This window comes from Apis mellifera, linkage group LG1, assembly GCF_003254395.2.
Source record: "Apis mellifera strain DH4 linkage group LG1, Amel_HAv3.1, whole genome shotgun sequence".
Classification (NCBI taxonomy): Eukaryota; Metazoa; Arthropoda; class Insecta; order Hymenoptera; family Apidae; genus Apis; species Apis mellifera.
In genome coordinates this window covers 4,789,098-5,069,775 of record NC_037638.1, presented here as the reverse complement: position 1 = coordinate 5,069,775, position 280,678 = coordinate 4,789,098, and the positions used below count along the sequence as shown (strand labels likewise).

The following is a 280,678-nucleotide window of genomic DNA, read 5'->3' as shown; positions in this document are numbered from 1 at the left end:
TATAGACGAGTATGTAGATGTTATAGATATGTACATGCATAATAATATTCCTAACCTAAAATCGAAATGACAAGTCAATCATGAAGGGTAAATTAATGAATTTCTCGAACGTTTTAGTCATTTAACTGCCGATAACATGTCCATTGACGTAAGTGACGAACCCCATGCATTTTAACCCATCAATATAAGCACATTTAAAACGATATCGAACCATTTAATGTCAAATCTTGCATTGAAAAGTATTTCTTCATTTTTTTAAATTAAAAAACATTCTCATATATGCATTTTTTTGTTAATTTTTAAAAATACAATTGGAAATTGATTTATGCAATTTTTTTAAATTAAAAACTTTTTCAAATTTAATAAATAAAAAATAATAAAGATCCAATTTATTTATTATTCAATGACATAAATAATAGGTGGTAAGTTTGTCAAATGAGAAAAATTAAACGGATGAATAGCTAGATATGAGATAAGAAGGCGAATCTGATAATCGGATAATACTTTCTTTATTTTCTTTATCTCTTTAGAGAAAGATAATCTGTTTCTTATACTTTTTTTTATTATAATTTTAATATTTTCTGAATTGGGTTTCATTGATAAAAACAAATGGAATAAATAAATTATTAAATAATTTATTAATTAATTTAATTTATATAGGATTTAAGAGGATTTATAAATTATCGTTTAACTAAAAAACATAAAAATATAAAAAAAATATATTAATATATTTTATTAGCCAACTGGAAAATTATTGTCTCAATTTCTATGTATATATTCTACTTATCTATTTTATATACACATTAATATCATCATCAAATGTTAAAAAAATAAATTTTAAATTTAAATTAAGAATTTATTTTTAAAAGTTTTAAAAAATTGATTAATAATAAGATTAGCGATTAACTAAACTAACTAAATCTACATCCAAATCAATTTATTCCTAGATTTTATACGAAAGCATAAACGCGATTGTGGCTCACTCGGTAACCATAACGCAACGATTTCCGAGAGAACAAAGTGTCCCTTGCGCGAGAACATGATTCAATAAAGAGAGTAATTTTCGTCGGTGGACGGAAACACGGTAGCAATTTGATTTCAGAAATTGAGTTGGAAGTATGCAAAGCGAGACAATTACTAATGGACGTTTATATACGACCGTAATGAATGCCAAGGGTCTTTTGATCTCTCAAGCTTTCGGATGTCGTTTCATTTCGTGTTTTAGTCTTTCCATTGACGCGATACTCTTTCAATAAAAACGTTGCTTTATGTTGATTTCTATATCAGCAATGACGATATACATCTTGACAGATTTTTCATTAATATTTTTTCGAAACTTTTTTCAAAATAGATATTATTTTAAAAATATTATTTTATTTGATATTTAAATCATAAGTAAGTATTATGTATTATATATTTATTATTTAAAATCGAATTCGATGTAAATAAAAATATTTGTTTTTTCTTTAATCGAAATAAAATGATTATATTCTAATTTTCATTTTTTATTTCTTAAATATTGAAATGAAATTAAATTTTTTATATATTATATTTTATATGATTTCGGTATATTTCAATTTCAATATATGATAATTTTAAAGTTGAGCGAATTTAATGTATTATTTTCTTAATAACATCAAAAAAAACATTACGCATTTCATATTTAAAAAATCTTCCAAAAAAATATGATTCGAAAATATAAGAATATTTCCATATATATTTATTTTAAAAATCTTTTTCTCCCAATTCTGCCAGATACTCATCCTTTAATCGCAAAAATGACGTCACGAGGTTCAGTCGTGGGCCGACCTTTGCTCGTAACTCGGTTTTACGAATGTGGGTTGTAATAGAGGATTGTAGGCGGTATGGTGGCCGAATGTGAAAATGGAAGGGAGAAAAGCAGCGCGGAAAATACGGATCAATATTTCATGCGAGCACAGCGCCACTTCTGTTGGAAGAAAACCCAACCCATACACTTCACCATTCGCGAAACTCGAGGATCGCTTCATCAGTATATTATTGCGATTATTGCACGATTTTTGGTAAGTTCCATTTGATCGCTTTATTTTAGTTTATATATATTGGTTTTTTTCATTTTTTTATATTTTTACATATTCCAAGATTTTTCGAAATAATTCGAGTGTAAATCCGATTTGAAAATTGTAATAAAAAAATTACGTGAATAGTTATTGGCCTCAAATAAGGGTCGATAATCTAACAATATTTACATTGTTGTTTTTGATTGTATATATTTTTATATATTAATATATAAATTTTTCAGTGAGAGTTTTTTTTAAAATAGAATTAACTTTTATGAACAAAATATTTAAAAAATTATTTTGTTATGAAATAATGATTTTCTTTCTTTTGTAAATTGTTGCTATTTAATGCATGTAATAAATGAAAAAAAAGAATTTATTTAAAATTAATCTAATTGATTTAATTAATCGCGATGTATGTTTTTATCATATGAGTAATTCAAAATAAAATGCAAATTTTTTTTTATTCTATTTACTTTAGAAACGATTGAATAATAAGAATGAAAGATGAAATATGAAACATGAAATAGTACTTATAATATATATTTTATTTATTTTCCATGAATAACAGTCTCTTTTATATTTAAAAATTTTTCCTCGTTACCTCAACAAAAAGATATTTTTATTTCTGTCATAAATAAATAAATTAATTAATAATTAATTATTTTAAGTTGATTTAAACAATTAATTATAATAAAAATATAATATTGATTATAAATCATTAATTTAATTATTTTAGATTACTCAAAACCATGTATTGGATTTTGTTTTTCTCTGTGGCTGTTGCTGTTCAAGCATCAGTGTATTTGCCTCCACCTCTTAAGGTAACATATTATTTTTAATTCTATTTAGTTTCAATATTATATTTTACATATTAAAATCTTTTCAATTTACAATTTTAATGAAAATTTTCATATATAATTGTTAACAGTATTATATATATTCAACAATATTTTTATAGTGAATTTTTATTTATTTTATTTATTTATAGTGAATTTTTATAGTGAATTTTAAAGAAAATTAATTCACTAATTTATATAATTTTAATTTCAGGAAGAACAACTATTGACCGACACTCTTCTCCGAGAATTAATCAATCAAATGGGAAATGAACTTATCGATACAGCAGATTCCTATCTGGAATATCAAGACAAACCGAAAGAAATTCCTCTCGAACTACCTACCGATTATGATAGTATGGACACTTTGAATCCTAATCCCAGTATTCGCGATCAAGAATATTTACAACATAGCTCATTGTGGAGTCATCAACATATTACTAATAACGACAAAGTGAATGATAGACAAAGAATTAAACCTGGAAGCGTGAAAAATATCAAGAATGAAAAAGAGAATGCTTTACCTGCATATTGTACACCACCGAATCCTTGTCCAGTTGGATATACCAGTAAGTGATTTAATATGTTTTAAAATTATGATTGATATTTATTCTACATATATGTATTTCCTTTTATAATTTTCTAAATCTTTTTTACTATAAAATACTTATTAATAAAAATTTTTAATCTCTATGCAACGATTAATATAATTTTACTTTTATGTTTTAATAAACAAAATTTAATAAACTATCCATATTAATTTTTGAGAAACCAACTCTCATTATTAAAAAGTAATTTTTTTAAATCTATTTTTTTTTTAATATTCTATTTTAATAAAACTTTTTTTTTAATAATAAATCGTTAAATCAGTGACGAAATTTAATTATATTATAATTATTGTATAGGTAAAAACAATTGTATCGTAAACTTCGAAAATACAGCAGCATTCAGTCGAGATTACCAAAGTGCACAAGATTGTATGTGCGATACGGAACATATGCTGGATTGTTCAGTTGATTCTACAAACAGCAACAATCTTCCAAATATGCATATTTCAAACTCCAATTTCAACCAAATCGTGGATCAATTTCAAGTTGTAATATATTCATATTTTTTTTAGAATTGAATTATCAATCAAAAAGTTATTAAATCGTTATTATCCTATTCTATATAATTTTTATTCTCTTTAATCTAATACCTCCGTTATCGATATTTTGAATACACTAAATAAGAAATTTTTATTATTTTTTTTTATTATTCTTAAACATTAAGAATTTAATTTAAAGATTTGAGGTATAATTTATAATATACTATAATAAAAGTAATATGAAAATAATATATTTTTAACTTTTTAAAATTGAAACTTAAAATCCTTTATTTGAATTTCTTAATTTGTAATATATAATTTTTTGTTTAAAATTTTTAAACAAATTATACATCAATATAAGTAATAAATTTTCATTATATTATTTCAGGAAGAAAATCCATTTTTCCGAGGTGAAAAATTGCCGATTGCGGCGAAGAAAGGTTTAAATGTCTATTAAATTGACATTAACAAAATTAAATATCTGACATATCTTATGAAAAGATGTTAAGATAACAAGGATTGCAAAACATTTAAAAATATATCTAAAAACATCTACAATCCAATATAATTCCAGTAATACAATAAAAGAACAAGAAAAAAATATAAAAAATAGATAAATTTGTTAAAAAAGATTTTTCATAATCTGAAATCCTGGTGCTAAATAAGGATACAAATATTTTAATATCTTAATGCTACTTTTAATGCAAAACAGTAATTTAAAATCAATGTATGTTATTAAATAAAATATATATAAATGTTCTAAATGTATTGTTTTTAACAATTATGTATGTATATATATACATATTATATATATATATATTCTGTTATTAAAAATTAATTATTGAACTTATATGAAATTCAATTCTACAAGAATTACCATTGTTTCATAAAAACATAAATAATTTAATTAAATATAAATAAAATTAAATATAATTAAATAAATGTATTTCAAATATTTTTTATAAAAACACATCTTTGAAACACATTATATTTAATGAGATAAGTATTTTATAAAAATTTATTTATCAGTTATATTTATCAATTTTATTTTCATGATGATATAATATTGATTAATATTTTTATATCTATAATGTTCAGAAATATATGATGCAAATTTATTTCTATAAAAGATATATATTTGTAAGTTATATAAGAAGCTTAACATATTATATATATATATATATATGCTATTATATTTGTATAATTTTTATATAAATTATATAATTTAATTTATTAAAGAAAATCTAATTTGTAATTTGTGCAAATATTGTTATAATATTATATACAATTATATACTACTAATTTTTACTGATAAAAAATTGTTACTTTCCTAATAAATTATGTCAATTATATGAACTTAAATTATATTATATTTGATAACATGATCAATTTTAGTTCCTTTTATATAAATTATTTATCTTACAAAAACTTAAAATATGAAAAAATTTATTATTGCTTTCTGAAACTTTTCAATATTGGATATATATTATTAAGTGCATCTTGCAATTCAGTTCTATTTTTTGCTCCTAAAAAATTATTATATATAGATATACAGATAAATAGATATTTATAAAAGTTAGAAATCTTCTTCTTTTAATTTATTCTTACCTGTTAATACAACTTTTCCATTTACAAATATAAGCAATACTACTCTTGGTGATACCATTCTATATATAAGACCTGGATAAAGTTCAGGTTCATAACTAGAAAATTGTCCATGTATATGATTTAAATTTTCTAATTTAATTGGAAATTTTAGATCACATGTAGCAACTATATTTTGTATTTTAAAATTATAAAATTTAGCCTGTAATAATAGACACGCAAAATGAAATATAAGATTATTATTTCTCTATTTATTTAAATATAATATATAATACTTCTTACTGCAAAACCTAACTTCTGAATTATTCTTGCAAACTTTCTTGTTGCTAAATAGGAGTCTTCTTCACTTCTTGCACCAGTACATACTATTTTTCCAGAATGAAAAATTAATGCAGTAGCTCTAGGATTTCTAATCCTCATAATCAGACCCATAAATCTTGCTGGATTATATTCAGAATTTCTTGTTCTTGTATTAATATACATTAATGGTAACTCTATGCCTAAGTTAACTGTAGAAACTACATTTCTAAAAAAAAAAAAAGAATATAGTTCAACTATATATTCTCTATTTATTTGTAAACTTGTAGTATTCACTTTCATTTGAAATACATATAATAAATTTAATTATTTCTCGTAAAATTTATTTAGATAATTTGTATAAAAATGAAAAAAAGATTTATAATTGAAGTACATGTATCACTTACTGTAAACAAGGTTCTATCACTTCTTTTGTACTATTAGCTGGAGTCATCGGACTTATCAATGATTGTGGATTAACATTTTGCGATGTGCTTGGTCGTGGAACATTAGTCTAAGATAAAAATTAACAAATAAATCGAAAAGTTTATGAACAAGTGCATACTCTATAAACATATTTATTAATTTACCGATTGCGGCGGACCCATCAAACCATCCTCCCCAGCATTTTTTACAGGGTTACCAAGTAACTTTTTTAATTCATTATCTTCTTGTACAATTGCAGTCATCTTGTTTGTATCAATTCTTGAATAATTATAAAATCATTCTAATCACATGGATCACCAACCATTTTGAACAATACTCACAACTAGTGCGTCATTTAAAACGCCATCTGTATATGATCAGCTGATTGTTTTTATTCATTTCAATACATTCTCATAAAATAATACAACAGATAAAATACAAGAGAATAAACTTAATATTCAATGCATTTTTTTATTAATATTATTTAATTTTCTTGCTTTTTTAAATTTCATTATTGTTACAGAATGTTTTGCATTAAAACACTCATATCATATTTTAGCCGTCTTATATATACTTTGTAAAAAATATTATGTTAACATTTTATTAAAAATCAGATTAATTTTAATTTTAAAAGAAAAATGATATAAGCATTGACAATTGACATCTCATACTTATGTGTCTATAATCTATAGTTATGTGATAGAGAATACATATAGATAAGAAAAGCAAATTATACTAAAAATTATAGAATCAACGCCATCTCTTGAGTACTTTATTTTATCTTTCCTTTGGAGAGATGTTTTTGATTAAAAAATGGCATTGATAGTCAATTCTTATTTTATCTCTATTTTTCTTCGTCTATTTAGTAATACATCATATAATAAATTTTTACATCCCTGATTTCTTATTTTTACACGGCAATTATAATTTTGATATGATTATAGTTGCCAATGACAACGATGAATTATAGTTAAGTATACGTGTCAGAATACAACTTAATTAGTATACATAATAAAAAAATAGAATTAAGTTGTCAAAAATTATTTTAAGATTTATTTAACATAATAAAGTGACAATCACTATGAGCTCAATCTTTGGCGGCAGTGACAGTAACAATAATTTAAACGTCATTATTTTTGACGCGTCAAAAAACGAGAGAAAATTGAATGAGGAATTTAAAATATTACAAAGAAAGTTAAAATCAAAATGGAAATTCATCGAGTAATGTTATATTACTTATATTTTAATTATATATTTTCATTGAATTCGAAATATATTTTTTTATATCTTTTATCATATTTTAGAAACAACGATGTTTTAACGGAAGAATTATTATCGACAGGCAAAATATTAGTATTGCCTGGTCCACGAAATAAATTTACAGAATTAGAAATGAATTCAATTAGAGCATTTTTAAATTCTGGCGGACATATTTTAGTTATGCTTGGTGAAGGTGGTGAAAAAAAATCAAATACTAATGTAAATTTTTTATTAGAAGAATTTGGCATAATGGTGAACAATGGTATTTCATTATAAAAATTTTTAATGAAAATATAATTAAAAAAGCCTTGTTTCATTTTATGTATTTATTATGAAATTTTTAGATAGTGTTATACGTATGAGTTATAGTCAGACAATGCATCCAAAAGAATGTTTAATTTCTCAAGGAATGTCAAACAAATCTATATTTTCAAGAAATCATGATGAGTATATGTAAATTATTCAAATACAATTATTAATTGTCATATTATATAAAAATATTTTATTTTTAATATATCATGTTACAGAAACATGAACTTTTTATATCCTTATGGAGCAACTTTAAATGTAGCACAATCATCTAGAGTTGCATTATCAAGTGGATCAATAGCAATTCCAACAAATAGACCTATTTGTGCTTATCATTATAATGAAACAAATGGTGGAAAATTACTTGTTTTAGGTTCTTCAAGAATGTTGACTGATACATATATTGAAAAAGAAAAAAATGATTCATTAAGACAAATGATTTTTGATTTTTTTGAATCTACAGATATTGTAATTAAAGAATCTCAAATGGATGATGTAGATGTAAGTTTCTATATTTTAATAATTGATTATATCAACAATTATTTACTATTATTAATGATAACAATATTTATCTAGTTCTGGGAATATAATTTTATCCCAGATATTACACAACAAGCTGATAATCCAAAAGTATGTACTCAGGATATGGATATTATGGATAATCCTTATGATTATACCAAATTGTTTAAACATCATCTTTATTCGGTAAACTTAGATATGGTACCCTCTTGTATAAAAGCTTATGAAGTTCTTGGTGTAAAACATGAACCACTTACTCTTATTTCACCACATTTTGAGACTCCATTACCACCTATGCAAGCTTCAGTAAAGATTCTTATTATTGCATTATAAATATATATTTTAAATTAGATATATGGCAAAACAAATTTTTTTTTGTAGGTATTTCCACCGAGTTTTCAAGAATTACCACCACCAGCTTTAGAATTATTTGATTTAGATGAAGCTTTTAGTTCTGATTTATTGAAATTGTTACAATTAACAAATAAATATATGGCAACAAAAGATTTATCAAAAGATATGGAATTAGATCATTACATTAGAGAATTTGGAAGTATTATTAGAATAAGTAACTCGGAAACTCATTCAGCCAAAGAAGTATTAAATATAGTTTTTCAAAGTATCTGTAGTTATAAAGCTATGCATGAATGAAAAAAAATTGTACATATTAAAATTATATATATTGTTTTAATATTTTACTTGTACCACATTTATACCATAAATGTACACAATGTAAAAGATATGTATATAATTAAAAGGTTATAATATTGTATATTTTTTATTGATTAAAATTATTTTCAATTATCTTTTATTGTGAAATTTTATTTTATGGAATATCATTTCAGAAGTTTTAGAAGAATATCAAAAAAAAATTATGAAATTAGAATAAACTTCATATTTTATATAAATTTACACACTTCCATAAACACTATTTTAGATAAATACATTAAATATTACGTTTATGTTGTGCCTTATCCATGATTATATGTAACATAAAATGAACGTTACTGCCATCTACTGTGAATACTCTGAAATTTGAAGTAAAATAAAATTGATTATCATGGCAGTATAGTCATTAATACACAATAATTTATTTGTCAATAGTCAACTAAAGTATTTGCAATTTACTTTAGGTTTATTTTAAATAGTAAAATGATTTTCATAATTTAGAATATTCTTTCTTATGTCGTTTCAACAGTGTTTATAAAAAATGTCGGTATTCTTCGTGAATGCGTGAGTAAAATTATTTGTTTCTATATTATTAGGTTATATGTATATTTTTCTTACATATTTATTTCAAAATTTTTTAAAAAAATGTAATATTATTTTACAAAAATATGATAGATATTGAATAAATAAATACATTATAATGTAAATAAATATATTAACTTGTTATTATTATTCTGTTTAGTAATCAAGATAGTGAAGTTGAAGGTGATTCAAATGGAGACTTACAAATTGCATCTCCTGGCAGTTCTGAAGCTCAACAAACTTTGGCACAATTTTGGCCAAAAGTTACAGAAGAAATTAAAAAAATTACTACTGTAAATAATAATTTAAATATTATATGTTTTATAACATATTATTTAATTATTTTATTGTTACTTAATAATAATTTAATTTTATTTATTATTGGATTTATAGATGGACTTAAAAACACAATCATTGCCATTAGCAAGGATAAAAAAAATTATGAAACTTGATGATGATGTTAAAATGATAAGTGCAGAAGCTCCAATGTTATTCTCTAAAGCAGCAGAAATTTTTATACATGAATTAACATTAAGAGCATGGGTTCATACAGAAGATAATAAAAGACGTACTCTTCAAAGAAATGATATAGCAATGGCAATAACTAAGTATGATCAATTTGATTTTCTAATTGATATAGTCCCTAGAGATGAATTGAAACAGAGTAAAGCACAGACTGAAAGCACTGTACGTACTTCTATGAATTCAGATCAGGTACATTACTACTTTCAATTAGCACAACAACAAGCTTCTGCCAATCAAAATGTCCAAAGTGGTAATGCTACTACACAACCTATACAAATAGTACAACCGTCAACTGGACAAATACAAACAATTAATATTGGTAGTCCTGTAGAACAGGTATATATTTTGTCCTTATAAAATATTTTATTTCTTTTATAAATTGAAATATTTATTAGATAATTTAATATAGGAAAGCACTACTCCAAATACAGCACAGACTGTAACAGTACAAAGTCCACAACAATCATCAGGCCAACAAATTATACAATTACAACAGGCTCAACAAACACCTACAACACAAACTGGAGGAATACAAATTGTACAACAAATTGTAACACCTAGTGGAGAAATTCAACAAATACCAGTATGTATATTATTTTAAAATCTAATATGAATTTATTTTTTATTTATATGTTTATTTATTTAACTTGTATATAATTTTAGATACAATTAACGCCTCAACAACTTCAAATGATTCGTATGCAAGTACAAGGTGGAAGTAATCAACCAATTATAATTCAAACTGCTCCTATACAAGCTCAACCCCAATTGATACAGGTTGCGCAAGGTGCTCAAGCACCGGTGTTTCTACAAACTAGCGGAACAGACAATGAGTAAATATTAATTAATTTTAAGAAATATTTAATGTTTAGTACAACAAACAAAAAACCGGATAAAACAGTAAACATAAACTTGTATGGTAAGGAATAAAATTTTTTGTAAATTATTCCTAAAACAAAAGCGTTTTATAACTTTTATCCTTATTACAATACGAAATCGCGAAAATAATTTCTGCTTGATGTGACTATAAAATTATACGATTATACCATGAATAGATGGTTTGACTTCGGCAATTAAAGTTAAAATTTTTAATGAAAGTAAAATTTCGTGATCATTTAAATACTTTAAAAGCTGTTTTCAAGGACAATGTATATCGTAGAGCGGTTATAAGATGCCGATCGAAGGGTTGTCACTGAAGCGAAATGAAGTGAATTGAAGCGAGGTAAAGTGAAGAATAAAGATAAGCAGCCAACGCAAGATGTAATCTGATTCGTACGTCGCGTTCCTTAGCCGCTGGCTGCTTCGCATGGCTGAGCTTAGGACTGGCTGGTGCAACTTGTATTATGTTTCACGTTGCTGCGGTTCTTGTCTGGCAAGTCTTGAGCTCGAAGCCTTCAACAGTTTCGAAACGTCACGTAATAATAAATATATTAAAATTTATCCACTTATAAATTATACTGAACCATTTTTGATTGCTCAATCAACTAATGCGATAATCTAAGAAAATATTTCATAAATGTAATATAATTTATAAATGGTAAATAATAGCAATAATGGCAAAAGATTTGAAATTATTTTATGTAATTCAAGATTTATGATATAAATATAATTATGTTAACATTATATTGTAAAAATATTAATTATTATTTATGTATTTATCATAGAATTTTTAATTAAAAATTTATAAATCAAAAAATAGAAAAAACAAAATACATTAGAAAAATAATAATATGTAAATTTATTATACATTTGCAAAATCTTGAAAAATCGTTAAATAAAACAAAAATATCGAACTATTATTATCAAATGATTGTAGCTCCACGAATATTTTCATCGCAACGAAGAGTAACGGAAGGATGAGTGCCCTAAGCAGGAAGACTAAGAGATGAGGAAGAGGGTAAAGAAGATGGTGGCACGTCTTGAAGTCCTTTTATTAGCACGGAACAAAGATGTGCTCCATTTAGTGACGTTGCCACCATGGTTCTGGTTGCCAAGGAAACCTTGTGCGCCCAACGTTGCAGTCTCAAACATACTCTCTGGAGATTTTAATTCTTCCTTCAAGAACGCTTCGATGGGTCCTTCCACCTCGCGATCTACGCCACTGCTTGAATACTCGGATTTCACGACATGTTTACAAAGATCCTAGAGATAAGTTGAGAATGGCCGCCGCAGCCCATGCCTCCTCCATGGGTGTAAGGTGACAGCTGCCTGCGCCTGCGTTACATGCACACAGGGTGTCCGAAAATTAGCTTGCCATCTCATTTGTGATTTATATACTGATTAATTAAGAACAACATTCACAACATATTTTAACTTCATTTCTTGTATCTTAATCCTCGATACTAGAAATTAAAGTTATTAATATTATAAGATGTTGATTAAAAGTTGTACCTATTAAATATTACATAATAAAATTTATCAATTAAATTTTTATTAAAAATTAAATAAGATAAATAAATTATTTCTGTTTGAAACAATATTTTGTATTTGGCAAAATTTCCCAATCATTCTATTATTTTAAATGATTTTATCATAAATACCATTTCCGGGATTTCTAAGTTGTATATTTATAAAACTTTTGCCTTTCTAATTGTTCATTCTTCAAACATTAAATTATACTAATATAAGTTGACATTTTCGAATTGTACACCCCATATAACCTAAGATACGTTTATACATACTACTTAAACAAATCCTTTGGTATGTGTGCGCGAGATCCCCACCCTTACATACACATATATAAGAAAGAGAAGGAAATATCTCGCTTACTTAGCTGGGGCTGAACCCACCCGCAGGATTTCTACACGTGTGTGCACTTATTTTAGCAGGATCTTATCGTGAAGATGTGTCGTTCGAGAAACAAAAGACTATATTTTTTAATGAAAAAAAATTCCAATTTTTCTCTTGAAACTATTTAGATTGAAAATAATAATTCATATCTAATATTTTATTTAAAATAGTTTATAATTTCAATTATATAGATATCATTTTACATCATAATTTTTTTATTTTATAAACTATAATAAATAGTTTTGATGTTGCATCAAATTTTTTTAACGATTACACAAAGTTTCGATTTATAATTATTATATTAATTACAATTATAATTTCTAAAAGAGATGAAAATAGATATCTAAATATATCGATAAAATTTACGAATGAATATTTTTTTAAAAATGTTTACCATTAATTTTTTCGTTGTCTGTCGAAATGACCGGTGGAATTCACTCAAGCAAAAATTAGTTTGTTTCGGTATTAAAAGACATATGTACATACCTGAACCTCTACAAAATAAATATTCTGGTCCGTACTCATACACTTTTTTTCTAAAATGCTCGTGTAGGTATGTGCACCCTTGGGTGGTCGACGCGCACATCGAAGCACACCATTTGTACGTTAGAGATAGACCACAAGCGTCCCGCATAGTTCAAGACTAGTTTTGCACTTACTTGCACGTTGTCTTATTTATCTGTACACAAGGGTTCTTCGCAACTGTATATAGCACTACGATGTCATTATATTATAAAGGTATCAACCCTTATATCGCCTTCTTTTTCTGAGCGGGACAACGATTGGATTCGACCAACAACAGGATGTCGACGCCATGTCTCTTTCATATGCCTTTCTTTATTACCTTCGATCTCCGTCGAACGACTCTTGGGAAACTTGACAACATCCATTTCGCGTACGCTTCACGGGCTATATCGTATTTGTATTCGTGCGCCGTACGTACATCGTAGGTTAAGTAGTATATAAATCTATATATCTTTTTTTTCCTTCTTTTTTTTTTTTTTTTAATCTTTTTAAGAAATATTATAAACTTTTAAAAAAAGAACATACGTCTAATTTGTCTAAAAGATAAAAATTTCTCCTTTTCACTGTATTGTGAAATTATGATCGGATTAAGGTAAATACTTATTCTGCTCTGTTGCACTTATTCGGAATAACCTAAAGATACTAATCTTCTTTGTGTATTTTTCGAAGAATTTTTCCGATCGAAATCGCTTTTGCTTTCGATTGTTCTTTTGTTTATTATTTTCAAGTAACTACTTACTTGATATATGTAAGTTCGAAAAGCGCAATCGACATTGTGGCGTGAATAAATAACACGAGGAAATGAATCACTTAATCATATTCGCCATCGTATGCACTTTGATGCGAGAAATATTACGTATCAGGGATGAGAGCGAGATAATAAAGCAACCGTTGCACATTCTCCTCTATCCCGCATTCGAGCACATTCTTTTTTATTTTTTATATTTTATTTTATTTTTTGTCGAAATTGATTTCCATATATTTTTAAACATTATAAAAAAAGATTAACAATATTTAAATATTATTTGTTTAGCAAATAATTAACATTCTCAGAAGTATTTTTATACTAATATTTATTAAATTATGTTCAGAGATGTCCATTAAACGTGTAAAAAAATTATAAATTTAATGCTGCATTCATGTGGGAAATTTAAAGAAAATAGCTTTTTATTTTATAAATTGAAATATCACGTAAGAAGCAATTTTTGAAAAATTTCACGGTAACATTATCTAAACTTTCAAGGAAATTTGAGAATCCATCTAGTTCGTATAAAACGCGCATTGGATGTAAGAGCAGGTGGTGGGAAATTAGGTTGCTACCCTTGTCTCGCATCGTCCTGATTATCATAGTCAAAAATATAATCTTCGTCTCGTGCGCGACATTTTCATTAGGTGCAATCCTATACCGCAAAAATATTCATGAATCATTATTATAATTAAAAAAAAGTCCGAATTTCTTTCAATTTGTGCAATGAATAACATTTTGTATCAACAAAATAATATTAAAAATGTATATAACAAAATTTGGATTATTAATTATTCCAAATTAACAAATAATAAACAAGATAAGTTAATTTATCTAGTATTCAGAAATAATTTTTATTTTAACATGCAATGACAGGTAGCAAGGACAAATATCTTGGACCGCTTTTATCACACCATCATAATCGATAAAAAGACAAAAAAAAAAGAAGAAGAAAGAACATTCTCCTTCCAAGAAGGCAGCAAGTATGACGTAGGGCTGCTGGACCTCCCGTCAAGAATTCTCTATCTCCGATTATAAAACAAAGAAGGAAAAAAAAAAAAACGCACGCGTACCATGCTGTGGATGCGATGCAAAAGAACAACGTGAACATTCGTTGTCGCATCACATTTCCCGGCACGTAGATTCAAAAACCTGTCTCATCCGAAAAAAAGACGTTAAATCGAAAATAATCGTATATACGTCAAACGCTGTCGAACAACTGTAACCGAATATAATCTCTACAGAGGTCACCACTAATTTGCCAGCGCTATGGCAACGATCTTTGGCACGTGGAGACCTCTTCACGGATTAAAATCTTTCACCATGCATTAGAAACGAACCACTTTGGACCGCGCGTATTCCACCATTAATTCGTTAACCCCGTGCTGTGCATTCCTTCGCTGTTATCAAGATCGTGAACATAGACTACCTTAATAATTATTCTACGATGGACTTCTTCTTCTTCTTCCTCTTGTACTGGCTGTAAACGAAAAAAAGCTGTGTGGGTCTGTCAGTCGAGAGCGATTCGTAAAAACGAACGGTGACAGGAGGTGACAATTATTCGAATAAGGGGGTAACCTGATTGTGTCTTTCTTCGTCTATCTATCTAGATCCGTTCTTTGTTGTTTCTTTTCTTTGTCTGACAATCGAGTGGCCAAGCGAGTTGCTATTAGCCCCTCTCATTCTAATTAACGAGCGACCTGTACGCGTCCGACCAACGAAACGAGACGACGAATAGAGCTGCCAACGGTGGGATGAAGATGGAGGATAAAACTGAGAGAGGAGATGAACAGGGAAGAAGGATGCCAAACGAGCCGGCCAACCACGTGACTATCGGGCGGGGGTGGCAGGCGACATTTCGCATGCTCAGAACTCCACAGGCTGCAGCATATCGCACACCGAGCCGATACGCTTCGCAGGGAAACAATAGTGTTAATTGCGTTTGTGATATAAAAAATTCATCAAAAGAGCCTAAAAAAACGCGTATCGAGTGGATGTAACCTCGAAAGAAGATCGACTACTGCTTTTCGTTTCGACTTGTTGTCTCGAAACGTACATAGTATTCATAGGATTCCATGGTTTCACCCTTCGCGCGGTACACGGATAAAACTGTTTGGGAGATGTTTTCTCGCGAGATCAAAGACCAAACTCTTTTAATTACATCACGCTTGTAGTTTCGGTCGTGGAGTGAATTTTTGGATGGATTTTTGTCGATCAAAAAATTATTTCGCGTATCGTTGGAAATAGTCAATTGATAGTGCAATCCGTCGGTTGTCATGATGTTCTCGTGGTCGTGGAAAGTGCGAGAAAAGTGAGAGGTTGTGTGCTTAAACCCCAAGTGCATCACGTATACGCGTACATACAATATAAGCAAAAGGATGACGATGCTACTATTAGGAGAGAATCGAATACAGCTTCCTTGATCTACGAATAATTCGCGGCGAAGCACCCTCGTTCTTGGTCCAGCTTTAACACCGGATACAAGGTTTGAATTAATATACGTTTGTTGCATAATTTATTATTAATTTCTTTTACCGACGATGTCATTTTCACGTTTAAAATAAAAATTAATTAGTAATTTTGTAAATTGCACAATTATATTTATATTTATACAAAATAATTATATTTATATTATTGTGCAACAAACAATAAGTCTTTATAACTTCAAATGCAAATAAAAAAGTTTTTGTAAAACATAATATGCATAAGTTAAAAATTACATAAAATGAAAATTAATTAAAATTATTTTAAATTAAGGTAGAAAGATTTACATGAGAACCTTTTTTCTCAAAGTATTAGAAATAGTGAATAAAATAAACGGAAAAAATGATCGAACGAATTTGTTGATCGAATGCCACGTGGGAAGCGCAATTCTCTTTGCTTTATATTTATACATTCCCTAACTTATTAGTTGTGCGGGAGTCACACGCGTTACGTGGATATACTTTTGCACATACACGTATATACAGAAACGCATCCACAATCACACTCACATGTGTAAATGTCATTATCAATTGAGCATGCGTGACTTATGCATCTCATTCGGCTCGTTACCAGTAATGTATTTTAATTGGTCAACCGCTGCATAGTGCCAAAGTACTTAATCCGTAGTACTGAAAAGCCGAGTGAAATTTTTATTCTATGAAAATGTTCTCAGTAAAGTAAAAAAATAACAAAGAGATATTAATTTCGAGAATAAATTTATCGATGGAAATGAATAAAATATTTCGAGACGAATATGCGATTTCTACTGGTCTGTTTCACGAGAGGTTATAAAGAGAAAGAAATGACGAAGGAAAGCCAGGGAATTCTGGGACGAAGGAGGAGAAGCTTTTGTCTTGGCCTCGTAGTGTAACCATCCCTTCCTTATTTTTCTTCTTTTCTCCTTTCAAATGTAAGCTGACCGCGGCCTGTTGTGGACACGAGTGTCGTGCACGAGAAACTTCTGGCCGCACATTCCTCTTTTTCTATCCTACTTTCGTTTCGTTGCGTTTCTTTGACGGCTGACGGACAGCGGCAAGGCAAACAACTCAACTGCGATAAACATTTCGGTGCACGTTTTATTTAGATAAACCCGAACGTTTTTCCAAGGACTTTCGTGCCTTTTCAAGAAAATAAACAATAACGTAATTTCGAATAACACGTTGACGATACAATAAACAGGATATTTAGGATATCATTGTGTATGTGTATATATACATATATGTGTTTATAGATAAAAATGGACTTTATAAATAAAACGAAGTACATTTCATTTTATTCACAAATAGAAGAAAATGTTATATAAAAGATTTTATTTTTGATTATATTGCTAATTTTATGAAATATTTAAATAAGATTTAGGATTAAATAAATTATTTATATAAAATTTTTCTAATAAAAGCTTATCTTTATAATACATACGAGACAAATGAAATTTATTTTTCGATTATTACTATAAAATATAAATTTATAATAAGCTAAAATTCTTATAAATATTATATATTATACTTTGTCATTGATTAAATTCCATACATTATTTGTTTTATTAAAATCAATCCATACAATTTCCATCGAAATCCAATTTTTCATATTTCCATATGAGATAAAAATCAAGTTTTTGATTTGAGAAATGAATTGGTTACAATTATATTCGCTGTTAGTTAAAAGCAACAGTTTTTCATCGATCAATCATGGGTACAATGTTCAACGGGGGAGAATTCGGACGCGTGTTAACGCGTGTTTTTCTCTTTCGCGTTTTTCCGGTATCATTCGATACAAAAGAAAAAAAACGACGCGACGAAATACAGTGATCGTTTAATATCGCGCACGCACTGTCCATTGTTTCGAACGATTAAATCGGCTATTTTTTTTTTCGACTTTCAACGTTGTTCGAGAACGCGTATATGTATTACGTTTCCGAGAAGAAAAATCGAGCGAGTCCTCTGCCTGTTGTTCAAACACATGGCTGCACGCTAATTGATTCATCGTCGTGTTCCAGTGAGCGACGTAACTTCCAACCGACGTGATGCATGCATCACGAGGAAACAATTGCTTTCATACTCTTACAAACGTGTGTATATATATATATATATATAATATATATTTTATATATATATATATTATACATATATAGAGGATCATGTATCCTTGATGTGCGATTGTTCGTACTTTTCTCGAAACGATCGTTCCATTGACAATGATTTATTCAATTACAAACACCCGAGAGAAAATATTTGTTCGTGCTCGTGGAGAACACTACTGCCCTCCCATTGGAGAACGAGTAATTAATCATATACTCTACTTAGAATCGATTTGTTTGCAGAATCATAATTTAATATGATCTTTTTTTTTCTCTTTGTTATCTATCAATTTAATTAAAGATTTCTGACTTTCTTATGTCATCGATATAAAAAATTTCATAACAATATCAATCACGTGTTACGATCGATACAATAATATTTACAATTATATATTTAGATAAACTATATTTATAAGTTTCGATTTTTATAGGAGAAGGATTTAATATCGTATATTTTTATCGTGTTTAAATATAAAAAAAGATTTTTAAAAAATTTTTTTAATCAAATATTGCATATTTATTTATTTATTTTTATTATTTTTGGAATATTTTTTATTATTAAGAATTATTTTTCTCCGATTATTTTTAGAGTTAATAATTTATTGAATAATTATGAAAAATTTCTTTTTAATTTTAATTAAATCAAAATTTATAAAAAACTATATATTATTTTATTATTATTTTATTATATTATAATTAAAAAAAGTTGATTTTTTTTTTTTAATTTCTTTTTCTATATAATATACTTTTTTATATAATTACAACCCTTTTTGCTGTAAGTAATCTAAGGAACTGCAAGGCACTGTTAGTTTGTTGAACTTTATCAATGGTAAACAGTTTTGAAATCCTGTTCCGCTTGGTGAATGACAATTTATAAATCACAAGTTCAGTGCCCTTTTATATATGTATCATTAAAAAATCGATATCGAAAACTTATTTTAGTCGAATCAAATATTTTTTATTTAAATTAAAATTAAAATTCAATATTGAAGTTATATAGATTATGTCATTAATAATATCTGGAAAACGCTAAATTTTAATAAAATAAAAAAGATACGATTAGATAAGAAAAACTAATTAAAATATAAATTTTCTCATTTAGATTTTTAATTTGAAAAAACTAATATATAATTATCAAAAATTCAATATTATTCGATTTTCAGAAACATAACCTCTATCTTATGCAAAAAAGTCTTACAAACTATTTAAAAATAAAACAAATGAAAAACTAATGAAAAAAATATCGGTTTTCTATCTATGCCCAAGAATAAAAAACATTTTAGAATAAACTAACTTAAAAGCAAAAAGTTTTTGAAATTTTTTTTTCTAAGAAAATTGAAACGAATTTTTTCATAATAGATTCCGTGATAAAGAAAGGGATAAAGAAGTAGAGACAAAAAGGAAGAGAAAGAGAAAGGGATATCTATCCATAAATAAATCGGAATTTAATCTCGCGGATGCGGTGTATCATTACGATATCGTCGTCGGTGTGAAAGCGCCCTTATGCAAGAGAGTCTCTTTTTCGCGATATATATAGTGCATTACGAAGTATATAAACGCGAATAAGGGCGGAGCACAGACAGATATAGCGACTTGGCAACATAAAGAATACATAATGTAAAACATCGTGAAAGGAGGTTTCATTGGCTGCTCTCTAAGGTTCTTGGTGTACGCCTACCCATCTAGTCACTCCACCTCTTCGACACGCAATTGGCAGACAATAACGAAACTGCCCGTTTCGTATACATTAACTCTTTTCCTGTCAACTGGAACGATGGAACCGAAGAACCACGTGATTGCTTATCGATATCGATTTTAACGAATCTTTTTTCAAACGAACATGATTTTTTTGGGAACAAATTTATTCGAAATAAAAAAATTGATAATTTTTTCGTGAGAAAGATATATACATATCATATACACGTATTTTCATTCCTTAGTATTATAAGATATTTTAAAAGTTTGCATTCTTTAAAATAAAAAGATTAAAGAATTTTATAACTTAAATATATTTTTTATCTTCGTATATTGACTTATTATAAAGTTCTTTAATTTATAATATTATTTAAGATTATCAAAATGTTTATCCGCACTGAAAATTTTGAAAATAGTAGACTATTTTAAAAGATTTGACAAACATTGTAAGAATTATCATTTTGCACGTGTAAAACAAACGAATGTGATGTTATGTCAAAATTCCACTAGGAAAGTTCTAGGAAAGTTCTAGGAAAGTATGATCTATTCATTAATATGCAAATAAAAGACACGTTATCAGGAATCTCTATCACTCATGACACTATGTCTCAATATCTGAGAGACAAAAACTATTATTAATTACAGTTATAAAATAATATGAATACAGAGAAATCTCTATATTTTAAAAATTAAAACATCTTTATTTCTTAAATGAAGAGAAATATGTACAAAAATTTAAGATTCAGAAATTGAATTATACATACATCCTTTTTTTAATTAAACTATTTTATCAACAAATTTCATGATTAATTGATCATTTATTGGATGCATCAAGAAATTCAATATTTTGAAATCTTAAAACTTAAAATCTAAAAATAATAATATAATGATCAATTGTAGAATCTTGAGACGGGTCAACTTTCTTCATATTTCATTAGAATTGATCAATTCAAACTAAAAAATAAATCAATAATGAGTTTTAAGAAACTTTTACTTGTTCCCAATATCAAAAAATTTTCCTAAATTAACAATATTCCTAAAACAGAAATAAGATAAATTATTATAAATAATTCACTATTTTAAATAAAACGTGCTTAAATCCGATTCTCAATTATCATACTAAAACGCAACTTTATTCTCTTTTCTCTCAGGCAGAGTGATATGTTAACCGAAGACAATGATCCAACGAAACCAGCAGGCGTTTTAGATAATGCTGGCAACGTGTCATCGTCGACAGAGGCCTCGGTACAGCATCCTCGAGCCACAAACAATGGTAAATAAAGCTCCTCCATTCTGGGTCCATTTAAAAGGCTACCCTTTTAAAGGTCCGTTTACAAATCATCCCTATCTCTCTTTCTATTCTTTTTGTTCATTAATCATCAATTTATTCATTTATTTATTTATTTTCACACATGTATAAAATTTTTATCGATCAATTCATTTATTTATATATTTTTTTTCACAGATACATGTATAAAATTTTTATCAATTCATTTATTTTTTCGTATTTTTTATATATACACACATACAAAATTACAACCATGAAAAAAAATCTTTCGTGAAAAGAATTGCAAAATTTGTGTTTGTAAGGTAGCAGCGTGATAAACGAAACCTCCAATAAAACGGTTTAAATTCAACGTTTCGAAAAGGCTTCCGTCTGTATTTCCCGCTTCCCTTTTGAACGTGTATATCGCCAGTCGATTGAATTAAAACGAGATACCTGCTCGTTCATGGTATGCCGCACTGTTCTTCACTTTTATAAAACTTCGATATAGAACGGTTTTTGTAATTGACCGTCCGTGTTTTTATAACACCGCTAATTGTTCGTGTAATTAATTGCAGTTCGAATTGAAACGAAATATTCTCGATGATAATGGCCATTGCTGACTTTTTTATAGTATAAAGAGTTTTGATTATGTTAATCCTTTCGAAACAGATTTTTCTTTTAGTGATATTATAATTATAGTAATGGTAGTAGTATTATAATGTATAAATATATTATAGTATATAGTATAATATATAAAAAAATAAACTTTTAAAATTATATATATAATCATAAATATTTGCAAGTAAAATGCCTCAAATTTATTATATTATATTATATATAAATCTATAAATAATATTATTATTATATTATATATAAATCTATAAATAATATTATTATTATATTATATATAAATCTCACAATGAGAATGTTAATATTTACTTAAAAAATTTATTGTTACATTAAATATCTTTTTCTATATTTCTTCATATTTACTTTTCTATTTTATTTTATTTATTATTGATAAAAGAAAAGATTGTTTGCTGTTTGTTTTAAGCAATAAATGCTTCTATTTTAAACAATATCAATAGAGAATAGAGAAATAAGAAACATAGATCAAATATTTCTTATAGACATACAATCTGGAAATCAAAACAGAATCCATTCTGTGTGTGTGTATATAAAATATTTTAATAAAGTTCAACAAATTAGAAAATGAAAGGATGATTGAATAATGCAATTTAATTTTTTATTAAAAAGAAAGAGTTTTTGAGATTTTGAATTTTTGATTAAACAATAGTAAAAATTGATAATTGATTATAGATTGAATTATTTCATAAATTTTAAATGAATTTTATTATTCATTTCATTCATTTTACAATTTTTATTTGTTTCTTTAAAAGAACTTGTATATTTACTTTTTGTTATATTTTAAATATTTTTAATTAGATATTGTTTTTTATTTTTAATTTTTTTATATGGTTTTATTATGTTTCAAAAAAATAGTGTTTGATAGATACATTAAATTATCAATATTTCAGTAATACTACAACAAATTATTAATTTATAAGAACAATATCATTACCAATTTGACTTTTCAAAATTATAGAATCAATTCAAATAGAAAAAACTAAAATTTCTTATTTTTGAAAAAAAACTGAACGAATTTAGTCGTGATAGAATGTCCAGAAATATTTTTCTATGTTTCTTAACATCGTAATAGTACAATAATAGAATATATTTTAATTAAAAACACGTGAACGTGAATCGTTTTTGCTCATACTGGCAGAGACAGAAGTCAAAAACGAGGTGCAAGATTGTCCCGAAACCGACAGCGTGCCCAGCGGAGAATTGTATATCGATGAGAATGCAGAGGAAAAGGAGCAAGAATATCCGGATTCTATGGAAAAGGCAGATTACAGTTCGTTGTACGGAGCCAATCAATATTATAACAGGCACGTATTTCTCATGAACTATAAATATTCTTTTTCTAGAAATTATTCTGATTTTTAATGACAAAAAAAGTCATATTACATTGCAATATTATAAATAGAAAGAAACTGATGATCAATTTATTTCTTTCTTCTTATAATTTGTTTATAATTTTGATTATAAAATATATAGATATACTTTTAAGTTCTATAAATATTTTATGTTATCAGATTGAAATAATTTGTTATTTGAATAATTGTTGATAGAATCACATATAATATTGCAATGTATTATAAATAGAAAGAAACTGATGATCAATTTATTTCTTTGAATAATTTGTTTATAACTTTGATTATAAAATATATAGATATACTTAAGTTCTATAAATATTTTATATTATCAGATTGAAATAATTTGTTATTTGAATAATTGTTGATAGAAATTAATAATATTTATCAGAAACATTTTTTTTGTTAAAGATTATCCTTTCATAAAATAATAATTCAGAACCTATTTTTGCTTTGAAAGATCTATTCTCTTTTTCTTACATGATTCATATAGAATTTATTTCTTGCTAAATACACACTTTTCTATCTATTTTCTTAATTCTCATGAAACTCAAGTTTCAGTAGCTTTGCTTTAAAAAATATTCCACGTTAAAAATTTAATATATGTCAACAAAAATTTATCTTAAAAAGAAAGAAAGAAAAAAAAGAAATTCCAAAGTTTTTTATAATATTTTTTATCCACTATATCATGTTACGTATATTCCATATATGTTTATAATTTTATAATTATAATATTATAATTTGTTCATTTTTAAAATATTTTTTCAACATTTCATTATTTTACATCTTTATGTTCCCCTAACCTTAAAACTACGTATCTCACTGAATTATTAATGTGTATCTTCTTTAGCTACCAAACATTAATAAATATACGTTTAACATAGAAACTTTATGCCGTTAGTTTATACAACTCGCCACCCTATGGGTCAACCACAGCTGGGAAAAACACCTCAAGCTTGCAAAGTTCTTACCTGACCTCGTACACAACGCCAAGCTCCATGACTCAATACTCGTCTTACGCCACGTACAATAGCGGCACCACAAATTTTCCTAATGTGGCTCAAAATATATCACCATCTTCACAGGTATTAAAAAACTCTGAAATTCTTTATCTTATTTATTATTTTCCATCGTCGTTATCATTTGTTTTTATGATTTTTCAGAAGTTAGATTACAGCGCTTATAGTAGCAGTTTATACGGAAATGACAGGGTACCATTACAGTATTCCGGATATTATCCTATGCACGGTTACCATGCAACACCCACCTCGTTTAACATTGGAAACTTAAATTTTGCTGGTAACGTTCCTTCGGTTTTTTTTTTGTTTTTTTAAATTTTTGATTTTTAGTTATATTCTTGTAGAAATATATAACTAATGTTAATATAATAAATTCCGAAGATGAAAATTTCATTCACTTCAATTCAAAGGTGGAATTAATTCCAATTATTATTGCATGAGAATTATTGTTGAATTTCCGCTTTGTGTTACATCATACAAAGTGATTCATTAGAAATAGAATTGTTTTCTGATCGTATTACTTGCTGAAAAGGCAAATGAATATTAATTATAATATTAAATATTGTAATATTGTATAAATACAATATTAGAAAAGTAATTATAAATCTTATTATTTTTTTAAATTATTAATTGTAAATCTTGTTGCTTTTATATTGTTATTTATAAATTATAAATGTATTAATAAGAAGAAAAAGTACAAATTTCATAGAAAGAATTATTTATGTGTATAAAAATTTTTCAAGGATTAAATTCCGATTTCATTAAATCCTTTTAATTGAAATTTTTCTCGTTAAACAATTTGATGTTAGTAAATATTGTTTTTTGACTTACAAATAATTTTTATTTTTTTAACTTTATTTAAAAAAATAATTCATAATTTATACGTTTACTTCATATTTCAGAAATATTAAGAATTTTTTTATTTCCATTTATATGTAAAAAAATATTTTGTTATATTTTACAGTTACGATTTATTTCCAATTTGTAGTAACGATTTCCTTCTTTGTAAAAAGATTCGACAAAATCTGCACTTACGTTGGACGCAACAACTCACGATGCCAGCGATCTTACCGCACGAGAAACCGCAAACATCGAAGGTAACACGATTCGTACGTGTGATTTTATATCTCTATTTTTTGCGTCGTTATCTTCTCCTTGAATGTGTTGCAACTTTTAAAGAATAACTAATAAAATAAATAAATTATAAAAAGAAAAATTTAGAATGATATTTCAGAAATTATATCTTGGAATAAAAGAGACTTTAAAATTATAATATTTAAATAATAACAATATATAACAAATACATAAATATTCAAAGAAATAATTTTTGCGATCATAGATTTCTTAAATTTATTTTCTTATGTTAAATTTCTTAATAATAATTTAAAAATAATTTTTTTTTTATTTTATGAACAATATAAATATTTATACTTATTCTTTTTTTAAAATGAAAAATATAAAAATATATTATACTTATTAAAAATATGTGACTTATTCTGTGAATATATTTCAGGAACGACAGCGAAACCTTGCAGACGCGGAAGACGCCAAAGCGGAAGTGGAAATAGTATAGGCTCTGCGGATACGACAGAAGCCGGTCCTGACCGGGTATTCATTTGGGATCTGGACGAAACCATAGTTGTATTTCATTCTCTACTTACTGGACAATTTGCAACGAAGCACCGTAAGGATCCGGCTCTTCTGGCCCAAGTAGCATATAGAATGGAGGAGATGATATTTAATTTGGCCGATACTCATTTTTTTTTCAATGACGTCGAGGTATTCCTTTGAACATATACATTTTCATTATTTCATGGAGAATTAAAATGCTTTAAATTAAAAAAAAAAATGATAAATTTTTTTTTATTAATTATTATTTATTTATTAAATTGCATTATTTTTGTGTAATTCTTTGATAATAACCTCTTTGGTTTAACTTTTAGGACTGTGATCAAGTGCACATCGATGATGTATCATCAGATGATAACGGACAAGATTTGTCTTCTTATAATTTTGCCAATGATGGTTTCCAATGTGCGTCTACAAACAATGGTATTTGCTTGGCTTCTGGTGTAAGAGGTGGTGTTGATTGGATGCGAAAACTAGCCTTTCGTTATCGAAAAATTAAAGAGATCTATAATAATTATCGAAATAATGTTGGCGGTTTGTTGGGTGCTGCGAAACAAGAACAATGGTTGCAACTTCGTTCAGAGATCGAAGTATTAACCGACAATTGGTTAACGTCCGCTGTAAAATGTCTGAGTCTTATAAATAAAAGAAGTGACTGCATTAACATTCTAGTCACTACCACACAATTAGTACCAGCTTTATCGAAAGTATTACTTTTTGGAATTGGCGGAATATTTCCAATTGAGAATATTTATTCTGCTTCAAAAATTGGTAAGTTCTGTAAAAATATTTGAGTATTTAGCTTAAAATACTAATATATGATGTATATTTATGATGTAAGTTGATATATAATTAATTACGTTATTAATTACATTATTTATGTAATAAAAGTTTTATAAGTAACATGTATTTTAGGAAAAGAAAGTTGCTTTGGAAGAGTAGTCGCGCGATTTGGTCGAAGATGTACGTATGTTGTAATAGGCGATGATACTGATGAAGAAACGGCAGCACGTGCCCACAATTTTCCATTTTGGAGAATAAGTAGTCATTCGGACACACAGTCATTGTATAACGCCTTAGAAATGGGATTTCTGTAAACAGAATACATTTATAGAAAAATAAGGTTAAGAATGGAAAGTTTCAAAATATGTCTAAAATGAGAAATATCTTAGTTCGTTAAATGGGAACTTATATAAAATATTTCTATATTCTCTACTATCAATAATGAAAGTAAAAAAAAAAAAACAAAAAAAACAAAAAAAAAAAACAAAAAAAAGTAAAAAGAAAAGTTTTTATCAAGTGAACATTTTAAACATTCCTACTATATCGATCGTAAATTGAGGATCGACTGTTTCTCAAGATCGCCATATATCGATTATCGATCATAGTTATTTATCGATCGTCAAATGCGACCGATCGGAGCAGGGTCCACAAGTGATATACAATGAAAGTAAAAGAAAAAGACAAAAGTGAAAATTAGAGAGTTATATATAATATTAATATTTCTAATTAATTCCTGCACGTTTTCGACCGTGAAAATTAATTTGTTGAAAACTGTATTATCGTGTACTTAAACATATTGTTCTACAAATGTACGTATAAAAATTAAAGTGGTCGAAAAAAAATTAAATCTATAAGCAGGATAGTTACACGTAATATTCATTAGTTATGTAATATTTTGATCGCTGTATATTTCGAAATCTTATGGAAATTTTATATGAATATTGTGATACAGTTTAATCCAATTATTTAATTATAGTATGATCCCAGTAAATGTAATAATATTGATACTTTTTGACATAGTAATTCGTGAAAAGTATAGTCATTGTTTTATTAGTTTCATTATATAAGAATATTTGACTGAAATATTGTGCATCTTTAACATTTATTTCTTCACATATATTACATATAATAAGAGTACTTGTTTCAATCTATTTCGAATTATCTTTAATCAGAAATAGCATATATACATCGCGTGTAAAATTTTACTATCATTAAAGTTTTTAATTTTATGATAATATTAAAGATAGTTAAGTAATATTTTTAAAGTATATAAAATTATATTGTATACTTGCAATCTTGATTCATAAAAAGGAGAGATATGATTTGAACCAAAGTTAATGCCATTAAATAATTATAAAATTTATTTTTCTCTCCTTTTTTTTTTTTTTTATATATATATATATATATCTTATATATTAATTAAGAACACATTTGTGAAAGAAAAGAAAAAACACAAAAATATTTTGCATATATGAGTTTAAAAAATTTTTTTTTGTGTATTAATTTATGATACAATATTGTGTCAACTATTTTTTTTTTTATCAAATATATAATAATAGTGCCGTTATATGAAGATTATCTATCGCTTCATAATATAATAATTGAAAATTTCCTCTTAAAAATTATAATATCGTGTAAAATATGATTTAATCGACCGAATAGCACAAAATTGCACAAGTTATAAAGAATTAAAAACATAACGAAAACTTTTTAATTTGTAATATGCAATATAAATTTTTGATTGAAAATGATGTATTAGATTTAAAACACAAGAAGATGAAGATTATATTAAATAATGGAATTCATTAAAAATTAACTTTTTTAAAAATATATTTTGATCACAAATGTTTCATCTTTTAAATGTATTATTTATGTTTTGAAAAATTAATTTTCTTAAGTAAATGTATTGTTATGTTAAATCGATAATGTATTACACTGATCAATTATGATAAATCTAAATGAAATCTAAATAGATTGATAAAAGAAAAGATATAATATTATCATGTAAAAGTTTTCATATGATCGAAAAATTAATTAAATTATATTTTTATTTTTTAAACATTTTCAATTTGATTTATGTAATAATTCTTTCAATTGTATCTTAAAAAATATTCAATTCTATATTATATTGAACGCACAGTAATGTAATTCTTTTAATATATATCTATATAATTTTATAACAATTTAAAAAATTGTATTATGCAAACTGTGCCTATTGAAATTACATATATTTTTGTAAGTAATTGTTATTATAATTCCGGCATCAGGCTTTCCAACACATAAGCAATAGTTTAATTGACATCATAGAATTATCTGTGTTATAATTTTATCTACTTTTTGTAGTATTTTTCAAATGAGAACATGACATTGTTTAATTATGTAGCTCTTTATGTTCTTTTATGCTTTTTATAACAAGTAAATAACATTACTTTGCGAATTAACAAATTGCAATTGTACGCAATTTATATTTATATTGTATAGAATTCTAATCCAAAATTTATGGTATTTTTACATCATTTATTATTGAACCATTTTAGTAATAGAAACAAAGAAAATAAAAATTATAAAACCGCTTTTAAATACTAAAAATTTTCAATAAAAATCATTTTGTTTATGTTTAAATAATATTAATTTACATACATATAAACTTTTTAAAATTTCATATTATTCAAATAACATATAGTTTGAACAATTTATTTTTTTACATTTATAGCATACATTTATATTTCTAAATAATTATAAAATATCAATTTTTCATACTTAAAAAAAAAAAAATATATAAACCTGTGATTTTAAGAAATTTTTTTTTTCATATACTTTTATATTAAAAACATAAAAATAATATTGCTTATTTTTTTTACATGGTAACATATGTTGGAGTTGTTAATACACCACAATTATTTTTTTCTTGAGACATAAGAATATATCCGTCGTTACCCCAGTAATTTGACCATGAATTTTTGATCAACCAATAATCTTTTCCATTTATTTTACCATAGCCGACAGCTAAAACTGCATGATCTAGCGATTCTTCTGTATTACCTATAAGCAAGATATTTTTTTATATTTTATTATTTTTGATAAAGTATCTATTTAGAAAATGTTATATTTACTTACCACAAGTTGGTTCATAATATATACCATGAGAATAAAATGAAAATGTTTTATGGGATGCATCGATTGCAACTGAAATTGGACCATGTTTTGCAATAGCAATTTTTAAAGCATTTGCATCGCCTGATGTTACATTTACATAACCAGTAATTTTTGCTATCGTTGAAATATTATTTACGTGACAATAACCATCCTAAACAGATAAATAATCAAAAATAATTTTTAAAATTTTTTAATTAAGATAATTTATTAATTAAGATAAATTATTAAATTTTTAATTAAGATTTTATTAAAATAGATAAGAAATATAGATCATCGTTATAGATAAGAAATATATCGTTAAGATAATGAAAAATTTATTTCTCTTTAATTATATATGTTTATGTCGATGTTATCTGTAAAATGGTTGTATCTAAAATTTATTTACTTGTCCAAGATAGCCACCATATTCGTCTTCTGTAGGCAAACCTCCATGCTTCATAATCCATTGATATGATCTGAAATCTTCACCACCATCACAGCCATTGTTTCCAAAACCCCATGAACAATCAATAAGTGCCTTTAATCATGGAATATTATAATAAAATATTTTTTTATTTATAATATTTATATTTAATTATATTTTAACTTTTTTTACCTGTTGAGACAAACGCACTAATTTACCGTACTTCATGAAATACGCGCCTTCAACTGCACCAGTTGTGCCAAAACTCCAACAAGATCCACAAACAGATTGATCTATTTAATTGAAAAAATTTTTATTGGTTTGAAACATTGAATAATTTTTTTAATTAAAATATCTTATATAATTTTTTTTAAAAAAACAAAATACAAACCTTTAACAGGAGTAACAGCACCATAGAGCCTCCAATCTAAGTTATCTGGGATACTTGCTATTTCTTGTTCAACATTATAAGGAAAAAGTTGTCCTCCATTGTAACCTTTACTATATTGTTTGCCACGTAAAGCTTTTAATTCTAACTCAGTATGATCTACCAAATGATTAACATTTAATTGATAGCCTTTATTAGCTCGATTAATTGAATGTATAAATCTACAAATATTTTAAATTAGTTACATAATTTATGTAATGACATATATATATATATATATATATATATATATATATATATATATATATATATATAAACAAACACAATATTTACCTTAAATTTTGTCTAAATATTTCTTTACGCATCAATTGATCTGTATGATTATTATATTTTTTGTTATGAGTTTTTTTAAAATCTTCAAATGCCTCATTTACATGTGTATCATAATTATGAACAAATTCACGCATAGGATTAAATGTATATATATGTTTGTCTCCAGGTCCAGGAAAACCAATACATGTCATATCTATAGTATATATTATAGTATATTATAGTATATATTTCATAATTAAAATATATTTAAATGAAATTTATAGTAACAAATGAAAAGAATTTTAGTTACTTGTTATAATTTCAAATACTTCTGAGTTAGGTACATCAGATGAGTACCAATCATAATCTAAGTAGTAATGATCATAATGAGAACCCAAAAGACTATTAAATCCTCTCATTTCATATCTCACAGGAATTGGTTCTTTAAAATTAGGTAAATGTGGAGATTTCTGTAATTAATTTTAAAATTAGATATTCAATTAATAAAAATAAATGATAAAAATATATAAAGATAAAAAGATATAATTACTTTACCTTATATCTTATCCAAAGAGTATACTTATTTATTTTTTCATCAATCTGTTGTTCTAATCTCCATTTTTCACATAATAATCCATTAACTATTTCTGTTCCAATACACTAAATAAAATTCAATTTTATAGTACTAATTAAATTTAAATATATATTAAATATAAATATATAAAAAATTAAATATATATAAGAGAAAATGAAAAATATTTTACCTGCATATTAGTTGTATCTGGTATAATAACTTGAGGTTGTATTTTTATTTCTTTAGTTCCATTTACTTCAAGACATGTTTCTTCATTGGTAACAGATTCTGTGGTAATTGGAGCAATTTTTACACTTTTCCCATATTCTCCTTTATGAGATAATTGAAAAGTCTTCACCATTCCTAATTGAACCATATTTAATCAACTTTATTACTTAAAAAAATATCTATTCATATTAATATATATTTAAATTACCTCCGTAATAATCAATTCTACTAGATCCACGTGCGCCATCATACCATGCATAAAATGGTTCACGGATTTCTGCATATGGAATATATAAAGTTCCTTTTACTGTATAAGTGTTGCTAAATGTTGGGGATTCTATAGCCACAATATAAGACACTCCTGATAAAAATAATGATTATTTATATTTTCTAATATAATTTTATAATAGAAATTAAACAAAAAAATTTTAAATCATTATCTTACCTAGCAATAATAATATAAAAGTATTTGTAAAAATATACATTTTTATTTTCTGTAAAAAAATAAAAATATTATTAATTAGATATTTGATATTTTGCAATTTTACTAACATTATGATTTATATTAGATACTATTGATTAAATTACTATTAATAATAAAACAATTTAATTTAGTTAGGAACTATTATGAAAAAAAATTTATCAAATGATCACTTCTTATGTTAAAATAATTTTTACAAATTTTATAAAATATTTTATAAAATATTTTTTAATATTATTAATTATAATTTTTAAAAATATTTAAAAAATATTTAAAAATAACTTGAATAATTGAAACATATAATTTAAAAAATAAATATATAAAATTTCTAATTATAGAATTAAAAACAATCGTTTTATAAATTCTGAAAAATATTTTATATTTTTATAAATATTTAAAATGTTTCTTTAATAAAATAAAAAAAATCCATTTTTATAAATTCAAGAGTTTTAATTAAATTAATTACAGATTAAATTAATTATAGTTATATTAAATTAACTATTAGATTTAATTAAATAAGAAAATAAATATCTTAAAAAAAAGAAACCAATTAGAAAATGTATAGATCAATTCTACTTACAGTAGTGATTTTCACAATAAATTCTCTAAATATATTAACTCAATTAAAATATTGAATGGTTTTGAAGAAATTTGTTTAACGGTTAAAAAACTTTTAAGTATAATTTTTCCAAAATATTATGATCATCTCAGAGTGTCGAATTTAAACACACACACACTTTAATGAAATCTCAGTGACTCAGTTCTCTTCACTGTCGAACTTTATATACGTTCGTAAACTGATAAGAATATTGCCATTAAATGAGATGTAGTTTGTTTTCTGATTTTTAAATATATTTTCTACAGTAAGTAGTACTTATTACTCGCTCAATATGTATATATATATATATATATGATGTATATATATATATATATATATATATATATATATATATAATAACTCTTCATTTAAATTATTTAATTATTTAAAATTAAATATTGATTATTATTTTGTAATAATCTTCATACATATATTTCATAAAAAATTTTGTAATTAAATTGTTTGTAATTAATAATTTATTTCATTTTGAATATATCATTGGATTTTATTATAAAATCTCTTACTTTGAATTTCCATTTGGTTATAAACAATAAGTGATTTAACTTGAGAAAATTATTTTTCATATAAATTTTGAAGTATATTTTGTAATAAAAACTAATAAAATATAAAACTATATTTATAGATGTAATTAAAATTTATCACATATACATAAATGATATTTTATTTTTTTTTTTTAAATAAAAAAAAAATATAAAATGTTTTAGAAATATTAAGAAAATTTAAAAAATAGTTGTGAATATAAAATTGACATTTACACTTATTATTATCTTTAAATTACCTTTAGAATGAGTTAGTTTATATTATTTGAAATTAAAAATATGAATAATTAATTTTATGACATGAAATGTATCTCAGTTAAAAAAAATTATTTTTTAATAAGTTTATAAAAAAATAAATTTTGAATTTGTGATTATAATTATATAATACTACGACTGCGCAATACATCGCGGCAACATATAATTTTTCTAAGTTTGTTAAATCTTTTAATTAATAACGATTTTCTTGTTAGTTTTGTTTTCTTATATAAGCCAAAGTTTATTTTGTTAACGTATAACTATACACATAAAGCATTGATTAAAGAGAGAGAATATATTTTTTAGATAAGTAAAGTTATATATATGTATATCTGCATGTGTAACAACAATATTATTTTTAGTAAAAAAATTTGTGGTTTATGTTAATATTATAATATCTATATATAAAATATTAATATTATGTACATATATGTTACTATAATAACTACATAAAACAATTGATTGATTGATAAAATATTTAAATATAATTGTATTCGATGTCTCAACGTACAAAAGTCATCAACTTATACAAGACGGTATAAAATATGTATTTCAATTTGATTTTTATTATTAAAAAATGAAATATATTCTTTTAAAACAAAATAATAATCATAAATATATAATAAATAACAAAAAGTATAATATTTAGATATATCTTTTATTATTATATACATAATAATATTTATATCAATGATTATTTTAGCTTTTGTATATGGGTCGAGATTATCCAAGAGGTTATGAATTTTTCAGAAAAAATGTAAGAAAAGTTTTTGAAAAAAATAAAGAAGAACGTGATCCTGAAAAAATTGATAAAATGTTGGCACATGGTGATTTTGTTATTAAAGAACTAGAAGCTTTATATATGTTACGCAAGTATAGGACATTAAAGAAAAGATATTATGAAAAACCCTAATATATTATATTTATACTATTATATTTGAGCATAAAATAAAAATAAAAAATTTATTCAAAACTTTATTTTTCAATTAATTTCATTGTTTTTATTTTAGAAAATTAAATAGAAATTTTTATTTTATCTAAAAATATAAAATCTCTTAATGATTTTATTAAGATCATGTAATATTTCATAGTATATTGTATAATTAATAATTTCATTAATAAATATATATTTTTATAATTAAATCTTAGTATTATTATTGTTAGATATGACACTATAACCTATATGTTATGAAGTTTAAACATTATTTATGTGTAAAATAATTCTCAAATATTGCAGTTTTTAATTTGTGTATTAAACATTTTTACATTTTGTTACGGATAATAATGTTTTAAGTTTATAAGACTTATAAATATGGCAGTTTGTGTAGCTGTAATTGGAAAAGATGTAATTATATAGTTTTTCACCTTTTGAGGTTATAGTGAACGAAAAGCTAAATAATAATAATTAATAAATGATATAATTAATAATACATATATTGTAATGTAAAATATATTTCAAACTTATTTACAGAATTCTCCTAAATATATTAGATGTATAGATGAATCATCAGCATTGCAATTTCATTGCAAAGTTCATACATCAATTGATATTATAGAGGAAAAATTAAACGTAGGAAATAAAACTACTATTGATATACGAGATCTATATTTAGGCTTATTATATGCTACAGAAGAATATAAAATGTACATATAATATATTGTAATTTAAAAATGAATTATATTTTATGCAAAATATTTCACTTTTCAATTGCAGATATGGTTATGTTACAAATACAAAAATCAAATTTATTATTGTATTACATTCATCAAATATATCTCTGAGAGATAATGATGTAAAAGTGGTAAGTTTTTTTTCAATTATTTAATATTAAATTTATGATAATGATTTATATTTTATTTATAAAAATTTATATTTTACAGATTTTTAAGAAATTACATGCAGCTTATTCTAATGCTGTATGTAATCCATTTTACATTCCAGGTGATCAACTTAATTCCAAGTAAGTTTATGCAACTTGCTATTGTTTTGACATATTTTGATAATAGTAAAATGATAATAAAAATATATTAAAATTTTTTCAGATCTTTTGATCTAGCAGTAATGGAGATAATGGGTATTATATCACCTTTTTAATTAATTATATTTAAATTTAATATATTGTGTATATATTACAAATAGATATAATTAAATTACATAAAAATTATAACAAAACTATATTTATTTTATTTTTTTTTAAATATATTATAATTTAAAAAAAAAATTAAGAAAATATATTTAAATGACATCTTGTATTTTACGATTACATATCAAAAATAAATATATATAAATATATAAATAATGAGAAAAAAACAGAGATAGGGAATCAATGCAATTTTTAGAGTGCCATAAAAAATAAGAAAGAACAACAAATCCAGAATAGAAGAATAGAAATAACAAGAATTAGCTGTCAACATCAACTCTTGAATATTGTATCTTCAGAAAAATATTTTTGAAATATTTATTCAAAAGATGGCGTTAATAATCAATTCTATCTCTATCCTTTTTTTATTATTTGTTTTCTTTGTGTTTTCCTTTCTTTCCTCTATCTTTGTGTTTCATTTTGGTTCTAGAGATAGCACTGATTTCCGAATTTTTATTCTCTCATAATTTTTTCTAAATTTTTTTTTTCTAAGATTTTATCAATTTACCGCTAGATGGCACAGTGTTCCATTTAATTTGCAGATTCAATATAACCTATAATGTTGAAAAATCTTTAAAACACGTGTATGTTTTTTAGATAATATTTATAAAATATAAAACAAAATGCAACACGACGATGTGAGTATATTATTTATATTTATATTAAATATTGGTATTTTATGTAATAACTTGTTTTAGGTTGTATGGAGTGTTATTAATAAGTCTTTTTGTTCTTTCAAAGTAAAGTACGTATAAATTGGAAAATACAAAAATAATTTTTCATAATTTAAAGTTATATTTCATTTTTGTAGTACTAAAACACAGAAGTTTTGTCGCAACGAATATAATCTTACGGGATTATGCAGTAGAGCATCATGTCCTCTTGCAAATAGTCAATATGCAACAATTAGGGAAGAAAATGGTATAATTTATTTATATATGAGAACAGCAGAAAGGTAAGAAGTTATTATCTAATATAAGAAATTAAATTTTCTAAAAATTATGTAATAAACTATAACATATACATTTTTTTCAGAGTACATTTTCCAAAAAATGCTTGGGAGAAGGTAAAGCTATCTAGGAATTTTGAAAAAGCAATACATCAAATTAATGAAAACTTGCTCTATTGGCCTGGTTTTATAAAAGCAAAATGTAAACAAAGATTTGTGAAAATTACACAATATCTCATACGTATGAGAAAAATAAGATTAAGAAGGCAAAAACAAATTATACCAATTCAAAGGAAAATTGAAAGAAGAGAAAGACGTAGGGAAGAAAAAGCTCTTATAGCTGCAAGATTAGAAAAATCAATAGAAAAACAATTAATGGAGAGATTAAAACAAGGCATGGTAAATATTTTTTTTTATTATAATTATTTATATAAGTATTTTTCAAGTGAATTTAAGAAATTTATATAATTTTTTTTTTCAGTATAATGATATTTACAATTTTCCACAAAAAGTATTTGATAAAGCTGTAGAAGCTGTAGAAGTTGAAGGTGAAAGTGAAGCTGAAAATGAAGAAGAAGAAGAAGAAGAAGAAAAAGAACTACAAATTGAGAGAGAGGTAGAATTACAATTGGAAGCAGATGAAAGAGAAAGAGAAAGAGAAACAAATGAACCTCATTTTGTAGAAGCAGAAACTGATGAAGAAGATGATGACAATGATTTTAACATTGAAGAAGTATCTATGGTGATTTATGTTTTTCATATATATTTTCTTAAATATAAATTATAATTTTTTGTATTCTATTAATGCATATATATGTATATTAATTGATTTATTAACAGGATGAGGATAGTGATTCAGGACATAAAGAAGAAATCGAATTGTCTGACAATTTTATATCTGACACAAGCGATATTGAAGTAATTAATATATAATTTATATTTATTCTTATTTATAATTTCAATTCTTTCTAAAATTATTGTTTTATTACAGGATACAGTATCTATATTAGATAAAAAAGCAAAGAAATCAATTATCAAGAAAGCAAAATTACAAAAGAAAACCCGTCCAAAAGTCGAAATTGAATATGAAATGGAGGAAGAGCCGCGTGAAAGAATTCGAATATAATAGACCTTTAATTAGGATAATTGTAATTATATTTTTAATAAAATTACAAATTATTTTACAATTTTTAAGTTCTTCCCTTTTTTAATTTTTTCTTTAATTTTTATTATAATTTATTTATTATTTTTTTAATTTTTAGTGTAATAATTTTTAGATATTTGATTCGTTCAATTTTTTTAAAAATGGAAAAAAAGTTCAATTTTTTTAAAAACGAAAAAATTTGAAGTTGGCGCTAATATGAAATACATCCATTAGAAACATTTATACAGACCATAGATGGCATTTCTTTGAACAGAAATTCACAAACTAGCAGACGATACGTTTATATACAAGGAATAAGGTAAATTCTCTCGATTTTCTGCATGAAGATCATAAATGAATATGAATGAACAAATCGCTGTTAACAGAATATTTATTTGAATAAATTGTTATTCATTCGAAATTGTGACATGCTATTAAATTTCTTTCTTTTTTATGTATACACTATTGAAAAGTTATTTAATTATTCGTATATATTATACATTCTGTTTATCTTTTATATACTGATTCGAATTTCGAAACGTTTCTATTATTTTAAACAAAAAATAAAATTTTAATTATTTGTTAATTAATTAACAACCTAACTGTTAAATCTAATGCTATTACATAGATATAACCATTTTAGTAAAGTAACTTCTTATATAAAAAAAAGAAGATAAAAAAAAAATATTTATTGGCGAGTTTTTAACTAATTAAAGTTTAATAATAATTTATAACATAAATAAAATTCAATCATAGTTATAAATTCTGTGCAAAAGTATTAAATGTGATAATAAATCAGGCAAATGTCACGAACATCGCGTTACCCGTGACAGTGCCTTTGTTTGCTATAAATAGAAAAAGTAGGTTATCCACAAAATCAATTCTGAAAATAGAATAATTAACTTAAATATGTTTGTTATTTTGTGTATGAAACTTATAAACAAAGATCTAATATATTGCAGTTTTGATTGCTTTTGGAAAAATATTTTTATTTTATTTCATAAATGTGTTTTAATATAACATATTTGTTTCAATTATTTAATAAAAAACGAAATAAATACATAATAAATAACATGTTTATTATAAACAAAACTCATTTTGATGAATATGTAATTGTACTTAATGTACTAATATTGATCATAGTTGTTTAATATTCCAATAAATATTATAGTGTGAATTTTATATAGTAATGATATATATATTATAAAATAATATATGGAAATAAAATAAAATATAGATTATGTTTTAATACATTTTTATAATGTTTTTTCATTTTACTAATATAAAATTTTTTTGTTACAGGCATATTATGAAATTTTTAAAAAAACTTTTTAACATTTTTAATAAAAATTGAAAGGCGAAAATGATCCTGATGTAGACTGATTTAGATCTTATATCTTTAAATCTTTTTATTTTGTGCTTAAATGCCAAATTTTATTACATAATTTCACAATGGAATTAAACAATGTGGGAAACAATAAAAGTTCCATACATGTGGCAATATCATTCAAAAAATTATGTATAGCAACAGTATCTTTACCTCTTGTTACACTTTTAGTGTGTTTTATTACTGCATATATTTTCCAACAAGATGATATTCATGAAACACACTGTAGAGTATGTAAAATATATATATTTATTATTTTTTAAATTAGTTAAATTATTTTAAATATATTTAATTTATTATTTTTTTAAATATTTTTATTTTTAGGTTTATAATGTACTTCCATCAATCTCAGCTATTACTGGTATATCTCCTCAAAGATATTTATGGCGCATAAGTATAGCATTACATATAGGTCCTCGTCTAATTATTGCTAGTGTATATCATTCATATTACTATAAAATACTCAAGACAATTGAAGATGTACCATCTAAAATCATGGGATGTAGACTTTTAAATTTATGTTATTGGTTAAGTATTGCAGAAGTGGCAGCTTTATGTGGTGTTACATATATTTCTAACAGAGAAAATTATTGTAAGTATTAATATAATATATATTACTTAAAACTATAGTATTATTTTAATAACATAATTACTTCTATAATTCATAATTATAGAAATTGATAAATATTATTTATTTTTTAGCTGTGCATGAAAAAATTTTCATTGCCTTTATGATTAGTTCTTTAACATATATGTTAACAGCAGTGAGATTAGGTCGTCTTATAACACCAAATGCACAAAGCCTTCAGTACAAACAGGCACTTTTTATAACTAGTCTTGTTAGTACTGTTGGACTTATTATTTTCTTCCTAAAACACAGGTTATTGTGTCATGATTTAGGTAAGAAAAATTACATTTTTTAATTAAATTAAATTTAATTGTAATGATATGTATAAAATATATATAAAATTTATTATAATCTTTTTTTTAATAGCATTTAGCTGGTTTTCTTTATGTGAATATGTGATTGCTTCTGCAAATATGGGTTTTCACGTGACCGTAATTCTAGATTTTCCCAAGGAGCAATTGATTGTTGGAAATGGTTTACCTGCCTTAAAGGTGGATTAACTTGTAATATTTTGTACTCATTATTATCTTTTTATTGTCATCAAAGTGCCTACTGCCACTGTCTGGAAGTGCTATTGCCAAAAATGATAAAGAAAATAATATTACATATTATATATAACTGAGTATCCACTGATTGGTAAATATTTATTAATATTATTTGTAAATATTTATATATTATGAATGAAATCAAAAATTTAATAAAATCAAATATTAAAAAAATTTTCTTATTAAAAAAAAAAGAATTGCAAATATAAAATTCATATTGTCATAATTTTTTTTAATTCAAGCTGAATAATTCTATATCTATCAAATCTCAATTTATATTCAAAAGTATTTTTAAAAATGTTTATTTGACACATATTTATTTGATTAAATATATTATTAGATATTAATAGATTCTCTTTATTATATTTATAAAAAATATTTTATATATTTGGTGGATACACAGTTTAAAGCACAATATTTTTTTTATTAAGGATTATTATTAAGGATTTTGATGTAATAATACTCATTTTATTCAATGTATACTTTGCATAATGCAAAAATTTAAGATATTTTTATAGTATTTCTTAGTCATTAATGATTTATTTATTACATTTATTATAAGTGTCATCTTTCAATAGTTATACAAGAAAGCACAATTAAAGATAAAAAATAAAAAGAAAAAATTTTAAAAAATCTAGCGCTTCCAAAGTATGGCACTGGTATCTTCCCAGGCAATGAGAAAAAAAATCTTTAATGGCCTTTTAGGTAGTGGAAACTTGTAGTGATACAAGACAAATATGTATCCTACATACAAACAATATTCAATATAAAAACTTAGAGTAATCGAATTTCATATTTAATTTCTATGTCTCAATTTAAATAAGGAAGGAATTAGTATTAGCATAAAGTAAAGAATTGTGACATGTTAGCTATAAATTAAGAATGACTAATTTATCTATAAATTATAAATTGCTTTTTTGAAAGTTCTTTACAAAGTGAGAAATCTAGTCGGTAATTATTTCTAGTCGTTTTATAAATCTCTTTTTTTTTTATCTGTTTTAAAATATCATCATTGTTACGTCGGACTATTTGACGCATTGTTAGCATGTAGGATGCATTTACATTAACGTGTCTTTCGTCTTTAATGAGGATACGTTCATGGAATAAATGTACGTAATAATTTAAGATAGAATAGAAATATTATTCATTATTGTACAGTTGTAATAATCAATATATTTTGTGTTTGGATAATACATGGAATCGCATATTATATAAAAATGAAGAAAAGAAATTTTATGCACCAAAAAAAAAAAAAAAAAAAAAAAGAAATAAATTATTTGATAGTTACATAATACATGGATTATAGCAATATTATGTTATGAATATGATTATTGTTTATGTTTATATATGTAGCATACAAGTTTTTAAGTGCAATACGATTGGCATTTCGATTGGCATTTCGATAATTACAATGAAAATAGACGAGGATATTCAAACAGAAATCTATAATTATCTTATGACATACATATATTCTCGACCAAAGCATGAATGTGTTACGTCCAAAAATCACGGAGCAAATTGACGAAGATAATTCAAATAACTATTTATATTACATTTTATAATCGAATTCATGTTCTCTTTAAAGATATTCGCATTAATATTTCTCACAAAACATTAAGTAAGAGGAAAAAAAAATATTTGTGATAAAGCACACTGCTATAGTTACTGGAATTAGTTTTATAAATCCTTGACATTATATATAACGCTAAAAGAACAGCAGGTGAACAAAATCATCACTATGTTCTTTAAAAAAAATGTATTTACATGGCATGTATTTTCATATAAGAAATTTTTATTCATTTACATTGTTTTTAATATTTTTTTAATAACATGCAATCATCTATGTTTCTCTGTATACATTTATAATAAACTATTAAGCAAAATTCCTTTGTTGGAATACATAAAATGATCATTAAATTCAGTTTTCAAGTGTTCAGAAGCATATAAAAAACATAAATCGCGTACAATCAAACATATCTTGATGATTCCATTGTAATACAAAATCAAGCGTTTATACTCATTATATAGATATAATTGCGAATTATTATGAATTAATTGATCGACATCAAACATTAAAATCCGTGCCAAGTGATGTATTAAAGATACTATGATGTATCCGTCATTGGCATCATCTCATCCATGATGATCCATAGATTTAAATCTAATAGATTATCTTTAATGAATCACTTATTTCTGATATTCTTATCGTATCAACTATTTTTATGATGATATTCGTTTATAATTTTATTTAATCAGAATATATTTCAAAATTAAATGAGTTTCTATATCTATAACTATCTGCTATTCGATGCACATAGATAAAATATACACTGCTATATATGTATTATTATATTAGTACATTGTCTTAAAAGACAATCGCAAAAATAGTTCATTTTATCATAATGTACAAGAGATTTCAAAAAAGATGTGATAATTATTTGATTTTTTGTTTGGAAATTTAAATAATATAATAATTTTGCATAAAAGAATTCTATTTTTAATATTTATGTTTAGGTTAGGAAAATTTAATTATTTATAAAAATCGTAATAAATTCGTTATGTATTTAATAAAAATAATATCAGTAACGAAGTATTTCTTTAATTTATATATATTTATCAAATTGCTTGCATAATTTAAATTGAAAGATCTATTTATTGATCTGAATATTATTGTAATAATTTGAGACCATTACGATTATGATAAATAGATAATTTTACTATACATTTTAGGTTCTACGTTTAATCATAGAAATATAATCAATATAAATAAATCTTAATTTTTGTAATATTTTATTATATTATTGTATTATATCCTATTATAAATTTTCATATTGACATTAATAGATTAATTTTATATTTTCATTAGTATTAAATTACACACGAAATAATTGCATAACTATATTAAAGTTATATTATTATTCGAACAATTATTTAAAATTTTATAGCGATAATTATAAATAGAACGTGTATTATAAATGTAATGTACATTTATATAATATTATCTGTTCAAAATATTTTCCAAACAATTAATCAAAATTTTCATCTCGAAATATCTTGTATATTCACAAATATATACAAAAGATTAATACATACATTTAAATAATAATAAATTGTATCCACTTGTTGTTCACCTCGGTAAATAATTTTATAGAAAGCTTGTACATAACTTATTATTATTATAACTTATTATATAAAATCGCGTTCGATTTCCAACGAACGATTAGTTCGTGGCTGATCTAGAACGGTTTATGTAAAGTAGTGTGTAGTTTGTAGTTCGATGTCAGAGCATGATGCGCTGATGAGATGCAATATTGAGTCAACCTTGACATGTGTCAGAATCTTTATTTAATTGATGTCGGCCATTTGGCACGATATCACTGTCATGAATTAGGCTGTACGTCACCTTGCGCCGTTCGAACAACAGATTTATTATGTAAAGTAGTTCAAATTAGGTTCTGGAGCAGAGTGATACCATATACATATATATATGTATATGGTATGATAATAATGATTATATATACATATATTAAAAAACATTATTATACTTTGCTCCTTGTGTACATAAAGCAAATGCTATATATATATACAATTCAAAATACCGAAAAGACAGTGAAAAAATCTTTTTATTGCAAATAATAATAAAATTAACGAAAGTTAACAATCGATGATAGGGAATATTCTAACCTAGAAGATTAAAAATTTTAGTTTTAAATATTATATTTTTAAAATATTTGCACAACATATTATGATATATTTTATATGTACGTGAATTTACGATGAATTAGACTTGAATAAAGAGAATGAACAGAAATTTTGCTCAAAATGGCATTTTTCAAATTGGCAATATAATGTTCTCGATACTTTTCAAATATGCGTTTTTAATACACATATATAAAGATCTTGTTATTTTTTGAATTAAAATTGAATTATTGGCAATATAAAAACATATTATGTTAACAACATTATTTTGTGTTATTTAATCTAATTTGAAAGATATCCGAATTTCTTTATAATAAGAAAAAAATAAATATTTTATTTTTTACGTCACAAGATATTCATGTTGTTTATGCAAATATAGCATCTTTTATATGGACGATAATAAATTTAAAAAAATTCAAACTTAAAGAAAATATTTAAAAAAAATATCAATATAATAATTGTTAATGCATATTTTTTTTTTCACGTGCCAAAAATATACCAAAAAATGGTCATCTAGATTAGAATATTCCTTTAATATTTGTATTTAAAGCTTAAGAGAGAGGATACGAAAAATGTCTTCTCTCTCCGAGATTTTAGACGTATATACATATATATATATTATTCATTTAATTTCTCTAATGCATGCACGCACATTATAGTAATTTCGAAATGAGCTTTTAACTACTCGACCACACAATTTATAGCGGGTATTAAGGATCTCGTATTTAAAAAGGTTGAATTTGTCGTAATAACGATAAAGGAAGTTAGGAAACTTTTATCATGATAAAACGTTAACATTTTCAGAATGACTCAAAAAGAGTAACTAGAGAGAAACTACAAATTAAATTAAAAACTAAAATATTTTCTCTATACTTTATTTTTAGAATTGTATTCGAGCTATATATATTTTTAAGAATAACAAAAATTTATTTGTGAATCCGTATTTTACTTGTACAGTTATTTACAAATAAGATGCGTGTATATTTTTTTCTCGCTGAATTTTATGAAAAATGATTTGAGAAATTTGTAGATTCGATTCGAAGATTTGGATTAAGCAATAAGCGTCGAAGTTATCGAACAGTATATCGATTCTACGGAATTCTCGAAACTTCGATCTAACCTAAGAATCGATGAAATTATTCTTGTAATTCGCGGCATATTGAAATGTGTGTTTCACCAATTTTCTCTTTCCCGATGTATGAATCATTTAAACGATTGACAATTCTGTGATAATCGGCACAAATTGTATGATAACGCTTTTGTGTTTGTATAGTACATTTTTCTCAAAGTATACGTATATGTCTTTTATAGTATCTAGTTATATAAAAGTATTTAAAAAATTAGCAATAATTTATTTATATTTTTTTCTCCGAGATTTCTCACGGATTATTTTTCCATGATATTTTCCATAATATTTTGGACTGTAAGTATGTAACATTACAGAATTCGGAATTCTTGTCCTTGTGGATCTTGATCTTGTAAAGTCGCCATCTTGGAAAATTTTATAACTATTTATTACAACAAAAAAATTAAACTTCTTTTTTTAAATTTCTCGATAATAATTTCTCCATTTTGATAATAGAATTATTTAAAAAAAATATATATTTTTTAAATATAATCTAATTTACATTCGATTTATATATTCACGATTGAATTGTGTAAGATAAGATTGGCTCATACTCGAAAATATCAATAGAATTGGGTCGTATAGAATCCTTTCGTATTTTGTCATTCGTTATTATATGTTTTTTTTCATTTATAAATACATTATCGTCCAAAATTAATAACATTGCAAAAAAAAAAAAGAAAGAAAGAAAGAAAAAAAATAACAAAAACACTACTTTCGCGCAAACAATAAGTTAACCTATAATATTTTCAATTAAATATGTTTCATATATATATAAAACTATATATAATATAATCAGTTTTCAAAAAGTAAATAAAAATATAATTCTCAAAAAAAAATCTTCGAGCATTTATGAACGATAATGTACATGCATCCCGTATACGAATGAATTAATATATAAATCGAACGACAATACGAAGCGAAAAGATTCGTTGTGAAGCAAGGTGTGCTCTCATGTGACGCTTCACGTTGTGTTACGCTCGATCTTCACTGTATGTATACGCACGATCAATTAGAGCGAAAGTGATCGAGCATAGGCTAAAACTTCGGCATGGCTGCCGAAGGTAATTGAACTCGGTTGACCTTAATATAGAGAAGTGAGAAAAGCGAACGATACGTGTGACGATGACAGATACGATACATCTACGATAAATGAGGCAAAAGTAGAGAGGGGTTGAATGAACGAGGCGATGAAACCACGTCTTTTTATTTCAGTTATTAAGTTCACTTTCGAAAGGCTCGTCGGTATGGTTTATAATGTAACAACAGCACCATCTGTAATCGGCTTAAATAAGATACCGCTACCCTGTGATTGAAGTGTTTGTAGAGTGAAGTTATGTAGTGTGTAACCGCGTGGATTTGTTTGAAAGAAATAGACGTATTTGGAGATGGGTTTTCCATTGTACATGTATATGTAATTAAATAATAAAACGTAATGTGCATGTACCTACTATTAGGCGTGTTGAATTATTGCTTCTTTTTAATTTAAACAAGTTTTTTTTTTTTGAGAGATATAAGATTAGTATTAGAAATGACGCGTAGATAAAATTTCATCAAGTGTATTTTTACATAGTTAATTTAAAATTATAAAATTATAATTTTTGATCAACCAGAAAAGTTTCTCGGATGAATTGAATTAATTTTTGTATTTATTATATATGTATATATATATATATATATATATATATATATATAAATTTAAATGCTTGGTATTATCAATACATAGTAAATAATATTTATTTTATAATAGGACGTGTGACTGAAAGTTTCGAACCGATTCGTTTTCTCAATTGACTCGACGATGATGTCCTCGTCTTGTGATTCGAATGAAAACTACTTTTTGCAATTATAGCATTTTCACCAATATTTCTTTGCAAAATATCTAAATTTACAAATGGTCTCTGTTATATTCGAAAATTAAAAGTAAAGAAAATTATACGAATCAAAAGTTTGAAATCATAATTTCTAAAAATTTAAAAAATTTAAAAAAAAAATCGAAATAATTCTTCGAATCATTAACGAATAGAAGATGTAAAATAAAATAAAATCTATCGAAAATAAAATCAGCAACAAACGAGATACTTAATTACAATTGAAAATGTGATTTCAAGCTTTTGATTGGTGATGCAAATGCGTAACGATGATTTACCAGACGAAGTTTGATCAACGATTCCAGTTTCATTCTTCATATTTCCGTTCAATTTCACCAACTTGTTCATCTTTGTGCAAGTTTCTTTGGGTTTTCCCTCGTCACTGGCCAGACGAGACCTTTTCACTTTTTTTTCATCGAAGGCGATGACAGAGTTTACGGAGGAGGTGTCCATGCATTTTCTACACCTCCACACGATTCTTGGATCGTAGACGTCGATATCGACGACAGGGGGTTGATGGCACAGAGGATGATAGACTTCTTGACATTCTTGACACTCCAACAATATCAATGGTCCTAGCTTTGCCCCGTTACAGATCTTTCGTTACAAGCAAAAAAAATCAAATTAGACATATTAAATCTTGTAAAATAAAATATGAGATTAAAAATAAATTTAGAAATTGGAAAAGAGATATTTTTAAAGAAAGGTTATACAAAATTGGAATAAAATAAATAGGAATATTAGTAAAAAAAAATTAGTAAAAAACTAAAGAAGTTAGAATATTTTTATTGTATAACAATATTGAATATTGTAGACTTTATTTATTTAGAGTAGATTTTAGAAAGTATATAGATTTTTAATCCAAGATCATCTGAAATATAAATAACAATTATAAAATAAATTTTTTTTTAATTATGAATATACAATATTATAATAAAATTATAATAACATGGAATATATAGTAAATAAGAGAAAATATAAACTGAACTTAGTTTCTTCAAAATAATCTTGATTAGATATATTAAATCTTGTAAAATAAAATATGAGATTAAAAATAAATTTAGAAATTGGAAAAGAGATATTTTTAAAGAAAGATTATAAATTGGAAGAAGTAATAGGAATATTAGTAAAAAGAAATTAGTAAAAAACTAAAGAAGTTAGAATATTTCTATTGTATAACAATATTGAATATTGTAGATTTTATTTATTTAGAGTAGATTTTAAAAAGATTATAAGATTATATAGATTTTTAGTCCAAGATCATCTGAAATATAAATAACAATTATAAGATGAGTTTTTTTTTTAATTATGAATACACAATATTATAATGACATGAAATATATAGTAAATAAGAGAAAATATAAACTGAACTTAGTTTTTTTAAAATAATAATCTTGATTAGATATATTAAATCTTGTAAAATAAAATATGAGATTAAAAATAAATTTAGAAATTGAAAAAGAGATATTTTTAAAGAAAGGTTATACAAAATTGGAAGAAGTAAAAGGAATATTAGTAAAAAGAAATTAGTAAAACACTAAAGAAGTTAGAATATTTTTATTGTACAACATTGAATATTGTAGACTTTATTTATTTAGAGTAGATTTTAGTAGATATAGATTTTTAGTCCAGATCATCTGAAATATAAATAATAATTATAAGATGAGTTTTTTTTTAATTTTAATTATAAATACACAATATTATAATAACATGGAATATATAGTAAATAAAAGAAAATATAAACTTGAACTTAGTTTTTTCAAAATAATAATCTTGATTAGATATATTAAATCTTATAAAATAAAATATGAGATTAAAAATAAATTTAGAAATTGGAAAAGAGATATTTTTAAAGAAAGGTTATACAAAATTGGAACAAGTAATAGGAATATTAGTAAAAGACTAAAGAAGTTAGAATATTTCTATTGTATAACAATATTGAATATTGTAGACTTTATTTATTTAGTAGATTTTAGAAAGTATATAGATTTTTAATCCAAGATCATCTGAAATATAAATAACAATTATAAGATGAATTTTTTTTTAATTATAAATACACAATATTATAATAACATGGAATATATAGTAAATAAGAGAAAATATAAACTGAACTTAGTTTTTTCAAAATAATCTTGATTTCGACACAGATTCATTTTTTTACTCAAATTTTTAACATCCTAATATACATACTTATCTTTCTTTCTTGCACCTTCTCTCAAGCTAACTTTTGTTCAAGAAGAAAATGTTTATTATATATAATTAATCAAAGAAGAGAAAAATAATGAATGCCATTAAATTTGTATAATATCATAATTTATAATTTACTTTACTAAAATATCACCAAAACCTTGCACAATAATCCATCTCCAGATCCTTCATCGGGAATGGATATCCTCGGGATGTCTCCCTTCTCGCTGCAATCCTCAACGTCCGCCGTATCAATTATTTTCATCGGTTTCCAATTATTCTCTGCCATCGCGTTATCGTTACCCCCGAAAATCAGCTGACTTCCGGTTTTCTTCGAGGCGGTGTTCCTTTTCCGCGTGGACGTTTCCGATCTTTCGTTCGATTTCCCATAGATTTTCGTGTTTTGCAAAAATCTCTTCGGCATCCTCGCCATCAATGTTTTGTCAAATCCATACCTTCTTTCGATGAACGTGTCGAGCATTTTACGAAGTTTTTCCGTGCTGTCGTCTTCCGTCGAGTGTAGAAGCGATAACGCGTTGAAAAAATCTTCGTCTATGTCGGATGCATCTTCCGTATCCTCGTACATTGTGAGCTATTTTTATTTTTCGAATTTTTATTTCTTTTTTTTAAAATTTACATGCCGGATAAAATTCTTCTCTCGGGCAAATTACGAAATATCGTCGAACGAAATGTGAAAGAACGAATGAATGAAAGAAGCGAGATTGATTCAATTCTTGATTATAATATTAAATCATTCAATCCTGTTCAATCATTTTTATATACTATGATCAATAATTTAAAAAAAAAATAATATTGTTCGATAAAATGAATAAATAACCTTATCCTGATAAATTAACCAAAAAAAAAAAAGATTATAACTTAACAGAGCTGTAAAGAAAAAATTCGAGATATTTCCGCTCCTTACCGTCTCTAATAATTCACAAATTTCAAATTTTCAAGGAAAAATTCAATTATCTTTATGATTTGGAAAATGGTGTTAAAAAAATTAACACCGAAGGTGAGCGCGTTCGATTACACGAATAGTAACAATACTAATACAAACTTGAGATGGACGTGCATTGTGAAATATGCCGAAGGAAAGTAGTTGATATTTATCAACTTGAGTATCGACTTGCCTGCCGATTGTAACATCGATAAAATTGCATCGATGCGCTATTGTTTTCCAAGAGAACTGACAAGCTGCCAATCGGTTTACTGCAGTTATACAGGGTGTTAAGAAACGTGTGATATATATTTTTCGAAGAATTGATTCTATCTCTTTGCTATCCTAGTCTCATACCATTTCATTCGATTCTCTCCTATTAATGTAATGCGTATAAAATATAGGATGCTTCGGTTATAAAAGTTTTTGTACAAATATATTAAATTTTTTATTGTTTGGAAAAAATAATCCAATCAACCAAATGTATCATTCTTATGCCGACTAATAATTTTTAAGATTCCACGTAAAAAATATTAATTCAATAATTGTTTATTCATGCACGCACAACTTTCAAATCTCCTCTTTTAATTTCACGAAACTCTCAAACACTCACTCTCTCTCCATTTTAGAAATTAAGAAAGAACAAATAATCGATCATCGTAATAATCGAAATTACAATCGAAAATAAAGCGAAAGAACGAATCCTCTTAAAATCTCGATATCCACAAAACTCTCGAAACTCCCACCCTCGAAAATAGTCGAGACACCGCGAGACGCCGATCTCGCATCCGATCTCGTTCGAACAGAACTGTGAGTGGGAGGAAGGGTGGAGGGGGAGGGGGATGACTCGGGCAAACTCGACGAAGAAGACGTAGGAAGCGTAAACGTCTGAGGAAAGGAGGCAAGAGGAGACGGGGAGAAACGCGTAGCTCACCTGGCATACCAGCAGAGTATCGCGACACATTTTGATCGAATTCTTCTCGAGGTCGAGGAATGCCGGTATCTCCGGTAGATATTATTACATATTTAGGTGGAACGGTGCGCTCTCCCGGAGGTAATACACTTAGACGTATTCTCTCTCGGTTTGCGCCTCGATGTCGATGTGTTGGTGACGTAGCGTGGTACATGGGTATTGGTGGGCGAAAGTGGGGGATCGTGAGTGGTGGGGATAGTGGAACCGGAGGATATGTATCTAGCTTTACTCTCGCGCACACCGGCTCTCTCTATAACCGTGCCTCTGCCCCGACCTCGAAGGATCGCAGTTCTGCGCGATATCCTGCATATCTCGGCATACCGTCCTCGTCGTTTCCGACATTGTTCCCCGGCCCCGGCCCCGACCCCGGTGTCCTGGCTCCAGCTCCCGATCCAACGGCGAATAATCCTACTCGTTCGACGTCTACCGGGCCCGGCTTCTCAGCTGGATTCCACTCGATTCTGGTACCGTGCTTGCAGCACTCAGGAACCATTCCCACTGTCTATAATTGAATAATAATTGAATGGTTTTTCGGTACGAACGAACTTGTCTGGGAAGCTTTTAGTTAAAATTGATATTCAGTTATGAACAAGATATTAGAAGATGCATTTTAATCCGTTAAGAGGTTATGTGTCATACGCATGTGAATGTATGCATAGTCGATCAAAATTATTAATCGGAAAGGAAAGAGGATATTTTTTTTATTATATAAATCATTATATATTATTTATATATTATTATTATATATTATTTTGTATTATATGTTATTATTTCGTATTAACTATATTATATCAATCTTGTTTTCAATCTTTTTAGGTTAACAACATGTTTTAGATATAGTAATAATATATGAGAAAAATTTCATATTATCGTGAAATGTATTTTCAATGATGAAAGATTAAAGCAAAAGTCGTAATGCGTTATTTCATCGTTTTCTTCGTTGAATTTGTTTGTTTGTTTGCATGAAGAAGTTAATGTTGAAAAGAGATAAGAGAGAAAACTTCCGGTATTTTATTAAAAATTTATCTATATATAGAAAAGAAAATATTGCATTTTCTTACACTTGATATGTCAAAGTTATTGCAAGATCTATGTAAATATATGTAAGTATATTTAAAATATATACATAATAAATTTAAATTATTAATAGAACGATGATATGAACCTTTGATTTTCTCGTCTATATAATATTGGCAGAAAATTATAGAGATATCATAGGAGTACATGTACGTCGAATTAATGCTTTATTTGATATATTGGTTGAAATCAATAAATGTAATTAATAACAACGGTTTCACGGTTCAGATACTTGTAATTAAAGTGAAATGAGAATTTATACGTTCATCTCATAAAATTCAATAAAGTAGTCAAAATAATGTGTAAATTAATATGTAAATAAATTTTAGTTAAAATTAACATATCGAAAATTATGTAATAAATAGATCGTTTTAAATCATTCGTTAGCATAAACAATATTATCGAAAAATACGAGATTATTCGTGGTAGTAATTTTTTTGTTGCATTATCTCGACGATAATATTTTCATATTTGATTATTTTTTTATTGCAAGTTTTACGACGCTTTCCTCGCTTTTTCTCGACGATTTTGTTATTTAAAAAGAAAGAGCTATTTTCGATCCATTCCAACGACGAACGTTCGCATCACCTCATAAAGTTCGAAAACATTTCTTATAAACGGGAGATGTTTCGCGGGGGTGAGATTCCTAACGGAGCTTATCACAGGGAAGATTTACTTGCACGAACGACAAGCTACAAAAGTATTAAAATATCGCGTGAACGGTGCATTCAAGGAATTCTCGTATCGTGTCCGTGGAACAGGGATGCTTTTATAAAACGTTACTTTTTCCTTAAGTCTTTTAAGATTTATTTATACGAAATAAATTTCTAACATTATAAGTATTTTTTTATAATCTATTTTAATTCTCTTTTTATTATTTATATACACTTAAAAATTTCTTTATTATTTTTAATGAAAATATTTTTTTTACAGCGAGATTTTAATTGAATTGAGAAGAAAATATAAAATAGAAATATGAATACATGGTAATATTGTCCATGATTATTTAAATTGTGTCAAATACTAAATTTATTATATATATATATTATGTTATACATTGTGTGTTAACATAGATTTCAAAATTATTTTTTGTTTGTTGCAGAATATTGTTTGTATAAATTACATTCATAATTTCACAAATATCACAACATTGCTAATTTTTTTCAAAATTAATTAATATTAAAATAAATATAAATCATTGTAAGTAATTTTTAAATAATTATATTGCATCATTTGATGAAACAAATCTTACAATGTAACTGATACTAAAATATAATTTTATAATTTCTATTATTGATTGAAAGATCGAAGGTCCTTGAATTGTAACAATTTCGATAATAATTGTTCCCCAGACGCGATATCCACGATATAATCTGGCCATTGTCGCGACGTAGCAAATCCAAGCAGAAACTGGAATTGGCCAGCTTCTGTGTCCTGCGGTGCAGTTTCAAACAATGCAGGAACAATAGATGCAACTTTCGTGAAATGATAATTTCAAGTTTGCTCTAGTTTCGACTTAATAAGTTTATATAACAAGTATCGCACCGTTACGTTCAACTTCCAAATTTGCGTGCGAGAAGAGATTTATTATGATATAATGCATCGTGATAAGAATAAATTAAAATAGGCTCGTTAATTTACTTACCAAATGAAATACGTGAAATATTATATAACGTGAAACTTAAGAAATTTAGAATTTAAAAAAGAGATAATAATGTTTGTGCAGGATGTTCAAGTTTAATCTATAAATTATTTATAAATTACTATATATATTTATATTATACTATTATATATATATTTACTATATTTATAAATTATAAATTATTATTAGATTTTCAGAGAGATATTTGGTATAATGATTTTTTTTTTTAGATGAAAAGAGAATAAACATTTTATAAAGATAATATATTTATTATATTATATCTTTTTTTAAATAGATTATGTATAATGTTATATTAAGCTTTGTTATTGATAAATCTATAAAAATTTATCTTTAATAATAATATTTATATAGACATTAATTATTATCACTCTGTAAAAATGACTTATTTATTTATTTGGATGTCTATTATGATTGTACAAGATTATAATGATAATTCACTGTGTAATAAGAACTTCACAATGGTTAATTTACAACGTTGCAAATTTTTTTGCAACCGTCAAATGTAGTCAACAATGTCAATGAACTTTTATGGAAATATTGGTTTGAAATTATTATAATTATGTGTATGATATTCCATTTAATTTATATATAAAATCGAAGATAAATAATAAATAAGACTTAATTTTTATTTTATAAAATATAAAATATGTAATAAGTACATGCAAATATTTTTCATGATTTATTATTTTATCACATCTTAAGTAAAAATATAATTTTAAATTAATTTTATGAAATTAATTAAAATAATTATTAATTGATAAAACATGAAAAATTTATTTTTCAAATATTATTGCAATTAATTTACTACAGCTATTGCATTATAATAATAGAAATAATAATTTCTTTTATGATCATTGCCACTGTTTCGCTAGCTTAAAATTAGGGCTTTAGATTTGATAGCACAAATGAATATTGTCGAAAGTTTTACGACTTTAAGACTATTGACATTAAGGACGGTTCACAACATACCAATCGTGCCGCATATGCTTCCATTGAAATAGCTCAAATAAATAGAGATCACGAGAAGAAAGATAATTATCAATTTGATCGTTATAAAAAAATTCATAGCAAATAACAAAATATTTTAATATATTTTAATAATTTATAAAAAAAAAAAGAAAATAATATCACAAATTTAAATTATAAAAACACAAATTGAAATTAAATATAATTGAAAAAATTAAATTTAACTTGGAAAATAATTTTGAAAAAATTAAAAAAGTATATTTTTCAATGTTTAATTTACAAATAATTTGTTTTTATAATTATAATTATATATTTATAATATTTTTAATTTTGTAATTATATATTCTTAATAATAATAATAAAAAATATTTAATTACATATTTTTATGTTTGCAATATTCATATATAACTATAAAAGAATAATTAAAAAAAAATAGTTTATATAGTTAAAAATTTTATTCAACATTTCCTTCGAATTCACGCTATTTATAAATCGTGACATCTTGTATATATTTTAATACGAAGTATATTCAGAAACAACGCACAATATGTACATTGGATTAGAAAATTTGAATTTCATTTTAAGCGTAAAGTTTCAAACACGAAACAAATTTACGAATGCGTAGTATCATATATGGTCATACTTTAATCGAGGGTAAAGAGAACTGCGCACAAAATTGCCGTAGAACTAACGGAATCGTTTAGTCCACTCGTCGACATGTCACGAAAATCGAGCGTTAACGTAATTAAGTAATTAAACCTCGCGGGTGAAATCGGACCGTACCTTTCCCATTCAATGTGTCGCGTTCGCTGAAAACCCGCACGAAAACTGCGCGCGTTTCAGCCCCGCGGCGTGGCAGCCTCTGTCACTGTGCACGCTCCGCTACTCTGTGGTCGTTCGTAAACATTTGTCGGGTACAATGTGTCCAACTGACAAAAGGAGCTTGTGCAGTACAGCGCGCGCGTTTAAAAGCATTAATTACGACCGCTTTTGTCTCTCTGCAAAAGGCACGCTTTGAACGTCATTTTGATACGTGACATTTGATTTCACGAACGTTTTGTCATGTTTAAAATCGGCCCGATAAACGCTCACGCGTGTGCACACGCGTCGAACAACACAGACAACTTTCAACCTATCAACGGTTCAGAAAACATAATATTCTTTATTTTCTTTTTCACGCGACTTTGTACATTGTTTTTAATGCTTATACCATATAACGTTCCGCGTGTGAAAAATGTATAAGTAAACGTAAATATTGTATAATAATTCTCTTATATCGTTTATTCTTTTTATATAATTGTAATTATCGTTCGATATTAGTGAAAAAAGTGAAACGAATTAACGGGATATAAATATGGGATGTAAATATGTTCATTGCTCATATTAAATTTAGTTATTTTTTTATGTTTTTTTACTTTATTGATTTAACGATTTAAATTTATTAGTTTAATTTTTCTAGATAAGCAAAACAAATTTTTAGTACATATTTTACGAAGGTTAGAAATATATTCAATTAAACAAATGAAATTATTTTGCTTAATAATTTTAATTATGAGTTTAACTGAATTTATATTTACTTAAATTTATATTTATTAAGCATTTCACATTTAGCAAATATCATTTTAATTTTTATTCTTCAAAATACGATTTTACAAAATGGTTGTTTAAATACATTATCATATGCTTTTTATATGCATAAATTAATTGAAATAATAATTAATAATTCAAATAATTCTTATTTAATCTCATTAATTAAATTCTCATTAAATATTTATTTATTTTCATAGATTAATGACTTAATAATAATATATTTTTTATGAGCAAAAAATTACACAAAAATATATTGAAAAAAATTATTGTTTTTTCCCGATAAGATTGTGTAACGATTGACTTCTGTAGATAAAGTAGAAAGTCGATTATCCGAGCAAGTAGTGAATTGGTTTGATAAATTTGCAACAATATATTTAATTTTTTTTAATAAAAATATTAATTATTAAAATACATAAATGCAAAAAATTTAAATTTAAAAATCTATAAGATTAAATATTAAATAATCAAAAAATATTATAAATTAGACTATAGAATTATAAATATTAATTTGTTATTTTAATATATAATTTTTTCATTTTTAATGCAATCAATTTTTAATGCAGTGAAATTCTTCTCATGATTAATATATATATGATATAAAATTATATGTATTTATAATTTTTACAACAATCTTTTAAAAATTAGAATTTCAAGTACAATATTGATGTATTGAATTGAACGAAATCAATTGTATTAGTAAATATTATTCAAAACCCTGACTATTATATTTTACAAATTATCTATTGAAAATTTCATACAAGAAAATCTTGAAATCAGAACAAAAGTCACAAGGAAAGCGTGAATTTAATGAATAGATTCTAAACTAACTTACTATTATACAAATATAAAAGAAAAAAATAGTGCTAAGAATGGAGGATGAAAAGTCATTTTTCATGAAATGGAGCTCGTCACTTGACAATCTTAAGGCAATGATGCATTTGTTTGGGTCAGTTGTCTCGCATTCAGCTACCATCGGTTAATCCCTAGGATCTGTTAAGTACACAAATGGCCCCAGACAGTCTGCTACCGAAAATGTAAACCATTCACTTTTGTAAGCGAACTAATTTATGTAAACAAACATTAAAATTTACACGATCGTCATTATCGCATCGTAAAATAACAGAAACGTAATTGAAACTATTGTAAATATTTAAATAGATAAGGTACTATTACTAAAAGTGAAGTGAATTTTTATTATGAAATATTTTTTACGTACTTGAATCTATTGTAAATATTTAAATAGATAAGCTACTATTACTAAAATGAAGTGAATTTTTATTACGAAATATTTTTTACATTGAAAAGCATCTATACTATAAAAATAAAAAAATTCGTTAAAAGAATAAAAAAAAAGCGTTTTATATACAATACATATGCAATTTTGTTTGATATATGTTTAGATTGATATATACGTGTCAGATTGTATGGAAAAAAAAAATGTATACAAAAAAGAAAAGTGATCATTTTGTGGTCTGTTAGTTCATGCGTTGCCATTTATCAAAAGATTCATTCGAAAAAGCTAAAACGTAACCTCTGAAATTCAACAAGTGCCCCTCAAACTTGAGCGAGAGAGAATAAACGAGTAAGCGAGTAACAACATCCAACCTCTATTACGTGCGTGACGCGACTGATCTCCCGTGCGGGGAGTGGGGAGATGACGGTCTTGTATGATGCAGTGGGGGTAGATGATCGGTCGAATTCGGTGCAATTCGTACGTCGTCGGTTGCGCTCGGCTTCTGGTTTCTCCCGCGGCCGCATAAGCGGTGTCAGCGTGTGCGCAGACCGGCTGCGCAGCAGGCGTGTGCGTTGTCCAGATTCTTTGTGCCATTCCTGGCATACCAAAAACAAGAGTGGTGACTGCGCTCGTATTTACCGGGGTGCAGCCTTGCGCGCTAATATTACTGTGCGAATTTTACCCGTGGTGTAAAGGCCCCGCGCGCGCGCGACGCCACGTCAGCTCGCCCAGTGGTAAGTACATTAAAGAAAATAGTGTCGAAACATCCTCGAAAGAGCGCGTCTATTCGTCCACGCCCGTGTGTCCCAGCGGCGTCGTCTCACACAGGGGCCGCGCACGGAACGGATTCGACAGCAGCGACGACGGCGATATACACACCGTCAGACACGGACAGACGGACAGACAGACGAAAGGGAGTGAGAGACAGAGGGAGCAATAGACGCTTGTGTGAAAGAAAGAGACGAACAGACAAACTGACCGTGCGATAAAGACAAATATTACGGGAGGAAAAAGGAACATAGACGCGACATAGTGCGTGAACGTGTATATACGTGTCCGGTTGATTGTGTTCTGTATCGGTCAAAAATATTACCGATCTCTCGCATATTCCTCGTGTGTCGTGATTGTCAGGTTCGTATTTCCGGTGACCGTGATGTTCGTATTGCTGGCTCCGTGTTGCTGCTAATGATACTCTGTTCCTACTATTGCTATTGAGAGTAAGAAGGAAAGAGCGAGTAAATGTGTATGTGAGAGCGAGTAAGAGTATGAGAGAAAGGATAGAAGGAAAAGAGAGGGAGAGAGAAGGAGAGAGAGAGAATGACAGAGAGTGTGATGAAACGATAGTCGGATCAGTTTGATAAACGAAGAGCTCGAGTTGTGCCGGTCTATCGCATCTATCCGTGCGGTCTGGTGGTGCATTGGTGCATCCGTCTTTGTTCGATTGTCGCGTGTTTACGAGCGTTGTGTCAGCTGTGTGTCAAGCGAACGGTTCAGTGTATGTGTGTTACCGAAGCGTGTGCAGTCTCTCTGGCAACGTGTACGGACTCGCTCGCACGGAGACTCGTCGAGGAGGTTAGGACGAAGCGCGATCGGTCGGCGGTGTGCCGGTGGTGGTGGGCTGCGTGCGTTTCCCCGAGGAGAGCGCGCCACGACAGAAACGTGTGCCTCTGCCTAGTGCCTGCGTGCCAGCCCGCTCGCTCACCCGCTTCTGGTGAATTCGTATGGTGAATTATTGATCCGCGGCGGCGTGTGCGTGCGGAAAAACCGCGCGAGTAAAAGAGAGCGATTCACGGTGGATAGGAAAACCGAACGGATAAACGGAGAAAACATTGAAAGAAGACAGTAACTGCAAACCGGCTCCCGTTTATACCGGTGTCTTTTGTTTTGAAAACTGTGCGCGCGCGAACACGCACTTCGCATTATACATATATTACAGCTTTTAACAAGCTCTGGAGGTGGAACAGTGGTGGCAGCGACGGATTTTCTTTCCCCTAGGCGGGACCAAGCGAGAAGTGTTCGCACATATTCCATTACTTTCAACGTAACACGCGTCTACGTGTCTCTCCTTTTCTGTCATTCTCTCTCATTCTTCTCCTTTCTCCCTCTTTCCTCTTTCTTTCTCTTTCTATCTATTTCCCCGCTCTTTCTTCACCGCTCTCGCGTGTTATATGTGTGTGCGTTTCTCTCCGTCTCGCTCTGTCTGCGTTACCTTCGCCGCGTGTGCGTCAACGAAACTAAACGCGGGAAAAGCTCGGCGCGAAATATATTCGAGGGGAATGTACACGGTGCTTATCGTGAAACGCGGTGCGTTTTCGTTGCTCAACCAGTGAGTGCCTCAGTGTAGAGATACGAGAATACGGGATATTTAGACGGGAAGCCCGTACAAAAGCATGTTGTCGTCGTCGTAAGACGACGACGACGACGACGGTCGCGACAACGACGACAACCATCACGACGATAAACGTTCGAGGAACTTAAACGCGACGCTGTACGCTTTGTCGCGCTCTTTCGAGTCTTGATAATCCAGGACAAGCAAACCCTACCTCCACCACCGCGACTTGGATGGATACTGTGCATTATTTCTGGAGTGAGTTTCTCTTTTAATCATGCGCTTGTGTATGTACGGATAATACACTTGCATGGAACTGCGTTTACCGTGTGTTCTGTGTGTATGTATGTGTATATATGTGCGTATATGACACGTGCATATGTGTATATGCACATGTGTGGATGTGATGACGAGTGTCTTGTAATGTGCGGTACCGCGTTGCTGGACTTTTTCTCGTTTCTCGCGGCTCAACATTGTCGCCGTCGGGACACGCGTTCGTGTAGACAATTTACGATTATTACGATTATCATTTTATTTTTTCGATTTTTTCCTTTTCACTGCGTAATATTATTCACAAACATAATGCCACAATTTTTCTTTTAACTTTTAATATTACGAATAGTAAATATAAAAAAAAGTTCAACTGGACTTCGTTTATATCTATAGTAGGTAAGGTTAATTTTTTTGAAAAAGTCGTTACATGCAATTATGATTTGTTTGAAATACTCATTTCGCATTTGTACTTGTATAATAAGAAAAATATCATCGAAGTGACAGTGATTCTAATACTATAACGTTATCACAGTAGGTTATCAAAGTAATTCCACGGTAACATGGTAACACGCCATTACATAAATTTAATCGGATACTTGTTATCGTGGCGGCTAACCGGGTACGACCAGGTACGCTGTTTGGTAAAGATTGTTGCCGTCGATCGCGCATTTCGAGTCAGTTTGTTAACGTTGACTTTTTTTCTGTCATTGACTTGTTCGTATTTCAATTAGAAACTAGTTAGCTGGAACGTTCGAACGGTAGTTTTCCGCTTTATTGTGATTATAAAGTGAGCGTATATATCGGTTTCATACTTCGCTATTATAAACTCCGTTGCGTATATAACCTTTATGATGCGCAATGAGATTGGATAACCAAATTGTTGAGAAATTAAGTACATATCATTAGAAAAATTACGTGAAAATTGTTCGATATGTGTTAATCACGTTTTTTATATTTTCGATTTATTTTTATCGACTTCCATTTAAGATTCGAAAAGGAATATCGGCTATTATTTTTGCCGCTCACGTTTCACAAAATGATAGCACGTGTATGTGTCGCATGCACGTGTATGTGTCGCGTGCACGTGTACGTCTTTATAAGTTTATTGTGTAGCGTGAATGGCAATTCAATATTGTTAGAAAATTAATTTCATTTTAAATTGTTGATTTTAATGATGTCATGATAACAGTTGACGTATGGTCAAAGTTGTAAATTTTTGTTAACACTGGTGCATTATTTTTATCCATATCTTATCTGTTCGTTTCTATCCAATTTAATTGAAGAAATACCTCAAATTGAAAGTGCAATTTAAATGCGAGATTATAGATTATAAATAGACGTGATGAAAATTGTATATTCAACAGTTGCATTATTATTTGAAAAATTCATGTTGAAGAAAATATATTTTGTTTTTATATTTCGTTTCGTAATAAGAATTAAATTTATGAGATTTTTACATTTTAAAAAAATAATTAATTAATTTATTTTGAGTATTAAGAATATTTACAGCCTTATTTATCTCGACCTTTTTTCTCACAAATTGTAGAATTATATGAATATATTATATTGATGAAACATATTTTTAGTTTATAAAAATTATTTAAATTATTGGCCAAATATTAAAAAATTAATATAAAATAATAAAATAATTTTTATACAAATCAAAGTAAAAATTATTACGTTATTAGATTTTTTAAAAGCTCTCTTCTAACTATTTTAATTATTTATATTTATATTTTCATTTTTTTTATACATGATTTTCACTTTAACTTTCTTTTAATTTTTTATCTCTTCAAAAAGATTCTTGCATTTCTAAGGAAAAATATTTCACCGAAATCGCCTCTCTTTTGAATCTTTTTAAACTACTCTTATACCCTATACTGAAACAGCATCATATTCGAAAAGTTTTCACAAATTTCTAGTCTTCATTCGCATTGCTAGCTTTCTACAACTCGTAAAAACTGCAATAATTCAAATGCACCTTTGCTATTAAATTTTCGCCTGTGTGCGATGTTTCTGCCATTGTAATAAACTGTAATGTACTGATAATAAAAACGAAAGTCTATCTCCATTAGTAGTTTGCTTAAAGATAAAATTATTAAACTAAGATTTACTAATCTTAAATTGGATTCTAGATAAAACTTACATAAAATTTTACCGGTAAATTTTTACCAGAAAAACTAGTTGAGAAGATCGTGTTTCGAATAAAATCGATTATGATTCCAATTATTTATTTCCTCTTATTATAGCGATATGATTAATATAATTTTTAAATCTAATAAAATTTTTTTAACAAACATATCAAGCGCGTATTAATTATAAAATGTAATAAAAATTTCATATATTTTATGATAGAAAAATTGCGTATTATCAATCGAATCTATATCGTTTAGGTTATGTAGATTGGCCTAAATTGATGATGCAAAGCTATTTAATTATCCGTTAAATTCTATAAGCATCCAATGGTACAATTATCACAAAAGTGTTAATTCACTTCGCCAATGTTTGCCGAAAATCTAAACGAACCGATTAAAAATCTTTGAATACGTTGAATAAGCATGACCAATGCGCATCGAAGTTTTTAAGCAAGAGACGGATAAAAATCTGTGGCTCTGTGTATATATATTGGGGAAGGGATAAGTTGGGTACAGCAACGCTGCGGCCAAGCAGCGGCGGCAGGTGCAACCTGTGTTTCTTCGAGCTTGTTCCGCCCTCCTCATTCCCGCTGGCTGAACAGCTCGTTTTTCTTCTCGAAGAGCAGAGAGCGCGGTGCACGCACGCGAACCGCGGAACCGGTAGCGCGGTAATCGGTAATCGATGAATTCGATATTCATATCACCTTCGCTAAACTCATACACACTTTCTACGCTTGATACCGGGGGCTTTTTATCTGTTCGCCTTATCGGCATGTTAAATATTGGAGCTTCGATAACGTGTTTTTTTGTTTTCTTTTTCTTTTTTTATAATCAGGTAAATCGCCTTTATTTCACGAAAACGATTGCTTATTTATATTCTTCTTCTTCTAATTTTAAAGCTCGAATTTCTCGTATTATCTCCTTACTTAATTCTTTGTACGTAACGTAGTTTGATTTTAAGAATTTCGTTTTTACGTATTTTTATGATCTTTTGTATTATATAAAAAATAATTTCTTTCTTTAACACGGGATAAAACCAAATTGTAATTATATAACTTGTATAGTAGGATTTTTATATAGTTATTTTTAATATTGAATTTTACAAATTTTCTCACAAATGTCAAATTTTTGATTGAAAGCAAGAAGAAGTGCTTGAACACTCGTTGTAGCATTACCTCTACACGAGTCTCTACGCCATTAAGTGATTGAAAGCAACATAACCTAACCTCTTTCCCTCTTTTATCGTAAATTCGACTCCCTTTTGTTCAACATCGTGGCGATCGTATCTCAGTGGACTCGTGATAGCAGCTAGACTCATTAAACCGAGGCTTCTTCGCGATATAAATAGGACTTCTTGTCCCGTTGCACTACGGAAGGAGCAAATAGATTATCACGCGTACCGACGACTTCTCTCCGTTCGTCTCTTCTTTCGCTTTCTACTGTTCGGCCATTCTCTTTCTCTCCGTCTCCCTCTTCCCCACTCTTCCCTCGGTTTCTTTTGCTCGCGTGGCACCATCGCAGCTTTTTCTCTCTCTCTCTCTCTTTCTCTCGAAGTGAAGCCGGTACGCGCGTGACTTTCTATTTGGCGTAGACAGTGCCAAATTGTCAAGTAACTAAAATTACCTTCGAAGGTGTACGCGTGTCTTTCTCTTTTTCCCCCTCCATTAGGTATTTCTCGTAGGTTAACCCTTTGCTTTTTTCGTGGCGGACTCGTGCCACGAATGGCTATAATCCTTTTGCACGTCGGATTTAATTTTCCACCCTGTTAATTAGAGAGGATTCGACTTTTCGTGTTTTCTCAAATAATACGTATTATTTGATTTACAATTTTTTTTTTATAGATTTTCTTTTTTATTTATTTGGAATTTTTCTCGTTTAGAAATTTAAATGGCGTAGTAATTCGATATTATCGAATGTTTAGTTTAGAATTTATTTTTTTCATTTTTGTGTTTATCGAAAATATCAAATCGTTGCATTTTATTACGAAAAATTTATTAACGATTTCTTAAATTTCCTTTATGTCTTTGCAACATAATTATAAACTTGAATAAGATTTTTATAATAAATTATAAATTCCCTCTTTTTAATTTGATTATTTCATCGTTATCAATCTTCATCTAGTTAATCTTCATCCATCATGATGCTATTTTTAAGATTCTCGTTTCGACTATAGAACAGAATTTTACAAACAATTTTAACATAATCATTAATACAGATTGAGGATCATCAGATTGTAACAATTTTTATGATTTTCAAAAAAATCCATTTTGATCTTTTTAGAAAAAAAAAAAAAAAAGAAATACATGGAATTCTTCTGATCCAAAGTTCAATGTTGCATTTAAATTATGAAACAATTTAACTCGGCCGCCTCTCTCTCTCTCTCTCTCTCGAGTGTTCATTAATTCAGAAACGGGTCTGGGACCTTAACTCGATGATCGGCACGTGTGCGACTAACGACTGGCCTATTCGACCATCTAGTGACCCTAATAAAACCTATACAAAAGGTCGTTGTTCCTAGATCGATTTACGAAAGGTCGGACGTCTCCACCAGATTTTCTCAGCTTAAATCGAGTTCCAATAGAAAACTAATTTAAACTGTTGTCCTTTGGGATCTATCCGTCGTTTCGTTTAATCGATAATTACGTATAAATTTAATTATTATCGAAATTATATATAAAATTACGAAATATAAAAATTATTATCATTGAAAAATTGGAAAAGAAATCTTGTTAATTGTTATTGGAATGATGAAAAAATAAAATATAAAAATTATTATTGGAAAATTTGAAAAGAAATCTTAATTGTTAATCGTTTTTTCTTCGGAAAAACGTTTTTAATTATTTTTCAATTATTATATTTATTCGAATCACGAGGATAATTTTTATCAGTAATATTGTATCTTATTTGCATATAGAATCAAAGTGAAATTAAAATTTTTTTTTCAATACACATTTCACATTTTTCATTCAAAGCGTGTTTATAAATTTTACATTATTGATCAAATGTTTGGAATCTATTAATAATTAAGTAAATTAATATTTATTGAAATTATTATATAAATAAAAATAAATTTAATTAATATCGATATTAAGAAAATTTGTTTTCAATTCATTATTTCATAAGAAAAGGGAAAATTCCAATTAAAAAAAAAAATAGAATTTGAACTTAAGAAATTAAAAAATGTCTGATTTTACGATCAAGAATAAGAAAATTCTTGAAATAACTGAAATTACGTAGTAGAGTATCCTAGGGATTTTATTGATTTTAGTGATATTTGATATTAATTTATTGCTTAAAATCCAAGAGTAGAAAAAATCGAATTAACATATTTTTTTTTTATCTTTTAATATAAAATCTTATTAAAAATTACGAAAAAGTAAAAAACACGTATTACATCGAAGAATAAAATTTTTAAAATCGAACCGATCGATCTATCAGATCGAGTCTATTAGAGATTCAGTAGTGAATTGTATCCATACGTTCCTACTAGAAACCAAAGCTGTGAGTAATGCCTCTGTTTCAATATGAAACAGATTATGAAGGTTGGAGAGTTTGGATAATAGAATGTTGGAGTAGAATATCCCGATAGCGGAAGTTTAGATAGTGAAAATTCCATTGTGTTTCAAGCTTTGTTTACATTAATAGCGGTATTTATAGTTAATAATACCGATAATAATTCGAGTAATAATGGAATAATTACTTACGTGCAAAATTTTTTTAAAAAAATATTTCAATTTACAACGTAATCGATAATCCGTGAAAAATTGGCTAATTTTTGTTAAAAATATTTTCTCGACGTCGAAAATACCTACAGAAAAGATAATATTATAGATTATATTGTTATATATCGTTGAAGCGTATATACAGGTACATACGCGGTGTTATCGCTCAAAGATTAAACCGAAACGAAATATCGAAACGTGAAAAAAAAAATTATTCGATCTCGAAAAGTCACGAGAGCAACTCGTATGCGGTTCTGGAAACAATTTGTTTATTTATCGAGCACGTTTCGTACAGATAATTTAGCATGACGTGCTAAATAATTTTTTTTTTTTTTTTAAATAAATGTCACGTACACGTGTTCGATTGTATCGGGATCGTTCGTTTATAAAACCAACCTGCCATTCGTCCCATCCGTGGCTGCATTTTCAAACCGCACGGGATCACATCGTGGAATGAAATTTTTTCCTCCCTCTTTTATTTCTTCCTATTTTTTTTTTTTTTTTTTCTCTCGATCATCCATTCGTCATTAATAATGTAAAATTGAAAGCAGTAAATTAAACGTCGGCGAACGGTCGAACTGTTTCGCGCGGACTCGCTCGACCGTGCAAATTTCATCGATGAAAATCGTACACGACGCGTTGATTTGTATCATGCTCATTTGCCCGTAATATTATATTTCCGTAATATTGCAATCGCGAGCGCGGTTGTTGCAACGATACGGTACGATTGAAATCTGACGGGGAATCGGGCTGACTAGGCGTGCGAAAGTTCAATTTGAAGTTAATATTAAAAAAGAAAAATAGATAGAGAGAAAGAGAGAGAGAGAGAAGGTATAATGGAAAGTTAATAAATTTCTTACGATAGATTTATTAAAGATAAAAATCGAACGAAGCGATCTTTAAGATTAATAACGAAATGTCCGATAAAGAAACGGTGTCGCGATCGACAATTTTTCTTGCGTATTTAAATGGATTGAGTATCGTTTCAAAGCGAGGATTAATTTTGGAAGTATCCTTTTTATTTATATGATTTATAAAGTAAATTAATATGTATCATAAATTGAAGTTGTAAAATAAAAAGACGAAATACGTATTGACGTATTTAATAAAATGAATAATTGTAGAAACGTGTCTTATTTATTTCGTAGCAATATATATCTACTAATATTTGAATTTAGACTTCGTGTAGACGGATTGAAAAAATTCGGGCGAAATCGGGTAAGATCGCGGTTTCGCCCGAATGCGCCCGAATTTTTCCGATCCAACCCGAACGTTGAATCTCGGGATCCAGCGTGTATTTTTACTTAACCAATATATCCTTCGATATTTACACATATTCAATACACACTGTATTCTTCAACAGTAAAAAAAGAAATCTAATAAATAATAATATGACAAATTGGATCAGTTCGATGTTTATTCTATAGCATCAAATAATCGAAATAACACTTAATGACTCCCCTTTCAATCCGACGAAAAAATAACACGAAAGAGGCTCTATTATATACGGAATGACCGATACCCACGACAGAATCGCGTGATTGTCGCCCGGCTGGTATGCAGACAAACTGCAGCGTTTCTCTCAGAAAGAGAGAAGTAGACGGACGGACAGTGTGGTTTATATAGGGGGGACATAGAGGGGCAAAGAGATGATTCGAACGTAAGGGGTGTTCTGTCTATATACTCGCGTATACACGCACGTGTTGTGCGAGCACTAGGGGTGACTGGAGATGGAGAGGGAGGAATATACGAACATCGGCCAGGTGGTAAAGCCACCCCATGATTTTCTGACCCGTGAAACTTGCCTCGGGGGGGGGGGGGGGGATAGAGCTCCGGCCCCGCGCACGTTCTCAATCACGCGATTGAAATGCACACGTTTCTCCGCATTCAACCGGCAGATACGGGAGTACACGTGTACACACCGATAAATTCTCAACCGATATCTGTTGTTGCCGCGGCACACGTACTCTATCGGCCGTCTTATTACCGGATATCGAGTATCGATTACTACCAGAAACATTTTCTCTCGTTTCGTAATAACAATCGTGACGTCGTGTGTAACGAGCACAATGGCGGTTGCACCGGTAGCGATCGCGGAATATAATGATGCAGATTCGCGGCTCTACAATTATGAGACATTTCAATCCTGCGAAACGATAATTCAACCGTTTCGATGATTTGCCGATGCTTGGTGGAAAAAAAGATTCGCGTGAGAATTTTAAAGCGTAACTATTTCCCATCGATCTTAACCTATTAAGCAACGAAAATAAAATATAATAATAATTATTTTTAATAAAATTAAACGTTAAATATTAAAAAAAATATTTCTCGAGATTTTCACGTATACTATATAATTTTCAATAATATTTTCATAGAATTGACGATGGGGAAAAATTTTAATTGTCTCCATAGAGAAAGTGCAAAGTTTCGCGATTGCATCGTTCATTACAGCAAATTTTTAAATTCTCCCCCCTCCTCTTCGGGATAATGTATTCATAATACATAAATCGAGGGGCGAGGGATCGGTTTCAATTTGCAATTCAAAAGGCTCGGACTTATTTCGTTTCCCAGGAACGCGAATATCCGTAATAAAACAGCCCAATTTCATCGTGCGATGTACTGTAACGAAGGATGCTAATCAGTTTTCACCAAAGTTTGCACCTCGAATTCAACTATTACATAAAAAAAAAAGAAAAAAAAAACAATTCATCGTTTGATCTGTTTACGAAAAATAATTTCGAAGATACGATCGTTCGTTATCGCATCTTATTTAATTTTCTTTTTTTGAAGAATTCATATTTCGTACGTAACACATTTGTTTGCGAATAATCGAATGGAAACTTTCTAAAAAAAAAGAAAAAAACTCGTAAAAAAAGCGTGCTGAATTGCTAAGTGAAATTGCTATTGAAAATTTTGTATTTAAATGATATGTATTTAGGAAAAAAGGAATAGTAGCTTAATAATAATTTATTACCATACAAATGCGATATATTTATAAAATGAATCGGGAATAAATAAAACCAAGTATTTTATATCGTATTTTAATCTAGAATCATATTTTATCTGTTCGAAATATAAACAGTAATTATATTTAATAATATTACTTACGTAAAATAATTCATAAAAATAATTTTTCTCATCTTGAACGAGAAACGATAGAAAGGAGAAAGAAAATCAAGTTTATTCCCTATTCTAGTTTCCCTAAATTCTAGTTTTCTAAATTCCCTATTCTAGAATAATCGAAGATTATTGGTGGAAAAAAAGAACCATTAAATATTATGTCGAAATAAAATAAAATTGAATCAAGATCTAAATATAATCGATTCTTCTTTAGAAATTACATTGGGTATGTTTAAAAGTAATTATAAATTGGACTAACATCGATATTCTTTGCACTGATCAACACGCGAAACTTTTCTAACCACAATTCTAGCAAAAACTTCTTCTCGATTATTGCATCCATTTTCTTCACTAGGAAAACACATTTAACGAACCAATCCACGTCTCGGCAAACAAAACTCGTATTCCAAACACAATCCTTGTGAAAAGACTTTACAATACGACTCGGTCGAAAGGAACGATCGACGCGATATTGCGCGCACGCGATTATTGTTTTTTCGGTAGAAGGAACGTGTCATGGCGGACTCCCGTTTGGCGCCAAGTTCAAATGCCCCCCAGGGCATCTTTCCTCGCTCCTCGATCCACCGGTAATAGAAATCGAATAGAATCTACACGGTGGATGGTGGATGGATAAGATGGAAGCCGCTTCCTTGTTGTTTGTTGAATCTTTCTCTCTCTTCACTGCGTTAGAAATTGCCCTTGGGCCTGGTCTACACGGACAAACGACCCCTTTATCTTCGATTTTCTCGATTCGAAGGTACATTCAACTTTAACAGTTATTCGACTTCGAGTTTCTCTTTTTAGTTGATGTTTTTAGTATCTATGTACTTCGAGGTGAATATTTTTTTTTTTTTTTTTAGAATTGAAACGACGATTATTAAAATTATTAAAATTATAAATTATTAATATTAATTAAAATTTATTGAATGACTGGATATAAGATGTAGAATATTTTAAGTTAAGTAAATTCGAGAAGAAAAAGGAAATGGAAATGGATTTTATTAGATAGAATTCAATTGTATATGGTGGAAAGATTTTATATACGTATTTATATCTTTTTCTCATTATCTCTAAGAAATTGTTTTTTTTTTTTTTAGAGAAGATTTTTTTTTTATCAAATTTATGCTTGCTTTCTGTTCTCAAAATATTCTAAATTCTATATTCCAAAATTTTTTTTTTAATAGAGAATCAATGTATAAAAGCCAGTTAAGAATTATTCATTTATCAGGGATAATTAATATACTTTATTTTTAACTATATTTTTTTCCATATATATATATATTCCACTCTCAATATTTAATATGTACGAGAATTTTTGATTTAAAATTTATCGTACGTGTAGTTTAAGAACTTGGTTAAAAATTTCGCTCAAACATCGTTACCGTTTTATTTATTTTATTTTATTCAACCGAAATTACCGGGCAAACCTCTCTTTTCACTGCAATAACGATGGTACTCATTTTATTTGCAAAAATTTCATCACGTTTATGAAAATAAATCCCGTGGCATAAAATAACCGAACGAATCCAATTGTTCCCGATTTTTAATCGGGAAATCACTTTGACAAATTAACACGATACACCGACCTAATAACGAGATGTATAAAATTATAAATACAATATAAAACTGTTTCCTCTCGATATAAATACACGTTCGTTATTATCGTTTAATTTTTCACGAAAATGACTTTCTATTTTTTTCAAAATTTCATCATCAAATCACGAATAATTAACAATCTATATTTTATCTATTAGTTTATTTTAAATATCATAGAAAATTAAAGGAAAAGTATCTTTGATATAAGAAAAAAAAAAGAAAAAAAAATTTCGATTATCCGCTATCGATATCTCAACGATATTATCGATATTTATCAATAATCGATATCGATAGTTAGTAAAGTCGTAATATTCTGATACCGTGGCGGTACGAAATGTAATAACAACGAATGAAAAATTTTTCGATCGAATTTTTTCTTTTTTTTTTTTTTTTTTTTTTTCTCAAAATTATTCCGTTACCAACCGAGCGAATATGGCACGTTTTAAACGTTGAAATAAATTCACACAGGCGACACGATTCGAATCGATGAAATAAGGAAGCTCGCGTATTTTATGTTCTTCAAGAAACTTCGACATCGATAATGAAAATCGTTTCGTGGTCACTTGACGCGATGCATGGATGGTTCGATCGTACGTGGTTAATGGACTGGAAAGTTTGATGATTAGAAAAAGAAGAAGAAGAAGAAGAGAAAAAAAGAAGGAGAAGTTTTCTTCCAACGGTAAATTTCTCGCGAGGCTAACCTCTCCGGGTATAATTTTAATCGTAATATTTTCTGCGATGATTGCTGCTCGATATATACAGGGTGTCCCCCTGAAAATCTGTATAATTAAATTTTTTCTTTTTTCCAATTACTCGTGATCGTTCGTTATTTATTCTAATAAGTTAACTTAATCTTTGAGAAATAGAAGATAAAATTTTGAAAAATATTCTCTCCTTTAATATTCTCTATTTTTTTCTAGTTTCAAGGATGATTGGTTAAGAGTTACGTAACGATCGATAATTTGAATCAATCCGATCTGAAAAAGAAAAAGTAGAAAAATTATTTTAAAATTAGTTTTTGAGAAGCAATAAATCTATCTATCTGTTTATTATATTGTTGAAAATAATTTTTTCTTTGATATGATATATGAAATATTGATTTATAGAAAATTAATAAAATTATTAAAATTAGAAGAGATCCTCTTCGCTTTTTAATTTGATACAATTTTATTATACGTGTAAAAATCAATTATTTTCGTTCTTTCGTAAAGAAAATATCTTCGTGAAACCGCGTCGACAAATAATATGAATAACTTACGAGGCAAAATTAAACGACGTTACGAGCTTCTGCGATGCTATTAAACATTAATACACGTATGTATGAGTGCAAAGTGCAGGACTTCCCCCCCCCCTCCTCTTTTTTCTCACCTCACTTTTTTCTTTCTCTCTTTTTTTTTTTCCAGTTTTTTTTTTTCCTCTTTTTTTCTTTATTCTTCCAATAAGCTGAAACTAAACAGATAAAGCTTGTATAATGTGACTTGGAAATTAATGAACCACTTTTTATAGAGATCATTTATTCCGTATATTACCGCAATAATATTCGCATATTTAATTTTAATACAATTCAGTACATTAATATGATTTAATATCATATGTTATCGTCCAATTTAATTTAATTTGATCTAATTTGTTGATTTTTTTTTTTAAAAAAAAACCTATCTGCTACTATATAATTTTTAATTAGAACAAAAATCTGAACGCAATTTGATTGATTTATAGCTTCACTCAGCAGTAAATAAATATTATTATATAACATTAAAATAATGCACACGTGCATTATATCTCTGTTTAAATTTTCTTTTTTTTTTTTTTCAACACGTCTCGATACTTCACTCTTACCAGATTTTTTTCAAAAAAATGTATTTAACTTGTCTCGATATATAGTTGCGGAATAATTAATTCAAATTCAAATTCCAATATAAACAATCCCTAAGTCTCATATATAACTAAAAAGTAACTAGAAAAATTCCAAATTCCAAAATTATGGAATATAAAATTATCCGCATATTTCATTTTTCGTAGCATTAGAAAATCTAAAAAAAAAAAAAAATATTCTTTTATCTCCAATAATCAACTTTTCTTTCCATATCTCTTATTACTCCACTCCTAATTTTTCAATTCTCCAAGAATTGTATTATCCTCGAATCAAGAACCTACAATAATAATAATAATAATAATAATAATAATAATAAGTCTCGTATATAACTAAAAAGTAACTAGAAAAATTCCCCATTCCAAATTTCCTATATGGAATATAAAATTATCCGCATATTTCATTTTTCGTAGCATTAGAAAATCTAAAAAAAAAAAAAAATATTCTTTTATCTCCAATAATCAACTTTTCTTTCCACACCTCTTATTACTCCACTCCTAACCTCTTTTTCAATTCTCCAAGAAAGTGTATTATCCTCGAATCGAGAACTTACAATAATAATAATAATAATAATAATAAGTCTCGTATATAACTAAAAAGTAACTAGAAAAATTCCCCATTCCAAATTTCCTATATGGAATATAAAATTATCCGCATAATTCATTTTTCGTAGCATTAGGAAACCTAAAAAAAAAAAATAAAATATTCTTTTATCTCCAATAATCAACATTTCTTTCCACATCTCTTATTACTCCACTCCAAATCTTTTTTTCAATTCTCCAAGAATTGTATTATCCTCGAATCGAGCACCTACAATAATAATAATAATAATAATAATAAGTCTCGTATATAACTAAAAAGTAACTAGAAAAATTCCCCATTCCAAATTTCCTATATGGAATATAAAATTATCCGCATATTTCATTTTTCGTAGCATTAGGAAACCTAAAAAAAAAAAAAAAAATATTCTTTTATTTCCAATAATCAACATTTCTTTCCACACCTCTTATTACTCCACTCCTAACCTCTTTTTCAATTCTCCAAGAATTGTATTATCCTCGAATCGAGAACCTATAATAATAATAATAATAATAATAATAATAAAAAGAGTTTTGAACTGAAAAACGAATGGTGGAACGAAAGTAAATTTTTATTCGATGTATATATATATATAATGGATCACCTATCGCCGATTAAACGTAACGGTTCGAGTCGCGAGAGGATGGAGTACGGTGAGCCGAGTAGCCGGTTAGAAAGGTGAAAGATCAATAGGAAGTCGTAGCGGTGGATTTCTCGAACAAGTTGATACAGACGCGATTCTGTTCGCGAGGTCATCGAGCAATGGATTTGCCAAGGTGATCAAGAAGTTTCTAGCAGTCGCTAGCAGTGGCGCGTGTCTCGTTTCAAAATGCGTAAATTTTGCGTAAATTTTATATCGCGTGTTTCAAACGTATATATATATATGTATTATTTTAATAGATGCATTACTTCAAACATTAAATTTCTTACGCCTATTTATTCTTTTTTCTTTTTTTTAAATATATTATTTCGAATTTTATCAATTGCCTTTGGAATTTTAAACGTGACAGAGTAAAAGAGAATTTGTTTAACAAATATTACACTATGCGCACACGTTTGTAAACGTGAAAAAATTTAACGCGTCGTATTTACGTATACATCGATATCAAAATAAACTCATTTTTGACTCTTATCGAAAGGTAAATTTATTTTTTTTTTAATTTGCGGTTCGTTCATATTCCAATTTACGTGATTTCCGCGCTTTAAAATTCCTTACACTCGATAATGTTAAAACGTTACAAACGAACCGGTTACGTAGATAGATAAAAAAAAAAAAAAATATGCAATTAATGGAATCGATGAACGAAAATCGTTCAAAAGAAATATTGTAAACAAACGTCAGCTAACAGCGAAAGAAAGAAAGAAAGAAAGAAAGAAAACATTGAAATTGTTGAAATCGAAACTCGATACGAAACTATACGAAAATATAGCGGGCATAACAACAGCGGTCGCGTTCGAGAAGGTCGAAAGCATCGTTCCTATTTCTAGTAGTCCATTAGTCGGTCGAGCAGGCGAGGGGAAAAAAAACGTAATAAACCGCGACACGTCGCGTCTTCCATAACGATATAGAAGCGTCGACACCGGAGAAAGATTAAATTGCCGCCCCCCACCCCGCGTCAAACCCCCCTCCCCGCGCGCCCTTTCCCTTCTTTCGTTCGTTAAGAAAGATGAAATTTGCCTTGCGACAAAAATTCATGCCTTGTGCATCGTTATTTTATAGAAGAAAGAAAAATTCGGATCCTACGTCACTGTCATTTGTATCGAATCGTATTCGTATGTGGAAAATAATTTAACACGTTTTATTTTATTTCTAATTATATCTAAGGCGAAATAATAATAAGTGAAAGAACGAATTGAAAAATGTTGAGAATTAAGTAACGTTGGTTAAATTGAATCGTTGTATTGATTTGTTACACGAATTTGTAATGTACAACATTTTTTCGAAGGGATGCATTGATCACATTCGTCGCAACAATGTGTCAAAATGTGAAACTGTTTACCGCAGTTTGCACGTACAAATAATACACGTATATATATAGAGTAAAATATCGGCATCCTGGTAATTGAATTAAAATGATCAATATTCGTATATCAAATATATCACACATATGTATTAATATCAATAGGAATAATTCAAGTTTTGACGTGATGTAAATGAAAATTATTACAAGCAGGCCATCGCGAAATTATTGGCATAAACTTATCCGCCCAATTTTATCCCAATATTATTACCCATAAATATTTCATCGATCCGTTGCTCTCGATCTAATAATAATACGCCGATTTATATGTTGCTACAAACTACTGCTTCCTCGAAAACGATTAATAATTTTCATTTTTCGAGAAAATTATAAAAATTAATTCTTTGTACATATTCGTCTTTTGTTTTTTCTCTCTCTCGAATCCCTCGAGATGGAAACTCCTTTCCACGTCCTCCTTTTCTCCCCCTCACCTATTTTTCTTTCGTGTTTGCATTTTAGCATCGTTATTATTGGTGGTAGCCAGGGACGACGTCGAGACGTCGTCGTCGTCGTCGTCTCTCTCCACGGCGACGGTATCATTGTATTAACACGGTCGAATGGAAATTACACCGACTTGGTCATCTTACGGCGTCGTTTCACTTTTAATGAAGAACGAGCGCTCTACGATTCCATTTTATCACCACTTTCTCAGCAGAGTAGCAGCGTAACGTTCCATTCCTTTTTTTTCTTAATTTTTTTTGACTAATGTAAAGTAATTTGGATTGATTATAAATTTAACATCGATTAAAAAAACAAAGATCAATCAGCAGAAGATTTCGTGAAGGTTATGTTTTTTTCGCGTGATGGAAAATATATAATTTTAGAGAGATTTAATAAATGTATATTATATTTAGGTATATAATTAAAGAGATAAATATATTTCGAAAATTTGAGAATTTTATTAATTATAATTTTATTTTTAAATAAGTTGATTAAAAAATTATTCCATCGTATCAAAAATTAAACACCCGCGACAATCTTAATTCCTCTAATTTACTTTACCTCCCAAGTCGTACACGAGTTCCAGAGGGTAATTGAATCATGCTTTCCTTTCCTCGTTACATGTTCACCCGTAGCCAAGACGTTGTGTACTTCTTTCCACAATTCGGAGCAGACGGCTGCACCGTGGAAAATCGTCGACCAGAGTGAAACTTTCTAAGTGCAGACTGCATAATCCATCGCATGTCGACGCGCGCGTGTATATACGTATATTCGCCGTTCTAACGTCGAGCTATTGTTTCGCGGGCAAAAAAAAAAAAAAAAAAACGGTACACTCATTCAGCCAAGCTTGTGTGTACGCGCGTGATCAACTTTTAACCTCGATGAAAATGTAACAGGTAGCTCAGAGTCGAGAGAGAACGTGAAAAGGTGCGTAACGATACTGCGCGACGCGTATATAATCCATATATTCTTTCGAATGTAACGTGATGAAATTCATCGGTGTTTTAACTTTTTCTCCTCCTTTTTTTTTTAATGGAATATATTCATCGAGCAATGTCCACATTAGCCTTTATCGTTATTCAAATTATTTCTTGAAAATGGAATCTTTTGAATTTCAAGTATTTTGATATAAATTGAACGAAAATTTGACGCAAGTATTTCTTGGGCGAGTTGCATGAATTTTTTCTCCGTCGTTCAAGTAGAATCCACCGAAGCCAGATAGACAAGCGTGTAAGAATAAATAACTAGATTTGATTCCACCGTAGACACTAAAGGAGGCGCTATTGTATGGTGCAAGAACTAGTGGATAGTGAAAGTTTGGAAATGAGTGAATTGTTGAACTTTTAACCTGTTGATAAAAGGTTTGAAATGGTTTTTCAATTGTAACTTAATTTTATTAGTTATTAAAATTAATATTATACGTATAAATATAATTTGATTTATATCGATAGATATTTTTTTCCTCGAAGAAATCTTTCGAAATTCTAACCTAACTTTTGGTTAAATTCTTTAATATTAAATAAGAATTAATGGTATAATGTATCGACAGTAATTTTTATACACATCGATAACTTTCTCTCGAAGGAATTTTTCAAGATTGTAAAGTTCTAAACTTTTAATTTTTGAGGAATTTTCATTCGATTAATGTAACACGATAGAATTTGAAGTATATAAATTTTGCGACTCGAAATGTACAAGTTTAAATTCGATCAAAGAATCGGTATAACAGCAATCCTTACGATCGACCAGGATAATATAAGTCAGATCAGTTTCAATAATGTCTGGTTGTTGGCCAGGCTCCAAGTCTTTAAACATTATGTTACATCAGTCTTTCGATACCGTTTTCGCGCCTATGTTACCACTATTTTTCACTTTGCATACCGCGATCGTGTATGCTGATCGATGAGCCGAGAATGTTCGTCCGTGGACGAATAGAGATAAATCTGAGACAGTGTGTACTTAACGTATATATTATCGTACACGATGCTTCGATGCCACCTTTTATCATTCGCTTTCTACGAACAATTAATTAATCGCGAATTAACTACTCGGTGCATACAATTTCTATGAGAATGCTTATCTATGTTTGAAATTATATCGAAATTATTATCTTTTTAGATTGCACAAATTTCTACGGAAATAAAGTATTTATATTTAAATACAAATATATTCTGGAAAATTAATGAGAATTTTTAAACTGTGTAAATATCATCGTAATAAAATAATTATAATTATTCGAATGAAAAAATGAAAAAATTTTAATTTATAAATAAATTCTCTCTCCTTTAGAGAAAGAAAAACGTGGAAAATTTTCCAATTAATCTAAATATATTAAAATCCTACTATATACTTATAATCCTTCACACGTATGATCAAAGTAAAGAAAAAAGAAAAAATCGTTAATAAAAGTCGTACGGATTTTTATCCACTCAACTTTCTTCCGTTTCCGTTCCGCAATTACTTCGACGAAGAAGCTGCTGGTAATCAGACACCGGAATATACAGTGTCGTTTTTACGTATTATTATTGCACCGCCGATTAGATTAGATTAACGAGCCAGTCATTAACTAAGTTTGCATCGCGTATACGCGATGAGAAGTCTCGTTGCCCTCTTCTCCCCACCTCGCTCCCCTTTCTTCCATCTCTCTCTCTCGCTCTCGCTCGCTCTTCCCCCCTTTCTCTTTTACCCCTCTCCCCTCGTATCCTGTTGGCTCGATGCTTGATTTGTCACAGTGGCGTTTGTGTAAGCACACTCTGTCATCGTTCGTTGAATCCGCGGAGCAAAAACTATTTTGCTCCTTCTTGATTATCCGATGTGTCATGGAAAACAAATTAATACCGTTTTATTGAGTTTTATTATGCTTTTCTTTTAAGCAACATTATAAACGTTCTGTTATCGTTGTAAATATTCGAATATGGGATTAAATTAATTTTTTCCATTTTTTCTTTTTTTTTTCTTTTCTCGTAAAATTTTTTACAATCTTATATTTTATGTTCGAAAAAAGAAATTTATGTACATTTATATTTCAAACGAATGATATTTAAGATAATTGAAAAAAATTTCGACGAATAATATTCGATTTTGAGTAATATTTTAATAATTTCGATTTTATTCACGGAACAATATTAGCCGCTACTAAGGCGATGCGATCCATTAAAAATCCATGGAACGGTACTTTTCTTTATTAGTACTGGATCCCTTCTTGCAACCACAAGGCGGTTTCTTCTACTCGAAAGCGGTTTATCATAACATCGGCCTCTCGGTGACTTGTGTGTCAGGCCTTCCCGTTCTAGTTTTATTTTTACGCGAGGATGGATTTATTTCTAACAGTAACTACGCTTGTGCGCCTAGGAAATTGCAAATTTATCATTACGACTTTAATTCACCGATTTTAATTCTCATTTACAGCGTGTATATATATATATATAAATGGTGTCTATTTTTATTTCGTTCATTTTATACAATTTTTTATATTTTTACAATTTATGTAAATAGTTACTTATAAATAATGCTTGTTAATTTACTTGTCGATTTTTTTTATTAATTGTTCAGTTTCAGAAATATATATTATTGAATTAATAATTATGGAATTAAAATATTGATAATTTTTTTTTTTTTTTGGATAACGAAATCTATAATTACAACATTCTAATTAAACATATAATCTCTATAGTACATTAAAGCTCTCGAAATAACTTCAAAGTTGTTTCTGAGAACTCTAAATCAAGTATCATAATATAAAAGCAGACTTTGATCTTCGAGAATGTTCTGTATTATTATTAAAATATAAAATAGTATAAAATATATTATATTGTAAATATGTTGTAAAATGATCAAAATATTACGAAAAAAATATTTTTATACTTATTAGATAATACACACAAATTCCGTGAGTCATCGTATATATTTATATTCTATATATATATATATATTTCATTCAGCGACTCATGATCTTCCATTTAATCAATTTTTGAATAACTAAACAGTAAATAAATAAATAAATATATACTTTTTTTTATCAAAAAATCATTAAATTTTAACGAATTACATTTTTCTTTCCATAAACGTCGCAAAGGATAATCTTCTATTATCGATAATCGATAAAACAGACCTTTTCCCCCAACTCGGTAAAAAAATTTATCCCTAAAAGTTTAGTCCCTAGTTTAACCAAACTAAAATAAAAAGATTCTCTCTGATCAACGGATGTATTCGCGCATAATAATTTTCGAAAACTAAGCTAATCGAAGTTTTATTTATATGAAACGAATAAGTAACGACGAGTGTCTGGACATGGAACGATGTGTACAGCCCCTTGTCCTCAAGAGACTCGACGCGAGTAGTTTTCATTAGGACTCGAATTGGCCTCGGGGAAACGTGGTTTAGTTGGATCTTGCACGGAGGGCCGTCTAAGTATATCCATGTTATTTCTGTCGGGAGCTGACGCACTGTTTCACTCCTCTCTCTTCTCTATTCGCGTCTTCCAAAGAATTATCCTCGTGTAAGCAAACCGCGATACACTTGGACCGAAATTATTTCGCTTCTCGAGAATTCGATGGTGCTAGGGGATTTGCCTATGGTGTCCCTAGCCCCCCATCTGGCTCCACTGACTTTGGAGGGAAAATTCGTGTTGTTCATCATTTGTTTATCGTTTCTTCCAGGTTCAGAGAGTTGTCAATCCATATCCAGATTCTGATTATTGACTCATTTTGTGTCTTTGATAGACTATAATACTTTTTTATTATTCCATGTAATAAAACCTCATAAAAGGAACGTTTGATTTTAGGTTCAGGTAGTTCAATGCATCTCAAAATTCTGATGATTTTGATTATTAATTCAGATTCTGTCTTAATATGTTTTATGACTTTGGAAGAAATAAATGTCATTTAGTGTCATTATATGAGGTTCAGAGAATTTGATAGATGCAGAGATTTTGTCTAAAAATTATGTTAATTAACTTGGTATCCATCTGATGATTCTGATGTTGTTGTATTTCAAGGTGTTTAGGGAATTTTGAAAAGAGACTGGGTTTCGTATTCAAGGTCTTTTACAAGAATTTTTGGAAATAGATATCGGTTACGATGAATAGAATTGGGAAATTAAGAATTGGATTAGATCATATCTAACTAAGGAGTTCCGAGAAATAGTACAACTGGAAGTTATTGCCAAAGTCACTTTTAGTCGTCGTTACTCGGTTTCCACTGTTCATGACGAGGAGTTTTATTGCGTGTCCAAGCTGTTTTACGAGTATTTGTCGAAATAGGTATTGCTGATAAATTGAGAAATTAGGAATTGGATTAGGTCATGTTTAATTAAGGGTTTCATAGGAACGGTTGTGCAGCTGGAGTTCATTTCAATTGGAACTATTGTATATTCTTTTTTTATACTTCTAATTATATCTGATTAACATTCATTATCATTCAAACACTTGTTTAAAAAAGGAAACATCATTTATCACTATCCTCTGCTATTTAATGTAACTTGGTCAAAGTTTAAAGAAATCATATTTTTATCATTATTAAACTAACTTTATGAGATTCAATCATATGGTTGTGAGAAAATGTGTATGTAACTCAGAGGTTTTGTTTGAAGTTACAAGTAATTCAAAATCAGTCAGAATGAGCATAAGTTGCATTAAATTAATTTAGATGTGTAACAGTGAACTGGTTCATAAAGGGAGAAAATAATTGTTTTCCAGTTGTAATTAAAACACAAGGGCAAAGTAAACTGTATATTATTGTCATAAACTTAACAAGTGCAATAGAATTTAATACTGGTTAAAGAAGAGTAGATTATCTGTGAATAAAAATATTCAAAAGACTTGTAAATTTATTCATATATTAATCATATACTACCTCATTAACTTAATTATTAAAATTATTATCTTTTCTATCTTTAATTATAATTAATAAAAATTGATTATAAAAAATACCAGAAAAATCTATATTTAGTAAAAATTAACAAAAATCATCAAATTATATCAATTATAAAAAAAAAAAATACTTCTATGAATCTAATGAAAAATCGACACGAAAAGTCACTAGATTGTCACACTCGTCCAAACTCGAACCTAACCTAAAAAAAAGTAAATTAAAATAAAATAAAATTCGCGTCTAGTAAATAAATGACAAAAGTCACTAGACTGCGCGATTGTCCAAACGATCGGGAAACGAAGTTACTCTCAACGAGTTTCGGCAACAAGAAAGAACGACGAGGACGCGTAATAACGCCCCGCAAAGGCGAGCCACAGCAGTACGAATCTCGTGTGGGGAAAGCACCGAGCGTGGCAGCACGAGCGCAGCGCGTATTACGACGATCATGGGTCCCCGTGACTCGGTGCCTCGTCGTGAATTATTCATTGGTGCCGTTGGGCCCTCCGCTCACGTGATCCGTCAGCCAGCTCTATACATATGTATACAACGCACCTACAATCGCGTGTGCGAGCATCCTCCCGGCTTCTCCTCTTTCGTCACTCGCTTGTACACTATCGCTCATAAGTATTTGGTCGAGTTGCGATCGTCGTGTCGTTACAATTCGTAAATTGATTGATCCAGGTTCGACAGGACGATATCGTTATGATTTATGATATTTGTGAAAATTTATAGTTGCGTTAAAAAAAATTAAAAATAAATTGAACGTAAGAATATTTAAAAAGTATAACGTTTTGCGAATGGGTGTATATCTTTTGAACTGTAGTTATTTTTCACACGTATATATGTATATATATGTGTATGGAGGTTAAAGAGAAGTGGAAGAATTTAATATAAGAGACTTTTCCTAGAAAGGACAGGGGACGTAGGAAGGTTAAATTTTCCTTTTTTTGAATTAATAAATTGGATTTGAATTTTTTTCTCGATATTTTAGATTTTTAAAAGATTTAACGATGATTTATGACTCTGGTGAGGAGGATTAAAGAGAATGAAAATTTTTTTTATCCCGGATAGGTGTCGTTTAAATTAACATCATTTTTTTTCTCATTCGTTTTCATTCTCGCATAAAACGTGGGCGGTCCAAGAGGAGGCAGGCCATGCCAAACGAACTATTAACCTCGAACTTGCCACGACCTCCGACGCCCGTTCACGCTTCCTATCCCGACTCTGTATTCTTCGTGGAACCAACGAGTGCAGTTTCATTTTTACTTTTATACTCACGTCAATCATGATCGGTTCTCTTTTCTGTTTTTTCCCCTCCTCCCCCCCCCCCCCCGGTTCGCGGTTCTTTAACGCCAAATTAAACGTTCAATCCCACTCTTTCGCATCAAAAATTACGAACCGATATTTTTATCTTTTTATCTTTTTATCCTGTCGACCTTTTCACTATTTTTAACGAAAATAGGTTAATAGTGGTAATTATTATCGGAAAAAGTTTCGAAGTTTAAAAAAAGATTATTACGTAAATAACCAATAATTTGGTTAAAGATTAAATCGTGGAAATAATTACGAAAAAAAAAAGACAAAATTATTAATTACTCGATTTTACAAATGAAAAAATTTTCAAAAGTGAAGAAGAATTAAAATATTAAATTTTAAAATTTATTTACGACTTCTAAAAGTAACTAGAAATCTCTAGATAAAATAAGCTAGAATTATTTTTACGAGAAATCGTTTCAATAGTGCCAACTGTTACGATAGCAGATATTTGATTTCACAAACGAAAAAATTTTCAAAAGTGAAGAATTAAAATATTAAATTTTAAATTTTATTCACGACTTGTAAAAATAACTAGAAATTTCTAGATAGAATTATTTTTACGAGAAATCGTTTCAATAGTGCCAACTGTTACGATAATAGATACTCGATTTCACAAACGAAAAAAATTGTCAAAAGTGAAGAATAATTAAAATATTAAATTTTAAAATTTATTTACTACTTGTAAAAATAACTAGAAAATCTCTAGATAGAATTCATAAGCTAGAATTATTTTTATGAGAAATCGTTTCAATAGTGCCAACTGTTACGATAATAGATTTCACAAACGAAAACAATTTTCAAAAGTGAAAAAGAATTAAAATATTAAAAAATTTTAAAATTTATTCACGACCTGTAAAAATAACTAGAAATCTCTAGATAGAATTATTTTTACGAGAAATCGTTTCAATAGTGCCAACTGTTACGATAATAGATTTCACAAACGAAAACAAAAGTGAAAAAGAATTAACAAAAATATTAAATTTTTTAATTTATTCATGACTTGTAAAAATAACTAGAAATTTCTAGATAGAATTATTTTTACGAGAAATCGTTTCAATAGTGCCAACTGTTACGATAATAGATACTCGATTTCACAAACGAAAAAAATTGTCAAAAGTGAAGAATAATTAAAATATTAAATTTTAAAATTTATTCGCAACTTCTAAAAGTAACTAGAAATCTCTAGATAGAATTCATAAGCTAGAATTATTTTTATGAGAAATCGTTTCAATAGTGCCAACTGTTACGATAGTAGATTTCACAAACGAAAATAATTTTCAAAAGTGAAGAAGATTTAATGAAAATATTAAATTTTAAAATTTATTCACAACTTGTAAAAATAACTAGAAATTTCTAGATAAAATTATTTTTACGAGAAATAGTGCCAACTGTTACGATAGTAGATACTGGATTTCGCAAATAAAAAAAATTTTCAAAAATGAAGAAGAAAATATTAAATTTTAAAATTTATTCGCAACTTCTAAAAGTAACTAGAAATCTCTAGATAGAATTCATAAACTAGAATTATTATGAAAAATCGTTTCAGTAGTGCCAACTGTTACGATAGAAAATTTTGTTCACAATTCTCTAAAAATAATTTGAAAAAAACTTTCAAATAATTTAATTAAGCTCGTCGATAGCACCAACTGCCTCGATAGATTCTCTAATTAAAATCGAGAATTGACGGGATAAAACGAAGTGCATAGGGGATTTTTGATTCCGAGTCGAGTGACACGCGATTTAACGATCTCTTGAAAATTAGCCGCTCGTGGATCGGTTAGGTGGAGCGTGAGAAGAGAATAGAGGGAGAGAAAGAGGAGATGGTAACGGCAACGATGAGGAGTAGCTTAGCGTCATTGAAAGGTCAACACTATCAAGTGCACACTTGTCGCCCGGCTCGTTTACAATGCACGCTGCATCCCGAGCGGCAGGCACGTCGCTTTCCTACGGTTCGTTCACCCCGTACCGAAATTTCTTTTCAAAGTATCGCGTTCCTCGCGGACAGGAAGAACGTGGAATGCCACCGATTCTTCTCGAACCTTGCACACGGTTGGATTTACGAAAAAATAAAAATAAAAAAAAAAAAATTGCAACCTGGAGGAATTTAATGTGCATAGAAATTTTTAGGGACACGAAAAATTCGTCGAATCGATCGTTTATTAAAAATGATCGGATTATTAGTTTTACGCTTTTCAAATATGATTTTAGATTCATTTTAATAAACGTAAGCGGAAAAAAAATTTCGGTTTTTGCTCTAAAGCATTATTTTTTAAGATCGTATATTAATTAAAAAGATTCAGAATTCAAAGATCTATCTTTTTTCATCTACTCGTTGCATTTTTTTTTTCCGAAACAAATCCAACTAATCACGAAACAAGTCCAATTCCAATAATTTCCCTCGCCGATAACCAATAATTCGTGATAATCGCAAAAACGCGAGCGGCGGATAACGCCATGTTTCGACTATGTTTTCCCTTTCTTTTTAACCACTTCATCGCTCTCCCGCTCGTTTACATAATTCAAATTATCCTCCCTATCTCCCCGGTATCCTCTCATCATGATTCCCCCCTCGTGGCCCAAGCCCTTTCCTCTCTTTGAATGCAATTTCAACGTCCACGCGGTTTCGCGTCCCGCGTCGCGACATTGCAGTCCAATTAAACTAGCCGGCCGAACGAATTCCCCATCGTCCATTTCCATTTTCACGTACCAGCCCGCCACCGTTGTATTTATGTGTCAATTTCCGTGAGTCGCGACGACGGATGACCGCGCATCCGTGGGGCTATGGTGGTGGGGATGTACACACGGTCAGGCAATGCGTAGGCGAAGAGGGGATAGGCAGAGAGAGAGAGAGAGAGAGTGAGAGTGGTGGGGGTAGATCGAGATGGGAAGGCATCATCGACGGGTGGCTATCTAGAATTCGAAGCTGGGCCGGTTCGTTTGGCGCCAGGCCAGGCCGACTTACCCAATTAGGTTTCATCACTGGGTCGCCAGCTAGCCGGGGGAGAGGGGAAGGACTGCCAATATTTGCAATACCTAACTAAACTGATCCAATTATAACCAAACCACTGCTCCATCACTCGATTGACGTATAGTTGTGCTCTTCTCCACCAGATACGCGTGCTACCCGCGTTGGATTTCGCTTTTCTATCGTTCGCAACTACAGTTTTACATGGACGGTAACATTGCATGGAGAGAGATCCCTCGAGAGGAGCGAGATAGATGAATTGAAGCGGGATATGATTGGATACGGTAAGGTGTATCTAGGGATATATAAGGCTGGTTTTTGATCAAGTGTAATAGGGGAGGGGAGATATGGGATAGGAGAGGTTTAATTGTTCGTATGTCGAGGACTGTTGGGGTTCATGATGATCAAGTGGATGGTTAGTTAGGAGATTGGTGTTTCGGTTGAAATTGAGTAGATAATTTGGCATATTGGGATATTATGTTAATGGGAGTGGATGAATAATCGAAGACGATACGACGAGATGATCGTGTGCATTGAAGTTGAAATTCTTCTAAGGAAACAATCGAATGCATTTACAGAAAAATTAAATGTGCAAAAATATATAATTCAATTATCGGTATTATATTATTCATTTAAATCATTTTACAAAAGTTGCATTGAGTCACGAGTTTCCATTTATTGTTCGTAACTCGAGAACCGATATATACATTCTTATATCATTTTTTTTCCTCACAAGATTCATTCTTACCTCTATATACCTCCGCGAATGTATAACGATTGCAATATGCATTCAATATGAATCACCCTGTACACACCTATATCCATACAAAGTAGGCACTATCAATAGCCAAGAGAAAGATAGAATTAACTATATACCACGAGTGGAAATGCCCCCAACTTGGACAAAGGGGGGAACGGAGACGGAGAAAAGCGACAAAGGGGGGGGGAGGCGGGTGTCAGCGGGATCGTGGGGGGGGAGAGGGGGGTCGGCGCAAGTGTAGGGGGCTCTAGTGGCGAGCGGAAGAGGGAAGAAAAGAGATGGAAGTAGCGCCGTGGCCGCTCGCCGCTATTCCAGGCATTCGATTTGGTATTTTTCTTTGTGTATCGCGGATAGTTCGAATTGTTCTGCAAGCAGGGCATTGATATATCGTCCCGCGGGTCCTTTGAGCCGGCCAAGCGGCTCCGAATTATCGTTCGCGTACTCTCACGGAACCTACTCCTCTACCTCCTCTACCTCCTCCTCCTCCTTCTCCTTCGTGTTGCCCCCTTTCGCCGAATGCACTTCACCACTCCCCTCCCCCTTTCAAACCCCCTCACCACCTCTTTTATCTTCACTATACACCGAACTCTCTCCTGGACTCGGTTGGATCGGCTGGTTGCCCGTCTTTTCTGACCCCTGGCATCGCTACCCCTTTACCATCCCTTTTAGACCTTCTCTCTCTCTCTCTCTCTCTCTTCTCTCTTCTTTCTCTTTGTTGGATGGCTACCGGTCAATTTATCCACCGCTTCTTTTTATTCTTATTCTTTGCTTTATTTCGGTTCTCCCTCTCTCCAGAGCTTGGAAATCTACTCATACCTTACGCGCTCTCTCCCCCCCCCTCCTCCCTCCCTCCTCTCCCCGTATCTCCTTCTCTACGTCGAGGAACGCTTTTTCGTGGTGTTCGCGTTCGGATACCTCGCTTTTGTCTCTCCTTTACGTTGTCCCTGTAAAAGTGACCTCGGATCGGGGAACGCGAAGCCTTTGGGAAGCCGACGATGAGAGATCGCGAGAGGAGGAGAGGTTGTTGCGCGAGAGGAGGAGTCTTCGAGAAATTTCTCGCGTTGTCGAGGATGGCCTGCGGAGTCGTGATTGGTTGGCGTTAAAAAAAATTCTTTTTTTTTTTTTTTGGTAAAATTTTATTTTTTTCTTCTTCTTCGCGAATTAAGAAAATTTTCCAGATATTCTCTCTCGGATGATGATTAAATCGATGTTACACGCTTGCCTTCGAGTCTATATTGAATTATAATCAATGAAACAAAATGTAGAAAAATTTTTTTTTTCCTTTTTTTTTTTTTTACTGTTAGAAAGTAATCGTACAATTTCGATTTTTTCGAAAATGTCCAATGTAAAATTGTCGAGTGACGGCCTCTTCGAATAGATGGTTGATAAGGACGCTTTGAGCAGTTTAAATGATTTATGATAGTTTGATGTTAGTTAATGGGAATTTAAACGTAGCGTTGGATTTCTTCGATTAGGAATGCGCGTAAGAAAAGGTTGTAAGAGATTTGTGCGTTTTATGCGATGTGACCCGTAATAATCGTTAGTGAAGGAAATTTGTCAGGAATTTTAACGTAATTTTAAAATTACAAGGAATTATTACATGTGTAATAATATTTCCCCAATAATACTTATTAATGGTAATTTAATATAAATATTTCACGACGACGAGAATAAAAAAAAGAAAAAAAGAAAAATTACGAAGACAAAGAATTTTTTTCTCGTAGAAAGTTACACTTTTTCTCTCCCAAATTTTTTTTTTTTTATTACAATAACTCCTGTTTCTAGCAGCTCTAAGGCATTAAAATTTCTTCTTAAATCCACGCGTTTGATCTTCTTTTCGTACACGGCGATGGATCACGCCGTTTTATTGAATTTCCTTCCTGCACCCATTTTCCTTCGCGACACTTTCATCCCCCTCTCCACCCCCGTTTAAACATCAACTTTTATCTCTCTTTCTCTCGTAGATTCTCTCTATTCTAACAATTTCACTCGTAAATCTATTTATTAAAAATCCAAAGTTGGAAGAATTTGGAAAATTTTAAAAATTCCAGAGGATGTTCAAAGTTTCGGATTCCCGAGTTTCAAAAATTTCTAAATTCCAATGAATTATCGAATTAAAAAAAAATTATCTTTTCAATTTAATTAACACGCTAAATCTGACGTGAAAATTATCACTGTTTAGAATACAAAGAATTTTTAAAAAATTTTTACGTATCCGATTATAGAAATAATATCTTCTTTATCGAGAGATACGTTAAAAATTGTTTACAATGTATCTTACGATTAACTTTTCTTTTTTAAAAATTATCTTTTAATTAACATGCTAAATCTAATGTGAAAACTATCACTGTTTCGAATACAAAGAATTTTTAAAAAATTTTTACGTATCCGATTATAGAAATAATATCTTCTTTATCGAGAGATACGTTAAAAATGGTTTACAATGTATCTTACGATTAACTTTTCTTTTTTAAAAATTATCTTTTAATTAACACGCTAAATCTGACGTGAAAACTATCACTGTTTAGAATGCAAAGAATTTTTAAAAAATTTTTACGTATCCGATTATAGAAATAATATCTTCTTTATCGAGATACGTTAAAAATGGTTTACAATGTATCTTAATTTATTAACTTTTCAAAAAGGAGGATTTAAAATGATAAAAAAAAATTAAATCTAACAATTTCTATAATTTGACAAACGTCTTAAGAGGATCGATTTAAATACGATCGAAGAACGGCAAGCAAGGTTAACGCACAATCCTTTCAAGCTCTCGCTTGATCCCGTTACTTTTTCCAATATTCACAATGTTTCTCATACCGGTTACACTCCCGACCTCGAGCGGATCAGGAAGGAATCGAGGCGCGAAAGAAAATTTTCTCCCGCGCGCAAACGTCCCTCGGAACTTTCACGCCGCGCCACCATCTCTAAAACCAGTTGATTCTCAATCAACCTATGATTTTCAATGTTAAATCACGATATAATATTGTTTTCTCTTTATATCAAATTATTTGTAATTCGTTTAGTTTAAACAAGGAAGGAAAAAGATATTATTCTTTCCTTAAATTAATCAGAAGAATTATTTTCAATTATTTTTAGTTATACAAAAATATATACTCTTTATCCTTATATATATATTTGAGAGGAGGATTTTTTAAATTATTCTCTCTGTTCGAATTAATACAAGTATAATCTTAAAACTTCTTAATGAAAATATATACTAACACGAACTAAGTACTAATACGATTAATTTCTATCATATGCCTGTGTAGATAAAAAAAAAATCTTTCCTCTCTTTTCACCTTCCTCTCTCTCTGTGCTTGTCCCCTTATAACCAAGATTCTCTCCGTCCAGAGCTTCCCTTTGTGTGTAACGGTGAATCACGAAAGGACCAGATCGCCGGTGAAAGAAGAAGAAGGAGAAGAAGAAGAAGGAGAGGAAGAAAGAGAAGATGATGATGGTGGCGGGCCGAGGAGAGGCGTGGGAACAAAGGAAGGCGGCCAGGACGAAATGAGCAGAGGACCAAGAGGGAGCCACCTCTCGGCCTTCCTCCTCCCCTTCGACGTCTCATCTCGTCATCCCTCTCTTCTCCCCGCCCCCTAGAACGCCTCGATATATATATATATATATATACACACACACTGTTCTTTTTCTTCTCCTCCGCCGTAGAATCTTTCGCCGCGCTTGGCTCGAAAGTGGAAAAAGAAATTGTGGGGAGGAGGAGGAGGAAGTTTGTAGAAAGTAGAGTCGTTACGTTAGGATTAATCGAATTAATCGTTATATAATTTTCTTTCTCGACGTAAGATATAACATTATCGAATAATTTTTATTCTAACAGTTGAAAACGAAGCTTAAATGATCTTTCCTTTTTTAATTCTCCTTTGAATTACTATTCTTTTTTTTAGATTATTTGTGTTGAAACGAAGAAAAGAAAATTAATATAATATAATAAATCTTTACACAAAGCAAATTTATATTCTCTTACGTAATGATGACTCGATCCATTTTCTATTTAATATTATAATTCTAATTTCCACTGCAAGAAAAGAAGATGAAGGATCGAAAAACGTTATCACTATCGATGCCCAAAAGGACGAAAAAAAAAAAAATAAAAAATCAAGAGAGAGAGATGATAACAAAATCGAATCTTCCAATCAGTGTACCACTCTCACGGTTTAATTGGCTTCGATTCGAGGAGGAGAGGGATCCATGGGTTCTTTCATCTTTCAAAGAGAAACCAGATGGTGGAATAGTGGAGAAAGAGGGAGTAGTGACCTTTGGTAGTCTAGAAAGGGGAGGCAACGTAACGAGAAATTGACATCGAGAATCGTCGAGGTCAGCCAACGAAGCGGTAGTCCATCCTCTGCATCCTCGTTAATCCACGTTCTTTAACGCTTTATTAACACGGTGTGTGTGTGTGTGTGTTTTTAATTTTTTTTCTTCTCCTTTTTTTTTTTTTTTTTTTCATCAATCATTTCGATCGAACAGGTGTTTCGAAGTGGTAAAATTGTGTAACAGGTGGAGAGCTTGGACGATGCTTAGAGGTATCGTGATCGAAGCATTTCAATTATTTCAAAGGTGATTATTATCTAGAAATAGTATATTAATAATATTAATTTCAAAAAAATTTTCTAATCCGTTAAATTATTGATTATTATTAATCAAGGATTGATTTTTCAAAAATTTTAAAAAATAAGAAAGGAAAAGAAGAAGATGTAAAAATTTTAATTTTTTTTTTCAAATAAATGTCGTTTAATCGAGAATGTAAAATTAAGGTTAAATGTATATTTTCTTGGCGCGTAATAAGATATAGGAGATCTTGGAATGGGTTTAACAGCTTCCGAGCTGTTGTCCGCTTTCCGTCTGTACCTGTTTCTACCTCACCCGGTGAAAGAAACGATACCTGGAAGGTTGGAGGTTTCCCCTCCATCGTGGATGCTCTACGACAGATGCGAGATGTGCTTGCGTTGCACCTTCTTGCGTGCGCCTCTGTGACTGGCTGTCGGGCACAGATCGCTTCTCTTCGCCGGAAATCTATCCTCACTTTACTTCCAACGATCGAACGAATTCGAAGTTAATCGTAATCCGGGGATTTGTATCCGTTTAGGAGTTGTAAATTTTTTGGTTAATGTTTATAAGCTTAATAACTTTTAATTATTTATGTAAATTATTGATTTTGGATTATTAGAATGGATTATTAAATATTGAGAATTATATATATATATATCTTTAATGCATCTGATAAATATCCATAATGTGGAATACAATGCATCAATTACAATGTTAATTTTAATCCCAATAAAGTTTCTATAATTATAAGAAAAAAAAGGATATAAAATGAAAAATACTTTGATGCTGCTTGACTTTTTATTACCGTAAATCACAATCGTATGATGAGTTTATGACACTGTAATTATAATGACCGTGACTATACACGACTAATGAGCATACATATGAGCGTTTCCTTGATGAATGTAATTTTCATTTGTTATGTAGTTGCTTGCCAGTAGGGACGTTGTATTAATGAATTTCTTCAGAATTTCAGATCAATTTTTTTTTTGTTCATTCTCTTAATTAAGTTTTCACCAGATTAAAATTCTCGGTATATATTCTTTCCACAATTTATCACGTTGTATTCATATTTTCATAAAATATAAAGCGAACGAATAATATTAAATTATATAAGAGAAAGAAATATCCTCCTGTACGCGATAACCTTTTTTCCTGTATACAACGATTTGTCGGAAGAAGTTAAAATCGCTCTCGTCGATTGATCGACGACAACGATTAACGACGGACAACTGTATTCGTAATGTTCACAGAAGTAGTTTATATATTATGTACAAACAAGAGATTATCGCTACAGTGTTTAAGTAACGGCATTCCTTTTGAGCCCACGAACGAGAGAATCATCCATATAATAATCCCGTACGATAAATCACTAGCAAAAGTTGGATAACTTGCACCGAACGGTTTAAGTGTTCGCTACTTAACCCCACCACTTGACGCACACCGCGAAACGAACGATACGTTTAATTTTCTTTCTCTTTCACCCACCATCCTTTTCTACGTTTAAAATACTAACCTGCTCGAGAATCATCTCTACCACTAGGAGCAACTCCCTCTCCCTTCCCTTTCCTCCTTCCCCCTCCCTGATGGATTCAGTGAAGGGAATAATGTCACACCGAAACAATACGACATAAATTTCTTCAAACGAGCTTTGCTTCTCGATCTTTCTTCGTCTCTTAACTTAACTATCACACTCTACACTGTTCGTTATCGACAAAGACGAAATGAAATATATAAAATTTCATGCCTTCGACGGTTACGTATATACTATATTTCTAACCTGTCTCGAACGAACAAATAGCGTTGTAAACAGGCAATTTGAAACGTCTAGTCGAGCCATGTAGAAGGAAAAAACGAATTCTACTTCTATTCTATAAGTGTTTCAGTTTGAGTTCCGTTGATCTAACTTTTACCGTATATTCTTAAAACTATTTCGGTGATAATCGTGCGAGTATTAATGGCCATAAATTTCGCGGCGAGAAAATATACAGAAGGCGGGCGAACAAGTCCGTTTTATTTTCCTGTCCAATCTGCTTTCGTCGTGAACGTTTCCCGCGCGCGGCGAGAGAGCAGCCACTTCGGTTCGCGTCATCTGTCTGCGCATGCGCGTAATGACGCGTAAACACGTGTGCACTCATCGACGGACCGGCACGTTGATGGAATAATGACGGTTCGGGCACGTGTCACTCGGCCGCGTTTACGTTTCTTATTCGTGCCACCTCATTTTTCCTCCATCCTTTTCATTTTATCATCGACCAGAGGGATGTTTTAGCTCTCGAGCAACGTTTTCCTTTAGCTTTGACGTTTTCTTTACGTTTCCCTGGCTAGAGAGGAGGAGAGAGTAAAGTGGAAATTGTGGAATCGTGGAGGGGAGAGATGAGTATCTTATGCCATGTCCACATAAACCAGAGTCAATGTTTGCGGACGGTTCTATGTATAGTGTAGTTGATGGAACATCTCGTGAGCTGTTACACATACAGCAGGACTTCTAAAACATAGACTTGCTTTTCGCGTTGAGAGAGAAACGCATCGTATCAAACTTTGGATTTCAAGGAAAACACATGAGATAATACGCGTATATTTATGCGTATATCGATCCATCAAGCGTTTCAATAAATTTTAAAAGAGAATAAAAAAAAAATAAAATAAAATTATTTCATTTTATATTTTTACAGTAAAGAAATTATTTCTGAATATAAAAATGTGAAATGCGATGTAATTTATTTATCGTTAAAAAACGGGGGGGAAAAAAAAGATTATTTCCGACTAAACTCGATTCTGATGATTTAAGATACAACTTTAGAAACGAACCAAAGTTTCTTCATGACAGTAATCACGTCGATATACCAACATTTTACATCGAAAAAATTACGTAGTAAATTACGCTAAATTATACAGTTTATTAGAATTTTGTTGCCACACGCGTAATTTTCCTGTCGGTTCGATCGTTATATCGCAAATTCATCATACCACTTGTAACTTATACACGTTCATTCATCCATTCGATTAAAACACTTTTATCTATCCCACAGTCCGTTGACCCGCGTGGTCAAACAGGTTTGGAAAAAAAGAAAAATCGCAACCCTCGAAAAGTCGGCAAACAAAGTATCGTCGTTTAAAGCTAATAACAATTTATTCGTAATTTCCGGAGTTGGTTCATCTACCATCGAACGATCGAAGGGGGAGAATACCGAGAGTCGTTTAAACAAATACATAGCGTATGCGCTATTTTTAACTTCGATTATTCTCAACTTTCCAATTCTTCGCTTCGACGAAAAATTGCCCAATTTTCTTCGAACTTTTTTCTCCTCCTTTTTCAAAAATGTGATATATTCGTGACTAACTGCAACAAAGTGAAAATATTTCAAGTGTCATTCACAAAATGAAGGGTCGTTAAGGTCGTTTAAAAGTAATTTGTCATTCTTGCTTATCTCTGGAATATTTCTGCTCATTTTTCAAACGTGGAAATATCTGTGGAAAATTGTATAATATAGCAATTAATCCACACGTGGAATAATAATATTTTAAGCATAAGTTTCACAAATATACTTTATCGTTGGAAAAAATAAAGTAATTTTTATCTAGGGGAAAAAGGATTTTTCCACTAGATCAGATCCCTAGAAAATTTATATAGATACACGTCTCGTCGTTATTCATGCGTTCGTTGGTCTCGACGAGATCATCTCTCGTCAAACGAACCGAAAACGTTGTTCAGCCGCGAAGAGGTTTAATTATAGGTCAACGAGGCGAGTACCATTTCCCTCCTTTTTCGTTCGAGCAGAACCGTTCTCGAAAAGGTTAATCGTCTCGCTTTCTTAATGACACTGTTTACCTAAGTAGTTAAACATTCTTTGCTCGTTAACGGATTTTCTACCTTCACCTGTCTTATCCAATATTCCCATGTATTTCACGATCTCTTTTTTTTTTTTTTTTTTTTATCTAATATAATCCATCGAATTGAAGAAACAATAAATAGAAACTCGAATTCTATTCTTCCAATAATTTAAAGTAATTTAATTATCCGAATATTCAAAATTAAATCTCTCGTTTCATGAAGATAATTTTGCAATATTTTAAACATTTAACTTTCTCGCACAATTTTTATTCTTTTTATTTTTTTTTTTTTCTAATTTTGTTGCCTTGGAGAAAATTTAAAAAGAACAAAAAAAAAAAAGAAAATTTCTTAAAACAATTTCGCACGGTTCTCAAATCCGTTCAAATCCATCAGTTAAAATTATCACGGGCTCGGATCTCGAAGGGCAGTTTTTTGCCCCGTTTTCCACTTCCATATTTTGCCGAGTTGGCTTAATGCGTTTCGCGTGAATCAGCTGATTTTTCGAAGCGTTTGAAAATTGGTCAAACACGGTTCCTTATATCTGTCTCCAAACTTTTTTAATATTTTTTTAATATTTTATTTTCTCCCAATTTTATTCTTGTGACCATTTAAACATTCTTATTCAATACAATCTCGAAAAATTTTATTTCTAAAGATAAGAATTCAAAAAGTAAAATTTTACAAGCTCAATTGGATCCAGAAGAATTGTTTTAAGAAATTTTCTTTTTTTTCTTTAATATTTTATTTCCTCCCAATTTTATTCTTGTTACCATTTAAACATTCTCATTCAATACAATCTCGAAAAATTTTATTTCTAAAGATAAGAATTCAAAAAGTAAAATTTTACAAGCTCAATTGGATCCAAAAGAATTATTTTAAGAAATTTTCTTTTTTTTCTTTAATATTTTATTTCCTCCCAATTTTATTCTTGTTACCATTTAAACATTCTCATTCAATACAATTTCGAAAACTTTTATTTCTAAAGATAAGAATTCAAAAAGTAAAATTTTACAAGCTCAATTGGATCCAGAAGAATTGTTTTAAGAAATTTTCTTTTTATTCTTTAATATTTTATTTCCTCCCAATTTTATTCTTGTTACCATTTAAACATTCTCATTCAATACAATCTCGAAAAATTTTATTTCTAAAGATAAGAATTCAAAAAGTAAAATTTTACAAGCTCAATTGGATCCAGAAGAATTGTTTAAGAAATTTTCTTTTTTTTCTTTAATATTTTATTTCCTCCCAATTTTATTCTTGTTACCATTTAAACATTCTCATTCAATACAATCTCGAAAAATTTTATTTCTAAAGATAAGAATTCAAAAAGTAAAATTTTACAAGCTCAATTGGATCCAGAAGAATTGTTTTAAGAAATTTTCTTTTTTTTCTTTAATATTTTATTTCCTCCCAATTTTATTCTTGTTACCATTTAAACATTCTCATTCAATACAATCTCGAAAAATTTTATTTCTAAAAATAAGAATTCAAAAAGTAAAATTTTACAAACTCAATTGAATCCAGAAGAATTGTTTTAAGAAATTTTCTTTTTTTTCTTTAATATTTTATTTCCTCCCAATTTTATTCTTGTTACCATTTAAACATTCTCATTCAATACAATCTCGAAAAATTTTATTTCTAAAGATAAGAATTCAAAAAGTAAAATTTTACAAGCTCATTTGGATCCAGAAGAATTGTTTTAAGAAATTTTCTTTTTATTCTTTAATATTTTATTTCCTCCCAATTTTATTCTTGTTACCATTTAAACATTCTCATTCAATACAATCTCGAAAAATTTTATTTCTAAAGATAAGAATTCAAAAAGTAAAATTTTACAAGCTCAATTGGATCCAGAAGAATTGTTTTAAGAAATTTTCTTTTTTTTCTTTAATATTTTATTTCCTCCCAATTTTATTCTTGTTACCATTTAAACATTCTCATTCAATACAATCTCGAAAAATTTTATTTCTAAAGATAAGAATTCAAAAAGTAAAATTTTACAAGCTCAATTGGATCCAGAAGAATTGTTTTAAGAAATTTTCTTTTTTTTCTTTAATATTTTATTTCCTCCCAATTTTATTCTTGTTACCATTTAAACATTCTCATTCAATACAATCTCGAAAAATTTTATTTCTAAAGATAAGAATTCAAAAAGTAAAATTTTACAAGCTCAATTGGATCCAGAAGAATTGTTTTAAGAAATTTTCTTTTTTTTCTTTAATATTTTATTTCCTCCCAATTTTATTCTTGTTACCATTTAAACATTCTCATTCAATACAATCTCGAAAAATTTTATTTCTAAAGATAAGAATTCAAAAAGTAAAATTTTACAAGCTCATTGGATCCAAAGAATTTTTAAGAAATTTTCTTTTTTTCTTTAATATTTTATTTCCTCCCAATTTTATTCTTGTTACCATTTAAACATTCTCATTCAATACAATTCGAAAAATTTTATTTCTAAAGATAAGAATTCAAAAAGTAAAATTTTACAAGCTCAATTGGATCCAGAAGAATGTTTTAAGAAATTTTCTTTTTTTTCTTTAATATTTTATTTCCTCCCAATTTTATTCTTGTTACCATTTAAACATTCTCATTCAATACAATCTCGAAAAATTTTATTTCTAAAGATAAGAATTCAAAAAGTAAAATTTTACAAGCTCAATTGGATCCAAAGAATTGTTTTAAGAAATTTTCTTTTTTTTCTTTAATATTTTATTTCCTCCCAATTTTATTCTTGTTACCATTTAAACATTCTCATTCAATACAATCTCGAAAAATTTTATTTCTAAAGATAAGAATTCAAAAAGTAAAATTTTACAAGCTCAATTGGATCCAGAAGAATTGTTTTAAGAAATTTCTTTTTTTCTTAATATTTTATTTCCTCCCAATTTTATTCTTGTTACCATTTAAACATTCTCATTCAATACAATCTCGAAAAATTTTATTTCTAAAGATAAGAATTCAAAAAGTAAAATTTTACAAGCTCAATTGGATCCAAAAGAATTATTTTAAGAAATTTTCTTTTTTTTCTTTAATATTTTATTTCCTCCCAATTTTATTCTTGTTACCATTTAAACATTCTCATTCAATACAATTCGAAAAATTTTATTTCTAAAGATAAGAATTCAAAAAGTAAAATTTTACAAGCTCAATTGGATCCAGAAGAATTGTTTTAAGAAATTTTCTTTTTTTTCTTTAATATTTTATTTCCTCCCAATTTTATTCTTGTTACCATTTAAACATTCTCATTCAATACAATCTCGAAAAATTTTATTTCTAAAGATAAGAATTCAAAAAGTAAAATTTTACAAGCTCAATTGGATCCAAAAGAATTATTTTAAGAAATTTTCTTTTTTTTCTTTAATATTTTATTTCCTCCCAATTTTATTCTTGTTACCATTTAAACATTCTCATTCAATACAATTCGAAAAATTTTATTTCTAAAGATAAGAATTCAAAAAGTAAAATTTTACAAGCTCAATTGGATCCAGAAGAATTGTTTTAAGAAATTTTCTTTTTTTCTTTAATATTTTATTTCCTCCCAATTTATTCTTGTTACCATTTAAACATTCTCATTCAATACAATCTCGAAAAATTTTATTTCTAAAGATAAGAATTCAAAAAGTAAAATTTTACAAGCTCAATTGGATCCAGAAGAATTGTTTTAAGAAATTTTCTTTTTTTTCTTTAATATTTTATTTCCTCCCAATTTTATTCTTGTTACCATTTAAATATTCTTATTCTCATTCAATACAATCTCGAAAAATTTTATTTCTAAAGATAAGAATTCAAAAAGTAAAATTTTACAAGCTCAATTGGATCCAGAAGAATTGTTTTAAGAAATTTTCTTTTTTTCTTTAATATTTTATTTCCTCCCAATTTTATTCTTGTTACCATTTAAACATTCTCATTCAATACAATCTCGAAAAATTTTATTTCTAAAATAAGAATTCAAAAAGTAAAATTTACAAACTCAATTGAATCAGAAGAATTGTTTTAAGAAATTTTCTTTTTTTTCTTTAATATTTTATTTCCTCCCAATTTTATTCTTGTTACCATTTAAACATTCTTATTCAATACAATCTCGAAAAATTTTATTTCTAAAGATAAGAATTCAAAAAGTAAAATTTTACAAGCTCATTTGGATCCAGAAGAATTGTTTTAAGAAATTTCTTTTTATTCTTTAATATTTTATTTCCTCCCAATTTTATTCTTGTTACCATTTAAACATTCTCATTCAATACAATCTCGAAAAATTTTATTTCTAAAGATAAGAATTCAAAAAGTAAAATTTTACAAGCTCAATTGGATCCAGAAGAATTGTTTTAAGAAATTTTCTTTTTTTCTTTAATATTTTATTTCCTCCCAATTTTATTCTTGTTACCATTTAAACATTCTCATTCAATACAATCTCGAAAAATTTTATTTCTAAAGATAAGAATTCAAAAAGTAAAATTTTACAAGCTCAATTGGATCCAGAAGAATTGTTTTAAGAAATTTTCTTTTTTTTCTTTAATATTTATTTCCTCCCAATTTTATTCTTGTTACCATTTAAACATTCTCATTCAATACAATCTCGAAAAATTTTATTTCTAAAAATAAGAATTCAAGAAGTAAAATTTTACAAACTCAATTGAATCCAGAAGAATTGTTTTAAGAAATTTTCTTTTTTTCTTTAATATTTTATTTCCTCCCAATTTTATCTTGTTACCATTTAAACATTCTCATTCAATACAATCTCGAAAAATTTATTTCTAAAGATAAGAATTCAAAAAGTAAAATTTTACAAGCTCATTTGGATCCAGAAGAATTGTTTTAAGAAATTTTCTTTTTATTCTTTAATATTTTATTTCCTCCCAATTTTATTCTTGTTACCATTTAAACATTCTCATTCAATACAATCTCGAAAAATTTTATTTCTAAAGATAAGAATTCAAAAAGTAAAATTTTACAAGCTCAATTGGATCCAGAAGAATTGTTTTAAGAAATTTTCTTTTTTTTCTTTAATATTTTATTTCCTCCCAATTTTATTCTTGTTACCATTTAAACATTCTCATTCAATACAATCTCGAAAAATTTTATTTCTAAAGATAAGAATTCAAAAAGTAAAATTTTACAAGCTCAATTGGATCCAGAAGAATTGTTTTAAGAAATTTTCTTTTTTTTCTTTAATATTTTATTTCCTCCCAATTTTATTCTTGTTACCATTTAAACATTCTCATTCAATACAATCTCGAAAAATTTTATTTCTAAAGATAAGAATTCAAAAAGTAAAATTTTACAAGCTCAATTGGATCCAGAAGAATTGTTTTAAGAAATTTTCTTTTTTTCTTTAATATTTTATTTCCTCCCAATTTTATTCTTGTTACCATTTAAACATTCTCATTCAATACAATCTCGAAAAATTTTATTTCTAAAAATAAGAATTCAAAAAGTAAAATTTTACAAACTCAATTGAATCCAGAAGAATTGTTTTAAGAAATTTTCTTTTTTTCTTTAATATTTTATTTCCTCCCAATTTTATTCTTGTTACCATTTAAACATTCTCATTCAATACAATCTCGAAAAATTTATTTCTAAAGATAAGAATTCAAAAAGTAAAATTTACAAGCTCATTTGGATCCAGAAGAATTGTTTTAAGAAATTTTCTTTTTATTCTTTAATATTTTATTTCCTCCCAATTTTATTCTTGTTACCATTTAAACATTCTCATTCAATACAATCTCGAAAAATTTTATTTCTAAAGATAAGAATTCAAAAAGTAAAATTTTACAAGCTCAATTGGATCCAGAAGAATTGTTTTAAGAAATTTTCTTTTTTTCTTTAATATTTTATTTCCTCCCAATTTTATTCTTGTTACCATTTAAACATTCTCATTCAATACAATCTCGAAAAATTTTATTTCTAAAGATAAGAATTCAAAAAGTAAAATTTTACAAGCTCAATTGGATCCAGAAGAATTGTTTTAAGAAATTTTCTTTTTTTTCTTTAATATTTTATTTCCTCCCAATTTTATTCTTGTTACCATTTAAACATTCTCATTCAATACAATCTCGAAAATTTTATTTCTAAAGATAAGAATTCAAAAAGTAAAATTTACAAGCTCAATTGGATCCAGAAGAATTGTTTTAAGAAATTTTCTTTTTTTTCTTTAATATTTTATTTCCTCCCAATTTTATTCTTGTTACCATTTAAACATTCTCATTCAATACAATCTCGAAAAATTTTATTTCTAAAGATAAGAATTCAAAAAGTAAAATTTTACAAGCTCAATTGGATCCAAAAGAATTATTTTAAGAAATTTTCTTTTTTTTCTTTAATATTTTATTTCCTCCCAATTTTATTCTTGTTACCATTTAAACATTCTCATTCAATACAATTCGAAAAATTTTATTTCTAAAGATAAGAATTCAAAAAGTAAAATTTTACAAGCTCATTGGATCCAGAAGAATTGTTTTAAGAAATTTTCTTTTTTTCTTTAATATTTTATTTCCTCCCAATTTTATTCTTGTTACCATTTAAACATTCTCATTCAATACAATCTCGAAAAATTTTATTTCTAAAGATAAGAATTCAAAAAGTAAAATTTTACAAGCTCAATTGGATCCAAAAGAATTATTTTAAGAAATTTTCTTTTTTTTCTTTAATATTTTATTTCCTCCCAATTTTATTCTTGTTACCATTTAAACATTCTCATTCAATACAATTTCGAAAAATTTTATTTCTAAAGATAAGAATTCAAAAAGTAAAATTTTACAAGCTCAATTGGATCCAGAAGAATTGTTTTAAGAAATTTTCTTTTTTTTCTTTAATATTTTATTTCCTCCCAATTTTATTCTTGTTACCATTTAAACATTCTCATTCAATACAATCTCGAAAAATTTTATTTCTAAAGATAAGAATTCAAAAAGTAAAATTTTACAAGCTCAATTGGATCCAGAAGAATTGTTTTAAGAAATTTTCTTTTTTTTCTTTAATATTTTATTTCCTCCCAATTTTATTCTTGTTACCATTTAAATATTCTTATTCTCATTCAATACAATCTCGAAAAATTTTATTTCTAAAGATAAGAATTCAAAAAGTAAAATTTTACAAGCTCAATTGGATCCAGAAGAATTGTTTTAAGAAATTTTCTTTTTTTTCTTTAATATTTTATTTCCTCCCAATTTTATTCTTGTTACCATTTAAACATTCTCATTCAATACAATCTCGAAAAATTTTATTTCTAAAAATAAGAATTCAAAAAGTAAAATTTTACAAACTCAATTGAATTCAGAAGAATTGTTTTAAGAAATTTTCTTTTTTTTCTTTAATATTTTATTTCCTCCCAATTTTATTCTTGTTACCATTTAAACATTCTTATTCAATACAATCTCGAAAAATTTTATTTCTAAAGATAAGAATTCAAAAAGTAAAATTTTACAAGCTCATTTGGATCCAGAAGAATTGTTTTAAGAAATTTTCTTTTTATTCTTTAATATTTTATTTCCTCCCAATTTTATTCTTGTTACCATTTAAACATTCTCATTCAATACAATCTCGAAAAATTTTATTTCTAAAGATAAGAATTCAAAAAGTAAAATTTTACAAGCTCAATTGGATCCAGAAGAATTGTTTTAAGAAATTTTCTTTTTTTTCTTTAATATTTTATTTCCTCCCAATTTTATTCTTGTTACCATTTAAACATTCTCATTCAATACAATCTCGAAAAATTTTATTTCTAAAGATAAGAATTCAAAAAGTAAAATTTTACAAGCTCAATTGGATCCAGAAGAATTGTTTTAAGAAATTTTCTTTTTTTTCTTTAATATTTTATTTCCTCCCAATTTTATTCTTGTTACCATTTAAACATTCTCATTCAATACAATCTCGAAAAATTTTATTTCTAAAAATAAGAATTCAAGAAGTAAAATTTTACAAACTCAATTGAATCCAGAAGAATTGTTTTAAGAAATTTTCTTTTTTTTCTTTAATATTTTATTTCCTCCCAATTTTATTCTTGTTACCATTTAAACATTCTCATTCAATACAATCTCGAAAAATTTTATTTCTAAAGATAAGAATTCAAAAAGTAAAATTTTACAAGCTCATTTGGATCCAGAAGAATTGTTTTAAGAAATTTTCTTTTTATTCTTTAATATTTTATTTCCTCCCAATTTTATTCTTGTTACCATTTAAACATTCTCATTCAATACAATCTCGAAAAATTTTATTTCTAAAGATAAGAATTCAAAAAGTAAAATTTTACAAGCTCAATTGGATCCAGAAGAATTGTTTTAAGAAATTTTCTTTTTTTTCTTTAATATTTTATTTCCTCCCAATTTTATTCTTGTTACCATTTAAACATTCTCATTCAATACAATCTCGAAAAATTTTATTTCTAAAGATAAGAATTCAAAAAGTAAAATTTTACAAGCTCAATTGGATCCAGAAGAATTAGAAATTAAAAATTATTAAAAAAAATATTATTATGGAAGGGAAAAGAAAAATTGTCCAATGCCAGGAAAAAAAAAAGAAAACGTAAATTTATGATGATTGAAATGTATTTAATAATAAAACGCTAATAAACGTAAGTTTTTGAATAAATTGTAATCGCGAAAGAGGAAAGAGAAGAGAAGAGAACATCGTCGTCGTTCGACGATAGACGATTTTTTCCCCATTTAACCTCTGGAAACATGGTATTCCATAAGGTGGCGTGGCTCTATAATAGAGAGTATAGAAATCATTAATTTTAAACATTGGAAATAGGTCGGTTATCGGAGGTGAAATCTTATTGTTCCTGTTCCTTTTTAGAGGGAAGCAACAATGAGTTACGTGGGCATGGATTTTTATCTCGTAATTTTAGCGAGCTGTTGCTAATGGCTTTTATTTTATGCTCTTTTGTACACGAATCTTTCTTTGAAACTTATATATAATCCTTTCTCTCATAGGTTATTTTAGCCTATATAATCTTTTCTCTTGGTTATTCCAGCCTTTTGATACGATGCGGGTATGTATTCCGTTTCTAAAAAGAGGATTTTTTTCTCTTTCTTTCTTTCTTTCTTTTTTTTATCGTGCCTCACACCAGATACGTTTCTCTCAAGTCGGAGATTTCATTATATTATACTGTACGTACGTGGAGTGGAGAGATGCAATAAAATGCAAATTAAGTTCCCCGATTCAATTTTTGTCTCTTGAAAATTTTACAGCGTAAAAAAACACACCTTTCCTCATCTGTTGTTATTTGTTTATAAATTTAAACGATTGTTGTTAAATTTTACGCGCAAAGTGGAAAGTTCCTTTTCTATTTTATTTTTTCTTGCATTGATTTTGAATTTTTTTTTTTAAGTAACGTAAAAAAATTTATTCTAAATTTTCGATCCTTCGAAATTAGATAAAATAGAAAAATCGTAATTTAAAATATTAACGAATCTGAAGTGAGTAAACTTAATTCGATATCTCGAAGATTTCATCCTCTTATATCGAAATTAAAAATACATTCTCTATATTTGCGGTGGCCAAGACGAATTAATCCTTCTTTATCATTCTTTAATGCACCGTTAAAAAGGGATTTTCCACTTAAGAAACGACCCAGTTAACAGATTAAAACAGTCCGTAATTACCTTTGTGTCTATCCTCTACGAGAAATAAAATTCAGAAAGAGAGGAGAAAACACTAAGAATCGATTATCCATTTGTTAGAATTTTCTTATCAGAAAATTATTTACATTATAAATTGTCCCAAAATGAGATTCAGATTCTAGGTTAAAACAATCAATAATTACCTTACACTTTGTACCTATCCTCTAGGAAAAATAAAATTTAAAAAGAGAATAGAAAACACTAAGATTATCCATTTATTAGAATTTTATTATCAGAAAATTATTTACATTATAAATTGTCCCAAAATGAGATTCAGATTCTAGGTTAAAACAATCAATAATTATCTTACACTTTGTATCTATCTTCTAGGAAAAATAAAATTTAAAAAGAGAATAGAAAACACTAAGATTATCCATTTATTAGAATTTTATTATCAGAAAATTATTTACATTATAAATTGTCCCAAAATGAGATTCAGATTCTAGGTTAAAACAATCAATAATTATCTTACACTTTGTATCTATCTTCTAGGAAAAATAAAATTCAGAAAGAGAGTAGAAAACACTAAGATTATCCATTTATTAGAATTTTGTTATCAGAAAATTATTTACATTATAAATTGTCCCAAAATGAGATTCAGATTCTAGGTTAAAACAATCAATAATTACCTTACACTTTGTACCTATCCTCTAGGAAAAATAAAATTCAGAAAAAAAGTAGAAAACACGAAGAATCGATTATCCATTTGTTAGAATTTTATTATCAGAATTATTATTTACATTATAAATTGTCCCAGGATGTTCAGATTCTAGGTTAAAACAATCAATAATTAGCTTACACTTTGTATCTATCCTCTAGGAAAAATAAAATTTAAAAAGAGAATAGAAAACACTAAGATTATCCATTTATTAGAATTTTATTATCAGAAAATTATTTACATTATATGTTCAGATTCTTTTTTCAGCTTGATCGAATTTTTAATTTTCCTTTTTCTTTGTCACCCAGATTCAGACAGAAATTCGCGTTTCAAATACTTTTAATTGCTTTGCATTTATTCACCTTTAAATTTCTTCCTTCCTCGTGTCTGCACAAAATGAAATGAAATGGATGTTCGATTAAAAAATTAAAAATCCACCTTGTTTCCATCCGTGGAAAAATTATTTTTCAAATTAAAAAAAAAAAAAAGAGGGGAGAAAGAAAGAAAAATGTAACCCACGTGTACACTTAAGCGGCGAACGAGAGACAGATAGAAGGATCGTCGGGGCCAGGGCAAGTGGAATAAAAAGGTTTATGGTTGTTTCGGGTGCTCTATCTTTAGGACCCACATATCATGCCACATCTCTCCCCTCACCGTCCCCGCGATCCCTCTCTCCTTCTTCCTTTTCCACTCCCTTCTCTCCCCCTCCACCGAACCCTCCTCGACTGAGTTATTTCACGGTTAAAATAGTCGAGTGCTCCTCGACTGTGCGTGAGAGAGAGAGATAGAGAAAGAGAGAGAGCGCCTCGAGATGGTTTGCGGCCGTTCGTGCAGTTTCACGCGAAGAAAATGGTCGAAGCACGCCCATGGATTCTAACCGCCGCTTCGTTGTTGCGCCTCTCGAATCTTTCCTCGGAAAGAACTTCTAACCACGACCTCTAGCGGTGATCTTTTTCCCTCTTTAGATAGGCTTTAACGGAGGAACGGCTACCTCGAGAAACGTATTTGGGAATGCTAGGTTTTCGAATAGCGAAGCCACGTTACATAGCTCCTCCTTTGTTTTTTCTTCTCTACTCTGCGTATATTTCTGTTCTTCTATCCTTTCCTCTTTTTCTTCTTCGATCTCGTTCTACGTGGGCAAGATTTATGATGAAAGTTGCAATTCGAATACGTAAATGGGAGTGATCAAGTAATACGAAAGTCGATTAAAATTCTTTGTAACAATTATTAATTATTCGCAATCATCTTATGTTTATTTTAACAGATTTTCTTATCTTCGAATATATGTTTGTCTTTATTTACTTATTTATTTTTCGCGAATATAGAGAGAGATAATAGTAGATAGGTTAAAGTTGGTTCGAAATAATAAGAATTGGTGGATTGGATTTTCCTTTTATCGTAGGATCAAACGCGATGATATTTTTGCGCGTTACGTTCCCCCTCCCCCCTCCTCCCCGGTCGCTTAATAAACGAGTACACCTGCACTGGACGAGTCATGAATGAAGTTTCCACAATGGTGGGGATTTTGGCAAGTGGCTCGAGACCGGATGCGTCGAGATTCGAGCGCATTTCGCTTTCTACGCAAAGTCCCAATCCAAGAGGTTCTTGGCGCGCGTGCAATTTCGATTATCTCGTTTCCGGCCCTCGACTCAGCTTCCGATGGCTAACGAGAGATGCGTTTTTCGTTTCGAAATTTCAAGGATAAAAAATTTATATCTTAAAATATTCTCTAATTGATTAAATGACGAAAATAAGAATATTTCAATTTAATATTGTATCTCGAATATCTGCGAAAATTGGAATACAATTTTTTTATTTTGTATTATTCTTTTTTTTTAATTATGAAAATAATAGGAAGAATTTTTGTAATGCAATTTCTGTTAATATTTAATAAGCATAGAAAAATACTTTAAATGAATGCAAAATATAGAATTGTTTATTTAAAATAGCTCAAAGGACAGAACGTTTCAAGGCGTCTATCGATTCGAAGAAGTCTAAGCTGTCACGTAAGCTATTGGCAAAATTACAAATTTTAGTAGTAGGGCTCAGGGTTGTTAGCACGCATTAATTTTAAACTGTCCGAGATCAATTGCAAGGATATTGAAAATTTATAGACATGTACAAAAGTATATATTTTTTTGTAAAAATGTATTTTAGATTGCTTTAAAAATTTTTGTCTTTTTTTTTTTTTATTAAAATTAACAAGTCGTTATAGTTTCATTTTAATAGATCATGCTTGATTATAAAATTGTATCATTAACTGTGATTACAAATCTTAGGAACGGAATTATAAAATTTTATCTCGTGGTTAAAAATGCGGTGAAATAATTTACAACTTTTATATTTTGTTAAAGTTGAAAAGCTTTACATATTTAATGCCCATTTTGTCGATAGTTCGCTCGTTAATACCGGCGCGAGATTGGAACAAATGAATAATACATCAGCAATTATCGACAATAGAAAGCTTGAAATTTAAGATATATATGTATATGTACAATATTAGATATTGAGGTTAAATTGCTGCGATTCCCTATTTTAAATGGGAAGCATTAATAATTTATTCTTGTTATAAGGCCAAATCACTTAAACTTTATTTCGTATAAAACATATTAGAGGCATGTGTATGTAAATGAAGGCATTATAAATATATCATAAATTAAAATTATTTCAATTGTACTTGTTTCACGAGATCTTATTTTTTTTTTAAAAGATTTCGAGAAAAAAATATTAGTATTTTACCTTTCCAACTTGATTTTATATAATCTTTTCAACAGGCGTTTTAATGAGGAACATAATTCATCCCTCGAGAGAACAATCCATTTAAACTCAAGTAATTGTGGGTAGATGAATTATACTTTGTGACAATTGCTAGTCTTCTTCCGTTAGATAATCTCTACAAAGTTTAAATGTATATTTTGTTCCATTATTCTATGCGAATAAAATTACTTCTAATTGTATATTGGATCTTAAAGTAAATTTTCTTAACTCACTTTAAATGATATAGGTTATTTTATTTAATATTGAAAAATATAATCCGTAAAATATTTCAAGAAAAACAAATTATGAATTTAAATTACTATAATATTACATAGAAGCGATTTAATTTGTTTTTTAAGTGTTTTATCACTTATTTTATAACAAAATTAATATTATAGAAACTACTGTATTCGATTATTGCCACGAATTGACACGAAATCATCAACCGTGTATTTCGAGATTCCAGCCGATCCTATCCGAATTTTTCCGACTTCTCCCGAAGTGTAGATTTACGGGTCACGTGACGATTTCATGTAATTTTTATTATTAAATAATAACACGATTATTTTCGATCGTAAAATTCATCTTCGAATGTAACATCTTTATTTATATCAGTTTAGTTTAGTTTGCAATGTATCTGTGCATTTTCGCATTTCGCAAATCGTTTACGTACATCTTTACTTTGAGTTACGACGTACGATTCTCGACTCTCTTCGTTACCGTCGGTAAATTGGAAATGCGATCTTCTTTTCCTACTTCTTAATTTACAGCCATTTAGGCCATAGTATTACAAATTTGGCTTTCGACACTTTATCTATTACTGTTCGTAACGATAATGTAATAACAACAAGGTAAATGATTATCTAATCACTGCACAAATAAAAAAAAATAAGATTCCAATTAAATAGGCAGAGAAACTAGTATTACCTAACCTAACAAATGCAAAACCGAAGAGTGCCAATGAGATTTTCCCATTGGTTCTCATCATCGGCTAGCAGTTGGAAATCAGGTGGGAGGATGATTCACGCGGTCGGTCGATTTTCCCAAGCGAGTTTACCCGCGAATGAAAATTATCGCTCGCGCGAGTAACGGTTGGCTCTCGCTCACGTTCAGCGGAGTTAAATATTTAAATCGCGGTGGAGAGGCCACCGAGGCCCACGCTCGCTCGGCCGCCTACCACCTACCACGAAACGTTCCGCCAGTTTGTAAAGGGGGAAATATATCTTTTCTCAACCGCGTTGATTTCACGAGTGGATTCTGACCGCTACATGCTACACAGGCGTCGATCTTGAATAATAGCGGCCCAGGCCATTATTAGATTCATCGATTACACATCGATCGATATAGTATGACTGTATTTTTGCGACCATGTCCGAGAGCGCGAGCGGTTGCGCAACCAGATGCAAATTTGCATCGCGGCGCACGTCTGTTGATACATGTGCAGATACATTGTGCGCACCAAATTTAGTTAGTGTCGTCGATGGAAAATTTTTATGATAGATAGATCGATCGATAGACAAGCTTGTTTGGAATGAAATTTATCATTGATCTTAATTAAGATCAACCGAGTTTACGAATTATCGTGATAGTACAGTTTACAATAATAACGAAAATAATTATTTAGCGAATTTTAACAATTTTATTTGTAATTGTCATTAAAGAGATTAAAGAAATTAAGATGGTATTGATTACTATTTTCTTTCGTCTCGTCTATAATGTAAATTTAAATTGCTCGATAAAAATACGTCTTATAAACGATATTTTTGTACGTTAACCGTTGCGTTTGTTTTAGAATCAACTATGCAAAATTATTCTATACGAATATATATATTGACATTTTGTATCAGAAAATAAATATATCATTAAGTTCAAATCGATTCGTTAATATGTTAATTACGGTTTCATGTAATTGACCGTTCTTATCCCTCGTATACTTTTTACTAGATAATAAGCATTTATGATCGTATACTACGATACGTTATTTCACGCTACGATAAGATCTTCGTTTTTTTTCTTTCCTGTTTCATTTCCTGTTGACTGTTATCACATATTGAAAAAACTAATAAAAAGAGATAATATCTAACGTATAAATCATATATGTTCACCGTGCTTGTTAATTTTAAAAAAAAAAAATTCAAACGTAATATATCTATGAATATTTTAATTTCGAAATTACGCAATTCAATTGCAAATACGAAAAAAATTGAATCGATCGATTCGACTTCGTTCACCAATTCCAAAGTAAACCCGGTGATCTAATCATTTTTTTTTACGATCAATCCTGTGTCAGTGTTTCTTGAAATACTATCGTTCAGAAGAAGCTCGTACTTTCTCGTCGTAAATTTAATTATTTTCAAAGGCGTGAAAATAATCCGAGGACAAGAGAGTGGCGAAATGGATCGTTAATTAAATTAGCTTTCCCGCTTTCCTCGGACGGATTCGCGCGTACGAAAGGAAGAGGAAAAGGCGGAGGAGGAAGAAGACGTGATTATTTTCGATTCTCGGGAAACCAGGGTCTCTTTGGCTGGCAGGCGGCCAAGCGTGGGCGATTATGAGAAATAACGAAAAGGCGTGTGCTACGTCCGCATAGAGTCGATGCTTTCTTTCATTAAGTAAGCCTCGTAGGTGAGACACAGGAATTTCGTTCACAAACGATCGACAATGCAATACATCCGCATTCGAACTATGACATTATTTTATCAACAATCGAAGAATTGTTGCTCTGAGGAAAGAATATATATATATTAAATATTTATGTTTTAGTAATATTTTTAAATGGTTTTTTTTCTCCTTTGTTTCAGGTAAGTCCATTTTATCAAGCAGATTTTTCGTCCATACTGAACACACTTTTAAGAGGCGCTCTTTATACGTTCGACACACGGAATGCCAGATTGCGTGTACATAATGAGTGAGTTCGCCTTTTTTTTTGTAATCACATACTTAATACATTTCTTTGATTCTACTGAATTCGCGAATCTTCCATTTCTTGTTACACAGTCAAATTGATGACTCGTCTAAAAAGATAAATAAATAAATAAATTGTCAAGCCAAATTTCATTCGACTATAATATTTATAAATTACATAAAGTATCAAGAAGAAAGTGAGGAGTAATATTAAATAAAAAAAAAATTTCTACTCTTCTTAAAGAATAATTTACCTGTCTGCATAAATTGTAAAAAATATATTCAATATATTTTCACGCTTGATTAATGTTCGCTGGAAAAAAAAGGAAGAATAATAATTATTATTATTATTATACTTTTACCAATGTCGGTGTCATTAACGGATGAATTGTGAACGGTGCGTAAAAATCCTGTAAAATGTTACTATGCATCAGTTGGAAAGGGGTTAGAGCGTGTTCCATAGCCGCCCACGCAATCCGTCGACATGATTTATGACGATTCGTGAAGATTGTGCAAGACGCCATGCCACGGAAATCCTGGAAGATCGAAGAGATAATTTTTAAGCTCAAAAGAGATGATGCATGATATCCTGAATGAGAAATTGAATAGTGTCGTGGTAGAGAGTGTATCCGCGTGTGGTGGAACTTACTCCCTACTTTGTAAAAGTCGTGCCACGCTCCCTTTTGCGAGGAGGAACACTTGACGAGAATTGATCGATGTTCGAGGTTAGAAGAAGGCTTCGAGGTTGATCTCGATTGTTGATTGGGAAAATGGCGGAGCGGCGGATCGCTTAGGTTACCAATAACGAGCATTCGGTCATCCTTCGACACTTGAGGCTAAATATATAAATATACAAGATATTTAATAATACAATAAAATGGTAATAATCTAAGGAAAAAGTAATAATCTAACGTGATGTAATAAGGAAATAATAAGCTTACCTTGATTAAATTGTAATAACATAACCTAAAACCTTAACTTGATAAACGTAAAGTTTGTAATACATAACGTTCCAAGTATCGTGTCAATTTTTTAATTTACAATTTAATAATAAAATTGACTTGAAATCTGTATCTCTTTTTGTATAATCTCATCCCCGATAAGAGATATAAATAAAATTACCAAGATTCGTTATGCATCTTATTTCAGTTTAACACAAGTTCTATCTAACCTAAGTCGATTTGATATGTTATATAATAAATTCAGAATTTATATAAAATTCTAATTATTAAATATTCAATATTATATAACGTTATTTATATATATTTTATAAAATTTTTAATTTGCAATTTAACGATAAAATTCGATCTTGAAATTGATATCTTTCTCTATATAATCCCGTTTCAATAGAAATGCCAAATAAAATTACCACGAATCGTTACATCTTATTTCAATTTCAAATAGCTATTAGCGGACCTGGTTATTACCACCAAGATGCCGTCCGACTTCGAATAATTATTACGAACGTAATACCGCGACGAAGAATCCGGAGAACCGTTTCGAACATTTTTCAAACTCCTTCCTGGAAGCTATGTTATTCGATAATATCTACTTTGTTTGAATTTTAAATGAAAACACGATAAGGATTTATAAAAATGATAAAAAAAAGAAAAAAAAGAAAAAAAGATCATGTACGTGGTAAAAGCAAAAGAAAATCCACGACGGGAAACATTGTTGGCGAGATTTTATAGAATCCACGATGGTGAATCATCCGATAGAAACCGGTCTTCGGATGACGAATGTTCATCATCGACTGGCGATACTGGCGTTAATTGCCTCGATCTTCCACCAAGATCGATTAACCCAAGAACGTTAATACGTTGCACCATGTTTTCACCGTGATATTTTGTGTTCGATGGAATTGAACGTCGAGATTGGATCTGAAAGATGTTAGTTTTCTTATTAATTAGGTATTGAAAGATTATTCGGTTAAAGAGAACGATATTTAATTAATTAAGAGAACGAAATGAAATTAATATGAATTAATCATAAATTAATATAAAGTAACAAATACCTGCTTAAAAAGTTTCATAAACTTATTGAAACTTGTTGAACACTCCTATAAAAATCAAATTACCCGCGCTTACACAGTTTCAGTATCCGCCATTTTGTATAGATTACGGCGAAAAGAAAAATTAATAATAAGAAAAATTCTCGAAATCATCTTGGATGCATTGATAAATCTTTCGACAGATAGAATTTCTTGTGGAATAGCGCCGAGAGAGTTTCTACGTTCTTTCGATGGTACCAGTAACCTTTTGAAATATAAATTAACCGCGATAAGACGCCTTTGTCGGCTCACTTTGCGTGCCGCTGTTGCGATCACCGTTTTCCATCGTTGCCACAGCTAGTACCGTCGGCGGTGCGTGTAGTACACATGTGTAGTAGAGTTCACAACGGTCGTGAAATTCTCGTTCGCGGCGAATTTCTAATTTAAAGGTTGTAATCGCAATCACACATTGGCCAAAAGTGATTATTATGTGACACAGTCTATGTGGAAAAATGATTTTTTATTCGACGACATGCTGAAAGTGTAAAGGGAGAAGAATTTATCAATGGAATTTCTTTAGAAGAAATTAGATTATTTACTCAAGAGAAGTTTTATTTTTTATTTAATGTCATTGTATTTTCGTTTGAAAATTTAAATATCAAATATTGGACTTCTCGAACTGATTTTTTTTTAATTGAAAATTTGGAATAGTGAAAATATTAAATTTGGATTCAAAAAAAATTTTCTTTAAATAACAGATAATCTATTCTATAATTTTAATTTTAAATTTGTTCGTCATATTTAAATTATATATTTTTTTTTATGTAATGTTAGTTATTTTAAATACTATCGATTATAAAATAATTCGGCGAAGAGAGAATATATTTATCAAAGTATTCGATTGGCGTCATAAAATATACTGTTTTTAATTCCCAAAGAAGATTAATGACGTGTTCGATGATTGATTCGCTAATACCGCAGATATATCGGTATTAAAAGTAATATTATCTACGATAAATATAGTTCGTTATACTTTTAATATTGACGTAACGTTATCTAAACTGTTTTATGTGTAACATACTAAATCTATCGTATAAGTTGAAATTGTCAATCAAGTAATGAAATATTCTTTAAAATAAAAATTATTTGATTAATGAATTTGAATCATATCAATTCTTAAAAAATTTATCAATATTTTTAGGTAAATTAATAACTATGCCAATATTGAAATTTTGAAAAAAAATCTATCAATTAACTAAAATAGATTTATCATGATAAAAATAAATAACAATGTATAAAATTTTGTTTTTATATAATTCTTCAGTCTAAACTTGATTCCATTATATTTCTATTCCGTTTCTTATTTCGAATTTTCGGTTCTATAATAAGCAAGGACAGCCGCATTTATCAAACTGACAGAATTGTAGGTGGTAGCCATTTCAGATGTTATGTTTTAGGGAGAAAGACTTAGTTGACAATTTAAAATAACATAACTAGTTGAACTAATCGTTTAACAAATAACGTATCGCTTCGAATCTTTTATCATCTAATACATGAAAAATATAGGATTGAAATATCGATTCAAACTGTATACTATTAATCAAACATTCTTCTTTTACATATAACCAACAATTTTTCTATGATTTTGATCATATACATAATATTCAAAATAAAAAAGATGTTTGAATATTATATAAATAAACAAAAAATTAATTTAATTGATATATTTAAATTGCCTAAAATAGAGTGGATTCTCATTTGAAATGAAAATATATACTTAAAACAATATACGTACCTTTCGATAAAAGTATCTGAACTAATTATAACAAATACCAAATGCAAAAACTATCTTATTGTAATCGATTATGTAATCAATTGAATGAAACATCGTTTCAATAGCACTTAATCCTGTCCCAAACAATCATTATCAAATATCCAACAAATCATTACCCTTTCCATAACCTAAAATCCACAATATCCGTCGAAACACGGTTGTCACGTTGATAGGCTCAGGATCGCGGTGCGCACCGCATCCGTCTCGATGAAACAATAATTTCAGTATCGTTTCTAATATTAATTTACGTAACTAGGCAGAAAATAGCTGCGACAGTTGATTTGCTCGTGTTTCGTCAGCTTTGCAGGTTGCGGTCACTGCGGAGAGAGCGACGTTCGAGACTGAATTATTATGGCGGTATACACACACCCGGGTATAGAATCCATGTTCATTATGTATATATGATATACGTTTATATACGATTCTACACGTATGTATGCGCGTATTTGTACGCGTAACTACGTTTTATATGTAGAACTGAACCATCGAGAATCGACCAATCGCCGCTGCCGAACGATAAACCTGGAATTGATCCACGTATTTGTAAACCTGCCCCAAAGTACAGTTCGTCTCGTTTCGACGTTGCTTCCCGTAAAACCGCGACTTCGTTTTATGGTTGATTTCGGGATCTAATATATTGATTTGCAATATTGTGTAAAACAGTGAATTGTAATTTTGTGATGTTTCTTCCAATTTGTTTTATGTTTCTTCATATCTTGGATTTAATTAGAGATCAATAATGAATTTATATTTAACACATTTAACCGAAGATAAAATCTTTGCATCAGAAATGTAAAAGTGAAAGACGTTTATTGTTTGTTATCGTTCCAATTTTAATATGTTAAAATTTCAAGAAAAATAGAATCGATAATAGTTCAAAGGACCATTTTCCATATTAAAATGAAATTATGTTAAATGCAAAAATCTTCATACACTTTTTTGAATGCTCTATGCCATAGCAGCAAGAAATATTCATATTCGTTTGCACATATTTGTACATTTTCGTGCAAAAAAGTATCCCAGCATATATTTTTATTTTAAAGAGGATCCTTTATGGCTATCAGCATTTCAAATGGTCCTCGCATAAGAAGCTGCCTCGGGTCGAATCGTTCATGTGAGTATCACGTCATCGTTGTTTCCTAACCTCCCTCAACGAAGTTCTTCGCCTAACCATGTCCCAACATGTTCGTAAGCCGACCGTCAGATCTCTTTTCTTGATCCTTAATAGACAAGGTGGCTATTATATCTCCAGGTGCGTGTTAAGAGAAGAGATGTCGACTCTTAGCTATGGTAATAAATCCTGCGGGACATCCTCAGGTAGACGATAGCCTGGGATCGTCTTACTACGAGTTATAAGGTTCTTTTCGATCGTATCCAGTGACGCAAGATTGTTAGGTTAGGTTGTATTCCTCTGAGAAAGATCTGTCATAGATTTTAGATTAATAAACAAAATTTTATATTAGATTCTTTATTTTAAATATTTTGCTCTTTCAAAAATTCGGAAAAAATTTAAAGCTACTTATATATATTTATTACAAATGTTAAAGAAAAATGATTCGCTATTTTCTCGAGTGAGAGTTCGATTTTTGTGACGATAAGTTGTTTCATGCGAAACTGGGGAACTTGTGATATTTGGGTCATCGATTTAGCTCAAATTTTACGCGTAGTTGGTTGGAACATCCTAGCTATAATAATCTATTGTATTAAATGCATGGATTGCATTATATCGAATATCGTACAATATTCGGATTATTATTCGAATATTGAACGTCTTGGATTCTGGCCTACCGTACAATATATGAATACGTAGCATAATACTTATCTTTCTCTTCTTATGCATATAATTACGCATATTTCTATTATATCTATTTATAACTATTCTTTAATTTTATCAATTATTTTGGGCTATTTTTTCAGTATTAAAAATTATTAAAAAAATAAATATATATTAAATTTAAATTTATACGTTATTTTATTGATCAGAAATAATAACTTTTCCGTTTCGTCCTTTTCATACGTTTATTATATATATGAAAAAAGCAATGATTTATAATCGTGCATATTTTATATAAATTTATATTCAAAAAAAGATTAATGATTAAAATCTCATCAAAAATTAATTTAATCAATGTTAAAAAATCTATTAGCTGAGATATGTAGTCGTATATTTAGTTGCACGCGATTTTGCAATCCTATTAGCCTCTTTTTATTAAATGAAACACCGATCGATTCGCGCTCGATCGATTAAGCAATCCTCAACTACCAGCTGAAACATTAATGGAATACATGTATAAGACTTGTTTCTATAAAAAAAAATCTTCGTAACTTGTTTTTTCGATATTTTTCACTAATGAGTAAATTAATGTGCAAGTTATTTATATATTATTGTTAACAGTATATATTCAAATAAATTTTTTTTATATTTCATTTTAGATTGTTATTACATAAATTTTATCAAATTTACAAATTTTCATTCTCCAATATCATGGAATATTAAAAGAGAATTAATAAAATGATAAAATTTCTTTTCCAAGTTAAAAATATATTCCAAATTCAAATTTTCCAATTTTATTTCGATAAAAAATTACTTTTGATATTATATATTTTCAATAATATCAATATTATTTTCGTTCAATCAAATCGTGTGCAATCAATTAGAAAAAAAAATCTATTTTCAAAAGTTTCCAGATTATTCAATTTTATTATTTCAACGAAAAATTAACAATCTTCGAAGTTCCAACGATCTTAAAGCAGTATTCTCAACTCTCTTACAGATCACGCGAGCCCTCTTATTTATCGCACAACTTCGATCGATAAATTTTCGATCCACGGTAGCCACGGAACGTGAATTGCTTTAAGGAAAATCTATCCAGCCGCGTTGCATAAACATGCCCCCATACCGTGGTGCTCCCTACCTCACGTGTTGCCTCTGAAATCCACTGACCTTCTATTGTTTTCGCCCAGACAAATCGCCATTCCCCGCGAGAAGTTTCACTTCTTGCTCTCTCTAGCTTCGTGGCTACCTTTTGCACCGGTTTTACCGACTCGAAGACAGAGATGGAAGAACGGCCTTTAACGTTGGTTAGAGATGGACAAAGACAAAGAGAGGGAGAGTTGGTTTGTCCAAACGGTAAAAAAGGAGGAAGAGAGAGAAGGAGAGGGAGAAGGACAGAGAGACAGGACAGAGAGATTTCGTGCTCATCTTGCGAAGTCGGCACGAATCCTCCACAATGTGGCCGCATCGATGCATCTTGACCTTTTTCCTGGATCCTTTCAAATGTCATTAAACCAGAGGCTGGCACGATCTCGTTGGAGAAGGCCTTGAGTGGAAACTCTGAACATTGCACCATCGGACTACTTGGATGGGAAGGAGATTAAAAACGAGAATAAATTAACGTTGGTGGCCACGGAACCGTTTGTTCCGTGCAACCGTTTTGGGAATAGATTTTGTTGAAGGATGCATATACAGGGTGTCCAGAATATTGGAATCAGAAATTGTGTAATTATTTTAATCTTATAATTTGTGAATATTAGTGAAAACAAATTTATTTTTTAAATCTTTGAAATTTTAATTTTTTAAATGTTGCAAGGATTGGTGGAGAATTTTAGGGATTTTGTTGAAGTATGTATGAGATTTTCAAGATATCAGAATGAGAGAATAGAATAGAAATTGTACAATTATTTTTATTTTGATTATTAATGAAAGAAGTTTATTTGAGCTTTTCATATAAAATTTTTTTATATGAATGCAAGATTTAATTTTTGATCATATATCTTTTTTTTATCATATACCATTAATAATTAATATGTATTTAATGTTAAAATTGATCTCTGATGTTAGAAATTTAAATCGTCGTATCTTATTTTTATCTTTGCTTTTATCAAATAACATGTAGATATAAATAATTGAAATAAATAAGCAAATATTACAATTCCATTAACACAAATTAAATATGACTCATTATTACGAGATAGAAAATAATTTTTATCCTTATATCTGTCTGAAGTCTCGAGTGTTGCTCAAACAAGATAAATTTATTATTAGCGTTAAAATTACCTGTTACGAATATTTCACAGACGTTTTAGCATACCTACATATTTAAGTGTTATAAGTACAGTGATTGGTGGAACAATTATTTAAATAGTTACAGTTCATCATTGAAAATGTTCATAGTAATATTCTACGATATAATGATATTAATTAATCAATAATATCAAATTATACTATTATATTAATCGTGACTATTATATTACGATTATTATACTATTTTATTATACAAGGTGATTCATGAATTTGTACCTGAAGAGATGAGTCTATATACTAAAATAAGTGAAAAACGTCATACGATGTATGATGAACGATATCTTTCATCTTGTACATGAATACAAAATGAAATTAAATTAACATTTATAAATATTATTATTATATCAAATTATCCTGTTGAAATAAATTTTATTTAAAAATTTTGTAATATTTTTATCTTAAAAAAATTGAAAGGAAAAATTAAGAATAGTAATTAAATTCAAGAAAATCTAAATTTTTCATTTAATAATCATTTTATTAAATTAAATATATTTTATCTTTTTTTTAAAGGACATATCATTAGTTTAAAAGTAGTTATAATTCGGTAATTTTTTTTTTATATAATTGAAATAAAACAATGATTAAAAGTTTTGCGAATTAGCTTGATTTTATAAAATTAGAAACGAATAATTTAGTCGATTAGTCATCGCGCATTCGTGACATTGCCTTTATTATCTCGCAACAGTTGATAATTTTAATCTCAAGAGTGAAATTCAATGTTCTGCAAATAATGTAATTTCGCCGAGTTTGCATATTTGGATATAATCGTTCGTTTGTAAACAACGTAGTATAACAATTATAGCCATTTCTTTAATTAAAGAATACACGATAAAAAAATGATAAAAAAAAATAAAACGAAAAATTATCAAACGAAAATTGTATTGTGATGCAATATATCATAAATTATCAATGATTGAAATTATAATAAAAAATTTTTAATCGAAGAGTATAAAAAATTATTATAATAAGAAAATTACGATCGAAAATTAATATAATGAAAATAATACAATAATCGGATTATACGATCTTATAGGTGATAGATAATATCAATTTCAAAGAGAATATGTATTGCGTTCAATAGAGATTCAATTAAAAGATAGAGATAGAGATAAAGATTACAATTATGCATTGGAAAGAAAAAAAAATGAAAATACTCTTTTCTGTATTAGAATTAAAAATATACTATTCGAACTTTAAAATGATTATGGTTGTATACAAAATATAAAATAGGTAAAAATTATTAAATCAAATATCTAAAAATAATATTAAGATAAAAGAATTGGAAAAAAATCGTTTGCAAAATCATCCTGATATAAATAATGTAACGTAGTCTTATATTTCATAATTAAGAAAAAAAATTAGCATGAAGATAGCACAGTAAGTAATGATGATAATTAAATTCGATTTTATGCGTCTTTTTAGTTGACGTAAGTAAGTACATGTGTATATTTGTGTTACGTCACGCACATTAAAAAAAAAGGCGATAAAACAAAGAATTAACATAAAGATATAGTTTGTTTGTATCGTAAATGTATCTGTTCTTATGCAAAAAGCATGATTCTCTAGTGAAAATTACTTCATGATATTGGAAATGTAAAGTTATTTAAATTTTCAATGAAAAATCGTTTTCTTATTAAAATTAGGAAAAAAAAAAGGATAAAAATTTCTGAAATAAATTTTTCTTAATTAATGCGAATTTATATGTTACATATATATTATATAGAAAATTGAAAAAAAATTAGGTTAAGTTTTATAATGGATAAATATTCAATATCCAATAAAAACTGAAAATAATTTTAAAATGAATATTATTTGAAAAATATACGTATAAATTTTCAGTTAAACATGAATAGCTAATATCTTGCATTAAATTTTTAAATTTTTGAAGAATTCATGACTAACTAATCAGTTTTCCATGTTTGTTTTATGATGATATTATCTATTGCATTAGTATTTATTATCAATGAATTTCTAATATACGAGAAGTCAGTTTCTAATATAGAATCTTTATGATAATTTATATATTTAAAAATATTTTATGAAAATATCAATTTTCAATAAAAAATAAACTTATATACTACAAAGTTAATTAAGAATCTTCTATTTTAATTTGTTATACTTTGTAAATTTCATTATTGACCATTGGATGTAATAATAAATTTAACATATAATTTTGGTTACGTTCATTATTCTAATTGATGAATGATAAATTACAATTATAACTATTAAGTTAAAAATTAACCTAATCAAAATTATTATGACATAATATTATATCAATATAAATATATAATTTATTATTTAGCATTAATTAATATTTAAATTAATTCTACTATTGCTTATAAAAAAATTATATATATATTTATATTTAATATATTCAAATTTGATATCCAATAATTTTATTGTTTATTTATAGAAAAAATAAATTTAATTAAAACTACTATTTAGTATATGTAAACTTATTTATTATACATTTAAATTAAATCTTTATTTGTTTTCTTTTCAATGGATAATAGCAAACTGTTAAACTATTTTATAGGTTATGTTGCCCAAATTATAACCATATTTTTTATATACCTATTTAACAACAATTTTAAATAAAAAACAAAAATCAAAAAATTAGACAAATTGTAAAATTTCTAGTCAATCTTCGTTTTTCCTTACGTTGTACACGATACGAAGCACAATATATGATGTGACAAAGTGACGACTGACGATGCGATTGAGATCCATCTTTAGTTCCTCTGTCGAAGCAACAAGATAGCAGAAGAGATGGCATAGTAGCCAAACGAGACAAACCCATGGAAGTGCCGACTGCTCTCGGAAGAAAAGAAGGCGAGGAAAAGAAAGAGTGGCGGAGAGAACTCGCCATGGTACGAATCGGCTCGAGACGTGCTGCCAAGGGAAAAGGCTTATAGTCGTGGCGAACCGGTTTTCCGTATCTCCGATGACTCATCCTCCGCGGCGACGCTGCGTCAAGTGCATTTCCTGGCCTGGCGCATCCTAACCTAAACTCTCCCCTTCCCTCCACTTCGCTTTTCTGTCGTTCGTTTCTTCTCGCTTCTATTTGTGCATCCGGCTTGTGCTGTCTTTCTTCAACTTTACAAGGTGGTCTCACAGTGGTGCTCAGACTGTTTTGAAATTCGCGCAAGATGCAATATAATCACCATTGAATAAGATATTTTATGGATTGAAGATTATCGAGATATCTTATGAATGTGTTGATACTTGGATAGTGTAATTTAAGCAACAATATAGTGGTTATTTTTGATCCATATATATTATAGGTTATATTGTGTTAGTGTTTAATTGTGTTAGTGTATAATTTCATCTTTTGAGTAAATTTTGTTGACGAGAATATATAAAAGATATATATATATATATATTTTATTATATTTTATTCTTATCTTAATTCTATTATTAGATTAAAAAAATTAATATTGTTAAATTGTTTTATTGTTTTTTTCATAAATATCCAATATGGCTGAATATTATATATTAATCCATATTATAATCACTTCTCGGTTTTATCATTAGGACAAATTGATACATGATTTCATCTAATAATACATAAACTACAAAACTTAAATCTTTTCCGGCCACTTTATTAAAATCCTTGATTTCTAATTCTCGACCTCTGTCATTAAAAAATAAATTCCATTTATCTCATTGACATCGAAGCCCTCGGTCACGTAGCGATGTAAGTGGAAGAGAATATAAGATTTCCCATCGTGGATTACGGGACACGATCATCTTTGCACTTCTATTTCTTCGTTTCACTGTTTAGAACTGTGCACCTGCGTGAAATTATATGCGGAAAAGATAATTCATTCGGTCGGACACAAAGGTACAAAGTTCAAGTGTAGCATGCACGGTTATTAACTATATGAAAAATGGTATAATCTAGTAAATGTAATGAGATTCCAGATTAAAGTATCAAGTCGATTAATTTAAAAACCTGAATTGTATATTGAATTTTGAATTTTTTGATAGATAATATAACATAATTTATAATTATAAGTATTATATTATAACAATATTATATAGATTATTATTAAACAATTAAAAGATAGTTATTAGCTTTGACAAAAAGTATAGTGAAATGATTTGATAGAAAAATATTTTGGACACAATTTTAAATTGAAGTAATTGAAATGAAATTAGGTATATTTGAATTAATTGAAAAAAAATTTTCAATACGATAATAAATATCAAAATGAATTAATGATGTCAAAATTTTTCTGACTTTCATGTTTTTCTAATAATTTTAAAATAATATAATAGCATTAGATATATTCCGATTAAAAAATTTTTATATACCAACCTTTAGTTACAAAAATCCTCTATTCTATCTTCTAAAAACACTCTGTATATCAAAATAAATAACTAAAAATTAAAGTCTATATTTTCATACTTTCTATAAAAAAATAGTTTGTAACATTTTATTCGAACTACATTGTATAATTTCAATTCGTTATTTTTTCAAAATTTAATTAATTCGAAAATCAATTCCAATGCCATATTTTACGATTACCACGCTTTATTTGTCTCACCGACAATATCCTGTTTCCTATTGGACCAGTTTCCACCCAGAGTTTAAACGAGTCCTCATCCAATGAAAATTGGCCCTCGTTCACTTGACAACAGTACAATTAAAATTCGCCGGCAAATCACGAACATTAAAACAGACCTAACCTAAACAAGCTTGGTCGCGCTTGTTCGAAGTCTAATTTAATTGTCACGCTCATTCTCTTTTTTTTTTTTTTTTCTCCTCTTTCGTGATGATAGCAATTTTTATAGCGCGAAGAAGGATGGGCGACAAATGAAAACGGTTTAAATGAGTCTTGTTGTGTGACAGTAGTGGTAATTGCTAGGAAATTACGGGTCGTAAATATTATAGCGGAGTACAGTTGCGGGAACTGCGTGAAAAGTTGATGGATTGTTTGGTAGTAAAGAGTGTCACCTGAATGGAGGCTTTGTGATTTGTAATTACAATTGGACTAGATTTAGATAATTTTAATGTATAAAGATTGAATTGTATTGTGTGTATCGAAAAAATTTTTAAATTTTCCTGAATTTAAAATTGATAGATATGTCTAATATTATTATGTGTGACTTGTGAAAATTGAAAATGTCGAATTGAATTTTTTACATTTCTTTCTCGATTAATTGTTAAAATGTTTCTTCGACAGAAATTTAAAAAATATTACACTTTATTAGTTACCAAATCTAACATGGATAAAATTATACACTTTTCATAGGCTTAAATACTGAAAATAGCATAGAACGACATCGAATCAAAACCAACAAATCTCGTACAATCAAATAAATCTTGCCAACCAAAAAATATTGAAAAACAGAGCTTATATACCTCTGACATTTTCCCAATCTGTCGATATTTCATGCATACCCGGAAACACTGTGCAACAATACAAAAGAGGCTTGAGTAATTTACCAAAATGTCAAAGGCCTGAACCTGAATCCAGGGATTTATTTTTCATGACGCGGTAAGGCCGTGAATAAAAGAGAGAAAAAAAGGAGAATATAAAAAAAGGGAGAAGGGAAGAAAAGGAAGAAAAGTGAATAAAAAGAGCAGTGAAAGGTCGCGGATCATTTGCCACGGGATGAAGGAGATGGTGGAGGAAGCTTCCTGTTGGAGAGGTTAGGTGAAACACTCTGGCAGTTTGATTTATGACCGACGTACCGAGTTATCGCTTTGCCAATAGTGGAAATCGAGGAGAAGAACGCCGTGAAACCGAGGATAAAAGAAAAAGGGTTTCGGTGATGAATCGATGAACGTTTTCCCGCCTTGTTCTTAATCAATGCCTTCTTCTTATTTCCTCGATACACGTAAACATTGTAGATTGAACTGATCGTTTCTCTTTTGAAAAGAAAATTGGTTACGTGAGAAGTGTTATGTTTAGGGAATTTTTTTTAGGAATATTCAATAAATGGTTTAATGGGTAACGATGTGGAATTATGATTTAATATATAATGTATATCATAATTTATGGTACAAATAATTTAATGAAATAAAAAATTCTAAAAATTTGAAATTTTTCAAATTTAATTCTTTGATACTTTTAATATAATTTCGTTTTATTTCAATCTATGGAATCAAAAGATATATAGATATATATAGTAATATTATATGCAATAATTTATATAATTTTTCAGGCATTTTCAATAATCGGACAAAAGAATGTTTTGAACAAAAACTAGTCAACTTTTGATTAACTATATATCTCGATATTAAAAAAAAAAAAAAGAAAAATCATTTTACAAACATATAAAATTAAAATGACATCGAGATTATTTCAATAAAGTCAGGGAGTAAAGATAGGATCGGTAGTGATCATGGGTCGTTTTATGCTCACATTTCTCTTTCGAAAAACAATTCAGAAACGCGATAAGAGCCAATAGTACCGAGGGGAGTGAAGCGTATTTACCATTCCAGAAACCACCCTACGCATCCGTCTTCGACCGTTGCATGGGGGAGCACGTACGTTCTGTAACCCCCCGTAAGATTCGAATTAGAATGAAATACGATGACAACGAGCGAATCGTGTTTTGCTTAATAGAATTCGGTCTTCGATGGGGCAAAACCACCTTTATGTTTGAAATTCGTCTCTCGACAAAACAATACATCTTGGCTTTCGAGGTGAAATTGTTTCAAAATTTGAGACATTTTTTTTTGTAAATGATATGACAAATATAACAAACTTGATAATATATATAATAAATATATTATATTTATTATATATATAATAAATAATAAATATAATATAATATAATATAATATATTTATTATATATATAATAATATATTATTCTGTCTCAACAACTTGATTGACAATAATATCTTACTTATTTTTAGAAATATTAAAAAATGTTTCAAATATTAAATTAAATGGATTCGACGTAAAGACATAAAATAATATAATTTTTTTTTAATCCATCTTGAAAGTCAACTTGTATTTTTTTAAATATAACTGTATATCTTTTAATGCATCATTTATAAAAATTACTAAACTATTTAGAAGATATTTAATTATACTTAATTGCTAAATTAAGTAATTTTTTTTTTCTATAAGGAATGTTGTATTATATCGTTCGAATAAATATCTTCACTTTGGAAATTTTCTGAATATAAAACGTGCATGTGGGTAGAACGAGAAGAATTGGTTCTGTTTAAATATGAATGTTGTTTCAACGCGGTAAATCGATAAATCCACAATGAGCACCGCCGTGTGACGACCCTGAAGCACCCCCTTAGAATCACACTTGTTGCTCGGCACCCTTGATCCGTAAAGTCACCCCTTCTCGGCCGCCCTTTTACCGAACAGAAGGTCGAGTATTAAAAGAATTTACGAAGCAATCTCCGACCTCGTTCGTGTGTACTTTCAATGACGATTCCGCTACGAAAAGAATCGAACAGTCGCCATTCTATCGATTCAACCTTGTTCCAAGGAAAATGCAAATTAATCAGATCGGTTAATTGTCAACTTTATAATGTAAATTCTATCCAAACGATTGTTACGTATATCTGAAAATAAAAATTTATCAAATAAAAAAAAATAGAAAAATTGTAAAACTAATTTACGTGTTAAACTAATAATTAACAATAATTTATAGGGTAATTTATTAATAATAATAAAATAAATATTAAATTTTCAAAAAACGAAATTAAAAAATAATGATAAAAAACTTTAACTATATTTGAAAAATTAAAAATTCTTAAGTATTATATTATAAAAATGTGTAAATAGTTTTCCTTTATAAAAGTCATGACATACATATATGAATACGAGGAAAAAAATACGAATAAACACGTGCTTCGTGTAATCTTGCTTTCAGGTTGTGTTCGTTCTCATGTTGTGTAACATTCTTTTTGGCATACTGTTCTGATGAAATGAACACGGTTGCAAGTTTTTCATCCAACATTTCTGAGTGTACATATTTGAAAGCACGCACTGGTTCGTATTAAAAAAGCAGGTAATAACTTTTCATTTTCGGCGTAGAAAATGGTCGAATGAAAGTAAGTTAAATAAAATATTCGGCAATTAAATAAAATTTTAAATAGTTGTTTTCTTTTTCTTGTATCTTAATTTGCAGCTCTACTCAAATCTTTGAAAGTTTATTAGTACATTTTCTGAAAATTAAAAAAAATTACACAAACATTAACAGATAATAATATTAACAATTTAAAATTTAAAAAAAAAAATACATTCAAAATTCATGAATTATATTAAATACTAAAATTTAATGAAAGATAAGAGATATCCTAAGAATTTTGAGTGGAAATTTTGGTATAATAAATTCCTTATTAAAATGTAATATAATATAGATTGATAAAATTTGTAGATTATATCGCATTAATCCTCTTGCAAAATAATTTAATAATAATATTAGTAAATTGACAAGTTACAAATTGTTGATTATACATTTCTTTTTTCAATACTTCAAATGGAATCTAGAATTTAGAATAGACAAATATTTGTTTTATCATCAAAATTATTTGAACATTAAAAGAATCTTTTTAAATTTTATTTATAAATATCTTTTTAATTTACAATTTGTCATCAGTAAAAATCTCACCAAATATCACGTTATTCAATAATTCTAAAATAGACTCTTCTCTTCATGAAACAAATTAAACTGGAAAACTAAACATATCTTTCAACTTCATAATCCATGGTATAAAACAGTTTACAGTTACAGTAATCATCACCACCTATAATCAAATAAATTTCCCATGCTTAATAACCTCACCCAAGCGGAGACTGTTAAAACACACGAACATTCCCATGAGTTGTTTCAAAGATTAATTTCACTTAGAAATAATAACGTATGAAAATAATACTTAACCTTGGATCTACAATCTATCGGGAATCCTTTGAAAACGATACGCAATTACGATCATGGAAACGTTCTATTTTTGGATAACTGAACGTCCACAAGTAAAATCGAGAAAAGTGTTGATGAAAGGACATTATGGTGGGTCCACGTTATTATGGGGAAATTTGTCGGTGGTATGCGCTTATATATCCCCATAAATCGGGTAGGTGGTGAACGAGGCGCACAGTCGTTCGCAATAAACTCGTGGTCTTTCGCAATAAGGGCGGCGACCGTCCCCAACAGAGCAGAGAAGTACTATCGAGGGTGAAGGGTCGTAATCTATTCCGCCACCTTATATTACCGAGAGTGGTATGTCCTCTCAGGGCTATCGAGTCTCTCTCGTTTCTCTTCATTCTCACTCACGTCACTAGTTTGATCAATCATAGCTTTTTTCTTCTTTTAGTTGTTCTTTTCTTTTTTTTCTCCATATATCTTGAAAATATTGAAAATAGATTACAATGGGTAATAGTTGTTGTTACAGCGTTGAACGATTGGTTGAAATTTTTAAACGATCTTTGAGGTTATGATATATAGGGGGATATATATAGGGAATTTTGTAATTTTAGGTTTTTACAGATTGGGAGAAAAATTAACACTATTTGTGAATGATAAAATATGATAGGTTGAAAATCATAAATGTAATTGAATTTTTATTATATCTTTCTAGTAAAAGTTTAAAAAATTTTCTGATTTCATATTTTTCAGATTAGAAAAATTATTATTCAAAATATGCAAAAATTTAAAAGTTTAAATATTCTGATATGTAACAAATAAGATGAACTTCATATTCCACGTAGACGTTTTATCTTTTGCTTTCCCAACGCTCTAAACTAGCTATAAGAGGTCGAGGAACAGAAATGAAACTCAACGCTTTCTGTGGAATCGTCGACACCAACGGAATCAGCATTCTTCTTCTCCGGTACTCGTATCTTCGAATAGTATGCGGTTATTCAGACTCCAAAGAAGAAGACGTGATTCAAACGTCCTCTTATCGCATCTGCAGACTGTTTAAGGCTATTGTTCTTCATAATTTACAACTTCCGTGGATTTCTCGCGCGCGCGAAAGCTACGTTTACAACTTTTATCCGATTTCATGCCGGCTTCTATCGAGTAATAATTCTTTTATTTATTTATTGGACAATGTGGACAGACGAGATCCGAAAAAATATTTCAAATATCGACTACCTATACTAGATATAATACTACAATCAAAATTCTTTCTGAATTTTATAGTTTATTTCCATTCGGTTTTTTAAAAAAGTTTTTATGTTATTATTTTTCATATTTATATTTATAATAAATTTTATAATATTTTTAGATAATAATAAAATAATTTTTAGATTTTTAGATATTTTTAGACTTTTGTATATATTTTATAGATATCATATTATTCCCATATTTTTAGATCAATGTAGTTTGTCATCTAAATATTAGTTATTAGTTAAGTTAGTTCGTTTAATAAATTTATTAGATTAGTTTTTATAGATTAGGAAAAGATATCAATATTTTAAGAGATGATGTGATTGTAAAATATAATTCAAACTAAAATTTTGAAAATTTAGATTAATCATATTTTTTAACTAGTAAACTAATAGAAAATTTTATTTAATGTTCTAAACAAAATGAATAGATTTGATAAACTTTTTAAAAATAATGTTATACTTACTAATAATTATTCATTCTCCATTACACAATCATAATATTACAATCAAATCTTATCCAAGAATCTCAATTAAAAACAATCCAGAAATTTTCACAAAATCAAATTTACGTTTTCTAACATTTTACTGTTTTCAATCTATCTGTACTAATTAAGGTGTGAAAAATATCCTAGATCCAGATGCCTCCCCTCCATATCCACCCACACACCTCTTCCAACGGCTCTGTTCTCTATGGTCGCCGTTTTCGCAGCGAGCGTCGAAGGAATTTTCAAATATTTCCGGGCAGACGCCCGATAAATTCTCGGAGCCGGGAAATATTTCCGATAGCCAACCGACAATCTGCTCACCTTGCGGACCTCCTACGCGAGGACAGCTCTCTCGACGAAGGATGAAACTCCTCAGACTCCTCGGTTAGATTTAAATTTTACCGTGAATGAGATAAACCGCGATACATCCTTGGCTTTTCTTGTCTGGAGTTCTTCAACTTTATAGAATATAAAAAAAAAAAAGAAAAATAAGAAATAAAGAAAAGAAATAAAATAGCAGGAAAAAAATGAAAAATGAAAAGAATTAATGTAATTGTTTAATTATAGTGAAAGGATTAGTGCAAACCTATTTTCTTTCATTCATGGCTGTCTAAAATTCTTATTAATGGCGTTAAACTATAATATGGCACCATCTCTATGTTTTACTTTTTATTTTATTACGTTATTCTTTTTATTTTCCCCATTCATAACTATATTGCCATTTTTTGTGAGATGTGTTATCATATATATATTTTTGAGATTATTGTTATCTACCATTTTGTCATATTAATATTGTGATGATACTGTAATGATAATTATTATAAATAAAAACAGTCACTTATCACAATTTTATATATATGCTTATATACATAATTAAATTAATTGTATGATTAAGTAATTATTGATACTGATATTTATCATAACTTTTTGATAAAATGTTTTTTTTCGATAAATTTTTATTAAAACATTATATTTTTTTTATAAAATTTTTTTATTATAAATATATATATTATAAAAGAGAAAAATTTAACCAATTGATAATTTCTTTTATAATTTTTATTTTTTTTTCTTTAATGAATATAATCTTAAAAATATTTATATTTAAACAAATATAATACAATATTATTTAAATATTTAAATAATTTTTTACTTACAAATTCAAAATGATAATGGTGTTAAAGTATTAATGTGAATGACTGTATGTTCAAACTCTGCAAGATCCACTAAATCAAAGAATTAAACTTGGTCTTCTTTTGATCTAGAATTCTAGCTTTTCATTTGAAGAACTCTTATCTAGGCTTCTTCCGACTATTTATCGTTTCTTTTTTCCCATTGGGACACAAGGTGTTAATCTTTGAATAAGAGATAGTTTTTCTGATGTTCAAGTAGAGGAAGACGTGTCTGGTCAGACACCTTGGCAGAATCTTCCTTTACGTTGAATTATTAAGAGTGGTCTTTAAGCCGATTTTATTTTGCTTTCTTCCAGATGGATATATCCGTTCTATTTTTGCTTTTCTTCTCTCAAAGAAAAAATCTGGTGCTATTAAATCGAAACGAACGAAGCTGCCAATTTATCCAGCCTGTAATCTTCTGGTGATTAATTTTGATAATAAATTTTTATAACGAAAATCCTTTAAGAACATACAATATATATTTTATTAAACTACTTAAAATTATATTATTTGAAAAAAATAATAATCTGTAATGAATATAATACTTCCTCTTTCATAAGATTTTTCAATTAATATAACTTAAAAAAAATATATATAAAAAAAATAAATTCAAAGATAAACACGCATTTTCCACTTGATACACGTTTTTTTAATTTTATTTTCCGGCATTTATTTCCTTTTTTTCGCTCGTCCAATGCCAGAGAATCCCTCTTGGCAACTTCACAAACGTCAGCCAAGTGGTTCCAATTGGGTAGATCAGCCTATACAAATGCGCGCTTACAAGAAGATCGAAATCCGCCTCGTTTTATGAAGTAGAAGATAAAATCTCTCGGTCAACTTCCATTCCAACGATGTTACGTGAAATACGATAGAAGCTTCTATATGTATTTATCAATGACAATAATTCAACTGATTTTGCGTTTCAATCTGATTGTTGGTTTCTTTTGGGAATTAAATCTGGCACGGTTCGAGATACATGTTAAATTTCACGAGTATACTGCAAATTTTGCGGGAATATGATGATAATGAATATATAATTGGTATTTGGTTAGATAGATGGTACTGGAACGAATCAATTTGTAGGTTAGATTTCATTTTTAATTAAAATTTTCGTATATAGTGAATATTCTTTTACCTTTCTTTTTTATTTTATAATAATGAGTTATATTACAAGTATATAATGCCATTTGATAATATAGCATGAATCAATTTGTAGGTTAGGTTTCATTTTATGAAAGTTTCACTGTACAGTATGTATTTCTTTATCTTCTTTTCTTACATTATGATATGAGTTATATTATAAGTATATTGCTATTTGATATGATAGATGGCATGAATCAATTTGGAGATTAGGTTTCATTGTACAGTGCATGTTTTTTCATCTTCTTTCCTTACATTATGATACGAATCATATTATAAGTATATATTATTTCACACGATAGATGGCACTGGATCAAATTAATTTATAGGTTAGCTTTTTTCTTTGAAAGTTTTAATACACATGATGTTTCTTCTTTTTTTATATTACAATTTAAATTATATAATATAAATTTAGAACGAAAAATAATCATACCAATTAAAATTATTTATAAAACATTATCAATAAATGAAAATATTGACTCGAACGATATAACTCACCTAACTCCTTTTTCATGGAAAACTTCACGAAACATGACGAGTAGAACCATAAATATCCAAACAAACTAATTGCAAGGGTCCTCAAATCATCAAACCGGCGTTTCACGAACAGAACTTAATGATTTCTCGGTAACGAGAGGGAATTATTCTCGAGCTCCGGCGTTTCCAAGACGCACACAACACTTGCCACGTACGATTTCATCGGATACACGCGCGGCCCGCTCCAGAAATTCATCGGCGCGGATCCGCTTCGAGCTCGTGATTCACGGGTGAGGCAACTTCACGCACGTGTTCCTGGCACACACGTCTCTCTTTCGTTGGATGATGGCCAAGTTCCGAAACAGCGTGGCCCCGGCGTCTTTAACGGCGCTTCGCCTTAATTATCGGGCTTGATGCGGCGTGGCTAATTTACGAGGCTTCGCTTATCCCCTGCGCTCGTGAAAACTACCAAAGGTTCATTGTCGTTTCCATGATAGGCGTCATCTCCGCGTAAATCCACGATTTTGTTTGACTCTTAACCATACAGCCTTCGTTTAATTCATCGGCAACAACCTCGTATCGTAAATTTGATAGAGATTTTTACGATCTAGTTTATTTTGAAATTTGTTATTGTTTAGAGCTTCCTGTGAATTTTTTAAGAATTCTATTTTAAGGTTAAGATATTACGGTTAGCTTTTTCAGAGGCCATTTGTCACTTTACACAAGAACATTTGATAACGATAAAGTAGACGCTACTAGACGACATGTTGAGTTATATTTTCGTTATATCTTTCAATTAAGCATTCTCAATAACAAACTATATCTACACTATAAATTCTCATAGAAATGAATTTAAACGTACAAAATTAATCTTTATATTTCAATTAAATTCAAATTATCATGATCATACTATCTTGTGTCAAAAGTTTCTTCAAGTTTCAAATAACCTATAAATGTATGAAGAAATATTATATATTTCTCTTTTTTTCCTTTTTACTTACTCATCAATTTTCATCAACAATTCATCCCTTCGTTCACACAATCTTATTTCTACACATTTCCACCTACCCTCGTATTTTCTCTTCCCTTCTATTTCCCGCTCCCACATCCGGTTTCACTCCACCCATATCCAAGCGATTCCAATGTACGAGCCATATCAGAACCAGTGGAGAGACCATTTTCATCCGCGTGTGTTGTTCCATCCCTTTCCTCCCCTTCCTGGTCTACACCACCCTCTCGTTGCACACTCGACAATCGAACGCATACACCTGCGCTCGCGTGCAGTTACATTTTTGCGGTTGACGCAACCATTCTGTTCATCGGCCGCGTAAATATGCGCGTGATTACTTTTAATTCCCTCTATTTGTCGGGGTTGCGTGAGCCGTTTCCCCTCTGCATAGACTCATTCTCTTGTTTTTATAATTTTCGCGTGTTTCCGCTTCGATTGCTTGATTATTAGATGTTTAATAGGGAGAGTTTATAAGGCGATCTCTGTTTATTTACTTTATACGTGTAACGCGATATCGAGATCAAAAGGATAATGTTTGTTGATTGAAACTTGTTATTGAATTTTAATGGACGATTTTATGTATCAAGATTTTCTTCTGTTTGTATCAAGTAATTCTTCTTTGATAATGTAAAGGAAAAGTATACTTTACAAAATAAAATCTTTAAAAATCGGGAAGAGAAAGCAATAAGAAAATTTATCTAAGAAATTAAATGAAGGAAAATACAAAAACATGAAATTAAAACTGAAACAGAAAAGGAACTGTAAAAGAAAAGATGGATATATACAGAGAAAGAAAAAGAAAAATATAGTTTCTTAGAAAAGAAAATGAAAAGTGAAAAAAAAAGAAAATTAAGAGAGATAAAGAGTGCAAAATAAAGAGAGAGAGAGAAAGAGGAGTAAAAATAGAGAGAGGGAAATGGTATGAGGGAAACGTGCAGGTAGCTTTGCAGTTGAAATTTTCCGATCCGCACGTGCAACGCGCATGCCAGGGATGCAATTCGCAACGTTAACAGTTATTTCGGCGGAAATCCGTTTTTGGGGCTGGGACGAGATCGTCGAATGGAATTTTACACTGTATATAGCTTATTGCACGCCCGCGCAACTTTCGGCTGCGGGCTAATTGCGTGCGTCCATTTTCTTCCCTCTACAACTTTCATCTGTTTACTTCGTTAAACATGAACTTTGCAAAATCACAGATTTTTTTTTTTCCAATGGTGAATATATTTCTTTTAATTGGATATATATTCATTACAATATTTTTTTCTTTTTTAGAAGATACATTAAAATTATTTCAATCACAGAATATCCAAACTTTCCTAATATCATAGTATCTGATATTATTTATTCTCTATTCAAAAAATCATTGTTTTCTTATTCAAAGAATTTTCCAAGATCTATATTCAATAATTCAAACATCTCTAAACATGGAATAATTGTATAAGATTGTAATAAAGATCTAAAAATAGTTTAAACAATTTATCATCATCAGAAAACTATATTTTATATCCAAACACACAACAATCATATCTGCGGATCTATTGCATGTTTATAAATTTATCTTTCAACAATTTATTACCAATCAAAAATCTATATTTTCTGCAACAAATTATCCCTGCAACAAACATTCATATTCAATTATTCAAACATTTCTAAATGCAGCAATTATATTAACTATTCTATTTATTTTATTTCTAATATTTTATTTCTAATATTTAAACATTTTTAAATGAATTATTTGTTTTTATTAAAAATATTTTCACAACTTACCATCATCAAAATACTGTATTCTGCATACAACAAATTATTGTTCATCTCTTGAAAAATCCACATCCAATTATTCACATTTCTAAAACAATTATATATTTAATTATCTAACTCTAACTTCAAACATTTCTATTATAATATCTATTAAAACATTTTCAATATCTAAATTTCTTTTCTATCAAAAAACAACTTACCACTAATCAAAAAAAAAACTTCAGACTGCAACAGATTATCTCTCAAAACATTCACATACCGTCTCGCCAATCATCGCTCTCCCAAACTCGAACCAACCTTTTCCAATATAATTTTTAATTCGTCGGCGAGAATGCTGTTGGCGGACTAACGCGCGACCGGATCATTATTAAACTATAATTAGCGGTGGTATCGGTAGAGTGGAAGCGGTTCGTTGTATACATCCAAACTGCGAGTAACAACGGCGAAAGTTAGGGTGATGAACGAGAGATACTGGTGGTGTGGGTGTTGAGAGAAGAGGGGCATGCGTTTCAGTCGATTCGTTTGCTCGTGTCATTTACCGCGGTCACGAGCGCTTCCGCCTATTCCGCAACAGCTTCTGGGATAGTAACACGCGAGCAGGTAACGTGTAACAACACGCGTGTGCACGCACGCGTCCGCTCGCGTGTGCCTTGGCGAGGCCGCAGGTTGTTTTGAGATTACATATCATTATTCCGCATGGTTGCTCCAGGCTCCAACCCCGAGCTACGTTCGCAACTAGATTACCAACATTTGTAATGCGCCCTCCCTTTCTCTGTCTTTTCTCTCCTCAGTCATTTCTGCATCTCTCCATCCTTCGACTTTCTCGAATCTCGCTTTTGCTTCTAATTATTCGGTGAGCATGGCATGGATACCCTCGATGCTTTCGGTTTAGTGGATTACAAACGTTGTGCCTCTAAAATTAATTTTGGATGATTGTTTATTAAAGAAGATTAAGAGAATTTTAGTCAGAATAATGGCAAAGAAGGAAAAAAATTCTTACAATCGAAGAAATTTATCCAAATTATTCAAATTTTCAACACATCAATCTGGGATAGTATAAGTTCTTTGTCAAGAGTGATTTTTTTCTTTTAACTTTTTGGATTATATTTTTGTAGTACGATATCCGAATGCCGAAGAATTACTGCCAGTCCTCTATAAAAAATATTTTCTCTCAAATATCATTTTAAAAGTATTAAATTCAAATGGATTATTTATATTTTTTAACATCAAAATTCCAACTTATTTATATATTTCAATAAATTCCTATTGTTATGTTATAATCTAAGACAATATTTTTTTAATAAAACAGATTTCATAGAAACTTTTACAAATTTAAATATTATATTTCCATCTTCATAATTAATCTATGATATTTATCAAGTTCATCTCCATCAAATATTAATATCAACCATTCCCAAAAAACCATAAACGTTTTCTCTCAAAATTCAAAAAATATTCCATTTATATGGATCATTTATATTTCTATAAATAAAAAATTTGTTGTCAATCTTCAAAATTACTTAAAACTTTCAATGTTATTTTTGCATTTATCTATATCTTTTTATTGTTAATCCAAGATCAATATTCCTTATCAAAAGAAATTTCATATTCTCTTTCTTATGATACTTACCAAGATTGTTTCATTTCCATCAAACAAATTTTCCAAATTTCAAAAATTACTTACTTTAAATATTTTCTACAGACATCATCTTTGAAAATATTCATCATTAGAATGGCAAATTCATCTCAAAATTACGAATTTCAACTTTGAATTCATCTCTATCTTCTTAATTCATTAATCTAAAACAAGCAAACAATATTCTTTAAAAAAAATTTTCTATTATCTCTTCTATGATACTTACCAAAATTCATTTCTATCAAACAAACTCTCCATTTCAACAAATTAAAAATCATTTATTAAAAATGGAAAATATTTTCTCTTAGACATAATTTTCCCAGGTTCAAAACTCATTAGCCCAAAATCAAAGTTATCTTCGAATTTATCTGTTCTTATTATCAATCTAAAACAAGCAATATTTGTTATCAAAAGAAATTTTCTACTATCCTTCCTAACACTTACCAAAATTTATCTCTGTCAAACAAATTCTCCATTGCAACAAATCTAAAAAAATCATTTATCAGAAATACAAACACTTTCTCCCAGATATCATCTTCCAAACCATTCACCATAAGAATGAGAAACTCGTCGCATCGAGTGAGTCCATCCAGGTTTGTACTGTATGGCGGAAGTAAAAGCGGGGCGAACAATGTTACCGGTTCGGGGGCGACGTGCCTTTGGCATTGGAGGTCGAAGTCGCCACTATTAGATTGAGGTTCGGCGGTGGGCACGGCCGCCGCCGTCGCATCGGTTTACAATATCGTAAATCGCTTGCTAACCAGTTGGCCCCGCGGTATGCTAGGAATTCGGCTGCTGCTCCTCCACCTCCTTCTCCTATATCCATCTCTCTTTCTCCCGTCCATCTCTTCCTCGCGAATCCTTGCTCTATGATGCCCCAAACCATTCTAGCCAACCCATCCTATCCACCCTCTATATACGTATGATCGAATAGGAGAAGATAGAACCGCGAAGGAGGGGGGGGGTGGTGAGAACAGGAAGGACTCGAATACTCTTCGACTAACGGATGCAACAACGATTGTCATGCATCGTTTACAAGCCGAGCATCGTCCGTTGTTGCGGCGAAACGGGCAAATTCACTCGCCGCCTTGTATGTTATGCACCCTTGAATAGACCACCAGATATTCGTACCCGACTGGATGCTTCCACTGGATCTTCGCCTGGACGACGGCCTTCTAATCCTCCTCCTTCTAATTTGCTTCTCCTCTATGTTGTAACGGGCCACGCCGGGCTCATGAATATCAGTCGCGAGACATGCCGTGGAAAATTAACATAATTCCATGATTCTCGCCTAACGGTTGTTAGGATTTCTGTTATAGATCTCTGCGTTTTGCGGTGTTGGATCCAATTTGAAGTGAAGTGGTATCTGGTATTAGCAGGATAGTTTCAGAGGTTATCGTATTCGGACGTTGATACGAGATGATGGTGGAATGACAAAGTGATAACGTTTTTTTTGGCTAAAAAAAGAAATGTTACGATAATCGATCGAAACTTGTTAAATTTTCATTATTTAATTAGAATTATTATCAATCATTAAGTAGACTTTGTGTAATAAAATTCTTGTTATTGAAGAAAGAAACTTTCATAACCTACAAATCAGTAGATCATTTATGTTGGACTGTAACATGAATTGGGTAAAATTTCGAATAAAGTTACAATATCTTATCCTTTTATCGTTTTAAATAATAAAATATTCGACTAACTTATAAGAATAACTTTATTCTTACCTTAAATCGTAAAAATTTTATCCATTCTATTCTCTCATATTGTCTTCATTACCAAACGATCGTATTATCGATCTTGTCAACGATTATAAGATTATCGATTTCTTTTCTCATATCGTTCCATCTGAAAAAAAGGAAAAAATGCGGAAAAAAGAGGAAAAAAAAATAGAAAAAATAAAAAAAAAAGAGAACGGTAATTGATCGGTCCGGCAATCAAACCGTTCCATCAAAGTGCCTTTTATCGCGGCGCTTTGTCACGGGCGTCGTTCCCCATTGGCGCGGAACGAACCAAAACGAGCGTAACGCCCCGAGCCTCGAGTGTCGGCCGCTTTGTGTGCGCGCGTGGAGCGGGAGATTCGAATGCCTGGCAGCGTGCGCGGTACTCTCGGCTCCCGTTTTCTCTTTGTTTGCCCTCGACGCAACGCGCCGCTTCTCTCTGTGTTCAACAACCGTCTCTCGCTTCTGTTTGCGACAATAACGTCGTTTAGCCTTATTTGTACGGAAGAGTAGAAACATCGATCGCGTGTAATTGACACTGTTGGTTTTCAAACAAGTTTGTCGTTCATTTCATTGTGCGTATGTCGAATTTAATTTGCGTTTTTGTCTTTTTCGTTTATTTCGTTTCTCTCTGTTTTGCGAGATTTTTGAATTGTATTTTCGATATTCCAGATGAAATTGATGAATTGATAGAAACAAATTCACAACAAGATGCTATCTTGCTCTAAGAAATAAAAATTTTTATTTTTGTTTATGTATTTTGGAAAATTTATTTTTTTGCAGTTCTACTTTTTATATAATAAACTATATATGTCATTAAACATAATGCAATATATCGAGATCATGTTTTAATTACGAAAATTTATAGAAATTAATTTTTTTATTAAAAAAAATTTCTATTTTATAATTATAATAATGAAAATTCGAGTTTATTCAAATAGAAAGATCTTTATTAATAATGTGTAGAATTCTTATCAATCTTTATTGATCTCCAATTTTATATCTACAATTCTATAAAATTCTTATTCAATAGTTCATTGCAGTTTTGGAATAGTTGTAATATAACCACAACTCTTTATGGAAGTTGCCAAGAAACTTTTTCTAAAAGAGTTTATTGAAATTTTCCAAGAATTTATTGAAACATTTCCAGATAACTTCTGTTAGAATTACAATTCTCTTCTCAATTCACTTTGATTCTCTATTGAAATATTTCTATTTATAATTTTTAAGATTTTTTTAGTAACATTTTTATTAATTTTATCAGTCAAACAACAACCAATAATCAAGTTAACTATATTTGAATTTCTATACATTTTTACCTTTTAAAATTAAAAAGTAAAATTAAATAAAATTAAGTAAATCTCGTAGAATTTTATATCTAATTTATATATCTTAAAACGCAAAGAATATTATAAAATTTTAGATTTTAAACGCAATAACAATCATAATGATAATGTTTGAAAATATTCTTCGCCAAAATATAGCTACTTCTCATCTCATTTTTATATCGTCCACGATATTGCTCATTTATTTTTTATTTTTAACAGAATCAAACTTTCATTCTTCACTAAAGCAATGAGTTTCGATAGATATACATATATAGTCATATCAAATGATCAAGGGACCCACGAACGAAAAACGCGAAGGGTGAGAGCACCAACATCACACCAGAGTAACGAACACCACCATTACAGCTCTCAAAGCGACGAGAGAGCACGCCATAATTACTGCCTTTGTTTCGAACAATTTATATTAAAATGGAAAGCAATCTGCATTTGCAAATTAAATGCGCGCTCCGTTTCCCGTCCAAACGTTCCGCTTCCAGGCTAGAAAGACACAGATAGATGATGAACACGACGAGCAGAGAAAGATAGAGAGAGAGAGAGAGAGAGAGAAGCGCGTAGGAGGTGGATTATCGTGATGAAGAGGCAAGCAAACGACCAGCTTGGTTACCTGCGGCTTGGATCGTGTAAAATCAAACGGATACCTGTGTCGTGTTAATTGTGCGCTGGTAATCCATTGCCATTCATCCCGCCCTGTACAATGTGTATAGTGTTGATAGAAGATTGGGCTTTCCAAGAAAATAGAAAACTGTAGATATTGTAAGAAGATTTAATAATTTGTGCAATGTATTAATTAGATTTAAATTTGTTTGATTTTATTAAAAAATTAGTTAAGTGATAATTTCATAGTCAATTCTAGATTGTTTTATTATTTGTTCGACTTTATTTTATTTTACTTATTTGTTAATTTTATGATAGTTTGATTAAGAGAAAATTTCCGAAGTATGTAACGGTTTAGGTTATAAATCAATCAAGATATACATATATACGTAAAGAGACAAATGAGACGTGTATTTATATAAATTTTTATCATTATTTTTTGGTACACAATCAACTAATGAAATAAATCCTATAAATTATAAGACACATATTTTACATAATAATAATATATGATATTTAATAAAAATATTAAATATGGTTATAAATTGTAGTTAAGTTATGGTTTATAGGTTATGTCAGTTGAAAATTCTAACGTTATTTACAATGAAAGATAAATTATATGAGAAACTTCCTCTTTATCTAAAATACCTCCAAAAGAGAAGAAGAAATAAATAACGATAAAAAAAAAAATTATTTCCAACCAACCGATGATTATCAACCAGATCCAACCGTTCACATTGTCCGATATTCACAACTTCTCGAGACGTTTTTACATCAGCTTTAGAGAAAATTGCAGCCGCGATGCAGTGAGGTTATGTGCATGTTTCGAGGGATCGAAAGGTCGCAAGTATGGCACAAGAGGGCGAATGTATCGTTGGTTCGTTCAAGTCGACCAATTAGCACCGCTGATCAAAAAGGCTAATGGAGGTCGTGTTCAAGCCGCGGAACGCTTCTCAACTTCTGCGCTGGTAGCGCATTGAGAGATGTTTGAATTATACCAATGCGCGACGAATCTTCGTATATACGTTAACCATGGTATCGACATAATTTCCGCGTGATGACGAGACCTTTTAATTAATCGAACGATATGCTAGCAACGTGATTTTCTTGGTTCAATGATTTGTGTACGTTTAATATTACACGAGGTATGAAAAAAAATTCAGTTAGTAAAAATAGTTCGTAAAAATTTAATCGGTGAATAAATTTAACAGTGTCTTCATGTTTTCCAAAGTGTGTGTACACGTACTATATTGTGAAAAGTATTAATGTTATATATTGAAATCACGATAATCTAAATTTTGTGAAAAAGATTGTTAAAATAAATTTTATAGCATAAAAAATACAGCATTACAACGATATCTATTTTCAATTTCGAATAAAACTTGATAATTTTGTAAAAGATACGAGACGATCGTAAAGACCATCACGTGCATTACGTGCTTTCATCGAATTATAATTTTAGAAGGCGCTATTCCTCTTAGAGGTCCCCTTCATTCGAACCGTAAAGAAAGATAACGAGCCGTAGGAACGTTTTCCATGAAATGTTATCCGTGTAGCCAGATTTGCACGCGTGCACGCGGCTTCCTCGATGCCCAGGGCATCGTTCTCGATGTCTCGATGATGCCCCAGGCACGGTTCACCCTCGAGATTCCTTTCCGCGTAGAGAAGAGCGTTCCACGGGACCTGGCATTCTTTCGTGGATACTCAGCTTTATACTCGGAAGCTGTTCGTCGTGGATTTTTTCTTTTTTCTTTCTTTTCTTTCTCTTTTCTTTTTTTTTTTTTTTTTTTTTTTTCGTTGAGTAAGAAAGGACGTGCTGACGGAACAAAAGAAAGCGTTGGCATACGATTTTGTTGCCGCGTCTTGGGAAATATATATGAAGAAATAAATGTTTATCAAAAAGCTACGATGTCGGATCAATTTCTAATCACTGGATATTTGATGTATCGTTTTATTTGTTGCGATTTTGGATTTTATTTTATCGAATATCCATTTTGTTCAAGACATTTTTTTTTTTTCGAATAAATATTACATTGAATCGATATTTCATCGTTATTGTGAAATATAGGTTATACTTAGTTTTAGTTATAAATTTAAAAAAGAAATTTACCTTGAACTTTAATTTAAATCTGAAAACTGTTGTAACTATAAATTATATAAATCGAAACATTAATATTAGCGAGAAAAAAAAGAAAGAAAAAGAAAAGATAAATTTGAATATGATTTAAAGAAAAAAAAAAAAAAAAAACAACAATACATAGTTAAGTAAAAATAAATAATTATTATCTTTTCACGTAGTCAGTTTATTTAATCGTTAGCCACGTTTACAACCTCTCTCCTTTATAATTCAACAAACCGAGATTTCCATTCTCCAAAAGCCACAAAAGACGACCACTTTATATGCACGAAAACAATAATGACAGTGTGGAAAGGATGCGGTATATTTTTAGCCAATTTTAATGACCCGTAACAGATTTCACAATCGTAAAAGAATATCAATGAGACGCGAGCCCTCGAACGAATAATAAAAATATTTTTTTTCTATGTGAATCGTATAAGCCACGCCTGGAATGTTTTTCATAAAATTTCCAGGGTTCCGGTGAAAACATATTTTCAACATCAAGATATCGTATCGATGGAAGGGGGAGAGAAAAAAAAAAAAAAAAAAGGAAAAAAAAGGAAAAAAAATGAAAAACATAAAAAAATATTCAAAATATGATGTTGGTCGAATGATTTTTTCGCGAAAGCGTTTCGTAAAACGCGCTTGAATTACAGATTCAATTAACACTTCGTTTACGATCTATTAAAATGACCGTTTTGCTTTTTATTTACGCACCATCGTACAAAATTTAGCAGTTATTTATTTATTTATTTATTTTTCCTTTTTTTTTCTTTTTTTTTTTTTAGAGCGAGTTATTTTATTCGAAAGTTTAATTTAGCTCACTATTACGCGATAGATGGATCAAATCGTTCATTTCGAAAAATATTTTTAATCGAATATTTAAAGAATTACTTAAAACGTTTTGAATCGAATAAAAAAAATTTAGGAAATTATTATATTCTTTCTGTTTTTGTTCAATAAGTGATCCGAAATTTTTTTGTAAAATTTTTCGAGAAAATTTTTCAATTGAATATTTAGGAAATTAAATAATGATTAAAATCGAGTAAAAGGTGTATTTATTTTAAATTTATAGCAAAATATTTTTTATCAAATATTTTTAGGAGGAATTCTTAAATAATAAAATTCCATTAAAAGAAAAAAATTTATTTCAAAAATACATTTCATTTTCAACAATTTTTTTAAAATATATTTTTTTTTTATTTATCCGTATAATTCGTTTACAATTTCATTGAAATCTCTGTTATTAAAATATTTCTAAATATTCAAATACGCGATAGCTTTTAGAGGCCGAGACGAATTTTTGAAAATACGAAATGTGTACGTTAGTCTATTTTTAAAATTTGAAATACACACCGGCCTTCCTCTTGTCATTCGATTTACGAGCTTGAAAATCGCTTTGATTTTCAAAGACAACTTAATATTTTTTCGGCGATTCGAGGAAACGGATCGATTTTAAAAATCGTGACGAATCGAATTCTCGATTTACGTAACCTGGATTAGCTCTGAAGATGCTAATAATGGATCGAGTTGTTACATTTAGGCTTTAGAATTTAATGATTTGTTTGGCAATTTTGGTACGTGACTTTAAGAAAAATATATATGATGTTTTATAAATACCAGGTGAAGGATTTAATAGAATGAAAAATTTCTATTATTTATATTATTATATTACAGCAACGTTTATGATATATTTCAATTATTAGTAACAATATTATATTTTACAATTTATTATTTGTTAATATAAGATTTAAGATTTAAGAAATATCTTTTGATAAAAAAATAATTTTAATCGCATTAAAATGATACCGAAGATAACAAATGAATTCCAATGAATTTCCAAACGAATTATTTGGCCAAAAAATCCAGGAACCAAAAACAAATTATTCTAGCTCTATATTTGATTCAATGTAATCCAAACCAATCTAATTCAAATTTAGTTCAAATAAAATAAATCTATATTTATAAATTGAAAAAAAAAAGAAAAAATGAAATCTTTTCAATTATGAGCTTCCGAAATCAATCCAATCTAACTTGATCTAATTGAAAATGAACAAAAATCTTTTTCTCAATTCAATATTCTGAAAAAAAAAGTATTTCTAATATCACTATAAATTCAGATGACATTTCTATTTTATCAATTTTATCAATTCATTATTTTTAATTAATCATAAATTGTACACATTAAAGCTTCAAGAATTTATCAAAATAGGTTAGATGATATAGGTTAAATGAAAATATTGTGAGAGGGAATGATGTAAAGTAGATTTTTATCCAAGGTTTCACTCGAAATTCAATTGTTTATTGATGAATAAACATAACGGGAAAGTGGAAACTATTATACGTATTTCATGTATTCATGTTCATAAAAAAATTCTAACTACACGAGTAGATATCTAACATTAACTTACCTTCTAAAAAATAATAAATTAAGGGGTTAACGATGCGGTTCGATGTAATCGCGTTACATAACCTCGCTTAATGGAAAAACGTGCACGTTTATATATTCACTCGTTTGCTTGTTTCTCGTCTCACGCTTTCCGAAGATGCTCGCGAGCGTAACCACGAGTTGTCCGTTCGTAAGCGAGCGGATTGTAACAAGTCGATTTCACTATAGTACAACGTGAAAGTCAGGACATCCGGTCCTTCGTAGCGAACGCAAAGAAAAACACGCTTTGCGTGCGCCATCTGTTATTATTGTTATTATAATTGCATTACGCCATGTTGAGCCGAGTACGTGTAATAATTCATTGCATTTGCGGTATTCTTCGATGTCATGTATGTTGCGTTTGCGGTACCTAATGATATTTGAAGAATTATTATTTTGTTACTAGAAAATTATGATTATTTATGATGTTAGATATTTGAAAGAATAAAAGTTCATTCGATATACACATATGTATTATTATACAAACATTATTAAGTAATATAATAGGAACATTTTGTTTTTCTTAAAACAAATATTAATTTAAATATAACTTTATATGAAATATAGTGTAAAATATATGAACTTCAATATCACTTACTATATCAATTATAATGATTTTATTGTGGATTTTAAAACATATTCAATAGATAAATAAAATATATTTTTGATTAATTATTTATCTTATTTATAAAAATATATAAATTGATTAATAAAAATATTATAATTATTTTGAAAATTATCATATCATAAATTTGGCATTTATATAAAAGGATTAAAATTAAATATATTCTAATCATGTTTTGGCAATTTTTACAGGATTATGAAAAAAGCAAAAACTTAAGAAATAAAACAATTTTTTGGAAATATTATTTTTCCATTGATTAGTAATTATGATCATAATTAACATATAAAAATAAATTAGAATAAATAATCAATATTATAAAATTTATATTCATAATATAAAATTTATAAATTCAAATATATTAACAGAGTACTAATTACATTTTAATAAATGTAATCCCAGCTTTTTTCATTATCCTGTATTTTCTAACAAGATAAATATCACAAATTATTATTATATTGGAATAATCAAAATGAAAAATTTGACGACGGCGCAACACAGTTTGCGAATATTCAACGATCGCATGATTTCCCCGATTTGTACAACAGCAATTCTATATGTACGATCTCACTGTCTGCATTATAGGTGCACCCACGTCGCCGTCATCCTGACCTGCCCGAGAAATCCTCATGAAAGACTGGGAACTCAGTACTCAGAATAGCATCGGTATTGTAGCCATTTCTTTTTTTATTTCCCCCCCCCCTCTCCATTTCTTTTTAAATAGCCTGCCATTGAGGCTATTAAGTTACAATCTGTTCTTTTTATTTTACCTATTTTTTTCTTTTTCCAACTTATTTTTTTCTACCTATATTTCTTTTTTTTTAACTAAATAACCAAATCGAAGTTTTATGTTTAATAATTTTGTTAAAACGAAAGAAATTATCAATTTAATTTAAATTTTTCGTTTATTAATTTGTAATATGTCACAAATTAAATTTTTTTAATTTTCTTTTATTTTCTTTTTTTTTTTTTTTGGTTACTTTTAAGGAGTACTATTATTGCTTTGTCACTTTCGAAATTTCATTGTATTCACGTTGAATCGTTTCTTCAAAGAAATATCGTAACGCGTTTTCATGATACCCTTGGCGGACGGTGAATTTCTTCTAGGAGGCTGGATGATTTTCTAAATGCAATTCGCACGAGGTAGGTCATCAAATTCATCTCTGATAGTTTCTTGAAAGCATAGAAATTTTTTAATTTTTTGCAAATTAATATCTAGGCAGATAGATATGTCATAGAATACAAAAGTAAATTTCCAAGTATTGTAGATTAAATTTGTTCAACAATTCAGAAAAATAATAACACTTAGTAAATAATTATAATTGTACAAAATTGAAAATTAAATGTAAATTTTAAGTATTGCAATTTTGTAATAAATATTTTTTTTATTATTGGTAAAAACAAATTTTTTCTACAATACCTCAAAAAGTCAATTTTGAAAGGATTAAATATAAAAGTTGCTGCAATTAATCTTTTATAATTTTTTCTAACAAATTAATTATCATTTGAATAATTTAAATGAATATTAAAATTAATAATTACATTAGTTTTGTTAATGAAGAAAGATAAGTTATTTTTTTTTTCAGTACGTTTGATAAGATAATTATCCAAAAATGTTTTAATTTTCATATCATTATGTATACATTATATTCACATCATATCTTGCAAATATAATAATATATTTACAAAAACAAAAATTGCTAATTAAAATTATTTAACTTTTGTTAATTAGTTTCATAAGTTCATAAATTTTCATTTGATTTGTTAATTTTATCACTGATTAAATTTTCATTATCTATACTTTAAAAAAGTAATTTTCTATTTATTTTAAAAAATCTGTTATTTATTTTAATTATTCTAATTTCTACTATGTAACTAAATATCTATCCACTTTTACTAAGTCTATTATTACTATATTACTTATTACAACAATTTTATACATACATACATACATTAAAATATTTTATTCTATTTTAAAATTAATTTTATCATCACATATATATATATCCAATATCCAATAATCGAATTTTTTTAAGATCATATATTTCCGTTCTCAAAAATAAACCTTAAATTTAGATGCATTCTATCTTTAAATTACAAAAGAATTACAAAAGAGAAGAAAAAGAACATAAACATTTATCATAACAGATAATAAAAAAGAATCTTCTTTTTATTCCAAAAAAAACTCGATTCTAAAATAAACGAACCTAACCTCTCAACGCGCGCGTCAATTATCTCCTTCCGATTCTTCATCGTAATCGATTGGCGCGAAAACACACCGCATGAGGTCGAATCGTGCTCGCTTCGTAAAACCTCGCATATACCTCTTCTGTCCTTTCCTAGAATCCCCCCTTCCCGCCAACTCTCCCCCCGTTCCAACCTATCCATACCTCGGTCTCCGTTCCTCCTGGCGCGAGAGTGGCCGCAACCGCGAATTACTTCGCAATTTCCCGAAATTGCGCAATCCGTGCAGGCTAATGGCCACCGGGCCGTTGCTGGTCGGACACATGGGTGGGGATACGTGCGAGTCGTGCAAAGGGGCGGAGTGGGGGAACGCGTGGGGGAGAAGGTGGGGATGATGGTTCGAAGGGATGGACGGTGGTCACGGGGGAGGCCGACCATTAATTAAGCAAAATCATAAACCCGAGTTGGTGTGCACGGGAAAGCGCGCACGGTTTATATTGAAAAATATAAACGAATCGAGAGGGGACCCTGTGTTACTTTCACGAACGGAGATACTGTCGGTGTTTAGCTTAGCCAATGCACCCGACAACTGCGGTGCGATGCAGTTTGCGTCAGAGAGGGATTTTATCATTGCCACCATTGCCACGCCGATTGCGGTTTTCATTCTTTGTGCACGCGTACAGGATATATCAGAGTTATGGACTGAATATTGAAATTGAACTATGATAAAAATGAAGATAATATTCAGAAATTTTTTTTGAAAATCTTTTATGTGCAAATTTTGTTGTGGAATCGAATCGAAAAGATATTTAGATTTTTTTTTTAGAAATTTTGAACGTGTATATTCAAGAATTATAGAATTGGATTGAAAATAAAATTGAATTTAATGAATCTGTAATGTAAAGAATAAATTTATATATGATATGAAAAATTAGACTTAGTCGGTGTAAATTCTAACCTCAAAACTTCGAAAGTCTTTCCTTCTGAATTTTTTATATATTATGATGTTATAATAAATGAATAAATTGAATGATATGGAGAAATATAATTTCTGAGAAAAAGTTAAAGAATTTTCTTCATTGTTATATTTTATGATCATCCATGATATATTTATTGGAATAAACTGATTGCAGGTCTTAATTTGTAAATTAAAATATAATCTGTTAAAAATAAACATGTATCTAGATAAATTAATGTATTCATACGTACATGTACACCAGTTTGATAATATTCTGTTTCCTTCGTGTTTGTTGTTTTTCAATGATCAGGGCAAGTATCAGTAATTATTGAACAGGCTAATTGCCCTGACTATTTCTTACGATAACTTCATCAAACAGGATCATGCCCAATTACAATTCTTCGAACGTGTTACCGATATGTATCGTTCGCCTGTTTCTCCGTGACATACCTCTAGAAAAAGTAAATCAAGAAAGAGTGAGAAAGATGGAAGAGGAGATAGAAGAGAAAAAAGAGGTGGAAAGAAATTGAAAGTAAAAATGACCAGTCTCGGCGGCTAAACATAGCGATTAGTTTGTGAAAAATGGACAATATATTCTCGACTAGCGGTGGCTAAGTTTTTTACGTAGTCCGATGCCAAACGTTAAAATAGTCGAAGGGGAGATCGCGTTAACTGGAATAGTTTGGCGTTTTAAAATGTTGGTCAGAATTTTTTAATAATGTTGATTGTTGAGCTATTTATGTATCGAGATACATGTATTAATATGTCGTGTTCCATAGTAGATCATATTTAATCTAGCATATAGTATAATAGCTATATTCTCATATCTAATATTTCATACTGGATACCATCTCTATTCAGATATTGTATAGATGTTCAACGAAAAATTTTATAGGATATTTATATTTTTTCAGTTTCGTGATATTTATATGATAATAAGATTTTAAATGACAGAATTTTTATAATTAGATGATTTTTTTTTTATAAAATATTAATTGAAGACGATTTTAATATTTTTTAATTTCAAATTTTTTTATTTATTTAATGACATCGATGATTATTTAATGATAGAATATTTATGCATTAATATGTTAATTTCTTAATATCAATTATATACCAATAGCAATTAAGTGGGATGCTAATTAGAGAAAACGGTAATGACGATCATAAAAGATATTGAATATTAAGACTAAAATTAAAAAAATCGAGCAAATCTTACAGTACTCGGCTATAAAACATATTATATTCGCAAAAATTTTCCAATAGTGATCCAGTGTTCTTTTATACACAATTATTATACACAAATCTGAAAAAAGAATCTATATATATATATATATCTACTAAAAAGTTGAATGCTCGTCAAACTCGTAGAAGAGGCAAAAGGGCAAGCAAGCGGCAGCGTCGAGCTAATAACAATTTATTTGCAATTCCCGGAGTTCCCCGGCTCGAGCGGCGCAAAAGACGACAGTGGAGAGAGAAGAAAAGTGGAAAAGAGTAAGAGAAATAAGGATAACGACAGAAAACCGTGGCTCGCGCGTGTGTCGCAATGTCCCTTAACGGCTGACGGCTGTTGGAGAACCGGTCGACCTCGATACACCTCGGCTTGCCTCTCCGCTAGGTACTACACTGGTTAATATACGTATTTTCGATAGAAGTACCACGTCCGGTTTCAATGTATACGAACGATTATTTTTCCGACTGGCAAGTTTGTGTAATACGCGCGTAATTAGATTCTTGCCAGTGTCGTTTCTTTTTTTTGAGCTTTCGGTGATAGAATCGAGCCTGTTTGTGCTACGTTTTTAGAACATATTGTACGCTGATAATATTCTGTGATTTGGAATAGAAATTGCACAGTGAATACAATTTAAATCAATCGACAGTTAAGAATTGAAGACTAAGAATTCGATAAAATTTTTAGGTTATTTTTGTTGATTTTATAATTTTTATGCTATTTAAAAGTTAATAGGTTCAAAATATAACAACAAGAATATGAAAAAAAATACGTTTTGAAAGTTGAAAATTAAAAAGTTGAGTTAAAAAATATAAAAATCATAATTCGTTACCTTTTTGGGATTGCGACTAGATTATATATTGTCGACTGTATCTGATCTGACCAGACCCGATTCAACCCGAACTAAGCCGAGCTGATCCGATCTAATCCGACTCAAACCGATCTGAAGACCCGAAATCATCCGAGTATCACAGGTTATCGAAAAATTTTTGCTTCGATTTAAATGTGAAATAGTGAATATCATATCCATAAAGAAGATCAGCTCTTTATCCGAAATATGTCATCAAAGAAATTGAATTCTTGGAAATCCTGTTCAATTCTAAATAATTTTTTCATAATGAAATTATAAATTTATTCATAAATAATAATGCAGCGATACACGAGGTACGGAATGAACGATATTAATAGGTTAAAAAATAGGTTAGAAAATAAATTAATTTCGAATACGAGTTGAATTTATCTCAATTATTTATGAGATTATATTGAAGTTATCGTATGCGTGAATGGAATTGAAAACCTTTAAATTATAAGATAAAAACATTATTAAATCATTTGATTAAAAATGAAAGATTGAAAAAGAATGCATGAATTATTATTCGAGTTTAGTATGTGAAAATTATTAAATTAGTTTAAAGATATATAATTAAGCTTATTGATATCTTTATATGATATGAATCTGTTCCATATTACGCTATTATAATTAATATATAATAATAATATAATACAATCACTGTTTTGAATTCTGTACATAATCAAACAAGTGAATTTTATTATGAATATCTTCAGACGTCTATCTAATTCAATTGCTTTAAATTGTTCTTTTAATTAACTATAACACTATCCTTTTAATTAATTATAAATATCTTATAAATATCTTACCAGGATAAAGCGAATATGCTTAAAATAAATGGTTTTATCGAAAATTTAATTAATATACATTGATATTAATGTATTTAATCCGTAATAATTTAATTATCTGTAATAATTTCGCAGAATCAAATTTAAACAACGTAAAATTTAAAATATTCCAATGAAAGAAAAAATTTTAAATAGATTATCGGAGAACGTGTTTTTATATATTACGTAAAATTTTTGAAATAAAAAATTTTTTTTCACAAATAGATATCGCAAAAGAAAATTTTCAAAAAAATAAAAAAAAAACTAAAACTAAATTCTAATTCGCGAGAAGAAAAAAATAAATTACATTATATAATGTATACCATGTAATAAATAATTCATATATTCATAGTATATTTACGTGTAATGTACCAACAATATACAATAGAGTTAAAGTTTATTCTCTTTGTTCTCCGTTTTCCGCGGAAAATCGGCTCGAGTATATATGTACAATTGGTAACAGTGGCATTGTCCCACGTTTTTCTTGCGGTGCATGCAACGGTAGTGCCCCATAATGTCTTCTTATCGCATACGCCTATCGTTCGCGTTATTAAAAGGCGCGAGCGCAGAGGTACGAAAAACAAGCGTGGCAATTGTAGTATATACCGGTATTCCAGTTTCCCTGCTGCGGTTCAATCGTACTTTCTCACAGCGTGTGCGCAACGAACGACACGCTGAAAGATATTTTATAGACCTGCTGCGTATCAGAAGTTGAATTATCTATTTGATATCTGTGTTAAAGAGAAAATTGGATAATGGTAAAAAATTGTAGGTTATGATACATTTATCGAAATGTGTAATGAAAAAATTCGATACAATATATAAATATGATAAAATAATATACGATTTAAATGAAGATTCTCCTTAAAGAAATTTTAGACATTATGTGTTACAATAAAAGAATATAATTTAAGAATAATGTTTTTTCTTAATTCCTTTTCTTTTTCATTTTAATAATAAGAAATATTTAATCTTTTTATATAAATATATACAATAATTGTAAATGATTTATTTTTGATATCTTTTTCGATAATTTCTTAACAATAATTAATTTAATTTCAAATAATGAAAAAAATTATTTCGAGTAATATTGTATTTATCGATGTTCAGAATAAATAAATTCTGGTTGGTTTTCTGCCATTTTTAATTGGTTATAATCATCTTGACTCAAAATTATGGAAACCAAAATGATCAGGCATGGATCATTCTGTCGATAAATTAACAATTAACGATCCACAACTACCACCTGCGGCGGGTCGGAATTATAGTGGGGAATATCGGAGCTAGAATCGCGAATAGACTTAATACGGTATATTATAACAATCGTGTCGAATCGGACCGATTTAATGGCGGCGCGGCGCATGCCATGGAAATCAATTTTGCATGCGGAAACAGAAAGAAAGCGCATTCATAACCGTGATTGATTTCGCGATGCACGAAACAATTTTCAGATAACGTCCGGCGTAATCACTTTGAAATATTATATTCATTATGGATAATTATAATTGGGCACGTTCCACTGATGGATATTTATGCTTATCGCTGTTTGAACGTCCTCTATAAGCTCGTGTGTTATCGCCAGGATGTATTACGAGTCATTGAATTTGCGTTAAGGAAAAATACAGTTTTCGAGGCGAAAGAGGAAATTGTTTAAGAAAAAGGGGGAAAAAATTATGCAACGTGTAATTTATTGGATTATAATAAATATAAATCGTAGTTTCTAGAAATATTTAATTATTTAAAAATTAATAAAAATTATCTCGATTGAAAAATTTAATTAACAACAATAGTATATTATTGCGGAAAAACATACACATTTATTTTCTGAAACTCGATCGATCCAAAAATAAGATTATCGTAGTGGACACAAATTTAACAGAACCGATAGATTTTGTAAAAAAAATTACATCCAAAATCTCTTATTAAAATTTTTTAAAATCAATCAATATCAAGAAATTTATCAAGACACTGTTAATAGAAGTATTATTTCAACGCAAATTTCCTAACCTAATTTCAACTAACCTCTCCAATTTCTCACCTAACCTCTCCATCTTCCCATGCCGTCCCGCGAATCGCGCTATCAAGCACCTCGATCACAGCCATTCGTCACTTGTTCCTCCATACCCATCACCGGATGGTGTGAATCGATAAAAAGCACCGGACCGGTGTACAAATAAGAAAGAGGAAGGAATCGCTATATGTCGCGAAGTATCGGCCAATGGTATAATTTTGTAATCAAACAACCCGGTGTACGGCTGTTTAAGGCTCGAAACAAGAGGTTGGAGGATGGCCGGCGTCGGTTGATTCTCGGCACACCGGCAGACGGCTCCCTGGAAAATCCGGTCGAACCGGCCGAAGGCAAAGAAGGGACGCGTGTGCTGCGTGTCGGCGCATGATCCCTCCTCTGTCGAGATCAAAGACAGGCGAACACCGGCAAAGAAAGCAATCGTTCGAAAGAACGAACGATGGTTATAGAATGGAAGTCGATCTTCGTCCCTCGTGTTGGCTGAAATCACGCGAAGGTGTATACCGATGATCGTTAAGCCCGATCGAGAACGACAAAAAGGGAAAGTCGTTTGTTTGCCGACTCTCTTAATGGCCGTCTTCGGCCGAGTTGGTAATTGGCGCGTCCGCGCACGTTCCCCCCACCCCAGCGCATCATTCTTTCTTTCTTCATCTCTCCCACTACGCATTTTCATACCGTGCGCACACCGATCACTTTCATCCCCTCCCTTTTCTCACGTTGTTTCGTCGTTTCGCCGCACTTGTCGCACCCCGCTCCTTCCAAGTCGTTGCACCTTCCCGAAGACCCTTTTCCCATCCTATAGCTCGCACACTTTTTCGTGGCCGCATCGAACATTTGAAACGGCTAACGTTTGCCCAGTCACTTACTACTCGCTGAATACTTCAACGGAAACGGTCTGCGTCGCGAAGGAAATCGTTCGTGGACCGTTCGCTCGTTTGAATTGCGACTCGCTTTGTCCTACGCCGACGAGGAAACTGGAAAGGATCCCTATCTTTTCACGAAAGAACCAATGTATCTTTTTCTTGTTATTGCATTGAGCGTTTACATTGTATAGAGTAGTATTGTTTCTCAACGTTTTTTTCAAAAATACCCTCTTTCCATTGTAACACTTTCTATAGTATTTTTTTTATACAAATAACGATTTTAATATTAAGATATTCTATAAGATAATATAAATTTATAGAGATCTTGTTAATACGTGTTATAATAATTTTAAAATAAATATTGATATTTTTAATAATGAACATATATTAATATAGTAGAATAAAAATATTAGAAGATTAATTCACATTATTATAATTCTCATAATTCATTACTATCTATTCTGCAATTTTGTTCACTTGTCATTTTTATGATAATTATTATTACCATTTATTGTAATTATTTATTAATCATTACTCTCAACTATACATCTATATATCCATAAATTCAACGATACACCTAAAAAAAAAAAAAAAGAAATGTAAATACACTTTAAGTTCTAAATGAAAACGAATATTTTATTTTGCATATAAATATACGTACACACAGTGCAGAAACCTCGGCGGTATTTCCACAACGGTCGCCGTTCTTCGAAATTCCTCATCAGTTTTCCTCCTCATCCCTCTTCTCAGCTACCGACTGTTCCGTCGAAAAGAAGCAACACGCGTTAATCCCCGACTTAGCGAAGGGACGCACGTTCGTTACACGCGTGGTGCACACGCGTGCACGCTCGTAACTCGCGTTGACGCGTACTAACGGTTCGGCAAACGACGTGCAGGGGTTGCTGGCGAGTTCATGTGCGAGCGTCACCCATCCAACAGGGCGACATAACTTTCCAGCCGAGACACGATGTGGCCGCAACCCCAACGTGGTGGTATACAACTGTGAAATATACTCGATGAAATTAGCGAAGGATAGGAGTTGGGATCGTGGACAAACAATTTTTCCTTGCGTTTCGCCTTTGTTTCGTTCGCACGAAGATGGAATTATAAACTGATAATATATTTTTATTTCTTTTTTTATTATATAAATTTTATTAATATAATGATTTTTAGTAGGGAAAATAATTTCTTTAATTTTTTTGAATTTTAGAGAAATGAATATTTTTTGTTACAAAATAGTTTCATTAAAATGAAATAACTTCTCTTCTCACTAAGTGATTATCGGTTTTAAAATATTTTTTTTTAAATGCAAAAGGAAATTTTATCGAAAAGAATAGATAAGTTTTTAAACAATTTGATACACCATTTAAAAGGAACTTATTGTATTTTATTTATTATCCTATTATTATTAATAGGAACTTATAGTTTTTTTGAAATGCTTTAAACTAATGAATTGTAATTCTTATATTCTTTTTGCTATTATTTTCTACGATCCAATTCCATCGATACTTTTGGAAGTATTAACTCAATATCAATTTGATATCAAGTTTGAAAGTAGAACTTTTAAAACAGTTTAAAGTACTTCAAACTAATATCAGTTACAATTCTTACATACTTTTTTCCTGTTATTTTTCTTTGCAAAGATTTTAATAAAATTTCAATGAGTTTTAATAAGTTTTATATATAAAATTCTAAAATGTGTGTGCATGATTTTTTTGTCTATGATTTTATAATTATAATAATCAATGATAATTGTGGAGATGAATACAAATTTGATTTTTAATTTCTAATAATAACATAAAAAAGCATTTTAGACAATTGCATCAATAGGATAATTAACAAAAATTAAATTCATTTTATTTAAATAAAACAAAGAACTGGAGAAATATAATTAAGAGATGTTTAATCATGAATTATCGTTCCCTTCGTTCTGAATTAATACATTCCACAGAGATTGTCTTTTTGCATATCCAGCATAATTATTCAGTTTTTATGGATGCACCGATGTGTTTTAAATAAAAGCATCGTTTCTCCGCGAAACAATCGAGGACGAGTGATTTTCCATATTCGACATTAGCTGGTTTACGGGCAGATTAATTACGTTTGAATAATGCATGCTGTGTTAATAAATCTCCGCAAATCGCCACCGAGAGAAATACAATCGAATTGTTCCACCAATCGTTCCTCTTTTTTTTTTTTCTTGCTACTTTGTTGTACGTGCGCGAAACGCAGATTTCGATTAAAAATAACAGAAATAAAATAACACAGTTTTTGTGAAAAATACATTTTGACAAAAAGTTCGTAAATAAATTGTAGATTTTTATATCAGATTTACGAGTAAAATACAGTTTTCAATTAAATGTCTATAAACAGAATTTTGATAAACGCCAATTTCGATAAAAAATTGATGATACGAAAGACTCGAAAGAATTTTTTTACGTAGGATACAGATCTCGATTAAAAATTCGAACAAATAAAAAAGAAAAGAAAAGAAAATAAATTTCAAAAATTAAAAATAGGTTATTTACGAAATTTCAATTATAAATATTATGTACTTACGTTAAAAACGTTTTTTTTCATAAACAGATAGGTTGAATAAACTTCGATCTCGATTACTTTAAACCGATTTAATATATTCAAATTTTATATCTGGCTCTATCCTTTTACGAACGTTGACACTTCCTTCGATGCCAAATTCGCTCTGCATTGCATACTAGTGGCTTAGTTTTGCGAATGATATCATCGACTGATTTATGGCACACTCTATAGTAACTTATGTTAGTCTACTCTTAGTTTTAAGAATGATGTCATTTAATTATTTATAATAATAATAAAATTTAATATATTAGATATAATTTATAATTATGAATAAAATATGAATACGTATAACAAAACTAAATAACAATCGTTTAACACGACGTGAGTCATGTTCACAACTAAATTGAACTACGTAAAACAAAAGAAAAAAGTACCTAGAAAAGTAGATATAAGTGCCATCTATTTAAAAGAGTAGAAATTTACTTATAGTGATATATATTTTTATCCAATAGAAATTATCTAAAAATTTTTTCTACAATTTTCATGCAGAAAAATTAAATTAAAACATTTATGAATTATTTATATCATATTTCATGATAAATTTTGCAGTTTAAAAGATAATTGTGTTATATAAATTATTTTTTTACTTGAAAAAATATTTAGACTATATATCACGTGACCTCAATTTCTAATTATTTCAAATGATGATGTTGTTACCAACTAAAATATATGTTAACTATCTATGTAACTAAAAAATTCCATATTTATATATAAATTATAATATAAATAATCTATTACTATTACATTAAATACTAATAATAATGTGTACATTTATCGCTTATATTTATATTTTTAATCTCATTAAATCAGTCATAGTAATTACAGAAAGATTAAAGAAATTCTTTTGTTTGTATTTTGATCACGATTCGATTTCTTGGTCACGCTCTACGAAATGGTTATTCGCATGGAGAATTGTCTCGTGTCTTCATTCGATTCGGAACATTTAGTAGACATTAAGGTGCGGTCATATGAATATTTAATCGGTCTGGCATTTTAATTTATTCAAATTAAAAGTACCCGCGGCGAACATTTACCCATTTCGGACTGAAACATAAGTCGTGTTCATGTTTGATATTTCGTTCTTGAATGGGAATAATCGTTGATATAGCTAGAACAAATATCGTTTCTAGATAAGTGTTCGAAAAATTTTCTACTCTAACAATTTGATTAAATAGTTATTTAATTAGAAATTATTTAATAGAAATTATTCTTAAGAATCGAATAATTTGTTAAAAAATTTCAGATAATTGAAAAATATTGAATTTGATTATTTGAACGATAAAAGATATCCTTGCAAAAAATTTATTTTACCAGTATCGTGCCTAACTTCATGGTTATTTGACAGTATCAAACATGGCGGCGATACATAATGAAATGCGCAATTGTATATTTTCGTAATTCAAAGTATTTTGAGTGTTTCTTTCGATTGTTTTATAATGTATTGTTATCATCAAATAATTTTTTTATTACTGGAGCTACAGATACATTTTTTTAAAAACAATAATGTGCAATATCAGGTATGTAATTATTTGACGTTATAAATATAAAGGAGAGGTTAAATTCAATCGTAATGGCGTAACTTTTAGACTTTTTACACATGATTTTGAATATATAATTATATTTTATTCTAGAAAACTCAAATTTTAGATATTTTTCTCATTTTCTTTCTCTATTTAAGTATTTGAAAAACGAAATGATTTTAATTAATATTATAATATTATCCTTATTACGATCGATTTGTGACAAAATATAAAGTACTTTTACCATTAACCATTCATTGATTTAATATGAACATTTTATCGATTGATTCGAAAAAAATAATCATACAATTACGTGCTCCACGCATCCGAACAAGTGCTATTAGCTATTTGCGGTTTAGTGGTTTCGTAATAGGCACGATATCCTTCTAGACAAGGATCCTTGCGTTCACTTCCTCATTATTGCGGTGAATCAACAGGTCACGTATCGTCGCGTCTCTATTATGAAGTAGTTTGCGTTCTTTTCCAATGCTCTTCCTTTATCATTTCCACGAAAAAAAAAAAATTATTATCTTTTATGTATCGTTTTATTATTTCAATTATTTTTTAATTTAATCATTCAATTAAGATTTTCTGAATATTCTCTTAAATATCATGAAAAGGATGAAACAAAGATTTGAGAAGAGTTTATTGAATTTTTTCTGAAAAATTATTCAATATTATTACTCGTACAAACTTACTGAAAAACTATTTATAATCAGAGAAGGGAAAAATTCAAACGAAAAGTAAAATAATGTGATTCGATCATTCTAATGTTATAAGGAACTAACCTCGCTGATTTCAGTAGAATTTACGCAAGCCTAGCTAGGCGAGAGAGTGATATTCCTGGCTTTTCGCGAGCGGCGCTCGACCGAGACGAATCACTTTCCGCGTATGAATCATCATTACGTTTCTACGAACACACGGTAAATTACAAATTGCATTTCCTCGCAGCGGACAGACTGAAAGCGACCGGCTACTCGAAATCTGGAGTGAACGCTGAGCCGTATAGGAAAAGAAAAAGGTCGAATTATCCTGTCGGAAGGACGCCGCAGGCTCGTCATTTCGCTCCGTGTACCGTGTCCCTCCTCTTTTGCTCTCTTTTTCCATCCGTTCCTTTCTCCATCTCTTTCTCTCTTCCTTTCGCCACCTGTAAACTCGGTTTAATGAATCGTAACCATATTATCTCGCGTTGCGCAACTCGTAAGATCCCTTTGAATTACCATAATGTCTCCAAGGTGAGAACGTTTTGTGAGCATCGAACACGTGAATATGTATAAGAGAAACTTATACATATAGACATGCGGTATCGTTCACGTGTATTTGGCCATTCGATCTGATCGAAAGATTAAATCGTGTTTCGATATAAATACCTACGTACGTATTTTTAGTATAGTATTAGAATATATTAAAATTATTCAAATTTTTTTCATAATTGATCTCACGCTCGACATTTAAAACTATTTTTAGCCTCATTAAAGTTAATTTAAAAATAAATATAATATCTCTTTTAAAAAAAACGATATTTAATATTTATCGATATTTATAAAAAAATATTATTTATTATTTTTTTTGCAAATTTTTTCGTCAAAAATGAATTCGATATCATTCTCGAGAAACGTATAAATATGACAACAACGGTATAAATATGAATATCAAGAGACGTTGAAATCTCACGATTTCCGCGTTGCGCGAATTGAAATTTTTCGAAACGGATCGCGCGCGAGCGTGAAACGGGATCCGACTGTAGCAATTCTAGATAAGCAATCGCAGAATAATCGGGCTGGTTCGCGCTCTTACTTAATTACGTAACCAGATTAATTAGCGCAATTATAATTAGCGGGTACAAATTGCAAGCGAGAGTGTCGCTCGATTAAAATGGACTGCGACGAATGAATCCATTCCGCTTCGTCTGCCTTTCGTCTCGACGTCATCGCTTGCTTTATTATTCGATATATAAAGAAAATTTTTTTTTTTTATAATTCGATAATAATAAAACTGTCACAAACGATATATTAAATTTACAATATTAATTATTTTATCTTTATTTTATTTTCTTTTCTTCTAAGATTATCTTTCTCTCTCTATATATAAACGAAGAAATCTAAATTTGATATTAATCTAATTCACTTAATAATTTCTTTTAATCGATATTATCGAATCAAATCTCGATTTATCTCTAGAGAAATTTCTTCTACCTGTGCCTGTGACTGGACGGAGATTTCTCAGCGTTTGAAAGTTTCCTTTTTCTTCCGTGGCAAATACGAAAGGAAGAGTGCAACACCGCATTGCCCAGAGTGCGTCTTTGATGGGCGCTCGCGATGAGGTGAGAGAAAGCGACAGCGCGAGAGGAAGAAAAGGCCGAGAAAGGGGAGGGGGGAGGTGGAATATTAATAGAAGATTTCTGTCCTGACTAATTTACCGCTTCCGTTAGCTCGTCGCGGACCGCTTCTTTGACGTTGCCCGCGAGATCTTTCTGCGTTCTCGTCGACGATTTGACCGATCCTCGCGAGAGGAAAGAGATAGATGCGGAAATATTCGTTCAAAATTTTTTTTTCTTTTTTTTTTATTAACTTAACTGACCAATTAAAATTCCATCAATATGACGAGTATTGATGCAGGACACGAATACATCAATACATTTTTATTCCTTTGAATGCAAGATATTTTAATAGACGCTAATGAAGCTTGTTACAATGTTAGTGAAGTATTTTGTACTTATAGATATTTCTATCGTGATTTTATGATATTTTTACTCGAATATATATATATTTTTTTTTTTATAGAAAGAACATATTAAATGAGAGATATTATAGTAGAATTTTATATTTGAAAGATAATTCTTAGTTTTTTTTTTTATAATTAAACATTGAATTCTTTTTTTGCCATTGCTTTATAGTTTTTATCGCGAAATTGTAAATATCACTGATACGTGCTGAATGTTGTTGTGCGCAATGATGTTTGCATTCGCGGATTGTTTTATTATCGCTTTCGAATAAAAGAAATCGTGACGCGTCGGGATTCACGTGCATTCGCGACGTTTTTAGCTACCAAAGATTAATAGGTATTCAATCAATTCTCTGATAACGAAGCTCGCTGAATTTACAGGGTGATACAAAAATGTTTATGGATTTTACTCAATTATTATTTGTCGCGATGATAAAATAAATAAAATAAATTTTACTTCTTTCTTTCCATAAGACATCAAATGTTTGCGCCTCGCGCAATATTAATGTGCGTTCACTTCGACTTCATTGAAGTCCATTACCGGGAGAGAAGATTCGCGAGCGAAAAACGAATCACGTTATCCCGCGTAATTGCGCGTCGCATTATTCAAACGGTCCGCGTGCGCGGACCGCGCCGCTATTTGCACGCGCTTGCGCAGCCGCAGTTATGCACAACGTGACGCGTGTACGCTGCACCATGCGAACTACGAGTAACGCGAGTGCATTGGCGCACCGGGACAAATTGGACGACTTTGTGTTCCCGATTCGTGCTCGGATTTCGGAATCTTGTATAATATAAGAAAGAAATATACACGCATTTCTAAGAAAAAGTAATTTATTTCTCTGATCCTTTCCTCTTTTTATAGGTTATCTTTAACTACAGAAAGTATTTGTAATTTTACGATGAGAATATTATCATTTAAATAGATACTTTGTGCCTGTTTCAGAATTGTTTAAAGATAAAAATTGTAGATAAGTTATTTATAAATAAAATCTGTTAACAAAGCTAATTTGATCGAAAAGATGACAGGTACGCACGGTTGATCCGGTTATAGGGAATATTCCTAGGGAAAATTTCGTTTTCCCTAGCAAACTGTTGGACCGAGGCGGACTGAAAATTATAATGGAACGGCGTTCGATAATTTTTTGCGACAAAATATATGAACCGATAAATGTCATAGTGGAATGCGGCGGGCATTATTTAAACAGGTATATTACTTTATCTGGTAACCACCGATAACGAGTGGAACGTGCCTCGTTATTGCCCCGCTCGAGTGTCTGCGTGAAAAGTTCTCTGACGGTTATAACAACATTCGTGTGTGACACACACGACTCGTTTGCTTATCTGGAACACGCGTTTTCATTCGGCCGGCTCCCCCCCCCCCCCCCCCACACCGACAACTTATTTTTTGATTGTGCACGTCTCCCGCTTCTCATAATTGGATAAACGCACGCGAAAATGTGCTAACGTATCGAACGCTCGGGAAAACACGTGGGATATTATATAGGGTGATCCAAACGGATGGGTCAGAAATCGTATATACATTTCTCGGAAATATCGATCTTTCTTCGAGGTAGGTTTTTCAAAATTGGCGATCTCTTTTTTTTTTTTATTTTAAATCAGATTCAGAAGTACTTTTAATGCAATGATTTTTTAATAATAATAATTTTAAATTCAAATTTTTACAGAAAGATTGTTCTTAAGCGATATTTAAATAAAATTTTTGTCAATTTTGAAAATTTACTAAGATATTTTTATTTCTTTATAATGATATTAAATTTTTTAGAAAACTAATAATTTCGATTAATTTTTTTCAAAAATATTCAAACAATTCATGTAATCGAATATACTACACGATTCATTCACACGAGAGCACCATTTTCATATTTTATGCCTTAAAATTTCTTGAACTGCTTTTGTTGCAGATCATCTCGTACATTCATTCTAAGAAAACTGTTGCTCGATTTCAGAAGAATTTTCAAGATCAAGAACGATTGAAATTCACAAATTCGAAAGCATTGAGGTTCGTTTATACGAATACCATTCTTACATTATACATAACACGTAGATTTCTTTAAAGAAACGTATAACTTCAGGTCGATAATTAAGTTGAATTTGGTATAGAATTATTAATTTATATTAACGTTAATATATTTATTATATTACATTTATTATATCGTATGGAAACAGAAATAATGTCGATTCTATATTAAATAACTATAATATTAAAACAATACATATAAATTTTATAAAATTTTCTAATAAATTTTAATTGAAAATAGAAATGGTAGAAATATATATTTGAATAACATTTGAATCCCGCGAAAAAATTGTTTCGTAGCAGCACTAATGCTGCAGTCTAATCGCATCTAACTTCATTCCAATGATTTGGCGGGATCAAAGATGGCGGTGATACGTAGTGAGAGTACGCGAATTTTTTCGTGGTTTATTGCGCAATTTTTGGTGTTTTCTCGAAAAGTTTTGTGAAGTGTTGTTACTATCTAATGATTCTTTTATTACTGCATCCGGACAGCATGATTATTGGACAGCAATAACGTGAAATATGAGGTATTTATAAAATGCCATTAATTTCTCCGTAGAGGTTAATCACCAAACGTTTTCGTCGCGTCATATACGCAATTTATATCACGTCACGAATATTATTCTCAAAATCTTTATTAATATATAATACACGTTTCATATCATAGTAAAAAAATTAACTATTATATATTATATAGTATATTAACTACGTGAAAAATTTCAAAGTTCTCGCTAGAATCCTCGATTATTGACAGACGGTACGATCCACGATCCCAAGAAAAATGATCGTTAAACTCATAAAATAAAAAGAAAACGAGAGGAAAAAAGGAATTCAAAGGGAGAACAATCGAAAGCAGTTCGTGAATATAAAATGATCCACGACTCGTTCGCATGAGTGGCTCGTCTATTCCGAAGGTTCTTTGTTCGAGCGTCCTTTATCGTACGTTTCTCTGAGCATTTTTCACGCAAAGTAGCGGCCGTCCAGTGATTTCTAGGCGCATGTCGACGCGGACTCCGGTGATTTATTATGCGCGAGACGCGGCGGTGCGCGAACCAAGCATAAAGACGAGCCACGGCGACGCTTTATTTCATTTTACGGTCACCCTTTGCCCGTTGCAACTTTATTGCGAAATTCATTTACGCTGCGCCACGGAGAGAGGCTCTTGTCGTTGCCCAGCTAAAAGGGCGTAAAGGCCGCGATAATTGAAGTCGCGACGAGCCACCGCCCTATTAACCATCCTTTATGATCGCGCCTGTTTATTACCAAGTATCAAAAATTAAGGAAAATATTACGTTGTCGATGTATGCAATATATTATACGATATTTGAATATTGGCTTTTGTAGTGTACAGAATGTTTCATTATACATTATTAGGAACCTTTTAAGAATTTATAACTATTGTGTTGTCTATAAAATAAATTAAATTTTATAAATTTTATTAATAATTGGAAATTTTAGTCATTCGAGATTTGAGATATGCGAAGCTGCAATAATAATTTTAATTAATATTTTTTTTTATTTTCTTTACTTTTTTTTAGATTCTTTATAAAATATTCTATATATTAATTGGAAAATTAATTGATGAATAATATATTATGAAACATCCTATATCCTTCTTAAAATTGATATTTGATACTGAAAATTGATACGTGTCTATAATGAAATAATGAATTGTATTATGTGCATTATAGATAGATATTGACAATATCAAAAAGCAATCAAATAAATAGGATCATATAAAAATGAAATAATAGAAAAAGTATATACAAAAATTGATTTTATGATTAATTGTTTTTTCTTTTTTTTTTTTTTTTTTTTTTTTTTTCATTTAGATTTTTGATGATTCAATTGAATGAAGTAGGGCGGTTTGTTATACAAAATTGAATTCCTGAAAAATTGGAAAGATATAAAATTCTATCACATATTTTTACAATTAAAAAATTTCTATCAGAACTCGGTAATTATTAATAGATGGAACGATATTCTTTTGTTATAGTTTTGTCACATTTTTTCACTATTAATTTGCATTACAGTAAAATCAAACGTTTATTTTATTATAAAAGTATAACTTAATTTTTTATTATCTTGTACTTTTATTGGATTATTTATCAAACATTAATAATTTGCATTAACGGCCGGTAATTAGTAAATTGTTGGAACTATCTCCCTTCTCTTGTTACATATGTATTTTCAATTAGCTGTAACTGAAATGATGAGTATCTGTTGGGGGAGGGGGGGTAATGTTATCGTGTATGCGCTGTTATTGCATTGTTCTATTGCAACAATGCGTATGGTACTGATATTAAAGGAACAGAAATGATGGAAGGGGTTTGAAATTATCAGTGTACAATGGAACTCACCCTCCCATTCTTTGTTTAGAAAAGCAATTTGAAATTTTATTAGTTTTAACATTAGAACAATTATATTTATATTTTATTTATGTTATTCTTAAATATTATCATTACAACTAATCAGCACTTATCAAAATGAAATATTGAAAAATAAATTTTTATTTTAACACGTTAAGACTGATCAATATAAAATATAATATAAGATATATAATCTAGTTAGAATAAAATGCTTTCAATATTATTATTTCATATATGTTAATATTCTTTTAATTAATCTTTATCATATATTTTTCTTTGTTCTAGGTAAGTAATTTGAGATCATCCTTATAATCTTATATCGATGAGGCAAAATTTTTGAGACAGTGTGGTGGTAAGTTAAATTTCAAGAGTAACAATTATTAATTTATTACTTATAGAGAGATAGAAAGAAGAAATCTAAGAAAGTTGTTTGCACGTGATTATTTATTTATTATTAAATTGCAATATGTTTTAATTCGCTAAAACTTTCTAGTAATTCTTATTTTTATTTATTGATTCTCTTAGAAATAACTTTCTTTTTATCTCAAACAAAAATAAGTATGTCTATCTTGATGGTAGATGCAATGTCATCTTCATTTATATCTTTATTATAGCTGTATAAACCTGTCTGACACTCTTGAGAGACTAGTTACTTATCTTTATCCCATTCAGATTTTATAGTTCTCATTCTTTATCTTAATAAGACACTGCTTCTTCACATACTTTCTTTTTATTTATTTATTTTTTTTATTTTTATAATTACACATAGCTACAAAAAATATTTATATATTTCATCAAATGAATTAATGTACAAATTTCAAAAGAAAAAAAAAAACTATTCTGTAATTTAAAAATAATCTAAATTATCCATATCTAATCAAACAAATCAAACATGAATAAATCCTATTCAACCAAGTTTAGAACACGCATATCTTTAATATTAAAATAATATTATGTATCATAGTGCTAATAATTATTCCTCTCTAAATAGCTCATTTAAAAAAGCTCTAAAAGACACATGATGTTTTCCAATCAATTACGAGACAGATTCTTCCTCATCTTCTCTCCTTCAAGCTCTACATAATAGTTCTCTGTATAATAGCTCCCCTGTATAAATATAAACACGTTAGAGAGAAGTGTAAAATCGAGCTCTTCCTCGCGTAACCTTTACGTATACGATAACTAAATTAACCATCGCGTCTCGTGTATATGTAACTCGTGCGTGCGCGCATGCGCGCGTGCAAGTTAGCCGATTCGAGTGCGAGCGTGGATCCATGCACATATCCTGCATATGAACGTGGCCCCCGCAATATATTACCGTGCGCGATGTCTCGTGCAATTTACGTACGATTATGCAGATGTGCTCGAGGCTCGCCCACGTATTACGTGTTACAGGCAGAGTGGGAAGAAGAGAAGTGAGGTTATGGTTTCGGCATCAACGGATATATCGAAAGGAATACGGTATAGTGTACAGCGCCACCGCGTTTACTACCGTTCCTTTACTCGTCATCGAATTAATTTTTTTTTTCTTTTTTTAAAGAAATTACGTAGAATGTAATTACTCGAGCCTTGAAAAGAATCAAAATTATTCCTGCGAAATTAATTCGAACGTTTATTCGTAAAAAAAAAATGATTGTCATCGTTCTTCCTCGCAAAATAATCCGTGAAAAATCGCATGTAAAATTGCACCGTAACGTGGAAGATCACAATATAATCTCAGACCTCGTTCACGTAACGGAAAATGCTGGAATATTAAATATATCGATTCTTCGTAAATCGTGAATAAAAATTTCGTTGTAAATTTTTTTTTTAAATTTCCTTAAACTTGATCGTAATCAAATATATCCGTCAAATTCTTGTTACTTGCCGTGACGCGAGAAAATCGAGTGACATTCATTCGCTCGGTAGAAATTTACCTTTCGGCGTAGAAATGCAAACCGAAACGCGGCTCACCGATTACAGGAAGGGAGCTCGAGGGGAAAATACGAGCGTCAGATAACGGCCGGCCTGTGTACACGTGTAAGCGTACAACCCATTAATCCGACCGTGTCGCATTGATCTATCATTGTCCTGTAGACCGCTGTGATATACACATCTGAGCTTGATACATAATAGATCGCGGGCACAGGCTGCCACGACGCAAATAGCGGCCCCTAATACGCGCGAGCTTTGGCGTATGAAAAGTTACGGATAATGCCGGATCCTAATCCTGTGAAATTTTATTTTTCGTATTTTTTTTTTTTCTTTCATATCCGGCTCTTAACGTGATTGGTTAATTTAGATTGTAATTTGATTTGTAATGGAGATTTGTAGTCTCATATTTTTTGATTTTTAACTTTAGCTTCGATTTCCGTGATAATTCAAATTTATTTTGAATAATAAGAAAGAAAGATGGATTTATCTCGTAATTTTTGTTTTTCGAAAAATAAAGGAAGATTAATTTGAAATAAATAAATATGGCGGAGTTGTTACGTGAAAATGAATATTTTTTTTTTTTTAATTTCGAATGTATCGAATGTAATGATTCTAAAATATTATTTTAATTGGAATTACAGTTTGTCTGATATCCGATATCGATTAAAAAAAAAAAAAAAATCTGACCCATTTTTCTCGTAAATCTGACGATTCGCGTCCGTGTTAAAGGGCAAAATTCGCGGCTCGACGCGAACAAGGGTGGAAAACGAGGGAGGAGGAACGAGAGAAAAAGAGATGAAAAAAAAAAAAGGGTTCGTTGAAGCCGGTCGAGCAGCGAGGAATGAAACCACTCTTGATTTTAATGGTAGACGAACTTTGCCGCTCGCCAAGTTTGAAGTTCCAGGTAACTCGATTAATGGATATTCGGTTTGCACGAGGTTACTCGCGGCCGTGTAATTGAGTCTAATTCACACCGAAACTCGTGATTAATGATAAAGCTAACTCGCTGAAATTTCATGGCGTATGTAGTACGTAGTACTTCCTCCCCCATCCCTCCCCCCACCTTATGCTTCTTACTTCCTATTAATGAGTTATCGATTTTCGAGTACCCGTCGTCTCGATGAAATATTCATTCGCCAAGTCTAATTTCGATCACAACGCCGTTTCCGTTTTGCTCGATGCAAACAGCCTTTCCGCTAGATGCATCGAGCAACGATAATTAATATTAAACGTTGTCTTTTCTATTTCGTATATATTGCACTCACCTCGAGATTATGTGAGAACGATAAATGTAGAAACGATTAATAATATAAAATTATATAAAGATTAATAAGAAATAGAGAAAAAATCGTTTAAAAGTTTGATACAATTTATATTTGCTAAAGACTAAAGATTGGAAGGTTTAAAGTAATCGAGTGTTGAACCGAACCCGCCCGATTATTGCCGAACCGACCCGAAGTCGAACTCGCTTCGTCAATTGCCGAATCAAATGCGAGAGCGTCACGATCTTACCCGAATTTTTCCGAAGATTTTAAACGGGGCTCGAGAGCCTTATATACTTGTACATTTAATTGATTAGTAAAGACGAAATCTTCCATGTTCCTTTCCTTTTAAATTTGTTGTGAAAAATCATTTACAAAGTATCACGATGAAATAGTTATCTTTCAAAAATAATTTCAATCGTAATTATGAAAAATAGAAAATAAGAAATTCATTTATTTTACGTAAAAGAAATTTGAGTATCTTAAATAAACCATTTCCTTGCATTCACCAATATAGTTATGGGATAAACTTTGAAAGAGCGAAATGGTATACAAGCAATTTGTATATTCCACGGTCTTGATTTGCTTTTGTTGCGTGAAATCACTTTCATTCGATACATGATCCTCTTTTTACGCGATATCAGTAATGCATGATATTCGATCAACACTTTTCGCGATTTGTCACATGCATATCATTCTACCCCAACGTTTCCCCATTGTACTCGGTTCGCACACGTGTAACCGCATAAAACATAACACTCTTGAGGTTATCGATACTGAATCTTGTTCTTTCTGACCACCATGGAGTAAAATGAAACCTTGATGTATACCGTGTCCATGTACACGTAATAGTTTCTTCGTTTATGATCCCTGCATCCATCTACCCGTCTCGATGGGTATACTCGTTTCCATCTATTTTAAAAATGTTCTGATCGATGCATATAATTAAAAAAAATTAAAACCAAGATGAAAAAGAATTAAACAATTAGAATCGTACGTTTTCTATTAATTTTATTCACACGATCAAAAAAATTAGAAATATAAAAATCGATCGATTTTTACAACGAAACAAATAGTCGTTTCCCCCGCTCGAAAAAAGCCATTCGTTCCATCCGATTCCTGGGAGAACGAGATCGAGAATACAGGTTATTATCACGTCACTCGTTATACAAACCAGTCGGCCATTATCCTTCCGCTTTTTCCCTCTAAATAAACGACGTTAATTCGTCTTAATGCGGCGCATCCGGCGATACGCAAGCCCCCCCGTTCCTCGAAATCCTTCGAAAAGGGAAGCGATACGCGCGATGCCTCGCTTCTTTCCTCGCGGTCCCTTTCTCGTTTCGCGGAAAACGCTACGTCGAATATTCCGTTGTTGCAACAATGCGACTTTACGACCTGGAACTTCGTACCTTTTTTAAAACGTAATTAAACTTTTTTACTATTTCGCTATCGAAGTGGAGACTCTCCCAATAATTAATATTTTTTTCCGCAACAAAATAATTCCAAGAATACGCGCAACGATAAACAAATTTTGAATAAAAATATACGGGAGAAAAATAATTCGAATCAATATCGAAAATTCGTATCAACGTTTTCTCTAACGCCTCTTCATCCGAATAAACACGAAGAAACACCGGGAGAAGAACAACAGAACGGGTTACATTACAAGTCTCGTCAGAAATAGCTTAATTAAAGGTAAAATAGTTATTAAAGCGAGAGGCGAGAGTTGTCAGCGAGTATCGTTTAAAGAGTGGAGGAGTGGGGGAAGGCAGGTGGCGGTAGCTGCGCGAAGCTCCGCTCATTAACGCGCTTATTAAGATCGCTCCACGATTAATTTCAACCCGTGCAGAGTTATTCACTTTAGGAAAGACAACAGAATTTCTCCCTCTCTCTCTCTCTCTTTCCCTTCCCCCACCTCTCTCATCGATGGTAATAATTTCTCACGGGTTAATACGCGAGCGGATACACATATACATACACATACGTGTTCTGCTCACGACGCTGCTTGCCCGGCCCACGCGAAACGCTTTTGCCACCCAATATATACGAGCTATTGTCTCGGGAATCATTATTGTTGTGCAATGCTGAAATTACGGGCGGATCCTTCGCTTTGTGCGTGATACGTACAACTCTCACGGGGATACGGCGGAATATGCGGAGGAGTGGTGGAGGGGGGAGAGGGGTGTGAGAGGATAGTCTCCCCCCCCCCCTCTCCCTCTTAACCCGTCGACGATTGGCAAATTGTTTTATCATAATGATAATAATTTCTTTGGCTCGATAGTTGGCCATTGTTGTCCGATCTCCTGGCGCGCGATAATTTTTCCCTCTCCCCCCCTCTCCCCAAGAATCTGGGATCTTGTTAGAATCGAAATCGTCGATATTGGTTCTCGGTTCTTGATTTCTGAGATTTTTTTTTTCTATTTAGATCAGCAGTATTATAATTTAAAAATGTTCTTAGTTACGTGAATTTTTTTTTTAATATGAAAATTTTTATTATCTTAATAAATTGTAAAAAAGATTTTTAAAAATTAAAAAGGAATCGTTGTTCTTTCTCTTGGATCAGTAATATTATAGTCTAAAAATATTAGTTACGTGAATTTTTTTTTTAATATGAAAATTTTTATTATGTTAATAAATTGTAAAAAGATTTTTAAAAATTAAAAAGAAATCATTGTTCTTCCTTTTGAATCAGCAGTAGTATTATAGTCTAAAAATGTTAATTACATGAATTTTTTTTTAATATGTTAAAAAAAAATTTTTATTATGTTAATAAATTATAAAGATTTTTAAAAATCGTCAAAATTAAAAAGAAATCGTTGTTCTTCCTCTTGAATCAGCAGTAATATTATAGCCTAAAAATGTTAGTTACGTGAATTTTTTTTTTAATATGAAAATTTTTATTATCTTAATAAATTGTAAAAAGATTTTTAAAAATCGTCACAATTAAAAAGAAATCTGTTGTTCTTTTGGATCAGCAGTATTATAATTTAAAAATGTTCTTAGTTACGTGAATTTTTTTTTTAATATGAAAATTTTTATTATATTAATAAATTGTAAAAAGATTTTTAAAAATCATCACAATTAAAAAGAAATCGTTGTTCTTCCTCTTGAATCAGCAGTAGTATTATAGTCTAAAAATATTAGTTACGTGAATTTTTTTTTAATATGAAAATTTTTATTATGTTAATAAATTGTAAAAAGATTTTTAAAAATCGTCACAATTAAAAATAAATCGTTGTTCTTCCTCTTGAATTAGCAATAGTATTATAGTCTAAAAATGTTCTTAGTTACGTGAATTTTTTTTTTAATATGAAAATTTTTATTATGTTAATAAATTGTAAAAAGATTTTTAAAAATCGTCACAATTAAAAAGAAATCGTTGTTCTTCCTCTTGGATCAGCAGTATTATAGTATTATAGTCTAAAAATGTTAGTTACGTGAATTTTTTTTTTAATATGAAAATTTTTATTGTCTTAATAAATTGTAAAAAGATTTTTAAAAATCGTCACAATTAAAAAGAAATCTGTTGTTCTTTTGGATCAGCAGTATTATAATTTAAAAATGTTCTTAGTTACGTGAATTTTTTTTTTAATATGAAAATTTTTATTATATTAATAAATTGTAAAAAGATTTTTAAAAATCATCACAATTAAAAAGAAATCGTTGTTCTTCCTCTTGAATCAGCAGTAGTATTATAGTCTAAAAATATTAGTTACGTGAATTTTTTTTTTAATATGAAAATTTTTATTATGTTAATAAATTGTAAAAAGATTTTTAAAAATCGTCACAATTAAAAATAAATCGTTGTTCTTCCTCTTGAATTAGCAATAGTATTATAGTCTAAAAATGTTCTTAGTTACGTGAATTTTTTTTTAATATGAAAATTTTTATTATGTTAATAAATTGTAAAAAGATTTTTAAAAATCGTCACAATTAAAAAGAAATCGTTGTTCTTCCTCTTGGATCAGCAGTATTATAGTATTATAGTCTAAAAATGTTAGTTACGTGAATTTTTTTTTTAATATGAAAATTTTTATTGTCTTAATAAATTGTAAAAAGATTTTTAAAAATCGTCACAATTAAAAAGAAATCTGTTGTTCTTTTGGATCAGCAGTATTATAATTTAAAAATGTTCTTAGTTACGTGAATTTTTTTTTTAATATGAAAATTTTTATTATATTAATAAATTGTAAAAAGATTTTTAAAAATCATCACAATTAAAAAGAAATCGTTGTTCTTCCTCTTGAATCAGCAGTAGTATTATAGTCTAAAAATATTAGTTACGTGAATTTTTTTTTTAATATGAAAATTTTTATTATGTTAATAAATTGTAAAAAGATTTTTAAAAATCGTCACAATTAAAAATAAATCGTTGTTCTTCCTCTTGAATTAGCAATAGTATTATAGTCTAAAAATGTTCTTAGTTACGTGAATTTTTTTTTTAATATGAAAATTTTTATTATGTTAATAAATTGTAAAAAGATTTTTAAAAATCGTCACAATTAAAAAGAAATCGTTGTTCTTCCTCTTGGATCAGCAGTATTATAGTATTATAGTCTAAAAATGTTAGTTACGTGAATTTTTTTTTTAATATGAAAATTTTTATTGTCTTAATAAATTGTAAAAAGATTTTTAAAAATCGTCACAATTAAAAAGAAATCTGTTGTTCTTTTGGATCAGCAGTATTATAATTTAAAAATGTTCTTAGTTACGTGAATTTTTTTTTTAATATGAAAATTTTTATTATATTAATAAATTGTAAAAAGATTTTTAAAAATCATCACAATTAAAAAGAAATCGTTGTTCTTCCTCTTGAATCAGCAGTAGTATTATAGTCTAAAAATATTAGTTACGTGAATTTTTTTTTTTAATATGAAAATTTTTATTATCTTAATAAATTGTAAAAAGATTTTTAAAAATTGTCGTTCTTCCTCTTAAATCAGCAGTAGTATTATAAAAATATTAGTTACGTAAATTTTTTTTTTAATATGAAAATTTTTATTGTCTTAATAAATTGTAAAAAGATTTTTAAAAATCGTTACAATTAAAAAAAAAATCGTCATTGTGAAGAAAATGTCAATAAGAATATTTATAACGAGAAACAATGTGTAGCGCGTAGTGTTATTAACGAGCGTGTAATGCACCTTTGCGACATCGCGAGACGCATAAGTCCGCTCTAAAATAGACTCGCAACTCGTTCGGTACACTGTCTCTGTCCGTTATCTATTTCTGGTAAGGGTCCGTAAAACCGTTCGAAGCCGGATCCTGGAAGCGGCTGCGAACAAATCTCGCCGCCACGACCTTTTCGCGCGCGAGTTGTAGAACAGTTGACAGAAAATTCGTTCGGGATTTACTACGGGCTGTCAATTCGTGGCGCATAAACGTCCAGCCGGAAAAATGAAATGCTGATCCCTTAGCCCGATTCATTAATGACAATACGTTATACCTCACGGCGCTACGTGGACTGCATTACTGACATTTCTATGCGGGGAGAAAGGTGTATCGATGTCGGCATAAATCTCCGCATGAACTGCGCGCATAAACATATTCACGTGATCGCGTCTCTCAACCAGCGGGGGAAAAAATCGCTCTCCGTCTTGTTTTCTCCTTGTCGCTGCCGTTCGTTGTGTCTCTGTTGCGTCTTAGGTCTACCCACGTGCGAAAATTTCCCGTGCGAAAGAAAGAACGCTGTAAGAAGTTTTCCTCGAGAGAAGAAATATAGTTAAAAGTGGAGCGATAATTATTGGAAATTTCGATGTATGTGTACCAATAATTTATTTTTATAGCCCTTGAATCGCCACTTGGAAATTGCGAAATTGAGATATACGTTCTATTTCGTTATATCGAAGTCGAAGTTATTGATATTAATCTATAAATTTATTGCAGTTTTAACACGTATCGTAACTTGCGATCAGTCAAGTAAATTAAATTAATTCGTATCAAAATTATCTGTATACAATTTCAAGGTAATAATTATCATATAGCGAGACAGAAATCCTATTTAGTTTCTTTAATTAATGAAATATTGAAAAGTACCCAAATTTCTGAAATATTATGTATTACGTATACGTAACTTAAACTTCGAACTTCGGGATAGTTCGGAAAAGTTCGGACGAGATCGCATTTTTCTTACATCGCGAGTCCGCCCGATCTCGCCCGATCTCGCCCGATCTCGCCCGATCTCGCCCGAATTTTTCCGATTCGTCCCGAATTTATAATTTCGGTTACAACTAATCAACCAAGCGTCACATCTTAATCTGCTAAAAATTTGGTATAACGTAATCGTCATTTAGTGCAACATAATCCTTACACTTAACTGTCTCATCAATCAATTTATCTCAAATACTTATTAGCCACATATCGCAGATCGATGTTAAACGACAAAGACAAGTTCGTCGTGCCGTGTGATCACGTAAATTCAGAAATAGAATCGGTCGTGCGACAAGCTGTTCTCCGAGATAGGTCAATAAAGCGTCTCGTTAATATCAAGGAAACACGTACGTCCCCGGGAAGTTTGACAGTAATAACTGACAATAACGACGCTCGCCGGCGACGTTTAACGACACATCGAAGGGAGAGCACGATGCTCACCGTGCCACCGAGGCCGTCCTAATTACCTGATTTAATTACCGCGACGGAATTACCGGTCGTTTCCGTGCCAGTCGGCACAATCGTGACACCCGTTACATATCTATGTAGCCCGTAACCGAACTAACGCGAAATCGAGGCTCCCGATCAATTACCACGATTCATCTCTGCATGGCCACGCGTTTCATTTGATCGCGGTTGCTTGTCTCATTTCATACCGATTCGATCTTTCTTTTATCTCAAAGTACGGAAGAAAGATTTATCAAAAATATTTTTTTTTTCACTCTAAATAGCTATCTCTTGTGAATCCTTCGATTAAAAAAATACTTAATGACTTGATTATCCAAATAATAAAAAAATTACAAATTATAATAGGAATCAAATGTTCAAGTAATTATCGATTTATATAATTATTTCAAGAGGATTTTTTTTCTTCGAGATACTTTGAATCAAAGTTCAATTCCCTTCATCCTTGCATCATTTATCACGTTGGCGAGAATAATGATGATATACAATATCAAAATCAATATAGGATCAGCGATGAAACTCGATCACTGGTTTATTCTTAAAGAATACCGAGATTCTCCCGGCCTTGCCGCGCGAATAATCAGGCACGTAGTTGCGTGGTCGCCAATTTTTTCGTCGTCACTTATAGCCGATAAATTTGAGGTTGATTACCCCTCTTTGAGGCGCGGCGTAAATGCAGATGAGCAAATACATGTACACGTATATATACACGTGCACGCGAAACGCTCACACTGTTGGAGATGGCAGAAGGTGCAGCAAGCACTTGGAGTCGATGGTGAGTCACCGTATGACATTTGACCCCCACCAGTCGTCTTCTGGTACTCAGGGATTCTCAAACGATCCTTCTTTTTTCCTTTCTATTAATTTTGTTTATCTTGTAAGTACACGTTGAAAAATAAGAAAAAAATTTAAATGACCATTATGAATTATTGCAAACGATTTTTTTTTTTTGCTTTGTAATTTAATAATCATATTATATGAAAAAAATACTTGATTTTTTTTCACTTACAAAAAAATTGATATTGCAAATATTAAATTTTAAATTTAGAGAGAAAAATTTGAGAAATAAAAATATTTCGTTTACATTAATTTTACAGTCATCTTATTAAATTACGAATTTATAAATATATTTTTATTTAACGTCGCATTATATTATTATATTTTATAAAATGTGAAATTAAAAATATATCATTGATAATAATACTCGTTTAATCAATTATTAATGCTCTCCAATTAAGACATTAACATCTTGACTTGAACGATGTCTGACGATGATACAAACCTGAAAATTGATACTCCAATTGAATTGATTTATGCATTGAAATTTTTCGATGCTAACTAAACGTCTAGACGTCGTTTTATTTAAAACGGCGATATTTCGAGATACGTTTACGTGAATATTTAATATAATATAACCCAATTTACATTCGGAGGATGAATTCTATAACAAAGAAAGAAGCTGAAAGAATAATAAGGTCAGTGAAAATGTAACGGAAGATTAAATCGAAATTAAAGTAACAATTACGAACAGAGAGAGATTCTCCCGTTTTATTATTGGGGGAGAGGGGAAAAAAAAAAAGAAGAAGAAGGAAAAAAAAAATCTCATTCCATTTCATCCTCGGTTGAAATATCAACGTTGAAAGTTGTGAAAGGAAATTGTTTTATTATAAATTTTGCTTTATTCACTGTTAATTGACCAAGTGAAATAAATCTCTCTTATTTTACGAAGATATTGCATTTAAATATATCGAGTAGAGAAAAATGAAATTTTATTTGGTATTTTTAATAATTTTTTTTCTTCTAAAAAAAAAAAGGAAAGATTGTAATTTTTAATAAAATCAAAATCATATAATATTACTTAAAAAAGATTCTCAAGAAAGTCTCTTACTTTATCAATTACACTCAATTTATCATTAGATATAAATATTAAGTATAAATGCTGTAAATAATTATCGTAAAATATATATATAAACGAAGCTGTATAAATTAATCTTCAAACTTGTAATAATTTCCTTTTCATTATTTTACATTTATCATATAGTCTAATAAAGAAAGAATTAATTATCATTTCTTCATCGATAAAAGAATTATATATAATATCAATCATATCGAAGAACAACGATTCTTGAAAAACCATCATTTCGTTCCGTGGCAAATCGAGTGTATAACGCGCAGCGCCCGTTATCGAGGCACTAAACTTTAAAGTTTACCCGAGCAAGAAGACAGAGATAGAAAAGGTTGTTGGATCCTTGCCAACCGACCGAATCGTTAAGTCTCGCGCCTTCCAACGAGAGACAGAGAGGAATCGCAGAAAGAAGGGACACGGGAGGTTAACGGAGGTTGACATGACGATACGATCGAACCCTCTTTTCTTTTTCTTTTATCCCATAGTGGCTGATATTTTTAGTCGAGTCTTGCTACCTAGTTGACATTTCGTCGTCATTTATCGATCGAGTTTAAATGCGGGATTAGACGGGTTTGATTGGTTGCTTGGATTAGATGATCGAATTGATCGACAGATTTCGACGAAATTATAACACGGAATATTAATCTTAACTTCTGAAATTTATGTTATGTATATGGAAGTTTATTGAATAGAGATTAAATAATCGTGATCGTGTTGCAATATCGATCGATATTACTTTTTATAAAAATGGAATTTTAAGATGAAATTATTCTTATGATTTATACTAATGTTTTTTTAAAGAAATAATAATTAATTTATTTTCGAAAGAAGAGAAAATTAATATTTCGAATTTTATTATAAAATTATTTTTCTTATTCGTACGTAATAAATTTACGAGATGTCTGTTCGAAATCCCACGAGTATCGAATTATTTTCCGGGAATTTTACGCGTAAAAGGATAAAACACGGTGTCGTAGGGAGCATTACGTAATCGTATTAATAAGCACACGGCTCGCGAGCGGAAGAACGGAGAGTGCGCTTTCGTTTCCACGAAGCGGATTCTAATTACGGCCGAAGATGATACATGGTTTTCTCCGCGCTTTTGCGCGGCCTATCTTTCTTCTCTTCATCCACATCCACTTCATCCTTGTTCAATTCGTTACCGCGGCCCGCTCGGCTTCTTCGTCGCGAGAACCGAATACCTCTTTTTGAGCTTTTACCTCTTTTTACGCCCCCTTTCCGCTCTTTTCACTTTCTTTTCCCCTGGAACACGAACTGGATGGATGATTAAGTTCTCGGCGTGATCTTTGATATCTTTACGACTTTTTTTTTATCCCTTTTAACTCGAGCTCTCGTGTTAAGAGGATAGTTAATTTTAGATCTGGTTATTTTTTTTATGATTTCTCTCAATATTTGAATTTTTTTTCTAAAAAATTAAATAAATAATCAAGTTTAAATTTTTAAAATAAAAAAAATTCAGACGAGTTTGTAAATTCGTTTATAAAACTGGCTTAAGTAAATATTATATCTTGTGCATTGTTCTTGAAACGAAGTTCGTTTATATCAAATATACCTCTATTATAAAAGGAAACGTTATATTTAATTGCCCCATAAATTCGTACCGATTATTATACCGGCATTATTAACCGATCAATATATACTTACGTGAAACGTATCATTCATATATTCTTTATCGTTTCACTCGCGTTATGATAAGTTTGAAAGCTCAAGAACCAGTCTATTAAAGCCTTTAACCGATTACATCCGATTATTACCGAGCCAATTCGAAGTTAAATTGCCACTCGTACTTATCGCGACCTCGGCCCGATCACGCCCGAATTTTTCCGATCTGTCCCGAAATTCGCGCTGTCGAGTCACGTGACAACACAGTCCGTCGCATCTCTCTAATTCCCATTATTCGTTCCGTAAATATTATTCGATATTAGCGGAGCAACAGAATCTAGTTTTCTGGTAATATTTTGATTCGTTAAATATTCACTTATCCCTAGATCTCTCGATATAAATCGTTTCGCGAGCTAATAATGCGGAATAAACGGAATCGAAATTTATTTTCGTTGGACCGATCGCATATTCGCGGCACGTCAAGGAAAACAGGAATACAGGAGGGGTGGTCGCGGTGAGAGATTTATTCGCGGGTTTGTCCGTTTTCGCGGCATGGAGTTGGAGACTAGAAACAAGAAGAGGAGTCGAAGAGGAGGAGGAGGATACGTCGTAAGGCGGGGGTGCTTGTAAGTTGAACGTCCGCTGCGTCGAATATAAATAGCGGTCGGCGACGTTCGTCCACCTCGTCTTTCTCTTCTTATCCTTCTTCGTATTCTTTTCCTCTTTTTTTTTTTCTTTCACCTTCTTCTCTTTGGACTCTTCGTCTTCGTCTCGAGCTTTTCACTAGGCTCGAGAGTGCCCCATCGATTCTTAGGAACTCGTGTTAGGAAAGTCTACGAGGCGTAAATTTAATTAGCCGACGATCTATGCTTCCAAATAGGATTAATCTTAAGGAAATTATAGATTGTGGGTTCCAATGAATGAGTCTCGAGCTTGTTTCCAACCTTTTTGTGATTTTTCTGTAAAATAAAACACACGTGATATATTATATTTTTAGAAGAATAATGTAAAAAAATAATTTTATTAGATAATTAAATTTATTTAATTTAGAAAAATTTTAATTTTAATATTCTTATTTTATTTTATTACGTTCGTTTTTATCAGCAATTTTAAAATTTAAAATACTTTTTTCATTCTATTTTAAATAATATTACTTGAATGATAATACATTCGAAATATTCTTCGAGTGGTCGAAACTCGATTCCATATAATTTCATATTTCAATAGAGGCCACGTGCGTTAAAATTTGACAAATTCTCTCCCCTTCTCGAAACATTTGCAGCCGCGTGTTGTACAGCCTCTTCCGTATTCGGCTCAGTTGAATCGTAATGATCTTATGAGGGATCCTGGGGGCTAAACAGAGCTTTATAGTCGGCTAGGAAAACACGTGTTCGTAAACCAGACTTCGAATCACTCTGGAGGGTTGATTTACATCGAACCCTAATCGTGCTCCTCGACCCTTTAATCCCATATTTTCACACAGGTTTTTTTTAGACTTTAATCGATTTTTTTTTTTTTTTTAAATTAATTTATCTTTCAAACTTGACATCTGCTTTTATATTTTATATAAATATTTTAATCGGTTGTTAATTAGTTTAAAATTTTTCTCTTCAAATTTTCATTAAAAAAAAAATATATATATTCTTGTTGTTAATAACGATAAATTGAGGAAAAATGAAACAAAATATAATAAACAATTTTTACGTAATACAGTTGGAAAAAATTATTGGATGAAGAAGAGGAAATATAAGATAATGGTTACCATAAAGGAAATGGTGAAAATAGGATATTTTAAATATGATAATAAGATAAGTAAAGGTAATTCAGGTTTAAAAGATGGGAAGGAAGTACAAAGGATTAAAGGATAATGTTCTTAATGAAATACTGGAAAAAGATAATAAGAGATAATTTCCATCTATTCTGATGAGAACAGTGAATAATATATTAATACAATATTTTTTAAAAAATTTAATATGTCAACAATTCTAATATATCATCATCAATAATATTAATCTTCTTCGACAAATATTTTCCTCTGTAAAAAAAAAAATTTTCATCGAAATTATAACAACCCATTTCTCACCGAAGAAGAATTGAGCAATGTTGCGCCCTCTGCTAGCCCCGAATCTCTGAATCGAAAACGCACGGCTCTCGCGGCGGGAAAAAGTTTGGAAGGAGGGGGGGGTACGGCGTCGATGAAATTTTCAAGTGGGCGATTTAAGCCAGCCCGGTGTAGCGGTACCTACTCGGCGGATTATCGCTGCGAAAGCACAAGCAGCTTGTCTGGTATGCCAAAATCGATAAAGTACATCCACCTGCGGCCCCCTGCCCCCCCTCATCCACCGTGGAAATTCGTTTGACGTAAAACAGAGACGAAGACGAACAGCCTTTATCGCGGTTTTCAAGCGCAACTTATCTTCAACTTACGTTACTACGCGAGAACCTGTGTAACACGGGACACGGGCAAATTCCGAGTCGAGTTGAAGAAAGTTGTTTCGGGCATTTTTTTCTTCCCCGTGACGATAGATTTTTATCGAGGATTAACTTACCGACACACGATATCTTAAACTTTTGTTTTTAGTAACTTATTTTAGTAACTTTATTTTGATCGAATATAATATGTAATGTTAAATTTACGCTTGTATCTAAAATATTCAACGTAATTGCAAGCTACGTGAAATCATTTGCAAACAACAGTTGAAACAATTAACATTTAATTAGATTTGAAAATCATTCGATGAAAAGATAGAAAAAAATAAATAAGTTGAAGAATGTAAAAATTAGGTTACCGACGGAAAAATATTGAAACATTGAAATTTCAATTCGTTATATTTTAAAGGATTATAAAGGGATACAAATAATTCGACAAAGAAGATTTTCGTTTACGAATAAGAGGTAAAAATAAAGAGTAAGAAATGTGGTTTCATGTCATAAATAATATGATAGAAACGCGGCTTAAGGTGGAGGTCCCGACACGAAAGGTCGCGTGCGTCTATCCTCGAGATGGGAAACTGGGTTAACCGTCGCGGAATCGACGTAATGACTCGCAATTAAAATGAAATCAGAGGCGAATTTAATCGTCGTTAGATTTTCTTCAGTCGCGTGTTCATGGTTTTTGTATACGGGGATCGTGGTTCGTCTAAAAGAGAGAAATAATTATTTTACGGAGAAATATGTAGAAAGTACAAGGAAAAAGTTTTTGTCCGTACGTTTTTGTCTTTGATTTTACGTGCATTCAAATTTTCTTGCATTGTGGTAGTTTTCATAAATGTATCTATAAATATATGTATTTTATTTCGATCTAAATAAGAGTTGCCGGGTATAAAATCGATTGAAATGCAGTTTTAATTTCGCGTTTTCATTTTTACGTTGATTTTTATTGAAACGTTGATTTTTATTATGAAAGAATAAAATTGAATGGTTCGAAATTTACCGCAGAATTTTATATATATATATATATATATATATACATGTATAAAATATATTTATAAAACAAAAGTTTCCATTTAACAATCACGATCAATGTTATAAATTCATCATCACAATCGAAATAATAACTTTTACGAAAAGTTATTTTAATCTTCATTTTATTATTTAAATTTTAAACGTTGTTAGAGATACAAAAGACGAACAATCGTCAACAATAAGAAAGAAAAAAATTCTTCAATTTTTACTTCCCAACAATCCAACCAGTCGTTCAAAATACGTATCAAGCTAGAGCATCGAAGGCAAGGTTTCACCTTAATTTCCTTCTTTCTTTCTTCCTTGCTTCTCGAAATCTCGCGAACTAGAAACAGAGAAGTTCGAGCGACCGCAAAATCCTCGAAAGTTTTTCTCTCGAAATAGCCGGCCAAGAAGATAAGATAAGATAGAGGGATAGACAAGGATCAGAGACTCTCGATCGTTTCGTTCCATTCTTCCTCTTTGTCTAACCTGCTCGCAAGAGGAGTCGATTCTCAAGGGGTGTACAGAGGCGGCAGGAGGATCGTCTCTCTCTCTCTCTCTCTTTCTCTCTCTCCCTCTCTCCTTCTTTTCTTTGATTCCTGACTACGCCTTGGTGCGCAACAGATCGTGGTTCTCAACTCTCGAGTATACCAGTTGCAGTTCACTTTTCAAAGACGTTCAATCCTCCATTTCCCTCCCTGTTGCGTAGTTCTTAGTCACGGGATTTGTTATCCTCTTCTCTTCATTTGAGGATTGGTTTGCTTTTAAAGCAACGTTTCGTTAATTTTTGGCCTCACTTGGCCATGCTCCTGCTTCATTTGAAGAGATCTCGAAAATGGAACAGTTTTTTCGAGGGTTTTAATCTCATTATTCAGGCCCAATTTATAACAAATAATTCCATTACAATTTAAGTCAAAATATATAATTTAATTATGGGAAGAAATATTAAAAAAAATTTGTCGAACAAATATCTCATGAATAAAATCTTATTTTATGATTCAATCCTTTCATTTTTGTATTAAAAATTGTACAACATGTGTGCAACTTTGAAATTTCCAATTTAAATTTATGCAAATATTTAATTATGAGAAAATTTTATATAATAGTTTACTTTACTATATAACATATATAGTTTGAATAATTGAATTCCTTGTACCATTTAAAAATTTGAAAATAATAAGAAAAAATTATATATAATTATTAAAACAAAAATATTACATTTAATTTTTCAATTACATCTTTAATTGACAAAAAGAATTAGTTTTCGTTATAAATCCTACACCTTTTACACCTAATCTTTAAAAAATACGTATACATGACATGACATATACACATGACACACACATGACACGCATCGCGCGCGCGCACATACACACAGGCACACATATATACACACATACACACACACATATATAATTTTCCTGTATATTTCGCTTGCGTTTCATCCCCCACGAGTATCTCGTTATTCCAGCGCTCTCGTCTCTCGCGAACCCACTCGGAACTGTGGCGTAAAGTCAAGCGAATGGTTACAAATTGAAGACGCTAATTTACACACGGTTTCGCACTCAAGCTTGCTTAGCTACGGCAGGTCGGCTCTCACGCCGCCTCTGGGCTTGCCTTGCGCTTCTGCTTATTAACTCGCACAAGTTTATGAGCTAGCTTCTAACGGCTAACAAGGTAAACAATGTTTGGCAATTATCTCGGTTAAATGATCCTCGTGAGACGCGCGCTGATCCTGGATACAACAGAAGTAGAAGGGGAGGGGGACAGGTTTTATACGCGTCGTCCGATTATTTTTGTTGTCGTTTAGTCAAGGACAAAACTTCCATCTTAACTCTACACGAAGTGCGCATCGTGAATTATCGCTTGAAAATATAAATAAAAATCCAGAAAAAAAAGATGTTATGTATCGATAAAATTTTTTTATTAACTTTTCAAATATGGAATTGAAATTTTTTTTTCATTTTATAAATTGAAAAGTAATCATTTTTTTTTTTTTTTTTTTTTTTTTTTTTTTTTTTTTTTTAAGAAATTGATTTAGAAGAATTTTAAAATAAAATAAAATTGAAATGTTAATAATTCGTAATTTAAAATATAATTCCAAAATTTATCTTAAAAAACGAATAATATATACTTCATTCTTATAAACACATCCCGTTCGAATCCTTAAATCAAGCAAAGCGACCATCTCATCGTGGTGCGATCGCACGCTCGAAACCGGCGACGCGTGGCGCAAAAGAACGAGGCGCAAGAGTCACGAGAAGAAAAAGAGAAGAAGGGGGAGGGGGAAAAATAAAGAAAGAAAATACGTATTTGAACGACGTGGAGAGCGAGAAAAGGATAGGAGGACAGCGAGACGAGACGAAGGGCGTAGGTAATTATCCATAGGAAGGTTCAAACTGGAAAGCAAAGTCGAAGGGTGCCTCTCCCGTGAGAGGCGTGAATTACACAGCGAGGCAAGCGAGCCAGCAGACAGGCTCATTGTCCTCCGCTAGTTTAATTAATGCAGCTGAACCGGCAGCCTCTCGTTCCTCCCCCACTACTTTCCCCTTCCTCTCCCCTCTCCCCTCCCCTGGCCTCTAGCTGTCTCTCCTTTCTTCAACGCCCATCCTTTCTCGACGTCATACCGTGCGCTTCCATGCAACCACCATGATCTTCGATGATGTACGAAGATATAGAGTGGGGGGAGATAGGTTAAGGCGGTTGAGAGTGTGTGATACACGATGCTCTTGCCAACAGGATTTCGACGATGATTTGTCAATTAGCAACTCGACGCTACTAACGCTTTTTTTTTTAATCAGTTAAGAATTTTTATAGTTTTCAAATTTTTGTGACTTTTTAACCGTTTTATGCAGGATGGAATAAAATTTGTTTTATTAAAATTTTTATTCTTTTTGTAACGTTTTTATAAAAGATATAAACTGAACGAAATTTGATACCGATTCTTTTCTCGTTGAATTATTTACGTAGATAGGAAAGGAAAAAAATAAGTCGAAATAAAAATTTAAAAGAGATGATCGAATTAAATTAATACGGAAAGGATTAATCGATTCGTAGTGAATTAAATTTACCGTTCGAGCGAAGAGAGAGAGAATACATCGCGAGCATCGAACTCGTTCACGCAATTTGACTCGCTCGTTCCAGACTCGTGTCATCTTTACCTGTTTTTTTTTTCCCTTCGGTCGAATAGTTACCGCATGATGCGTAATTACATGAATTATGCCCCCGGTGTGTACTTTCCTCTTCTCTTATTCTCGATCGAAACTGGTCTCCATCGCTGCACGCACACTGGCGTCGAAATCGACTCTCCTCATATGCAAATCGATTAACGGTGCATCCATACTGGTTTACCAATCTCCTTCTTCGCGCATCTCTTCTTCTCTCTTACTCTCTCTTGGCTTAGTCTTTTATCGCCTCCGTTACAGTCACCTACAAAAGTTCTTCTATTATACGAATCGAAACAATAAAACTTACATTTTCAAAAATTCTCGTCATACAATTAATCTAAAGATAAATTTTAAACTTTATTACCTACTTATTTATACTTTTTCTTAATCGAATAATTTTCGTAACTTAACTTACTTTCGTATGATTAATAATTTTAATCGGTATAATAATTTTCACGAGCGTATTATCGTTCTATTTGCACGCTTGACAGACGATCCTCTGGGAGACCGTTTTTCGAGCGCCTGTTTCGTCGAACAGCTGATTCCTTGGTACCAAAGAAACGTTATATATCCACCAAGGTGTCGGTTTACGCGTAACACGGTGGTGGACGCCGCAGAACGATACACGAGCGCAATAAAACGGGGGCCAGAGGAGGAATTGGAGAAGCGAAACCGTGGCCGCCTCCTCCTCGTTTTCAGCAACGATCATCGATCGGCTAGCATAGACCCGCTCTCTTCGATCTCCTATCTTTCTCGACTCCTAGAAGACAGCTGCTCGAAAGGCAACAACCGGTTTCTCGTTTTTTTCTCTCTCTTCCTTTCTTTCGTACTTTTTATCTCCTTCTTCTTCTATCCTGTGTCGTCTCCTCGATGGAATTACGTTGCAATTCCGATGTTTTATCCACCGAAGATAACACTCGGATGAATTTCTATTATTGATTATCGGTAAATTCAATTTCGAAAATAACTAGTTATCATTCGAATCGATATCGAAAATGATATCCAACAATTTTTCACCAACTTTTCGATGAAAAATAATGATTTGTTTGCATTACAATCTAATTTCTCTGGCTGATGTAACTTTTTAAATATCCTCAAGTTTTTTTTAATATAGAACACATTGATACATCTAGTTTTTTTACATCGTTGCGTTCTCCCCAACGAAATATAATTGAAAAATATTATTCTTTTTCCTTCGATATTCATTTTGTAAACTTTTTTCAAATTTTACTTTATTTTTATTACCCGTTCGAAAATTTTTCACTGCAATTTCCCCGTTTAATCCATCGTTAGCGGCATTTTCGAGCCGAGGCGCGCAATCACTCTTCTTCCCCGCGTCTTGAGGCCTCGTTACACCGGGGTATGATGTCTCTGCGGTCTTTGTCGGGGGATTGCATTATTCGCCATTAAAACGATATTAGCTCTCGTGGCGTCGCGTAGTTCACTCTTCGCTTATGTACAAAGTAGACGATATTAAAATGAAATTTCCGCGATATCGTATCCGAAACGTGTGCTTGCACGTTTAATGTCTTGCTATCATTTTCGACGGTTTTTCCGTGCAAAATATTTGTTTGAAAAATCGATGAAAATATCCTTCTGTGCTTTTGGAACGTGAATAGAAGAGTAAAGAGTTTATATAATCGATTATGTTTCTTTATTCGTGGAAAATAATCGAAAAAAGAAAAATTATATTATAATTTTAATTATAATTATTATAAATTTAATAAAATAATAAATAATATTATAATTTCTTTATTCATGGAAAATAATCGAAAAAAGAAAAATTTCTATTTTTTAACTTAGAAGAAGAAAAATTATATCATAATTTTAATTATAATTATTATAAATTTATTATAAATTTAATAAAATAATAAATAATATTATAATTTCTTTATTCATGGAAAATAATCGAAAAAAGAAAATTTTTTATTTTTTAACTTGGAAGAAGAAAAATTATATCATAATTTTAATTATAATTATTATAAATTTATTATAAATTTAACAAAATAATAAATAATATTATAATTTCTTTATTCATGGAAAATAATCGAAAAAAGAAAAATTTCTATTTTTTAATTTAGAAGAAGAAAAATTATATTATAATTTTAATTATAATTATTATAAATTTATTATAAATTTAACAAAATAATAAATAATATTATAATTTCTTTATTCATGGAAAATAATCGAAAAAAGAAAAATTTCTATTTTTTAACTTAGAAGAAGAAAAATTATATTATATTAAATTTAATTTTAATTAATTTATTTTTTCGATTCATTAATTATTGCTATTATTTATTATTATTATTTTATTTATTATTATTTATTTTATTTAATATTATAATTTCTTTATTCATGGAAAATAATCGAAAAAAGAAAAATTTCTATTTTTTAATTTAGAAGAAGAAAAATTATATTATAATTTTAATTATAATTATTATAAATTTATTATAAATTTAACAAAATAATAAATAATATTATAATTTCTTTATTCATGGAAAATAATCGAAAAAAGAAAAATTTCTATTTTTTAACTTAGAAGAAGAAAAATTATATTATATTAAATTTAATTTTAATTAATTTATTTTTTCGATTCATTAATTATTGCTATTATTTATTATTATTATTTTATTTATTATTATTTATTTTATTTAATATTATAATTTCTTTATTCATGGAAAATAATCGAAAAAAGAAAAATTTCTATTTTTTAACTTAGAAGAAGAAAAATTATATTATAATTTTAATTATAATTTTTATAAATTTATTCTAAATTTAATAAAATAATAAATAATATTATAATTTCTTTATTCATGGAAAATAATCGAAAAAAGAAAAATTTCTATTTTTTAACTTAGAAGAAGAAAAATTGTATTATATTAAATTTAATTTTAATTAATTTATTTTTTCGATTCATTAATTATTACTATTATTTATTATTATTATTTTATTTATTATTATTTATTTTATTTAATATTATAATTTCTTTATTCATGGAAAATAATCGAAAAAAGAAAAATTTCTATTTTTTAACTTAGAAGAAGAAAAATTATATTATAATTTTAATTATAATTTTTATAAATTTATTCTAAATTTAATAAAATAATAAATAATATTATAATTTCTTTATTCATGGAAAATAATCGAAAAAAGAAAAATTTCTATTTTTTAACTTAGAAGAAGAAAAATTGTATTATATTAAATTTAATTTTAATTAATTTATTTTTTCGATTCATTAATTATTACTATTATTTACCAATCGAATTAAATCGAATTATTTCCGCGCACAAACGATAGATTTTTTATTATTCCAAAAAAAAAAGAATTTTAATTATCTCAAATTTTTCGATATTCACAATTGAACCGATCGATTAACTCGTGAGCCAACAATTTATCAATCCATCATCTCGCTATATCTCCGCCATTAATACGTTTAAACGCTCGTTCCCTTGTGGAACCGTCCGCTTTGGGGGTCGACGGTGATGGTCGCGCGGCTGGCTCTCTTTCCTTATTCTCGAGAAGCATTCAATTATAGACTTCAATTCAAAGGCGGCCCATTAGCATAACGATGAATAATTCATCGGGCGAACGGTTAATCCGGCAATATGTAAATTAATCCCACTAATTGCGACCAACAATACGAACGTTGCGAGACGCGAGCCGTACGCCGATTTATGCGCATATTTCGCGGCTCTGGCTTTTAACGAGGCTGTACGCGACAATTTCGCGGTTCGAGTAGTAGTAGTCGCGGTCGAAAATGAGAGGAAAGGAGGGGATTCGATGCCGATATCGTGGTGGAGGGAGTGGGGAGAGGGAGTGGGGGAAGTCAGACAGCGAGGACAGGCCGTCCTCCTCCGTAGCGAATTATTATTTTATCCGTAATTGCTAAGAGAGAGATGATTTGTGAAATGTCGCGATCGAGGTGGTTGATCGATTCGTCTTTAATGGAAGATTGAATGGCAGGCAACCACTGAACGCGGTGACGATCGACCGAGTGTAAATAATAATTGGCCACGATAATCGATACATGATTAACATTTTAGGAGGGAATGTACGACTAGAGAAGATAAAAATATTAATTTTTCTTTAAAATGTTAAGAGAAAATTAATTTCTCTATATATATATATATATGTATGAATGAATATCAGTTTTAAAAGTGATTAATTTTTCAAAAAAGTTAATTTTCGATAAATATTTCGAAGCGAAAAGTGTTTCGCTCGATATCGATCGATATATAGTCATTGCTCGGTAGATAAATCCCACTGGAAAGACTCTAACCGCTGAACAAAAGGCATGAACGGTCGGCAAAAAAGGAGAAGAGAAGGTGAAAAAGGAGCGAGAACAGTTATATAGGCTGTGGTAGGTCGAGGCTCGGTTGCCGCATCGAGGATGGAAACAAGCCGGGAAAATGGCTGAAGAATAACCTCACTTTCTCTCTCTCTCTCTCTCTCTCTCTCTTTCTCTATTCCGCTTCCTCTGTCTCCACGCTCTTTTCCTTTACCAATCTTCACACCCTATTTTTTCCGATCCCTAATTGCGATTTCACCGGTTGGACTATAAAAAAAAAAAAAAAAAAAAAAAGATAGAAAGAAAAAGGAAACGAGGCTCGAATGGAGACTCTTCAATTAGCGGGATCGTCGACGCAGCCACGCGACGATAACGGTATGTCGTTAATACGCTTATTCCGCGACCTGCCTTTCCCTTTTTCATCGCTAATGACCGGCTGAATGGTGCGTCGTTCCGCGAAAAGAACGAGAATATCCGGTGAATTCGAGCCGTTTCCGGGGCCTAGCTTTTCAACGGTGGAGAGAGGCGGCGGTGACGGAGAGAGAAACGCGTGGAAAAACGATTAGCGCGAGCGTAATTACGAACGCTAGTTCGTTACTGGTAAATTAGAACGAAATAATTTGTTCGAGCGATTCGCTCGCCAACGCGATCCGCCAACTTGAAAAGAATCCTCTTTTCTCGGCAAATTAACGGAGAATTCATTACGCGTCTCTTTAACTCACAACTTCTTTTCTTCCGTGTGGTCTCTATACGTCTCTACTCTATTCGAATTGTCCTCCTTTATGATGTCAGGCTGTCAGCATTTCTTTTTCTTTTTTTTTTTTCACTGTAATTTTTTTAATTCGTCATGCATCGGTCGTTAATGAAGGATAAGCTTGATTTTTTCGTGATTCTTTCGAGACACTTTTCGCGCGAATTAAATTGAATCGAGGTTATATATAAATGAAAAATAGATTTCTTTATACTTTTCTTTCTTTTTTTTTATTTCGTGCGGTGAAATGATAAACTAATTTGGAAATTTGAAAAGATCAATTTAGCAACAACCATGTTACGAAGTTATATATAATAAATTTATTTTAAGTAAGAAGTAAGTACTTATCTTTACAAACCAATTACATCAAAATCTTTTTTTATCGTTCTTCGAAAAATAATCTTTCATCCTTCTCGCGTATCACAAGTGGTTGGCAATTGTGTAACCCGCGAAATTCGAATGAAAAAGAGGAAGAAAGGAAGCGTATCGAGCTCCTCTTTTCCTTCATCCACTCTCCGCTCTCTCCCCTCGTTCTCATTTACTCCTGCTGTCTCGACCTACCGTAAACCCCGCGCGACTCGTGGTGTATTCTCGTGGAAAGATTCGAGAGCGCGTTTATTATTTCGCCTCGGCAATGTCGCATGCGCACTGCCGCTCTCCCCGTTTCGTCGTCCCCCCACTCCAACTGACTGGTTGGTGAATCACTGTTGAAGCTCATGTGGCCGCGAACAAGTGGGTATACGCCGGGAAACGAGGCGCGAATTGGGCTCGATTTTTTTCTCTCCTCTTTTTTCTCCTTTTTTCTTTCTTTTTCCGAGGGGCGAAACAGTGGCAAGGGATAGAGAGAGAAAGGGTGGAGAAGTGGATGGAAAGCGGGGAAAGAGAGAGAGATTAATTACTGTCATGCACTGAATGGATGCACCTGTGGCCTCGAAGCAAGCTTTTTTCTATCGGATGCTCCAGGAAATTAACCTTCCCCGCTTGCCAGTTGAATTCTCGAGTTTTTACGGTTCTTCGCTGCTGCTGCTGCGTCGCTTCTTTTTTTTCTCTCTCTCTCTTTTCCTTACCCCCTCTCTTCTATACCTTTCCCATTCGTTGTTTTTGTCGCTCTCTCTCTCTCCGTCTGAATTGTCTTTCTCTCCGTCTCGCTCTTTCAGAGAGATAAGAGAGAAATTAAAACGAATGTTAGCGATGAGATAGCGAAACCGCTCCGCTCGCTCGTGTTTAATGTTCTTCTAATTGCATCGGGCTTCTTTTGATTGCTGTCAGCTCGGTGAATGTAGACTGTGTCGGGATTAATTCGAGTGTGAGACGAATGAAAGAGGTGGAGAACGATACTTATCGCGTGCAATGAAATAACGAGGGATGATTATTTTTGCCATTTTTTATTCAAATGTATTCCGCATTAAGATGTATAATTTTTTTATTTCCATGTTTGACGAATCTAACCAAAAATTAAATTCTACTATTAAATTCAGACGTCGTGTGATAAAATTCTTATTAATACGCATTTATTATACAAATGAATATACTTTTTATTAACGATCAAAACTAGGAAAATAACAAACAGGGACGGATTCTCGATATCGATAATTCGATAATTTCTCGCGTTTGTCCAGACAATTTCGACACGGAAGAACGCACGGAAGAGCGGATGAGAATACTCGCGTTACAGGAAGTCCTCGAGAAAAAGCTTCTTCTCGTTCACTTTGTAAAGTCTTCTCCGCGTAGGTGGCGCGCGTACACGGCGCAAACCCTTCGTCTTTTTAAACGACATCTTGTCAAAGCGGAAAACATTCTTTTACCTCCTTGTGCCACGCGACCCGTGAACCGTGTATCACGACACCTTATTACTCTTCAATAATTCGAGGATAAGCGCCGTTAGAACCGCTTCCTCCTCAACATTTTCACGCTCTGTTTGCCCTTCGCGTAAGAAGGTGAATCTTCTTTAATCCTTTTACGAAGGAAAAATATCTATAAATATCGAAGAGGCATCGAAGGAAGTGGTTTTTATTTATTTTTTCCATGCGTTGCGAGAAATTACCCCCCTCTCGAAATTACTCGACTTGGAGGACGTTTGAGGAGAAAAAAATCTTGCGTAGGAAAATATATTTCCACTTTTTTTTTTTCTTCTTCGAGGTAAGATGCCACCATTAACTCGAAAGCCCTCGACTGACTTGAAAAGACCACGTCTACGGCTCTCAACTTTCATTCTGCTTACCTTCAAGACTACGTCATCGGTAGTGAAAGTGTTAATTATCGTCTAGTAACGCCTTAAAAAAAAAAAAAAAAACCACCTCCCTTCTTCACTTCCTAAGGTATAGCCTTGCCCTCCTCTCTTAATTCTTTTTCCCTCCCCGACTTCTTCTTTTCTAAAGAGTAACTCTTACTCTCCGCCATCTTTGATGTTTCTCCCTTTTTTACCTATCGTCGGTATGAAATTTATAAAAAGCGTCAAGCATAATAATTTAGAGGTAATTTACGTTTCTTGCTCGATCTCGTCGTGGTGTAATTTTAAGTAATACTTTCAGGTAATAACAAGGTAACATTTTTAAGAGTTATCGAATAGTTTTTACACGGCCAATCGTGTAAAGGTTAGATTTAATTCTCCTGATCGAATTTTCGATGTGTATGGAAAATTTTTTTTCAATCGATTCAATCGATAATCGATGAAATTGTGCAATCAATTTCGAAATATTTCTAATTAGAATATAAAAAAAAAATTGAGTCAATAAATTTAAATTATATTCGATTTGTGCCATAAAAATGAAAGAATTCAGGGAATATTACAATTTACAAATAAAATGATTCACTACAAGATAAATTATAATTCGTACGAAGGTAATTAAAATAAAAATATTATCCTTGACGAAAAGGTTAGTATGCGTGCATAGTCGTCTTATTATCTCATTTAATTTGATCAAAACGAAGTAACTTCGTATTAATAATGCATTACACGCACTATGTTATATACAATTTTTTAACTAAACGTTGAAAAGGTTAAACTCGACAAGGTTCTAACTTTTCTTTTCTTTTTTCTTTTTTCTTTCTCTCTTACTTCATATGTGAGCGCGAGGATCGATTAGAAAATTCTTAATGGCGTATTTTTAAAGTTGGAATAGAACATAGGTTATAGTCGAGGCTCTTAATAAATTTTACGGGATGATAGCTCTGAGGCGCGCAACATCAAGATAATAATTAATTTCCCTCGGAGTATTTTCCAACGAAAATATCCTTTTATGTGGGTTAAACGTAGATTTAATTATATTATATTAAAACTACTATATATACCTTCAGTATCGTCCCCATAATATCCCGTGAATGGTAATTTAATTCCTCTCTCACAAAGGTATGAAAATTATAATATCCATTCATGTTGCACCATTCCTCGCTTTTCCTCTATCCCTCTCTTTTTATCTATCCCCACCCGCAAGCAGCCATCCTTCTCCTTTTGATACCTTTGACAACGACCAATTGCCTTTCAACGTCGATTCCCTCCTCCTACTCCTCTCCCATCTCGCGTCGGTTGACGAAAACATTTCGCGCCGACGTTTTAATTGCAACTTGTGGAAATATTTTGGAAATGCTTTCGCGAATCCGTCAATTTTCACGCGGACAATTCACGTTGTCCAATTGTGACTACGTACGGACGAAATCGAATAGATTTTGTAACGGAAAAATTAAAATACTTTCTCCTTCGTATCATATCGTAATGATTTATATAGCATATTCTGGCAATATTCAATTTCCAATCTCATTCAACGTAATATTATAGATAATTTAAAAATTATTTTAATAATTCACATCCGTTTTAATACTGAACCTAACCTAACATTTTTATAATCGAAAATAACACGACTGGTTCGATACTACAACAATAATTCGATCGAAAAATCTTAACACTAATAACTTAACCTAACATTTTGATATACAAAAAAATACTCAATACAATAAGGTTCAATAACTCGATCAAAAAATAACGTATCGTTCCAAAAAGAACTTCCTATTCATATAACCGTGTAATACCACGGATTCTTAATCCTACTCTCCTTCCAATTCTCCCCTCTCCCCTCGGTGTATACACCAATCGCGGTTACGAAGATCCAGGGCGAAAGAGCGCGCCACATGTCGAAGTTTTCCCAAGTTTGACGCGAGGCGGCCCGGTGTCGCGATGCTATCCATCCTCGCGAGCCGAGGAAATAAACGCAGCTCATGCAAGTATTCGAGCCGCAGCGCCGAGTTTTCGTTTAGGAGGCGCTGCGTGTAGCGCCTACTGCAAAACTGTGGCGACAAAACGAGTCAATGTCGGCGGCCGGCGAGGAGGGATCGCGCGCGCGCGCGCATGTATACGCGCGTGTTTGTACGTGTTATAGCGGTAGCGGGCAACGTAGGGACAAGAGAGGCGATATATAATGTTCCGCGATATTAAACGGGACGCATTCCACCGAAGCCACCCTCTGGTCCCTGTGCTATGAATGCTTCCACGACCCCCACCTCCTCTCCTGTCTCACCCTTCCGCGCACACGTGCACGCGCGCGCGTCCGTATATGCACGTACACGCCGCCCAGGTGGCGGCGTCGGCGGCGGCAGACAACCACCCACGCACACGGGAGCTCTCTGGCCTACTCGACCAGAGCTAACTCCCCTCCCCTCCCCTCCTTCCCTTCGATGGTTATACGCCAAATTTACAGCTTAGCCCTACGAGCCACCACCACGAACACGCCATTTACGAACACCCCCGGGGAGGACCGGATGCGCGGCTCTCTGTGACGCGCGTTTGCTCAAGGATAAAGCTGCTTCGAACGATTTACCGATGTCACCGATATCACCGAGGATGAAGGGGGAGGGGAGGGGCCGGTTGTCGAGTGTATTTACTAGCGTTCAGTTTTCAGGGAGATCGGTTGTTTGATGTTAGAGAGAGGGGCGCCGGTTAGATTGGGGGATTGAACGAGCGGGGGTGGAAGAGGTGTGCTGATATGATTGAGCAAAGATGAGAGCGTGTGTGTTTATTTTTTTTTAGAGGGAGAATTGAGGGGGGTAGAGTTGTTGGTATATTGGGTACATTATGGTTGAATCGTGGCTTGTTTTTGGTTGATGGAGGATCTTCTTGATGTGATCAGAAAATATTGGGTAATCATGATTTTGAATTAGATGTAAGTTGCATGAATGATATCAGTGGTGATAGTTGAATTGTTTTGGCAAGAAAATTTCTGATAATCTATCCAGATAATTTAAAAGGAAAATAACATTACTTTCCTTCAATTGTAAATCTTCAAATCTAATTTATCAACCTGAAAAAAGAACTATTTTTATTATATTTGTTTAACCACAATTAAATAAGAATACATATCATATTTAGAAATATATAATAAGAAAATCCTAAACAAAATATAAATCAAAAGAAATAGTATTTATATAATTACTATTTTTACCATATTTGTTACTACAATTAAATAATACATATTATATTGTACAATATCTAGAAGTATTAGAAAATCCTAACCAAAACATAAATAAAAAGAAATAGTATTTATATAATTACTATTTTTGTTACCATATTTGTTACCACAATTAAATAAGCATACATATCATATTGTACAATATTTACAAATATATAATAATATATTAATATACATATATATTTTTACCATCTTTTTTACAATATTTACAAATATATAATAAGAAAATCCTAACCAAAATATAAATCAAAAGAAATAGTATTTATATAATTACTTTTTTACCATATTTGTTAAATAAGCATATCATATTGTACAATATTTAGAGGTATTATAAAATCCTAACCAAAACATAAATGAAAAGAAACAGTACTTATATAATTACTACCAGCCTAACTACCAATCAGTACTTCCCATCCCACCCCAATGCAATCAGAATTCCACTCCTCCATATATCTCCCAACGGTTAAAACAGTTAAACCACCTACAACAATCAATACCTCAATGCCCCATACCTAAACTCCAAAATCCTCCTCACACCCTCCCCCATATACACACAACAGATATATATACACATACACACCCAAACTCGAAACTTTCACTCTAACCCTCCATCCATCCATACCAACTGTTATCCAAGTCCTGCGACCAGGCCAGAATTGTCGCGGTCGAGGCGAAAAGGAGGTAAGAAAATTTAGTTATGCGTGAACACACAGGAGAAGAGGGGAGGGGGGGAAGGAGAGTCTAGGCGGAGTTGTGGAGGGGGGTGGCAAGGCGTGCGTCGCCTGGACAAGGACGTGTTCCGGGATCTCCCCGTGACCGGGAGTAGCCACGACATTCCAAAATGCTTTCTCCCGCCCCACCCTCCTCTGCTCGAGTTCCTGCGCCGTATCACGGCTGACCCGGCCATTCCCTATCCTTCATCCGCGCATTTCCATCCCTCTGCCGGCCGAATGCAACCATGCGTCATCCGCCATGATCTATGCTTTCTGCCGCGCTGGCATTACGCCTCGCGTGCACGCTTACGACTTACTGCCTCGCGTGTATAGGTGTGCGTGTATACAACGATGTTTCACAAGTGTCGATAGAATATTGTTCGAACTTGGATTAGAAATAAACGTTGTGGAAATGAAATAGAAAGTAGAAGCAGTAATCTGTTTGTGTATAAGGGTCAATCTAGACAAATGGAATTATAATACACGAGTTATTTTCTTTTTATTCTTTTCCATAAAATTTTTCCAAAAATAAAAATCTAACGAGCTATATAATAAAGGAAATAATATAGTAATAAATCCACTTTATTCGAATTTTAAACATTTTGTTTCGATTATTTTTTAATTATAAATACAATTACAATTTACTCGTGTTTCTATATTTCCTTGTGTTAAAAATCTAACGAGCTATATAATAAAGGAGATAATATAGGCACGTAATAAATCCACTTTATTCGAATTTTAAACATTTTGTTTCGATTATTTTTTAATTATAAATACAATTACAATTTACTCGTGTTTCTATATTTCCTTGTGTTTTCTTTATATATATATGTATATATATGTATATACGGGGTTAACATTTACATAAGGACGTACACGGTTAGTCACGGAGTTTAGAGAGATAGGCGGTCGCATACGCGTGTGCGTGGCCATCTCTGTCCGTGCTCGCGTCTCTATTAAAGCTACGCTCATTTCCAGCGGCTTGTGCATATTGTGCCCGCACGCGAATATTTAGAGAGCGAAACAACGCTGAGCAGATGATCTGTGGCATAGATCTGATTATCCACTAGTTCTTTTTTTTTTATTTTTATTTTTGAACAATATAATTTTTTTTTAGAATTTATAAACAAAAATAGGTGATAATTAATTTTGGTTCTCAAAAATTACACGTTTTAGAATTTATATTATGTTCTTATTTGGTCCGAATACGAATATCAACGAATAATATTTATTTTTATAATCACGTTACATAGCTTCGTTAAAATTCTTATTTTAAAATACATTTTCGATCGAGAAGAATCCATATTTATTTTTATAATCACGTCATCCCCATCCTCGAATTAAATCCAACAACTTCGGCCAATCGGAAGCTACCACCTCGTCACGCATCGAAGGAGCAGAAAAGCCAAAGGCAAAGCTTTCGTATTCGTCGGTGGCGGCCGAGATTAGAGGCTCGCGAGGAACGCGACACGATGCAGTTTCCCCCCAGTTTCGTCGTCGTACGCGGCGTGTACACGGGGGTTCGTCGCCGCTTTCAAGGGATCCGGTATTGCGGTCGGAACACCGAACAGCGCTCGAGGCTCTTCCGGGGGCTTAACACACACACTCCACCCCCTGTAGGCGGAGTGTACCGCCTACGAGCTTCCCCTACCACCTATCCAAGCAGTGATACGCGATATCAAGGAACACTTGTTGCTCCACGGCGTACACAGAGCGAATCTCCCGCGCCAACTGCCGTTCCACGATTTTTCACGTGCTGATTTTTCCACCACCACCCTCGTCCACGAGCGGCCGCCACCCCACCTCCCCAGATGCGTAACCGTTGATCTCGTTCCGTCTCGTTAAACCCCGCGAAACGGTGAAATTTTCGCGCGCTTCTATCCACCATCCGATCGTCTTGCCTCGTTCCGCCTCGGTTAATTTCGTTTCCACTCGGCCTGTCTCGCCCCCGATCGGTTAATTTCGTTCTCGCTCGGTCCGTCTCGCTCTGTGCCGCGGCTCGCGGCTGTCCGTCCTTGTTTACATCATTGGTACTACACTCGGCCCGGTTTCGCCGACCGTTTGGGTGCGTGTGGTGCGCGTGTTGGCGGGTATCGGCGATATTCCAAGCCTCGAAAACGAGCGAGCCGCGCGGATTCCGTCACGCGGCCACCGCAGACCCGAGATATGTCCGAGGTGCGACGGTGTAAATCTTATTCGTTCGCCACGATGCGGGGCCAGCTCGAGGATCGGGATGCGCTGATATGATACGCGCGCTGCCACGCCACGGGGCGAACCGTTCACAGTAATTCGATTCACTCACGTTTGTTTATAGTCTTTTATTATTGTATTATTTTTTTTTTTATCTTTCTTTCTTTTTTCTTTTCTTTTTTCTTTTGGAATTTTGTGAGATAGTCGAAAGTGAATGTATATATTTGAGAATAAAGGATTTATCTTATGTTGATTTTATATACGATTGGGATAATAATTTTTTTTAATGAATTTTAGTAGAAAATTTTTAGATGTTTTTTTTTCTTACAGTGATCGCTATAGGAACACAACAACACATTTGAGGATAGTATGGTATATGATTGTTGAGGATCATTAAAAATTCATTTAATTTGGATATATTGGGAAATTCTAATTCAAAAGATATTATTGTCTATTAAATATTAATGTTTCTAATTACATTTTGAAATTGTACATCAATTAAATAAATTTACATCACCAAAGACATTTTGCAAAATGTATACTGTCACTTTTAATTTTTCTTTCACTTTTATATTTAATTTTTCTCCTTCTTTTCTTTATCTCTTTATCTTTGGACAGATTTTTGAAAAGATTTTGTTTTTACCAGATTAAAAGAGGAAAATTTAAAAAGATCGTACACGTGGATGAGATATATCGGGAGCGGAGAAGTAACGAATGTGGTTGATTGTTACAGGCAGTGCGGTGGCTGCAGCCGACACCATTTCCGCGCCGTGGACTCCCACGAGTTCCGGGCCGCCGCCCGACGCGAACGGCTCCGGCTCGGATACCAAGAACCTCGACGTTGGCGAAATTAGCGATGTAAGTTCGATATCTCTTTCAATTATCATACAACTTTTATCTCGAATAATTTTTTTTAATCAGCTTCAACGTACGAAGGACGCCATGTTGAGATTTATTTTGTTGACATAACCTCAAAATTGTGCTTTAATTAAAGTTAAAAAACTTAAGTTATGACACTTCAATTCAACACGATTTCTTAATTGTTTTTATATATTTATTAATATTCTTAATTATGATTTATAACGATTAAATTAGATTTCACGATAATTATTTTCTAATATTCATTTTCATTAGCGTTTTATATTAAAATTAGATGAGAAACATTTCAATAGTGTTTCTAACGATATTTTCTTCGCAGAAATTTTTTCTCATTGGCTCGGTTGGTATTTTTCAGGACGAGAAGGACCTATCGGCAGCGGACGCGGAAGGTGTATGGTCGCCGGATATCGAGCAGAGCTTCCAAGAAGCTCTCACTATATATCCGCCATGCGGCCGACGCAAAATCATCCTGTCCGACGAAGGGAAGATGTACGGTGAGTCGAGCAATTTCCTCACAAATCTCTCCTCCACGTTTTCGCTTAGGTGATTGAAACAAAAAAAAAAAGAGTCAATAAAAATAATATTACATATGTATACATATATATATATATATAGGATATTAATTATTCTCGTTTTAGAGAAAAAAAAAATTATTAAGCTTATTCACAATGAATTTAGATAGAGATATTTAGATAAAGATTTTTCAATTATTCCAAAAATATTTCCTTTCAAAAAAAAAGAATTCTACCACGTGTCATGAATAGATCGAAAATCCATCAATCCCAATTCTAGAAAAAATGAAATCGTTCAAGATGAGGCAAAAGAATAAAAATAAAAAGAAAATATAATCCCCCCATATAAGGTGAGCAAAAGATTCGTTAAGGGGTAGCGGAAAGAGATGGGAGGGTGGGTGAAACTATATTGGGACAAAGATGCTGGTCAAGGGGGGGGGGGGGGGGGCTATCTTTCGAGGCGTGGCATTATTGCCTCGGTGGTGAGCTCATGGCGGTTAATGTTGGTGACTACGGCGGTACCCGTGGTCGTAGGAGGCAATATCTGCTCGGTCACGTAGACTGACCTCAGCATCGAGCAATAACGACGCCCGCCTCGACGTTTCTACCATCGCGCTTAGCAGTGGAATAAGGATCCTTCGTCTAAGGATATTTTTTTTTTTTTTTTTTTTCCTCCATATTATTCGCCAACTCCGAGTCCGTCAATTTTGGAATATATTTCTACCTTGATTTTTGTTTCGAAATTAATTTCTTATTTTATTTGTCTAAAAATATAAAAGTATAAACACGATGAAATTACTTTTTAATTAAATTATATAATTTAATTTATTTTTCTATCAGTCGATGTAATTTTAATTAAAAATATTCGATTTCTTAATCGTTTAATTGCCAGTTTTTGAGAATTAAAATCATCTTCTTTCGAAGTTATAATAGAATATAATTTTTTGAAAGATAATTATTTAACATCTTATATATTTCACTGATACTTTTAAATCTTCTTTCTCTCAAAGGAAGTAAAAATTTTTTCCTCGACACCGAATTCGTTCGATAGAATTTTCCCTCCCCTCCTTTCCAGTCCTCCACTTCCGGTTCTCCTTGCCCCTTGGATGTGTTTTTTCTTTTTTCTTTTTTTTTTTTTTTTCGACCAGATGTAGGCTTGAATCCCCATTCGTTAAGGCACAATGTCGCTTAATTTTCGAAAGCACTCCGCGACGAAAGCCAAAGGGTGGCAATTGAATCTTGGCCCGTGGCCGCTGTGAAAACCAAGCTTAATTCGACCGTCTGCCCTGGCTAACTCGCGAGTCGAAAACAAGGAGGAAGACAATCGACAAAGCCTTGTATCGTCGTTTTACCACCCCTGTTTTGTCCTCTTCTTTTTTTTACACGCCATTTTGTACAAAAAAGAAAAATATACATTTCATTTTATGAGAGCAGTTCAATTAATATGTCTTTTTATTTAGTTAGATGCAGTGTGAATTAAAAAATTAATTAGAATTTAATCTCTTTGTAACAGGAGTTTTGAAATTTAATTAGAAGAAAGAAAGAGAATCATCTTTGTTTGTATTCCAGAGATACAAAGATTTTAGAGGTGCATTAGAGTTCATTAATAATAGATTTCTTTATGGGAATTTGTATAGTGATTGATTATCATTTATAGTTATTTGATTAATTGGATCTGTGATAATAATCATGATGTATCATTCTTTTAACTTTTAACTTAAGTTTTCGTTTAATGATCTTTTGTCTCCAAATTATGTTGCATTAATTTTTATAGTGTATAGTGATTTTTATATTTTTTTAATTTTTATATTTGTATAGTGATTTGTATATTTGATTATCATTTATAGTTATTTGGTTAATGATAATAATTATGGTGGCTGATGATATCATTTTTTTAACTTTTAATTTAAGTTTTTGTTTAATGATCTTTTGTTTCCAAATTATGTTGCATTAATTTTTATAGTGTATAGTGATTTTTATATTTTTTTAATTTTTATATTTGTATAGTGATTTGTATATTTGATTATCATTTATAGTTATTTGGTTAGTAATAATCATAGTGGCTAATGTATCATTCTTTTAACTTTTAACTTAGGTTTAATGATCTTTTGTTTTTAAATTATGTTGCATTAATTTTCAATCAATCCATAAAGATACAAAACTTATAATTTGCAATTTGTTAAATTTAATTGCTTGATGCTTGTATGATTCAATATGACATACATTTTCTTTTTTGAGGTTAGGTTACCTGTTTGATATTATTCAATTGATGTAATTGTTTTGATAGGAATTTTTTAGAGAATTTTCTTCTTGATTTGATGAATATTGTGATACAATTTTACTTGGAGGTTAGATAACTATTTAATTGAGAATAATAATAGAATAAAGAAAAGAGATTGTCAAGAAATAAGAAGATAAATTTAGAAAATATGTGAAAGAATTTTATTTTATTTATTGAACATGTAACATTCTTATATAACATTTAATGTACACTCAAAAAAAAAAAAAATATCTTATTTTTCATTCTATCTGACACTACTAGTAATTTTCTTCTTTCATTAATAATTCATCAATGGTGAATGGCTCGACAATGTTGAACTATAATAATCCTTACAATTTATTCTATTCGAGTAATTTGCATCATTGCTTGTTGCACAACAACAAGCATTGTTCCAATCTTATGAATGTAATCCATAACTGAGATAATAAGAATTTATTAGAAAATATCAGCAGTTAAAGGTATCCAATAAATAATTGTTAATGCAAAAAAAAAAAGAAAGATGAATTTGTAGAAGAAAAAAAAAAATAGAAAAAAAAATTAAGCTTATAGTTGGGGAGGAATAAAATTCCAATATTTTCTCTCCGAACGCCATTCAATTGAAAAAACCAAAACTTTCAAAGCATACAAATATGAAAAGGCATGGGGAGGATAAATTTCCAATAATTCCCGAATTTTTTCCCCGTTTATAAATGTATTTTTCAAAACCAATGAAATATCAAAACTCACGATTCAACAATTTCCAACAATTCACTCGAGTTATTTTCAATCTAGAAAGAAACCTAGTACGTACACAATTAAAAAAAAAAAAAAAAAAAAAAAGCTTAAAAGCTTGAAGCAAAAGAATATTTTAACCGTTGGATCGTTCGTTGAAAAAAAAAAAAAAAATTAAATATTATTTGTTCTAAAATTTCAATCTAAGAATCATTTCACTATCTCACAAATCAACAACATCACACAAATCCGAATTTTAACTCGTCAAAAAGTCTAAAAAAAAAAAAATATAATACAATTATATATTTAATTTAATATCAAATTAAAAAAAAAAAAACCGAATCATCAAACTCTTACGTTACGCGTAAAACATCGAGGAGTCGAAAAAAATAAAAATCATCGCGATTTAAAATTGATAAAATTTATAGAGTTTGAATTTCTCTCGTATTTACGCGGCCGAAAACGATTTTCGCCGCGAAAACGATCACTCTTTCGTGGAGAAATCTCGGCGTGGGCGTCGACGTCCCGATGAAAAAAGAAGAGCGGAAGGAAAGATGGGGGGAGGGGAGGGGAGGGGTGGGGCAGACGGCGGCGAAAGAGGTCGAAGGAGGTAAATTGCCCCGAGATATTTAATCCCGTGGAAAGGCCGAGGGGATCCTTTATTGGCTCGGCGAGTGAGCAACGGCCAAGATAAGTTTCCCATAGAATCGATGGCCAATCGCGTTAAGCGATTTTCGCGCCTCGTTATCCTTTGTTTCCATCCGCTGGACAGACGTCGATGCCGATGCTATCGGCTCCCTCTCTCGCTTTTTCCTTATACCATCCTTGTCCCTCGTTGCCTTGCGAGGGCCCCTCGATCGATTTTATTATCGTGTCTTCCTTCTTTGACCAGGGATATTCGGTGCCTTATTACTCAGAGATTGCTTGTTTGGAATTTTTGTTTCGATTTTGTCGTTGCATTTTTTCTGATCAGATCGAAAGGATAGTAGAGGAAGTTTCTTTATCGATCGATTTAATATCGCGTTTTCGTTCTTTGGCTAGGGATATTTGGTGCCTTGTTACTTGGAGATTGGTTGCTTGGAATTTTCGTTTCGATTTTGTCGTTGGATTTTTGTGATCGGTTTCTGATCAGATCGAATGGATAATAGAGAAAGTTTCTTTATCGATCGATTTAATATCGCGTTCGTTTGGCTAGGGATATTTGGTGCTTTGTTACTTGGAGATTGGTTGCTTGGAATTTTCGTTTTCTTTTAGTTTTGATTTTTTTTTAATTAGAATTAAAAGATCAAAGAGTATACATTGATGTCTTTGATCGAGGATAATGCTTGATTATTTAGAATTCTTATATATTGATTTTTCAAGTGGAATGGATTAGAGATCTTTTAAATAAGATTTAATACGAGTGGAAAGTATTACCGATATCGTAAATACTGGATTTCCAATGATAAATAGCATGGAATTATCTAGTTAGTGGAAACTTTATCAGAGATTATACTCAATGAAACGAAGTGGCGCGGCGTGCAGTATCTTTTGATCAGAATGGTTCCTCGGAGAATTCGCGTTTGAGCGCAAACTACGAACTTGGCCGGGTCGCATCGATGGCGACTTGAAACATTAATCAGACGTACCTCGAAACATTAATCATTTAATGGAACCGTAACTCGGCATAACTCGGTTTTGATCCTTCGAAATTCCACGCTGCCAATTCTCCCGAGATTATCTCCGACACATTGACATTTTTAATATTAAATGATAACGTTATCGTGTCAACGTTTGTATGACAATTTACAAAAGTAAAGATATCATTAAACATTTATATGATATTTTTATACATCATCTGTAATGCAATTCTAACTTTTGAAATGTGAATTCATAACAAATAGTTAATTTGTATTATATTGTTGAATGAAATAAATACTGCTGGTATCTCAAAAATTTTTATTTCACGTTTGTACAGTTTCTGTATATCCATTCTGTATATACAGTTTTTGTATGATGTTCATTATTCATGCAAAAAACAATTTACGAATTATTTGATATATTTATGTCACGTTATTTATCCTTTGAGTCGTATATACTATTAATATATTTGTAAAAAGTTCGTTTCCAGACGCTTCAATACGGAAATTATAATTAAATTGAGATTGAGATTTATTTATTCAATTATAACTATAATTCAAATTTGTGCTACGTGGAATAAAACAACATATATATATATATTGAATCAGTTTCATTGAAAATAAAAGTGTACTAAAATTTTTAAATCCAATCATACAATTAGATCACATATTTCAACGTATTCCGATTAATTCATCCCAGGCTTCGTTTCAGTTGTCATCCGATCAAATTCGTATAGTTCGAAAATAAAGTCGTCTTCTTTCTTTAATCGATTTTCAAAGACAATCAAAAGCACCACCGATCCACGAAGGAAGAAAGGTATCGACGTTGAATTCCGCAAAAACCATGACGTCCTTTTTCTCCCATCCGTTTCGAGAGGCGAACAAAACGGGGAAAAAAAGAAGCAACAACTCCTCTTGTCCGGGATCCAATAAACCGGTAGAAATAGAAGGATGCGCGCTCTGTGGAGCATGGAGGACCGCTTAGAACGAACGTTTAGCTTCTTGCCGTTTCGTTCTATGGGGAAAAGAAAAGGAAAAAAAACATGTCTGTGTTATTCTGCGGTCGAAGAACATTTTTCGAGTTTTTTCGGCCGGTGTAGGTCAACGTTCTGCGATTAGACTGTACAGTGCTGCCCACTTCAACGTTCGCGGTTTGAACCGAATTGGACGGTTATTATTTGGACACGTGACTTCTGCGCATTCGACTTGAGTGGAAAGGAGAAAGAGAGAGAGAGAGAAAAAGAGAGTAGTGTGAGTAGGATAAAAGATCGGTGTCAAATTTCGTTCGGCAGTTTATCTCGTTTGGCACGCTTGAAACTCAATCCAAGGTTTTGTTTTCAAGAATTGGTGGAAGCTAAAGAAATCGCACGAGAGCCAAAAATATGGACATTGCGTTGTTTAAATACGTTGTTATAAAATATAAAAGGCGTAGGAGAGAGTGTATGGATGAAATAATATAACAGAGTGAAATAATCATTCGTAATATTTTAAAGAAAATTAAAATGTGTTCATTTATTTTTAATTAAAAACATTCTTCAGAGATGTTTTTATTATGAAGAATTGTATTATAGAAAGAAAAAAAATTAAATATTTAATTGAAAAATAATTCTTAAAAATATTTATTAATTAATTTATAATGATTTTTTGCACTATCTTTAATCATTTTATATTAAGTCTTTGAACGGGTTATTTCATGTAGGAAGACGGATAAAAATGTCGTTTCATAAAGAGACGTAATAAACCGAATCATATTCAAATTCAAACATGCTTATTAAATTTTCAAGATATTTCTCCTGGAAAATGAGGACTCGTATGCAAAAAATTTCTCCTGCAGTTATCTTTTATCTTTCGCCAATGTAAAAAACATTGATTGAATTAAATTCCTTTTTAATTCCAACATTTTTAGTTAGAAAAAATATTTTTCACGTTGTTATAATTTTTTTCTCAAAGATCATTATTTAGAATTTCCTAATTGCGCTCTTCATATTTATATAAATTTCTATTTGAAAAAATTAATATTTCATTTTTAATATTTTATAATAATATTATCTAATTAATTATCTGTTTAGATTTTATGCAAAAATTAAATTAATGTCAAAGAAGAATTCATTTTTCTTCTTAAATATACAATTCGTAAGAAAAATTTAAAAAAATAATAAAAATTAATCACAACAATCATGCGATAAATATTAATTTTTATTATAAAACTAATATTATCTGTGCATACGTAAAAAATTTGTCCAATAATAAAAGTTAATAACACACACAAGAGATCGAAAGAAGCACCACGAGCGAAAGAAATCCGGCCATTTGAGCTTGAAAACCTTACGTCTCGAATAAATATCAAACAGACTCTTTGATAAGGTAATTCGAGCAAATGATTCTCTAATTACCTCGAGCACCGTGCTAATTAAAACTTCAACAGTTCAAAACGAATTCCATTAACGCGCCCTCCACGTTTCCACCCGGACCCAGGATAAAATCATCGAACGACGACTATTCGCGCGAATCTACTACCGCGTCTCTCTGTGTATACACATTCACATACGCTCCTCGCGGTGGCGCGACGCAAACGTCAGGCAGGAAATGATTTTACTGGCGAGTTCGGTCGAAACTTTCACGCTGCGCCGATATGCACGAGAGCGAGAGAGATAGAGCGAGGGAGAGAGGAAGTGAGCGAACGAGGGAAGGATCAGGTAGCGCGCAGTTTAAACACGAGCGGGCGTGCATCGCCTCGGGACGTATTTAAACAGATAAATAGCGAACCCACCTGATCTCTTACCGGTAGCCGGTGAAACCTCTTATACAATGTGCCCTGTTCTCGTTGAAATCGGTGAAAACGAGAGGCAGAATGGAGAACGTAATCGAATAGGATTGTCGCGCTCGGTTTAGGTTCAAATGTTTTTAGACGATTTCGCTTTTGTTTTGAGAATAGGAAGTATCGGTGAGGTGGATATTCGGCGGCTTTTTTAAAATATTATATTTTTTTGAAGATAATTTTACTATATGTTTCCTTAAAAAATTAAAATAATGTGAATTTTTGAAATATAGATGAAATATAGTGAATGATAAATTTTAAGAAATATAAATATTATATTATGTTTGTATCTTCTTTTATTTTAATTTTTATAGGTACATTTTGAAAAATTGAAAATTTCGCGATATTATATTGAATATTTAAAAGGAATTGAAAGAAGAAAAATTTTTACAAGAAATATGTATTATATTTGAAATTTTTTTCAAATAGTACTATTTTTATTTTTATCATTTGATAATAAAAGTGGAAATGAGTGAATAATTATAATATGGAGGTGAATGGCAAATCTTGAGATTTGAATTTCTTTTCAAACACAAAATAACAAGTTGGAGATTAAAATTCTTTCGGTTCACCTAGTAAATCGTGGTATTTAAGATCGTTTACATACCGGATGCAATAGACAAACATCAGAGCGAAAACACCAGTCTACACCTTTAAACCTGTTAACCATTGCATCACCACGTTCTTTGAAATGAAAAAGTTTTAGTACCCAGAAAACTCGTTTTCAATACGTTAATAATGACTCAACTCTTAAACTGTGTATAATATAATACATCTGATCTGATATCAGATCAGAAATCGTTGAAAGTTTACCACAGATATATATTTATGCAGATATTATCACGTTTATTACAACAATTTATCCTAATGGAATTTAAATTTTCTCTCTATCAATTTGATTTCATTGTATCGATATACTGCTATAAAAATAACAAATTAAATCTTTCAGGTTTTGAATAAATTTTAAAGATCAAAAAATTAAAAATATCCTACATGATATGTACAAATACATACAAAAAAAAATTCATCTAAGCATGCTATTGGATGAAACAATACGATGATAAGATCTTAAAAATTATAAAACTTCCAATGAATTGTCAATACGATTCTTTCGAAAAGATAGAACTATCAAAACAAAAACTGTATCCTCATCGGAGATACTAGAGCGAACAAACTAGTTTCCAAACATTATCTCGGTCACCGTGATCGTTTACAACGCGCAAAATGATTTCCAGCTATTCCTGTTACAAAGCTATCCTGTGACACAAAGGACTCGGTTGATGACCATTCAGAAACGAATACGTGCCGGCAGGAATATACGCGGGAGAACCGATTCTCCTGAATATGATTCATAGACAACTATACCACGACTTTGCCGAGTGGATCAACCGTATGACCCATAAACCATTGCATACGCGTATGTACTTTGGCGCACGACGTTCTCGTGAGCTTTGCCAGGCGAACGTGTTTCCAACAGACGTTAACCTACGTGTTACCAACGATCAGATAACCGGCAGGATGTATTCTCGCGTGTTTCTGTGCATGTGCATGTACTGGGTGTTCGAAATTTCTTGCATACAGAGATTGGGAAGGGATTAGAGATGCAACAGGCATGAGAATGATGATGGACGCTTATATATATATATATATATATATATATATATATATATATATATATATTTTAGCGTGGTCGTGTAAGATTATTTCTTCTTTTCTTTCCTATCTGAATCGAAGAATCGCTTCTCAAGGTTAAAACTCAACTTCGGGAAAGATCGGAAAAATTCGGGCAAGTTCGGGCGAGATCGCGAAAAGTATTCGGTTTAGGACGTAAACATTACGGTGACCTAACTTCGAAATAAATTGGCAATAATGGGATGTGGTCGACTTTAATGGCTAGGTCTCTACTTAAAATAATAGTTCTATATTTACTAAAGTATTTCTAAGAATATATTTATATATACATATATACATACATATATATATATTCTAAGAATATATTTATACGTATACGAATGTATTCTATAAATTCTTCTTCTCATTTCGTCAAACTTTTTCTAATTGTGATATAAATTTTAAAAGAATATACATAAAATAATCGATTAAAATAATAATAAAAATAAGTAATGATGAGTAAACATTGATAATTGTGAAAAAAGAAAATAAATTTTCGATTGGAATATCTACTAATTAACACTTATCGTGAACAAGGGGTTTGCATAAGTATTTGTCTGGCTCGTGGATCAGAATGGTTTCAGAATTGCGAGGGAAAGCGTCGTAGTCGGCTGAGACACTCTCCTTCCGCCGGTCAATAACTGGACACTACCTTCTCTCCACCCTCTACACAACCTTGTTCCATACCGCATTTGTGGTTGTCTGTCCCGTCTCTGTCTTATTCCTCTGTTCCTTTTCCACTCCCTTCGTTGTGTCTCTGCGTCTTGGAAATTCAACGGAACAAAACGTATGTGGACTCTGTCATATCGGAGATTTTGTTTCAAACCATATTCCATGTATGATTAACTCATCGTCGTAAAAATGTTTACGTATGCTGTTGAGCGATCTTTAACGGTTACAGAAGCGTTTAGAATGATTAGAAATAGCGATTCTTTAATAGGTTAAATTTTTATGAAAAATTCTAATAAATTGGAAATTAAGTGTTAATTTCTTTCTGAATTTTAAAATGTTGGAAATTTTTTAGATAGTGACAATTTATGTCGCGTTTAGATTATTTAATTTATTTAATTATATTCGTACGATAAATTCAATTAAAACTAGTGGACTGCGTGAAAATAAAAAAAAATACGAACGAAACTAGTTAAAAGTTAATACTATTCTAAAATTTATTCTCGGGCCACCACAACTATTCATTAGACGAAGAACCCGTGCACTCGTTGACCGAACTTTCGCCAATAGGAGGCGACACGAGCAAATGCAAACATAGAGTATTCCGTTCGAATCTTTGGACGCAATTATCTTTCAAATTATTTGTTAAGATGTTTCAAGTGATCAAATCAAATGATATCGAGTAAAAATTATTCCAATAATATCAAAATAGATTAACGCGTGACTATAACGATATTATCTTATACGATCTCCGTAAGAAGTAACATAACCTCAATTCCAGTCGTCGAAACGAAACTTTATTTAAAAAAAAAAATCCATCAAAAATCGATATCCCCGCGAACAAATTTTAATTCTAATAAAATAGATAGAGATAAAAGACAATGGAAAAAACGAGGAGAGGAAGAATTTCGAGACTTGAAAAGATCCGGAAGCATCAGTGTTCAGCCAGCAATTTCGATCGGTCTTTCATCTTTTCCGAGGCGATTCCCGGTCCCCCAAGGGTCTTCGTCCTGTTGTAAGGACATCCACTCGACTCTTTTCGGTGGAGGACAACGATCCACCGGGTTGTACCACTCTCTCTCTCTCTCTCTTCTCTCTTCCTTCCTTGATATCCGATCCAATAATCCGATGCCGAGACGTCGTTGAAGCGTGAAATTATGGGCATTGACACGGCACGGTGGATTCTCCTCTTGGGGAATCGGTCGCGGTGTTAAGGTTGAAAAGACGCGAAACAAGTCGCAAAAAGATGAAACTGTCGCTTCGAGAGATTCGTAACACAGGCATTGGAGGATTTAGGGTCCTTGTCGGGGATCCTGAAGAACGATCTTTGACCGGTTCGAATGGCTTTGAATAGAAATGATACGAGACACCCATTTCCCACCATTGTACAAGTTTTTTTTTTTAGTTATGTTGTTAGTATTGTTATCGGCCGCGTGGAGATTGAGAAATACTTTGAGCGGTTGGTTGAGGTTATGTCGGCTATGTTTATTAGAGATTTCTTCTATTTCATATGTAAACTTATAAATATTTTCTTTGTAGAAAGTATTGATAAACGATTTTTTGAATAATTTTAAATAGAAAATAAGATATATTTTTTACGATTGTAAAATTTCTTAACGATATTATTGAAGATGTTTTTAATGGTTGAGGTTAAGTCATGTTTTTGTACGCGATTGCATTTATTTATTTTTTTTTTTCTTTGAATAATAAATATTATGGTATAATATAAAAGGATTAATATTTCATGAAATATTTCAAAGTTACATAATTCCATGATAAAATTACTTGGTACAAGTACACACACGAATTTATCCTTCTCTTATTTTATTTTATCGTTAAATCAAAATTTACTACTGTTGACAGTAATGAAGAGATGTAATCTAACAAAAAAAATTTCTCTTAATATAATTTTCTAATTTATTACATTTATTTCATTCAAACCTCTCGCTTTTCACTTCAAACATGTTTTCCGTCAGGCTAACTGCTAGATTCTTAAAACTTCCACGACCTACTTTCGTATAATTAAAACCGCTGCCCCGGCAATTCAACTAAAGCATCAAAATCATTTCTCCCAAGAAATCCTCAACTTTCATCTAAACTTCCACCAACTACAAACACAGTAATATCATCCCAGTGGTACACTACAAATACCTAAACATATTACCCCATTCCAGATTAAATAATTTTGAATACAACGTAGCTCTGAATACAACGCGGGTTTTAAATTAATTAGTGGAAAATTTTTTATTAATTTCTCTGAAGTGAAAGAAAAAAATTATGTGAAAATGTAGAAAATTTTTATTTTAAATTTGGATTGAAAAATTATTCGGAAGAAAATCATGGATTTAGAAATTACGAATAAATTTATAAATTCATTTAAATGGATTAAATCGATAAAAAAAATAAAAATTAAATAACAAATTGTTTATTAAATTCCAATTGACAAATTGCAAAATTACGTTGACGGTAATATCCGTAAGAAAATGCAGATATTTTACGTCAGAAACGACAAATGCACGCATACAGACACATTGAATAGACAAGAATATAGATGGAAAAGGAACACACGTATATACGCACACACACATACACATAGAGAAGGATAAGAAGACACGGCGACGAGGGATGTAATAATCTGCGTCCGCATTGTCCGTCTTGCCAGCATGGCCGAGTCCTTTGACATCTCGCGGAGTTTAATTAAACTCGAGCGTATAATAGCTCCCCGTGGAGAAGGCGAGCCGAGGTCCAACGTCGTTGTGTCCGACGCTACCGAACGCGGCGTCGCGTTCTAACATTTCGCCCGCCACCTTGGTCGTTTTGCTCTCTCGCCAATCCGAGTACACCGACATCCATTAGGTAAAATCTCCTTCGACGATTCGCTAATGTATAGTATAGTCTAGTGGCGTGACGCGTCTTACCAAGTGTCGACGTCGTGAGTTTATCGATTGTTTAGAAATTTTATTCTTGTATTTTATACTTGGATATTACGTTTTTTACATTGTACATGCGTTTTTGCAAGAAAATTGAAAATATTTCGTAAATATATCCGATGAATATCGTGAGTTGATTATTTATGATTAGTGAGGTTATGATTGAGGTTATAAAAGTTTTCGTTATAATTATTTATCTTAAAATGTATCCACAAGTATAGGGATTGCATAGAAATTTTATTCGTGTTTATTTAAACGTTTCGTTTTTACGTTATATTGCAAGAAAATTGGAAATATTTATTAAATATTTGATTAATATTCTTTGTGACTTCTAACAGTTGTAAAAAGTATTGAGGTTATGAGGTTAAAAGTTTTCGTTGTATTAAATTTTTAATCTGTGTGTTTAAAGAAATTTTATTTATATTTTATATTTGGATATTTCATTTTATATTGTGTTTTTATATTGTATTACAAGGAAATTCTGAATTGGTAATATTTGGTAAATATTTGAAGATCATTCTTCATGATTTATAATTAAAAGTTTAGATTATGAAAGTTTTATGATTTTATTTTACTATTGCTAAATTTTAGGCCTGTTTAAAAATTTTATGTTATATTGAATATTCAACTTTGTAATATAATATTATGAGGAAACTTTGAATTGAATGATAAATATCTGAAAATCATTTATATAAATTTTAATTAAAATTTGAGGTTATAATATAATTAGAAAATTTTAAATGGATGATATTTAAAGATGATTTTTATGATTTCTAATTAAAAAATTTAGGTTTATGAAGATTTTCTTAAAAATTTTATTGTGTTTTGAATCAATTATAATTTAATCTTTCAAGTTTAATTTAGGTTATATTAATTATCATATTTATATTCTTTAAGAATAGAAAAATGTGCAAAACAAATGTAAATATTTTAATTTTTATATTATATATTCAAAGTATTATTATATATTAAAAATTAAATAGTACAAAAACCTGTCAATTTAGATTAGATTTCCAATCATAGTTTCAGATCCGATTCCAATAAGTTTTTAAAAGCAAACAATAACCAAAGAGGGGTACGAATTGCAAAATAATAATCTAAATTAAAGCATATGAAAGAAAATTAGAAAGAAATTGAAGGAGCGGGAAAAGAAAAGGAGATGTTTGAAAGGAGATATACCAATGTCCGACGGTTTCTGGGGATATAAGGGGATGCGAAACTGGCACGAATTAATATTCATTACCTCGTGGAAAGCAGTAATACGGCAAAGCTGCCTGCTTCAGCTTGTACAAATATGAAACAACGTAGTTGCGCTAATTAAAATACCTGGCCGCTTTCTTGACTCCACGTAGCATTCTCCTTCTTTGTGTCTGTATTCCGCAGGAAGTGGCCGAAAGAAACGACACGGCAAAGACGTTTCTGTCTTTTCGAGCCGCTTAAAGCTTTTAGTAGTTGTTTCATTTCATTCCCCTTTGTGCATATGATTATTGAAGGAAAAAAAATTTCTTTAATATTTATATATGACATTTATTTGTGATAGATGTATGTTATGGATAACAAAGATAATTAATTAATTAATAACAAGTTAGATTGAATATTTCAGATTTTTTTATTTTTATGATTAGATATGTAAAAATGTACTTAGAAAAGTAGAGATAATTTTGACAATATTAATATTAATTTCTATTCAGATAAAAATATATATAATATGTATATTTAATTATTTTTGTAATAATGTTTTAATTTTGATTATTTAGTGTAACATTTACTATTTACATTTAAAATATATTACATATTATTATTAGAAAACAATTGTTGTTAAATTATAGATGTTTACATATTTGTACAAAATTTTAATGCATAGAAATTTACAGAATGTGTAAAGTATAATTGTTTGAAAAATATTTTTAATGGTGTTCATTGCAATCTAATATAATTATGTTTGAATATCAGAAAGATATAGAGTAATATTAAAAGACTAATTAACAATGACTAATTGGAATGATTGGTTCTGTGTATTGATAATAAATTATTTGCAAAAGAAATTGTAATTTTTTGGGAATAGATTTGTAGCCGTTTAAAATTTCGTCGAACTTCGCCAAAACTTATGAAGTTTGAGGATTTCTAAGTTCCAAAGTTATTCAAAAGTTTCCAAGTAGCAAGAATCGCAGCTCGTACTTTAAGAATCCAGACATACTTCTAACACTCTTGCAACTAATTTAACGTAATGTCTGACTTCTTACTTTTATCTACAAAGCATTTCTGAAAATGAAAGTTGCCCTATAAATAACTTCTTCGCACAAGAGCTTATTTATAGTCATAATAACAGTACTTAATCCTTTTTTTTTTCTTTTTTTTTTTTTTTGAAAATAATAAATTTTATTAATTCCTAACAATAATAGCCAAAAGTCAGAATTTAAGAAATCTTCTTTAAGAATCTTGACAATTTCTTTTAAAAGTTTATCAACTTTTTTTTTTTATTAAATTAAAAAGTAGAATACAATATTAAAATTTGATCATTCTAAAACATTATTTGTACAACTATAAATATTCTAAAAAGATATTGTAAAGGAATACATTATTATTTGAATTACAAAATCTTTTATTCATCCACAATTTTCAAATCTTCTCTTCAAATCAAATTACAGAAAATAAAGAAGTAAAGAAAACAAGAAACTTACCAATAGATTTTATAAGAAATTTAAACATATGAGAATAATAAACAGTTCAAAAAATTAATAATCGAAATAAAATCAAGCATATTATTATTAGACGGAGCGAGTGAAACGTCAGAAATGAAATCAAAGGCGATACGGGATCGGATTCTCTTCATGGGGAGATGGAGAGAAATGGCAGCCTTACGCAAACTATGCGCTTACTCGAAAGATCGTTTCAAGGTTTACGGAAGGCGTATAATCCCGTTTATCGTGCTCGTAAATCCAGGGATATACACTCCTTGGTTTTCGCCCTTCCTTTAACCTCCCTCGCCCTCGACCACCCTTCTCACCGTGAAACCTTGCCTTTAATCCCTTTTCATTTTACGATCACCTTTTACGGGCCGTCTACCTCGATCGCGAGTATCCGCGGGTTTTGGAAACGGGAATCAACCTCGGGAAAAGGGTGGACGAGGGTAGGTAAGTACATCCTTGGAAGAGGAAATTTTTAAATTTTCCAAGATGGAAGAATGATATAGGAGAAGGATGAGTTTAGGAAATTTTTAATCGAGGATATTGACATGTTACTTTTGAGGTTAGGTTATCTATTTATTATTCAATGTTTAATTGTTTGTTTTTCCTTTTATACATGGATTGAAAAAAGATACTAGGAATTTCATGCTTGCGTGATTCAATGTGATATAGATTTTTTTGAGGTTAGGTTACCTGTTCGATATAATTCGATTGGTATAACTGTTTCGATAAAAGAGGAAACTAAGTGTAGGGAATTTTTTAGTGACTTTTGTTCCTGATTTAGGAATATTGCGATACAATTTTATTTCGAGGTTAGATTACGAAATTAAATAATTAGTAAGGATTTTATAATTGTTTAATCGAGAATAATAATGGAATAATAATGGAATACGTGATTTTATTTTAATCAGTTTATTAACATTATACGATTGAATCTCTCCGATTTTCGTTACATATATTTGAATCGAAAAGTGATAAAGCGTCATTTCATAAAAATAAAATAACAATAATAACAATAATTCGAAAATTCCATAATTCGTACATACCCCGTGAAAAATCGATCTCGCGAATAATTCAAATATATTTTCCAAATATATGCATATACGAACCGCATTCTTTCATTCGAACCGTAGAAAAAAAAAAATGAACGTTTTCGAAAGTTCCCGCGGGCGAATCTCCCGTTTCCTGCTGCATCCTGCTCCATAAAATCACCGCAATCGAATAAAATCGTCCCCGTGTACATCACGAAAATTACGCGGCGGAACAAGGGAGATATATATATATATATATACACCGTGGCCCATAAAGAGGCACAGTTTATATCGGCCACCGCGTGTTATCGTTGCGCGGGCCGAATTTATTTGCAAACATTTTATTTAAATGCTGCTCGCTATTTAAACGGAACGCGCACCGGCCGTGTGTCGAGAGTGGTACATTATGCTTGATTAAATGTTAAATAATCGCGTCTCGCGTATCCTCCATCCCGTTCTTCCACGCGTTTCGTTCCCATCGCGAATTTTTCCTCCTCCCTTTCGTCGTTTATAAAATTAATGGATTGATAATTTGATTTATTCGCGGTCAATTCGTATATTCCCCTTCCCCCTTCCTTTTTTTCTTTCTTTGGAAATCGATAATTCCGTTTATTTCCGCGGATTTAAATATCCTTCCTTTCGTTTTATTAAAAATGAAAATCCTGGATTTTATTGTGAGATATTTATATTAATACATTCATCATTGTATTTTTACTATCATACGCTTGTTTAAGGATCTTTAAATTTCCAACTTTTTTTTTTCTAGCAGAATTAAATTTTTGTGAAAGTGAAAGATAAGAATTATTCAAAGGAACAAATTAATTACCCAATTTTAATTTTTCGAATATTCTTCACACTTATCTTTCTCATTCTGATATGAAAAATCGTTTTAAAAATTTAGAAAAAAAAAAAAATAACTAGATCACTTAAAAAATCGAGATATCAAAATTCCAAGATATCACGAAACGTCGTGTCATCTCGTCACGGGGAGGGCAAATTTTAGGGGGGTGGTTCGATTAGAAATTGAACGGAGGGCGGATAAGTTGTAACCGGAAAATAAATTTTCTCTCGGTAAAGCTTGCCGACGCGAGGAGGGCAGAGACACGTTTTCGCTTGTCGTCGTCGTCCAGGCTGCACAAGCGCGCGCGCGCACGCTTTTCTCGCGTCTACACGCGCGCACACAATCCCGTAATAAAACTTCGCACACCGATTCCTTGTCCCTCTCCTTCCCCCTCCCAAAAGCACACGTACGTCGCCGCTCTGACCCCTTTTCGAAGGGGGAGGGGAGGGTGGAGGGGAGGGGTGGGGGAAGCGCGTCTATAGCCCCGGAGATCCTCGATTCCGATAATCGTCGAATTAGAGAGATAGAGCTTTAGGTAGGATAATTGTTGGAAGGAGGAATTTAATTAACCGACGGTTGGAAAAATTTTCCAACGCGATAATTATTTCGAATCTTAGCCAGATTCTGTGAGCGATTTGAGGTTAGGTTAGAATTTTTTTTTTTATTCACTTGAAACGTATCTTCAAAAAACGAAACATCGACTATCGTTTCTATTATCTTTCTTCTTTTCATATTTCGGATATAAAGATTCTCGAAGAATCGTGTCCCTTTTCTCAACCTTCCATTCTTTCCTTTATTTCCTCTCGTATAAACACGAGAAATTTGTATTCCGAACGAATTTCCCTTAGAAGGAAATTAAAAAGTGAAATTAATTCAAAATTACCAAAAACAGGTTACAGGATACTTAAGATACACTTAAGAAATATTTTAAAATTCAAAAAAAATGTCAACTGTCGTTAGAATCTTTTTATGTTGTTAGACGTGGTCGAAAGATCCCTCCCTTCTTCTCTCCTTTCCATAAAGAAAAAAATTAAATTAAATAAAATACAAAATTTCCATCATATGTATATAACAAAATATCCTAAGTATTTTCAACCAGCTCAAAAAAAAAAAAGAAAATATCAACCATCATCCCAAACCTCTCTTTTTCCACGTCCCTAGACATATTCTCGAAGGATCACGCGAAAATCGTCCCGTGACCTCCCCTCTCCTTCCTCTTCCCCCTCCCACTTTCGTGGACATAAACGCTCGCTCGAGTTCGCGACACGAAACACACAGGCTCTCCCACCAACACACGCGTGATTTCCGGGAAGCCGTGGACTCACTGAGTTAGCGGCACAAAAGTATGGATGGGGATGCTTGAACGAGGGTGGCGGCGGCGGAGGCGGCGGTGGGAGGGGGTTTTGAGCGCGCGAGAGCTCGAGCAGCGGTGGGCGAAAGAGAGAAGGCGAACCGACTCGAGGCGGGAGGGAGAAGGACACGCGTATAGCGGCCGCGATATAGTATAGTATAGTACGATAGTACGAACATACGATGCTAGGAGGCGAGAGCGATGAGGGGCGAGATCGGTTGAAAATCCTTTGGAACGGACGGAGAGAGCCCGTGCACCAGTGTGTGGAAGGGAGAGAGAGAGAGAGGAGGGGAGAAGGGGTTGGTTGTGTGTCGAGGGCTTACAATCCCCCTTCGCCGTCCGTCCTTGGGGTGGATGGGGGTTGGCAGGGGCGGAGGGAGGCGAAACTATGCGAAGAATGTGCAATTAGTGAACAGAGCACGAGGTGGAGGCGCGCGGGTTTTGGGGGACGGGGATGGGGGTCCCGGAAAGGGAGCTAGCACGGGGGTTCTGGTATGGTGTGCCATGACGGTGAATCCTCTGCTCTCCGTCCCTCTCTGTCTATCTCTCTCTGCTGGTGCAGGGTATATACGTGTACGTGTAGTGGTGCGGGGGAAAACGGTTGAGACGATGATCCTTGGCCGATAGTGTACGTGTGTGCGTGTGGCGCGAGGAGTAGTTGTGGAGAAGTGGTGGTGGTGGTGGTGGTGGTAACATAGCAGCGAAGAAAATGGAAAGAAAGGAAGATGGATGGAATGGCGCGCGGGGATGATAAGAAGAAGAGAAGAGAAGAAGGGGTTGGGTAGGTTAGGTATGGGCGGGGGGAGGGAGGGTTTGCGTGGGGCTCGAATAGGGTGGGGGTCACCGTGTCAAGATGCGAGAGGATCCTCCTTCTGGCGCAAGGACACTTATCGACTTCTATCTCCTCGTCTCCCTATCGTCTTTTCGTTGAGACGAGTATACACGCCCATCAAAGTGGTGGAAAGGGAGGGAAGATGGGTGATATGCAGCTTTTGGTGTGTATCAAAGGTTTTTGACGCTTTGTGTTAGTGGCACGGTATTTCTTGCCGAATGGATCTTATATACCCGATCAACTGCTTGACGACTCACTCCACAGTGTTCAAATTCGCTTTCGTTTCGTTATCCTAGACGAGGGACGATATTCTCGAAAATACGAATCCTGTTGGAATATAATACGTACGTATAACGGTCGGGAAAATTTGAAATTTTAAGAGATATTCCTCTTCTCCCGATCGAACACTTATATCGCGTATCGTAACTCGATACTCGTGTACGATTATTCTATAATGTTCGTCACTTCGATTAATCTCGCCCAATTCGAGGCGAGATAAGGAAAAAATCTTTCGTGTCCGTAGAATGTGAAAGGCAGTGTGAAAGGAGCTTAAAGGCCGGTTTTCGAGTATCCCTCGACTCGATCGAATTGCTCGACGATTACTAATTGACTAAACGAGCTTAAACGCACTTCGCCGATTGGAGGAGAGAAGCATAGAGCCCACTGTTTGCAGAGCATCGATTAAACGACGGTACTCGGCGGTGAAGTCCGGAATAGCCCGGAGGACCATTGCAACGGTTTGGATCCTCGACATGTCAAAAGCGATCCCTTCCGTCAACGGAAGGCCAAGCACCAAGACCGTTGATCCGTGTACCTTTAACCAGGGACTCCCAACAAACGTACGTGGCTATGCACTTGGCGGTTCTCTTCGAGAGAGGCGGTTAATTGAAAGTGGATTGCCAAGAATGCCCGTTGTTGAACCTTGCCTTACTAATTAATTATCTCTTTAAGCACGCCCTCGACCTACTTATTACTCCGTCAAACTAATTAGCGTTCGAGCGTTAATGTTTTGCCTGGCCGACGGTCGCCGAAGGATCACGGAATTCTGGATGTCGTTCAACGCGTTTGAGACTAGAGGGCAGTAGTAGTGCAAATCTAGTCGGTTTAGATCGTTCGTTCTTTTCTTCGTTCGATACTCTTTGTCGCGATAAATAAAAAGTATTTCGTAAATTTTTCGTTACTCGATGTATTATCGAAGAGAAATTATTGAGGAGATATATTTGAGTGAATTGGAAATTGTGAATATCTATTGGAAATGCAACTAACGAGATACGTGACAAATAAGCTAGGTTATGGTCGTTCATAACGATATGGTGAGTCAAAACGATTATTGAATTTTCTGGCGCAATAATATGTATATTGAATTGTTATAAAATAGAATTAATTTAAATAATAGGATTCATCTTCTCTTTTAAATTTCTTGTATATTATAATAACCATTTCGGTAACTTATAATCACAACTCTTACGAGACACGTCCATTCGTTTCAATTTGTCCACGTGTCGTTATCAGACGATCTACGTGGGTGTATATACCACCTTCTTTCCTCGAAGATGCGCTCTCGTGATTGTTCTCGAGAATTTAATGCACTTAACACCATGGTCGTTGCAAGACGTATGGCCGATGCGTTGGTGGAGAGAAGAACAGATGGAGAGAACGAGCAAAATTCCGTTTCTAATTCGAAGTTTTTTTCATTCGCTTTTTATCCACATCTTTCGTATACATTCATCCTTCTTTGCAGTTAAATTAGTATTTAATCAGTGTTGAGTTATAACTTGGATGTTATGAATATTTATTTACTGAGAAATTAACAGATCAAGAAATTATACAGTTAATATATACACAGGTAAGAACCTAACCTCAAATCAATTATCCTTTCAAAAACAAGTATCCCTTTTATTCGCTTAATTCATTTCAACGTTCGCGTCGAATTGAAATTTTTTTTCATTCCTTCGATGATTTTGTTTCTCTTTTTTCAAATCTTTTACAAAATCGTGTTACGTAACCCGATCGAAAGCGTGTCTTCTTGCGATAAACCGTAATAAGTGCTTTGCGCATCGCTCCCGATGGATTTCTGCGAGAATTACCGATAGGGTGACCGAGGAACAACAGAGATAGCGTTCTCTCTGTGCTCGTTACTTCTAGTTCGCGATCATAATGGCCCTTCTTGTTAAATTGAGCATCAGCCAAGTGATTTACGTTGATTGCTGGTCGCGGCGTGCATCCACCTCTCTCCGTTTCTCTTCTCTTTCTCTCCTGAATCGTAACTTTCCCTACTAGGAGGACCGTTCACGGGCAGTCTATCGAACGTGATCTTTGTTGATCTCGCCCACGTTCTGAAATCGATCTTCCATCGGATCCTTGTCGATAGATTTTCTAGGGACATATTTCCCTTTGAAGATACTGTTGGTGATATTGATTTTTACACTAAGTTTTTTGTTCGAATATACTCGTTCTTCATTATTTAAAGATATATTTTAATTTTTCGATCACGAAAGATGAAACGAATATTGAAAATATTTTCTAACCTCTTAACTGCGATTCTTTTTCGACACGATTTAATAATAATATTTTAAAACGATAAAATTATACGGTTAATATATACACGGTAAGAACCTAACCTCAAATCAATTATCCTTTCTTTTATAAGTTATATTAAAACTTTTATAAATATAATTTTTTAATCCAACATCCTATTTGCTTGAATTTACGGATTTGAAACAATTTCCACGTCATAATCTCAATTTAAACCGTTAAAAATGATAAAATCTCGAAATGATGATATATAAACTTTCGTTTTAACACGGCGATCCTATTGGGAAAAAAACAAATGAACCAAGAATAGCTTCTTTGTAACGGCATTTTCCACGCAGATTCAAACCGACGCGACCAACCCCCGTTCGAAGAATGTTCGGCCTTCAAAAACAGAGAAGGAACGCGACCAGTAGCGGCGCGCGTGGTTCATAGCGGGCCATTTAACGGTCTTTGCGAAATTGAGTCATCACGCGGTTCGCCTGGAATCTCGAATATTTTCCTCCCGATGCTTCAGAGTTCTCCGTAACCTTCCCCTTCTGCTTCCTCCTTCGCCACCCAACCCTCCCGTTATCCCCCTCTCGCATTGTCCGCTTTCTCTTCGTCTCCTTTGCCAAGAAGCATCACCAACCTTCCCTCTGTCCGAAACGTCTTCGAGGATGTTCGAGTTTACCGCGAGATATCGCCAATGAAAGGAAAGAATCTTCGCAAATTTTCAGAGTGCGAAGAGTTATATGCTTTGAAAGGTGTATTTCGATTCGACGAAATCAGAGATAACAAGTTTCTTCAAGCAACAGTTACCTCTCTCTGTAAAGGTTTAAAATGAGATTCGATTTTAAATCGTGTAATAAATGATTTAAAATTGCACCATCGAAATATATATATATAGAAGAGTTCGATAAAAGTATTTTATACAAATAATTTAGATAAATTTTTAATAGATATTATATTATTTTTATTGATTATTTTAAGATTCAAGGTAAATATTAGAATTTTTAAGTAATTGTAGGTTAAATATTCTCCATCTCGAATTGCTTTTCTTCGTTCGTAGTATTTACGCATGCGCAGTTAAATAACGTTAGCCGATTGGTGGCTTCCTCGAATATGATCACGATTACTGCCGAACAGTGCCGAAGTAAACAGTATGTGTTTGACGAGAGAGAGGCGTACGTCAATTACACCGAACAATTACGCGACAAAATAAATAAATATAAATTGAAAGCAAAATAACTTGGAAATGATCTCGTTCGAGACTGACCCTCTCGCTCCTTCGATTTTATAGAATCACAGACAAAACAATCGGCGAGGATTTTTTTCAAACAATCGTGCATCGAAGTGGCATAGTTCTGGTTACAACACACAGTAAACGTTATTTCAATTACGACACGTTTGATGTCGTCTGGCGCCGGTTTTACAGGCGCGGCCGTAAAGTCTTAACGGCTGTGAAATCTAAGCAACGATAAGGTGCCACACATGCTATGCCATTTACTCGATTCAATCGGCTGGAAATCAATTCATCGTTCAACCCGTACCAACCCCTCTCTTCCTATTCTCATCTCTTTCGTTCGTTCATTTTTGTTCCTACCTCTTAGATTACATTCACGATCGAATATCGCTTGTCATTTCCCGCCGGATTGTCCCGTTGAGATTGCATCGGTCCCGGACATTTTTCAATCGTCCAACCGTTTCGAAAGCTTTCGACTCGCAAGAAATTTTATGGGATGTTCTTCTCTTCATAAATGGACACGAAATGTTTGATCAAGCAGGTAGATTTATTTATTTATTTATTTATTTCCTTTTTGGAGATTTTTAGCTCAAATATAGAAACAAATAATTGCATAATAATTATATTGATACAATCTCAAACAATTGAAATTATACTTAGAAAAATTATATGGTATTATGAACAATTTTATAAAAAAAAAAACAGTACTTATATAAATACAAAGAAAAACGAACATCGGTGAAAGGAAAAAAAATTTTATTGTAAAATAACTAGCTTGATCCAGTTAAATTTCAAGAGGATGAAACGCACTGTGAACTCGAATTAATTCGAGTGTGGGATGCATTCAGATTTCGAGGGCCGATGAAAACACGGAAGGGTCGACAATGAGCGGACGTTTTATTTGCACGTTCGACCGATTTTTTCTCTTTTTTTCCTCTTTTTTTTTTCCTTCCTTTTTTTTTTTTTTTTATTGAATCGTGCCAACGTTGATCGTTCTTCTTCTCTCTCTTTTCTTTTGTTTCCTTTTTTTTATTTTTCCACTATTTTTCATAATGGAAATCGAAACCGATTGAATCGAGTGGCGCTTTTTTTTTTTTTTTTCTTTTCTTTTTTTCCTTCTCTTCGCATTCTCGAAATGTACAATAATATTATCATGGTTTATTGAGCCGTGCGAAAAAAATATACGATTTCAGCCCGTGATTAAACAATTTCGCAATGCACCTTTTGTATAAAAGAATCGTTCGAACAAAAAAAAAAAATTGTAAAATTTCTTTTGTTGAACTTTCGATTCGTGGCTCTTTTCAAGATTAACAATCGACAAATTTTTCCAAATAATAAATTTATATCTTTAATATACCTTTACGAAATTTTTATTTTTTTTAACGTTCCAATGAAAAATATTCAAATATTTCGATAAAATTTCAAGAAACATTCGAGGTCAATTTCCAACCAAACTCGTTCGAGAGTTGTTTATTTGCAACGCCCGACGGGCGCGCGTATCTGCTTCCCGTCAAGCAGGAAAAACTTTATTAGAGGATGTTGAAACTCCCCATACTTCGATTATTGTCCATAGAAGATGTTTCCCCGCTTTACGTTTGCTTTTGATACACACCAGCGTAGATTTATTAGGACATTTTGGCCGAAGCACGTGCACGTGTTCGCGCTGGAAACGAAGAGCAAGAAGACCTTGAAACGGTGCAGATTATTTAGCCTGCGAACACTCGCCAACGTTTTCAACGTCTGCTCTTTTCACTCTCTCGTTTCGCGTGTCTTGAATCTTTTTTAATCCATCTCAATGTTCCTTTCTTTTTTTTTTTTTTTTATAAATTCAACAAAAATCTACGTACCTTGAAATAAAAATATAAAAACTAAAATAAAAATTATTTTTTCACGAACTTTTTAAATTTAAATGTATGATGAAATTTTTGAAAAATGAATTATTAAGGTATCGATGATATCATAATTTTTTCTAATAATAAAATATAAACTTTTGTAAAAGTAAATTTATATATATGAATATTATTTTAAATTAATTTCTTCAATTTTAAGAAAAAAGAATGGATTAATCAAGGATTGATTTATTTATTTATTGAACCAAGTGTGTTTCTATGTTTCAGGTCGGAACGAGCTGATCGCCCGTTACATCAAACTGAGGACAGGCAAGACGAGGACGCGAAAGCAGGTCTCTTCGCACATACAAGTGCTTGCTAGGCGAAAACTTCGCGAGATCCAAGCGAAACTCAAAGTGGTGAGTGTACGAATAGCCCAGTGGTAAAACAGTACGCTTTTCTTAGCTGATATTACACCTTTATTTTTATTTTCATTTCCCATGCATATCTTCGTTCTCGAACAAATCTGCCAAGGAACGATATCAATCACAAATTGTCGTTCATAAGTATTCGAACACGTTTTAAATTAATAAAAAAATTGATCGAACGTTATATTGTTATAAATTATAATATATAAATTTGAATCGACAATGTGATATTCAATTTATTTATAGTGATGATAAAAAAGAAATTAATTAAAAAGAAATAATAATAACGATAAATTCGTTTTAACTACGATCATAATATAAGCTAAAGTGTTCGTATACTTTTGAAAGATGTATATATAAATTGTAATAACATAGGATAATAACATATATATTTTCGAAAGCATCACTTTTCCATTCGGGGAATATTCGATATTTTCAATTTTTCACATCTATTCATTTATATCTCTATTTCCTCCTCTCTCTCTCTCTCTCTCTCTCATTCTCATTTTTTTTTATTTTTTATTTTTTTTTTTTAATTTTGCACGTGTCAACGATTCGGGTTGCGCCGGAATTAATTGTCAATAGAGAATTCGTTCGATCAGGAGCGACGTACAGTAGTTTGTAGCGAAATAAATCACGCGTAAAAATGAACCCGGCCCGTTTAATCAACAGCTGAATTATTAAAGCGATTTGGGAACAATTGCGCGGCTGTTAATAAATCACAGCACGCTGCGCTCGCCGCTTCCATTCGACGATGAGAGGCGCCTCCTATATAGTCGGAGGAAGACAGAGAGAAACGGTGTACGATGCATTGTTTGTACAGGGAACGGTCAATAGTCAGCGCACGAATATAAAAAGGAGACAAAACGAACGTGTAAATTAAGCAATTCGAGCGTGTTTCACGCAGTTAATCAGCGTTAACGTATAGATGGCACGCGCGTCGCTGAAGCGCCCCGGCTTTATTCCCGATTTCAACGTTGCCAACCGTGCAGAAAAAAAAAAGAGATTAATTCTGGTGGAACAAAAATTCGTTTAATATACTTTTCCGCTTTTACAACGAGGTGAAAATTTATTATAAAAAAAGAAAAAATTTTCTCAAGAGTGTATTGTAACTGATTTTTGCTCGTGATTCGATGTGAACATTTTTCGTTTTCAAGAATATCTTAAACTTCGAATGTTTTACAAAATTCTTTCTTTATAATTACGGTTATATTAATCGAACGAACTGAAACGAAATTTAATTTTAAAAAAGAAAAAGATAAAACAGGATTAATTAGTGAAAAGGTACAACGATCTGCCGAAAAAAATTTCAAAGGATCATGTGCACGCGTGTAAACAGACCGAAACGTCGTTGGTGGAATTGCAAAGCGGACTGCATCTGCTACTGCAGTGGCCGCATACCGCGAGCATTATTCAGATGAGCAGCCGGTGGCAGGACAACCCGGTGTGTGACGTAATTTTCTGGTTTCCGCGTTTCACGCGGGGTGTGAGCGCCACACACCAGCCGACGGCGCGAGATCCTGTTTATGCCAGGCCGTTTCGCGATTTATTCCGTGAGGAAAGAATTTTTAGGCACCGGTGTTTACGTTTCCTGTGGTCGCGCCTTATTTAATTTCTACACCGGCCGGCCATCCACTAAAGACCATTCGCGGCGAGCCGGTATTGCGAGTAGTAATTTTTTTTCTGTAAATTCACCACGGTATTCTTATCAAAGTTTTTTCTCTTAACCGACCGAATGGGTATACAGCGCCACTCCAGCGACTTCCGTGGAACGCGCGCCCTCCCAAGTTTCCGGTGATCATATTTGAGGTTAACTGTAGAGTTAAGTGTAGAGAAATGCAGGGAAATATGAATTGATATTGAATGAGGTTTAACGTTCGTTTATTATCTCGAACGAGTTTGAGATAGTATTGCAGTGTGCGAAATTCGTGGATTATTAATTGCAGCGCAAGTTTTTGGAATTATATCATTGGTAAAAGTGCTAAAAGATTTGCAGAGAATAAGATTAGAAAGATTAATATTTCATACGTGTATATATTTAGTTATTATATATAGTGAAATTTATATGATACTAAAAAAGTTTGAATAAATTAAAAATTAAAAGGTAATGATTATTATTAATAAATATTTTAGTATTTTTATAATAATGAAAGTTTAAAAAATGTGGAAAATATAAAGCTAATGATACATATTTATATAAATATCTCTTAAAAATCAAAATATGTATTAAGAACTTTAATTTGATTGCGCAAAAAGATTCACATAATATATTTAAAATTTTAACATATTATTTACAATATATTCAAAAACAAAAGAAAGAGATCGAATCGACAAGAGAGTGAAACAGATCAGTGAGCAACAATGTAACAAGTTTCCAAACACCAATTTAAATCGTATCAAACTCTAAATGTTAAAACAACCTGTTTTACATTTCCCACATATTTTGTATCTAACAAACCCATGATTAATGCATCAATTTTTCCCGAAACTGCACATTCTTCCGAGAATCAGGCCGCGCCATCTATATCCCCGGAATAATCCCACATCGAGCGTTACAGTGTAATTGATTGTTGCGGTGTAACGTGCCCCCCCCTCCTCTCTCTCTCTCTCTCTCTTTCTCTCGCTCTCTACCCTCTCGATAACTGACGATACACCCAAAAACGGGCGAACGGCATTTCAGAATGTCGATAAACATGTCCAGCCCGTTACCCAGCCAATCCTGCATTCCTCGCGTGTATTTGCGCGATGAGGGGTTACCATGGACAGGGACAGAGCGATACGCGTGACCGACAGAGAGGCGAAAATTGAAAACAAAAAAAAAAAAAAAGAAAAAAGGAAAAAAAAGGAAGAGGGTGGAAAAAATAGAGAAAGAGTGAAATGAAAAAATAAAAAAATGGAAAAAAAAAAGAAAAATAGCACGAGGGTAGCCACCCTCTCAATTAACCGAATTGATTTTCCACTGCAGATTCGTCGGTGAACAACGATCCCGCGGAATGAAATGGATTTTTCGCGTGCAGTGCGCGCCCGATTTCGCGATAATCACTTTTTTTTCCTTTTCCTTTTTTTTTTTTCGCTTTTCATCGTTATCTCTCTATCTGAATCCTTTTTTTTTTTTTTATTATTATTTTATTTTTGCCTTCGCTGCCCTTCTCTCTCTCTCTTTCTCTCATTTTTTTTATTAAATTTGAAAAATTCCCTCGTCCACATTCCTTTCTAATAAATCATACCACGTGAAAAATAGAAGCATTCAATTTTTATTTCGTGCACTATATGCATTCTCCAATATACTTTTCTATTTATGCTGAATTTACCATTCGGGACGTACCAATAGAAATCTATATACGCGACACACGATTTCGTATTTTTTACGAAAAATTATTTTTATGTTCCATGGTTCGAATTTTTTTTTTTTTGTGTGTATTGTATTATAGGGATTATTATTTCCAGACAAATTTTTGTAATTTCTTTTTTAATCTTCGATTGTGCAAAATGTATGATAAACAGATTTATTATTTGAAAAAATATGAAAGGCAATATTGAGATTTTTCTTCTATTCTTTATTTGATTCAAAATAATATTTAAATGTTGTTAAAATTATAATTGTTAAGTATATAATAATAGCACGAAGTAAAACATATTAGAATATTGGAAGGATGATTTATAAATTTTTGAGGATCAAATGGATAGTATTTTGAAGAGACTATTTCGTTGTAAACCGGTAGTGAAAAGGTACTTAGGAACATGAACGCTCGCATAGAAGAGGAGTGCCGTGAAATGGCATTAAATGTCACTTATGCATTCGAATGATTTATTCAAAAGTTTAATAACGCGATATCGTTTTCAAATTAAAAATTACAATATTAATATCATTTGAAAAAAAAAACAAACTAATTTTTTTTACTTAAGAATAATTATCCAACATTCCCTTATCTGCCTAAATATTTAAAACCATCGTACTGCAAATAACAATTGACTAAAAATTCATTAGAAAACTATAAACTGATATATATAATAAAAAGAATCGACGATTCAATTTCGAACAATTTTCAAACCCAATTTTACAAAAAATAAAAAAAAAAAATAGAACGAAAGAGAACACATAACCTCACAAAATACAGAGAGAGAGAGAGAAATATGAAAGAAGAGAGAGAGAGAGAGACGCAAAGCCGACCAAACAGGCAAAAGTTCACAATTTTTCAGTTCGGCACGGTGACCGGAGAGAGAGAAAGCCTTTATCGCCGAGCATTGTTACGCGGCACGCTTCATTCCGAATGGGCAGAGCTTGTAATGGCTCTTCCATTACGGATTTATGAACGAAATTGAAAAGGCCTGTAGCCGCGGCGGGGCGCAGAGAGGGCGCTCGAGTTGCGCCGGCGAGAGAGTGGGGAGAGAGGTTCGGTACACGCCAATTTTCCCTGGATATATCACGCGAACGGATCTCTCTCTCTCTCTCTTTCTCTCTCGCTTCGTCAGCGATTTTCGACAGCCGTTTGCCGCGCGGCGCTGGGCAGGGGGGGGGAGAGGAGGTGGCGCTGATTAAAACGACGGCTTTCCGATAAAAGCGCAAAATTCCCGCGAATTTCGCGACCCAAACCCAGCCTTGTTTCTGCAATCAACTCTGCATTGCCGTTTTGCTCGATAGCGATCGATGACATCAACCGAACCGGGCATAAAACAGCGACACGCGGAACGCGAGGGAGATGGGAAATTCGGCGGGGGGAACGAAATTATGCAAAGCCATCGGGGGAGAGAGATCGTTTTAATTTTTACGACGACTCGATCTGGCAATATGCAGAAAAATATGGAATGATTTTTTTTTTTTTTTAATCCATCTTTGAATTTTTTCTCCTTAATATGGTGTGTAGTTTGTTTGACGTTTATTATTTAATACCGAAGCATTTTGTGTTTATGTTTGTTTCTTCTCTCTCTCTCTTTTTTTTTGTAGATGGTTTTGTAAACAGATTTATACAGAATGGAGCATTGAGCATCTTACTTCTGTCATTAATGAATTGGAATTTTTATTTTTTGTAGATGACTCGATTTTTTGATATTTGATTTTTTTTATATAATAAATTTAATCATGTAAAATACTTTGTGCAAAAGAAACAATATTCCGTATGCACTTAATATTTATATTTTTATTAAAATAAATAAATTTGGATTAAATATATTGAAATTATGATAATTATAAAGATTAATACAAACTTGCATCCATATCTTAAGATTTAAAATAATTGAATTATAAATCGGAAAGATTTTCTTCTAATCACGTTTCTCTCCCAAAATAATTCTCTTACTCTTATCGTTTAATCAATCGCACACTTTTCTTTCCAAAAAAAAAAAAATATATCATGTTCATCAAATACAATCACGAAATCATCACCACCATTAATAAAATGACATGTCCAATGGCACTAATAGAATACAATTCACCACACATGATATAAATGAATAAATAAAAGAACAAGAACAATTATTATCATTGACGTTTCTTCGCCGCCACTCGACAATGCGTTGTAATCGGTTTGACGATTTGTTAGGATCATGCCGCCAAGGAGAAGGCGCTCCAGACAATGTCGAGCATGTCGAGCGCCCAGATAGTATCAGCTGGGAGTGCGATACACAACAAGATGCCCCCCGCCCTCGTGGGGCCCCTTGCCCTTCATGCTTCCACCCCTGTCTCCTATCCCGGAGCGGTAAGTCCCGATCACGGAGAACCCCTTGAAACAATTTTTTTTGTTCTCTCTTTTTAAGCGGCCTATTTTCTTTTTATGACAACAGACGAAATAAAAAAAAAAAAAAAGAAAAGAAATGATAAAAAGGAGCCACGAGCTTTGGGGTGAGACGACGAGACACGTAAAGAGAGAAAGATTGTTAAAAATAATTTTTTTTCTTTTTTTTTTTTTTTTATTCCTTTTCTTGTCACAGTTTTGTTACGTGTTAATTATTATATGATTTTCAAAGTAAGAGAAGTTCGAAGAGAATTGATTTGAGAAATGAAAATGTATTCCTAACCTTCATTACAGGTGTGGCACGAATTAAATGATAATATAAGAATATCGTTCGTTACGTTTGAAAATCGTTCGTTGGAATATTCTCTCGGATATTTTATTTAAAAGATAATAAAAGTGATAAAAAGAAATGAATGTGTATCGAGAAAAAGTTAAAACGCTGTAATATCGTATAAATATGCTTGTGTATAAGGGATAGTCGATTGTTGGCGACACTAGCGACATCTTGTTATCCCTTGTTGAATTTATATTTGTTTCACTATACATTTTTTCGCTGGACGAACGATCGGTGTCTCGTCGTCTTGAGGATATATATATATATATATATGAAATATTAATTCCTATTTATACACTGTCAGTTTGGCTTCTTATTTAACGTTCATATCTGTTTTCTTTTCACTCTAACCGCTTCGCCCTATAACCGTCTTTTTAATCCGCTTGAGGCCGATCATAATCGTGTGGTTTTGTCTTAACTATCCTAAAATGTTCTTGCTCGTGTCGCGAGTTCTTTCATGCTTTTGCAAAATTATCACGATGAATAACATAACACGTATACACAATTATTACGTTACAGATAGTTCGTATAAACATTGTTTTTTTTTTATTACTGAATAATACAAAAATTATTACAAAATTTTATTATTATTTTATTTTCTAAATATAAATTTGAATATCGTGTACAATAATAAATTATTCCATCATTTATTCTTTTCTCATTAATTCTTTTCATAAATTAAAAAAATTTTTAATCAAGTTGGATTATTATTTGAAATATTCGCTTTACACTTTGAATTCAAAATTTCATTTATTATTGAAATTAAAATAAGAAAATTTTTTTACCATTCTTGCACATACGCAAAATACACATACACAATTTCCATTCCGTTTCTTTTCTTCTGTATCTGATCTGATTAATCAGCTTTTTGTTCGCTGCTTATCCAGAGAAAAAAAGGAGAAATAGGTTAGAAGAAAATTATTTCTAAAACCAATGATTTTTTTATATTTTTTTTCTTTGTTTCTCTCTAACACTCTCTTAATCATGGAAGCTTGCGCGATGAAAACTAACCATCCTCGTAAAAAAAAAAAAAAAAAAAAAAAAAAACGATACCCCCCTTGCTCTCTGCTGCTACGCCCCTGGGGGCCCTTGTTGTGTATTGTTCAATTTGTCCGTCGCTCTATCTTTTTTACATATGTATATCACCTGGGCATATATATACACAATACATACATACACGGGTTTGCATATTGTATAAAATTGGAATTTTTGGACATTAATTACACGTTGTTAGGCGTCGTTGTGGCTTACCAAACTGTCTTTCTCTCTTCACGTAATACAACTACTATTATTTTCCTTTGCTGTTGTGTTTGTACGTATTTCTTTCTTTATAATTTTTTTTTTCTTTTTTTTTTTTTTCTTTTTACAATTAATTGTGTATTTAATATTCGTGTCAATTCTTTTTTGTTCGTTTTTTTTTTTTTTTTTTTTTTTTTGTGTAACTTTCCTCCAACTTAACCTCAAACGTCACGATTGTTCCTCCACCCGAGGGCTCGATGGCTTACGGAGAAAAACAACATCTCTTCCCGATGATGATCCACTTCGAATTTGCTCGTTTATGAAATGAATTATTTAACATGTTCGAATTATCTGAAATAAATCATATTTTTTTTTCTGAATTTTTTAATTTCTTAATGATAATGAATATCGAATATTAATATTAATGAAGAATGAAAATTTGATAGTAGTTTGAAAATATAAATATAAATCGGAAGAGACAAGTTTTTTTTTTCTTCAAGTTTTAAGCAACTATGTTCAAAGCAAATTTCCAATTCGTTTTCATTTCACTAATAATTCCCTAGATATTACGAAACGTATTTGTACAATATCTTATTTATAAATCGATAACCTGAAAAGAAGGAAACATTTATATTCAAAAAAAACGAATCAAATATTTATATTATTTAATAATTATTCAATCCGTATTCGTTACATAAATACAACGGCTTGAAAATAAAGGAAACAAATATTCTAACCTATAAATATTTCAATGAGAATATTTATCGTCAAAAAAATTATTGAAAAGTTTAAAAAAAAGAAATCAAATTGTACACATTGTTATTTCTCAACGATGAGATTAGATTAAAAATAAAAAATTAATATTTCTATCGAATATTTTTATTAAAATTAATATTTCACATATTATGATATTCTTCGCATTTTTCCCTTTGAATTTTTGTTAATCGCACAAACATTCTACCGATATCGTGTATACAAACTTTCGAAAACGATCCCGTGAACGGCAAAACGCTTGACAAACTTGTAACAAAGAAAAAAAAACGAGATATCGACTTTTCAGCAATTCTGGCAACCGGGTTTGCAGCCAGGAACGTCCCAGGATGTCAAACCGTTTTCGCAGCCGGCGTACACCGGAAAACCAGCGACAGCGGTTTCAAGCGGTGACATGGTCCAGGCTCAACCACCCCCGCCCTGGGAAGGACGTGCCATCGCGACCCACAAGCTCAGGCTTGTCGAGTTCTCGGCCTACATGGAGCACCAGAGAGATCAGGATATTGTAAGTGCGAAATAAAATGGTGGCGAACGGTGTACAGTTTGACAGTTTGTTGTGTGATAGAATGAAATTCAACGTGCAAGGATGATTCAAATAAATTTTCAAACAATTTTTTCAGATACCGATGAAGTTATTGACTTAAACAATATAGATGACTATAATCTTTTGATTTGCAATAAATTATTTCTCTTGGAATGATTCTTAATTTACAAGTAAACAATATAGAATATTATAAGAAATAATATAAGAAATGAATAATTACATATATTAATAGAATAAAGACTATTAAGTGATATATGAAAGTACAAAAATTTATTATTATATTTTTTATTTTATCCTTGACAAGATTTAAAATATTCATAACTGTTATGATTTGTGCTGATATGTTTTTATAATCAAAATTTGTTAATTCTGTTATAAATATTGAAACATAATCTTTAACATAATCTTGTATAAAGAGAAAAGTAATATAAAAAAATAATGTGTCACTTAAATTCTCTTGTTATGTATAAATTATTTAAAAATGAAATAAACTTGTTTATAATTCAATGATTATATCTTCTGATGTGATATATAACAATTTTAAATGTGTATAGAGATATCATCAGAGTTATCATGGAAAGAAAAAAAAAAAATAAAATGATGAAAAAATCAGGGGACAAAGCATTGCCGACGGAAAGTCGCAATTTTACCCTGACAGACATTAGAATTTTTTTTTCCGCTTTTTTTTTTTGCAGTATCACAAGCACCTGTTCGTCCACATAGGAGGGTCCGCGACTTACGCGGATCCATTGCTAGAGGCTGTTGATGTCAGGCAGATATACGATAAATTCCCAGAAAAAAAGGGCGGCCTGAAGGAACTTTACGACAAGGGACCACAGGTAGCTTTTTTCCTCGTTAAATTTTGGGCTGATCTCAATACGAACATTCAGGACGAAGCTGGAGCTTTTTACGGCGTAACAAGCCAGTAAGTAATAGTTGTCATCGTGATATATGTATCGCTTTTTTAAATTTTTAATTAATTAATATTTTCAAATTAATAGTTTCAAAAGAAATTATTAACAAAATTGTTTTTCATCAGGTACGAGAGCAACGAGAACATGACGATAACATGTTCGACCAAAGTCTGCTCCTTCGGGAAACAGGTGGTGGAAAAAGTGGAGACAGAATACGCTAGGTTCGAAAATGGCAGGTTCGTCTATCGTATTAGTCGTTCGCCCATGTGCGAATATATGATCAACTTCATACATAAATTGAAGCACCTGCCAGAAAAGTACATGATGAACAGCGTTCTCGAGAATTTCACTATTCTTCAGGTATGACATTCTTTCCAGAATAATTTTTCTCTTACATAAAATATTTAAAATTAATAGTAATTTCAATTTAGCATTTATGTAATTGCTTAATCACATAAAATTAATCTAAGATACTATTGTTATTTCAAGTACAAATAAATCATGCTTTATTCAATGTATAATTAGAATAATTGTACAAAGTAATTTATTATAATACAACAAATATAATCATTTTTACTTCTTAAGGGATAAAATATTATAAAACATTATATGTACGTTAAATAATAAATGTTACACACAAGTAATTATTAATAATAATATGTAAAAAAAAAAAATGATAATTATTTGAGAATATGAATTTATTGTTGCGTTTATATATATATATAAACAAAATTATAAACAAAATTGTGAAAATTAAAATATGTATCGTGAATTAGTGGAAATTTGAAAATAAAATGAATTTCGCATATTTCCTGGTATTTATATATATAATTTTAAATTTTAACTTAAAATTTTTTATTCCTAAGATATGAAATTTTTAATAATCTAAATAAGATCGTTCAATTTTTTATTTTAATTTTAATTATTTAAATTTTTTTATAAATTATTTTAATATTTGTAATTATCTGTTTTCTTTTATGCAGGTTGTAACGAACAGGGATACGCAGGAAACGTTGTTATGTACAGCATACGTGTTTGAAGTGTCGACGTCCGAGCACGGTGCACAACATCACATATACAGATTGATCAAGGACTAGCCTGCTTGAACCTGCTCGCCATGCAGCCATCCACCCCCCATCAGTGCCTACCATCACATAAAAAAAATCATCCATACGCGCATATACACGTCTACACACAAAAATGTTAACCCTTTGAAGCATTATAGTTATATCATTGTGATATCACATTTTTATATTATTTTGTAGATTCTTCTTATCCTTAACCAAGGACATAAATATAGTATTTACATGTAGAATAAATATGATATTTATATCACGTATCAAATGATTAACAAAATTTGATTTTAATTGATTTGTATATGAAATATGTAAATGTAAATTTCTATAATTTAATTTTTCTCTTTCCTTTTTTTTCTTTTTTAATCGATTATAAACGATTGATAATCTTGAATATCTTTTTTGAACGCTTCATGGGGTTAAGCGTTAATACATAATTGTAAACACGCTATCTACTATACATAGATACATTTCGCATCTATGTATAATAAAGGTTCCATTGAAAATGTTCTATTATCAAAAGAAAAAAAGGAAAAAATAATACTTAGAGTCATATGTTTTTACGTTTATCCAACGTTTATTTTAATGATAGAAAATATTTAACTATTTAGAGATTTGATTATTGTATAAATATATTTTTATTTACAAATTTAAGATTTATACATGATTTTTAATCGAATTATAATTTTTAATTAGATCTTTTTTTGTTCTGTATTTTCGAACATTTTCTGTGAAACTCCTTAAAGAGAATTTGGAACACAAATACGTGAATACATTATACACATATACATACACAAACATATGTACACCTTTACACGTTAGAAGTACTGGCCAGCCCGAGCTTGAGTTTGATTCAAAACTGAGAAAAGTTGTAATAAAAAAAAAAAAAAAAAATTGGTACGCGTGTTTTAACGTATCGTGGAAAGAATTTCCTGCTTATGGTTTCTGCAGGAAGCGCATTCCAGATGACGAAATTGTAAATTTTATATTGAGAAACAGATATAATCGTATATATATTTTATGAATATTCCGTCATTTGCTTGTAAACGATCGAATTCGTCGGGGTTTTAATAAAAGAGATATAATAAAAGTTAAGTTAAAATTGACGACAATAAATTTGGAAAAAAATGAGTGTCGGAGATATAGTGTATGTACCAAACGAAGAAGAATAAAAATATATATATAAAATCATAAAAAAAAAAAGTGTAAGATGAGAAACAGACTCTGATCTCGGAAAGGCGTGGTACCAACATAATTTAGTATTATAGTTTTATTATTAAATTAGGAAATAGATCAGACAAGACATCCACACACAGATATACATATATTACATATAAGAATATATATGTTAAATATTAATGCAATGATTACGATTTACATTGTTATAAATGATCGTGTATAAAGTTATCTAAGTGATTTCTAAGTTTTAAACGAAATGGAAGTTGAATAGAGAGGTAATGCCATTATGATTTCTTAAGTTTCCTTAATTATATTATCATTATAATTTTTTTTTTTTTTTTAATTATCCAAACTGAAAAAGATTGAGAATAACGTTACAACCGAAACCTTAAGTTTTCTTTTATAGAAATGTTTTCTTTTTTTCTTTTCATTTTTTTTTTTTTTTTTTTTTTTTTTTTTTTTTTTTTTTAAGTTCTATTACGACTAACAGTAAGAATTTTCGCTGCAGAGCTTTTTAATTCTCAATGATCAGATAAAAGAAAAAAGATTTTTATGTACTTTCTAAAACTTTTAATAAACGCACTTAAAATTGTGCAAACCCACCCATTCTTAGGCAGCGACACTTAGATTAGAGGGATGTGTTTGTATTTCTTATAATCATTTTATTTCGTACTCTAAGATCTTTCTTTTTTCTATAGTTCTTACGTAAATGATTTTCTTACTTAGCATATTTTGTTTGTTTTTATCTTTCTATTACACATTTATAATACGAATATATCAGATTTTATTAATTACGTGCGCTAGATACGGACAACATCTATCAAATAGAGATACTTTTCTTTAACTTAGTGACATGATCATCTTAATATTTTTTATTAGGAGAATATTAAAATTAAAGTTGAAGAATGTAAAATAAATCTAATCTTTGAGCTTGATTCTCCATTTTTAAAGAGCAACTACGTAATAGTGTGATAAACTTCATCACAGCTCTCTAAATTTGAGCATATTTTAAGAGTTCATACAAAACTTTGCTTGTTGACAATGTGTTTTGTACTTAATTTTATTTTAACATTTCAATGTATGAACCAGAAAAGTTTCATATTATAGATATTCTTTTACAATTTTACAATTTTTCAATAACAATTATGTAAGAGAGTAAAGGACCATTAAAATCTTATGCGATTAATTTTATTTAGTCACATCTCTCGCAGAGACTATATACATGTAAATGCACAGAAAACTTTTTATATATTCTTTAATCTGATCAATTGCCTGTTCTGAAACAGGACTTGCCTATATGGAGCAGTGAATGTTAAGATAATACAGGAAAGAATCATGTATACTTTAAGAAAATAATTAATACTTATTTTATTCTTTACTTTAATTAACTTTTACGCAACAAGTGGCAATGTATTTTGATCTCTCTTTTAGTCAGAAATATGTCGCTTTTTATTTGGGGTGAGAATTAAATTCGTTAAGTGATTGACTGAATAACGAAGGAACTTATATATTTAAATAATAATGTATATGGCTTTCGTTCAATAACTGGCAGCTTTCACAATTTTCACAGTTTTTACTTATTGTTACCTTTTTTTTTTTCTTTTTTTTTTTCTCTTTATAATTGATTATAAGTTTCGTTTTTACACATTATATCTATAAATCGTAATTTTACTAAATTGTGTGTATATTAAGGTAGAATTGGAATCATTAAGATGATTTTATATGATATTATCAGAAAATTTAATTACTTGTTTTTATCAGTAGTATATACGTAGATAACAAGAAAAAGAAAAAATATTTTTCTGCGATTTAAATCAATAAAAATAAATATATGCGCTATAGTAAAAATTATTTTGTTTAATATTAATTAATCAAAAAGATATCTAATGGTTCTAATTCTGCCCGTGATAAATTGTTATTACAAAAGCAAGAAATTATGCAATATATTTAGAAAATACTCAAATGTTTTTGGTTATGCGAATTTTTATTTTAAAGAAAAATCATGAAGAAAAAAAATGGGAGGAGTTTGAAATCGCAAAAAGGAGCACCGACACTAATATTATTAACATTAACGAATAATGATTTTAAAGTAAGCGAATTACATTTATAAGGAAAGATTATGAAAATATATATTTATCTATGTCTTCTGTGAAGATAGAAAATAGCACTCTCTCACTCTATATTGATGATATCAGAAAAGGAAAAAATTGAAATCCATAAAGATACAAACGCAGAAGTAGATTAGGGAGAAAGTGGAAGAATTCGCACTGTACACAATACATGATATGATTGATGACAAACCGACGAAATTTGTTAAATACTTTGTACATATTTACATAAAGATCATCAAAAGAAAAGTTCCAGTACATTTTGTGTATTACATAAAGTACTTTGGCGAAATATTGATTACTTGTCATTTGTAAATCAAATTTTCGAAATTAAAAACATTAAAATTTTTGTCTATATTTTCATAGAGATTCATATATAAAAACCATTTGTTTAATTAAAATTAAAATAATAGCATAAATTTCTCAGTAATTGAAATATTAAAATTTCTTAATGAACAATTCAAATTTTTAACAAATAATTCGTTTAATCAGGTTTTTTAAATTATCTGTTAAACTTTATAAAAATACCTTCTCTATGAAAACATTGACTATATTTCTTATAGCATATTGCTAAACTATATATGAAAATTAAAAAAAAACTGGTATCTATTTACAATTTATATTTCTTCATATCCTGGAACTGCCATATCAAAGAATTGAGCTTGAATATAAGAATGATTAAATGGAATATTGATCAGAAAGAATGGAATCTACCTGTATATTATCATAAATAAAACGAAACGAGGATCAAAGTAGTTGATTTAACAAGTAAATAAAGAACGAAATGATATATCATTAAATTAGAGGTTTAAAAATATAATAGAATTCAGTATATGTACAGTATTTGAAAAACATGTTTATAATTTGTATGGAAAATAAATAATTGATATAAAAAGAAACTATTTTCCCTATATTTCACCTTTAATTATTTAATAAAAAAATATTTTTATTTCAAATTTTATAATTATAGATAACTACCTTTATAATTTATCTTAATATAAACAATTTATATTTTATTTTTTATGATTTTATTAATTTTATTTTTAATTTATTTATATTTATTTATATTTATTTATTTTTGAAAAAAGATTAATATTTATATTATTATTACTTAAATACATTTATTTTTAATTATGATTTGAGAGATATTGATTATAATATTTAGTACTAGGTATAGTATAGTATACTGTATCTAGTATAATTTATTGAATAAATATGAAATAAAAAAAAATGTTTCAATTTATAAATAAAAGCGCGCTGATTTAAATGAAATACATCTAGTTTAGAAAATATACATATTTATTTATATGTATATATATATATATAAAATTATGGGTATTGAATTTTTAAAATATTTTTCTTTCTCTATTTAATTTGATTTTATACGTTATTTATAAATTTAATTTATTATTTATTAATAATTTATTATAAATATATTTTCTATCTAATATAGAAAGTATAAGGTTTTTTGAAAGATCCACGTGTATTATTTTTCTACAAAAGTAAACCTTTTATTGAAAGTAAATCTTTAATACGATGTCTACTGTAAATCTAGAAAATTTCCACAAAAGAGCAGCTGCTGCGGTAAATTATATTATTTATTTACATTAATTATTTTATAAAAATTTATCATTTTTATAAAAATTAATTTGAGATTGTCAAATAATCCTTATAGGTTATAATATTCATTATTACACATATATATATTTTACAGGAAGAAGAAATAGCTTTTTTAAAAAAAGAAATTGAATTTCTACGACAAAATATTACCACTAACAATTCGAAAATAAATTCTATATCTGAAGATGAATATACAAAATTAGAACAAGAAAATATAAAACTAAAACATAGAGTGGCTATTTTAAAAAGAGTTTGTACAATTAAGCTTATGTACACTTAAAAGCTCTAAATAATTTTATAAGTTTTATTATTCTTGTGAATAAAATAATATATTTTTGTTTAATTTATATAGACCATTGAAACTGAACGAGCAAAATCAGAAAGCAAAACAAAAGCAACAGAGAATAATGCCGTTAGTATATATGATACATTATATAATTTATTTGAGAAAGCAATTTCAATTGCATATCCAAATGTTTGTGAACCTCCAGTAATTATATCAATTAGTACCAATCCAAAATTTGGAGATTACCAATGTAACAGTGCTATGCCACTTTGTAAACAACTCAATAATGATGGTAAGAAATAATTAAAATTAATATTATTAGAGAACATATTATTAAAATACATATATATTTATATCTATATAGGAATTCAAACAAAACCACGAGATGTTGCAAATAATATTATGTCAAAAATAGAAGAATCAAGCTTAGTTTCTAAGTTAGAAGTTGCTGGTGCAGGTTTTATAAATATCTACTTAAAAAAAGAATTTATACAAATAATTTTAAGCACTTTAGTGAAAAATGGAAAAGTATTTCCACCTTATACAAAAAAACAGAGAGTGATTGTAGATTTCTCAAGTCCTAATATTGCCAAAGAAATGCATGTTGGACATCTAAGATCTACTATAATTGGAGATAGTATTGCAAGATTATTAGAATTTTTAGGACATGATGTATTAAGAATAAATCATGTTGGTGATTGGGGCACACAATTTGGAATGTTGATAGCTCATCTTCAAAATAGATTTCCTGATTATTTAACTATATCTCCACCTATTATAGATCTCCAAGTAATTTTAAATAATTTTAAATATATTTTTGTTTTATAATTCGTTTTTATAAGTATATTATATTTACAAACAATCATTCTAATAAGTTGTTATAAAAATTATAGAGCTTTTATAAAGAATCAAAAGCAAGATTTGATAAAGACGAGGAATTTAAAAAACATGCTTATAACTGTGTTGTTAAATTACAAACATTCGATCCTGAAATAACAAAAGCATGGCAATTAATTTGTGATGTTTCAAGGAAAGGTAAAATAATTAATATTGTAAAATTAGATAAAATATTTTTAATTTCAGTGTATACAATATATCTATGTTTTAAATATAGAATTCGAGAAGATATATGTTCGTCTAGATATTAATTTAATAGAAAGAGGAGAATCTTTTTATCAAAAACATATGGAAGTCATAGTCAAAGATTTAGAAACAAAAGGATTATTAGAAGATGATGAAGGACGAAAAATAATGTGGGGTAAACGTAATAATGAGATTCCTTTAACCATTGTAAAATCTGATGGTGGTTTTACTTATGATACATCAGATATGGCGGCACTTAAACAACGTATAGAAGAAGAAAGAGCAGATTGGGTATTTTTACATATATATTAGCATAGCATTAATAAAATATTTTATCTTTATTTTTCGCTATTCTATTTTTACAGATAATATATGTAACAGATGCTGGTCAAGCTAAGCATTTTCAAATACTAAAAAGTTGTGCTGAGCGAGCAGGAATTATAAAAAGTTACCATAGAATAGATCATGTTGGATTTGGTGTTGTTCTTGGTAAAGATAAAAAGAAATTTAAAACAAGATCAGGTGATACAGTAAAATTAAGTGACTTACTTGATGAAGGTATTTTTCTATGCACCAAAAAAATATTACATTATTAATTAGTATTTTTAAAATTTTTATCTCTTATTTAAGGTTTAAAAAGAGCATTGGATAAACTAAAAGAAAAAGAACGCGATAAAGTACTCACAGAGGAAGAATTAAAAATTGCACAAGAATCTATTGCTTATGGATGTATAAAATATGCAGATTTATCACATAATAGAAATCACGAATATGTATTTTCCTTTGATAAAATGTTGGAAGATAAAGGCAATACTGCTGTATATTTATTATATGCTTTAACAAGAATACGTTCTATTGCAAGAGCAGCCAATATTACACAAAATAAATTGCAAGAATTGGCACAAAGTAATCAAATATCATTGGAGCATGAAAAGGAGTGGAAGTTAGCAAAAGTATTAATTAAATTTGCTGATGTATTAATTAAAATTACAAAAGATTTATACCTACATCAATTATGCGAATATTGTTATGAAATCTCATGTGCTTTTAGTGAATTTTATGATAATTGTTATTGTGTTGAGAAAAATGAACTTGGAGAAATAGTAAATATAAATATTGGTCGCATGCTTTTAACTGAAGCTACTGCTATTATAATGGAAAAATGTTTTTCAATACTAGGTTTAAAACCAGTTGCGCGTATGTAAATTAAAATATTTATACATATGATATAAAATATAATAAAAATCATACTCTTTATAAAAATTTACAAAATAAAAATATTTTTTGAAACCTTTATAAAGATAAATCTATAAAAATTATATCAAACAAAACAATTTTATGTATGTTTACGCTAAAAACAAATTTAAACAAAGCTAATAAATAGAGGGATAGAGATAGGATACAAAAAATAAAAGAATAATAAAGACTAATTATTATATTAATAAAAGGTAATAAGCAATTATTAATGCTACCTCTAAATGTTAGAGATAAAACAAGAAAAAGAAAGAATATGAAAAGAACAGAGATAAAAATATTGCAATCAGCGTCATTCCTAGAATATCATAAATGAAACATATAAAGAAAAAACAGAAAATGATACGAGGAAGATAGAAATAAAACAAGAATTGACTGTTAACGTCATCTATTAACTATTTCTAAAAAATGATTCCAGAGAAATGTCTTTAATATAAAAAAAAATGACACTAATAATCAATTTTTGTCCTATCTTTATCCTTCTTCTATTTTCTATTTTTTCTTTAAATATTTCATTTGCGATATTGTGAAGATAATATTGATTTCAATATTCTTATATTAAAACTTATACAATATTTTTCTTGTCTATTCGTTTTATCTAGAATATTTAAAAAAATTGGCGTTAACAGCCAATTCTTATCTTATCCATTATTTGCTCTTAATATATCATATAGGAGACACCAGATATAGGAGAAATAAGGAATAATTTTTTGAGTTACATGATGCAATATTTTTTTGAAAAAAAATTTTATAAAATATGTCGACATATACAATTATCAATAAAAATACAAATAATCGACATATACAATTATCAATTGAAAATAAAATAATAAAATTACTTATTTTAAAAGCGAAGCTTCTATTTTAAGAGATAAATATGCACAAAAATATTTTTAAAATTAAGAAAATTATTGAAAAAATGATTAAAATCCAAAAAAAAATTGCCTAAGTATATAAAAGATAAGTATTATTTTACAAATAATTATATATAATATATAAGAATATATAATATATAAGATAAGAATTCCTGGAAATTTCGTTACCTCTTATCCAATTATATTTTTTTAATATAAAATTTGGAAAAAAATTTCGATTTTATATTAGAAGAATATAAATAATTAGTGATATGCGAAATTTTTCTAGAAATTACAAAAAAAAATTTTTTGTAATGCTATATATATATTTATTTCTAAAATACTTATGTTTTTATAATTTACTATCATGTTTTTGATTTTTAATTGTTTATAAATAATTAATCGTTTTTTAAATTCTTAACTTAATTTTATAAATTATTTGATTCTTAAAATAAAAGCTATTATTTTTTTTGCTATCATTTGAAATTAATATATCTCAGATTTTCTTCATATTTTTCATTTTTTTTTTTTTTATATTATTATATTTATTAAAATTTAATTGCATTTAATTTCTGTTATATATAAATTATATACATATGCTAATGAAGTTTTTCTTATAATAATTCATTTTAATTTTATTTTCATCAAATTATTCTTAATAAATGATCGTCTAAAAATATTGTCAAATATATCATATAATATGTATTCATTAAACATTTGATTTTTTCATTAAATTGTCATTCAACTAAAAATAGAAAAATGTAATTATTAAATTATAATTATTGTAATAAATATAATAAAGTAAAAGAGATAAATAAAGATATTTTTATTTTTTATATATTTAAGTTTTATATTTTATATTTTATAATTACATTAAACTTGATTTTTATGAATCTTAATAATTATTTCATTGGCTGAATTCTGTAACCATTATGAGCATGCTGAAATCAATATTATATTTCTAAATTGATATCAATCAAATTTGTCATATAATCTATAAAATGATCAAAAAATATATATATTTTTAATTTTACAATGTATTTTAAGATAATAATTTTGCAAAACATAATATATCTATGACGTGTAAATGTTATAATCGGGAGCGATAGCAGTAAAATTTATATTTTCTTGTTGTGTTGCATCATCTATGATTTATAAATTTCTGAACTTATTTGACTAACTTCATACAAAAGTATTTAATACGTGGTATTCGATACTTAATCTTATGAAATAACTTGGATTCTATTATATAAAAAAATGGTAAATATTATAATTATTCATTATTTCTATATTTAAAGAAAATCATTATAATAATAAAATCATTGAATCATCAATAGAAATAATTTATGTAATAGCACAAAAATGTTAGCTGTAAGAAATTCAAATATATATATATTTTTTAATATTTTTTTAAAGATATATTTTTAAATATTTTTTAAAGATAGAAAATAATATTTGTTTTTCTACTAGTTTTTTTTTTATAGATTAGTATTGTTATGCAATTTTTTTAGAAAAAATATATTATAATTATAAATTCATTTATCATAAAATTAATCATTAAATTTATAATATAAATTTTAATCTAGAATAAAATAAAAAATATTTTAATATTACTAAATTACTATTTCATACATTTAAGATATTATTTATAATTGTTTCTAATAGACAACAGAAAGAAAAGGAACATTTAAAGTAGAATATCTTCAAAAAATTGAAAAAGATGTTCAAGCTATATGGGAAGAAAGAAAAGTATATGAAGAAGATGCACCTTTGGAACCAAGGAAAAATTCTGATGAGAAATTTCTTGCAACATTTCCTTTTCCTTATATGAATGGAAGACTTCATCTTGGTCATACATTTTCATTATCAAAATGTGAAGTAAGTATATCACAGAAATATTTAATGAAATAAATTTAATGAAGATATATGCAAATTGAAAAAATTTTATAATTTATTTTATAATTTTATAGTTTGCAATACGATACAATCGTCTTTTAGGAAAGAAAGTTCTTTTCCCATTTGGCTTTCATTGCACTGGTATGCCTATTAAAGCATGTGCCGATAAATTAAAGAGAGAAATGGAATTATATGGTTATCCACCACAATTTCCTAATGAAGAAAAAATTGAAGAAGAAATTAAAGATGATATAGTAATAAAAGATAAAAGCAAAGGAACAAAGGTAAAATTATTATATAAAATATTCTTATATATCGATTTTCAAATAGTGATTATTTTTTAGAGTAAAGCAATTGCAAAAACTACTAATGCAAAATATCAATGGCAAATTATGCAAATGCTTGGTTTAAAAAATGAAGATATAAAAAAGTTTGCTGATGCTTCATATTGGTTAGATTATTTTCCTCCTCTTGCTGTAAAAGATATTAAATCAGTTGGATTACATGTAAGGCATATAATTTTTTTTAATAAATATAATATAATATAATAATTAATTAATAAATAATATATAGTATAATAATTGAAGAGTATAAGAAAATATGGAATTAATTCAAGGTGGATTGGCGTAGAACATTTATTACAACTGATGCAAATCCATTTTTTGATTCATTTGTACGTTGGCAATTTCAACATTTAAAAAATAGAAACAAAATAAAATATGGAAAGAGATATACAGTTTATTCACCAAAAGATGGACAACCTTGTATGGATCATGATAGATCATCTGGAGAAGGTGTGGGGCCACAGGAATATACATTAATTAAAATGAAATTACAAGAACCTTATCCTTCAAGTTTGAAGTAGGTATTATATAATTTACAAAATTTGCTTTAAATATCAAACATATATGTTTTTACAGATCTCTTTCTGGAAAACCAGTTTATTTAGTTGCTGCTACTTTAAGACCAGAAACTATGTATGGTCAAACAAATTGTTGGCTTCATCCAGATATAAATTATATTGCTTATGTATTGCCAAATGGAGATGTTTATATTTCAACAGAAAGAGCTGCTCGGAATATGGCATATCAAGATTTTTTTGAAGAGGAAGGAAAAATACCAATTGTATTAAAATTTACTGGAAAAGTAATATTCTTTTTATTATTTATGAGAAAAATTGCTTATATTATATATTATAATATAAATATAAATAATAAATATAAAATTAATAGGAGATATTAGGATTACCATTAGAAGCACCTCTTACAAATTACAAAGTGATTTATACTTTACCAATGTTAACTATTAAAGAAGATAAAGGTACTGGAATTGTTACTTCTGTACCTAGTGACTCCCCTGATGATTATGCAGCTTTAATGGATTTAAAAAAAAAACAAGCTCTCAGGGAAAAATATAATATAACTGACAATATGATATTCTCTTATGATCCTGTAAGTTTAATATCTATTTTTATAATAATAAAAATAAATTAAAATAAATAAAATTAACAAAATGGTAAAAATAATTAATAAAATTACATATATTAGGTACCTATTATTGAAGTACCAGAATTTGGTAATTTATGTGCAGTAACTTTATATGACAAATTAAAAATTCAATCTCAAAATGATAAAGTTAAATTATTACAAGCTAAAGAAATGGCATATCTGAAAGGATTTTATGATGGTGTTTTGCTAGTTGGTCAATATAAAGGAAAGAAAGTTCAAGATGTTAAAAAGCATGTTCAAAAGGAATTAATAAATGAAGGAAAAGCAGTTATATATTATGAACCTGAGAAAACTATAATTTCAAGATCAAATGATGAATGTGTAGTAGCCTTATGTAATCAATGGTATTTAGACTATGGAGAAGAAACTTGGAAAAAAGAAGCAATAGAAGCCTTAAATAACCTTAATACTTTTCATGATGAAGTGAGAAAAAATTTTATGGCTTGTCTTAATTGGTTACATGAGTATGCATGTTCAAGAACTTACGGACTTGGTAAGATAATGATTAAATAAAAGATATGACAATTTTTGTATCATATATTTTTATAGATATAAATTCCAGGTACTAAATTACCATGGGATGAAAATTGGTTAATAGAATCACTCTCAGATTCAACAATTTATATGGCTTATTATACTGTGGCGCATTTATTACAAGGAGGAACATTTAAAGGCGATAAACCAAATACTTATAACATAAAGTAAAATTTCAAAGTCAAATTTTAAATAATTATTAATTGTGCAATTATTTGCTGTAAAATTAATTTCTTATTAAATTAGTTAAATTATTTTTATTAATGCAAAATATTTTACATATAGAATATTTTATATTTAGGCCTGATGAAATGACATCTGAAGTATGGGATTATATTTTTTTTAAAGATACGAAGTTTCCCAAAACAAAAATAAAGAAAGAGGCATTAGATCATATGCGACGTGAATTTAATTATTGGTATCCAGTAGATTTACGAGTATCTGGAAAAGATCTAATACAAAATCATTTAACATTCTTTATTTATAATCATATTGCAATCTGGTCTAAGCAACCTGAATTGTGGCCAAAAGGAATAAGAGCAAATGGACATTTACTTTTAAACTCATCAAAGGTAAAAAATATAATTTTATAATTTAATTAAATATTTTATAAGTATTGACAAAGAATTATAAATTATATGTATGGTTTATTAGATGTCTAAATCAGAAGGTAATTTTCTAACACTTGCTGAAGCTGTAGAAAAATTTTCAGCAGATGGCATGCGACTGTGTCTAGCTGATTCTGGTGATTCAATAGAAGATGCTAATTTTGTAGAAAGTACAGCTGATGCTGGAATTCTTAGATTATATACCTTTATTGAATGGGTTAAAGAAGTGTTAGCTTCAAAAGATATTTTTAGACAAGGAAAACCATATACATTTAATGATAAAGTTTTTGAAAGGTATTTATTAAAATATTCATTAGCTTTCAGTTTGTAAATTCATATTATTTAATTAAATTTTTAATTAAATCTAGTGAAATGAATCAAAAAATACAAGAAACTGAAGAGAATTACTCAAAAATGTTATATAAAGAAGCTCTAAAAACAGGATTCTTTGAGTTACAAGCAGTAAGAGATAAATATTTACAATTGAGTGCTTTAGATGGTATTAATTGGATATTAATTATGAAATATATAGAATTTCAAATTATTCTTTTATCTCCAATTTGTCCACATATAACAGAACATATATGGACATTAATTGGTAAAGTAAGTGCAATTTTATGCAATGATTAATCAAATTAAAAAATTAATTAAATTATAATGTAATAATAATGTACTAATAATATATTATCTTCTATATATATATTATCTTCTCAATAGGAAGGTAGTATATTAAATGCTAGATGGCCTCAGGTAGGCTTCATAGATGAAGTACTAATAAAATCATCACAATATCTTATGGATGCTGCACATTCATTTAGAATTCTATTAAAAAATTATTTAACTCCTAAAAAAACACAAAAAGGAAAAAGTGAAACGTTAACTGTAGAAAAACCTACTGAGGGAACAATTTGGGTAGCTAAAACGTATCCTCCTTGGCAAAGTACTATTTTAACTGTGATGAAAAATTTATATCTTGTAAGTATTAAGTCTATTTATAATAATTCTGACATTGTACATATAAACAAATAAATATATATATATATTAATTTATTTATTCATTACATACAGAAAAATGATAATAATTTACCAGAAAATAAAATTATAGCATTAGAATTGGGAAAACATCAAGAATTAAAAAAATATATGAAACGATTAATGCCATTTGTACAAGTTATAAGAGAAAAAATTCAACTTGTTGGATTAAATGCATTTAATTTAACCTTAGATTTTGATGAATTTAAAGTTCTTCAAGATAATAAAAAATATCTTGAAAATACTTTAGATGTAAGCGTTTTAGATGTAAATTTTATTGATATATCTATATCTATTTTATTAAAACTTGTTTTATCTGATAATCTTTTATTCATATTTATATATAGCTAGAAAATATTGTGATAAAATATACGAATGAAGCTCCAGAAAAAACGAGAGAAGAATGTTGTCCAGGTGCTCCTTATATGAATTTTTCTGTTAAACTTGGAATTCCAGTATTCATTATAAATCCACAAAAATATAATGGTTTATTTAGAATGACCATTAAAATAGCAAATGCAGATACTGTAGAAAATATTATATCACGAATATCAAAAGATAGTAAACTTATAAAAAGTATGCAATTAATCAATATTATTATTTGATTATTGAATATTATTTATTCATTGAAGTATTTATTTTTATAGATTCATCATTAATATCGTTATATCGCTACAATGATCCTCTATTAGGACCTAGGAATAAACCTACAACTGAAAATATATTAAAAGGTAAAACTTTAATTCCACCTAATTCTGTATTTAATGTTGATATGGAAAGCAAAAATATTAGTGTAGATGTAGAAGGAATTACATACAATGTAGGTAATGAATTAATTTATATTTACCAATCTCTGGAAAATTAAATATATTCAGAATTAATATAAAATATTTTATATAAAATATTTATATATAATTTTTTATAATGATGAGTGACAAAATATTCTACATGATTTTTAAAAAATATATAAGATATTTAAATTTGTATTTTTTTTGTTTAAATTAAAAATTTCATTATTCATGAAATGTAAATATTATTTACAAAATATATATAATAAAATTTATATTATAATATAAAAATTAACTTATTTTGAAACAAAAATAAATTTTTGAAAAATAAAAAAGTTTATATTTTTCTTTTTATATAAAATTGAAATTATATTTATTATCTGATTTACATATAAAGAATATTTAAGTATTTTAATTTATTATAATTATTTTAATTATTATAATTTGTTAATAATAATGAAATATAATTTTTAATAGATTTTTTTATAATTTCTTTTTATATAATTATATATTTATTATATTTTTTACTATAATTATTTATTTGATATATTTGTTAAAAAAAGGATTATGTAAGAAAAATATACTTCTTATTTATACTCATATTTTTATATTTTAATAATAAAATAAATTTCTTTTAATATTTATGTACAAATATAATTCAAAAGAGTTAAAAGAAAAAAAATATTTTTTATTAGCATCAAGTTTAAAAATATTTTAATATTTGAATTTTTGATTTATTTTTATTTTGCATTATGTATGATTATTTACATATTACACATTTACAACATATAATATTACAATTTAAGCATTTAATTTCTTTTCCATTTCTCTACCTCTGATCGTATTTTCTTTATATCAGTGGCATTTGTTCTACAGCATCCACCTATATACCGAACACCTAAAGTAAGCCACTCATATATAAATTCATGTAAAGAACATTCTTCTTCATCTTTTATTGTCCAACCATTTTCTATTGTATATTTTTCACCACTATTGGGATATACTACTAATGGTACAAATTCTTGTTTATTATTTTCATTAATTCCTTTCAATAATTTAGTTACATTTTGTGGTGCAGTACAATTGACTCCAATTGCTAAAATTTGTTTTGGTAAAGCTTCTCTATAACATTGCATTGCAATTTGTTGAAAATTAGTTCCATCTGCTATACTTTTTCCATCATTGCAACATGAAAAAGATAACCAAGCTTTACTATTTGGAAATTCTTTTAATAATTTAATCAATGCTTCTGCTTCTTGTTTACATGGAATTGTTTCTATAGCTAATATATGAACACCATTATCTATTAATTTTTGAATACGTGGTCTATGCCAATTTATAAGAAATTCTTCTGTTACATTTGAACAATATTTGCCACTATATTCTGAAGCATCATGTAAACAAGCTCCATATGGTCCAATTGATCCAGCAATCAATGGATTTGCATTTATAACATTTCCTTTATTTTCTATGTCTTTTTTATACAAATTCACAGCTTCTTTAGCATAATCTACAGCTTTAGAAAAGATATCAAGACTTTCTTCTTCTGTAATGTTCATATATTTTGAGAAGCCATCAATAGATGCTTGATAAGTGTTTGTTAAAATTATATCTGCTCCAGCTTTCAAAAAATCCAAATGTGTAGAAATAATTGCATTAGGATTTGTAACAAGGAAACGTGCTGTCCATAATGGATCACCATCTATTGTATCATCAACATGAGTTGCTAATTGTGTAGAAAATCCACCATCTAATACCATCACTTCTTGCATGATTTTCTATTAAAATTATCGCAATTATTAAATATTTTTAATATCAAAAATATCGCTATACACACATATATAAAAATATATAATTATTTTTATTTTTTAATCATTTTAAATTGTAAATAATTTTTTTTAATAATGGTGCGTCTTTCACATTGGAAAAACTAAATTTTTATTTATAATTTCGCGCACGTCTTGGCCGCTTAAATGTGTTTACAACGTCTGAGGCAACAATTTCTATAATTGACTTCACAAAATATATCTATTCCAAAGTCCATTATGAATCTGTGAGATAAATATTATAAAAACGTGAACAAAATTTCAAATGTTATTATGCTAACAGTTCTTACGTCGTGAAGAGCTTTTATACTAGGAAGATCAGATTTAGTCACGTGTATTGTACGTATTATGATAAATCATGTATTTGTGATATATATATTACATGTATATACAACATTTTTAAATGTAATATTATCTTGTATTGGTCTGATAAGCATTAATCAATGTCAATTGATGTCTTTTCTTATACAAATTTGAAGACTGAAGTTATAAACGCTTTTTATAGCGATAAATTTAGATTTTTTTTATCATTAAAATACAATATCAAATGAATTAGACTAATAAATAATTCATAACAAAAATAAAATAACAAAAGAAGGCATAACAAGATATATGTAATTAGAATATCTATAAAATTTAAATATTTTTAAATATTTTTTTTTCGAACAAATATTAATTGAAAAAAATATTTATTTTTTATAAATAAATAAAATAATAATTATTGTAAAATTTATTAATTTATATATATATATGCATTTAATTTATAAATATGTTAAAAAATATATAAAACAATATATATAAAATTAAAAATAAAATTAACAAAATTTTAAAAAGCAAAAATAATTAAATTTTTATTTAAAAAAAAATTAATCCATTATTGTTCTTTTGATTTCTTGAAATTATTTACTGCTTTTCTAATTGATTTTATATTCTCTGCATACATTCTGCAACATCCTCCAAGATATCGTATTCCAAATTCTAACCATTCAGGAATGAAACTTTCAAGTGGAGCACAACTTTCATTTTTTATCCATCCTTCATTTGGTGAGTAGATTTCACCACTATTAGGATATGCTATAAGTGGAATAAAATCATTTCCTGATCCCATATTGATATTTTTCAATAAAGGAGTTACATCTTTTGGAGCAATACAATTTACACCAATGGCAACTATTTGTCCTGGTAATGTTTTATAACAACGTGTAGAAAGTTCTTGAAAATTGCTTCCATCTACTATTTTTTGTGTATTTTTTTCACAAGAAAATGAAAGCCATGCTTTAGTATTTGGATATTCTCTTAGAACTTCAATTATTGCTTCTGCTTCCTGATAACAAGGTATAGTTTCTAATGCTAATAAATCTATACCAGCATTTATAATAGCATCTATACGTGATTTATGCCATTGAATTATGTTTTCACGAGGTGTTATTTTGCCATAAGCTCCATTATATTCTGAACCATCATGTAAACTAGCTCCATATGGTCCACAAGAGGCAACAATCATAGGATTTTTATTCTCAACATCATTATTATTTATAACTTCTTTAGTATAATCATTCACTGCAGTTTTAGCAAGATGAACAGCTTTATGTAACAATTTTATACTTTCTTCTTTGCTTATAGACAAATGTTTCATTAAGCTAGGAATTGAAGCTTGATATGTATTTGTTTCAATAATATCTGCACCTGCTTTTAAAAAATCCAAATGTGTAGCATATACTGCATTAGGATTTGTTACTAAAAATTTTGATGTCCATAAAGGATCACCATCGACTTTTTCATTAACATGAGTTGATAATTGAGCACCAAATCCACCATCTAAAATCTTAACATTCATTTTTTTTTTATTACATGAAACGAAATAAAGGTTATGCGGTTTTTTATTAAAAAATTATAAGCAAATATTATATTTATATAATATATTTTAATAATTATTTCAATAAAATTTAATATTATTAATTAATATTAATATTAATAATATTTAATAAATTAAAAACATTTTATGATCGAATTCATAGTTATACTGACGGTTTAATTCTCTTATCTTTTATCAACCATTTTTTATAACCAATTCGCTATTTTCATTCAACAGACAGATAACCGCTTTGGAATTAGTCAATAACATAATTTAATTTATGTTTGCAATTCGAGATTCTTCTATTAAACATAATTAATTTTAAAAAAATATAATTTATATAATTTTGATTTTTTTTTTTTACAAAAATATTCATCGTATCGTATTCATGTTATTTTGTATAAAATACAAAAAATAAAATACAAAACATTTAGATATGAAATTAAACACAATATGGTTAATTTTAAATTGATAATAATAGTAAAATAAATCTATATTTCTATTATTCACTTTTCTTTCTTTTAATTTCTTTTTTTTTTTTTATTCGTTTTCAGTTTATCCTTTTCTTCCTTACTACTATTTAAATATTAGTAAAATATGAATTTATACAAAAATATATGCTCAAATTATTAAAATTGAATGAATTCAAAAATTCAATAGCTTCTATTAAAAATTTAATGTAACTATTTAATTTGTATATAATTTTATATGTATTTAATATAATACATATAATATAATTTAATATATAATTAAAATAATTACGTTATATTTTAATAATAATAATATTTTAATAAATATTACGTTATATTACTTTATTATCTAATTTTTTATAATTTTCAATTTTAAATAATTTTTTATAATTTTCATTTTATAATAAATCTATAATATGAATAATTTTAAACTTTATTTAATATTTTAAATTATTGTATTTAAATACATAACATATATTATTTTAAATAAATTTTTATACATATAATAATATCTAGATTTTTATATTTTAAATAACAACAATAATATAATAATAAGTAAATTAATTAATTTAATTAAACATGATAAACTTTTGAAAATATTACACTTTAAATTTTAATTTATATATATATATATATATATATATATATGTATTTAGATAAATTTTTGTTATTTAATAATATAATATAATATAAACAAATTAACATTATAAATAAATATATAAACATATAATATAAATATTAAAAATATGTAACGAAGTATATATATATATATATATATATATATATATATATAGTATAAAAATATTTATATTAATAATTTTAAATATTATTTAATTTATTATGTAATATATAATTTTATTTTAATATTGAATTTCAATGAAACATAATTAAGTATTAATAGTGTTATATTTTTTTTGATAACATATTGAAAATTATTTTATATATTTTGAATAAAAATTATTTATATTTATATTATGATTATTTATTTACACAGACATACATACACACATATATATTAAATATAAATATTTATACAATTATATACATTGATATATTTGTAATTTTTTAAAGAATAATATATTTTAAATTTATAAAATTGATTGTTGATAATCTTATGAACTTTGTGCATTCTCCTCTCTAATAAAGTTAAAGAAATTTAAACTTAAAAAAAAATAACGTATTTACGCGAGTGGTAAATATTTATTATTAAATTTTTTATTAAATTTATTTTATATATAATATATATTATAATTTTAATTATATATTTATTTTTTAATTATATAATATTTTAAACGTTAATATATTATATACATATTTATATGGATAAAGTTTACATATGTTATATATATATATATATATATGAATGGTGAAATATTACAATTAATTTTTATTAAATTATCAAAAAAAAAAATAATCATATATTAAATTATATTTTTTTTTTTTTGTATTAGATTCAAGTGGGATTTTAAATATTTCAGAAATAAATGCTTCAATTCCTGAACAATTTGAATGATTTTTTGGAAATATTGTAGAATATTATCCAAATATTGCATTGTATTTATGAGACCATTTACATTAGTTAAAAATATCAAGAAATATATTTTTTCAAATATAAAAGAAGTTTTTATTAATATTTAGATAAATTGGATATTCTTGGTGAAAAATAATTATTTAATAATTATTTTTATACAATAAATATTTATTTTTAGAAAAGAAAATCTATTATTTAAATATTCAGATTTAGTAAAAAAATTAATAGAAGAATTTTATGTTACTGAATTACAGTTTAAACAAAAAAACTCTAAATTTAAATCTAACAAAGAAAAAAAACACATATTAACTATTTATAATAATTTGTAAGTACATTAAAAATAATAACTTAATTATAAATAAAATATAATTTATAATATTATTTCAAATATAAAGAAAAATTTCATATTTCTTTTATATACAGAAAATAATACATGTATATATACACAATACATGTACAAAAAAATAAAATAGAAATAATTTTTACATCAATCTAAATACGTTTACAAAATACAAAGAATAATGAATTACATGTTGCAATTCAAGAAATTAAGAAAATATGTAATAGTAGAATAAATCATCTTATATAGTCAGATATATAAAGATATATAATTTTTTAAATAAATTAAATAAATTTAATGCTAATTATTTAAATTAAATAATTTAATTATAAGAATTAAATATTTGTTACTTGAATTTATTCAATAATACAAAGTAATGATTTATAGATTTTATATTATAAATAAAAATAAGCATTTACAATATTCCAAGACTTTTTTCAATAACAGCATGTGGTTGACCCATTTGTTCTCTAAATTCAGATATATTTAGTATATCTTCAAACCTAAAGATATAAAAAATTATTAAAATTCTAAATTATTAATATTCATTCATTCAATAAATTCATTTCATTAATTAATATATTATAAGAAATTATAAACTAAAACACAAAATATATATTATGTAATATATCTAATGTAATATATATTATCCAATTTAAATAATAACAAAAAATTCTTTAAAAAATTTAATTTACCCTATTTCTTCATCTTTTCCAAGTAACACATCTTTCATCATATTTGATGATGGAAGAAATGGCAACCGCCCAATTTTTTCAGTTGCTTTCAATTCCATTGCTAAACGCATTGGAGCATGTAATCCTTGTGAATTTCTTAATAATACCATATTTATATGAGTACGATTCTTTTCATACTGAAAAATAAATATAATGTATATAATGATAAAAATAATTTTCAACATATTTATTTTCTTACATTTTTCTCAGATATTTCTAATGGATGTGCATAGCCTATATGCTGTCTAGATGCTGATAACCTAACATAGTATACATAGTAATTAAATAACATATTTAATATTAATAATTGAAAATTTTTCATTCTTGAGAAAATTATTTAATAATTTATTCATACCCTGAAATCATCGGATTAGGTATACCATAATTGTCATCGTGAATATTGAATTGACCGTTCACAACAGGTTTTGGTATAAGTGAAGGTAACCCAAAACTCTAAAATATATTATTTTAATATTATTACTTGAGTTTTTATATATTTTTTCTTTAAATTAAAAAGAAATAGTGTTGTAAATAGAAATAGTGTTTTCTGACATAACTTTATCATAAAATTAATATTATATTTAAAAATATTTATTCATAAATATAAAAATATAAAAATTTAAATTCTTAATTTCTTTCAATATTACATATATATAAAACAATTAAAATTTATATTTGTTTTTACCATTATTATTATTTATATAAAATCCAAATTTTTATGAAAAGCAAGTCACGTTATATAGATACACAGACTTTATATTGCGTTCATAAAATCACTAAAATATCATTTGACATTTCACATATGCAAGTCAGTCATAACGGCATTAATAATATATAATATAGATGGAATTTGTATTTCAATTTCTATTTTATAAACTATATTACTGATATTGTTTAAGTTATTATATAGATTAACTTTATGATTTTATATGGATTTTCATAAATTTTATGCTTATATGCTACATACAATATATCATATTAATTTTTAATTTCTTTCTTTTAATTTAATTTTAAATAAGAAATTAAAAATAATAAAATTAATTTTATTATTATTTTAAATTTAATTTCGAAAATTATCAATAATTAATATTTTTTAAAAATATTTTATATCTCATTTGTCTATTTATCATAAATAACTATATTTATCATATATAACTTTATCGATATAACAAAGTGAAATGCAGAGAAAAGACATCAAATCATATATTGTATGTATTTAATGTATTTCAAATAATTGATCTTAGTTACTACTTATTATTATTCAGAAAATTACAAAGTAATTTTATTTATATTGTATTTATATTGCAATTAATTAATTAAAAAAATCAAAAATGACACATTACACATTACGCAGAAGAATTTCTCTTCGTGAATCATTTCTTGAAATATTAAGAAGAAGATCAATAACTATAAGACCAGTAAATATATTGTATATCATTTTTAATATTATTATAGCGTATTCTGTAAATTATTTTTTATTTTGTAGAAAGTAAAAAAAAAAAAATAGATATTATAAATACGATATACTTTATGTATTTCGTATCTCTTCGTATCTCTTCCTTACTTAGTGATTATAAAGATTAATCATTTATATTTATGAAACTGGAATTTAATTAGAATTCATGAAAATTATCTTATTTTAATTAATTAAATTTTAACTAAAGAGTATTTAATTGCAAAAATTAAAATATTGCTTTGCTATTCTAAATCGAAATAAGGAAATGAAATATTTTAACTTTATGTATATGTATGACAAAAGCAAATACAAAAATATAACTTAATTATTATCATAATTATAATTATGTTTTTAAATAATATGATCCGTTTTTAATAACAATAATTATAGGTCAATAGGTTAAAAGGAATTTATCTTTTTCGAGCTGCTGTAAGACTTGTCTTGGAATATATTGAATGGTTGGTTGAAGAACCAGTGATTGAAGAAGTTAGCGATGATATCGCTATTAATATTCGAAGGGCAGAACAGAGAAGACTTGAAAAAAAAATGCTTACACTACAGGTATATAGAATTTTTAATATCTCTCTAATTATTGATGTTTAATATTTTTAAATTTATTTTTAAATTTGGTATAATTATTATTAATTGATTTTTTATAATATAAATATCTATTAAATAATAAAAGTGATTTATACTTAAGGATCGTTCTTATTTGTTAACGAGACCAGAAAATCGAGAGAAAGAGGATAGAAGATATGTATATGAGTTATTTAAAAAATTTCACATATTTGTAAAATATCCTGAACGTTTGAGAGAAGTTTTAGCGGGAGTATGCTATTATCAATATTTAAGAGCTGGTCGCGTAATTGTACGACAAGGGCATAAACCTCGAAATCAATATTTTATTATAAATGGAGAAGTCAGTGTAACGAAAACAGTTATTGATCGTTGGACAGGTATAAAAAACAATATTTTTTAACAAATTATTTGTTAATTTCATTGTATGAATAATAAAATTTTCATTGGAATCATACATCAAAATATTGTTTGGAGATATTTATCCTCTAAAATAATAATTTTTGGTAATAATATAATAGTATTTTCAAAAATGATTTAATAATTTTTATAGAGAATAATATATATAACATTTACCTATATATTAAAAATAAATGATTCTATTTAAAAAGTTAATCATTATATGATCTTTAAGCATCCGAATTTTTTCTTCTCTTCTAAGAAAAAATATTATATCCGCTTCAAAATCATTGAATTTTTATTTAAAATATTTTTAATATCTCTGAAAAACAAATGAGATTATTCTGGATAAATTTTTATTCTGGAACATGCATTTATATATAGATATATATTATAAAAGAGTATTAAAAAATTTATTATCACTTAGGCGAAACGAAAGAAATTGACATGGGTATTTTAACTTCTGGTGATATATTTGGTGAAGTTGCGATGTTATATGAAATACCAAGATCAGCAACAGTAGTTACATTAAGTATGTAGAATTATTTTGTTATTTTCATTTTAAATGTAACTATTTTATTATTTAGAAATTTTTTATTTAAATATTATTAAATATTATAGATATTTAATGAATTTTATTTGTAGCTCCAGTAGATTTAATACTTGTTCCTCAAAGTGAATTTGACGATATTATACGACCTTTTTTACAAAAAGAATGGGACTTATTACGAGATGCGTTAATTAATTTTAATTATTTTAAATCTTGGGATGAAAAAACAATACGAGAATGTTGCATTCTTAGTAAAATAAGAGATTATCAAATTGATGAGGTATATAATTTATAATAACTTATATATAAATTACAATCATTTCAATAATATTCAATATATATATATTTAAATATAATCATATTAAATTAATATTAAAAAAATATTTAAATATCTCTATGATTATCAAATATTAATATATTTATAATATATCATCTCAAATGAATTTTTATAATATTATATATTTACATTATTATATATTTTGTACAATAAGTTTCATTTTTAATATTAATTGTTGTAATTAATATTAATTTAATCATAAATATATTTTGCAATTAAATAGAAAAAATTTATTAAAGTTAAATTAATTTTTTCTTGAAATTCTTTTTATTAGATCAAAATAAGTATAATAAAATTACAAAATAATTATTTAAGGTTTTATTAGGTGATGGTAAAGGAATGGTGAATTATGTTCATTTCTTATTAGAAGGCGAATGTAGTTTAATAGAACACATGATTGTTCGTGAAAAACATTCTGTTTATGGAACTCATTATGAAATATACGATCCCGAAAAGGCAAAAACTTTATCATGGTCAAAAATAATTGAAAAAATTGATGAATTGGATTACCAGAAAACTAAAGTATGATTTTATATTATAATAAACTGTATTAAATGTAATACGTAATTATAAGCTCTTATACAATAATCTTTTTTTTTTATTTAAACTACTAAAAATTATTTTATATATGATATATATGATATTTTTTATTTTAAAGGAAAATGACATGAAGGTAGATGAAGATTTTGTAGATTATGCTCAACTTTTATTATCTTCGAAGCCAACCAACAGAAGAAGAGATCTTGATGAACGTGCAAGCATTATTACTATAACATTATTGGATGTAGTAAGTATTAGCATTCACAAATAATTGTTATAACTTTGTTTTATTTAAGATAAAAAATATAGAAAAAAAAAATTAAAAATAGATGTAAATACGAAATTTAATTGCATTAATGTGATATATAAAAAATATTGAAAATAATTAAATTGAAGCGAAACAATATTTAATATCATTAAAATAGATTTTTTTAAATATTTTGCGATTTTAATATGGTTTTTTCTTATTTATGTTTTTTATTTTTTAAGAAAATTAAGAACTATTTTAACTCTAAATCATAACTTAAAAAAAAAACTTTAAATATATATATAGATAAACCAATGGCATAAAATTACGGATGTAGCAGAAATGTTAATGAGAGAACCTTCGTCTATTTCTCAACAACGTTATCCGATTGACGTGCGTACAATATTTATGCAAATCTGTACGTTTAGCAGGGGTGCGTGTTTCGGATTAGGTAATATTTTATTAAATTCATATGTCAATTCATATTATTTTAAAAATAAAAATAAAATGATATTTATTATGAATTAGGAGAGAATATGGTTAATCGAAGAATAGTAGCTAACACACCGGTAAGATGTTTCTTGGTCCCACGATATTGGTTGAGAATTCATAATCGTGCAAATATTTGGGAACGCGTCAAACAATTTATGGATTCAAAATTTCCCACGAAGGAGCAATTATTTCAAAACTTTGTAACGAATCGAAGGTATATTATTTCTTGTTGTTATTTATATTGCTTTTTTTTTTTATTATTTCAATTATAAGATATTTGTTAAGATACATAAAACATCTAATCATCTTTAATAATTATAATTTAATATTTCAGATGGTTAGAATATAAGAAAATTTTAGTTGATGATATAGGCGAACGTACAGGTCGTCGTATTCGTAATAATGTAACAATACATGATGTTCCTTACGCGATTAGAATTGTAAGTGATATAGGCGTAGAAATATAATTCTAGGAAATATTTATGAAATTAAAATGTTATTTATACTTTCTACACTAATGAAAAATAAAAATGTTGTAAAGATAAAAACTTTATTATACAAGTTTTTTTAAATTCTAAATATAGCCTATGATTAGACAATTTAAATTAATTCAACATACACATATGTTTTGTATCAATTTGTTTTCTCATCCAAATAAAAATAGCTTACATTAAAATTAAACATTTCTCTCTCTCTCTCTCTCTCTCTCTCTCTCTCTCTCTCTCTCTCTCTTTGGTTTTAGTAGATACAAAATTTTTCCGAAATTCGAATGAAATTTTGCAATCAAGCTTACAATGAATTGAGTATTAAGTACTGATAATAAATCCATATAATATAATTGAACATTAAATATTTTTGCATAAATTTTTTAAAAATAATTATTATAATAATAATAAAATTTCTTTTTACGATTAATAAATAAGTACATGATTGAAAATATTCCAATTAAAATTCATTGTTACATTCTATTTTACTATCGCCGTTATATATATATATATTGTCATATATTTGTACGTTTTTATATATTTAATCAGTTCATAAATTTTCTTAATTATCATAATATCAAGGCACTTCATTAAATATTTAATTTGATTTATATGTTATTTATAATATGTGCTATTATAATAATATTTATAATTTTTATTTATAATACTTATTTATTTATAATATTTTAAATTATAGTAAAAATTTTAATTATGAATAAAAAAATTAATGTAAGTTATAAATATAAATGTACACATATGAAAAAATATTTTTTTATTATAATTTTTTTGAAATAATTTGATTCATATGCGAAATATTAATCGCCTAAAAATATATCAAAAAATTTCAAAAAAATTATTTTATGAAAATATTGATTTATTTCTCTATTTTCATTTATTTTATAATAGTCGTATTAATATTAATTCAATATCAAATGAAATTTTATTTTATTTTTGACTTTTTTATATCAAATAATTATATTAAGATTTTAAATATGAAAAAATAAAAATAATTACCTTATTTCAAAATATTTTATCTTCCATTATTTTTCAAATTCGTTTTGTAAATTAATGAATATATTTTATTTCTGATATTCATTTATAATAATTCCGCGATATTATATACTATATATATATATATATATATATATATATATATATATATCAAACTTTCTGAATATCTAAGCTCATTAAGAAAATTAATCATGAATGACTTCATTTTATTTAAATTATTTTAAATAATTGTCGTCATGGCACATCAAAAATCAAGCAAAATGCACGAAAGCAACACGTGATATTTGAAACTTATTTATATAATTAGTTTTTCGTATTTATCACTCAAAAACACACATGCTCACATAAAAGTTGAATCTATAAATTGATAATAACACTTTTTTTAATATTCATTTTTTTCCATTTTCCATCCATACCTATATGTCATTCCATGAAACCCCTGAAATAGATATTTTCCATTTGTTAATCATTATTTTAGAACAATTGTAACAATTTTTGTTCATGCATAATTCATGCTTAAACTTTCATTTGATCTGTTTCACGATTAACCATCACCACATAACTAGGATTGCTAAAACCAGCTGGCATTTCTAACCTTAAATCACTCTTCTGTTTAGGCATGTTTACGTAATTATCTTGTGTCCTAATGATAGTAGGTATAAAATCTTTCTCCGATATTGTATTTCCATTATTTAATTTTTCATTGTCATCAGAATTTTTTGAATCATTCTTATTCTTTTCATTCAGATTTATTAATTGACCATTTTGTGGAGTATTGCAATATCCAAAATCCCTATTGATTGGTCGATCTATTGTTTGATTTTTCATTGCCTCTCGTTGTCGAACGAATTCTGCTCGTCGTGCATGTACATTGATAGGTTTTAAGTAAGGATCTTCTTCCTCTTGTTTTTTTAACATTGGTGATATTTCTACTGCGTCCTCTGAGTCAGAAGTAGGCGATGGAAATTCAAAACAAGTACTTTCTTGATTTGGTCTAGGACTGAATATTTCTGATTGATATCCCTGACTATTAGGACTCATACATAGGTACGTTGAATCGGTTAAATTTGAAGAAGGCAAATTTGAATAATCATGAGTGGGCGAGGAAAGTGTTGTATGATCAGGTGAAGAAAGCATTGTTAAATAATCATTTCGCCCACCTTCTAACATCGTTGTGTTCATATCCATATAGGGATCATTTAAACTGATATAATGCTAAATCAAATGAAAATATTTAAAATGTATATGATTTTAATAATAAATGAGTATAATAATTTCATTCATTCATTTTAATGTATTATATACATTATGTATAATGATTATTATGATATACTACATCATATTTTTGAATAAAATTTAAAAAAATTATTGTAAAAATTAAATTTTTGCAAATAAAAATAAAAATAAATATAAAATATGATAAATAAAAATATATTGACATCAAACTTACCGTTTTTACGCTTTCTTCTAATAGATCACCAATATTCTTAACTAATTGCGTGAAACTCGGACGTAAACTAGGCTTAGCCATCCAACATTGATACATTATGTTATATCTATGAAATTTGAAATTTAAAAAAAAAAAAATGATTTTTGTCTTTGTTTTAAAAACTGTTATAACTTACATTTCGGAAGTAGCATATTCAGGTTGTTCCAATCTATATCCTTCAATTAGTTTCTGGTATTGTTTTTCAGCTTCCATTCCTGGATAAGGTGTTTCAGCTAATGTAAAGAATTCCCATAAAACTATACCAAATGACCAAATATCTGATTGTGTTGAAAAAATTCGATCCCTAATCGACTCAATAGCCATCCATTTTATAGGTAATAGACCACCTCCTTTTTTTTTATAATTATTATCTTTGTACATGGTTTTTGCTAAACCAAAATCACAGATTTTTACGACATTATTTTCGGCCAATAAAATATTTCTTGCAGCTAAATCACCGTGTAATACCTAATAAAATAATTATAATGAAATAATTATATTAATAATTATAATGGAATATTAAAATTAATAGAGTCAATTATTTAATAATTTTTATTGCAATTAGCTAAAGATTTTAATCAGAAATAAGATATTGATTTCAAAAATTGATTCTAAAAGTTGATATTTATGATTCAAAATTCTCAAACCAAGATAAATAATTTTCTAAAAAAAAAAATTGTTTAGATTTTATGTAATATTTTTTTTTTGACAAAATATATTTCTTAGGATTCATCACAATCGCATCCTACTTGAAAATTTTTTTCAATGATTGATGATGGGTCAATTTTATATTTATTGAATATTATAACTACATAAAATCAAATCATAATTGTATATAAATATACCTTTCTTTGACTAAGATATTCCATTCCACGTGCTACTTGAAAAGCCCAAGATAATAAATCTTGCGTACAAATCGGTTTCAAATTATGATCCTTATAATCACCCCGATAATTAAATCTCCATCCTTGGGACGAATTATTACTTTGAATACCGCCATCCGGTGACATACTAATTCCTTGAGAATCCATTGCAGAAGTTTGATAATTCGTCGACTCGGTGGCAGAATTATCACTAAGACTGCGAGAAAATGACAATGCCACGTATTTTATCCTGTCGTACGAACAGAAGAAAACACATATCCATCGTTAACCACCACAACCCCATGCAGAGCATAAATATATATAGTTATGAACATATAGTTATGAACTATGAAAAAAAAAAATATAGAAATTGTAATTAAATTGTAATAATTAAGTAGATTCTGCATAAGTTAAAAAACATAATATTCAGATACAAAATTTAGAAATGTTTTATGTTAAATCACATGGATTTAAAATATTCATAATGGATAATTAATTATTAATATTAATTAATTATTAATTAAATATTATTTTATAATGTTAATGTTGGTTATTTTACATAAGTTTTAATTATACATATTTTCATAAGCTACATTCAAAAGATTATTGAAACGAAATAAAGAATTATTAATGAGCGTTATTAATAAGTAAAAATGCTATATGAAAAGATAAAAAAGTAAAACAAACCTATTATTACTGCTAACACTAACGGATCTGGTTAAAAGATCTTGCCCGATACTGGGATCAAATTTACCAGTTGTTGGATCTATTTGATTGATAAAATCAGTCCTATGTCGTAATAAATAATTGTGTAAATTTCCAAATCGGCAATATTCTACAATTACTAATAATTCACCTATTTATAAAAAAGAAAAAATATTAAAATCAAAATTTACATAAAATATTAATATTAAATTTTAAAATTAAATTGTAAAGTTTTATTTATTTATTAAATTAATTATTAAATTATTTTATTATTTGTATTATTTTTTAAAAATTCCACAACTTTAAAATACGTACGTTTGGAAATATTTTTCGTACAAGCACCAAGAAGATTGACTACATTCAAGTGTTTACCAAGGTGCACCATAATTTTCAGCTCGCTAGCAAGTGCACGAACACAAGTCGGAACTGTTGTTCGACGAACCATTTTTACTGCTACTGTGGTAACTGGTTCATTCTCGCAAATTCCCTCTGCTTCCGCTTTCATGACAACTCCAAAAGCTCCGCTTCCTAATTGTTTCCCTTTAAATAATTAAATAATTAAATTAAATTTCAATTATTAAAGTAATTTTTATGAAATATTTAAAATATAATTAATATTTATAAGAAATTAAATAAAAAATATTTAAAATATATATATAATTTTCATTAAAAATTACATTTTTATAAAATATTTAAAATATAATTAATATTAACAAAAAATTTTTTTTTTGAAATATTTAGGAAAAAAACATCTATAATTATTTATAATAATCGATATATAAAAGATTGAAATTTAATTTTTTTTTACTTAGAGATTATATGCATTTTATATATTATCTGTGAAATTTATTTTGATTTAAAATACTAGAAAATAATTTTTATAAAATTCAAAAAATTTCAATCAAGTATAAATAAGTAGCATATAAGAAAGCAAAGAATGAAAGCAAGATAGAGATGTTTATAAAAAAAAAACAAATTATTATAAAATTATTATAATTTAATTAACAAAAGAACAATCTAATAAATGCAAGTACAATGTTTATATTAATAAGTATAATAAGCACAATATTTATTAATAAGCATAATATTTACATTTGATAAATTGTTAAATTAAATATGAGAAATATAATTATTTCTTTTAGGTCAAAGTTTATTTATATTATATATATCTATATTATATCTATATATAGATATATATATCTATATTATATAGTAAAAAATAGATTACTAATTATTATACTGATTAATTTTAATTTTTTCTTGAATTCCGACCAGATTCAATTAGATGTCGGATTAAAAAATCATTTGGAAATAACTGGAAATAACCTGTATTTAACTACACACTATAAGAATAATATATATATATATACTAAATTTACATCTCATTTTATGTATGATTATATAATTATATTATTTACCTAACTTTAATTTTTCTCTTGGAAATTCCCATTTCTTATCATAAGGAAGTAATTCTGCTTGATCATCCACTGTTAATTCTGGATTCAAACATTCCACTGCTCCTTCTTCAAAATGCATTAATCCTGCTTCCATTAATTCTTTTCTCATGATCTAGAATAAAAAATATATGTGTATAGATATGTTTCATAATTGCAGAATATTTTTAAATCATGAAATCACTAAAAATCAAGAGTCAAAAAAAATTGAGAATATTAACAAATAGAATCTAATTATGCAAGTTGAAAATTTATAAATAAAATGTTATTCTTCAATAATACAAAAATACCTTTTCACGGCGAATCTTGATTGTAAAATAGACCACCAGAATTATTACTGTGATCGATAAGATGACAATCAATATTATTAATTCTTTTGGAACCTCTTTTCCTATAGATTTTAAAAAGTTTCGTAAGAAATTTTTGTATTTCACATAGATATATATCATGAAATGTTTTATCGAAAAAAATGAACTCTATTCAATATTGTATAATTTAGTAACTTACCTTTAACTATTATATTTCCGTGTGCTTTAATTACTCCTAAACGATTCTCGCCTTTGCATAAGTATATTCCACTGTCAATATCCCTTAGATAATTAATATGCAATTCTTGTTGATTATGGGTATATGTGAATTGATCACCAATTTTTATTACTTCATCATTCTATGAAAAAATGAAATAAATAACATAAGTGATTAAGAATATTTACATATAATATAAAAAAGTAATAAAAAAAATATATATATATATATATACAATGTTATTTTTCATTAAATAATTTTTACGTGTTATAGTAGTAAAAATATTTGTTAAATAATATTTAATTATATGATTTAATGATATTTAGAAATAAAGATATCAGATATTTACTTTGTACCATGTAACTATTGGTTTAGGCATTCCACCTACAAAACACTGTAGTATTAACGAATTATGTGAATCATGTGTATTAATGTCAATCGTAATTTCACTTCCGTTTAGATTGGTTTCCTTCATAAAAGGTTTCACTGCCCCTAAAAAAGAAATAAAATTAGAAAAATCAGAAAGAAAAATTAAGAATTTTATTTGTTTAATTTTTTTAAATCAATTTGTAATAGATTTAAAATTTTTTTCAAATTATTTATGATTTAAAATAATTCATTAAAAGAAATTTTTGATGATTTATAAACAATAATTAAACTATTTCAGGTTTTTATATTATTATATACTATATTTTTTTCCTATATAAATTACTTACCGTGAACTTGAAGAAAGAAATCCATTTCTTCTTTATTGCTACATGTATACTTCATCGAATCTGCTTTTGTTACATTTTTTATCTTTAAGATCGAACGATAAGTAAATCGAGTCTTAGCTTGTTCGATCGTCAATCTATCTAAATGTTCCAAAAACAGCAGTTAAGAAATTGGCAAAAAATATAATTCTTTTTTCAAAATATAATAAAACTATCTTACCATTTTGCACAATAAAAGTACCGTTTTCGTATTTCCATTCGAAATTGCTCGTGTAATTATAAATGGAGGCAGCACAAATTAATTCTAAATCATCCCCTTCGACTACTGGATCCTTTAGCTCGATTATACCAAAACCACCTCTTCCATCTATAGTTTTGAAAAATCGATATAAAAGTATAAAAATGAAAAAAAGACATAAAAACAAAATTAAATAATATATAAAGTTTTTATCCTGATAAATATGCATGATTTTTAATAAATATGTACATATATTGTGATTCGATGAATATCTTGCAAATAAAATTATTTTAATTATTTTAATTATTTATTTTTTAATATTAATAATTATTAATTATATATAATATATATAATAATTATTAATTATTATTTTTATTTTAATTATTTACCGGAAACCAAAATAGTTTCAGTTTGAGATTCGCATCCAATAATGTTGCACGCGCTACAGGTAAGATGGCCACTCATTTCAATAGTCATCTTTACAATTGAATGAAATCTGGTGTTCATTCCGCTTTCTTTTGTGTTCTATAAAATTAAGAAAAATATCTTTCAAATAAAAATAAAACAAATATTTATAAATTATAAATTTATGAAGTTTTGATATTAAAATTTTTAATATATAAAAATTTCAATTTCTCAATTGTTTTCATCGTTTGTTCATAATTATAATTAATATTTATTTAAGGGAGATATTACATACTGTTAATCTTATAGTGGTCGCATTTTCATAAGAAGGATAATAAGGGTACTTAATAAAACTCCACGTTATAATCGGTGATGGAAATGTTGCCACATCACAAGATATTTCCACTGTCTGATTAGGACTATAATAAGGCTCTACTTTCAACATTGGTACTGGTTTTACTGAAAAAATGTTAATAAAAAAACAATATAAAAATAATAAAAAATTTTTTTTTTCGATTATTGAAAACAAAATTTATATACCTAATACATCTAACGTAAAATTCAACATATCGAATTTATCTTGATTAGTAGCTTGAAGAGAATATTCTCCCATGTCCTCGATATTTAAATGGTTTATTCTTAAAATTGTATTAGTAGATTCCGTTTTTATCGCATATTTCGTTTTTTTTGGAGCTTCCCAATTACCTATGATTTCTTCTCCTTTTGTATTTAGCCTGAAAAATTAATCAGAAATAAGATATTAAAAAATTTTTTTATTCTAATTAATTCTATTAATAATTTTCTATTTTAAAATTTATTACCATTTAAGAATAGGTTCTGGATAAGCATGTACATGTACAACCCATTGTATTTCACCACCTTCATGACGTTGATAATGTCTGATAGCATCCTGTGCTGTTAGATTGATAAATTTGTTTTCTGGATCTAAAAATATATATTTAGAATAATTTTTAATATAAGAGAAAAACATTTAAATTAATTTTATTTTTTTTAAATAATTAAATAACTAAAAAGAATTATTTTAACTCACCATGAACTTTGATAAAGACTTTTGTTTTTCTAGAATCATGAAAAGATTTTATAACACATTCGTAGAAGCCTTCATCTTCGTATCTTACATCCTCTATAATCATTTCGACAATCGCTTTTTTAATTGGACCTGTTTTTTCACTGTAATCAACAGTCCTTATTCTAGTATTCTGAAATCATATGTAAAATTTATTTTTTTTAACTTAATTTCAATTGAATGATTTGAATAAAAATAAATTATTTTCCAACCATATGCGGTGTACTCCAATTTAAAACATAATTCATATCTGTTTCAACGATTGTTGTGCAATTTACACGTAGAATTTGACCTCTTGTTACATGACGTAAATTATCCTCCGCAATTTTTGGTTCGTTCAATTCATGTTTCCCTAAAATCGAAAAGAAAATTTCAATCAATTCCAAGCTGTATTCAAAAAAAAAAAAAAAATGAAATAAGAATTTCATTTTAAAAAAAATTAAATTTATTTATTTATAGAGAATAATCAAATATATCAAATTAAAAAACTCAAAATATTTTCTATCTTTTTTTCAAAATTATTATAATTTAAAAATATTTGTATTTAAAATCTTATAGACAAATTAATTTATATATTTAAGATAAATAATAATAAAATAATAAGTTTTTTTTATTATTAAGTTTTATTATTAATTAAAGAGTTATATTTATAAAACTCTATTTATATTTAAATTGTATGATCATATTTTTTATAAATTAAATTAAATTGTTTTTATTTAAATATTATAATGAAGAATTTATAAAATAATAAAATTTAAAAATATTTTAAGAGAGTATACGTACGAATCACAAGTAAGTAATAATTTATTTCGTGGCGTACATCTGCTTGTATGACACATGTATAATAACCACCATCTTTCAGTGTGATGTTTGTCAAAGTGAAACCAATCCTTGGATGGAAATTTGTTTTATTCACAACCTATAATAATAAATATAACTTTACTTAATATTTTTTATGTTTCTATATATATTTTCTTATTTAATTCTATTTATTATTTATAAAATGTTTCATCTAATATTATAAAACAAAATAATATATATAACATCACTCTGCATCTTCCTCAACTCTAGAATTAAGAAAATGATCAAAAAATGTTTAATTTGAAAACATAATACTTTAAAAAACTAAGTATAAGTAAATTCTATAAATATTTTATTTTTTAAAATTAAAAAAATATTTAAAAGATATTTAATAAATATTTAATTTTTTTTAGAAAAGATAAATCAAGTAAAAATACGTCAAATTAAAAAAAATTACAATCAAAAATTCAAAAACAAAAATCTTTTAATATTTTTCATTTGTATTTATGATTTTATGCTCATTTTAAATGTTGTTTCAATTATTAAATATTATTTGGTTTGATTATTATTTTGCCTAGCAAATTATTAAAACAGATTAATTTACCATATCACTAAGGAAAAGTTCAACTGTGAAATTGGGCGATGTTGGTCTACAAGGTATTAAAGCAGTTTCACCGACTGCTACAGTTAATGAACGAAAATTATCTGTTTGCACAAACATGCTTCTGTTCGCTGAAACAAAATAATTGTAGCATTAAATTGATGTATTAAGATCGTATGATTTTATTATTTTATTTAAAAAATTATCTATAGCCATTATACATATCTGGACAATCATAGTCTAAACAATATTATAGTTCAAATATAACGAACAATATAAATGTAGAATAAAATAATAACAATAATAATAATGATAACCATTACTGTCTCTAGTTAATCAAGTTAATCTTATAATATAAAACGTATATTTTTTAGAAAACTATATTTTACAATATATTTCAATTCTATAATAAATATAGTTTCTCAAATTTTCTTATAAAATAATATAGTTCTAAAAATACATTTAAAAAACTGAATATCTCTGCTAATACAATTATATTTATTATATTTTTTATAAAAAAAGTAATTAACAATAGTAAATAACATAATAGTAAGTAACAATAATAATCCATGATAAATATTCTATTGCTCTGTTTAAAAGATAATAATAATAATAATAAATATAAAGAGATGCTCTCAAGAATATTTTTATAAATAAATAAATATCGCGTTAAGAGTGATTTTCTGAGAATTTTATTCTCAACATAATATCTACTTTTATTAGCAAGATATATATCTTAATATATTAACAAGAAATACTCTCCAGAACAACTCTTTCTTATTCATATTTTAAGAAATATTTAAAAATCCACTTACATTGAACATAAACAAATACCAAGCTTTCAGTTGTTTGAAAATTAGGGTGTGAGGTAACTTGCAAAATATTATCGGGGCAACCATACAATCCTGTATCCCCATGAACAGTTTCGTTTCGTTTAAACACGAATTTGAATATGTCATCTTCGAGATTTTCTTCTTTAAAGGGCGTAGAGGTGATGATCTATTTTAACAATTAACAAGATTAATTTCTTTTTTTATATCACATCAATATTAATTTCTTTTTTTTTTTTTTTATAAAGACTTACATTGGGTTCATCTTCAGGATAGACAAAAAAAATACTTTCAAAACCGGTGCATGTGATCTCCAAACTATCACCTTCATTTATGAGAAGCTCTGCAGCTTTTTCTGTTTCATCTACGCTCAATTGAGCTATTGAACCTGATGAAGAAAAAAAAATTATAAATTATTGAGCGATAAAGAATTTGTGAAAAAATTACAGATAAATATAAAAATTCATCATAAGAGTGGAATGGAATATTGAGGAATGTAGAATTATCGTAGAGATTTTTCGTGGAAAAAAAATAAGCCAAAAATAAAATTTATCTATAAGAGTATGTTTTTCTAAGAGATAGATATTGAAAATGCAAATGAAGACGCACTTAACATAAAATGAAGGTGCACTTAACACCGATATTGATAATCGATAAATTAATAGATATTGATAATATACTGATAACTCTACTATATTAGATAACAAACTAGTAGAGTATAATACTAATATACTAAATACAGATTGGTATTTATATCAATATGAATAAAAAAAAAGAACCCAATTAATTACTTACATAATAGATTACATAGATTTTCAAAATTTTATTTTAGAATATAAGAATTTTCAATTTTCGAATTGAAGAACAAATTAGAATTGTTAATTTTGAAATGAGAAAAAAAATTATAATTTTAAAAAGATTTTTAAATTTTTCTTCAATTTTTTATTGTGTTAAATGAACAAAAGTAAAATATTATAATCAAAAATTTTCAACTAAAAACATTTTTATTTGTAGATTTTCAGATCTTGGAACGAGAATATTTCGAAATTAAGAAAGAAATTTTTAACCGCAATGTCTTGTGGATAATCGATTTTATCTTCTATTCTTGTTACTATATTTTCTGTGTAAAAATACACGTATGTGCCGTACGAGAAATCGTTTCTGCGCATATACAACCGTCTCTAGGAAGGAAGTCCTTTCTTTCCTCTTCTGATAATGCAGCCACATTATCAATCAACGTTTCACAGAGAAACAAATAAATAAATCAGGAGCAAAAGCTGGCGAGAATCTTTTGTTAAATTTATTATTCTTTAATAGATCATTATTGTGTAAAACAGTCTTTAATGTTGATGACATTATTTTATGAATAATTTTTATAACGTTATGAGAAAAATAAATGTGGATGCTAAGTTTTATCGTGACATCTTGGATAAATGAATGCCAATATTAAGTTATTTAAGTTATTTAGGGAGATTTCCAATATTGGATTATGATAATGTACTAAATGTATGAAATTTTTATATTATATTTTTATATTCGTATTAAGTTTTGTATCTAATTCAAATTGAAATAATATAATAGTTATTACAATTTTTTTTTTCAAATTAATTTAACAATTAAATAACAGTCTTATTTTTTATAATATATATAATATTAATTGTAATATCTATTGATATTATTGATATTATTGATGAATCTAGAATCAAAAATTTTTTCATAAATAAATTTATCAAATAGATTCTTTTAATATATATATCTAATTAATTCTTAAGGACTATATGACAACATCATTTTCAAGATAACAGTTGAAAATAATTTTATATATAACTTTTATGTACACACAAAATCGTGGGACTTGTGTTGCCGCATATTGGGAAGTCTTGATAAGAACTGCCCAACCTACTGACGATAAAAGATGAAGAGAAATGAATGGCCCCTCACAGATTAACTTAGTATTCAGATATTTTCTTTTTGTCGTATAAATAGAAAGATTGCAAACAATAATTCGAATATAATTAAATTATTTTTAAATTATAAATATATATTATGAATAAAAAAAATAATAATAAATAGAAGAAATAATAATTAAAAATTGATTATTACGTTTGAAATATAATTATTTTACATTTATTTTTATTATTATTGATTTTTGTTTCAACATAATATATAAAATATTATTTTCCATTCTATAATTCCATCCTATATTATATAAAATAATATTTTATTCAAATTCTAATGTATTAAAAACAGCATATGATCTAATATTTAAATATATATTTTTTTAATTGAAAAAGAGATTTAATTAAATTATTTTGCAATCAAAGTTTATTTACAAACGTAATATTTAACATATCTAAGATATATTGCTACTTCTACGAATGAAAAGATATGACAAGTTTTATTTGATCATCGTTATTCAAGTAAAATACCAATGTGTATCCAATAGATCATATTTATTAGAATCAAAGATATTTATTAGATCAAATTATATTTATTAGAAAAATTGTTAAATCATATTTATACAAAAAGAAATTTTTAAATCAATGTACTGTGATAAAACTTTTATATTTTATATTTTAAATGATATTTATTTCTTTAAAAGAATATAGCGTACTTTGCATATCACAGTTATTTTTTCACTCTATTAAGCATTACTCATACTAAATAAAGTCAATAATAAAGTCATCATTTTTAATTGCATCTTTATGAAAAATCATGTTATATAAATAAATTTTACATATAATAATATTTTCCTTAAACATACATTAAAAATAAAAATATATATGTATAAAAATAAAAATAAAAATATATTAAAAAAAACGTAAAAAATATATATATATAAAAATAAAAAATATTTCATAAATATTTCATTTATAAATATTAAGAATATTAAGAATTTTATTGCATCAATTTTTATTATATATGATTCTTTTCCTTTCTATTAAAATACTTTTTTAAATAACGAATAGAATGCAAGATATTTGCGCGGGAAAATTCAAATAAGATACATGTAATATATTATACATATATATACATATTCCTAAAAAAATTTTAAATCAACTTTCAAATAAATTTTTAATGATATTCATGAATACGAATTATTTATGTACTTTTTCAAAAAATATCATGATATCATTTATAATTTTATGATATAGAAAAAAAAATATTTATCTTCATTTTATTTATATATATATATATATATTATTTTTTATTAAATAAATTATTTTCTCTGGCATAACATACGATAATAATTTAAAAACATTAAATTGCATTGATAAAAGAATAAAGATAAAATTTGTTTAATGAATTCAATATTTCTTTCAATTTTTCTGAAATACACTTTGATATTAATCAATTTTATCATTCGTACTTCATATGGTTGTTTCATATTGTTATATTTAACGATAAATTTGTCAATTCTCAACGGGATAGAGATACCTATATATTCCAATATAGAATACATAGATATATTTCAATGAAATGTTGTAATTAGATACTACTGTGAGTTGATTGATCATTACATTTATCTGTGATCTATATTTTATAGGTTATCATAAGAGAAGTAGGAAAGAAGTCATAAATAATTTATTTTAAGTAATAAATTTTAAGTATAAATTTTTTTCTGCATAATAAATATTTAGTTATTTAATATATTTCATTATCTTTAATATTAATTCATGATTTATAAAAATCATTCAAAAAAATCTAATATTATTATGTATTTATTAACAAAATAGCAATGACAATTTGTAATTTGTAAAATTATGATAATATATTGCTCAATTATTATATCACATAAGAAATATTCTTTTTTTTTCTTTAATTTTTATCTATATGAATTTTATTGTATTAATTAAATAAATATTGTTATAATGATATAGGATAAGTATAGGTTTTATTAATTGAATTTTGAATATTTTATTTTATTTCTTTTATTATTTACCATTCATTACAAAATATTTTAAAAATCAATTTTTAAGAATCATAATTTTAATTTATACAGTATGTTAAAATTTCAGTTTAAAATGAATCGAAGTTTTTTATTTACTAATTATTTATATATACGATGCCAAAATGATAATGAAATATTTAAAACGAATCTGATTTATTTTTATATTATTTTTAAAAATAAATCAGAAGATTTAAATCAGAAAAACTAGGAATAAACGTATGTGATTAATGTATCTAATTATTATGCAAGTTACGAAAAGCTGAATATTATTTGTTTAACGCGTCATTGAGTTCGAGATGTTTTTTACATCAAAATAGACAATAAATCAATGATATAATTTAAGAAGCAATATTGTTCTAAGAAAAATATTTGAAGTATTTCATTGAGTAAAGATTAATAATTTCCAAATTTTATAATTTACAAATTAAATAGTTATTTTATAATTTCAAAATTCCAATATTTTAAAAATATCAAATTCCAAAATTTTTATACATATAATTTTCAAAACACTATGTTTTAAACAACGATATATGTATATTCTTAGAATTATTATTCTATAATAAAGCTTTCTATAAGCTTTCTAAAATTCTTCTTTTTTATACATACAATAAAAAAAACTTTAATAAACTACAAATTTTTAAAACTAATTCAATCATTTGTGAAACCTTAACCTAAAAAGCATTAATAAAATCTTAAATAAGATAATTAACTCTTTAATATCATCAGTAATTATATATGTAAGATCAAGTATGTTCCTTATGATAGGTGACTCTCAATGAGATACACAATAACAAGTGGTATGCAGTATTCAGAAAACCTGTTTCTCTTAGCGTGACTCAATGGTAACCACGTGATCATGACACCTCACCGAAACAACGGATTGGTCGCCAGGTGAATATAGATGACAGGTAAAGGCATTACCTCTATTGAGAGCAAGGATAACTATGATTGCATTGACTATTCTTGAGACATGTATCATCTTCGTTTTCTTTATTACACATACACCGATTTTTAATTATTCACTAATCATTTCATATTTTCAACAAGAAAACACAATAAAAGCGACAACCTCTTTCATAGAGGAATACGCGTGGATACATACGCGCCACCATGCACGATCACCAATGTTCGACGTACTGTTTCTCACTGGAGGAATGAACCGAACGAACGGGTTACGCATAAGCACGATTCTACGAGCCCCACCCTGACCGATTCTCTGACTATGTGACTGGTATTACGAGTTATCGTTGACGACGACGTCATCTTGTTCTCCTTCATTTGGTCTGTATTTGAATTTAATCGCGGGAGTAAAGAAGATTGGAGAACCGCCATGTCACTTTCTTATATGCGTTCAATTGGGCATGCGTAATATTTGAATTTTTTAAAGAAGCTTAAAGGATGTTGGTTCGTAATTTTTTTTATCAGATCAATAGTCGTTCAGTATTTTTCTAAAAAATATTAGTACTTTTATTTTTGTATAAAGAATAATAGATATTTTTATATGAAATTTATCTAATCAAATATTATTTTATTTTTCTAAGATTAAATAATCAAAATTTAAATTTTCACATATGTTTTGAAATTCTGGATTTTAATTAAAAAAGTAGTTACTTTAAGTTAGTTATTTTTAATATGATAAATAAGTTATTTATCTCATGTTTTAATAATAGTTTGCAGAAAATTTTTAAAATTTAACAATTCGTTGCTGCAATCCTTTCTCAATACATATGCAAATAATTTTTTTGAAATTAAGTTTTGAGAAGAAAAGCTTTGAATAGAAAAATATTTGTTTAAAATATACATATATATAAAAAAGGATTCTGTATAATAATAAACAATGGTATTATTAGAATTATATTGCGTGTATAAATAGTAAATGATGATAAATAGTTAGAGATAGTTCCTACAATAGAATGAGAGAAGATATTTGATTCTATATATACGAATTAAAATTGATAAAAAATATAAATATAAATTAGAAATTAGAAATTCTCGTTAACAAAAGCTATTATTATAAAAAAAAATAAACAATTTTAATTGATAGATTTTATGGAAAATAAAATGATATAAAAAATTTTTCAAAAACAGTAAAAAATATATATTTACTTAAAGATTTATATAATTATTTTCTTATTAATTTGCAATCCTATCAATACATAATATAATCTGTTTATTTATCGTCTAGTTATATTAGCATTTCCTGTTTGGAATTTCATTTTTTGAAGTTATATATATTTTCAGAAATTTAAATTAAACAATTAACTTAATTTAAATTAAAAAATTAACTTATCTATATACATATATGAAAATTTTTTGATTTTTGTTTAATAACA

The 280,678-nt window shown here is 29.2% G+C and overlaps 19 protein-coding genes and 8 long non-coding RNA genes across 62 annotated transcripts; 12 read left to right on the top strand and 15 right to left on the bottom strand.

Annotated features, from left to right (window-relative positions):
- The first annotated feature begins 1,736 nt into the window (after positions 1-1,736).
- On the top strand, positions 1,737-4,903 carry LOC408614. Of its 2 annotated transcripts, none has more exons than XM_016914059.2 (5): positions 1,737-2,042; positions 2,779-2,863; positions 3,093-3,447; positions 3,784-3,971; positions 4,354-4,903. In XM_016914059.2, exons 2-5 carry the CDS (start codon positions 2,792-2,794, stop codon positions 4,420-4,422), a joined length of 684 nt encoding a protein of 227 aa, XP_016769548.1. In that variant the 5' UTR covers positions 1,737-2,042; positions 2,779-2,791; the 3' UTR covers positions 4,423-4,903. The 2 variants fall into 2 exon arrangements, with proteins under 2 accessions (XP_016769548.1, XP_392155.2); XM_392155.7 differs by having other exon boundaries at positions 3,784-3,974.
- A 495-nt stretch (positions 4,904-5,398) lies between these two features.
- LOC410753 (TATA-box-binding protein) lies at positions 5,399-6,933 on the bottom strand. Its single transcript, XM_394229.6, has 5 exons — positions 6,458-6,933; positions 6,275-6,381; positions 5,853-6,096; positions 5,574-5,772; positions 5,399-5,491 (listed from the first exon to the last, which is right to left on the bottom strand). Exons 1-5 carry the CDS (start codon positions 6,554-6,556, stop codon positions 5,415-5,417), a joined length of 726 nt encoding a protein of 241 aa, XP_394229.2. The 5' UTR covers positions 6,557-6,933; the 3' UTR covers positions 5,399-5,414.
- Positions 6,934-7,138: 205 nt separating this feature from the next.
- Positions 7,139-9,153, top strand: LOC551202 (intraflagellar transport protein 52 homolog). Its single transcript, XM_006562540.3, has 7 exons — positions 7,139-7,262; positions 7,344-7,514; positions 7,598-7,815; positions 7,898-8,006; positions 8,081-8,363; positions 8,439-8,687; positions 8,763-9,153. Exons 2-7 carry the CDS (start codon positions 7,375-7,377, stop codon positions 9,030-9,032), a joined length of 1,269 nt encoding a protein of 422 aa, XP_006562603.1. The 5' UTR covers positions 7,139-7,262; positions 7,344-7,374; the 3' UTR covers positions 9,033-9,153.
- Positions 9,154-9,429: 276 nt separating this feature from the next.
- Positions 9,430-12,900, top strand: LOC408615 (nuclear transcription factor Y subunit gamma). The gene is made up of 6 exons (XM_392156.7): positions 9,430-9,614; positions 9,793-9,925; positions 10,026-10,493; positions 10,567-10,740; positions 10,821-10,990; positions 11,974-12,900. The coding sequence occupies exons 1-6, from the start codon at positions 9,592-9,594 to the stop codon at positions 12,044-12,046; spliced, it is 1,041 nt and encodes a 346-aa protein (XP_392156.2). The 5' UTR covers positions 9,430-9,591; the 3' UTR covers positions 12,047-12,900.
- Positions 12,901-15,514: 2,614 nt separating this feature from the next.
- Positions 15,515-27,977, top strand: LOC412528 (eyes absent homolog 4). Of its 5 annotated transcripts, none has more exons than XM_016914069.2 (9): positions 15,515-16,702; positions 21,625-21,798; positions 23,527-23,692; positions 24,639-24,822; positions 24,901-25,036; positions 25,770-25,865; positions 26,270-26,535; positions 26,700-27,156; positions 27,301-27,977. In XM_016914069.2, the coding sequence occupies exons 2-9, from the start codon at positions 21,684-21,686 to the stop codon at positions 27,480-27,482; spliced, it is 1,602 nt and encodes a 533-aa protein (XP_016769558.1). In that variant the 5' UTR covers positions 15,515-16,702; positions 21,625-21,683; the 3' UTR covers positions 27,483-27,977. The 5 variants fall into 5 exon arrangements, with proteins under 5 accessions (XP_016769558.1, XP_006562599.1, XP_016769563.1 ...); XM_006562536.3 differs by having other exon boundaries at positions 15,520-16,702; positions 21,625-21,746; positions 23,523-23,692; XM_016914074.2 differs by having other exon boundaries at positions 15,523-16,702; positions 25,770-25,853.
- Positions 27,978-29,968: 1,991 nt separating this feature from the next.
- On the bottom strand, positions 29,969-33,541 carry LOC409517 (digestive cysteine proteinase 1). The gene is made up of 12 exons (XM_006562537.3): positions 33,291-33,541; positions 32,675-32,723; positions 32,438-32,590; positions 32,192-32,364; positions 31,983-32,087; positions 31,738-31,897; positions 31,449-31,641; positions 31,119-31,336; positions 30,920-31,020; positions 30,710-30,841; positions 30,286-30,475; positions 29,969-30,210 (listed from the first exon to the last, which is right to left on the bottom strand). The coding sequence occupies exons 2-12, from the start codon at positions 32,712-32,714 to the stop codon at positions 30,026-30,028; spliced, it is 1,650 nt and encodes a 549-aa protein (XP_006562600.2). The 5' UTR covers positions 32,715-32,723; positions 33,291-33,541; the 3' UTR covers positions 29,969-30,025.
- Positions 33,542-34,450: 909 nt separating this feature from the next.
- Positions 34,451-35,096, top strand: LOC107965891 (electron transfer flavoprotein regulatory factor 1). Its single transcript, XM_016917628.2, has 2 exons — positions 34,451-34,659; positions 34,827-35,096. The coding sequence occupies exons 1-2, from the start codon at positions 34,621-34,623 to the stop codon at positions 35,034-35,036; spliced, it is 249 nt and encodes an 82-aa protein (XP_016773117.2). The 5' UTR covers positions 34,451-34,620; the 3' UTR covers positions 35,037-35,096.
- A 186-nt stretch (positions 35,097-35,282) lies between these two features.
- Positions 35,283-36,325, top strand: LOC552743 (trafficking protein particle complex subunit 2-like protein). The gene is made up of 5 exons (XM_625118.6): positions 35,283-35,468; positions 35,595-35,767; positions 35,838-35,925; positions 36,005-36,084; positions 36,167-36,325. Exons 1-5 carry the CDS (start codon positions 35,436-35,438, stop codon positions 36,216-36,218), a joined length of 426 nt encoding a protein of 141 aa, XP_625121.3. The 5' UTR covers positions 35,283-35,435; the 3' UTR covers positions 36,219-36,325.
- A 404-nt stretch (positions 36,326-36,729) lies between these two features.
- LOC551383 (protein MAK16 homolog A) lies at positions 36,730-38,372 on the top strand. Its single transcript, XM_623778.6, has 7 exons — positions 36,730-36,902; positions 36,963-37,009; positions 37,076-37,219; positions 37,300-37,612; positions 37,695-37,955; positions 38,054-38,131; positions 38,205-38,372. Exons 1-7 carry the CDS (start codon positions 36,888-36,890, stop codon positions 38,337-38,339), a joined length of 993 nt encoding a protein of 330 aa, XP_623781.3. The 5' UTR covers positions 36,730-36,887; the 3' UTR covers positions 38,340-38,372.
- A 134-nt stretch (positions 38,373-38,506) lies between these two features.
- On the top strand, positions 38,507-41,071 carry LOC410754 (post-GPI attachment to proteins factor 2-like). 2 transcript variants are annotated; one of them, XM_006562539.3, is made up of 5 exons: positions 38,507-38,676; positions 39,660-39,974; positions 40,069-40,336; positions 40,447-40,644; positions 40,739-41,071. In XM_006562539.3, the coding sequence occupies exons 2-5, from the start codon at positions 39,810-39,812 to the stop codon at positions 40,870-40,872; spliced, it is 765 nt and encodes a 254-aa protein (XP_006562602.1). In that variant the 5' UTR covers positions 38,507-38,676; positions 39,660-39,809; the 3' UTR covers positions 40,873-41,071. The 2 variants fall into 2 exon arrangements, with proteins under 2 accessions (XP_006562602.1, XP_006562601.1); XM_006562538.3 differs by lacking the exon at positions 38,507-38,676 and adding an exon at positions 38,940-39,217.
- A 718-nt stretch (positions 41,072-41,789) lies between these two features.
- Positions 41,790-44,510, bottom strand: LOC113218819. The gene is made up of 2 exons (XR_003304786.1): positions 44,011-44,510; positions 41,790-43,078 (listed from the first exon to the last, which is right to left on the bottom strand). It is a non-coding gene; the product is annotated as an uncharacterized LOC113218819 (long non-coding RNA).
- Positions 44,511-47,415: 2,905 nt separating this feature from the next.
- LOC102654894 (integrator complex subunit 12-like) lies at positions 47,416-51,664 on the bottom strand. The gene is made up of 3 exons (XM_026446056.1): positions 49,961-51,664; positions 47,892-48,210; positions 47,416-47,624 (listed from the first exon to the last, which is right to left on the bottom strand). Exons 1-3 carry the CDS (start codon positions 50,384-50,386, stop codon positions 47,479-47,481), a joined length of 891 nt encoding a protein of 296 aa, XP_026301841.1. The 5' UTR covers positions 50,387-51,664; the 3' UTR covers positions 47,416-47,478.
- A 7,131-nt stretch (positions 51,665-58,795) lies between these two features.
- On the top strand, positions 58,796-240,628 carry LOC408616 (transcriptional enhancer factor TEF-1). 13 transcript variants are annotated; one of them, XM_006562529.3, is made up of 11 exons: positions 58,841-58,980; positions 146,690-146,770; positions 163,811-163,908; positions 200,361-200,485; positions 200,862-201,000; positions 226,334-226,464; positions 232,014-232,169; positions 234,839-235,054; positions 235,789-236,018; positions 236,133-236,367; positions 236,991-240,361. In XM_006562529.3, exons 5-11 carry the CDS (start codon positions 200,994-200,996, stop codon positions 237,102-237,104), a joined length of 1,089 nt encoding a protein of 362 aa, XP_006562592.1. In that variant the 5' UTR covers positions 58,841-58,980; positions 146,690-146,770; positions 163,811-163,908; positions 200,361-200,485; positions 200,862-200,993; the 3' UTR covers positions 237,105-240,361. The 13 variants fall into 13 exon arrangements, with proteins under 13 accessions (XP_006562587.1, XP_006562592.1, XP_392157.3 ...); XM_006562524.3 differs by lacking the exon at positions 163,811-163,908 and having other exon boundaries at positions 58,796-58,980; XM_006562525.3 differs by lacking the exons at positions 58,841-58,980; positions 163,811-163,908 and adding an exon at positions 60,715-60,833 and having other exon boundaries at positions 236,991-240,628.
- On the bottom strand, positions 105,683-117,310 carry LOC100577822. Of its 10 annotated transcripts, XR_003306495.1 has the most exons (6): positions 115,376-117,310; positions 113,605-114,115; positions 111,953-113,470; positions 109,360-111,700; positions 108,669-108,822; positions 105,683-107,058 (listed from the first exon to the last, which is right to left on the bottom strand). It is a non-coding gene; the product is annotated as an uncharacterized LOC100577822 (long non-coding RNA). The 10 variants fall into 10 exon arrangements; XR_003306496.1 differs by lacking the exon at positions 105,683-107,058 and having other exon boundaries at positions 108,255-108,822; positions 109,614-111,700; positions 115,376-116,178; XR_003306494.1 differs by lacking the exon at positions 105,683-107,058 and having other exon boundaries at positions 108,255-108,822; positions 115,376-116,177.
- Positions 126,578-134,568, bottom strand: LOC102654358. Of its 3 annotated transcripts, XR_001704121.2 has the most exons (10): positions 133,870-134,568; positions 132,890-133,512; positions 132,387-132,699; positions 131,234-132,313; positions 130,666-130,882; positions 130,059-130,537; positions 128,363-128,824; positions 128,068-128,228; positions 127,291-127,646; positions 126,578-127,040 (listed from the first exon to the last, which is right to left on the bottom strand). It is a non-coding gene; the product is annotated as an uncharacterized LOC102654358 (long non-coding RNA). The 3 variants fall into 3 exon arrangements; XR_001704120.2 differs by having other exon boundaries at positions 132,890-134,566; XR_409469.3 differs by having other exon boundaries at positions 130,401-130,537; positions 132,890-134,565.
- On the bottom strand, positions 135,385-136,805 carry LOC102654413. The gene is made up of 4 exons (XR_409472.3): positions 136,636-136,805; positions 135,836-136,548; positions 135,645-135,723; positions 135,385-135,489 (listed from the first exon to the last, which is right to left on the bottom strand). It is a non-coding gene; the product is annotated as an uncharacterized LOC102654413 (long non-coding RNA).
- Positions 137,479-139,791, bottom strand: LOC113219397. The gene is made up of 3 exons (XR_003306501.1): positions 138,999-139,791; positions 137,716-138,728; positions 137,479-137,656 (listed from the first exon to the last, which is right to left on the bottom strand). It is a non-coding gene; the product is annotated as an uncharacterized LOC113219397 (long non-coding RNA).
- Positions 147,045-151,378, bottom strand: LOC102654454. The gene is made up of 3 exons (XR_001704122.2): positions 151,310-151,378; positions 149,498-149,698; positions 147,045-147,277 (listed from the first exon to the last, which is right to left on the bottom strand). It is a non-coding gene; the product is annotated as an uncharacterized LOC102654454 (long non-coding RNA).
- On the bottom strand, positions 155,485-157,895 carry LOC102654478. Its single transcript, XR_409475.3, has 3 exons — positions 157,603-157,895; positions 155,705-156,043; positions 155,485-155,620 (listed from the first exon to the last, which is right to left on the bottom strand). It is a non-coding gene; the product is annotated as an uncharacterized LOC102654478 (long non-coding RNA).
- On the bottom strand, positions 233,487-233,848 carry LOC102654549. Its single transcript, XR_409477.3, has 2 exons — positions 233,791-233,848; positions 233,487-233,685 (listed from the first exon to the last, which is right to left on the bottom strand). It is a non-coding gene; the product is annotated as an uncharacterized LOC102654549 (long non-coding RNA).
- Positions 240,629-241,801: 1,173 nt separating the features above from the next.
- LOC550903 (arginine--tRNA ligase, cytoplasmic) lies at positions 241,802-244,622 on the top strand. Its single transcript, XM_623298.6, has 8 exons — positions 241,802-241,954; positions 242,085-242,240; positions 242,343-242,568; positions 242,641-243,065; positions 243,170-243,311; positions 243,391-243,650; positions 243,725-243,917; positions 243,990-244,622. Exons 1-8 carry the CDS (start codon positions 241,907-241,909, stop codon positions 244,562-244,564), a joined length of 2,025 nt encoding a protein of 674 aa, XP_623301.2. The 5' UTR covers positions 241,802-241,906; the 3' UTR covers positions 244,565-244,622.
- Positions 244,623-246,578: 1,956 nt separating this feature from the next.
- Positions 246,579-251,935, top strand: LOC412282 (leucine--tRNA ligase, cytoplasmic). Of its 2 annotated transcripts, XM_395743.7 has the most exons (16): positions 246,579-246,727; positions 247,133-247,345; positions 247,438-247,647; positions 247,708-247,869; positions 247,980-248,224; positions 248,284-248,509; positions 248,596-248,814; positions 248,911-249,364; positions 249,434-249,572; positions 249,707-249,977; positions 250,060-250,307; positions 250,382-250,616; positions 250,731-250,988; positions 251,082-251,297; positions 251,393-251,621; positions 251,693-251,935. In XM_395743.7, the coding sequence occupies exons 1-16, from the start codon at positions 246,725-246,727 to the stop codon at positions 251,908-251,910; spliced, it is 3,546 nt and encodes a 1,181-aa protein (XP_395743.3). In that variant the 5' UTR covers positions 246,579-246,724; the 3' UTR covers positions 251,911-251,935. The 2 variants fall into 2 exon arrangements, with proteins under 2 accessions (XP_395743.3, XP_006562583.2); XM_006562520.3 differs by lacking the exon at positions 246,579-246,727 and having other exon boundaries at positions 247,211-247,345; positions 247,466-247,647.
- Positions 251,936-252,523: 588 nt separating this feature from the next.
- Positions 252,524-253,976, bottom strand: LOC725816 (homocysteine S-methyltransferase YbgG). Its single transcript, XM_003250068.4, has one exon. It carries the CDS (start codon positions 253,603-253,605, stop codon positions 252,643-252,645), a length of 963 nt encoding a protein of 320 aa, XP_003250116.1. The 5' UTR covers positions 253,606-253,976; the 3' UTR covers positions 252,524-252,642.
- LOC551443 lies at positions 253,881-264,241 on the top strand. Of its 3 annotated transcripts, none has more exons than XM_016917799.2 (10): positions 253,881-253,998; positions 260,436-260,606; positions 260,746-261,001; positions 261,448-261,552; positions 261,666-261,850; positions 262,223-262,429; positions 262,566-262,694; positions 263,001-263,145; positions 263,223-263,400; positions 263,521-264,241. In XM_016917799.2, the coding sequence occupies exons 2-10, from the start codon at positions 260,592-260,594 to the stop codon at positions 263,651-263,653; spliced, it is 1,353 nt and encodes a 450-aa protein (XP_016773288.1). In that variant the 5' UTR covers positions 253,881-253,998; positions 260,436-260,591; the 3' UTR covers positions 263,654-264,241. The 3 variants fall into 3 exon arrangements, with proteins under 3 accessions (XP_016773288.1, XP_006562582.1, XP_006562581.1); XM_006562519.3 differs by lacking the exon at positions 253,881-253,998 and adding an exon at positions 259,751-259,797; XM_006562518.3 differs by lacking the exon at positions 253,881-253,998 and adding an exon at positions 259,890-260,007.
- Positions 254,383-255,800, bottom strand: LOC550789 (selenocysteine Se-methyltransferase). The gene has a single exon (XM_623179.5). It carries the CDS (start codon positions 255,494-255,496, stop codon positions 254,534-254,536), a length of 963 nt encoding a protein of 320 aa, XP_623182.1. The 5' UTR covers positions 255,497-255,800; the 3' UTR covers positions 254,383-254,533.
- Positions 258,196-259,424, bottom strand: LOC551411 (proteasome maturation protein). The gene is made up of 5 exons (XM_623804.6): positions 259,275-259,424; positions 258,945-259,042; positions 258,789-258,849; positions 258,551-258,726; positions 258,196-258,358 (listed from the first exon to the last, which is right to left on the bottom strand). The coding sequence occupies exons 1-5, from the start codon at positions 259,275-259,277 to the stop codon at positions 258,271-258,273; spliced, it is 426 nt and encodes a 141-aa protein (XP_623807.3). The 5' UTR covers positions 259,278-259,424; the 3' UTR covers positions 258,196-258,270.
- An 818-nt stretch (positions 264,242-265,059) lies between the features above and the next one.
- On the bottom strand, positions 265,060-279,671 carry LOC413303 (vascular endothelial growth factor receptor 1). 4 transcript variants are annotated; one of them, XM_026441937.1, is made up of 24 exons: positions 279,267-279,670; positions 274,648-274,781; positions 274,379-274,562; positions 273,567-273,694; positions 272,945-273,080; positions 272,374-272,513; positions 272,126-272,294; positions 271,896-272,019; positions 271,615-271,808; positions 271,370-271,533; positions 271,059-271,194; positions 270,652-270,798; positions 270,435-270,572; positions 270,068-270,210; positions 269,701-269,860; positions 269,484-269,584; positions 269,158-269,308; positions 268,055-268,279; positions 267,722-267,890; positions 267,017-267,284; positions 266,308-266,639; positions 266,133-266,238; positions 265,278-265,897; positions 265,060-265,121 (listed from the first exon to the last, which is right to left on the bottom strand). In XM_026441937.1, the coding sequence occupies exons 1-24, from the start codon at positions 279,322-279,324 to the stop codon at positions 265,106-265,108; spliced, it is 4,143 nt and encodes a 1,380-aa protein (XP_026297722.1). In that variant the 5' UTR covers positions 279,325-279,670; the 3' UTR covers positions 265,060-265,105. The 4 variants fall into 4 exon arrangements, with proteins under 4 accessions (XP_026297722.1, XP_026297719.1, XP_026297714.1 ...); XM_026441934.1 differs by having other exon boundaries at positions 265,060-265,897; positions 267,017-267,251; positions 279,267-279,671; XM_026441929.1 differs by having other exon boundaries at positions 265,060-265,897.
- Between the last annotated feature and the right edge of the window lie 1,007 nt (positions 279,672-280,678).

What these genes read in the sequence shown, in the direction of transcription:
- LOC413303 (XM_026441929.1), bottom strand. Translation starts at nt 279,324, where the DNA reads ATGATACATGTCTCAAGAATAGTCAATGCAATCATAGTTATCCTTGCT. An exon ending in CGACCACTATAAGATTAACA is followed by an intron (nt 271,195 to 271,369) that starts GTATGTAATATC and finishes TTAATTTTATAG; the next exon opens with AACACAAAAGAAAGCGGAAT. An exon ending in TTTCTTTCTTCAAGTTCACG is followed by an intron (nt 270,211 to 270,434) that starts GTAAGTAATTTA and finishes TTTCTTTTTTAG; the next exon opens with GGGCAGTGAAACCTTTTATG.
- LOC412282 (XM_395743.7), top strand. An exon ending in TATTAAAATTTACTGGAAAA is followed by an intron (nt 248,510 to 248,595) that starts GTAATATTCTTT and finishes TAAAATTAATAG; the next exon opens with GAGATATTAGGATTACCATT. An exon ending in TGATGAAAAATTTATATCTT is followed by an intron (nt 250,989 to 251,081) that starts GTAAGTATTAAG and finishes CATTACATACAG; the next exon opens with AAAAATGATAATAATTTACC.
- LOC551411 (XM_623804.6), bottom strand. An exon ending in TAGAAATATCTGAGAAAAAT is followed by an intron (nt 258,727 to 258,788) that starts GTAAGAAAATAA and finishes TTTATTTTTCAG; the next exon opens with TATGAAAAGAATCGTACTCA. An exon ending in GGAAAAGATGAAGAAATAGG is followed by an intron (nt 258,359 to 258,550) that starts GTAAATTAAATT and finishes TTATATCTTTAG; the next exon opens with GTTTGAAGATATACTAAATA.
- LOC102654894 (XM_026446056.1), bottom strand. Translation starts at nt 50,386, where the DNA reads ATGTACGAGGATACGGAAGATGCATCCGACATAGACGAAGATTTTTTC. An exon ending in GAGATGGATTATTGTGCAAG is followed by an intron (nt 48,211 to 49,960) that starts GTTTTGGTGATA and finishes TTGTAACGAAAG; the next exon opens with ATCTGTAACGGGGCAAAGCT. An exon ending in CGTTGATCAAACTTCGTCTG is followed by an intron (nt 47,625 to 47,891) that starts GTAAATCATCGT and finishes TTGTAAATTTAG; the next exon opens with ATATTTTGCAAAGAAATATT.
- LOC551383 (XM_623778.6), top strand. An exon ending in AGAGATTAAAACAAGGCATG is followed by an intron (nt 37,613 to 37,694) that starts GTAAATATTTTT and finishes TTTTTTTTTCAG; the next exon opens with TATAATGATATTTACAATTT. An exon ending in ACATTGAAGAAGTATCTATG is followed by an intron (nt 37,956 to 38,053) that starts GTGATTTATGTT and finishes ATTTATTAACAG; the next exon opens with GATGAGGATAGTGATTCAGG.
- LOC552743 (XM_625118.6), top strand. Translation starts at nt 35,436, where the DNA reads ATGGCAGTTTGTGTAGCTGTAATTGGAAAAGAT. An exon ending in GCTACAGAAGAATATAAAAT is followed by an intron (nt 35,768 to 35,837) that starts GTACATATAATA and finishes TTTCAATTGCAG; the next exon opens with ATATGGTTATGTTACAAATA. An exon ending in GAGATAATGATGTAAAAGTG is followed by an intron (nt 35,926 to 36,004) that starts GTAAGTTTTTTT and finishes TATATTTTACAG; the next exon opens with ATTTTTAAGAAATTACATGC.
- LOC412528 (XM_016914069.2), top strand. Translation starts at nt 21,684, where the DNA reads ATGCTGGCAACGTGTCATCGTCGACAGAGGCCTCGGTACAGCATCCTC. An exon ending in GCCAATCAATATTATAACAG is followed by an intron (nt 23,693 to 24,638) that starts GCACGTATTTCT and finishes TTATGCCGTTAG; the next exon opens with TTTATACAACTCGCCACCCT. An exon ending in ATATATCACCATCTTCACAG is followed by an intron (nt 24,823 to 24,900) that starts GTATTAAAAAAC and finishes ATGATTTTTCAG; the next exon opens with AAGTTAGATTACAGCGCTTA.
- LOC408614 (XM_392155.7), top strand. Translation starts at nt 2,792, where the DNA reads ATGTATTGGATTTTGTTTTTCTCTGTGGCTGTTGCTGTTCAAGCATCA. An exon ending in ATTTGCCTCCACCTCTTAAG is followed by an intron (nt 2,864 to 3,092) that starts GTAACATATTAT and finishes TTTTAATTTCAG; the next exon opens with GAAGAACAACTATTGACCGA. An exon ending in TCGTGGATCAATTTCAAGTT is followed by an intron (nt 3,975 to 4,353) that starts GTAATATATTCA and finishes ATATTATTTCAG; the next exon opens with GAAGAAAATCCATTTTTCCG.
- LOC550789 (XM_623179.5), bottom strand. Translation starts at nt 255,496, where the DNA reads ATGAATGTTAAGATTTTAGATGGTGGATTTGGTGCTCAATTATCAACT.
- LOC551202 (XM_006562540.3), top strand. Translation starts at nt 7,375, where the DNA reads ATGAGCTCAATCTTTGGCGGCAGTGACAGTAACAATAATTTAAACGTC. An exon ending in AGAAATCATGATGAGTATAT is followed by an intron (nt 8,007 to 8,080) that starts GTAAATTATTCA and finishes ATCATGTTACAG; the next exon opens with AAACATGAACTTTTTATATC. An exon ending in CTCAAATGGATGATGTAGAT is followed by an intron (nt 8,364 to 8,438) that starts GTAAGTTTCTAT and finishes ATATTTATCTAG; the next exon opens with TTCTGGGAATATAATTTTAT.
- LOC409517 (XM_006562537.3), bottom strand. Translation starts at nt 32,714, where the DNA reads ATGTATATTTTTACAAATACTTTTATATTATTATTGCTAG. An exon ending in CAGATACAACTAATATGCAG is followed by an intron (nt 32,088 to 32,191) that starts GTAAAATATTTT and finishes AATTTTATTTAG; the next exon opens with TGTATTGGAACAGAAATAGT. An exon ending in TAGTGCGTTTGTCTCAACAG is followed by an intron (nt 30,842 to 30,919) that starts GTAAAAAAAGTT and finishes CCATGATTAAAG; the next exon opens with GCACTTATTGATTGTTCATG.
- LOC410754 (XM_006562539.3), top strand. Translation starts at nt 39,810, where the DNA reads ATGGAATTAAACAATGTGGGAAACAATAAAAGTTCCATACATGTGGCA. An exon ending in TTCTAACAGAGAAAATTATT is followed by an intron (nt 40,337 to 40,446) that starts GTAAGTATTAAT and finishes TTTATTTTTTAG; the next exon opens with CTGTGCATGAAAAAATTTTC. An exon ending in GTTATTGTGTCATGATTTAG is followed by an intron (nt 40,645 to 40,738) that starts GTAAGAAAAATT and finishes TTTTTTTAATAG; the next exon opens with CATTTAGCTGGTTTTCTTTA.
- LOC410753 (XM_394229.6), bottom strand. Translation starts at nt 6,556, where the DNA reads ATGACTGCAATTGTACAAGAAGATAATGAATTAAAAAAGTTACTTGGT. An exon ending in TGATGGGTCCGCCGCAATCG is followed by an intron (nt 6,382 to 6,457) that starts GTAAATTAATAA and finishes TTTTTATCTTAG; the next exon opens with ACTAATGTTCCACGACCAAG. An exon ending in TGGAAAAGTTGTATTAACAG is followed by an intron (nt 5,492 to 5,573) that starts GTAAGAATAAAT and finishes ATAATTTTTTAG; the next exon opens with GAGCAAAAAATAGAACTGAA.
- LOC107965891 (XM_016917628.2), top strand. Translation starts at nt 34,621, where the DNA reads ATGTCTCAACGTACAAAAGTCATCAACTTATACAAGACG. An exon ending in TCATCAACTTATACAAGACG is followed by an intron (nt 34,660 to 34,826) that starts GTATAAAATATG and finishes TGATTATTTTAG; the next exon opens with CTTTTGTATATGGGTCGAGA.
- LOC551443 (XM_006562518.3), top strand. Translation starts at nt 259,921, where the DNA reads ATGACACATTACACATTACGCAGAAGAATTTCTCTTCGTGAATCATTT. An exon ending in CTATAACATTATTGGATGTA is followed by an intron (nt 262,695 to 263,000) that starts GTAAGTATTAGC and finishes ATATATATATAG; the next exon opens with ATAAACCAATGGCATAAAAT. An exon ending in GGGTGCGTGTTTCGGATTAG is followed by an intron (nt 263,146 to 263,222) that starts GTAATATTTTAT and finishes ATTATGAATTAG; the next exon opens with GAGAGAATATGGTTAATCGA.
- LOC408616 (XM_016913819.2), top strand. Translation starts at nt 169,005, where the DNA reads ATGAAAAAAAAAAAAGGGTTCGTTGAAGCCGGTCGAGCAGCGAGGAAT. An exon ending in CGACGAAGGGAAGATGTACG is followed by an intron (nt 201,001 to 226,333) that starts GTGAGTCGAGCA and finishes TCTATGTTTCAG; the next exon opens with GTCGGAACGAGCTGATCGCC. An exon ending in ACCAGAGAGATCAGGATATT is followed by an intron (nt 235,055 to 235,788) that starts GTAAGTGCGAAA and finishes TTTTTTTTGCAG; the next exon opens with TATCACAAGCACCTGTTCGT.
- LOC725816 (XM_003250068.4), bottom strand. Translation starts at nt 253,605, where the DNA reads ATGCAAGAAGTGATGGTATTAGATGGTGGATTTTCTACACAATTAGCA.
- LOC408615 (XM_392156.7), top strand. Translation starts at nt 9,592, where the DNA reads ATGTCGGTATTCTTCGTGAATGC. An exon ending in TCGGTATTCTTCGTGAATGC is followed by an intron (nt 9,615 to 9,792) that starts GTGAGTAAAATT and finishes TATTCTGTTTAG; the next exon opens with TAATCAAGATAGTGAAGTTG. An exon ending in AAATTAAAAAAATTACTACT is followed by an intron (nt 9,926 to 10,025) that starts GTAAATAATAAT and finishes TTGGATTTATAG; the next exon opens with ATGGACTTAAAAACACAATC.
- LOC550903 (XM_623298.6), top strand. Translation starts at nt 241,907, where the DNA reads ATGTCTACTGTAAATCTAGAAAATTTCCACAAAAGAGCAGCTGCTGCG. An exon ending in GAGTGGCTATTTTAAAAAGA is followed by an intron (nt 242,241 to 242,342) that starts GTTTGTACAATT and finishes TAATTTATATAG; the next exon opens with ACCATTGAAACTGAACGAGC. An exon ending in AAGTGACTTACTTGATGAAG is followed by an intron (nt 243,918 to 243,989) that starts GTATTTTTCTAT and finishes CTCTTATTTAAG; the next exon opens with GTTTAAAAAGAGCATTGGAT.